The sequence below is a fragment of the Apteryx mantelli genome, chromosome 8 (genome assembly GCF_036417845.1).
Source record: "Apteryx mantelli isolate bAptMan1 chromosome 8, bAptMan1.hap1, whole genome shotgun sequence".
NCBI lineage: Eukaryota > Metazoa > Chordata > Aves > Apterygiformes > Apterygidae > Apteryx > Apteryx mantelli.
Genome location: NC_089985.1, coordinates 12,788,987 through 13,074,303, shown reverse-complemented (window position 1 = coordinate 13,074,303; position 285,317 = coordinate 12,788,987). Strand labels below are relative to the sequence as shown.

General features: G+C 43.6%; 7 protein-coding genes and 2 long non-coding RNA genes across 22 annotated transcripts; 4 read left to right on the top strand and 5 right to left on the bottom strand.

Moving 5' to 3' along the window:
• Positions 1-29,103: 29,103 nt before the first annotated feature.
• Positions 29,104-33,039, bottom strand: LOC106493879 (uncharacterized). The gene is made up of 3 exons (XR_001294207.2): positions 32,940-33,039; positions 31,711-31,803; positions 29,104-30,081 (listed from the first exon to the last, which is right to left on the bottom strand). It is a non-coding gene; the product is annotated as an uncharacterized lncRNA (long non-coding RNA).
• A 29,994-nt stretch (positions 33,040-63,033) lies between these two features.
• NTMT2 (N-terminal Xaa-Pro-Lys N-methyltransferase 2) lies at positions 63,034-109,663 on the bottom strand. Of its 6 annotated transcripts, XR_010884832.1 has the most exons (9): positions 109,541-109,663; positions 104,588-104,665; positions 95,463-95,551; positions 93,722-93,941; positions 86,943-87,118; positions 80,271-80,520; positions 73,923-76,607; positions 65,018-65,131; positions 63,034-63,114 (listed from the first exon to the last, which is right to left on the bottom strand). XR_010884832.1 is itself a non-coding variant. In XM_067300659.1 (7 exons), the coding sequence occupies exons 4-7, from the start codon at positions 93,873-93,875 to the stop codon at positions 76,333-76,335; spliced, it is 855 nt and encodes a 284-aa protein (XP_067156760.1). In that variant the 5' UTR covers positions 93,876-93,941; positions 95,463-95,551; positions 104,588-104,665; positions 109,541-109,663; the 3' UTR covers positions 71,499-76,332. The 6 variants fall into 6 exon arrangements, 3 of the variants coding, with proteins under 3 accessions (XP_067156760.1, XP_067156761.1, XP_067156762.1); XR_010884833.1 differs by lacking the exons at positions 63,034-63,114; positions 65,018-65,131 and adding an exon at positions 71,499-71,698; XR_010884831.1 differs by lacking the exons at positions 63,034-63,114; positions 65,018-65,131 and having other exon boundaries at positions 71,499-74,021; positions 75,806-76,607.
• Positions 109,664-109,850: 187 nt separating this feature from the next.
• Positions 109,851-182,237, top strand: KIFAP3 (kinesin associated protein 3). Of its 3 annotated transcripts, none has more exons than XM_067300654.1 (20): positions 109,851-109,889; positions 114,569-114,700; positions 115,962-116,116; positions 117,323-117,378; positions 117,871-118,012; positions 119,570-119,669; positions 120,634-120,758; positions 121,232-121,330; positions 122,183-122,361; positions 124,796-124,958; positions 138,259-138,359; positions 142,817-142,925; positions 144,302-144,414; positions 145,410-145,575; positions 145,749-145,874; positions 146,270-146,368; positions 147,901-147,986; positions 156,774-156,963; positions 161,974-162,073; positions 181,793-182,237. In XM_067300654.1, exons 1-20 carry the CDS (start codon positions 109,858-109,860, stop codon positions 181,899-181,901), a joined length of 2,382 nt encoding a protein of 793 aa, XP_067156755.1. In that variant the 5' UTR covers positions 109,851-109,857; the 3' UTR covers positions 181,902-182,237. The 3 variants fall into 3 exon arrangements, with proteins under 3 accessions (XP_067156755.1, XP_067156757.1, XP_067156756.1); XM_067300656.1 differs by lacking the exon at positions 181,793-182,237 and adding an exon at positions 157,607-157,679 and having other exon boundaries at positions 161,974-162,056; XM_067300655.1 differs by lacking the exon at positions 145,749-145,874.
• Positions 182,238-190,398: 8,161 nt separating this feature from the next.
• SCYL3 (SCY1 like pseudokinase 3) lies at positions 190,399-212,015 on the top strand. Of its 4 annotated transcripts, none has more exons than XM_067300646.1 (14): positions 190,399-190,416; positions 196,149-196,364; positions 196,908-197,093; positions 197,718-197,831; positions 198,842-198,898; positions 199,627-199,729; positions 200,955-201,066; positions 201,663-201,740; positions 204,501-204,640; positions 205,456-205,643; positions 206,378-206,549; positions 208,527-208,670; positions 209,330-210,048; positions 211,303-212,015. In XM_067300646.1, the coding sequence occupies exons 1-14, from the start codon at positions 190,414-190,416 to the stop codon at positions 211,363-211,365; spliced, it is 2,295 nt and encodes a 764-aa protein (XP_067156747.1). In that variant the 5' UTR covers positions 190,399-190,413; the 3' UTR covers positions 211,366-212,015. The 4 variants fall into 4 exon arrangements, with proteins under 4 accessions (XP_067156747.1, XP_067156748.1, XP_067156749.1 ...); XM_067300647.1 differs by lacking the exon at positions 190,399-190,416 and adding an exon at positions 190,440-190,517; XM_067300648.1 differs by lacking the exon at positions 190,399-190,416 and adding an exon at positions 190,481-190,517 and having other exon boundaries at positions 196,027-196,364.
• A 135-nt stretch (positions 212,016-212,150) lies between these two features.
• Positions 212,151-233,158, bottom strand: FIRRM (FIGNL1 interacting regulator of recombination and mitosis). Of its 3 annotated transcripts, XM_067300643.1 has the most exons (23): positions 232,168-232,318; positions 231,627-231,666; positions 230,783-230,871; positions 229,704-229,808; positions 228,987-229,127; positions 227,926-228,088; positions 227,471-227,555; positions 226,800-226,938; positions 226,268-226,348; positions 224,136-224,200; positions 222,299-222,447; positions 221,192-221,300; positions 220,515-220,701; positions 219,410-219,492; positions 218,981-219,032; positions 218,285-218,374; positions 216,382-216,504; positions 215,425-215,520; positions 214,890-215,003; positions 214,376-214,480; positions 213,937-214,017; positions 212,989-213,102; positions 212,151-212,687 (listed from the first exon to the last, which is right to left on the bottom strand). In XM_067300643.1, the coding sequence occupies exons 1-23, from the start codon at positions 232,264-232,266 to the stop codon at positions 212,502-212,504; spliced, it is 2,496 nt and encodes an 831-aa protein (XP_067156744.1). In that variant the 5' UTR covers positions 232,267-232,318; the 3' UTR covers positions 212,151-212,501. The 3 variants fall into 3 exon arrangements, with proteins under 3 accessions (XP_067156744.1, XP_067156745.1, XP_067156746.1); XM_067300644.1 differs by lacking the exons at positions 231,627-231,666; positions 232,168-232,318 and adding an exon at positions 233,101-233,158; XM_067300645.1 differs by lacking the exons at positions 227,926-228,088; positions 230,783-230,871; positions 231,627-231,666; positions 232,168-232,318 and having other exon boundaries at positions 229,704-229,804.
• Positions 231,795-234,151, top strand: METTL18 (methyltransferase 18, RPL3 N3(tau)-histidine). 2 transcript variants are annotated; one of them, XM_013954004.2, is made up of 2 exons: positions 231,795-231,859; positions 232,854-234,151. In XM_013954004.2, the coding sequence occupies exon 2, from the start codon at positions 233,041-233,043 to the stop codon at positions 234,097-234,099; it is 1,059 nt and encodes a 352-aa protein (XP_013809458.1). In that variant the 5' UTR covers positions 231,795-231,859; positions 232,854-233,040; the 3' UTR covers positions 234,100-234,151. The 2 variants fall into 2 exon arrangements, with proteins under 2 accessions (XP_013809458.1, XP_067156751.1); XM_067300650.1 differs by lacking the exon at positions 231,795-231,859 and adding an exon at positions 232,431-232,478.
• Positions 233,224-236,454, bottom strand: LOC106493885 (uncharacterized). The gene is made up of 3 exons (XR_001294213.2): positions 236,193-236,454; positions 233,750-233,808; positions 233,224-233,295 (listed from the first exon to the last, which is right to left on the bottom strand). It is a non-coding gene; the product is annotated as an uncharacterized lncRNA (long non-coding RNA).
• Positions 236,455-238,534: 2,080 nt separating this feature from the next.
• LOC106493878 (14 kDa phosphohistidine phosphatase-like) lies at positions 238,535-241,481 on the bottom strand. Its single transcript, XM_067300652.1, has 3 exons — positions 241,294-241,481; positions 240,762-240,886; positions 238,535-238,718 (listed from the first exon to the last, which is right to left on the bottom strand). The coding sequence occupies exons 1-3, from the start codon at positions 241,421-241,423 to the stop codon at positions 238,626-238,628; spliced, it is 348 nt and encodes a 115-aa protein (XP_067156753.1). The 5' UTR covers positions 241,424-241,481; the 3' UTR covers positions 238,535-238,625.
• Positions 241,482-258,597: 17,116 nt separating this feature from the next.
• On the top strand, positions 258,598-265,591 carry SELE (selectin E). The gene is made up of 12 exons (XM_067300431.1): positions 258,598-258,634; positions 259,057-259,443; positions 260,090-260,197; positions 260,326-260,511; positions 261,140-261,325; positions 261,434-261,619; positions 261,857-262,042; positions 262,412-262,597; positions 263,570-263,677; positions 264,121-264,142; positions 264,253-264,325; positions 264,708-265,591. The coding sequence occupies exons 1-11, from the start codon at positions 258,598-258,600 to the stop codon at positions 264,308-264,310; spliced, it is 1,650 nt and encodes a 549-aa protein (XP_067156532.1). The 3' UTR covers positions 264,311-264,325; positions 264,708-265,591.
• Positions 265,592-285,317: the final 19,726 nt, after the last annotated feature.

Here is a 285,317-nt window from a genome sequence, read left to right as displayed (position 1 = left end):
TCCGTGACACCCAGGAATTATTTTAGGGTGCATCGGTGCAATATGGGGTGCAGCACGGCCACGCTGCAGTGATGTAGCCCCAGCAGTAAGCCTGCACGGTGCAGTACGGAGCCAGTCGGGCTTATCAGATGTGCCACCCCTGCTAGCTGAGCGCTTTGGGCCAGCACAGCTGGTCAGCATCTGGATCAAAGCTGACCTGCCTGCATCCAGGTCAGCTGTCTCTGCGCTGTCTCCTTTCCTGCTAGTGCTGGGGTTAACCCCGACTAGCTCAGCTATGCCTGCGCCCCTGCAAGGAAAATGTGCATTTGGCCTTCCCCGGCCTCCGCTTCCCAGCGCTTATAATGCAGGGAATGATTCTAGGAAAATGCACAGGGGAAGGTCTCACCTGCACACGGAGAGGGAGTTCACCCAACCTAATTTTAAGCCCGTACTGGCACGCTAACGTCCGCAGCAGCGGCACCTCTGCGGTCAGCAGAGCTCACCTGAGGTCTACAGCAGGTAATTTTGTCTCACAAGCACATCCAGTACCTGCTGAGGGGTAGCTGGTACCAGAAATGATCTGCAAAGGGTAAAAAGTGTTTGGGAAAAGGCTGGTTAATGAAGAAGCTGTACCGCTGCACCCGGGTGCAACTGCTCTGCTGAGCGTGGGCGACCTGGCAGGGCGCGAGTCGGGGCCGCAGGCTTCCCCAAACTGCTCCCCGAGCCGCAAGGATGAAGCCTGCCTGCCTACGCCGGCGCCTGCTCCGCGAGGCTGCCCTGGCCCCACGCTGTGCCGCGGGCTTCGGGGCCGCGGCAGCGCCCGCGAGAAGCTGGTCAGCTCTAGAAACGGGAACGCCGTGATCCCAAGGGCAGGTCCGGTATCGACGCTCTCCGCCACATCCAGTGAAGATCTTTCTGTGTTTCAGACCCGAATGCGGGAATCCGGGTGTGGGGAGCAGCTCCCGAAAGCCTCTGCCGGGGTTGCCGGGAGAAGCGGTGCCTGCCGGGAGCGGACGCTTTGGGAGCCTTGCTGCCTTCAGGGAGACAAGCATCCTTGCCAGATGTCTCTCATAAAGCTGCAAGTACTTTATTTTAATAATAAGCCTTAATGTATTCATTAAAGGCTCCCAGTGACCTGGGATGAATTTCCCCACTATTGTAAAGAGCTGTGGGAATCTGGAAACCGCTGCATTACAGTTAATAACTTTAATTTTACAAGGCCAAAAATAGACAACTGAAAAAATACACAAACTCACTGTTTCCAATTAAGAAAGGATTTCTTCTAATTCCTCTGCCACTGGCATTCCTGTTTAGCAAACAATATCAACAGATATTCAACCGTAGACAAGAGGAAAAGCAAACAGCCACCTTCCGCCTCCCAGTTACAAGGCCCGAGGAAGAACCCGGGAGCCTTCCTCCTCACCGAGCGACTGGTGCACCAAGAGCCGCGGCCTGCTCGGCGGTGGGAACTGACACTGGGGGAGCCGCGGACAGACCTTAACACCCACCTCTTCAAACCGATGCGCTGCGCGGACGCCGGAGCGCTTTATTAGAAAGGAGAGTCTTTCCGACCCATCTTTTCCCTGCTCCCTTCCAGGGGTCCTAGCTAGGGGGTTAAAGGGGTTCGCTGGGGTCCTGGGGTCCTGCGGAAGCACGCGGGTAGCTGGCTGAAGCGTCCTGCTAACACGCAGGGTTAAAGGGATCTCCAGATTTTCGGGCCAGGAAGGACTGTTCCCCCCAGATCAGTCTGGCAGAGATCGCTGTGGATTTATTTTGTCTGCCTCTTTCTTCCTCTGCAGAATGAGGGGCAGTTCGTTTCCCAGGGAAAAAAAGCTGGGAACTGAAAACAAAACAATTCTGCCGATTTTTTTTTTTTTTAATTTCTGGGAATCTAATGTTTTCCAGCCCAAATCTTTTAATTTCCAGTTTGGTTCTTTCTTGGCTTTTCAATTAAAACCTGAGTTCTTCAGAAAGATGACAGACGTGTTGCATAAAAACATTAGTTTAAGCACCAGTCGAGCATCCCGGGGAGGACGAGGGGCGTTTCAAAGGCAAAGTTTTGTCCAGCCTAACACCCGGCTCTCCAGCCGCGGAGGGCGCAGCACGGATGACGGACATCTGCCGCCTTACACAGCTCTAGAGTCATCTCTCCTCTTTCTCTGGGGATCCCATGGCCGGAGCAATACGCATACCTTCCTTACGGTCCGCAATTCCTGCTTTACCGTCGCTGCGCCGCGGCCTCCCAGCATCAAGCAGCGCGAATGGAAGCGGCCCCTCGTAAGGACGGCTCTGCGTCTGAAAACAGATCTCAAAAGCTCCGCCACCGCCTTGGCCTAGCAAAGCCCTCTGAAAGGCAAATCTGATATTCCTTTCTCAGCGCTCGAGCTGCGAACCCGACCCGTGGTGACGGCGATTCGGCAGGACGGGAGACAACCCCGACGGGGCTGCTGGAGAGGGGCAGTGCAATCGCCCCGGATGCGTTCCCCACTCCCGCTCTCGAATGGCACGTCCTCCCGTCCCAAACGCTGCCGCTGGCTGCTCTCTTGCCTATTTAAACCCTTTGCAGGTGATCTCAGCCTGAGTAGGTCCCAAAAGGCACTAAAACGCTCTCCAGACCACTTTAAGTACAGAGCGGAGGTGTCGGCCTCATCCCGCTAAAGCGGCAGGAGGGAGAGTGCGCTCCTGGAGACCAAGAGCTGCTTGCACGCAGCGGTGGAGTCCGGCCGGCCCTTACCGGAGGGATCCAGATCCAGACTGATAGAAGTGAAAAATGGCTTTTGTGAGCCTCGGCTCTATACTTCCCCATAAATAAGGCAGCTCTGTAAATTGGAGGGAGAGGGGGGTGTCAAAATGGCCAGTCGCCTGTCAAAGCCATGCAGGAACGTTGTTCAGGAAAGCATCTCGATTTGGGAAAACGCACAGGCACGTCCTTAGATCCCTTTGAAACCACCGGGAACGGAGCATCTGCTTAGAGACCCGGCAGCCGAAAGGCGTCTAAATGCCTAAAGGTACAGACAAGCCCTAGACACCGGCTGTTAAGACCCAGATCCTGAGACGATGCTTAGGCACACACGGGGTTTTTAGGCGGAATTAAGAGCTTGCATACTTTTGCAGATAGGGGCTTGAGGTGCACAGGTGCCTTTAAAACACCCACCCCTAATGACTTTCCTGAAAAGAGCAGATTTAAGCACACGTGTAGGGACTTTTGCAATAAACCTTCTTGTAATGGGAATGGCCTTGCTTTCCCCCTCAGATCCTGGCTTTGAGGGGAACGGCGATGCCAGCCCTGGTCTCGCCTAGCTGGCGTCAACCGCAGGGCTGAGCGTGCTCCAGGTCCGGGCCAGGGGAGGGTCAAGCTCAGGCCGCCGGTCTCCACTGATTTCCATTGCTCATGAAGCCGGCAAAGGGAAGGAAACCTCCAGTTCATCGGCAGCGCGAGCCCTGCAGGCTCCCGTTTTATTGATGCAAGAGCGGTTCTGCGCCTTGGACTTCCCCAGCAGCTGCTCCGAGGAGCCCGCCGGGCCAGATCCCTCCCGGCCGCAATCTGCCCCGGTCTCCGGGGGCCGCCTGCCCCGCGGATTTAGCAGAGCAGAGGAGTCCTCCTTCAGTTCCTACTGTCGGAGAGACCTGCCAGCGCCCAGCAAGTCCCACACCGGCCACGCAGCATCCCCCAGCCTCGCTCCTCTGCTTTCTCCTCCCCTTCCTCTTAATTCTGCCCGGAGATATTCGACCAGACGTGCCTAAAACGTAGCACAGCTAAGCAACCGCGCTAAACCTCCAACGCGAACAAAACCACAAGCACCACCGAGCTTCCCCAAGCCTCCTCGTATACATTTCCTATTCCTGTGCGCGAGTCTACTACCGGGTTTCTCACATCAATGCCCTGGCTACAGCTGGTTGAAAAATTTCCATCTAAACATTTTTTAGCAGATCATTTTTCAGTTGAAGGCTACTTTTTTTTTTTCTTTAAACAGGGGGGAAAAAAACCCTCTCTGTTTTCATGGAAAATTGCTTGGCTTGTCTGAAATGTCAAAAACCTAGAAACCATGGAGTTTTGGCCTCAAGCTGCAAGTTCTTGGTTTTAACCAAAAAACATGATTTTCATTCTTCATTTTTTTTAGTGAAAATTATTTAAAAAAAACTTTCAGAGAGAATAAATTCTCTTGCTTTCATTAAAAATGTTCATGGGGCAATGGCTACATTCAGATTTTCAAAGAGTCCACCTCAAGAGACCATTAAGGAAATTAAATAGTCACTGTGCGAAAGGGAAAGAACTGGTGTGGATTAAAAACTGGCTAAGAAGCGGCGCAAAGATACATGATTCATTTGCAGCTTGACATTAGGTTAACAGCTGGGCGTCCCCCAGCCCTGCTCTGGGCTTTAATATATTTATCAGGGATCTGGAGAGGAGGATGAAAAACGAGGTGGCAAAGCTCGCAGACGACGCGGACCCCTCGGGATTTGCAAGGAGCGGAGGAGCGTGGGCTGGATTACGTGTAGTGGCGCGACCCGCTGGGCTCAGGGCTCCCACCCCCGTGTCCCCTCGAGGTGCCGCATGCACCCAGCGTGGGGACTGCAGGTGCCACCGGGGCTGGCGCTGGGGCTGGACAGGTCGTGCAGGGCTGGAGGCAACGGAAAGCAGCCAAACAGCCCTTGCTGCTGCCTCCGTGGAAGTGGCCGGCCACTGCAGGGAGGCTCCTTCTTGCACCCGCACGTGCCCCGGGCGGCCGAGACAGCGAGCAAGCCCTGGTGCCCCTCGGGGAGGCACCTGCTTCACGCGCGTGTGGCGTCCTCCACCTTGCTCCAGGGGCGATGCTCAGCCAGCTCCACCCTGCCGCTTGCCCTCAGGAGACAACCTTGGAGCAGTTATGGAGAGTCGCCCCGCGGAGCCATCCGATCGGATCGCTCCTTTGCTCCCGCAGAAGCGTTTTGCTGTGGTTGCTTCACCGCGTGGCACGGGAGCTGGGAAACCTTCGGCGGTGCCAGATGAAGCGGTGCAGAGGCCTCGCCGGGCGGCAGGCAGGAGGAAGCACCACGCCGCAAGGCTTCTGTGCAGAATGCAGAACGCCTGGCGCTGAGCGCAGTGCCAAAGCCGATTAGGGAGGTTGACTGCTAATCGCTGGGGTGCAACCGCCGGCTTTGGGGCCCGACTCGAGGCCCAAGGCTGGAGGGAGCAGCGCCCCGCGGCAGCTCCGCGGGCTCCGCGCTCGGCCGCGCTCAGAGCTGCCGGCGCGCAGATGGGCTGCAAGCGAGCGCTAGCTCTGCCGCCCCATCTGGAGCCCATGTACAGCAAGTGGCAAGATTTATATTGTGCTGAAGCATTCCACAGTTTTGAGCACAGAAATGATTGAACTCCAGATGTTAACAAGATGCAGGACCCTTTTTATTATTAAAAACGTGATTTCTTGTTTTGCTCATGACAAAACCCATCAGATTAACTTATTAGGAGCGGAACTGCCATCAGCTCGGGTGGAAGCGAGGACTGCTGCGGCTCGGCGAGAGCTTGTCAGGGCGCTCGCAGAGCCTGGCCGGCTCCTCTGGGGCAAAACCATGTCCAGCCACTCCTCTGAGTGGGGCCGGCGTCAGGACGTGGGCCAGGACTGGGCCACCTCCCTGTGTGCTAGCGGGCGACCCCCTGTGCCTCAGTTTCTCCATCTCTCAAGGAGAACAGGAGCCCAAGGTGTAAGGGAAAGCTCTGAGTGAAGGCACGCTCTGTCAGCTCATCTCAATCAAAGCCTCTAGCAAAGGCTTTGCCACTTCGGCGTCATAGCCCAGGCCAGGAATCAAGCCCTGCCTGCCGGGTGGACACCCCAACCTGCCTGCTCTCCTCCTGGTTCCTCCACCTGCCTGCTGGAGGGACGAGGAGGACCCAGAACTTGCGGCTACCAAGCCACAGGGTCCCCCCACCCCACCAGGGCAATTCAGCAAGCAGCTCTCTGGCCCCGATCTGCTTCCCAGGAGGCCTTGAAATGTCACAAATTTCACTTCCCATCAGAGAGGAACCAAATTTCAGAATACCTCAAGCTTCTGCAAGTCATAAATGCTCTTCTCCATGCAGATCTGACAGGAACATCCTTCGGCGGCATGCTGAATGGCACGGCTAACATCTGTAACCCAGAGAACGGGATGGGCTGGGGGCCTGTCTGGAGCTGTCACATCTTCACTGCTTTATCGCAGGAACTTTATCACAAGCTCATAACACACACATCTTTGCACCACGAGATCAAACAGGTACAGGATGGCATCACAGCTTCCTGTCACAGGATGGCCCCCAGCAGCTCTTGCAGCTCCGTGCTGGGAAGAGAAAACAGGCTGCAGGCTGTGCAGGGGAGAGGACCTGAGTGTGCTCGTGGTGGTGTTGCATAGCCAGCTCAACTCACAGGACCCTCCAGAGCAAGGTGCTCGTTCCCGATGTGCAACACTTTTCAGGACCTTCAGGCTTCTACCTGCGTACAGCACATGTCTGCCCAGAGGGAAAGAAACATTTCTGTGAGTGCAAATACCTCCTTGTCCCCAGCTCAGTGCGGCCAAGCTGGAGCACGACAGCCTCTCCGCGCTTAGCACATGCGACCGTCTTCCCGGGGGGGAGAGCGGGAGGCGGAAGAGCAGAACAGCAAAATCTTCAGAGCGTCGGGGCTGCTTGTGCCTTGAAGCTCTTGAGCTGTGCCTACCACGCAATCCAGAGGACTGCTCTGCCAAGCAGGGTTGGTACATCAAAGCGCTCTTTACTCCAGCTACTCGTGTACCAACCAGCAGGAGCAGAGATGCCTCTGGTTTCGGCACGGATTAGCCGTGTACCAGGATTGCTCCGAGTACAAGGCAGGGCTTTTACAGCCCACACAGGGCTTCGGCATTACTCACGTCCAACAGCGCTGGAGACTACGCTTGCCAGCTCCACCACGTGCCCAAGAAGAAAAGCCACAGCCCTTTTCATCTTCCCACTGGCACCATCTGCCGCCCAGGGACCCCATTTCACTCTGGACCCTCAGCCCGAGCCAGGGCATGGCTGATGTTTGAGCCGCCCTGTGTGGCCCCACCGGCGGGCACTGGCCACGTGCTCCAGAGCGAGCAGACGGACGGTGCTGTTTGCCGGCAAACTGCATCCCCTCGGCCCTCCCAGGACGCCCGCGCCGAGGCTGGGGCTGCCCAGGGCTGCAGCGCCCCGCTGCCGCCTCCGGAGCAAACCTGCCAGCCCGCGGGGCTCGGCGCTGCACGCCATCCTCCTCCCACGGCCGCGAGGCTCCGAAACGGCTTCTGCGGAGCAAAGCAGCATTTGTTCACCCAGAGGGACCCCATAAAGAGAGCCAAGGACCTCGCCCTCCACCTGACCTCGTTTTATTCCTTCTTCGCATGTTTTGGGGGAAGTTTCATCCAACGCAGACCCTTCCCTGCTAGCCAGGGATGCCGAGCTGAGCCCTTGGTGTCTGCCGGTGACTCTGCTCCCCGCAGCGAGGGGGTAGCTGTGGGCCAGCGCCCTCCGGCTCTGCACAGCCGTCCCGGGGGGACCTCGGCAGTGGGGTGCTTCCGCAATTAAAGACCTCTCTGCTGCTTCCCTCAGTGGTGTTTGCTGTTTGCAGCCTGCCTCCGTCATCGCTTCCGCTCCCGTTTGCTTTTACCTAGCGGCCTTTGATTCAATACAACATCGCCGGGCAGAAGCGCAGGCAAAGCTCAGCCCCAAAGGGCAGAACCATCTCCGGAGCCAAACCGGAGGCTCTCCGCAAAGCTCCAGCTCCCCTTCCCCAAAACTGGCTAAAAGAGCATTATTTAATTCTGTGAACAAGAGCATCAGGAGGAAGGAAAAGCAATGCTTTTCTTTTTTTTGGCAAAACCCCCCCAAATATTTAACCTTCTCCCCCAAAAGCTGCTTATGATCGCGGTGCAAGAGGTATACAAGTCTAAATGCAATCAGCCGGCCCCGTTAGCCAGCCCGGGTCATTAGCAGCGTGTTGTGGGGGAGACACCTGCGGAAAGGCCCAGCCCTGCGTCTCTCCCCGGCGCAGCGGCAGACGGGCCCGCGGAGGAGCGGGTCCTGCAGGCGCCCCATCGCCGCCGCCTCTGCCTGGCGAGGGCCAGGGGCACCGCGGGCCGGGGCTCTGCAGCATCTGGGAAGAGCGAGCTCCGAGCTCTGCTGACACTAATAATTTTTCCCCCTGTTCTTGGCACGGTGCATTCTGCTCAAGCACACTTCAAAGGGGCTGCTCTGCGGCAAGAATGTTTCAAAAATATAATATTTCCATCTGTTATTCCAATGGTGTATGCTGGGGGACTCTTCCTCGCAAGCTATTTGCCTTCTTTGCTCTCATTAGAGGCACAAATATTTGACTAGCGAGCCCGGGGGGCTGCGAGCAGCGCCCTAACCCTGTGACGCGGTGCGTAGCTAGCGCCGTGCTGCACCCTGGCCAGCAGCTCCCCTTCTCCTGCACCGCTGCACCGCTGCACCTTAATGCTCCTCTGGAGAGCAGGAGGCAGGCAGAGAAGCAGATTTTTTTTATTTAATTAAAGGTAATAAATCCCCTCAATTCAGCAACTTCATTGCCTGTGTCCCTCCTGCCCGAGCAAATGGCACCTGCAGCTTTTGCAGCCTTGCATTTCACTCAGGACACAGTGGCCCTGTTCCAGTTCCCAGCCCCAAAGAGCCAGGAGCATCCCAGGGCCAAAAACGCAGGGCGTGACCACCCCTCCACGACAAACACGTGCACCAGAAAGTTTGGATACCTCCGTATATGTGCATGCACCTCTGCCACTGATAAACTGCCAGACCAAAACCCCATAAGCCCACGCTTGGTGTTATTTCTTCGCCTGTGACATTTGCAGGACGGGGTCTGGTCCTACAGACCAGGCTCCCCTGGGTGGCACCTCCTGACACCGTTCCTCGGCTCTCCGGTAAGGACAGCGTGGGTAATCCTGGCCCATCGGCAACTCATGTCTCTGCTTGGCTTGAGGGGGTAATAAAGCAGCATTGGCACGGACACCCGGCCTGGGCAAGCGCCCGGTGCTTTTCCAGAGGCCCTTCCTGGCTCCGCAGCCTCCCCGCAGCAGAGGCGGCAGCACCCTCGGTCCGGGCGTCCCTCCCCAAGGGGGGAGGAGAGGCAGAGGCGGACGCCCGTCCTCAGCACATCCCGTTGCTCTGCCGTTTTCTGCATTGCACGAGCCACAGGAAGACTTTGCCATGCTCCAGGCCAACGCGGAATAGGTCTTTTAGGGAAAAGCAAACAGTGTGTAGAGCAGAAGCAACAGTGAGACCCGATTTCCTACCTGTTCACATTGCAAGGCTGCGCTCTCCAGCCCGCGCTCCGGTGTTTGAGAAGAGCCGAGGTCTTGCGCCAGCCTTTTCCTCTGTGGGGATATTAACGGTGTTGCTCTCTTCTCACCATCTCCCGTTTTTCACAAAACTTGTCGAAACTTTAAGCCTCTGCCTCACTATCAAGTGGGTCAAATTTGGAAACCAATTAAAGGGTGGAAATAAGGAAAAACAGGCAGAAAGTTGTTTACAGAAGCCTCAGGACTTCTCAGGACAGGATGCATGCAGGCAGGCCCTCCAAGGGCCAGAATTACCATATGTGTTTAGATATAGATATAGATATAGATATGTATAGCCTGTGCTTTCCTCACTGTCGCCCTCGAGACTGTTACGGCGAACGGAGTCCTCTGCTCCTCCCTACAGCCACAAAAACGGGCCGGGAAAGGGCAAAGGGACTTTCCCAAGCTCCCGCGAGGCGGCCGGGGAGCAGCGCCCTGCGACTGCTGCCGCCGTGGCCGAGCTGACCACGGCCGCCCCGTCCCTGCCGGCGGTTTCAGCGCAGCGTTCGGAGCGGGCGGCTCGTCCGTGCCCCGAGCGCGCCGGCAAGGGAAGCAAGTCTTCCAGCGCAGAGGTCCGAGGCTTCGCGCTCGCAAAGCCCAAGCCCCGCTCGCCTCCCCTCCCGCGCCCAGAAGTTTTACAACGCGAAGACAGCGAAGGCTTCCCGGCCCCTCGGAGAGCAGGGGAGATGATAACTTCCATTCGTGAGCCACGGCCAGAGCAAAATGAGCCTTTATTTTTATATGGCCCTTTATAAGTCGTTATTTAGTGCTCCCAGGTGCCCTGTATCAAAGGCACATTCCTTAATAAGCAGCCGTCGGAGGCTACGCTGCTGCCCTCCTGCACGTGGATGGCACAGAAGAGGTCCTGAAACGGGCTCCAGCCCCCGGATCTCGTCTCCCTCTAAGCCCGAAAAAGCACAAGGGAAGGTCGCGCCCCGCGGCCAGCGCAGACATCCCCGCAGCCGCATCCAAGCGAGCGGCGCAGGATTAGTCCCCCCTCCGGCTCGGCAACCCAGCGTAACCCAATCTACTCAGCTGGAAACAGAGCTTTTATTGCATCCTGAGTCATTTAGAGTTCCTTTTTATAAAACCAATATTCTTCTCCCCTTCCCTGATTTAACAAGCTCCCAAATGCCTGCTCTCGGGACGTACCAAACCTTCGCACTTCCCCGGCCCCCTTCCCCGCGCAGGAGCTGCCCTCCTGCATCAGGCCTGATGCAAAGCGGCGTCCCAGGGCCCCGGCAGCGCCCAGGGTCTGCTCAAAGGGTGCTGCTGTGGGAAGCCTCAAGCCATGGGCATCCCCGCTTTTACACATTTCACCTCAAATGGGCAAGCAAGCCCGACTGGGGCCCGACCAGAGTCCCCACGGCGATGGCACGATGAGATGCTCCAAGGCAATGTCCCCTCCCCACGAGGGCATGTCCAGCTGAAGCCTACAGAGCCCAGTCCGGGACGGCAGGCCCTCGAGTCAGGTTTGCACCGTGTCTGCAGGCTCGGGCAGAAAACACAGTGTTGGCTGAATTCAAGCGCTGTGGAAGGTGTTCGCTGTCAGGGCTTTTGTTGTTGTTGCAGATAGGAGGAAAGAGGCCACTGAGCAGAGCTGGTGACGGAGAGCTAAGTTATTATTATTATTTAACAGAAAGCTCAGATTTTGCAACACATGAAATCCATCATGCTAGCCACGTAAACATATCGAGGAGTCTGGATGGCTGGAGTCCCTTTGCTCAGTTCAGCAACAGAGAAAAGCACTGCACAGTGGCACAGAGAGGGAGTTTGCGATTTAAAATGGACCTCATTCAATAATTATGTCAGCATTTGTTGTAATAGTAATCAGTAACAGTTAATATAACTTACAGTAAATACCAGATTGCCATTTAATAGTGTTAATATGTAACCTATAAAACATATGTTTGTGTAATTACACTGATAAGTTTCCAATCAGCAATGAGCAGAGATAAAATCTGTCCACAAATCCTTACATGAAAAAATAAAAAAACCAAAAACCCCATGCAGTTGAAAGCAAAATTTGCAGAGTGTCTTTGGGAGCAGAGAGCAGCACGGTGCGGAAGGGAGGGCTGTTGGCGGCCGCAGAACGGAAGCGATAAGGACTCGAGCTGTCCTCTGCCACCTCTTAGCTCTGCTGCACATCGCCTCAGCGGCGGGTGCAAATCACCCTCTCCGGGAGGGCTCCTTTTGCAGAGCCGTGCAAGGAAATCCGGGGAAGGCCTTTTCCAGGAGAGCTGCCATCCAGCCTCTCCATTCGATGCTCGCAAGCCCAAAAGGAGCGGACGCTCTCCTGTATCCGAGTATCCCCAAAGCGTCAAAGGGGCTACGTCCCCTGCCCTGGCATTCTTGCTCCCCGGCTGAATATGCCTTCGTCTCCCTGCACGCTGGGGAGACGGCTAAGGCGCTCGCAAAACGTCCACGAGGCAAACGAGACTTTGATGACCCCCCGTCCCCTCCCCTCCCCTCCCCTCCCCAGCAATTTCCTGCGCTCTCGGGCTGGGGAACATATTGGCACATCTGAGCCCTTTCGCTCCGTGCTGCACCTTCATGCATCAAAGGGCCTCAGCAGAGCCGCCGCCGGGAACAGCGGCTCCTTCGGCCGGAGCAGGGGCGCCTGGCAATGTCCCACAGGGTCAGCGGAAAAGGGGGGAAAAAAAAAAAAAAAAAAAAAAACCAACAACCCCCCCCCCACACACACTTACACAAATACAGAGCACAGCTCTCTCGGAGCGAAGCGGTTTGGGGTTTGGCGCCAAGCAAGGTCACCACGGGCTCAGTCAGCCTCTGTGCAGTGCCCTACCTGTGCTCTGGTCACCTACAGAGGGATCAAAACCAGGAGACTCCTAGGGCTAGGAAACTCCCCCAGTTTAAAGGTGGAGAAGGTTTCCTTACATATAGACACAGGCAGGTTTTCCCCAATTTATTATTTAAATAAAGTAATAACATTACTAAATAAGCAAGCATTGAAAATGCCCAACCAGAACCACTTGCAAGCTTGGGGTGAGTACAGTTGGATGCTTTGGCATATATCTGTATTTTGCTCAAAAATGAGCAAAATACATGGGCATCTTCCTCAATGACTTTTTTTTTTTAAATTAAAACAAATTGGCATATTTTAAGGGGTAAGCGCTACTCAGAAGGATCAGCTCTCCCACTGCTGAGAGCTGAGATTGCCTCACTGACGCAATGCAACTTCACCGACTTCCACCAGTTGCTTTCAGACTGCAGCTTATCCTGGACAGCCCCTTCCCGGGGTGAAGACCCCATTAGAAATAAGAACGAACGTGCCGAACACATCCTGTAGGATCAACACAGATTAAGGCTGTTCCTAAGCAGACTGGTGCTTTGACATCTTTTCCCCTTTCAAAATCAACTCGTCGAATTTCTTCCCTACCTTGGCAGACTTGGCTAGAGTAGCCAGTGAACAAATGGGGCATAAAACAACTGGCACTTAAAATCTAATATCCAGCTGCACCCTGGCACAACTGGAGTCATCTGTGAGTAATTAGAAAATATAAACAGTCGCAACAGAACTTTGGTTCCTATACTCAGCAAGACGTTAATGGGCTTTTCTTCAGCCAGAAAATCCTTATTACGGTGATAAATTCTTAGCCCTTTTTCCTAAACCAGCATGAAACATTACAATGGAAAAATGACAAAAGGAGAAACATACCCATTTTTGGCAACGCTCGCAGCCAGGACAATGGAGCAGGAGTGAGCCCAGCGCAACAGGATGGAGCCCGTCCCATCCCGGCTCTCCTCCCCCAGCCCTGGGGCACCTTCGCTGCTCAGGTCCGCAGCTCGGGCGGCCCACGGTGACGTGGGCACACGCGGTGCATTCCCGGAGCTGGCCCATCTATCGTGCCAGCCTGAAGGAGCAATCGTTTCTACGTGGTTTTCCCCAAGTGGATGACCGAGATGGAGCCACTTCTTACAGGACATGGGAACTCAAACCACGTCTCAGCCACACTTGTGTTTTGTAGTGCAGCACAGTGAAAACACAGCTTAAAAGTTAGATTTTTCTGTGATCAGCAGAAACTTCAAAGTCTTCTTCCCCATGCTCCAGCTAGGATGTCTCTACTAACATAGACACACCAGCATGTGGCTTTCCTTGCAGCTGGACTATCTCCTTGCCTATAGCCCTGGGTATCCCATAACTCAGCACCCAGCACAACCACGTGGATTCTCTGTTGTCTAATATAACAGAGCCAGGCTCTGCTTCCCCCCGTCCTGCGGTGAGGGCACCCCCCTCTTCCCCGGAAACCTGCTGGCTTTCCCCACCTTCGAGAGCTCTACCCTTCTGCCACACTCACCAGAAATAAGGCAGAAAGCAGACAGAGCAATCACACAGGCAAATAAAAATTGAGGCCAGCTCTGTGCTAGAAAGTGGCCCCACTTTGTAACAGGGCTGAGGGGGAAAGTCACTGCAGCTGGGTCTATCCAAGCTGTCTCAGCTTGTACAGATGGGATCTGGATGTGCTGGAAGCTGTTTGTGCCTCTGCAGGCATCCCGCGCTGGACAGACTGGTACCCATGCGGATGTTGCTCCTCACGCATGTATAGGGCGGCACATACATGAGACTGATGGAAACTAGGAAGGAGCTGCTGTGGTTTGGCTCCCAGAGGCATCCAGAAGTGTGATCTTCCCTTGCCCCAAAACGAGTCAGGGAAATTCTTGAGAACAACCTTTCTTGTGGGTTACTCTGGCACACGCAAGGCTGGACAGAACTGGGAGTGAGACAACACAGGGTCATAAAACATGTCAGAGCTTTAGCCACATGATGCGAATCTTTGCACTGGGTGCTCAAGCCCAACCACAGCCTGAGTCAGCCTCAGTTGCCGCCAGTCTGCCTCCGGCACACTCCCAGGGACCGGCAGCCTCCGAGCCGGCCCTCCAAAGCATCGATTCTTGGCTCCTGCAGTCCGGCAACGCTTAACCATCTCCAGCCTGATAAAGGAGAGATGTCTCCAGCATCTTCCCGACTGGCTGTTTGGAGCTGTGCCTTCTTCTGGATGTTCTCAACTTTTGGGGGCAGATGCCAGACCACGAGCAGAGGCCCACAACCTGCTCTCGCAGCACCCAACACTGCAAAAGGACAAGGAGCTGGACATGGGGTGGGATCCAGCCAGACACCAGCAGGTCCCAAGAAGCAATTGGCCAACCAAACCTACCAGCCTCCTCATTTAGACATGAGCCCTGCAAGGGTCCTCAACTACCCCTGGCCCCGTGTGCTAAATCAGACCATTTAGTGTGTTGCATTCAGGGCTTCATGCAAACTAAGAGCACAAATGACTGCTGGGGGAGATATGGTTTGCATCATTTAATCACCATTTACAATAAAACGGTACAGCGGCTCTGTGGAGGGTAAGATAGCAGAGTTCAGCAGATTTTATCAATAACATAGCAGGATTCCTACTGCGCAGCTAAGAGAGTTGCCATGGTTATTATGACAGATTTACTATCATTGTAACTTAATGCACCATAATAAGTATCTGCATAGTTATTATTGTTTTACAATGATAACTATAATTCAACCACAGCTTTATGACTAAATTTGTAACATTACTACGATGTTCTGGGAAGGCTGGGAGAATTGAAAGCAGGATTATTCACATGCTTTCTCAGAATATAGAAAGAAAAAAAATTCTGGTTGGTTTCTTTTTCTCTGCTTTTTGATTGCTTCTTTGAGAACGATTTTTGTGGTTTGGTTACTGTTGGTTTGGGAGAGGATGTTCTTCTGTCAGAACCAATACGCAGAGGTAGCTGAAAAGTGGGATTTTTCCACTGCAAAATTGATCCTGGGAAAAAAAAAAAAATCCCCAAAGTCTTTCAGCATAAAGTTGCTAAAAAATTCCCAAGCATTGCCAGTCGGGAAATGGATACAAAGCGCTGGCAAAACGAACAAAAACTGTCAGATTTTGTTCAAAAAGAACGACCAGATCATCAAAAAACATCTCTGAAAATGAGCCGGGTGATTAGGGGAAATATCGCATTGCCAAAAAAGCCTGCGTTCAGGCCCCGGCTGCCCGGCTCTGGGTCCCGGCAGCCCCGTAACCTGCCCTCTCGGCTTGGCGGCTCGGCCCCCAGCCTGCGCCCGGGCTCCCGGCCACCCCCCCCGCGACGCGGTCCCACGCGCTGCCGACAGCGCGTCGGAGGACGGACGCGCCCCCCGGCTCCCCGCACCGTGCCCACGCGCAGCTTGCCCTGCACGCCACCCCGAGACAGCGTTTCTCCACCCCTAGACCCAGACCGGGGAAGAAGGGAGACGAGCCGGACGGGCTGGTTTGGCACCGTCCCTGCAGAGCCCTGCCACCCCTTGCAGCCCGCTCAGAGCGCGTCTGAGGAATCAGGGCTTCAGACAAAGATTTTTAAGCCGTTTCTGGCTGCCAGGGAACGTGATCCCCACCAGGGAAGAGGCCCAGCAACGTTCCCCACGCCCGCGCGCCTGGCTGCTGCCGCTCAGGCAGACGTCCTGGGAGGGGGAATATGCCACCCCTGCGCCTGGAGCTGCACAAGCAGCTGGTCCCAAGGGGACGGGGAAGGAGAACCAGAGCCTGAAGTAAACCTGGGGTTTCTAACAGGCTCCCTGGCACCTTCCTCTGGAAGCCCTTCCCCCTTCAGGGACTTAGCTCCTTCTTGGGTTTCATAGGAAGTGCAGTGCTGCCAATTACCCCAAAGGTTTATGGCAGGGTCTGGGGGTTTATGTCCCTCTTCCATTCTGTCTATACAGCCCATTGCCCCCATGGGCCCTGGAGATGTTTAGTGCTCCCTGCACGCAAGAGCCACCTATGCTACCTAGGCTGGGCAAATTACAGCGGAAAAGGGACATTTTACCAGCCCCTTGTGCCCATTATCCACATTATTCTGCCCTCTGGAGCTTTAATCTTAACATATCAAATGCGTTTCCTGGACCCCAACCCCATTTCCTTCCAGCCTGCTTGCAGTAACGGTGACAGCACGCTCGAGGTTGTCCCCAGCCGTGGGCCCAGACACCCCGCGCAGTGCCAGCCCGCTCAGCTCTTCCCTCCCGGCAAGCCCAGGCGCTAGCTGAGATGCCCAGCTGGGGCCAAGGAGCTCACCAGCCCTGGGGAGGTTTTTAGCCACCCCTTACTCAGTGAGCAGGCCAGAGGCTATGCCCGCAGCAAGGTCCCAAGCTGCAAACCAGGGGCTGCAAGACCAGGTTGCGAGCATGGTCTCTCTCCCTGCAGGCCGTGCCACTGGGGGACTTCAGGCATGTCCCCTTCTGCGCAGGAAGCACCAAAGTTTCCCCGCGGTGGCAGGAGGACAGGCAGAGGAAGGAGGGAAGGAGGGAAGGAGGGAAGGAGGGAAGGAGGGAAGGAGGGAAGGAGGGAAGGAGGGAAGGAGGGAAGGAGGGAAGGAGGGAAGGAGGGAAGGAGGGAAGGAGGGAAGGAGGGAAGGAGGGAAGGAGGGAAGGAGGGAAGGAGGGAAGGAGGGAAGGAGGGAAGGAGGGAAGGAGGGAAGGAGGGAAGGAGGGAAGGAAGCTCACCTACGAGGCCAGGCGCTCCCTGCCAGCAGCGGGGAGTGTCGGACCAGCCTTACACCATCCTCCCCCACTGCCACCACCTCCTGCTCCCACAGCTGATATATGAGAGTAGATATAGGAAAATCTACTCATAAAATTAATGGAGGCTGCATGAACTCACAGATCATAAACTCCGAGGGGTTTGCAGCTTGCCTTTCGGGGGGAAGGGGGAGGGCGCAGAGGCAATTTAGCAGAGAGGGCTCTAATTCACAGCAGCTGTCCCATCATATCCCACACCCCCTCCCCACAGTCAGGAAGATTTTGGGGAACACAGCAGTGAAGCCTCACAAACACAGCGCCAGAATTGGCATTCACCAGCTTGAGATCAGACTCGACATGGCTGAGATGCTCAGTCTGCTCCCAGCCGAGGGACTGTGGCCAAGCTGCTCTCAATGACAGGCCTCCTGCCCAGAGCATAAATCACAGCCACCAAAGGCCAAAGCATGAGCAGATCTATCCCCTACCCCAGGGGCAGCAGAGGAGATGACACATCACCCAGGCAGGGGGCAGAGAGGGTCTCCTAGGGTGACAAGGAGGAAACACCATGCCATGGTCCAGCAGGACCAACCCGAGCTCCTCAGCGCACTGGAGGAAGCCACGCAATGCTGGACGCGTGCTGCCAAGTGGCAAGTACCACGTGGTGGGGACGAGGCTGACTCTGCTCTGCTCCAGCCCACTGCAAAATCCTCCTGATACAGTTGGGGACATTTTGGGACTGACCACCTCCATGGGTTTCCCCACACCACCTTACGGCCCCTCCAGGAGCTATTCCCGGGGGCCCACAGCAAACACCACCCCCAAGGAGCTGGTTTCTCTCTCCATGCTCTGGACTAGCTCCTCTCCCGAGCGAGGAGAGCCTCTTGTCCAAGTCACAGCGTGACAGCCACTCACCACTCAACCCCAGCGCAGAACACCTTCTCCACAGGCTCATGGCCAGCCAGCACATGCTGCTTTGCCCAAGCCACCTCCGCAGAGATCCTTTGTCGGCCCTCCACAGCACTAGCACGAGAGCCAGCAAGGCCAGTCCCTGCTTTCGGGTACCTTCACCCCCTGCTTGGTGCAGCATCCATGTCTTATCCAGGCTTCTCTCTGTATATCCCAGTGCTTCAGACAAAGGAGAGAAAACAATCACTATTTTCAGAAAAGCCCTCTTCCCCCCTCACCCTCCCATCTCTTGCCAAAACATTAGATTAGTTTACATTGCCCCCTCTCTCTCAACACCAGCTCTAAGAGCTGCCCGCACCCTGCAAGCAGTTCAGCCCTAAATGATGCTGCTCCTCAGCTGGTTTTGATGAGGCTCTCGCACTCTAAGCTAGCCGTGGGCCTCAGTGCACTGCCCAGAGGCAGCTGGTTTGGTCCAGGGGAACCATCGAGCGTCCCCTCCGCAGCACCTCCCTGAGCAAGCAGAGCACAAGGGCCTTGTCCTGGCCTGGTGGAGATGTGCACGGACCTGGGGAAAGGCCAGGGAGCAAATCCCTGCTCCGTTCACCTGTGCCTCAAGCACAGAGGACAAGGAGAAAGCCCTGCCAGCCCCACCACTACAGCAGGCTGGGTGCTGAGACCTCCCACGGGCATCGCAGGCAGGGCAGTGCAACTGTCCCTCTCCCATCCTCTGGGCAGCCTCTTGGCCCGGCACTGCTCAGGTTTGCTCTCAATGCCAAGTACAGTTTTTGTTATTTTCCAATCAAAAAGCATCTTGGCACCAGGCTGCTGCCCCAATGGCTCCAGCAGCTGTGACTCAGAGGCTTTGCCTTAACCTCAAGGCTCCCCGCTCGCCTCCAGCGGCTGAGTCACCGCAGCAGCGAGGAGCATCGGCCCCACTGCCGTCGGGGCCCCAGCTACTTTCAAGCGGTTTGGAGACGGGGCCTTGGTCCTCGCAGTGAGCCAGGGGCAGCTGGGCACCGTGCTCCCAGAGCGCCCCTCTGGCGTCAAGCCTCCAGCTCACCCCGGGAGCTCAGCAGAGCCCAGGGAGGCAGGCTCAGCTCCAGGACTCGCTCTGGTCCCTCAGCAGCTGCCAAGCAGTAACGGGGGTCCAGGCACTCCAGCCCGTGCGCTTTGCCTCTAACCTGGCTCTCACCCTTGGGTCCCGGGCATGCCTCGAGGCACATCCCATCTCTCATACCTCTGTCCTTGGCACCGTTGCCCAGGCTCACAGAGAGGGCACACACAAGCCAGCATGTGGGGGGTCTCTAAACACACCATAGCTTCTCCCAGAAGGGCAAAGCACAAAAGGGCCACCTTTGGAAATGTATTATAGGGAGTAACCCATGCACCCTCTAAACACAGCACTGCCCTCTCCAGCTCACCCTGCCAGGGTGCAGACAGGCCAGCCCCAGTCCTCATCTCCCCTGCACCTCCCTCAGGTCATGCTGCTGCAGGCCCCCAAGGAGGGGCAGCTCTGCCACCCTCCACTTTTGTAGCTCTCAGAGTCTCACAGGTGAGTCCGTCAGCCCCCAGCTGATGCCCCACCAAGCAGCAATGCCCACCTGCATGGAGGGAGTTCATTTATCCCCTGGGCGGAAACTGATTCTCCGGTAAAACCCTTAGGGCAAGGGCCTTTAGTGTGAGTCCAGGCCAGGAGTGCTTGACTCCTGAAAAGCCCAAGGTAGAAAGGAGCAGGAGGGACAGGGCCAGCTTTGAACTGAAGCTGGAGTTTGAACAGACAGACAGACAGACAGACAGGCGTGGCCCCCGCCCCCAGACAGGATCCATAAACCTCGGAGCCACGTTCCCCAAACCACCACCCTCTCTGGCTTCGAGCCCCCACGGGAAGGAGAGCCGCGCTGCCTCTCGGCTCTGGACAGCGGTAAAGTTGATGGAGAGACATCTGTTCCCCATCCAGCAAGCAGTGTCTTCCTGATCCGCCTCTTAAAAATTACAAGGCAATTTGGAGTTTCTATTTTGTACTTTTGATTTGCCCAAACACCTGAAACATGAGCTCTCAATCCAGGATCAAAGGCTTTCTCTGGAGCAACACAGACGGCTATATCCACCGCCGTATTTATGCATGATTAGGAACGCCTGCTTTGGAGAGGGAATTTGGCACGGGCGCGTGTGCTGCAAAGCCCTGAAACTCCAGCTGTGCCAGAGAGGGAGAAGGAGGGAGCTGGGGGGCGAAGTCCATGGGGCCGGGGTTGGAGCGAGCCCCTTGGGTGCAGGGCTGGCTCCCAAGACGTAGCACAAGCCTTGGGGTGGCCCGTCTGTGTCACTTGTCCCCTGTCACTCTGGCCCAGGTCCTGTGCCTGCCTGAAGGACTAAGATCAAGCCGCCAAAGGGAACATCTCATCCTTTCTTTGCTCCATCTTCGGCAGTTGCTGGGTGGATGGACGCAAATATCACAACATTTTGGCATGAAAGTCACAGAGGATGATGCCAGGCCAACCAAAGGGTTAATGGTAATTAACACAAGTCATTAATGAGCTGGATGGGAGTGGTCTTCCCAAGCTCTTTCGGTCCAATGAGGGACTCCCCTGCCCTGGGTTACTAGGAAGTGGTGAGGCGAAGGGATCCCGCAGGAGCCAGGAGGGCTGGGAACTGCCATGTGGCTGCTCCCCTCCTGCGAACAGAAGGATGAGCAGCACCAGCGCCGGCAGGGCGAGCGGCGTGGGAGAGGGCTGCCGCTCCCCCTGGGTCCCCGGGGCACGCGCTGCTGGGAAGCGCCGGTTGCCGGACACGTGCACACGCTGCGGCTGAGCCCAGCGACAGCCCCAGTCCCTGAAGCCTCCTGGTCTGGTGGGTTCAGCGCCCGCTGGCCCATCCTGCTCCGAGTGCTGAGCATGAGGTCCAGGAACAGGGGCATCTGGCTTCCATGTGGGGCATCTGGAGGACCTTGATTTTTGCTCCCTTTAATTCTCCTTGCTGTCCCCTTCCCTCACTCCTTAGCAGACTCCACGGGGGGAGTGCTGAGACTCCCCGGATTTGAAAGCCTGGGCTGGGGTTTCATGGGAACAAAAGCAGAGAAGATTCACCAGCAAATTTTCATTGGAAATGAGGAAGAGCTGAACAACTTGCTGTCCTACTTGGAAAAATCCCAGCCACTGGACCCTGGTGATACTTGCATTAACTGAAGATCTAAACTGGAAGTGGTTTGGGTTTGTGAACTGCAAAGAAGGAAGGAACCGATGGGGCCAAAGCTCCTGTTTCTGCAAATGAGCGTGGATGCACTTCTGTCAACAACCAAATTGTACAGCAGAGAATCTGCCCCCTTGCCTGGTATCATTTTGATCAGGGATGGCCCTGACCTGTGGCTGGTGACCCGCACATCCCCCAGCACTGCTGAGGGGACCCGGGCTCTGGTCTGTAACTCAGATGTATTTCTGCTTCTCCTGGCTATAAACTGCTTCAGAAGAGCAAGATGTGATTCTGAATGCAAGAGAAAAGTAGGCAGGGCACATTGTTTATGGGAAAGCCAGCAATAAAATCAGGAGGATATAAAGAAGCCTGCCCTTACACAGGTAGCAGGCCAGAAAAACATCCACACATGCCAGACAGAGAAATGTCTTTCCCTTCCTCTCTTCTTCTTTCAAACCAACTCAAAACATAGGAAAATGCAATAAAATGCCAGATGCCTCTGCCTTATGGACAAAATCATTTTTAGGGAACATGTAATGAATCAGCTTAAGTCAAAGTTGCTGGCCACAGGCTAAGATACCCTTAACTCTGCCCTTTTAGGTGAAAACCTCATGCATCTCTCTGGGCTCCTGCTATTTGTAATTAGGAGAAGGTCAACTTTCCTTGTAGGTAGGTGTAAATCAGTGCTAAAGAAGGCATCTTCGAAAGAGTGCATTACGTGTTTTAAGAAGGGTTTAGGAATGTAAGAACTGTTTAATTTTTAAGCAGATCAAAATAATGGAGATGAGCCGTGCCTGAAAATTAAACCACGCGTCCATTTATAATCAATGACTTTTTATTAAACCAGTCTGAAGGTACATGTGACACAATCCCCTGCACTCCTTTTCCTGGGAAATCTGTTAGTTTTTTACCATAATTTCCTCACACATTGATGGATTTTCATAGAGGTGCTGTGAAAAAGCATGGAAGAACTCTGCAAATCACAGCATGCTCATTCAGTGCCTGTTCACAAGTGTTTTGCACTGGGAATGAGCTGGGAAGAAATTTTGCCACAAATATTTTCAGCAAATTATGAAGTCTTGGAAAATGCAGATTTCAGTTCTGCTGAGAAGTTTCTGTTTTGACAGATGTTTTAAATATTTTTTAAAGAATTTTATTTTTTTCTTGAAACTGAAGGAGTTCTTGAAACTGAAGACTGTGCAAAAGTAAAGCTCAGAAACATTTTGCTTCGAAAACATCGAAGCAAAATGTTTCCCTTCCCACCCTGTGCCCCAATTCAACGATTTGGGGAATGGAGATGAATTCACAGAATGTCACCATCTCTGAATCTGTCCTTTTTCATCGGAAAATGTTTTGACTGAGAAATATCTTTCATGCCTCATTGAGTTTAACTCTTTTGAATGCCTTAAAATGAATGGGACCTCCACCTCCAGCATCCTGGAGTGGTTTCCATGTAAATCAGCTGAAACTGGAGCCCTTCAGAAGGTAAAAAAGATGGTTTTGGGGCACACCATTCACAAAGCACGTCGGCTGCCGCCTTACCAAATTGAGAGAATCGCCCAGACTCACAAAGCCACATCAGCGTCACACCGCTCCCCCAAAATCCCCGTGTTTGGTCTCCTGTCCGCATCCCCTCTGGCCTGGATCCGGCTGGAGCAGGTCTCCAGCTGTCCCCTGAGCTCCCAACCTCTTGTCCCTGTAATTTGCTCCCTCCAAGCACGTGGGTGCAGAGAGCCCTTCTGGGCGCGCGGAGGTTGGCAGCGGTGCCAGCTGCCTTGCGCGTGGGTTGGACCTAGGTTTTGGGGCCCGGACGGAGCAACCTGAAAGTTGCTGGCCAGGTCTGGTGTTGCTCCACCTTGTGCTTCTCGCTGCCTGCGAAGCAGTGCCGCACACGTGCTCGCGAAAGGAAGCATTTAAAGCCTGCCACTGGAAACTACGCGGTATTATTCAGTGGGTAGCTGCTTTCCTTCAACGGGCCATAAAAATCCCATTTGGAAATGCAATTGCCTTGCTCCCCTCCTGCATCACACTGCTATTTAAAGAGGGCCCGTCTAACACATTAAAACACACGCATGCACACAAAAAGGCCCAAGATCTACTGAACCTTAAAACAATTATTATTTTTCACAACCCGTATTCCTTCCAACACTAACATTATTCTAAGATGCAGGTAACATGTGACACATTTTCTTTTTCTCTCCAACATACAACACCCTTCCCCTCTTCCATCCCTCCTTCCCAAATATCAATCATCAGCAAAGACAAGGCAAATGAACTTTTAATCAATAACAGCTACTGTTTCTTGTACCGGGACTGTTTATGATTTAAAAGGGGAAAAAAAATTAAATCAATCCTGATGTGAACATTCTCCCACTTGGAAAAACAGCCCAATCCTATATCAAAAGGTTGGGGTTTTTTATATGTTTTTAAAAGGTTTAAAAGCTAAATTAATTTTAAATTGTTTTTACATATCTTGCCTATAGACAGAACCACATCATATGATGAGGAAGGGTGGTCCATGGTTTATTAATGTTCCCAGTAAGTACTTTAGCACCAGTCTGTCTGCTTTATACACATTTAATACCGTTACCATCAAAAAATTAAGGCTACTCTAACCACATGTAGTGCAGCGTGTCCTTCCAGGCGCTCTAGCTGGCACTCTGTTCCCTTTCCATTCAAACCAGGTACAAGAGAAGGTTTAGTGGTGTGTCTGCGGTTAAACTGCACTGTCTCAGTGCCAGTTAGCAGCATCCAGGTAGTATCTGAGATTAAATTACATTTTTGTCAAGAGAGGACTAAGAAAGGACTCAGTTCTCCTAGCTGGGTGTTCCCAGTGTGTCTGCTTTTTGATGGGCTTTTATTTGCAAGGAGACACTCCATATGACTTAGAGGCAGGTACTAGGGGTCCTGTTGATTGATGCTTGTCTCAGATCCCTGCAATCATTCTCAGGACCACAGATTAAAAATACACCTTCTTCACCAAAGCTCTGATGCTGGGACAGGTCTCTTGAGGAACTATTAGCAGTGACTGATACGACGTATACTACTTTTACAACGTGGGATGGTTATGAAGTCCCTTCCCCACCCAAATCTTCTATTCGTGGCTTCATACATCCCCCCATTTTGTCTAAATCCAGGGATTGAAATGGGACTCTCAAGAAAGGAAGGGACAGTTCATTTTCATGTACACATGCCCCAGCATTTGGAGTAGCTCAAATGACAGCGTGCTGGTCCCAAACCATATTTATCCGAATGCAAGCTACATTTGCTATATGGACTCAAATGGTATATGGAATGGCCATATTTTATACAGACCCCAGATGGGTTCATTTTAGCCCCTTACAGAAATAGGACATGTCCCTAGTTTACAGAAGTTCAGATCTCTCTTGCACTTAAAGCTTTTGGGGTGAGGCTGTCTCATGATAACCTTGATCATCCGAAAGTCAAGCACCTTTGCTGAACTATTCATTCTCCTGCTCCCTCTCCAGCCACCGAAAGGGGAGCAACATCTCTCGAGGACTTTTCGTCCCATCCTGGGGTAGGGGCTAGGATGGTAAGGGCCAAATGCCCTGGGGAAACGCCTCTCCCTTTCCGTGGTCCACGCGAGGAGCAGGGCTGCTTTAAGCCAGCTGAGTGGGGTGATAGTGTCCCACCTTGCTGAAGGCTGTTGCGAGAGCAGGCGGGGAAATGCCACTTTAGCGCTGCGGTGGATGTTGGACTTTCGGGAAGGCAGGCACTCCTCCCTCCACCCTGCAAGGCAGAAGCGAAGCGTGCTTAGAAGCCTCCTGTCCTGCTGCCAGCGTGCAACCAGTTTGTCTCATCAGTGTGATTCCCCCGCTGCCCAAATGGATGCTGTACAGGAATGGGGAGGAATTTGGTCTCCACGGCCCACCCAGCTCTCAGCCTCTGTGTCAAGACTGACAGCAAGGCAGATCAAGGATTCAGCCTCTGGGGCTGTCAATTTTGGCACCTTTCATTTGCACTAGATTCTCTACTGACAGACAGCAAACTCCACGGAGGTAGTTAAAAGGATGCAGTGTGAAGCTCAGGAAATGGGAAGCAACTTTGTTGGCTTTCCCCTCCTTTGACGACACTTCAATGGCAGTTATGTTGGCATGAGGCTGTGGGTGTCCCAGACCTGACATCATCTTCAAGGAGAAAGCAAGCAAGTAAGCAAGTAAGCAAGTAAACAAGAAAATACGTGGTTGAGCTTTTCTTGTTTCTTGCTTTTCCTTGGCTATGTTCTCTTGACGGAGACACATCTGTTGAAGCCATTGTCTCCGTTCCTCAGCTGCTCCAGGAACAGAGGGCCAGAAATGCAGCCTTCCCACCCACTTGCATAGGTCTTCTGGCCTTGGCCACAAGGAGGTCTTCTGCAAGGTTTCCGCTAGGCCTCAGGCACACTTGTCTCATGTGTGCCTCCAAAGACTTTGTCAATAATTCAAAGATTGCATCCAGATATTCCAGAGGACTTCCCAGATGTCCTCGCTGATCAGGAGGAGCAAATGCTCTCTGGGACACAGGCGCAAGGAAAATCATTCTGGAAAGACAAGATCTGATAATCCCCCTTAAGAAAGGTGGGGGGATTTGAGAAATGGGGGTTTGCTGTAAACAGCTAGGTGATTATCTGAACTTTTCACAGCCTCTTCCCACCATGGTGTTCAAGGCTCGCATTTTTTAGCTCTGCAACCTTCCTCCATTCAGTAGGACATAAATCCTGAATTCTGCAAGATTGATGAAAATATCTGATTCTTGGTTTCCTGGTAGTTAAAAGAGGGGAAAACAAAACAAAACAAAACAAAACAAAACAAAACTCTCCCCCAAATCCAGAACTATTTTCAAGCTGAAATAATGTTTTTAAGTAAGTGTGCCTGAGGCAAGAAGTTAAAAAAGGCTGAAATGTTTTGTTTAGCCAGAAAGAAAAAAAGTCTTTTCCCTAATTTTGGGGATCTTTTCCTTATTTTTTTAAGTACACATAGAAACCTGGATGGACTTTTGATATGAGAATCTGCTTGAATCAGAAAAGAAAATGGAATTCAAAAAAGCTAACTATCCCTTCCCTTTCCCAAGAAAGCTCTTCAACAGAAGTAACACAAATTTGCAGTGGATCTTGGCACTACCCAGTCTGTATTTCTATTGCCAAAGACGTCCTCTGAGAAGGCTTTTCTGCTCTCCTCCCCAGGATTCATGAAGCTACATGGTCATGGACATTTCTGCTCCCTTTTCAGTCCAGCCTCTTCCTCATCAACACCTGCTAGTTATTTTTCCAGCAAAATCCCTGGGACATGTCCTGCTGCTCCTCTGACCTACCTGTGGATCCATCAACAGAAGTGACTTCCTTTCTGTTGCCCCATCTTGCCCGGTACAGAATGGTGCCTTGACAGTTTTGGGGGTCCTGTTGCTTCTTGCCTTTAAGTTTTGAAGTCTGGGATATCCCATGGCCAAATGCAGCCTGCAGTTTTTCCCCAGTCTTTTCCCATGAGTGACAGATCAGCCCGACTGACCCCTCAGGCCATGCTTTGGGACAATGAGAGAAGTCTCACTTCAGCAGGATGTAGAAGCTGCCCAGCCACAACTAGACTTTTCAGTCATGCAAGACAAGCTGGGAACTGCCATGGTCCAGACACAGACTTGCCAAATAGCTGAGGACACATGCAGGCACGTCCGAAGAAGAACTGTCCAGGTCCACCCTGCTTCATGGACCTGTCTCTAGCTCCCCCCACCTCACCAGATGAAATGGCATGCTTTGGACGCTTGCAAGGATGACTACACGGAGAGGAAGTTCCACAGATGGCTGAGGGGAAACGGCTCAGACATACATTCCTGAGGCCATCTGAGTCACTGGCCTGGTGGATTCCCATATGAACGAAGCAGGACCTTGCCAGGCTGGCTCCAGGCACATGCACTTTCCTGCCGGTGCTCTTTCATGCCTGAGCAGAGCACATTTCACAGCCTTCTGCACTCATTTTACATGGGGATTTCAAGCTGGATGTCTGGACAAAGATCCCAGGAGGCAAAGTAGTTTGGTCTCTGTATGGATATAAATACATTTCCCCCAGCCTTTAATAACAATCTCCCCTCTGCCACCACTCTTATTCAATATATTGCCCCTGTGCTCCTTTCCTGAAATGCCGAGGATGACGTGTGTAGTCTGCACAGGGGGAAGTAGCACCATGCAGGGCACAGAGGTACTGTGGGGTCATGGCTGCCCTCCCCGGTGGTCATACAGGCACCCTTTGGATGCCTGTAGCACCTTTCCTCAGCTGGGCAGTGAAAAATGCACCTACTTTTGACCGGAGAAATGGCCTAATGTTTCCTGAAGCCCTCTCTCAGCCCACCAGCCCATTGGCCCTGCGAGTCAGCCCCAAATCCACATGCCGTCCGCTGTGGGTGCCTGCCACAGAGTGTCACACCCCCCATGCGGATCCTTGGCCTCGGCCCCTGGTTCCAGGCCTCAGCCCGTGCCGCAGAGGACTTGACCCCCCTTGCAGCAGCATCTCCTTGCCCTGTGCCAGCTCGTCTCACACCTGGATCCCATTCGCAGTGGAAAAAGTACGAAAAACGCAGCAGCGTCACCCGAGAAGGAAGGGGGATTATTTTCTATGTCTTAATTACTTTCTTTGAATGGGGACCAGGAGCTACTGTGTGCTCCCTTGGCTGCTACCACCAGCTCCATTCAGAGTCCCCTCCCCTCCTTGGGCTCACTCATTGCAAATTTCCTGCTGGAGGGGCTGCAAAACGGTGAGCCCGGGGGCAGTTTGCAGGTAGTCTGAGACCATTCCAGCCTTTTCCACCATGAGGCTGCCTTAGAGTTGGCAAAACCTTATTGGTCCTTGCAGTGCCACGGGCTCACGAGGGTGTCGGAGAGGCATGAAACATGCACTGCCTGCTGCTGCCCAGCTCTGCAGAGCCAGGCCTCTCATGTGCATGGTGTATGCAACGCATGAGCAAACTTCTCCCTTGAAGCCAGCATCCCTGCTCCAAGCCCCCTTCGGAAGGGTTTGCTTTCACCCTGGCGAGTGGTGCAGTCGTGGCTCTGAGGGTGTTTGGGCTTTGCCTCATCTGCAGTTTCCCTAGGCGCCTGGCCTTTGGGAAAGAACCCAGCAAGGGTGGGAAGTTCTTGCAGGGCCCTGTCAGAGATGAGGTGTGTGGGGGAACAGCTGGGCCTCTTACAAAACTAACCTCAAACAGGAAATGGAGAAGATGTGGGCAAGGAAAAGTAATGGGAGGAGCAAGGTCCAAGGGAGGCAGAAGGACTGGAAGACATAACCAGAAAGAGAGGAATGTGAGAGGAAAGCAAAAACATCCCTTCCTTATTTTGTGCCCAGAGGATAATCAGGAGGGAAAATAATGAGGTCACATAGGGACTATGCTATGGAGTTTGCAAGGGACTGCTAAGGGCCTGTAGAGAACTACTCCGCTCAACGCAGGGTGATCTGGACTGGAAGACCCTTCCCTCAGGTCTTACAAAACTGTTGTTTTTAAATTAAACCCCCAACACTGCCAAGTATACTTTCCCCACTTCTCCTACCCTATCAGTCAGGTATGGGGGAGCAGAGTAGCATGTCTCCTGTCACACTGGACCGTGCATTTTCCTGATGCACAAATGAGACAAGGAAGCATTGTTACCTCTGAAGAGATGTAAAACTGGACACAGAAAGGCAAATTCTGACATTTCCCATGGTACCATGGGAACAGTGGCTGAACCAGAGCCTGAACTCTGGGTTTCTTCATTTTCTGCTTCTTCCACCAGGCCCCTGACCCCTGGTGAACATTTCATGCTCTTCTGCCCATCGCGGTTCTTATATCCTGATCCCCACCACACATGCAAACACTTCCCAGCTGTGCTCTGAGATGACTATTCACCTTGTACCTATTCTCTCATCTTCTCCCCAAGGAGAGGATATACAAGGCAGCTTTTTAGGAATAGAATAGAATAGAATAGAATAGAATAGAATAGAATAGAATAGAATAGAATAGAATAGAATAGAAGTTTCTCCACTTACTTATAATTTTTCCAGACTTTAACTGGGCTCCAATTTTCCATGCTGGTTTTCCGCCTCGGGCTGTGTTTTGTTTTGTATTTTTCAAAAAATTCCATGACTCTATTTCCACCACCCCTTTGAATGAGATTTAAGGAGGTCTTTTTTTTTCTTTCCCTTTTTTTTTTGACAATGTTAAAACATTATTACAACCATTTTACTGAGAAGCAGCAGTGCCTCTGGGCTTTGGAGCTGGGACTGGAAGCTTGGCAAGATGTGTCCCTTGAGTGAGAAGACAGGCCTTTCTCTATCCCTGTGACAGCGCCTGAAGTCGGGCAGATCACGAGCCTCTGAAATAGCAGAGACTGGTTAGAATTTGGCAGATGGATTAAGCACAAAGTCCATCTGCACTGAGTATGCTCCATCTTCTAAGAGGCCTCAATCAACGGTTTCACAACAGCACATCAGCCAACTGCATAAACATAGGGTACTGTTTAAATATAGTCCTTGCCTTGACGAACAATCAGCGCTGAAAGAGAAGAGGATCTTACACAAATAAACAAATGTCCCATAGAGCCCAAGTATTTGGACCAAGGTCAAAGGAGGGAATTTGTGATAGAGAAAATTATTGAAACTAAAATCGTACACAAGTTTTCAGATATGGAATTTGTCTGGGAAATACTAATTCAAGAGGACTAGACCCCTCCGTGGCTTTGGGTTGAATTCAGCAAATCCTAAATCCAAGCAGTTAGGACAGGCGAACTAAGGAGAAAACAGGCAAGTGAAGAAGGCCAAACCAAAATGCTTCATTTTGGGTGGTTTGATTAACCTGAAACCCTTTTTTGTTCATTTCACCAGGAAGATGGATGTGTTCTGCTGACTTGGCAGGAACCTTTCTTCTTCAGCGTTTTGGCTCCACTGGCAAAGCAAAAAGCCCAGCAGTTATTCACACGGCTGCAGCTGAACTGAGATCCAGGTAGGCCTTAGCTCATGCAGTAACCACAGGGCCCCGAAGGGCCGTGCCGGGAACCTCAGCCACGTCTCATGGCCAGGCTGCCAGCAACGCTCAGACCACCGGCGGGAGCCAGGAGGTGACGGCGGTGGGATCAGTGGGGGTCAGGTCCTGCGGCTCTGAGCAGATCAGTAACCAGTGGAAGGAGCATTGGCTCCCACAGCAGGGCTCACCAAGTTCTGAATTGCCTGGTGATGTAAAATAAAAAGGAAGAAAAGGGCAAAACCAGCAACAGCAGACAAACCAACCCCAAAAAACTCCCAAATCCAAGTTTGGGGTTCTCAGAAAGTCAAATGGGAAGAAATGTGCTCGTTTTGAGGAAACAGGGTTGGAGGCTGAAGGGGAGAGAGGAAGGGAGTGGGAGCTCTGAAAGGGTTCAGTTCATCCAGACCACTTCCCAGGAGTTTCACAATTAATCGAGGAACTTTGACGTGTCCCAGCTATTTTCCTGGCAGCAGCCAGCGAGCAGGAAAGCCTCAGCATCTAGAGAAAGGCTTGTCCTGACCAGAGAGCAGCGAGGTCCTGAGAAGGGATGCCCTCTACCATGGCCTCGACTCTAGCCCAGACCACTCGGGGTGCTCATGCTTTTTGCTGTCAATGCTGACAGTCACTTGTCACCAAACAGCAGTTTCATAGCTGACCAGCAGTGCTAGGAGGCAGGTCTTTCACTATTTCAGCCCAGAGGCAGGCTATGGGGCCCCCCTGGAGACACCATTCTCGTTATACCCATCTCCGGCTGCAGGAGCAATCCAGACAGGGTTTCAGGCCTTGATATGGCATCCTCTGGCAACAGCCCCCTCCTCAGGCCCTGGGTTTCCGTCCAGGCCATCCTAGCTGCAGCTAGTCATGCAGAAAATCCCATTGAAGTCAATGTTTGTCAGTCATATAGAGACATGAATATTTCTCTGCTTCATTGAGTGGTTGTGAGGTGGCCAGAGAGTAGGAAAAGCCAATCGGTAAAACAGCTGCAGCCTTAAAAAGTGCACAAAAAGGGTCATGTCTTGCCTTTAGAGCAGATTAAATTTAAAGACCTGTCAACCTCAAAAGCATCTAGATCAATTTTCTTCCTCTGCATTGATGGGGAACAAATTTGAAACCCTGAGGTGTCGTTTCTGCATGTCATGCTTTGAGTTGTTCCCTTTCTTCAGCATGATAGACCTGTTCCTTTCCTGAGGATGATCATTTTTCAGCCAAACATGTGGTCATTCGCATTCCTGAGTTATGGAGCACACAGCTTGCCAAGGGAAAGGGATTTTCATTTTGTATCCTGCTGACCCCATGAATGCACCACAGACCCATATATTCGTGGCCATCCCAGCAGCCCTTACAAATGAAGCCACGATGAGCCAGTCCATTCCTGGATGGAAGATGGTCACCCACCAGGAAGATGTTGCCCCAGATGCTGTGCGCTAGACTGTCTGGCATCACAGCCAGGACTGGGTACACTTGGAGGAGAGGGCCTTTTCCTTCTGATCTCTCATCTCATTTCTGACAATTGGTGGATGGTAAAGTCCTTGGCTGCCTTCTCCTCAGAGAAGAGCCATGGTTCCTTCTCACCTGTAAATTGCCCTGCATTATCTCTGTAGGAACAGAGTTGAGCCTCAAGGTCATTACTGAATTCCAGCTGGGCTAATTACCCTCCACCCACCTGCCTTTCCCCTGGAATCTCACTGGGGTGTAGTGAGTGTCACCTCCTGCCCTACCTGCTTCTTCATGTGGGCAGATGTGTTCCAGCCATGCATGGAGTGGTGTTCCTACAAAGTCAAATCACTGACGCTCCCCAGGCTAAAAGGCATCGTGTAAAACCTGAGTTTTACCTCCTTCTCCATGCTCTGAAGAGAGTTCCCTTTTTTAAATCAGGGGTTTGTGGCCTGTGGCCCACCAACTCGGCAAGATGCTGTGAACTGTTCCTACAAGGAATAAGGAAATAATATTCATATTTGCTCTGCAATTATCTACAGATTAGAAATTTCTAAAGAGGGTCTCAAACACTCAAGGAAAAGATTTAGGACTCCATAAATCATAATAGGTTGAAAACTGTGTACCTAGAATAACTGGGTTCTCAGCTTCCATGAAAATTCATCCAGACATTTCTGCATATATTTCTGGGTGCAAGCATTTGATTGTAAATACCGCTGTTGTGGAAACTTGGCTGAAGGGAATAGACAGACCGTCATATATACGGAAATGGAGCTGATTATTATCACTGCCTGAAGGAATAAATGGGCATGATTGGGAACAGCTGTTTCTGAACTGATGCAAGTGTGGGGCAGCTCTGGGAAAGATGCATGGCACTTGCTATCACATGCATCTTTGCACTGGTTGATATATCCTGTTTCTCACAAGCCCAAGAGCACTGCAGAGCTTATGGGGTTATGTTGCTCTGAGGATCTGAATGACTTGCTGTGCCGGCTAGTCAAACCTTCAAGGTATAGGAGGCCCTGCGTTCAGTTGGGTTAAAACACATATTGTTGAGGGTAGTCCTCCTGGCCAAGGGACACAAGCTGTGTCTAGATGAGGTTATCCCACAATGCTTCCCAAATCTTAGATCTGGAGGCATGCTTTGGCTGCATCCCAACTCCAGATTGAGTATGTACCAGCAACCCCAGAGCCTCAGTTTGCACACAAAGGAAACCCAGATGAGAATGTTGGCGCATCGCAATAGCTCCCTAATCTGGAGGATCTGGAGACCAGGATGCAAAGACCAGTTAGCACAGACAGAGCTCAAATGACCTGTCCACATAGAGGTTTATACCTTTCTGGATTGTCTGCACATTTTTCCAGCAATGATCTATCCCATAAGGAACCATCCGGCCAGACAACCTTGCTAAATTCACAGTTGATCTAGTTATAAAGTCGTTCAATCCCGACTGTATTGATTTTGTACAGGGATGATTTTTTTAAGTCAGGATGCCATGCAGACTTAAGTCAAACACCATGCAAAAATCTGTCAGTTGAAGTTGTTATCCCATTACAAACAATAAAAAGTTTAACAGGATCTACTTTCTGCAAACCACAGCTGATTGATGTTAATTATGCTACATACCTTGAGTCTGCAGGGATTGTGGTCCATAAAGGTTCTTCCTATGATTAGTCTTTCTGGATCCATGTCTTGCTAAGCACTGCTTGTTTTCATGGGTCGTCTTGTTTACAACTTTATTAGCTCAACGTTAGATTTTTTTCCAGTCCTCTGGAACTTCCCCAGTGTTCCCAGATTTGTTTAAAAATCAACACTAATGGTTCAGAGAGCTCTTGGGCCAATTTGTTTATCCTTTGATGCAACTTATCTGATCCTGCAGAATGTCTAACTTTAATCACTGCTGTTTAACATACGGCTTCATCACTGATAGAATACAAAGTATTTCATTATCTCTGTAAAGTATGAATATGTCATCCTAATTCTTTCCAAAGAGAAAATAAACACTGAACAAATAACTTTGTCTTTTCTACACACAGACTGAATATTTTCCCATTATTGTCTGGGATCCCTGGGATTGCTAGGATTTGGCTTTTCTTGATACATTTAAACATTTTTTTATCATGAACCCCAGAGGCCACAGATTTTTCACTTCTACCTTACCTCTCTCTTCCCAGTTGTCTGCATGTTCTCAGTGATTTGTACTCACTGCTATCAGTTTCCTCTTTTTTATTTACCATTAACATGTATGTGTGCATGTGCATACATACCAAATATATGTACTCAGAATACTATTTCTCTAAGTATATACGTATACTAAATGTAAAGTAGCACTGCTTCTACTTTCTCTCCTAGCTGGGACTTGTCTAAACAAAACAGTGCTCATGCTTCTAGAATAGCAGTTATCTTAGACCATCCCACAAAATATCCTCAAACACTTCCCAATTATCAAATTATTCAAATTTTTTGTTTAAATAATTTTTTCTACTCCTAATTTTGCTCCTAACTATTTTCAGCCTAGGGAAACTATTCTTTTACCAGAAGCAGGGACCAGAGCTGGGCACCTCTGTGCTTTTAAAAATCTGCTCTCTCATCACATATAAATAGCACTGTTCAGAGCTCTTCTGTCTTTGCGCATAATGTCATGCTCAGTGGCACAGAGACAGCCTGGGAATAGATTGTGGAGTTGCTGCCCATCAGGAGACAAGAGTTACATACCTAAAAGGCAGATGAAGCTGGTTTAGGGTTATATGGGGGGGAGAGGGGGGTAGCCCTTCTCTGCTTCCAGGCTCGTGGAGAGGGGGCAAAACCACAGGGGACTGAAGACAGCTTTCATCAATTGAGATGTTTTATTTTGTGTTGGCTTTTTTTCTTAAACATCCTTTGTTTTCTAACAATAAATCATATCCTGAGGCAATAGCCTTTAAAAGGACTGGGCATGGAGTCTGCTTCCCTTTGCTGGCTGGTGAGGCAGGCCACCGGCTGACAGCAGCCATCAATCTGCAACTCAATGATCAATCCATCTTTATCTGTCAGCACGGGACCAGCGCAAAAGGACCCCGCACCGGCCATGGTGCCCGATGTGCCTGGTGCTCTTGCCCAAGATCACCCATCGGCTCTGGCAGTGCCCAAGAGGTTCACCATCGGCCACCTGGCGTCTCTGTGGCTGCCTGCTCCCCCAGAGTACGATCCCACCATCTCGAGTATTTTCCCCACTATACCCCCAGTATATTTTGCAGACAGCAGTAGGAACACATCACTGCTCTGACTGCTTTCTCTGACTCGGTCTCCGCAGCAAACTTCCTTTGCATCCCATCTTGTGATTCACTGGATAGCGGGCATCCTATGTCTCGCCCTTCTGAAAAGTCAGGAATACTAAAGAAGGCAATGGCATCTTTTCCAAACAGAGGGTACTGGTGAGTCCAACAGTCTAGTTATGGGTAAACCCTCCCATGAGGTTTCAAAAATACCAAGTCATTTTTTTCCCCATCAGTGGCTATTTCTACCTCCTGTTGTTTATTGTCCAGGCTTCTAGGTTTGCTTTTTAACATTTGTGCTGCCAGGAGTCAGCATTTTATGATGGTGCCTACGTCTTCTGTTTACCCTCTTAAATATTGTTCCCCAAAGATGCTCCATTAAAGCCCTCTTAACTGCTCTACCTCGTTTGTTATTCAGAATACTGGTTGCTCTCCCAGGGAGATGGAGGTGGTCCAACTCCCTCAGAAAAGGGAAATGCTCCCTCAGAAAGCATACCTGATGCTCCATGAATTGAAACACTTCTGTTTTACCTCCGTTTTACATCTTTTGCCCCATTGGTGGTCTCCCTCCCCTGTCTGCTTTTGCCTCTAAGTCATGAGGGATCTTTAAGCTGATTGTCTGAACTTTCCTCTCCTTCAATTCCCTCCTGAGATCCTTCAAGTTCTTGCTGATCCGAGAAGTATTTTATGAGGCAATTTCATTCATGCCAAATGTGTCATAACCAATGGATCCCTGCCTACAGTCATAGAGTCCCGTTCAGCGTTTCAGTGATGTGTACTGTTTTGGAGCCAAGGAGACCGCACACAGACCTGTTGTCTTTCTGTCCCTTCTTCTGCATTTGGCTATGCAGAATGGTTGTGTCTGGCTGTGTAGTTACATTTGTTCCATTGGCCACCACTCACTCCCTTGAAACCAACTCCTTCGTCCCTTGAGTCTGCTGAGATCATGCTCAAAATGGCTACAGAGAACGTTTATGTCTTTTGGATGCTAATTCAGGGTCAAGATCTGCTGGTCAAGAGCCATACTTCAGCACCTCATATCTTTTGCACCTGTAGAGGCAGTGTCTTGCTCTTGGCCCACTGGGGGTTTCCATGTGCAGGCAGCAAGGAGAACATGACACCTTCTGCCTGGGCTGGAGCCCCCGCTCTGCCTCCCACTGTCTGTGCTGCACCTGCTGTGGAAATGGTCTCAAAAGCTTTGGTGCAAAATCCCCTCTTCACTTGCACTCTTGGCTGATGATATCTATGTAAGCCACAGCAGCCAGACCTATCCCCTTGCCATGGAGGATGTAGAGGCCCTGCTGTAGTAGGCTCAAGAGACTCATCATCCTGACCTGAGCAGCCAACCTGGGCACAGCCAGTGTGCCAATGCCATTTTCCTGCTTCGTGGCATGCTCATTGCTTCTCTCCTTCCTTGGGCACAGGGCAGGCTGCATCAGTTGTTGTGGGAGCCAGCCGCTTATGCTGCCACCCCTTCCCCAGGCTCTCTGACTCTGCAAGTCCCTCCCATAACTACGACACCGGTGTCTTCCGTCACAAGACAGGTACTTGTCTCATGGCACAGGGATGGGCATGGACCTCTGTTCCAATGACTGGAGGCTGCCTGACTGTTCCACTGCAGGGCAGGCACGTGGCAGGCGTCACTCAAAACAGTGACATGACATGAGAGTCTTAAGTGCACCCCCAAAAGGTGACTGCATGTTCCAGCAGGTCACGAGGAAGGGCAGGAGATGCTGTTCCTAGGTGGGGCCACAGCACAGGGCCCCCAGTGACTCCCGAGCCCTAGTGTGGCTGAGGTAAAGAGCTGCTGCTCCAGTCTGCAGGGCTTTTCCTCATGTCACTCCTTATGCACACAGGACCATGTCCCAGAAGACATCGGTCCCAGAACTGCTGGACAGGAAGGGAAGAGACAGCAGAAGGGTCTGCGCTGCATATAGGGCTGCCAGGCTATCTGCTTCTGCCCATGGCCACCCCTCGCCAGGGCAGGATTCCTCCTGCAACACAGTCACAGCTCTTGGTTGCTCCGTGCTGGGTTTGGAGAGAAATCCAGCATCAACAGAGCACCTGGTGAGGCTGGACATTTTGAAGCTGGTGGGGGCAAGGGGGAAGGTAGCACAGGGACAGGGAGAGGTGGCGGGTTTCGCGAGGAGAGGAAAAGAAAAAAAACTTCAGCCTGGAAATTCTTTTGTTCCTAACTGTGCAGTTCAGTACATGCGAAGGGGGCAGGGAGAAGGGGAAAGGCACAGTGGGGTCTTGACACAGAACAGCCTGGAATCGATGTCCCAGCCTTTCTTAAAATGTCCTAGAGTGCTTGGATTTGCCTCAGATTAAGTCCAGTTGCCCAGACTGGCGTGTACCCATACAAGGGCTAAATCAGAACCACCCGTCACACCTCCCGCCCTCCTCAGCCCTCCCCTTCCCTCCTTCCTTCGTTTCAGCACAGGTTCATTAAGGCCTTCCCCAGTGAAAATAGGCTGCGTTTTGGGGGGACTGCTGAAGCGTTTGATATTTTCCACTCTGCGTGTCAAGGGCATTTACAGTCGGCGTCAGACTGTTCCGTCAGTCTGAGGGAAGCACTTTGAAGTGTTTGTGGTAGAGGCCACATGTGCAGTCAAGATGTGCCGCTCCAGCTCCCCAGCTTCTTACTCAGTTTGCATTCCCAGCATCATGTGACAATGAACAACACAGCTTAACCCTTTCGCACTGTGGGAAGCGCGTTCTGCTCAGAGACACCCACAGCACGGGGCACAAGAGCCAGTCCTGGGACCCCCATCCCCTCGTGCATTTTGGCAGCAGTGCAAAGGAAGCCCATTATCACTCTCTCTCATTTCAGTTCTCGGCAGCATAAGCCAGGGAAGGACAAGGAGCAAAACTCAGCTCAGACAGACACAGTGCAGGGCACAATCTCTCCAAGAAAGGTGATCTGACAAAGCGATGAGGCCTTGAAGTTTCTGGTCCAAGCTGAGGATCTGATGCTAGTCCCCACGTGTGCCCAGAGGGCTTCCAGAGCTCCCAGTTTGACGATGAAAGTAGCACCACTTGTCATGAGCATCTATGAAGTTGTGTCCCATCCCCATCAGTCCTGCAGCAGACCTTGAGCTTTACCCAAGAAGTCACATGGAATGAGTCCCAGTGGCTGTGCATAACAGGAGTGTCCACAATGACATTACCCCTTGTCCTCCGGCATGAGAGACAGCATACAATGAAATGTGAATTGGTTTGGGAGCATGGCATGCTCCTGCCGAGCAGTGATTGGCTTCTGGCTGTAGGTCTCCCTGTATAGGGTGAACAGTCTTGACAAGTTTGCCTTCAGGGCACTGGTGTGAGCCCTGCAATGTTTTGAGGAGCTATCCGCACAGGCATTGGTCAGGGATGAATCCAATTTGTCTGTGTAAGGCTTGCACAGTAGTTGTGTAGCGCTCTTCCATAGCTACAGGCTTTATATTATTTTCACATGCACAGAGAGTGCCTTGGAGAGGAGCTTTCTCTAAAATGAAGCAGAAGGACTAGTGGGCTGAGCTGCTCTTTGAAGAAAGTGGAATAACAGTTAGTCAGGCCATACGCTTCTCCTCAGTTCTCTAACAAGAGAGTAAGGATGGCATGAAGAAATTCAAGAGACATGGTGTCACCAAGTGATGCTTCCCTGGCGTCTGAGATGCACCTTCTTCCATGGCTCCCTGCAGGTTCCCCAAGTTAGGAGGACAGCCGTCTTCTGTGAGGAGCCTCCTGCAAGAGGGCTCCCAATGGGCGGTGGATTTTCCATTTTCCATAACTAGTCAGGAGCAACTGAATAGTTATCAGGAACTGGCATTGGCTCACAGCTTTGGAAGTCCCTTAAGATATAAATTCAAACCTCACAGCTGTGCAAGCCTGAATCTACCGAGGGCTGAGCTGTAACCTCCATGGGGTTGTTTTAACTCTGAGCAAATTCCCAGTTTGACATGTAGAGCCTGGATCCACTGCTGTGATAAACAGGACATGGAGGGCAACAGGGGAGTAAAGAGAGTGGTGGAAAAGGCCTTTCTGTGGAAGCTCAGAGTGCAACAGCTATGAGCTAAGGGGACAGTGATGTGAGCTGTGGACATGTGAGTCCCACCCTTTGCTGCTGCTTCAAGAATAGCAGCAGTTTCCTGAGGCAGATGTGGTTCTGTCCTGTTCACCAGGACCTGCATCCTTGGGGCAGCGAGCAGAGTCCCAGGCTGTGGGTGGCTTCCTGGAGGTGTTGTGGGCCTTCCCTGATGGCGCTGCTCAGCGCAGGAGAGCTGCTCCAGCAGCTGAAGTGTTAATGCCTGCCACACAAGGAATAATCTCCCTTTTGAATTATTGCAATACTGAGGGTGGAGGCCTGGGGGAAGGGTGTCATTGTGCTGGCTCTTGCTTGGCAGGGAAAAGAAGACTTCTGGGCTGCAGCTTCCCAGAAAAGTTGAATCCAAGGCATCATCCAGTGCAACCGACCTCTCCTCCTTCCATGAAAGCCCCCTCCCTGCAATTAATTTGAGCCCTGGAAACCCCTGCCCTCCACCCTCATTTTCCAGCCCCCAGCAAGGCAGCTGAGTCAACCCACATCTCTTTTGCCAAGGCTCTTCCCCTTTAACAGGATGATTCATGCCGTCACCTAGGGAGGAATGTGCTTTCCTGTTGTCAAGAAAATCAGTCTGACAGCCCCATCCTTGCCTGTGTGTGCGTGTGTGTGTGTGTGCCTGCCTGTGTGTGTTTTTATGCACTTTAGTGCTGAGCTGGCACTGGGAGGAGAGGTGGCTGGCAGCAAAGCAGGCCTAAAGTTACAGTCCACTGTGATTCATCAGACCACTTAGAAATCTAAAATCCTCTTAATCTGGAAGGTCAGAATTAATGAAGGGTTGATCTGTTACATGCTAAAAATAATAATAATAAAAGTTGCCAGAGGTTTCTTTATCCTTCTCTAAGCAGAGCCTTATCTTTCATTCTTTCTTCTCTTTCTCTCCATGGCTCCTTCCCTCTTGTCCCACAGTCCCACTCTCTCCATTCCTCCCACATCAGCCTCAGGGCCTGTTAGGTCTTCTCTAAACAAGTGACTCTTTTTACTATCCTTGGCACACCACCGGTACAGCCCTATAAAGTAGGACCCATCCACATAACTTCAGCCATCAAAACATTCGCTGGTTAGCCTGGGTTCATCACAGGCACAGTGGAGAGAAGGCAATGGAGGGCACCTGTGTTGGATGGGAAGGGCTGCCTGAGACAGCCTTGCCCTCAACAGCTAGAGCAAATACCAAGCTGGTTGGAGGCAGGAGACTGCTGCACTGCCTCATGGCTCGAAATGGCAGTACACAATAGAGCCGGTCTCTGCCACTCCAGGAGTGGAGCCGTCGGTCACCAAGGGGCTCCAGTGATGAGCAGAAACAAAGTGGAAAGCAGACAGGTGGAAGGGGGTTAGATGGGGTGGCTTTCAGGCCGCTTTCCTAAGGAAACAACATCGATACAATAATACTCTGCGCGACTGTCTCCTTGTCAGTTTTGAACTGGTTGTCAAGTTTTGAAACCCATTTGGTCAAAGGGGCAGACATCTCAGAGGCATTAAGTTCATGACAATAGAATACCCTGACAGTGGAGAGAGATCCAAATTGGGGCCCAAGCGAAGGGAAGGTGAATAACCTTACTTTTATTAGACATCAGAGAATGCCCACAGGAGGTAGGCATAGGAAAGCTGGCTTCATTGATTTCGCAGACCCACTTGCTTTTATAGCTCTGTTTGAGTGCAAAGGAGAGACTGAGTTTCAAAACTTATCCAAATTAGTAGGTGTGGATTGGACCTGTTGTATCATTCTTATTCCTACCATAAGCTCATCAAGGTAAGAATCAGAGCTTCCTATGAGTCTGCCAAGAGTTACCTGAACTCACAGACATGGAGGATGGGCTCCCTCCTGGGCTGAGATCAAGTTTGTGCCCTGCTGACAACAACCGCAGAGAGGCCTGGCAGCAGGCACACAGGTCCCAGGACTCAGTCCTTGCTCAGGCCAGTGGTGAGAGCCAGCAATTGCGTGACCTTAGTCCTGCTAAGGGGTCTATGCTGCTTTCCAAGTCGGTGTCAACTTAGTGAAAGCCTGATGAATTAGACAAGTCCAACAAAAGGCACACAGGGATGAGATACCATGTCAGAGCCGGTTATGTTTATAGCACATTAGGTTTCTCTGTTTAAGGGATTTTCATTCTGCTTAGGCTTGTTTTCCATTTGTGTATGGAATTGGTTCATGAAGTAGAAATCAGTTTCTCAAGAGTTCTTCTTCCTCACCCGTTCCCCAAAGGCACCTCCACTCTGCTGTCAAACTCAAGCCACTGAGGATGGCCAAATTTCCTTCCGTCTTGTAAATCCTGGTGAGACTAGTTTCATAAGACCCGAATGTGCCACAGACACCACCTGTCCATCAGCCATCCCGAGATTCACCCCGGCTGGCATGCTAAGCCAGGCTTTGATCCTAAGGTTAGGTGAGATGATTCTGGTTCTGGATATGGCTGGAGAAGGAAGACAGCTTCCCCTTTCTGGGCTCATGGCATATTGTACCCACCTACAGCACAAAGGCACATGCAGCTGCAGTCTGACCTTCTGACTGCCAGCACAAGGCATATTAAGGACAATATTTCACACTTGTATAAACCCTTACATCAGAGGATCACAAAGTACTTTGCAAATGTTTGCTTATTAATCCTCACCACAGTCGTCCTGGGAAGAAAGAAGAGACGCTGAGGAATCACCTCATTTACTACAGAGAAAGGGCATTTTCTGGGGTGAAACAAAGGCACTTAACAGATGAGAAAGTGCTGCTCAACATAACACACTGGCCAGAAAAAAATAAAAAGGAATTAAAAACGTGGTGAGCGAGGGGAAGTTTAGGCAGGAATAGTGTGATTAATCATGCTGCAACTTGGCTAAGAGAACAGCAAAAGGCGCCATGTGATTTTTATCAGGCTCTGTTTGTGCTCCATCCATACCTGGTGTGACAGGTAGCAGCATCCCACAAGAATGGGCTGGGGCAGCAGGATCAGTACGCAGCCTGGAGGGAGGGGCAGGGGCAGGAGAGAGCTGGGCAAAACTTCCAAAAGCAACTGACTGATTGTTGGGGTTGCTGGACATGACCCATGACCATCAAGCCTCAGACGGGTGCCTGAGGACAGGACCAATAGTGACTCGCTGGCTGTGAATTTCTAGCTCATAACCCAGGGACACAGTCATCACCACTGTTTGGCTGTTTTCTCTCACACACACACCTATCCCTGCACCGAGGTGCTTGCTGCTGTTCCCATTGCCGAATTGTCACCATTTCAGCCAGACCAGACAAAGGCATGGCTGGTATTTTCCAGCAACTTTATCTTCTCATGCAAGCCCTGCACCTTGGACTGCCTGTGTGTCTTCAAGCATACTGTTCCTTGAAAGAAAGTCATCAGCTCATCCATCCTCTCCAGTAATCTGCACTTGCAGATAATTTGCACAAAGTCAGAGGCAGGGCACAGCTACATAATCCTCACTACTGATGAATCTCAGGGGGGTTTACAGATAATCCAGAAACTATACTGAAAATATGATACTCTGAAAAGCAAACACTGCACAGTTGCAAGATGTACACTGCCTAGTTCTTAAAACAGATATGTCCCAGATGACAGTACTGGCGAGGAAGAAAAGGTCAGTTACAGCTAGTTTTCACTCCAAGATTTCATGAGACACGAGTTTGCTAATCTACCCATTCTAACAACTCGCTTCAGAGTAGATCATACATCACTGAGGGACACTAGTGGGGACTGGGCACACTGTGTAAATGCGTATGCTTTTGCAAATGCTACCACATCAGCATGACAGTGGGTTTTTTTTTTTTTTTTTTTTTTTTGCACACATTGCACAGTTCTAGATGACGGCACGAGGTGGAGGATGAGATTATGTAACTTGAATAATGCAAGAGTTCACAGTCCTTTTTTCTGGGCACAGGTAGCTCTAGAAATTATCAGTGCCAGCTCTGCCAGTCCTGTGCCTCCATCCAGGTCACATAACATTCTGAGATGGCTTTTATATCCTCATTGCAATGAAGTATTTTATCCCTCTAGGGTTTATTATTCTTTTATAGACTGAAGGGCTTCAGCCTAATCTTTCAACAAACAAAAGGAATCTTTCAACATTTCAATGCTGTTGTAATTGGCTCCAAAAATAGCACCCTCAGAGCCACATTTCTTAATCTTCTCAAGTCCAAGGATTAACCTTTTTTTCAGAAAAAAAAAAAAAATCCAAGGACCAACTTGTATATTTTTCATTTGCAATCAAATAAACACAAGCCTAAAATGTGAAAGTTAAGCCATACTAGCTTTTATTTTCTCCCATTTTGTTTGCCTGCTTGCTTGTGTGGCTGTTGGAGGAGAGGAGAGAGGATTTACTATTGTTTCGTGAGCCACCACTGGATGTTTTATAGACCACGAAAGGCCCCTGGATCACAGTCTAAGAAACACTGCTTTAGAGATAAACAGGCTCGTTACAGGAGGTCCTTGTTCTCTGCTCTGCTTTACGGCTCACATTGCTGGAGACTGCCACGTTTGTCTTTAACTCCATTACACTGCACATTAAAGGACACTGGTTGTCTCTCCTGAGGACCAGGCGCTCTGCACAGTTCTGTTCATGCAGCCCTGTCCTTGCAACTACTGTGCATTCAGTTTATATCCCTGGATCCATGATGTGCCTCCATACACTCCATCCAGGTCAAGCTCCATGGCCCTCAACAAAGTGATGTTACCCAAGGGATGTAGAATAATGCCAACTTGTTCCGTAGCTTAAAAAAAGACAGCATCATAAGGACACCTCTTAGTATGCAACAGTCGTGACAGATCTTGGAGAGGATGACTTGTCTCCATGACTCCCGAATTATCACGGGTAGCTTTTCCTGCCAGGAAAAGTGTCCTCAGCGCAGCCCTCTGTACGACCCCCACAGCTCTTTCCAAATGCAGACAGACACCTTGGCACCTCAAGTTGCCTTTGGACTCTGTTAGTGTTGGCTGGTTGGGTCTGATAGCTTCCCTCTTGTTTCTCCTTGTTTCATTAACTGTCACGCCAGGGTTTCTGATCATCCCTCAAGCCAAGCCCTGCCAAAACACTTACTCTACTGCAGTGCTCCATTTCAGATAATTGCCAGAGAAAGCTGTGCAGTTGGTAACGACCAAGGTAAGGAAACACCGAGATGCACTCAGGATATAGCATTCGCATATTGTACTTTCATAAAGGTACAGCAGTGGAAACATTCCCTATTTTGATTGTCTCAAAGCCACAGGAAAAAGGGAATTAAGGGAATTGATATGTCTGGGATAGACGCCAGCTCTGATTTACTCACATTTTTAACCCGATCTGAAATACCTTGGTCAGAGATGGAAAACTTTTATGGAAGACAAGAACCAAATCAAGCCCTGCCTGCACTGGGATCCAGCTAAGAACCATCTTGGCTGGCACTGTTCAAGAAACATAAAAATGGAGGAACTGGCAAACAAACAGGCAACAGCAGCTTCATAAGAAATTTCTTCTCATCCTACAGAGGGTTTGGAGAATCTAACATCACCATGGCTAATACCCACATTCGTAGTCTGCCTTCAGACCACAAAGTGCCTAAGGTACCAGAACACCAATGAGTTAGGATGTAGGGGTTGGCTTGGCTCCTGGAAAGAGGATATGCTTTCTCATCAAATCCCAGCATGATTTGGTAGGGAGAAGCACAGAGCGGTCAAGCCAGAGTGGTGAGCCTGAAACAAGGTTGCCTTTGGAAACAGTATAAAAAGAAAATATCCTTGCTAACATAACCTCGCATTCTAGTTTAACCTCTGTGTTCCCTCAGAGAGCGCAAACATGCCTGCACATATTTTAGGCAGAGCAACCCACTTAGGAAGACTCAGATGTAGCAAAGTCCAATTAAAGCGAAATGGAATGAAAGTCCCAAATTGTTTCAATGTGTCAGAATGAGGAGTTTGCAAATCCACTGGTTATTGCAAAGTTGTTCTGGGAAAAATGATTTCTATATAGATTCCATCCCACTTTGCTGAACTCCATGGGAGTTTTACCATCAACTTCAGTGGAAGAAGGACCAATACATATAGATAAGCTTTAACCATGCATTTATCTAATTAATTGCATTTTAAGCCAAATACATTTCACCTTATACCCTGATCCTGCAATGAATTCTCTATAGAAAGAGCTTTATCTTTACAGAGATATCCACTGACCTTGTACCAGCAAGGTCTAATTGCAAGAACCCATTCCATTGTCTAAAAACAGAGGTATCTGAATGAACATATACCTGTGTTAATCTTCCTGAGATTAACATGAGTTCAGTCAGGATCAGAGTTTGACCAAAGTATCTCTTTATGTATCAAGCTGGAAAGCTGATCAAACTTTTTTTTCCAGATCACTAATAAAATAAAACAGAAATAGCATTGTAGAGGAAGTAGCTTGCTTGTTTGTGATGGCTTTTTCCTTTGGGGAGGCAAGTACAGAAACCACAAAATTATTACTGCTAAAATAACCAAAACAAAATACAAAATTTGACAAATCCTTAATGCAGGATGTCATTCATAATTCCTTCTTTAGTTAAAATTCCCAAACATCAGACAGTGTGGATGAAGTGTTCTGCCCACAATCCTGATCTCCAGTCTTTTAGGAAGACTAGAAGAATTCAAAACAAGGGAAAATAATGAGAGGTCCTTCTTGATGTATGGAGCAGATTTCTTTGTGGATTCAAATATTAGCAGGGCCCCAGAATTCAGGTAGCATAAACTAGAATTATCCATTTGATCTTAGTCACCTTGTCTGGATGCACACCAGCTCAGTGTGTCACCCCAGAGACATGCCCATGGCTGCTCCCAGGTTGTGCTATCTGATCTCTAAGGCTTTCTTAGAGAGAGCAATCAAAGGGCAGATACTGGCATGCTTTTTCAAGCTCACTAGAAAGCCATTTGCTCCCCTAGATGTAATTTACGTCATTCAGCTAGAAAGTTTGTTTTCAGTACAAAATACTTTTTAATCACCTCTGTTAAGTCTTTCTACTTCATCTCATCTGTTTCCTATGGAAAACCTAAGTCTTCCAGAACAGCAAATTCTGTCTTCCAGCCAATGTTAGGAAAGCTGATTTTTTCCACTACCTTCTGAGATAGTATTTGCATATAAATACTGTTCAGATCTCTGAAAATATATTTGAAATTGTTCTTATTATTCATTATACTGGACACTTTCCATGTTTCCACAAGCAGTCGTTTTACTTTTTCTTCCTATCCACGTAAGCAAAAAAGACCTGCTCTTTGCTTCTTCATTTATCCTTAGCTTCTTTTTACATGCTGTTCTTCTTCATCAGCATTTCAAAAGTCAAAGAGCAAATCATGAGTCCTCCACTCTAAAAATGACACTTTCGTCAAAACAGCATTTCTAATACTAGAGCCATGGATGGTCAGTGGGGTTATTTTAAAAGTTTGTAGCTGGTCTGCAGAACCAACTCTTCTCAAAGATTCTCAATCCAAAGTTGGACAATAAAAGTGTGCATGCTCCAAAAGACAAGAAGAAGGCTGACAGATTTTTGTCATGGTTTTAGAACCACTGGATTGAGAAAGAGAGAAAGAACATGGAGCTGCATATCTTTTCCATGTATGACAAGCTACAGTGAGCTTGAACAAAAAATGACAGATTTCCTTGCCAGGGTGAACATCTCACATGTTAACAACAGATAAAAGAGACCTACTCTGCAAGTCACCCAGAATCAGTGAGGCTGCTCTTTGCTACATACTACACGTTACATCTCATTTCAGAAGCACTCACTAATAGTATTGCTTATGCATTCACCAAACTTCTTGGGCTGGTTGCTGGTGCTTTCTTCCACCTCTCCTTTCTCTCTCCCTTTCTCTCTCCCCTTTCCTGGCTCCACCTCACTGCTGTGCACAAACCTAGGATAGCACTTTCAGGTGTAAAACAAGGCTGAAACACAGGAAAGGACCATCCTACCTATTAGGCAGTACAACAGTTGGAAATGACTACAGATGGATAACAGAACTGTCAGTATAAACAACATGTGAGTGACTGTCTCTGCTTCCAAGTCTTGTGAAGAGTTGTCCTTCACCTGTACATGGGAAAAGGAACCAGAAGGGGAGGTGAAGTTGGAGCAAGCTGTTCAGCCTGGCCAGGGGGAAAAGCAGACATTTGTTTGCTCTCCTCCAAACTGAGCACTTTTGAAAATCCCACTTGCTTTGAACAATGTCCCAGGAAAGGAGCAGGCAGAGCACAGAATCAGATGAGAGCCACGTGCTGAGATCAAGTGGTGAAATTTTTTTTTTTTGTCTCTCTCTGTGTTTCTCCTGCAGGGCACCTGAATGCCAGAGATTCATGAACATTTGCAAAGGATTCATTTTCTCAGCATGACCCTTCTTGAGATTAGCACGGAGATTTAACGATGTAAACTTCAGCTATCCTCTTGTTACCTACTAATGCATCTTTGGATTCTTCAGGATCTTCTCAGTTGTTGACAAAGAGGTTCCTCCTCTCTTTTAAAAGAGCTGAAAAATATGGTTTGTTATTGTCTTCACCAGGCTGTGAGGTACAAAGAGGTCTTGAGAAGATCATCTGTTGTTCCATCCCTCCATCCTTATAAAGCAGCTATAGCACTAGCTGAGAGCTTGTGTCTTTTCATCTGCTTCATTAGCTGTATTTTGCAGAATTTCAGGGCTTGTGGCAGCTGGGAGATGGCTGAAACAATGTAAAGAGGAGCCATGGGTCTTGGTTTTGCAGCTTCAGTACCCATGGAAAGAAGACCTGACATAAATGTAGCAATCATGGGTGAACCTTCTTTCAGAGGAAATGGAGACGCTCTGGGAACCTCCCAAGAGAGCAAAAGAATGCTTCCAGACAGTCAGGTGGCGCAGCCTGCTGGCTCCATCAACCTGACACACTTGGCAGCCTCTCCCACTCCAGCTGGCCAGAATGCTGCAGTCTGCAAAGCTAAAGGCAGAATTACTGGATAATTGGTAGAAAACAGATAGCTGCATGTGGTTATACACAGTGACATATATATACACATATGTATGTATGTAGGTACATATATGTATACATATATACACACACACACATCTATACGTACATCATGGACTTGGCAGCACCTCCCTTAGTAAGCTCGCAGAATATATGTACATCTAGCAGGATTAAAACACCTCTGTCTCATCCTCTAATAATTAAGCTGCTCTCCATATTGGGCATGTTAACTCCGCAGAAGAGCCCTGACTTCTTCCAATAAGACATTTAAAGATGTATTTTTATGAGCTTTTGTAGAAGAAACACTGACTAAATGCTCCTATCTGAAGCTTGCCCTAGCAGTCGCACATTGCCCGGGTTCCTCTGCTTCCGAGTCCTCAGAGCCTTTCTGCAGCAGAGGCCAACTTTCAACTTCAGTCTGGTTGCTTGTTAGGCTCTAGATTCCTGCAGCCCAGAGCAGAGTTCCTGCTTACGTCAGCAGCAGTTGGCCAAGGGAAAAAAGAGAACAATACAGCCTTTATAGATTAACAGTATTTCAATTTACTATAATTTATGCAGTATATAACATGGCTTAGAGGAATAATCTGTCATTCTTTTGGATCCTTTCTATGTTTATTCCTCTTCCTTCTCCACCTTCCCCTTTCCACTTCTCCTCTCCTCCTCTAACTTTTTACCTCCTGTTCCCACTCCTTTCTGCATTTCCTCCTATCCAACAGCTTTCACTATTGCTCTGATGGATCCAGCCCTTTCCCTACCTCTATTTTACCTGCTAAAATCCCTGTAAGCTCCCTGGGATCATAGCCCCACTTCTTAGTCTGCATATAGTGTAACAGTGCCCATTTGTGCCCATTGACTTGGACTATTATGCACCTTTGTTAACACGGATGAAAACAGTAATATAAACATTTTCACTGAGAAAATTCCCATAGACTTTCCTCTACCAGAAATCAACGTGAACAACAGAACAATTAATGATAACATTTAAGATATTATCACTGGTGTTTAGAGTCAGCACCTTATTGCATCCTCTCAAAAGCATAGTTTCAGGCTGGCTGTAAAGCACAGCAGGCACGTTACCATCCATTACAACTGAAGATGGTTGTGTCACACCTATAGGGGTTCATAGCTCATTTTTTTTATCTGCTTATTGCTCTGATTCAGAAAATATGAGAAAAATCATCCTTTTTTTTAACCAGGATCAGCGTAAATGAAAGTTCCTGCTTCAGATGCAAGTCCTGCAGGACCTCCATAGCATTTCTGCCTGGAACTGCCAGTCCCAGAAAATCTGTATTTCAAAGTCAGAAGGGGAAAAATAAATATAAAAGTGTTTCATCTTTAGAGTGTTGGGTATTTGATCTTATCTGGAATGAGTGTGTGTGTACGTGTGCGCATACGTCATTGTTGTTATTTTATTAAAGAGAGCTGTTACGAAACTTCCCTTCCTATTTTGCATAAATCTTCCTTTTCAGACATGTGGTCAGTGGCTTAGGGAATATTTACTGTGAAACGCCTCTGCTTTTGCAGACCCAACTTGTCTTGGTTCCATTCTCACGACTACACGGAATAACCAGAGCCTTTGCCACAGACGTCCCAGACACTGCTCTTAAAAAAATAACCCTGACCAAAATTGGTGCTTTGGCCTGTGTGAACTGCTAAACATCATCGCAAAGCAGCAATTAGACTGTAAGTTACTTACACACTTTGCCTCTTCAAACTTTAATATTCAGGTCACATGGAAGAGTGTAGTTATGGACAGAGAAGTGGCACTCATGGGTTCTCGTGTTTGTTCTCTCTCTTTGGTTCTCTTCCAAAAGCCAGCCATCCAGCTGACATTTGATGCACTGCTTGCCTTACCTGGATGCCTGCTCAAGGAAGGGGAAATCCCTTCTCTGCAGCAAGGACAGGCCTTGCTCAATTTACTCCAGAATTTGAGCCTCAAACCCTAAGGAGTCAAACAACTCCAGTGCTGAAAAGGTACAAGTTCACCAGGGGCCAGACGCCTGTGAGGCCAACGGGCTGCCTCACCCAGGCCAAAACCCCAAAACTGTGCAACCTAACAAAATTTGACCAGCCCATCTGCATTCCTGTCTAGCTACCACAGGGTAGCTGTTCTTGTGTTGTTAAGTTCTTGTCCTGTCAAGGCCACCTGACAAATAATAGCACTTTCTGAAAAGTCCCTTGAGCTCATCCCTTCTGGCCCTGTGATCCATGCCAGGACAATATTCCCCATAATTCTTCCCTGTCCATCCAGGACGTTAGTAATAGGCCCTTCCTTATGCATATGGACATGCTTCCAGGTTCAGGGATGGTTGTCCCAGAGAAAAGCACAAATACACACTGACTTCCTAGAATTCAAGCTAAGCTGCAAAGCATGAAAACCTTCCTCCATTAACCTTCAGGATAATCAGAAGAGATAACAACAGACAAGATGAAACCCACAGTCTACATTGTCAAGACTTCAAGCACACCAAAAAGTTGTGCAAACTCTCCCCTTTCTCTGGGATTTGGCGGCCTATGCTCAAGGCCAGTTCTGATATGCTGCTACTCAAAGCTGGGATCAGACTGCTGTGAAAAAAGCTGTGTGATTAAGAGCTGTGAGAAACCTCTACAGAGCTCTTCTGCACCTCACTTGGGAGCTGCATTTAAACTCTGGACCTTGCCCTTGGTCTTTGCCTCAGCTACACTGTAGGTCTGCCTGTGCTTCTGTACCTTGCTGATCCCAACTTTGGATATGGGGGGAGAGGTTTTCCCTGTCACCTCTTGAAGCGGATTCAGCAGCAGATTCCAGCCGTCCTTTCTGCAGTGCACTTACCCCGCTTGAAGAGCACCAGCATAGGCAGTCAAAGCAGCCACACTGGCCCCCATCACAAGTAAGTGACAATCCTGTCCTTCAAGACATCTTCTCAGATTGGAATTGTCCCCAAGCACAGCTGTTCACAACATAAAACACCTCAAATCTTCTCCAGGAAAGGAACAAGCTGAAAATCAAATCAATACCTTTTAGATGATGCAAACAGGGCTCCAACCATCTCTAAATAAAATCACTAGGAGCTTCCTTTCATCCTCATTCTTCCTAAAATCATTGGGCTCTATGTGCCAACATTGTATTTTGATACCAAGGTTCCTTTCTTCACAATTTTGTATTCATCATAAAATTATACACAAGCACGGAAATCCACTCCCTTTTCAGGCCTATGAGGATCAGAGATAGTGAAAGCCCTGGATCATCTGTTTCAAGGCAGGTCTCTAACTATTCCCCAGTTTTCACTTGCTGGAAAGTTACCCAGCCATATGTTTGTAATTAAGGTCTCAGTTCCTCACAGGCTCATGGCAAATAGCTTGCTTCACCTGGGTCACATCTCTAAAGGGAATTCCCCCAGCCTGGATTTGCAGGACATATTCAGTGGCAGCTCTGATATAGGCATTAGCCATAATGGAATCCATGTCAATTATGAGTTCATCCACTCATTTTGCTATCCAGGCCTCCCACTCAAATTTCAGAGATCCCATTCTAAAATGCAATTTGACCCATTTTGGAAGGGAGAGAGTTCCTTAGTCACTCCATTTGAGACCAATTAGGCTGTTTGATTTGGGATCCTTTATCCCTCAGCGCTCTTAGCCTGTCTGTTCCAATAAATGTTGCAAAAAAAACCAGTGTCTGCAGTCCCTGCATACTTCATGGGCACTATTTCATATCCAGTAACTGCACTCCTTTTATTCCTCTTTCACTGTCTTGAGTCAATCACAAACTCTGGGGTTACTTTGTGTGAACTGTCCTTCAGCTTTGTGTCTGTGAAGGTCACGAGGATGAGGAGGTATGTTTGACTTGTAATGCTTTTCCCTAGCTTAACACTTTGAAGCAGTATCTTTTGTGGCTAACCTGCCCCACAAAGTGAATGTGCTCTCAGAGTCCATTTTTAATTGACCTCACTTATTTACTTGAATTATTGATCATGTCATAACCATTTCCTCTCCAACTGTCTGATGGAAAGTCCAATCAACTTATGAGTTTTGGAAGAATTCCAGTTTTCAAACCAAGAAGCAATCACGGATTTGCAGTGATAATCAGAGCTCAAGGCCTTTGTTTCATGTTTCATTCCCAGATGTTGTTTCCAGCACCTCAGAGCCCTGAAGAACAAGTCAATGGGATGTGGATTCAAGGCTGATAATGGAAACAAGGTCCCAGGTTGTGAGAGGACATCTACCTGCTTTATTTCAATGGTCTTCAGAAGTCCTTCACATGTTCTGAACCAGAATGACCTACAAAGTTTGTGAAATCTGGGAACATCCACAGTACAGAAATAATTTAAACATAAATAATTTAAACCTTTGATTTAGAAAAGAGCCTAAGCACATAGTTAACTGTCATCACAAAGAGGACGGCTCTCCTCATTAGGGGCCCAGATGAATTGTTAAAGTAAGTCCAAAACTTGTTAGAGGAGAAGGGCTGGAATCAGTGCTGTCCCCCTGAGCCTCCGTGAACAACCACGAACTTTCAGTGAGGGAAGTTCATTTCAGAATTCAAACCTGAACCTGACTCTGAAGTTGGCAGCTAGCCCCTCTTTCATGCTACAGGCCTAACTCCAACTGAAGGCTTGAAAAGCCTTGTGCTGCAGGGAGTTCAAAATCCAGATCTCGATACTGCAGCTTGGGATCATCTCCGAATTTCCCGGCTTGAGAACCACAATTCCATTTGCTTTACATCACTCGCCTGTTTGTTTGGGGGGAAAAAATACATTTTAAAAAAACCAAACAAACAGTAACAATCCAAAAGAGAGCAACACTGTCCCAGCAACATTCCTCCTCGCAAAGCAAGGAAGAAGACAATTAAGCCCAGCAGTACCCACATCCTTAGCCCTTTGGGCCTCACAGCATTTTCTCTCTCTTCCCTTTGTCTTTGTTTGGGGATTTTCTTCTGTTTTTTATCACTTTGGCTTATTCTGTCTGAGAGGCAGGGGACCTTGGTAGTGTCCCTGAAGTGTTTACTCAAGACTGGAGCAGACCCAAGAGATGTTTTTCAAGGCCCCTGAAAGCCTCTGAAACCCCACACTGCACCTATGCTTTTCAGAGGGGGATTGCTGCAGCTGGCTCTGCAGAGTTTGCCCTTGGGGACAAGTTTACCTGCCAGCCATGGAGAGGTGCTAGGAGGAAAGCGCCATCATCTTTGTCCTACTCCTTTGTCGACCCTGCTCTGTTCTTTGGCTGTGGAGAAGTAGTTACACTGCTAGCCAGGCTCTCCTGTATTCTGGATAATCCCCAAGCTGTTAGCAGTGTGCAGGAAGAGTCCTCCCTCGGTTTCCTCAGCCTGCAGCATGGCCTCCTTTGGGGCCGTCCTTGTGTACCCTGAGCCCAGGCACTCTGCTACCACTTCACAGAGACCAGACCTGCAGGCCTCTAAGTCCTATTTACCCTAGTAATTGAAGCATGCATTTCCCCACACCTCTGGCCTTGTAGGAGCTCTAAATTCAGGATCATCTCTTCAGTGACATAAGACAGTGAAATCCCATACCATGCAGGCTTTCCTAAATTTTTTAACACTGTTACTCTTTAGTTTAGGTAGCACAAAACTTACAGATAGATCCTAACAAAACAATACAGTCCTCTGCGGATTCCCATCCTCTTTTCCATCACCATTCCTGTGTAACATCTTGGGCTTGGGTTAAGTCCTATGGATTGTCCATGGCCCTCTTCTCGTGCAGGGCTTTTTCCCACACCAGGGAATCTCTCCTGCAAGTAGCTTCCTTCTGCTTTTCCCCATTTTTCAATCTTGGCTGATTCTTTATTGAAACCCCCCTTCTTTCCATTCTAAAGCCTTTTCCTTTTGCTGCTCTTCATTGTGTCATGCCTTCCTTATTATGCTGATTCTCTGTCTCATGAGCTTTTCCTCAATTTTGAACTCTTCTTGTCTTCCAAAGTGGGTAAAAACTTTTTATGTTGCCATAAGGTAGCATTCTGAAAGTAAACTCCTTATAGGTCAGTCAAACTATACTGATATGCATATGTGAACACATGCATTCCATTTTGAATTGGGTCTTCTGAAACATTAAAAAAAATAACCAAATACATATCACATTGCAAAATACGAAATTTCAGAACATTCAAAAATACAAAAACATAACTTTCTGACATTATAAAAATGTTTCACTTTGAGGAGGAGTGGGTTTTCTTTGCTTTTCTTTTCTCCAAAAAAATATTCAAAATAGGGTCTGCATGAAAAATACTGTATCTTGTTTAAAAATCTTCTGAGTAAAAATGTCCAGTAAGTCCTGGACATAAGTCATTCCCTGGTCACAATCCCTATTGATGATGGTGAGGTTAGTTACGCTTGGGAAGAGATACGCTGAAGAACTAACAAACATCCTTGCTGCTCCATGCTTGTTCCAGCCTGCCTCTGCTGCAGCTCCCCCACTGTTTTGTGATCTCTTAGCAGGAGGGAACGCAGTATTTGTTATTGGTTTAGCACCAACCATGGAGCCTCATTCCTTATGCATACTCCCAGGACAATCCCGGGTTCTTATGTGCAGATGAAATATGGCTCTGTTCTTGCATGCTGACGGGCCCTCTCCAAGGGCAGCTTGCAAGGAAACTCACCCGTGGCAATCTGGCACCATCCTGAGCCCATTACCTCTGCTCCTGCTGGTTCTGTTTCCTCTGGCATTTTCAATGTTAGCGTGGAATGAGGAGTGAGCCCCAGAAGAGGTGCATACCTAGAAATAAGGCACTTGTCCTGCTTTTGCTAATAACTACTGACACTGGCTTTTCCACACCTCCATATAGGTAAATTAAGTTTTCTTTGTTGTGCAGAAGGCTCGAACCCAACCATCAGAGCTAATGAAAACCGGATTCTGAGGACACTTGGATCTGAAGCTGGAGCTACACTTTGATATCACAGCTCAGACCTCTCTGTACAAACAATCTTGGCTCTCTTCCCACTGCAGTTTTCTATGAAACCTCAGCATCAAAGAATCAGGAGGCAGGCACAAAAAGGAAGAGAAGAAAAGAAAAAAAGAGAGAGAAAAGAACAAAGAATATGACTTTCTTTTACTGGCTTTCTAGGTTTCTTTAGGCTTTCAGGTGCAGTTGTCTCATCGCACCAGAAACCTTTCTGTAATCACAAGCACTAGGAACATAATCTTGAAAAGCAGAAAACCTGAGAGGTTTGAAGAATCACACACCACCAATAACCAGGGTTTCATGAATAGCCCAAAAGATGATAATGAATCTCAAGATATCAAGATCTGTAAAATCTCCCCATTTCATCAATGAAAATATTTTCCTGTTTGCAGAGCAGAACTTGCATCCCTGAGTTAAGAAGCATATCATAATGTAAGGGTTGTGAAATATTTGCAAATAGTCTTTCTTTTAAATGGAAATCAGCATGTTGCAGAATAGTGAAGGCTACAATCATCTTGCTGAAAACCAAAGTGATTTATGATACTAACATGTAATAATTAAAAAATACTCATTGAAGGGGATTGTGAACCATTCCTGACTTGGTTCGGGTATGGCCCAGCTGGACTGGGACATCCTTTAGGGATTCAGCAAAGCACAGGCAGGTCCTGGCCTTTGAACGAGGCTCTATTACTCTATTGTGACAACGAAACATCGCAGAAGTAATCACATCTCAGCAAGAGCCCCTGTGTTCTGGCCAGAAACATTAAAAATCCTGAGCACTGAGGGTAGAATTTCCAAAGTCACCTTGCATCAGCGTAACTGCGCTCCCATGGCAAATTCAGTCACTGGTGGTAGAAAGAACAGCCTGTGCTTCTGAAAATCCCCTATTTTGGATTTATTTCAGACTGCTATAAAATACTCCTTCAACTCCTACATTAGCCTAAACACTTATTCTTCAGCAAAGGCTTTGTCTTCCAATCAAACTTTGCTTCACAGGCATGTGAGACATAGGAGCAAAATGGTCTTTGCCCATGCAGACAACGAGTTTGGCTGAGAGCAGATATCTTACTCCACCATGAGGAGAAGGCAGGATCCAAGCTAACGTACCATGCCCAAGTTCCTGTTCTCACTGAAGTCACTGGTGCAAGTTATTGGGAGTCCATTGCCTCCCCTGGGGCCAGGATTTCACACGTTGTGTTTAAGCTACCTCTGAGTTCAAAGGCTATTCCTCTCAAGCTCAAGACTACAGCACTCCTAAAGAAGCCATGAGCTGCGCTAAGTGAAACTCAGAAATCCCAGCCTCTTGCAAAAATACAGTGCAGGAATTTTCTCTTAGTAACAAACCCCTTAGCATCTTTTGTTTTGGAAAATATGAAAATGTTTCCATACAATTTTTCCAAAATGCAGCAGAGCAGCCCTAAGAATTCTCACGTTGTCCTGATGCTGAGAAGTCCCTCTACTCACCCAGAAAAAAAAAAGGGGGATGGCCTGTGCAGTCTCTGAAAGATGGCAGCATCCTCAAGCATCCTTAGCCTTGAGGTAGAAAGCTAAACTGTGTTATCCCTGTTTTGATCCCAGGTTCCCAGGGCTTCCTGCTAGGTTTCTCAGAAGGATTCTGGGGCTGCTGGCCTCTTGTTGCACAGCAGGATTTAACACAGCGCAGCTGCCCCAAATCCTGGGGAGCAACACCAGTGGCTGACAGGGCCGCGGGCCACGCACCCTCACGCTTGCAGCCAGGGTTGGGAGGCCGCTCACCAACACAGAACCACCCTCCAGAAGGATTTCAGCAATGACAAAGATTTCCCAGCAACAAGGAAAGAAACATCCCCCACAGTCCCAACCTGGAGGCTGTGTGGTGCTCTAGTGAGGCGGAAAAGTCTCGTGCTTGGCCCCAGGGGCAGTAGCTATGCTGTAAAACGGTACACTCAGCTGTGAGCCCCAGGGTGTCTGCACTGAGGGCTGCCACCAGGCAGACTGGGATCCTTTCCAGCGAGCTTACTGCTCGCTGAAGCCCTGGAGGTAGCCATCTGGTTATTCTGGGCTCTCCCCATACCTCTCTGCTCACCCCTATGAAGCTGCTCACCCCTGTGAAGCCTCGGAAGGAAGACTATTGTGCCTGTACTCCAAAATTAAGTGTATCACTCAGGGCTGTGTCCTGGGGTCCTGGCTGTGCCCAGGGCACCGGGAAGCAGTCCTGGCAGCACCAAGCCAAGGCCTTGCTGGCCAACTGCAGGGTGCCCAGCCCATCCAGCCCACAGAAAAACAACTTTTTCACGCCTCCCTGTTTGCCTGCACCTCAGCATGTGCTTGCACACAAACAGCATGGACGGTGGGTGGGTCCCCAGCTTACAGACAGGGCCGGCCTCACAGTTTGTGCTCACAGATGGCATCCATGTTCCCTCTCTTAACAACAAGGAGAGCACGTGGGCAGCAGCCACCACGTAGGGAAGGGTGTCTGCTGCGCACAAACCATAGCTGTCCAATAACAAAAAATGAGAGGCCAGGAACCCCTCCAGGCATTTCGGATGGGTTTTTAATGCAACGTTCTGGCAGAATCTTTGTTCCAGGTTTTGCTGTGAGTTGATTTCTTGAGAAGGTACACATTCAAGTCCAGGCCTCCAGCCCCCCGGGTTGTGCAAGAGCTCTTTTCACATGTAAAGTCCTACTGTCCGTTTCACAGAGCTCTTCTGCACCAGGCTGTGGGCTCTACACAACTCCGGGCAGAAAGGATCGGTACAAAATCTGTTGAGAGATCATCTGTGGAAGGCCTGAACTCCAGCCAAGACAGATAAAAATAAAATAAATTAAAATAGTTGTGTGTGTGTGTGTGTGTGTGTGTGTGTGTTTTATGAAGGGAACATTTATATTTTTAAACTAGGAGTAATTGTATTCTGTATCTGAAATGGCATCTGAAAGTGATTTAGTGGAACAATGTGGTTTCTGATTGGTGCTTGAACTAGTTCCAGAACATTTTTTATAATAAGCATCATAAAGATCCCAATTATCTGATCCTTTTCCCTAACATGGTCAGAGAGGATGTTTCCAAAGAAAGGGCTTTGGATTGTTTTTTTTTCCTTTGTGGCACTGCTCCTGCAAACATTTACATACATGCTTAATCTTGTGAGTAGACCCAGAGAAGTGAACTGAGGCAGCCCTCAGGAGCAAACCTAATCGGGGAGTAAACTAGTAATGTTCAGATTTGCTAATCAGGGCAATACGTAGACTTTCGTGGAAAGGTCTGCTTGTTATTCTGAGAGCTGTTCAGGATGCATTTACGATTCAATAAAGGAGGCCCCAGCATTACCAAAATAATTACTTACTCAAACAAGCCTGTAAAACTCAAGGACTGCCCCAAATAAAAGGAGGCTCCCCCCCTCCAGTTTAATAACATAAATCTAGTGAAATGCATCTTGCTGCCATAAAATCAGTTCTACATGCCTTAGAAACCATTGATTTACTAAGTGGGCAAGGAGGTCAGATCCTGCTAGGAAGTCAGAAGGTTGAACATATGGAGAGAAGTTTTAAAACTTAAAGTTTTGTCCACCCACAGCAATAGAAAGCAGTTCATATCTTACTCTGTAACTTTATTATCTAAAATAAGACACATAAAAGCAACAAGCAATGCTATATATTAAAATGGAGCTGTTTTGATGATCACTCAGTAATGGGAATAAACAACAACCCTAAAACCCACTGTCTGTCCCAGAGGACACTGTCCCCACCTGCAAAACTGACTTTACATAGGCACTGTCCCCCTTGCCCTGAGACCCTGTAGGAGGGCTCACTGTCAGAGCCTGGGCACTGTCTCTCCCGGACACCCCTCGCCCAGGATGCATGCACACCTCTGGCACATGTGCAGCACCCCGGATCTCTTACCAGGACACTGCAGGGCCAGGCCAGACTTGGGCATGGCAGGAGTTACCTAAGGCAGCAGAGTGGCAGAAGAAGCAACAGGACTGTGGCCCCACTGCCTACCTTGGCCATGCCAGAGCCCCAAGAAGATGACCTGGCTGGTAAGCCTCGAGTTGACTCTGCACAGCGGTCTCTGCATGCAGGGAGGAACGCAAGGCCATCCCAGTCCCCAGGAATGGGACTCAGACAGGCGGTGTGCAAGAGGTCAGGCTATAAAGCACATGCATAGTATATCCTGTCAGGAGGGAGAGGAAGGGCCATGTGAGACCCCACATAGGGCAAGGGTAGCTATGTGCCCAAAGAGGAACCTTCAGAGGAACCTTTTATTTACATCTCTTTCAGTCTTTCATCCCACAAAAGCCCTTCTCTTCTGAACTAATTGACTTTGGCTAGGTCCTTCCTGCCACATACCACAACATGGGAATCACGGGTCATCCTGGACACTGAGTTTCTTTTCTCCTTGCAAGCACCACCTCAGCTTCCCTCTGTTTCGACCAATGCAGGGTTTAATGTGCTGCTGAGAACAGTTGGTCACCAGCCCAAATCCCATATGTGGTGACTGAGCACCTGCAAAGTTTCTTGCGTTAAAAAAGGCTGCATGACATTACTATCAGGGCCCTATTTCCCCATCTTCTTCCCTGTTTGGAAGAAAGAAACTCTCCTCTATATAGCAAAGAAGAAATGTCCTGGAAGAGAGCAAGGGAAACTGCCAGGCAGCCATTCTTGCTCAGATTAAGTATAGTTAAGGGAAGGTGTGAGGGATTAGACAGCCTGCTTAGCCTCATGCAGCAAGGCAGCCAGAGCTCCAGGAGTGGGTTTGCATTTGTAGTCAAGGGGAATAGGGCAACAGTTTTAAAAAATGCCAGCTGTCTGCTTGTGGGTATGAGCTGATGGACACCATAACCCTTTCCTTGGAACAGTTCCACACTCTCTGCAAATCTACACTGAAGCCTACTGTGGTCTTGCAGTACTTCACCCCTATTGTGAGCCTCCCTCACCTAAAAAAATTTGTCAGACCAATCCTGGAAGGTGCTCAGCCCATGCAGCCCCCAGCACTATGCAGGAGCGATTAGCCTGTCTTTGGGTGGAACTGGAACTGTCACCTGACTGCAGCAGCCACCTCACTATCAGGCTGCCCCTGCTCGCTCGGATCATATTCTGATGATGTGTGAACACAGAGGTGGCCAAAAATAAATAATAGAAGACGCCTCACTCCCCTGAGCGCTGAGGCTCTCATGCCAAGAAATATTCTCTCTTCTGGCTGCCTCTTTTTGTGGTGGTTTTCCTGAGACTGAAAAAGCTCCTCCACTGCAGAAGATGCAAAAAAATTCATGCTGACCTCAGCATTGAGTTTCATCTTTTTGAAGTTTTGTTGCGCCTCTAAGATAATTTATGAGGTGTCAGGATTTTCCAACCACAAATGTCTTGGACGAAAACCGTTTTTACACTACAGATGCCATGAAAGAGAAGCAATTTCAGTCTGTTTTTTCTATGGCACTGTCTGTGTCCACAATGAAGCATGGGTTCAGAGCTCCTGGAGATTATTTGTATAAGAGCTGTCCAGGCCAGCGCTCCACTGAGACTCAGGCTGGGTCTGATTCCCCACCTTTGCCTCATTGCCCTGATCTTCTCTGTTGGGAGGGGAACTCCCATTTCCTGGTGCTGTGCCACGAAAACATGAGCTTGCCAAGTTATTCTCTGTATATGTGTATGTGCGCGTGTGTGTTGAACAAGCCAGAAGTACCAGAAGTAAAAGGATCCATCGGCAAACCGCATTTTGCAACATCTATAAGGATCCCCAGATTTCTTGTCTGTGGATTTCTCTTCCCTGTACTTCAGATTTTCGAGGGGAAAAAGAAACCAACAAAAAAAACCATGAACCCAGCTTAGCCGTCTCTAATCCAGTACGCACCTCAGTCTCCATGAAAGTGTTCTTGGGACGACGGCTGTATTTCCCTTGGCTGGGATGCCCAGCCTCCTGGCTCCGCTGGAGCTGCAGAGCTGTAGACATTCCGCTGAGTAGTTTGCAACCCTGCCTGCCAGGAAAACCCAATGTCTCCATGGAGAAATCTCAGCGGAGGAGTTTGATACTCAATCAGGGATGGAAAAGAAGGGAGTTTATGCCTCCCTGAGACCAATCCTTTCTCAAAAAAAAAAAAAAAAAAAAAAGCAAGAGAAAATAAAAGGGACTGTATTCTTACAGGAATGGGCCAAGAAACCCCAGTATATTGGTGCAAAGTATTTTGTTTTGTGTCAGGAGTCACAAAGGCTTGGTCCAAATGTCTGTTTAGGTCAGTGGGAGTCTATCAACTTTGGATCAGACCTAATGTTTGGATCTGGAGCTGAACTTCCAAAAGTCTGGGCATGCTTGCATCTTTTGCTAAGGGGGGGTTGGTTTGGCCTGGTTTTGAGATAGGAACCAGCTGCAAATGTAGGCCTCCAAACTTGTTCTAAGAAAGAGACTACAAAAGAGCCCCTTCTTACTCAATGCATATATTCCCTATGGGCCAGATTCTGACATCTTCATTAACACTGAGCAGAACCTTGCTCCAACAGCAGTTATGTTGATTTGAATGGAGCTATTCAGGGAGTCAGCAAGTACCTACTGTCAGCAAGGGTGGCACAATCAGAGGGTCACATCTGTTTGCTCCATTGACACAAATGCTTTTTTCCTCCTTCCCGCTATTAGCACACACAGCTACAGAAAAAGCACATTGGGTTCCATTCTTCCTGGCACCTCTTCAGCAAAATGCTGGTTGCAGATTCTTCCTTACTGGTAACGAGGTAAGAAGCAAAAAGAACAGGAGCAAGGTTTACAGCTCTGACAGCTAGAAAAATCCTCCTGTGATAAAAGGAGGTTGTGGAGAGAAGGTCAGAGTTCCTTCCTGAGCATTAATCTAATCACTTTTTGTTTGTTTTCCCTCCCAGACTGAACAATAGTGCCCACACGTGAAGACAGGAGAAACATACTACTGCCTACCTACATGTCTATGTAGCCATCTCTTCCTTGTACCCATTTCTTCCTAGAAGTCACCCTTCTGTGAGGTCTGCTGGCATAACCACTCATGTGACTGCTGCCCAGCCTGGGTCAGTGAGGTGTAAGCCACGGTCACACTTCGTCACTTTAAATAGTATGTCTTTGCTATTCTGGACCACTTTACAGAACCAGGTAAGGGACCACTCCCATGACTGTTATTAGAAGCAATTAACATAGTGTCTGTGATGGGAGGATGCATCATCCTCATGAATTGTCTATCTTGCTACATTGACTTTTAGGAGGTCTCCTAGAACTAGCTTAGACTGGACACCCTGTCTATTAGACAGCTGAAGTTTGACTAAATGAATCCCATATTCAGACAATTAGGAGTACCTGATTGACACGACTTGGAAGTTGTGCTCCTAACTCACATACACGCTTTTGAAAACCTCAGTCATAACCCCTAACACCTGCAGATCTAATTTTCTTCCTTCCACGGCACTGAGTAGCTCTTAGCCCTACCTGTCACAGAGATGACTAGCTGCAGAAAAGCAAAGCAAAGCAAATTCCATCCTGTCTGGATTCTCACACCATATTTTCCATAACAGCATCAAAATCACCTCCTGGACTTGTTAACTAAGGTTTGTCACAGGGAGATTTTCCTTTCCTCCTCCTTTCTCCAGGGAGATAAGAATATTTGTATTGTGTTGTTAGTATTAATCATAACTATTTGCATTACACTTCCTCAGAAGCAAGGCTGCTTAAACAGAATAGCTGTGTCTATAAGGACAGGCCAGCCAGTTAGAGTCTCTTTCCAATTTGGAAGAATGCTGCATCCTCCCCCACGATACTTGTTTGCAGAATTAATGCACACAGTTTTGCTAGTGCTAACAATGATGGTACCTGATAATTTAGTGCTGCAGCAAGCCCAGGCAATCCGTGCTCTCCTTACTGAAAAGGAGGGAAAAGTCTCCACAGTTATGATATTAGCTTTCCTCACTGCTTCTCCATTTGCCTGGTCTACCTCAGCAAACTGACATGACAGTGTAATGAGGGCAAGTGACAGACTGTTGTTTGTCAAGAGAGACCTTTTAGGGGAGGTTAGGAAGAGGATAACCTTTGCACTCCTAGGTTCCACTCTGAATGGACACATGAGCAGAAAACAGTTGCCAGTCAATGGAAGCTGTAAGTACAGGGTCCAAAAGGGAACAGCCAAATTCTGGAAAACTGCTGGCAGCAAAACCAGAATTACAGGCCATTTATAGGGTGGGAGGGAACACAGTGGTAGGGCAGGGAGGTTGGTGAAATTGTTTACGCACATTCGACATGCAGGAATGTTTTTTATATGACCAAAATATCCTTAGGAGATGGCTCCTGCCTAAGACTTGAGATCTGTCTCCATTTTAGAGGACATGGAAGGCCAGGACTCTGATGCTAAGTCCTGGCCTGATGCCCCCAGAGCCCAAAGGCTCTGCAACTCAAGTTCTAAGTAAGCTGGAGACTCATATGTGTAAATGCAGGGAGTGCTGAAGCACATTTTAGAGATGGAGAGCAGGCCATAAGACACAGCTAATGAAAGACCATAGTTGCTCTGAGGACAAAGAAGGGGAACTGTGTTATTTATGTATTACAAATAAAGGCACTAAGGCATAAACAAAGCAACTTGCCCAAAAGCAGACAAAGGAGGTTGCAGCAGAGTCAGCAGCTTCAACTCAGGTTTCCTCTGACCCAAACTAGTGCTTTAATCATCTTCCTTCTCTGTAAGGGAGAAACAAGTATCAGAGAAAGGAGTAAGTCTCCGCATCTTTCTAGCCCAAGACAGAATTGTGTCCATTGTTGGGACTAGCCCCCTAGGAGGAATTATTTCTATTCAATTTGTGTGTGCCACAGCCAGATAATGCACTGGGTGGTATTTCCCTCTCTTCCCCCAATCCTTCTCTTTTATGACCACATGACTTCACCCCCTCGTGTGAGTGACAGTACCCATTAGACTAGACTCTGATGCAAAACAGCTGTGTGGAGAGAAGGGGAGGAAGGGAGTGGGGAACAGCAATTTAGAAAACAATTAAGAACATCAATTCCAATTCATTTGCTTGGCCAGGATAAGTAATTTCTAAGAGGTAACTTGATCTGCAGTGGACAGAGATTAAAGGCGAACTCCATTATCTCTAGTTTACAGTCTGGAGGAATTTGTTTTAACTGGTTACCAAGGAGGCTGTATGAAAAAAAAAAAGAACCTTTGCCTAAAAATGTCTAAAAAATCCTCCTGATTCCTCTTTTAAAGGGCACGCATGGATTTATTAACTCTCTGAGAGCATGGTTGTATTGTGTTGCAGGAGGAACAGTTCAGCTTTTGAAACCAGAATCCCTGCCTGCAAGAGCTTAGAGATGTATTTTATCAAAATCAATTATGTCAGTTTTAAACTGCTATAAAGATTTTGGTGTAAAGATAGGCTAGAAACAAGAGACATGGGGTTCAGAAGCAGACTCAGCATTACCCAGAGGAGACAGCAGGGTCTGGAGGGGAACGCAGTGAGTACCAGGCAGCCTCCAGTTTTCTTTCTGGCTTTGACACTGCCTAGCTCTCTGGCTGTGTAAGGTGATTCCCCTCACTGTTTTAGCACCGCTGTGAGTAAAACAGGGGTAATGTACGCAGACGCTTCTCAGAGGTGCTGTGAGATTTCATGAGTAAATATCCCAACATCCCTTTGCATATTGAGAGTCTAGGAACAGGCACTCCATAGCAAGGGCTCCGACCCAGCAGGCATTGAGTTTTCTCCTGTATTCCTGCTAGTGTTTGGGATGACACCAAACAGTAAGTATGTGAGCAGGGGCACAAGCAGGGAATGCTCAGGAACTGTTGCCACATGTAGCTATACCAGTCAAAAGGCAGAGCGGAGAAGCAACTGTGCTCACAGCTATGCTGGGTGCCGGTGTCTCCCACCCCAGAGCCACTGATTCTCCAGCCTGGAAATCCTACTCTCCAGGACTCTTCCATTCTACCTCCCTCTGCTCTCAGCAGTTTAGTTTGCCACAATCCTCTGCTCCAGTCTTTGCCCCAACTCCTGCAGGCCTTGGCCCCTCATCCTTGTTTTCCAAAACACAATGCTGCCAAGTAGCTGAAAGGCCCTGCAACTCCAGACCATCAAAATGCTTCTCAAACCACTGGAGTTATCACTCGGAAAGCCCTGGTACCTGCCCTGGGCATTTCTGCTGGGAACCCAGAAAGAGCAGCCCCTGCGCTTACAAGAACATAGAGACCACATGTGTCTCTGGATTTGATGTGAGGAGCTCAAGGGAGGGGTAAAGGCAGACATGGAAAAAAATAGCCATGAGCTGGCTCAAAGTTCAGAGCTGGCCTTGGATCTGCATTTCCCTGGCTGGACCCACACTTCTACCTCTCCTGTGCAACTTTGTCGCAGGGACAAACCGCATCGTTGCCATCATGAAACGGCCAGCCTGCGCTTTATACAGCTGCATCCCTGTTAGCTAGCTAAGACTCCAGGGTGATGTAATTGCCTCAGTGGAAATAGGAGCTGGAGAAATGTGATGTGATGAATTTCCCTGGACCACCAAATAAATTAAAATGTAGGCTCCCAGCCCAGAAAGGTTACCCTCCCAAATAAACATGTCCCAGCCTCCCTTCCTCACACACACTTACCTTCTTCCACACCAGGAAGCTGAGCTCCTCACGGACTCCATTACAGACCCAGAATGAACAGGTTCTTCCAGCCAGTCGGCATCTCCCTTACAGTAATTGCTTTGGTATGGGCATCTGAGTACAAGACAGAACTGTATATACTGGAAATATTCTCTTTGCATAAACTTCTCAGTAGACTTACTTTTGTCTCATTGCCAGGAAATGTATTTGGGGCCTCTCGCTAACTTCACATTTCTTTGATTAGAGGGGCACGGGCAGTTTGTTCCAATAGTTATGGGAGAAATAGCAGCAACAGGAACTTAGGAACTGGAAAACCCTCTCTAAGTACTTCAGCTTTGCAATAGCATGAGACCACCCTACTCCACCACCCTTCTTGAGGCAGCTACACTTCCAATGGTTGGAAAGGAAGGGGGGAAATCCATAACACCTCTTGCAAATGTGCTTCTCCACAACAGGGAGCCCCACGGTAGATAATCTTACAACCTGAGATCCTGTATTTATGCAATGCAGTGATGTCTAAGGTGAAAGAGGGCCCATTCTGCAGCTAACACCAACAAGTGATTTGGGGAATCAGCAAACAGGCTATGTAGTCAAAACTGGTAGGTGGGGTAGGGCAGGAACATAAGAAAGAATATTGTCAGCCAAATTGCAGTGTGGCCAGGAAATGAGAGTTAACACCTTCCCTCTGCCAAAGAACACCACTAGGTCTTTAATGACAGCAAATGGCCAGGGCCTTGGCCTCACAATCTGCCCAAAAAACTGGGAGATGCAGATTCTGTACCCAGTTCTGATCTGGGATTGCGTTGTGACACGGGGCATGGTACTGAGCTTCTGTCAGCCCCGATTTCTCTGTGTGCACAGTCCCCTGGGGTTAGTACCTGCCTTTCTGCTAAGGCTCACTAACAGTTTGTTAAACACCTGGTTCTCCTAAAAGGCAAGGTGACCCAGAGAGTGCAAAGTACTTTATTTTTGTCCTAGAGAAATCAGCTTCCTTTGGAGTCTCACTCATTAAGACAGCAGCCGCTGTAATCCAAGCTCCTTTGATGGAATGGGTAAGTGGGAGACTGCCAAAGGGAGGATTAGCTGATGGATGTCTTGAGCTGCAAGAGTGTCTCATATGGATTTGTGCTGGCTTTTCACCTCAGCTCTCCTGGCTGAAACTCTCGTCCTACCACACCAAGACACTCTCCTTGCAGCCCTGCTCTGCCTCGAGCAGCAGTGAGGCCCCGGCAGAGGACTGGCTGCTCTCTGTCATTCTCAGATCCCTTGTGAAGGAAAGGAACATGGCATGCCAAAGGAGACCAAGTCCCAGAACAGCTTGTGAAAAAATTGACCCGTTGTACTCGCAGGCGGCGTACAAGGAAGTGGCAGCTTTGTCCAGAGACAGGATTGATTCAGGCGTGATCCCAACTTGGCTACTCAGTGATATGATGATCTGGGCCATTGTTTCCTCTTCTACAGTAGGGATTAGCATGTGTTCCTCTCTGCACTGCAAACCCTTTGGGACCTACGAATGGAAATGCTGTAGGCTGGTTTGTGTTTTCAGGCCTGAACTTGAGTAAAGACCTGAGAAAGCACAGTCTCAACACATATTCCTAGCCTATGTGATAGGGAGCAAGTTTCTTGCTATTCCTCATTCAGAAGGAGTAGCACAATCCCTGTTTTTCTCCTTTCTATGACTCTGCCTCCTCCTTACTCCTTGCCTTTGTCCTGATTTTTGATTTCTGGTGCTGTGCTCCCATACACTGAAAATTCAGGTAACAGCAATGTCATCTGTGTATTTGTGAACACTCGTTATAGGACAGAGGGAGAGGACACCATTTGCATCTTCCTCACCTGTTCTCTACACAGCAAGTTAGACCCACTTCTACACCCTCTGATTATGTAATAACTTCCATTTTACAAGAACAGCTTTCTAGCCTTCATGGTGCAGCTAAGCCTTAAGGGATGTTAACTACAAATACAAAAGTATCATTTGCTAAAATGTCATTATGTGAAAGCTGGTCTCATGATGGAGAGTTTGAGGATGAAAATACTCTAAACTGTCAAGTTCCCTGCTTTCTATGTCAAGCATTTCTCTCTTCTCCAGCCATGATATTAACAACTCTCACATGCCCAGCACGAAGCCACAGCTTCTTTCTGGCTCCTGATCCCTGTTGCTAGATGCTGCTGACTAGCCACAGTCCACTCCTGTCTGATAAACCAGGCATGAAGCTGGAGGGGAGTGAAGTGCTCTACACCACATTCTGCGTATAGCCAGGTGTCCCAGCTGTCCCTGTACTTCCTCATTGCACAGTGCCAATGTGAAAACAGGATTATAAACCCATCCATGGGTGGGCATCCACTCTCCTGCCACAGGAGCTAGCAGAGAAGGGTATGAGACTGCTTGTAGTGTTACTGTTAAGGCATTCCCTTGGGTTGATTTTTAGCAGAAAATTGAGTTGCTTGTTTTCTAGCAGAGGATCGGTTACAGAAACAATACAAAATCAAAAAGATTTCTTGAGAGTCAGAGCTCTGTTTACCATTTTCATTTCAGGGAAAGTTATTTGGGAGGAGAGAGAAAGTAGTTAAATCTTTGTTTACCATGCTGGAAACCCAACCCCCCTCTGTTTACACAAATAAGAGAGGGAAAGGCTCAGCCGTATGAGCACACAGCTGTGACTAAGGGGAACTGGGTTCTGTTCCCTGTTCTGATGTATGAAACTCCCTAAGGCCTCTCTCCCCGAAGGTGAGATTCAACTCACTAACCTTAGGTATCTGGTCCCAGCTGAAGACTGACTCACTAGTCAGAGAGAGACACGGTCTTCCTAGTGCCAGATTTGTCCTGTAGTACTGGATGGACTGAAAGGCCTTGCAGAGGCACCAGCCTTGCTCTCCTGATTATAAAGCAGTTGTAAAACCAGCTTAGACTAAACAGCTGAGGTAAAATGAGATGAATCTAACTCTGCTTTTTGATTGTCCCATATATGCAATGAAGCTAACTAGTCCTTCCCTACCTGACGAGGGGGTGGAGAGGATCAGCGTACTGAATACTACAATATGCTCTGATGCTGAGATGCTGGAGGGCACATGAGCCTGACTGTAAGTAGATCTGTCTACCTGAGAAGGCAACCAAGGAAAGGAGTCCACTGAGTTCCTAAAATCCTTTCTGTTGAAAAGGTGCAGCTGTCCTGGCTGTTGCATGGCTGGTTCAGATCACAGCAATGGTGTGCTAAGACATCTTTTGTGAGCCAGTATTTCTCTCCTTGGTGTAGAGAATGCAGTCTGCTGGGGGAGACAGGACAAAGCTGCCTGTCCTGAAAGAGCACAGAAGAAGGGAACATTAGTTACTGATCTCAGCTACAGCAGACAAAGGCAGGGTTTGCTCTGCCTGTTGAAATCAGAATTACCGTATGGTGCAAACTGAAGGCACTATCAGACATCAATCTGCAGACCTGCAAGGTCAATGAAGAACAGAAAGACAGGGTCTGAATCCTACCTGTGCAGAGAAACAACTGAGCAGAGGCTGAAGAAGTGCTTATTTAACTCAGGGTCCCTCTGTCTGGGCACCTACACATGTAGGGAGGGTATGTGGCCTAATCACAAGGTAGGGAGCAAGTCAAATAGCAGAGGATGGGTCTACAGACACTATCCAAACAAGATCCTCTTCAGTGGCCTATGTTTTGACTTTCCTAACTGGTCATGGCTGCCTCTGTCACCAAATCAAGGCAGCCCAAATAGGGTTTTTCTGGGAACATTAAGGATTTACTAAATCATTTAGTTCCTCTTGATGACTCATCTCACTGCTCCAGAATCTCAGCTGCTGGATCCCAGTGGAGATATTGTTGATGGGGGGTTGTTGACTTGCTGTTACTCTGAAGTTGGTGCAGTGGCAGGAGTCACAGGTAACTCCTGGAGTCTTTATTTTAGGGGTTGGATTTTTAAGAGTTTGCCAAGGGTACCCAGATTAGGGGTGGTTCTGAAAGGAACATGCCAAAAGGCCCAGGATGGGAGAATTTCAGACAATCTTCACTTTGGCCCTCAGTGGAGACTTTTAGAGTTGTAAGTAAGGTTTTTACACTTGGCGCTGCAGATCCAGGCTCTGTATCTGTGGGAACAAGATCATACTTGCAGGATCTGAAGATTGGGCTCACAGTGGAGTCCATGGACTCCCATACGCTGGAGCTGGAATTCATCTCACCTCACTTAAACATCCGAGGATGAATTGTCTGAAGCTAAGACAGTCGTGTAGGCACCTTCCACAGTTGAATATCTTGGATAACCATCTCAGGAGGTGAGGAGCTTTCTGGGAGGTGCAGATCTCTCCCCAGTGACTATAACGGGAAGTCTTGACAACTACCTTAACCTCAGATAACTGACTCTTAGAAGATCGAGTTAGGTGAGAAGCATCTCATGCTTCGTGGGCCTGTGACTACTTGCAGGCCAGGGAGAAGAGAGTCACGGGGTCATAAGGTCATCTTAGCTGACCCTAGGTACCACATCCTAAAGTCCTCACATGACTGAGATGCATAAGATACAGGCAACATATTTCACAGAGGCTAGGGCAACTCTGAGTGGGTTTTACAGGTGCGACATGCCAGGTGTCACCCAGGGGATATGGCCATGGAGTGCTGGGATGTAGTCAGGCTTGGCATGCAGCTGCTGGCAAGCAGTGCTGATATGGCAACATTTACCTTGGCAAACCCTGCTGGCTCATTTCTTCCTGCGGCTTGGGATACAGATTACACAGTGGTCCCTCTTCCACTGCAGCTGATGCCACATGAAACGCTGGCAAGCCACACACATTTCAAGGACCACAGGTCTCCTCGGCTAATACGAGCTGTGCATATTCCACGTGTATGCATGTACGTCTGTAAAACTGTTAGCTGTGTGCATACATACACAGTAAAATCTTCCAGACAAAGATTTTGAAGCTAGATCTGTGATTTTTGACCTTCTGCAGTTGACAGTGTTGCATGTTTGTTATTCTGCTAGTAGAGGAGCATGGGAGGATTTCCACGCTGGAGTACTGCCCCTGCAGCAGTGGCAGCAGGAGCCGAAGCTGTTCCCAGAAGTGTCAGGCTGCATGTGTGCAGAAGAGGCTGCACAGAAAGTGTTGCATACCACTTTGGAGAGGCTCAGTACCACATCTGTGGCATGTGCACCACTGTTTGGGAATCTCTGGTACAGATTTGGAAGGGACAGTTTTTGCACCAGGATTTTACATTCATGGGACACTGACAGAGTTTAGGGAGAGCGGAACAATCACACGTAACGCACTTACAAATCAGTTCAAGTAACTGTAAAGAGGCACATCTGAATGGAGCTTTCAGAAGGGCTTTGCTGCTGCTTGGATCTTTACCACATCTATCCAGAATGGGATGCACTGTCTCCTGCATGTGCTGATTTCTCTCCACTTACTGCAGAGAGAGCCAGGACAATTATCTTAGATAAGACATCTATATTTAGCTAGTTCAAATAAAATGAAATTAATTGTAACTAACGTCCGCTTCTCTCGCTGGTATCTTCAAAGGCATGTTGATGCTAAACTTTGATCAAATTGGCCACGTGCTTTAGAAATCCCACTAGACGCCTGTCTCCACTGATAGGCACTTAAACACTTTCAAATCTGGTCTCATACGTACTTCTGAAAACCTAGTCTTCTGTGTCTAAGCTGAGGTTCCCACAGGCCAAATCTTCAGATGATTACAGGTATCTAAAGACACCAGTAGGCATCCGGTAAGTCACAGCACACTTGTGGGACTTCTGCATCTTCAAATGCCTCTAAAAACCTTAGTCTCAGGAGCCTGAAAATACTATAACAGGTTGAAATGCCTGCTAGTTCAACCTTTCCAGAAGACATGGATAGGGAAGAGAAAATTTCCACTAATTTTCTGTCTTTATTTTTGCTGCAGCACTGGCTGAGCCCATTCTGTTGTTTAACGGGAGGTCTGCAGCCTCCCTTGCAGGCATACCCCAGGTTGTTCTGCAAATGCTCTCAAACGAGCAGAAGCTCTATATGTCCATGAGTGCAATGTTCAGCCTGAGCTCGCTCTTTGCAGGACATATCAGGTTGGACTAATCAGCAGGCTAACCACAACCACACTGTTTCAATCTGCTCCAAGCACAGGCAGAATAAGCTTATGTCTGCCTGCAAAACACTCTGTAGTTGTTCCTGAAGTGGCTTGATTTGTAGAGATGTTAATCACTCAGAGCTCCCACTTAGATAAAACTGTAATGGAGCCCAGATCACCCTTCTGTTCCTCAGTTTCCTCATCCAAAATACAATGACAACACATGCTTCAAGGTCTAGGGATGGAAAGTGTATTTATAATGATGATGAGAGTGTGAGCTTTGTTTGGTGCAAAGGTCTTGGAGTGGCTCTTTGACATCAATTTAAAGAGACAGGTATTAACCTGTATGTTTGAAATACAGCGTGTTGTTATTGCTCTCAGATAAACAGAATTACCTCCTCTTAAAATCAAAGGTAGTCTGCTTTATTTCAGTGAGATGTGGTGATATCCACAGGGAACAAATCATTTTTGGCAAGTGGAGGAGGGATTTCCTTGGCAAGTTGGAAGAAGCATCAAAGAAAGAGAAGAGGAATGGGATGCAACACAACTGGTTTTAATCACACCTAACAGTCAAGTTCCTCTGGACAGGCCTACTGTCTGATATGCCATTGTAAACGCTCTGGGGAGCCTGGATTAAGAGAACGGAAAAAACAGGAGAATGGCATAAAGGTGCTCAGGGCACTCTGTGGAATTACTGACAAAGTTTTTGTCAGTTGGCATTATGTACTCATATATATTGCTCCCATTAATGTAGTAGCCCAGTACCAGGACTTTGATTTGTAATAGGTGTTTGGTTACCCAAGTCCATACCCTTTCACGGTTCGGACAGTCACAGCTCATCAGATCATTCTGCACTTCTGTTTGACATTAACAATGAAGATGCTAAACTGATTGTAACAAGGATGCACTTTCATTCCCACTCTACAGCCACTGGGGAGAGGGGATGCTGTCTTACTCCAGGGCAGTTCACCTCCGAGGTGGTCTGAACTGCTCTGGAGATGCTGCTTCTTCTTCCTGCCTGTTGCAAGCTTATGGTGGCCTCTCACTAGCCCAGGTATATCTGCAACTGCCTGAATGGACAGGATACATCCAGGGAAAAAGTTTGGGCAAATACTTCTTGACAGAACTATTCCTCTTGAAAACACTGTTTCCTCTGGAAATTGCTGACTTGCTTTCACTAAATTTAGGGGCAGGGAATGTACTGATTTTATCAGTGTATTCTGTAGGAAACTAATGTTTCATTTCAACTATTATAATACCATATAATGTATTATTTCAGGTATCATCTCACATTAGATTAATTATATATGCATCCAAACAAGAAAGTCAAACTAAATATTTTGATATTATCATTTCAATATTTCTGAAACAAAATATTCCAGAAAATCCATTCAGTGGTACGTTTCAAAAGGATGGCTCTTTGTTCTAATCAGGAACAAAAGGACATTTGCAATGTCTGAATAGCCTTCTAAATATGAACAGCTTGAGCTGTGATGGCTGCCGGAGCTGCACAGTTGGGACTGCCGTTCAGACTGCTGTCATGATTACTTCATTACATTTTGTATGGGCTGCAATAGCATTTAGAGGCTGCTGTCAGTATTTGAGGATCTCTTCTGCAGGGAACCTCGCATTCTTATAATAAAGATAATACTTGATATTCAGCCACACAACAAAGAAGTATGGGACCCGATATGGGAAAACCAGGCATTACCAAGAGCTTTGGTGGTGACATGGCAGAAGTGGGTTTCACTACACTTTGGCTAAGTGATTACTTAAGTAGTGGGTGCGTGACAGAAAGAGCTGGTTGCAGGACTAAATGGCTAGCTCACTAATTACCTGTCAGTGGTGAATGATGGTTTGAGCTTACAGGATGCTGAATGTTCTGTGAATGCTACCTTAGGTAAGGGCCTTGATCTTGGATTAAATTCCTGGTAGCATCGAGATCAGGAACAAGTCCCAAACGAGCACAAAACAAATGGGATTCAAACTCCCAGTGCACTCTGATGAGCTAAAGATTTCTTTAAATGCATGTTTTAAATAACCTGAAAGTTGAAGTGGAGCATCTGAGTTAATTAACCATTCTTTGAACACCAAAGGGCAACTGATACATAGATGATTTCTAAGCAAGATTTTCAGTTCAAAATTCATGATCCGCTATTATTACACATTATGCTAAAGTCCAGAGAGTCCAGCGCTTTTAAGCTAAGACTGGCCCTTACCCAAAATTATGAACATTTAAGGGTGGCCTACTGGTTGACTGGGAATTCTTGAATTAAAATATACCTTGGAAAAGGAGGAAACCAAAATATTATTCAGTCTGCAGCAATCTCATGCATCTAAACCCCTGGAGGGCTTGTGTTTCTTTACTCTTGAGGTTCATTATGTCACCAGAAAAGCTTTAATATTTTACTGTGGAAGCAAAATAGCCATGAAACATTAATTTCCAGGAATGTGGGAACCATGAAGTATGGGTTTTTCTACTAAATTAAGATTTTGCTTGTCTCCATTCTCACATAGTTAAGGGAACATATTTTTGTGATATATTTTTGTGATATGTTCATATATATGTATTCTGGAAATTCAAAGAGGAAAGATGCACAAAACATGTGAAGAACATTTTTACCTAGAAAAATCTATTTCACTGATAGCAATACCAAACATTCATGTTCCACCTTTCATCGTAAACCACTTTACATCCTATATCCATCTTGGAACCGCTTCTCTCATTACTGAACTGCACCCACTCTGGTTTGAAAGGAACAGCTGATACATTCTGCACAGCGAGACGGGGCAGCTGTTTAGATTTCTATAAAATTGTTTACTTCCCTATTTCCACAATGCAGTTCTCTCACCATTGCAGTGACCAACACCATTCAGATATGTCTGGCACAGACACGATTGTACTAGGATCTCCAGTAGTCCCCACTCTGCACCCTGGCAGACATCTCTGGCTGAAAGAAAAAATAGTGAAGGACAAATTAATTTGTAATCCACGTCCAGGTCTTTTAAATATTCTTCCGTTACTGCTAACCAGTGTTGCTAACCATAGGACTGATGCCTCCTTCCTGTAAAACAAATGACTGGGTTTCCTTCAAATATCTGCACATACTCATATTCACCCAATCACTGCCACAGTTTTTAGCGGTCTTGGCAGAATGAAACCACTATAGTGGCTTAAAAGGAATGAGAAGCACTTAGTCCTGGGGACAAGTCCAGAACATAACTATTCACCTAGCTTTTTTTACATCACTATATGCTAAATTTATTTCCATTACCACTTGATTAAAATGGAAGAATTAGCCAAAACATTCCAGAAGCATCTGTGTCATGGGAACCATAGGTTTCTAGGTTATATGACACGCCAGAATATTCACCAAATCACCAGGGTTGTTTTCCTTAATGCTACAATTAGCGATGGCACATTAAGAGAACAATTACTGGATACGATTTGACTGCAGGAAGGCCTCTGCCATAAATTGGAAATTCTCAACATATGCAACCATATTGCTAGAGAAGATGAGTTACTCAATTAAAACAAAACTGGAGATTCATTATCAAAGGATGGCAAAGAGCACTAAAATCCAGCTGAGAGGTTCCCTGATCTTGTTATCTTCAGGCTTCTATGTGGGTTAATCTAACACAGATGACAATATCTGACACAGACAATTGTGCATAGAGCCATGTGGAGAACCCCCTTCCATCAGAACATGGAAATTTGTCATAATGCAACCCTTTGCAAAGCCGGATAAGTTTTGCCAGAATTGCATTTCGGAAGACTAAAACAAGATAGGAGTTCTGGCAGAGTCAAAACAGTCCACTCTAACATTATCATTCATTTTTTAAATTTTCAACAAACCATTTATAATTTGCTTTTTACTGCATTATAGTAACAATTATTTTAAATGAAAATGTTTTTAAAAGTCAAACTCAAAAGAAACATTTGCTTTTGTCCAGATGAAAAATTTTAATCTACTTATAATACGTTTGTGGTCATGTCGTTGGAATTTTCCTTTATAAAGAATTTAAAAATTCCCTTCTTTTGTCCTCATTCAGAATAAAGCAGAATTTCAAATTCTGAAAAACTTTGCTAATGAACTTCTTTCCTCCCACAGTGCTTTCTGTGCATATGTGAAGGAGACAAGAAGCTGCTCAATGTGTAATTTCTGTGAGCCTTAAGGAGATGGTATGTGCGTTAGTACTGTTGAATCCAGGCTTATACAGCTGCTGTTTGAATATAAATCATAGATGCTTTTGGGTTACACTGACACCTTCTGCAGTTTAGTACAGTTGTTAATTAATACAATACTGTATTAGTTCTTCTTACAGTCTTACTATTAACACCCCATGAAATCCCATTAGCTCTGCATATGGTGCCAGACTTGTTCTGAATGTGGGAAAGAAAAATTTACAGTGGTATGAATAATAAAGAGATGCTTTCAAGTGGTTTCCACTGTGAACATTTTGAAAAAATATTTTCCAGAACATAATTTGTGGAACAATCTTTTCACAAAATTTCAATGCAAACATGCATATATTTGTCACTTAAATTCTTCCCCCGGAACATGAAAACCCTTATGCACCACTATTGTTCTACGCCAGAAACATCAGGAAGATAAAGTAGTTCCTAAAAAGAAAGGAAAATTAGCCAGGTTGTCTTATTGTCCAAACTGACAGGAATGCAAAAAATAAATAAACTGCACAGCTGATGCCAACAAACAGATAAAACTTTCCTTACATTTTTGGTTTAAACATTTTAAAGCACGGATAGTGATGACAGTTGAAATTTGGGCTAGGTTTTCCAGAAGTTATTTGAATGTCCTGCTTCAGTGATCTAACAGATCCTTCTTAATCTCCAAGAAGACTTAAGTGCCACTGTAGAAAACAGGCTTATTTGTTAACCCCTCATATAGGGCACTCCAAAAGGTATTAGCCACCTCAGAAACATCAAACCACATTACTTTAATTAGATGGGTTTTGTCACAGTACTGACTCTCTAATGAAAGAAAAATCTGATGATGAGCTGTTAAAAAGGCTTTTAAAAGTGGAGAGAATGATGAAGCAGGCAGGGTTGAAAAGCAGATAGTCCCTTGGAGAAGCTGGATCAAATATAGTTATTTCCTGATCCTTCAGAAGTCGATCCCTTAGAACTGTAGTAGTAGCAGTATATGGTTAGTAGGATTCTGGTAGATGCTTTTCTTCCCCCTTCTCCTTCACAGTCCTTTGACTGATCCATATTCCAGTCTCTGCAGCCATGGGATGCCATCAGGAATAGCCAGGGTCTTTCTGCATGGCCAACATCCAGACAGGGACACACTGCTCAGGGAATCCCTCCTGCCTCTCCTCTCGTAGGATGGTGAGTCCACTCATTTCAATGAGGCTGTGGAGGATGTTCAGGTCTCGGATCACACTACTATCCAGACAATCCAGGACACAGCCCTCCCTGGCTACATTGTCCTTGAGAATGATAACACCGTTATCCTTCAAGCCATTCTGGCACCGGATGAGAAACTTCAGGAGATCTTTATCTGTCAGATATCCTACAGATGAAAAGATGCAAAACAGATCACTATTAGCCGTTCAAAGGGACTCCCCCGTTAAACACCAGAATGCTGCCTTGATTTGCTTCTCTATATCCTATTTATTGGAGGAGAAGTTCTAGTCCTGCAGATTTCATTATGAAATCCGGGGCATATCAGTGAGATCAACAGCTGTAAACTCAAATCAATATTTAGGATCCATATCAGCAGCAGCAACAGATGTGGACAGAAGTCAATGGGAATAGTGGAGAAAATACTGGGTGCTGAAGGGTTCTTTAATCTGGTGGTTAAAGTCATAATAAGAATCAGTGGCAGGAAGCTGGAGCCAAACAAATTCAAACTGGAAATAAGTGACAACTGTTTAACAGTGTAAGCAATTACCCATTGGAAACTACCAACAGAAGTGGTGGATTTACCACCTCTTGAAGTCCTCAAATCAAGTGTGGTTGACTTTCTCAAGATACGTTTTAATTGAACACAAAATACTGGCTTAGTATGAGCGTAAATGAATGAAATATAACAGACTGTGATATCAAGTAGGTCAAACTAGATAATCTAATGGTCCCTTATAGGTTTTAACACTACAGACCTATAAATCTTTGTGTAACACTGTGTATGCATCATAGAAGCTTTGGATTAAAGATCCAGTGAGGAATGCAAAACCTTCCAAACTGTCAAATAAACTCTTTATATTACACCATACTGTTGTGATTTCTACATCTACCATACATGTTCAAAAAAGTGAAATATTTTCAATTTTAAAATATCTTATTGAGATTATGTTTTGTATCCTTCTCTCTCAAAGATCAATACTTTGGTTATGTTGAGATCAGTAGTGCAGGGCTCAGAGAAGAGCAAACTGAGAACTCTCACATGTGAAACCCATCTAAAATGAATTAACAAGGACAGCTGGTCAGAAATTGAATGAAAAACTTGAAAATTTTGATTGTTTATATTTTCTAGTCAAAATATTTAGTTTTCTTGATGGAAGATTTGAACTTTCATAAATGGAAGCTGTCATTTCAAAACCATATTTTGACACAGAATGCCGTTTTTTTAACTAACCCTCTCCCCCCTCAAAAAAGAAGAAGAAAAAAGCCCCAAAGCCTAAAACTGAATAGCTTTCAAGTTGAAGGAAAATGATAATTTCAATATGAAATGTAAGCTTTCATTTTATTTCTTCATAAAATAACAGCATGGGCTCATATACTTATGTATACATGAGACAAATCCAGACTGCATGGGCAAGATTAATTGAAGCATTTGAACACCTAATTTGGAACTTAACATTCTCTTAACCTAGCTTTTAGCCTGATTTCCTAACAAAACGAAATCTCAGGAAGTTGCTACCTGCCAGTCTGGCTTGCTGCCATTCCATCAATAAGTGTTGAGCTTGTTGGCATATTTCAATCATTCAAAAGAGGGGTAGAAGCCTGAATAATACTTAAATTCCTACATATTTCATTGAGACTGATGGCTGAAGGGAGGAAAGAGATCCAGATCTGTGTCTATGCTAAAGAAAAGGCAGCCGCGCAGCTGATCAGCACAACTCCAGACAAGCCTTAGCTCATTTTGTCTCATGTTGACCTGGACTTGCTGAAGAGATGAGGCAGGAGCCAGGTTTACTGCAATGATGGGTTATTCAAGAAGGACAAATAACAAAGGTAAATAATACTGTTCTGAAGCAATTTGTTTGCACACTTATAGAAAAAAGCCCTGTTCTACGAAGACTGATTTCATTATTGTTTAAGACTTTATGTAGAGAACAAGTATGTGCTCCTGAATAACATCATCTCCTGCACCAACCTCTCTGCTTTTGTCCCTTTTCTTTTTTTTGTCTAGCAAGAAACTACCTCCAGAGTTTTGGAGAAGAGCTGTTCAGGTCTCATCTTGTGCTTTAGAACAATGAGTTCTGACAGCTTAAACTGCACAAGGGATGTTTAGGTTCAAAGATTAGGAGACAGCCTTCTTTCTGGATGGACAGTTAGGCACTGTGGCAGGTTTTCTAGAAAGGTTATGACATCTCTAGCAGTGAAGGTTTTAAAGAACAGCTTGGACAAACATCTGACAAAAATGGTGGTTTTGTGTGACTGGGACAGGAGAATAGAAAGATGACTTCTCAGATCACCTTCCACTCTCTTTTTCTACAGGTGTAGGACAACTCTATTCACCTACGACTATAGCAGTTTTCATGCAGGGAGGAATCAAATAAAAATGGAGCCAAGAACATAACCCACACTATCTGACTGCCAGTCTGCTGCTTTTAATATTGCAGTGCATTCACTGGGGTGGCTTGCAGGGTAGGAAGCAGACATTTGTAATATGAAGAGGTGCTGCAGGACATGGCTAGGTGAACCTGTCTGATAAACATCAGTGCATGTATAAGATCTGATTTATAGATATTGGCGATTTTACTATGCCTCTTTCCAGATTGTTTCCTGAAATATTTCCAAGTCAGGATAATCATCAGATTTAGAAATCCCTTCCAGAAAATCAGCAAAAGGGAGGAACACTCATTGACAGAGGCTGAGGAAGGACCTAAAGAGCCACTCAACTAAAAGAATTCAGTGTGCAAGGGGTATGCGACATGCTAGTGATTCCCACAAGACCTTTATGGGTACCATTCCAAAGGATGTCAAGCTGTGATGCAGAGGTGGTGAAGTCCGGGTGGAAAAAAGCTTTCTGCAAAGAGCCAAAAGAAGCTATCCTTAAATGAAGGCAGGACCAATCTTATGAGCAAACAAACCCAACTACCTGCTCTCTGTCCAAACCCTTGGGCTGCCCAATATGAAGAGAGGATGCAGATCTCTCAGAAAGGCTCTTTCTCCCTGTGAGATTGCATGGTGAGCAGTCATTCACGATATCCCTTTGGCTGGCTGTAGTACCTAAATCCCCATAAAAACATGTGGGCAAAAGGCTGTCCAAGATCTGCCAAGACTCAGACAACTCTCTCTCACATGCTGTATGTCCTCACAGCCAAGCTTGAACCTGACATACTGTTACTGCCACAGTGCTACAGTCTTTCTTCCATGACATGCCAGATGTAGACATGTTGACAGATCTCTGCTCACAGATGAGGCTAACCCAGCATATCTGTATGCAGCATCATTAGCTTGCTAAGGAAGGTCCCTGCTCAAGAAAACCTAGATGAAAGGCCTACTCCTCAAGTGCACCTTAGCATGCAAGCTACTCTCCAATTACATGTACCCCCCCCCCACACACACACTACATGATCTAAATGAAAGCAACTTGATCTGTACCCACTGTGCATGGGGCTTAGGAGAACTCTTAAAGGTTTCTTGTGAGACTTCACAGGAAGTGGGGCTGCTCCTGGGCTAATGGGGTTCTCTGGCAAGTTCAAAGAGATATGATCTGTGAGGACTGCCTGACTCCACGGTAGGGCTGCAGGAGTGTAGTAGTTTCCACTTTTTTTTCCCCTCCAAATGCTTGTGCTGGCAGTGGAGGGCTGCTGTGGGACCAGGCACTGGAACTGAATGAGGACAGGGCAAGCCTTGTGCCCCCAGCACTGGTCAGTCTTCAGCCTGGCTTTTCCAAACATTTGAGAACCTTCTTTTATAGCTGCACCATTCTTTTAACATAATTTTTAGCGCAGGCTGTGTAGTTCTCTGAGATGCCCAGCTGGAGGAATCATGCTGAACTAACCTGAAACCCACTGAATCCAGATGACATCATATCTTTGTGGGGCTGGAGTGAACTCCTGAAGGCTTTTGCAATAATACATCTCTACTCTGTCCTCCTTGCCCTGTAGGTAGTTCGGGACCTCAGCCAGGAAATTCTCCATCATATCCACCAGCTCCACGCTCTTGAAAATTGGTAACAGGACATGCTTGCTGACCCGACCTATCCCAGAGCCGCAGTCCAGGGCGCGGTTGGTGCCAGCTTTCCCCACCCCCTGTGGAATACAAGAAAATCATTTGAAACCTGAAAAATACCACCTGAAAGATCACAGCAACTGTGTTACCAGCTATGGCCTTTAGTCCACCGAGCCTAGTGTCTGTGGTGTCTATAACACCACAACCTGGGACAGAATTAAAACAGCTTTGGGCACCTATGGGTGAGCAGGGCTGGTTGCTATATTCCCAGAGAATGTCTTGATTCATTTTTCCTCCATCTTCACTTCCCCCTAGCTGAGAGCGAAGCCCAGTGTCCTACAGAACCTCACACTGAGTGCCCAAACCAATAGGAGGAAGGAGTGAAAACAGATCTCCTCTAGTTCTCTAGCTGGATTCCCTCCCTGCCCCACTCCTATCAGTCAAGGCTGTCTGCACCAGGCTCCCCTTCCCAGCACACTGACTTTCATACTCACGACCCCAGGTCTCCAGAAGCCACTGCTCATTTGGTGCCTATTCCTGCAGCCTTCGTTGCAGGCTCTAAATGTAACTCAAACAAAGACACTCCTTCATCTGCACATGAACCATTCTGGCAGGTGGCAATGCTTTCCTGCTTTATGCTGCCACCAACGTACAGAGTCATGCACAAAATTCTACTGCTCTTGGTCTGTAAAACTGCAAATATTATTACCAGATCTAAAATGATCTATTCAGATTATCTGTGAGCCATTATTTGTGGCTCAGATATCTACTGGTAACGAGCTCCCTGCATCCTTTACAGAGTCTTCACTTCAGGTATAGCTTCTTGGTTTTACACAGGGCAAGAAAGGACTTGTTCAATTTGCAATGACTTCAAATGGCTCTCTCAAGGCTTTCTCTAAATTTCTCTCTCTGTAGTAGCTTTAATCATGTTTAGGAAGAGACATGAAGAATTAAGCTATGTGGCACAGTTTTGTTCCCAAGAGACACCCAAAAAACCTACAAAATATTGAAGGGGCCATATTCCTCAAAACTGCACTCCCTTCCTTGGGAGGCTCATTGCAGTTTGGGACTTAGTTTTCTCTTCTGGAGAAAGGGGAGACCTATATTCTCCTACACAGTAAGAGTGATGGGAGGCCTAACTATGCAATACTATTGAGCTCTAAAACACAAAGGTTGCTGTTGATGGGACCTCTTCATTGCAGTCCTGCATTCATTGCTGTACAATAAGTTTCTGCTTGGTATAAGAAGAAACATAATCTTTTCACAAGTTTCTAACCTTCTCAGAAGATCCCCTAATCTTTACAAAGTCCTTGCAAGTTCATCTGCCAAGTATCCATACCTCACAACCAACTACATAGATAAGTCTCATTATATTCTGAGCCCAGTGAAGGCTTAAAAATGAGCACATACCATACACTGCATGTGAGAATTAACTTCCAGAGTACAAAACTTCCAAGGTGTCCCCAGACATCTCTACAGATACAGTGTCCTTGAGATTTGAGTGCAATTTTCAAAACAAGCTATGTCTGAACAAAGATCTTAGAGCTGTAGGTAACTTATTACAATACAAAAAGTTTGGACTGAAGCATATACGGAATTTCTTTTTTAGACATAGAGACAAAAGAGATGATTGAGTAGATTTTACTTAGTAATTCCTCTTTTTTCTTTATAAATATCATCTCTGGACTGAGATCAGACATGAAAAATTGTGGCACAAAGGGTATGTCTATGAGAAAATAATGAGTTACTAGAAAAGAAGCTTTATAATGAAAGCAGTATTTCATCCCAAAAGCTTCCATTCTAGCTATAAAAAGGCTCTTAAGAGCCTGCTGCTGTTCTGTAAAACAGAGATTTTAAGGCTGCACAGGCACTGACTGTGGGACTGGAGCTCCCTTGGCTGAAGTTATCTGTTAAACAAATATATTAAAGGCAAATGTAAACACCTTTTCCCTGTTCTCTGGAACTGAAAGTTGAAATGAAAGTTATGGGCCAAAGTCCTCCTGCTGCAGCCTCACTGCTCCTAAAGGAAATAAGCCCAGGAAGAGTTTAGCTTTTCCTGCTTATTAGGCAACCCCCTCCATAATGACCAAGCATAAATCATGTAACTCACTGCTTTTTTGGCATTGCTTCAGTGGGTAATTCAGTAGATTATTAAGGTCAAAGGATAGTACTGTCAATGACATGACTATGAATAGCCTGGCTGAGCATCCGGTTACACTGAGTAACTGTAGAAAGAGCACAAGGACCTCAAAGGCTCTCACCAGTCACCAGGGCTGCTGGTCCCAATTTGTATATCTAGAAAGATTAATCTCCCAATGTGTGCAAGAGTCCATAGGAGTCTTCAGTCCTATCCTCTCTGAAGACTACCTGCTTGTAGTTAGCCAAAAAATATGAGTTATTCTTCATTCATAGGCTGCACTAAAGAATATGTGGCATTTACTGAGGACCAGACTAAGCTGTAACAAGGAGTTAATGAAAGGAGAAGGAACTGTGTCTTGAATCTTTACAAAGATCTCCATATTGTCTGCTGATAGATCCATACAGGCCTAGGCTGATGTGATTAAGCAAAAAGCCTTGAGAGAACTGGTCAGAAAACAGGGATCATCTACCCCAAAAGCTAACAAAATTAGACAAAACCCCATATGACTATTTTGACTTTGATACTTGTGTTCAGGGAAGCTGTAGTTAGGGTACCTCGTTCAAGACAGGGAATTCATCTCCTGTGATGCGCCATGGAAAGGACGTCTGATGACACGTCTCCATTTGCCATCAAGAAGTAGGAAAGGGAACAATCCTGGGAATTGAAGCCTGATCCCACACTTCGCTGACAGAGAGCAAGAGCAAATGGTAATCAGACTAGAACCCTTGTGAAGCACTATGACTCTGTTTGTAATGAAAATGTTGACATAATTTCATGGTCAGCTAATATATTTTCAGTTTGGGAGTGCTCAGAGCTTTGACAGGGTATTAACATTTTCCTTGGAAGGCAATCATTTTCCTAAAAGCCTAATTGAGCTGAAAATCAGATTTCTTATTAAAAAAAAAACAGTTTAAGTGAAAAATTTAAGCTAGAGCAGGCTCAAAAATTTAAGATTAACTGCTCCTCTGATTATCTGCTTCACATTACTCAGTATCACTATCATTTAGGATATGTACACAATCAGAAGTTCTGCTGAAAAGCTGAACAGGGCACTCAGGAAGTTCCTTAGGGGTAAAATAGCTGTGACATATGTTCCTGATGCTAGTACTTCAGGTCTTGGAAGGGCAGGAAGACAGTGTAGAGATGCAGGAGCAAAAAAAAATCAGAGCTCAAGATACAGCTAAAAAGCACAGTGGCTTTCTTTCTAAATTTTTTTTTTGTTGCAGTTTTTCAACAAAATCGCTTCCATTCCCCTGATCAAACAGGGGCAAAATCACTCTCCAGAAGCTTTTTGTTCAGCAGTAACCACTCGGGCAAGGGTTTAGGGCAGAAAGGGAGCTCTGAGGATAATCGCCTCTGGTAGTATTTCACACATCTATAGCCCACAACTGTTCCTGAATTAATGTTTTATTTGCTTTCTTTGTTTCCTTTTTTACAGGTTACCTCTGGATTAGGCACTTGAAAACACAGTGTCTATATGGTCATCAAGGCTTTAACTGGCATAAACATATTGCCATAAACAGTCACTGGTCTAGTTCTGCTGATAATCCTTCAAGTATGGGCTGCATGTAAGACAACTTATAGCTTGTCTGTATTGCACTGCTGGCTCAGGACCTGACCTGAATGTTGCTCTTGGTTTGAGATCTGCCCACACACACATAAAACCTCTTAGCTTGAGCACAGTGGCACTTTTAACTCAGTTTGACTCACCTGGGAAGGGAGACAAGAAAAAATATAACTGAAGTCCTTAGTCCTCCAGTGCCTTTCTGTAATTCCTTCCATGTGCCTAGGCAAGATAAATTCTCCAACAGGAAAGAAATCTAAGGCTCAGTTTACGGTGGTGCTAATCATGCTAAGAAATGCTGTACATGAAGGTATGCAACATCAGTCATGTAAGAGAAATGTCACTGTGTGGCATTTCCACACAAGCCAAACTAACTCAAGAGGAGTAATTTGAGTGGAACTGGGCAACTGTTTTTTAAGGAACACTAAATTTGCCAGAAAATAAAGTTTTGGGAGAATAAAACTATCTGTGAAATTGATATCTCAAATCTAGATAACAGTTATAGCCAAAAAAACACAGGAAAGAACGTTGAAAATGTCAAGACACTTCTTTTTGATGACTTTCAAGGAAAAAAATAACGTGTCAACTTTTCATTTTTAAACAGCAGTTTTCATTTTGGAACTGACTTTTTTCTTGAAAATAAAGGGAGAAGTTTTTCAGAGGGTAAAACAACCCCAAAATGAAGTGAAACATTTTTACTTGATCTGAAACTAATTTTCCTATTTTCTGATTTTGTTAAACTTGTCTTTAAAAAATAGCTTTTGCCTATAAAGAAGAAAATATAGCTTATATTAGCACGAACCATTTTCTTAAAATTTTCACTGCCTTATTGGAAAAAAATAATTATTCATGGAGCCCTAAACTTGGGAAGACATACCTCAAATTAGCTTTACAGTAAAGCCACTACTACAGAAAGCCAGTAATGATCTGTATCTGGTTGAGTAGGATTCAAATTGCAATAGTAAGAAAGGAAAATAAACTGTAAGTAACATAACCAATTGACTGTATCTCAACAGAGGACAGGCTCGAACAAGCTAAGTCAGAACTAGCAAAATGTGCAGATTCCTTTTTCTGCCCTTTTTTTTGATCTCAGTCATTCAGACTATCCCTGGCTAATAATAGGAGTAGGAACTCTGCTCTGGAGTATTTTGTATCTGTCATCACACCTGATGCATTGGGTATAATTTCTCTTTGCCATGTGAGAACTCTGCTACAGACTGTACTTCTTTCCTTTTCGGATCTTGGAGAGGAGAAAGCGTAACACTGTGATATAAACTTGCCATTCAGGAAGCTGAATCTATATGATGTCTAGGAAGTGTGAAATCTTTCCCTGAGCACAGGCTTATACACCACTTGAATTCCACAAATGTCCTTTGAACATGACTTAAGTAAAATTTAAGGGATGGATATGCCTTGGGCTGGCTCTAGACTTATAAGTTACATTCCATTTTCTGTAAAAGTGCCATTTACCATCTGGTTCAGCTGCCTTGCTGAACTTCCTTTATATTTTCTTATTTTGTTTTTGTAGAAAGCCTAACACACCAAGGACTTGAGATGTTGTAAAGCCTTTTTGCGTTAGCATTAATGCAAATGACTATTCATAAAAATATTGCAGATGTTCACTCAAGTAATTGTGTTTTGCTGGCACGCTGCCCCAGAAGCATCTATCAGGTACAGTAAACTTTTCCATCAGTTGCCCTTCACTGCTATGCAGGATTTATATCTGTTGTTAAGCCACACTTGTTTTCCATCCCAATTCATTTAAACTGTGTCCTTTTTTTTTACACAACATCTAATTAACTTATTGAGCTTTTTTCCACAGTTGATCATTAAGGCTAAAAAAAGGTTATCTGGCTACCCCAAATTTGTACATTTGAGTAGATAATGAAAGATCTATGGTAACATTATATGGAACTAGTCATTTTGTGAGCGGAATGCATGAAACTTGGTTTCCTGCAGCCCTTGGCTTTGTGGATTCTTTAGCGTCTAATACTGTTGTTGAGCTTTTCCCCTGAGAAGGGGAACAGCAGTCAGAAATGACTGGACTGCACTTTTAAAGATCTACAGATTTCTAGAGATGCATTTAGGCATGAATGGGATTTTCAGACAGCTAAGTGCAAAAGTGCTATCAGTATTGCTTTTAAAACCCACTTTGCATCTCAGGTCAAAACAGACCTTTGAAGACCTTTAAAAATCTGCCTGCAAATGACCTTAGTGATACTGGAATGTTCAAGAAAAAATATTTCTCCTGATGGGTTTCTCCAAGTTCTCTTTATCCTATACACCCCTAATACTGGGAGTAGGATGGTTTTTCTTGCAGCCTTCTCTGAAATATTGATAAATATGCAAAACATAAACTTGGTATTTAGTCTCAGCTACTTTCCCAAACGTATTGCAGGAATTTGCACAGGCAATTCTCTCACTGAAGCCGGCAAAGATTGTATCATGAAAGGTCCCAGTTGTACACTGAGAATTAATCCTCTACCCAAGCCTAACTAGAAGAACCCCTTGCACAATTCTCTTTGCAGCTTCAGAGCATAAGAAAAGAATGCAAAGAAAGTTAATAATGACATATGGCCAGGCAAAATGTATATTCATTATGATGTGTGATCTGGTAGAATGCATGTAAATTATATGCTACTGGACACAATGAAAGTCAGTTATGACCTGTGATTGAGCTTCATGCACATGAAATATGACATACGGTGCCATTTAAAATCTATGTGACTGGGGACAAGGTATGTCATTTATGACACATGACCACTGTTCCTTGCAGAAGATGTGATTAGATGACTCACCCCAATAAACTTCCTGAGAAATTCCCTGGAGGACTCAATGTCTGTATTGGAGAGTTCAATGTAGTCTCCCATCATGCCCTCTTCTGTGGCTGGCACCTCCTGGTAGAAGTGTTTGGCCCTCGCGTAGAACTGCATCTCACCATTGATAACTTGACTTGTTAAAGCATAAAGTTTCACTGCAAGCAAATAAATCATTATTTTATTATTAACAACAGATATTTCTAGGTTAGTTTACTGTTCTGGAGGCATGATGGCTAAGATCTACAAATCTGGATTGCGCCTCCAAATTAACGAACCTTTGTTTCTAAAGCAAAGGTGGAAGGAAAGGTGTTGTATTTAATCTTGCAAGGCCTTGAAGGGACACAGCACCCCTTGGGCACATTCAGTGCCTCACAGGCTTAGACCCAATTTGTGTCATTACACTGCATGTTTTCAAGTCAGTGAAAAATCATTCAGGTTTGAAGATGAACATTCATGCCAGTGAGAGCAAGAGGGTTGGTTTGCTCCCAGAAAAGCTGTGGGCAGTATAAATTGCTGTGCAGGATGATCATTTTGGCTGTGATAAACCTAACTGCTTCTTACAATCTACAGACTTCATATACACTTTCTAGCCATTGACAGTTGCATGGAGAATGCACCAAGAAGAAGAGAGAGTGTGGATGAATGAAGCACTTGCTCTGGTTTATTTTTAGTGATACTGTACAATCTGTGGCACGGCGAGTAAGTTGAACTGAAGAGCAGATGGTTGTCTCAGGCCTAAATGACTATACAGAGGGGAGACAATTTAGAACAGACAGTCCTAAATTTTCATCTGTCACAGATCAAGGAATGAGATAATTAGTGGGTGATATACTGGAAAGCTCCTGTGTGCCAGAGGCTGGGATGTTTCTTTTCATTGCTTGGTTATTTTGCTGGTAATATACAGCAATCATAAGTTTGAAGCTGTTTTATTAAAACCTGAGAGGTCTATTTGGTAAAGGGTTATTTTCCCCGTTCTTTGAAGAACTGAGATCTATCCTCCGCATCCTGGGTTTTTCTATGCTTGATGGGCTTTGGCATATGAACAGTAGTTATGCTTTGTATTGCAAAAGTTTGGATTCAGACAGACCAGAAACAGTTTGCTTGGAACCCATCGGCTCTTGCTGTCTCACACACGCATACAGCAGGTTTTCCTTGTGTGTGTGACACAGAGCTATTGCCCACCAGGCCTTCCAATGAAAACACAACTACAGGCCTGCGTGTGAAAGCTAAGCAATAACAAGAGATGGATTTACACCGGGAACAAGTCCTTGTGCGCACTGTTCTGCAGCGTGAGACCAGCTCTGCCGCAGATTTCAAGTGTGTTCAAGGAGCTGGAAATGAGCAAGCAGCAAATACCTTTTTGGTTACGAACAATGGAAATGGACACATCCCTGCAGACTAAATAAACGGAAGGACGAGGGAGCCGTTCTGAGTTAGCCTTCTGGGTACTACGCCTTTAAATTTCTACAGAAGCATTGCTGGTAACTGCTAAGAAGGGTCTGAACAGGCCAGGCCTTGCCTACTCCAGCTGGGGAATGGGAATTATGCCCTCCATGCAGAGGATGAGAGCTAGGCCAGAGGCCCTGAATATAAGCCTGGAATGTATTTATTGAGGGCAAGCAAGCTCAGCAGGGAATGATAAGTGTGTGCCTGCCCATCCTCAGCAGGAGAATGACATTCTGGAGGCAAATAAGGCGGGGGACAAAGGAAGTAGGATGGGGAATAATTACCACCAAGGACCACTCGGAACAGAATAGTGCTATTGGGTTACACATAAGCAGCATGCCCGGCATATCCTTCATCCAACAAAAGCAGCATTACCAGCCCCTCTTGTCATCACCTGCTTAAGTCAACTGCTGAACGGATACTATTAAAGCTTTAATCCATTACACATTTATGTTATGCCTGAGAAATTTATACCACAAGCAAGCATTGAGCCCAGCAAGGGTCAAACCTGGGGGTTTTACACACTCCACTGATTATATTCACATACTCAGAAGAAACCATTTAACTGAAGAAATTAATACAAAGAGGGTAGCAGCCAATCCCCAGCACAACCTGGCCAGGGTATTTCCCAGAGCCCAGGAAACAAAGGCTTCACTGGTGGTTGTGATTCTTCTAGTAAAAGATCTCCATCTTCCCCTGGGAGTGGCACCATCTTCTTTTCCCTGAGTCTCTTTTTTTTTCCACTCAGATGCCAGAACTGAATCCCTGGATGTTAGCTTTACAAGACCTTCCTTATGAGAATCCAGTGATGACCTCTAGGGCTTGTTTAATGGAACTATCAAAGGATGGTGATTTATCCCATTCTGCTAGATGGAAGGGAAAGTTGTTTACAGGCTGTTTGCACGCTAGGACAGGGTGCCACAGGCAGCTGGCAGCATGAACAACAAATATTCAGAGCCCCTCTACTCAAAACACAAGCCTGACCCAAGGCAACATATGGAGATGATATGCGGTTCAGGATATCAGATCTTTAGTGGGTGCTCTCAAATTTCTCACTCAGATCCAGTATCAGGCTCACAGAATGCCTGGCGGGATTTGACTACATACACCAACTGACTCGGACTCCCCCCTAGCCAGCTGGGACCCCAGGGACCTGCCTTACGTGCTGGCATCTGAAATCAGCTCTGGTCTTAGCATCCGTGGGGTTTTATCTACCCATTGAGGCTATGCAGAGATCTTTTTATGCAAGCCCCCCACCTGAGGGCATGCAAGGACACAGGCTAACATGAACAGTGGCACAGTACCCAAAACATACTCCTGCAGACCTATGGTCTCACACATGGTGTGTGCGAGCCATACAGATGCTTTCCACCTCTTACTCCCTCAGTGTTACTCCTCCCTCTCATGAATTTGCAACACTGCCAACTTTCCCACTCCACAATCCAATTTTCCAGACACAGACAATCAGCCTCACCTCTGACCATCTTCTTGGCTGTGCCTGGCATGCAGGCGCCTGCAGCAGGACCAGAGGTAACAGGAGGAGTGTCAGCTTGCAGGACTCTACCCCAAAAAAGCACTGTGAGAAGGCATACGTCCTTGGTAGCAGTTAAGTATTGCAGCTCCGCTCCAGCACACCTCCACATCACAGAACCTGTCTAGCCAGAGGCATCTCCCATTCGAGGACCCATGTGGGACTATCTCATGCATCAGGAAATGAAATACTTTTGAGATCTGTTACTGATACACAACCTGATTCCAATGTACTTTGTAAAGTACAGCATGGGCAGGATAGGACAATGGAGCCTGTAAGTCTCACAGAGATTTGGGTGGGATGGTGTAGCTGTCTTTCACAGACAAGGCTTTCAGGAGTAAGTTAGGTGACTTGTAAGGCTTCAAGTTAGAGAAGCGTTTCTCATAAAGTAAGAAGAAACTTTTTCTCATGACATGCTTGGTCTCTCAGCTGAACCTGCTGGCAAGACCTCCAAGTGGAGATGGCTAAGATGAACCCACTGAAATAGCAGGCTGAGAACAGAAACTGATTCCCTAAGTGTCACTGAACATTCATATCAGAAGTTAATAATTTTCAGTCACTGCAAACACTATCTGGATGCAGAGCGGTGACATGGAGCTGAATGCCAACCCCTGGGCTAGACAGAGAACATTTACCTAAGCCCTTTCCCCTGCAAAGTCCACAACATTATCTCCACAATTTTTTATGGATCACTTCAAAATTTTGTTTTCCAGATTCCCAGCGCAGCTGATCTAAATCTCTAGAGAAATGGGAGCACTTAACAAGGAGGACTGGGTGCAATCCCAACCTGCAGTAGACTGTCTTATAGTTCTTGATTGCAGGGTTTGCTCGGCTAAATTTTCTTGCCAGAAGCAAATGTTGCAAATAATTTTTTTGAAGTTTTTATTTGTGAGCATTATTTTGTGGCTCCAACTGCTTTCTGCAAGATACTTAACTAATTCCAGATTGGCTGAGTATTCCCTTTTAAACGCAACATCTGCTTTGTGCATCAGTTGAAAAATAGTTATCTGGGTCCAGGATGGAATCCACCTCTCTACTGTGGTCTGAGGATCACTTAAATTCTGTTCTACAGAGGATGAACATCAACTCCCCCAAAGCAATTTTTACATACAGACACATGCCTCACACTGGAATATTTGGCTCTGTTGACTGATCATTCGAGTCTTTCACTACAGATCTCAACCCACTGGCACAAAGTCCCACAGCCCATGTAAACACATGCATAACATTCAGCATCTGAATAGCTCCATTAAAATCCACTGGGCTTAAGGGCATTCACACACATTTAAGTACATTGTTGGATCAGGGCCTAAAGCTACTCATGTCTTTTATTTATAAATGTTACTCTGGTCTGTAAACATGACATGTTTCTCTTAACAGACTGTGATACCAGATATGCTCAGCTCATAGGTAAACATGCCTAAGTGCTCTACCACTGAACCCAGTAGCGGAGGGGTGGAATGAGTGTGGAGTTAGTATAGTGCAAAGCAAAGTTTGTACCTTGCTGACCCTGGGCTGCACTGCAACCTTCAATGTGAGGCCTGGTTTCAGCGCTATTACTGATGCTCGGAGTTAAGCGCTTGCTTAACTACCCTGCTAAGTGATAGTCTTAGTGCTGTTTAAGGGGTTTAACAGTGTTTATGCAGAGAGATCTGGATCTAGTGTTTAAGCCTGAAAAGTTCAGTTCATTTCTCTTCAGTTGCACTCTGAACTGAATTGGAAAATGTAATTCTGAAGAGATGCTCAGACCTGGCACATTCTGTCCTCTCCACTGCTTAGAGCACAGGATCATGGGATAATCCAGGTTGGAAGGACCTAAGGAGGCTTCTAGTCCAAATTTCTGCTCAAAGCAGGGGCAGTCATAAGGTCAGACAAGGTTCCTCAGGGCTTTATACAGTTGGGTCTTGAAAATCTCCATGGATGGAGAATTGCACAACTTCCCTGGGCAACCTGTTCCAAAGCCTGACTGCCCTCCTGGGGAGAAAGTTTTTCCTTATATCCAGTCTGAACCTCTGTTGTTGCAATTTATGCTCGTAGTCTCTTGTCACCTTTATTCCATGACAGTTACCATGGAGTAACAGACAAACTGCAGGTTCACATGAAGGCTTGACTCGCAACAAATTTGGATATGCTGGCAATAAGCTGACACATGGAAAACTGTTTAGAAAAGTTGTAAGAATGATTCAGGACCTGAAAAATCTGGCAGAGGGGCTCTTCAATCAGATAGGCAAAGGCTTAACAAAACTTGTTGGCTGGGAATGGGAATTCAAATAAATTCAGACAGAAATAAAATACAGTTTTAAAACAGTGGAGCAATTAGGCCTGGAAACAGCTTAATGACGGACTGATGAATTCTCAGTCACTTGGAGCCCTTAAATCAAGGTATTTTTGTCTTCATAAACATATACTGTGGCCCAGTCAAAAGTTACAAGCATGACACAGGAACCATTATGTGAAATTCTAGGCTAGATGTTCATAATGGTACCTTTTAAAGCCTTTAAGTGACTATTAATAATTATACTAACAGTTACATTGTAGGAAATCCTGCTTAGTTTCTAATATGTTGTGTTTACTTTCAAAACAAATGGAAGAACAACATTTTCCTAGATTTTTTGAGATTATATGGACCTATAATTAAGTTTCCTTCCTTTCCATCTTTCCTTCCTTTCCATTTTTCCCATCTACCTACCATTAGGCACAGGAGAATTTATCTTCCCTGCTTCATTTTAGATAGTTGCAGATACTGCTGTATGTTAAAAGTCACACCGAATACTAAAAAACATGGAAATGCCTTTTCTCTTCACAAGACTTTTCAATTCTAGTATCTTAAATAGAGTTTCCACTGCGGTCCATGTATTTTCACACAATCAGGTAAGATAATCCACTTGCCTAAATGGATCCTTCAATTAGGAAGGAGCCCTCAAGAATTCACTGTGAAGAGCAGCTTAGCAGGTTGGACAGACAGATCCTTCCCATCTCAAATGCCTACAGATCTAACGTTCAGTGGAGGCTGTATAATTCTGCTAAAAAAAGTGACATTTAACATAATACAGATTCAAGTAAAATCTGCTTTTTAACTATGTTGTCCTGGGGGGATCTTTAGTTCTTGCTCAGGGTCAAATTCTCATGAGAACTGAACATCCTTTTTCTGCACCTAAATAAATGTCTTGGCATCCTGTAACCAGAGGCTTCTGCTGAAACTGGGCTATAAACAAACATTTTGGAAGTATTTTCCCACCAGATAATAAACAGTGAGCAAGACAACCTGCTGCAGAGATCTGGATTACAGAGGCTCTTGATAAAAAAATTAAAAATCATTACAAACACTTGTCCAAAGCAATACATATGACAAGGCTAAGGACACACTGGAAGACAACAAAATAGGTATCAGACAACAGAAAGTAAGGCCTGTCAGTTCCGGTACCTTTGCATTTGTACTTCCAAGTTCCGAATAGGTCAGTGTATGCTCTAATTTAATGGTGACAGAAAAGGGTCTAACACTACCATCAACAGAAAACAGATTTTATCTTTGAGGTCTTTCCCTTCCCCTCCCTTCCAACAATTTGTGGGGTATTTAGGTAAAACAAGAGGATACTGAAGGACACTGAATTAGAGGGAGCTGAAAGGGAGAGCAGCAAATGGTCTAGTTCACACTGTCTCTAGCAGGGCTCCTCAGAACTACTTGTCATTAATGGGTTTGTATTCTACCATCTAGCATGATATGTCTTTCCGGAAAGCGGTCACACATGCACACAGACGCTCCTGCCCACCAGTTACTCACCCAGGGGAAGCTTTTCCAGCAGATAAAGGTAACTTTGAAAGAAGTCATTCCGGATTGCCTTATGCAAGACGAAGGACATGCTGTGCCGACAGAGTTCTTCATCTGTCTTATGCCAGCGTGACTTAAAAGCCAAATGTGCTCCCTTATATGCCATGACAAAGACTTTTTTTGCAAGGGTGGAAAGTTGCCGTGGCTGGTGCTCTCAGCAAGGCCTGTCCTTCTGAAAAGATAGAGGCAGTGTCATTTAAACTGTGGCAATGTGCTGTCATTCTATATTGGGGTGTGTGTCTGGAGCAGAGCAGGGGGTGGAGGCGGGGGAGAGTGGAATGAGAAATGCTGGCTGTTGGCACTCGTTCAGAATAATCTCTGCCCTCCTAAACCAGCAGGTGCTGGAAAGTGATAAAAACCTCCACCAGGAAATTGCTTAGCCAGGGTAAAAGTATATCTACTCTGAAAAAGAGGGGATTTAATTCAATTACGCTTTTCTTTGCCTAATCTCTTTAGCCTTCACTTCAAAGGAACACAGATATTATCCAGGGTCTCCCAGCTATCTCTTCTAAATCTCAGAGGGTGATTTTGTTTCCCAGCCTCTCCCTCACTATTTGTTTTTCCGGTCCAGAGGGAGCCAAAAGAAAGGCCAGAAGAGAGAACATGGACATGCCTCTACACAGATCATATGTCCTAATAAATTATGATTATAGCAAGCAATGAGGAAACAATAGGTTTAACTTTATGTTCTGCCACTGTTATGGTAGGGCAAGCCACGTTCTATGCACTTCAGTCTGCCCTGGCTCATTGAATCTGTTGAAATGGTACAGACTACTGCCATGTCAGCAGAGACTAACTCGAAGAAGTTGCTGTCTGGGAACACAGGAATGATAAAACCCGGGAAGAAGAGTTTTTCTTTTAGCTAACAATACAGACAGAAGAACAAAAGGAGACAAGCTGTTCATTAATAAACTTAGACAAATACATTGGCTGGAAAAGAGGAGTTCAGATCATTACAGCAACAAAATTCTGGAACAGGAGGACTAGGGTCAAAAGCTGAACTGCTTTTAGGATGGAGAATGGTAAGTTTCTGAAGGGGCTGTACATCTTAAGTACATCACATCCAAGAGGAGAATCAGGCCCTTAAGAGACAAGGACAGACAGACAGTGTTCAAAACCTTGTTTGCCACTCAGCAGCTCAGGCACTTGATGTGGTACAGCTTCGACTCTCCTGAGTTGCAAAGGTACCTGGCAGGGAATAGGAGCTTTTGTGCTGACTCCACTGAACTCCACACACTGCGCTGTGAGGGCTTCTGCTTTTCAAGCTGTTTATCCAACTGTTTGCAGTGTAAGCACACTATGACTGAGCAATGCACGCTCAGAAAATGTGCGTTTTCATCACAAAAAGGTTGTCATACTGCCGTGCCGTCCTGGACAGTGTTGCAATTCCTGCCAAACATCTGATCAAGCTTCTGAGAGCAGAACAAAGATCTGGCCTTCCCCAAGGAAAATCGCTAGTAATTTTGCTGCAAGTGCATTTTTAGAAGGACTCTCTTTGTCTATGTCAGATGCTGCTAAGCAGCATTTAGTAATGCATCAGTTAGAGAATATTTTCCAACATGACTCGCTTCCTTGGAGGAGCCAATTTCTATCTGTGTGCTTTGATATTACGGAGTATTTAGGGCAAAAACATCTCTGGGTATTACTGCCTTTCTCACCTCCCCCACTACCATCTCATACTACCCGTTCTTACCTAAATGCCTTGGCATACTGCTCCCTCAGCTGTTCTAGTCTACATGATGGGGCAACTGCATTGGTGAATGGATCAGAGAATTGATAGACCTGAAAAGTAATTCAGAAAAATGTATTTATTTTTCTTTAAAGTTGGATCAGTTCCCCAATCCATCCCACAGCTGACACAAGGGAATTTGTCATGTGTTACAGTATGGGGGCTGGAACGACCACCTGGGATGGAGGTGAGGAGGGGGAAGTGACGTGGCCACAGCCATGCAGCAGCCTTACCAATAATGCAGATTTCCTCCCTGTACCCTGTCAGAGATGCAGGCAGAGGCGGTTCCATGACACCCGAAGTTAATCTAAGTACTGCAAGCTTTGTTCCTACCCTCCCTGTTCCTGCTTTCCTGCTGTTGGCGTCTCTGATGAGCCATTTCAGGTTGCTACATTAGTTGTCTTTTTCTGTCAGGTTAGCATAGTGAACCAACTCAGTGCAGAGCTGAAAAGTGCCAGAAAAGCACAAAAAGGGAGGCAAAAATGTGCAGTTGAGGATAGGGTGGAAAGGGTGGGATCACGACAGCCAGGGGTTAGTTACATCAGCTCTTGCTCCATGGTGCCACAAGCTGAGCCCTCCTTCGAGCAGAGCGCTACACTCTCCTGGCCTGAGAAACGCCAGCCATCTCCTGCAGTAACTCAGACTCAAATCTTCTTCCTAGTTACGTACCTATCAGAGAAGCATACGGCTCTCTCCAGCTCATTTTGAAAAACATGGGCTCAGATGCATCCTGGTGTACCTCTCTTGGTTTCTTCACAAACCTGGCCCTTCGCCTTTGCTTATCTATTTTCAGTCATTTGCCAGTTAGTGCCGCAGGGACAGATGTGCCATGACAGCATATTAACGCTTTGGAAAGACATTGCATAAGATCACTTTGTAAGATGCCGCCTAGCAACTCAGAGCCCACCTGTTCCACATTTGACACTGCAGTCTACATTTGTCACGGCTGTGGTTTTGGCAATGCCTATTGTGCAGCAAAGCAACCTCTCTGCTCAAAGGCAGCGGTGACTCCAAGTGTGAAACCTAAGCCCTGGTGGGTCCCCGTGGAGCCAGGAGCTGGGACAACACTGGGGAGGGTGCTGGGGCCACAGCCACAGGGCTCCCAGTGGCTGCAACACTCATGAGGCCATAGGGAACTGGGCTTTTGCATTCACTATGAGGATGTGAAGGGCAAAGGCAGAAAAGAGCCCTGTCTCTCCTACCATCTGCGCAGAAGTGAGTCTTAACTCTCTCTTTGGGCCCACACATTTGGGTTCCTCTGGGCCTATGAAGTCACACCGGAGGCTGGGACTCCAGCGAAGCTCTGTGGGTTTACACCTCTGAGGATCTGGCCAATTGCCACAGTGAATATATACACAAGGGAAATAGGGCATATTTCAGATTGAAATGGTCACTCCCTATTTTTTTAATGCTCTGCTACTGATCCTCTCATAATATATTTCTAGTCTGTTTTCCTTAAGAAAAAAATATGTGCAATCATGTTGTATATGTCTCTGCCTATGACTCTGAGTTTCCCTGTTACCCTTTCCCCAAGCAACATTTAAACTGGCTGTAATCTCAAAAAAAAAAAAAAAAAGTGAGGTCTCAAAAATACTTCAAAGCTCACATCAAAACAGTAGAAGGGGTAGAAAAACAGTTCCCATCCCGGTGTCACTCAGCCCAGTGAATTTTGCCCTTCTGAGACACCAGAAAACCCACAAGCAGGAAGGTGAAAGAGTAGCTCTGTGCCTCTCTTTCCAAGTTGCCACGTCCAATCATTCAACACAAACCTGTCAGAAACTAAAGTTCACAGAATTAGTTCCTTAGGCTGAACGTTGGCTACAAATGCTGTTGATAAATTGGCAATGGTCTTAAGAGTAGTTTTCACTCACAGCAGTCCTGCCCCACACAAGAAGAATGAAGACCCATGGAAGCTGGCATAAACAGTGATCATATTTATTCTATTTGCCTGTAACCAAGACTTAGTCCCCACTCCAAACAGCCTTACAATCACTGTGGAAACACATTAAGTCCTCAGATACTAGCACAGCAGAGTAGGTGAATGATAACACCCCCAAGGCTGTTAAAGCACTTCCTACTATTGCTGTCAAAGATTAGACAGAAACACAGATTTATGCCAAGAAGTGCCTGGAGAAAAGCCACAGAAATTTTAGTTTTTTTCCAAAAACTCAGGTGCCATATTCTCTGCATATTTCTCAAGAGCAGCATCTCAGTGTCTCCAGATGAGAACAACCCACAACTGTGCTAGCTTCACACTGTCTCCTAGCTCCGTATTTTGAGCAGGAAAGGTATCAATTTACCTCGCAGCTGCACAGTTCATGCACTAATATATAGCCTTCATCTCCTTTAACAAGAGTGCAGCTTGAGTATGGACACAGTGGCACCCATACTACCTGTAGAGCTACTGCTGAAATGTGGGCCAGCTCGCTTCTCAACTTCGGTGGCCTTTCCCAAGGGGCCATTTGACTCTTTCCAAAGTAAAGGCAGAAAGCCAGCCTGTTTGTTAGTAGGAACACCAGGGATTCTGGACCTCAGGGTAAACTGAAGCCCTACACTAAAATAACAGTGTAGACACAGCCATAATGCATGACAGTCATTACCTCAAACAGCTTCTGGTCTAAAATAAGAATGCGCTTGTATTTAAGTGGGTAAACAAACAGTTCCTCCATCTGTCTTCTTCCTCTTCCCTGTGCGATCGGGCAGTCCTAGGATATCAGATTTATTACAGATTACAGTGAAGGATTAGCTAGGGTAGCTTCTTGTTAAAATACCTGCAGCTGATCTATGCCTGAGGGTGGCAGGTTTAAAACAAGGTATCAGGCAGCTCATAATGAGTCACTGCAAGATCCAAGGCAGATCTGCTTGTTGGAGCATCGGGGTATTTAAAGAGAAGCTGGACTTATTCTTACATTAGTAGGTAACTACCTGCCTCCAGAGATCTGATCTGTATATGCAGATCTGATCTGTATATTCTGAAACATATCAGCTGCACAGAAGAGAAAAAGAAAACGTGCACTAGCTCCACATATCATGCAGGTCACAAAAGGTCAAATTTGCTTTTAAATTACTGCATTCTGCTTACAAAACACCTGGTATGCAATGTGATCTCTGCACAGACAAGCCATCAGATTGCTGTAAGATGTCTCTTTATCTTAAAACAGCCTTTATATGAATTCTTCTCCCTCATGCTCAGGCCTGGCATATGATGTCAGGAATAGATGTTAAACCAAGTATTTTTTTTCTTTTTTTAAGCTCTGACAAGAAGTTTTCAAAAGTTCCTGAAAACCACAGGATCACTGTGACAGAAGAATAAGCAGAGAGCACACGTGCAGTTATGCTGGCAAATCTGAGGGCAGGGAAGAACAGCTGTAGGTTGGACAGCAGATGGTAACCTTTATAACTGACTTCTCTGCAGCCAGAAGAGCAAGTGCCTGTGTCGTTCTGACTGCAGCTTCAGTGGCTTATTCGGAGCAACAGCGTATGCCAGTGTCTGGGTGTCTAGCTGGGAGACTGTAATATGACAATGAATGCACTAATTGTCCGACTTGTTGAAGTCCAGAACCCTAAGTCACAATCTTCACCCACCTAAACTCTGCTTAGATGTACAATTAGACTCAGCAGTTTTCACAAGAATTACTGTGAAAATAATTTGTTTTTAGTTGAGTGCTGAAATGAGAAAAAATACTGTTTTGGGTTGACCATAAACTGAAATATTTGTTTCCTCACACGAACAAACATTCCGTGTCAGGCCAAATGAAATGTCTTGCTTTGTTTGCAGGGTTATTTCTCGTCTTTATTTGTTTATTTGTAATTACATTTAGGTAAATTTGGTTTCAATGTATCATTTACAAGTGCAAACAATAATAATGCTGTTGTCACCAGCAGACTAGTCCGTCTTGCAAAATCACTTTGTGGCAAAAGGACCAAGTAAATGCAGAGCAAAACAGGTCCTTAGGCAGAGACCCAGTTCCTAGGATAGGACTTCTAATCTCTCATGAGAGATCTTCTCTTTGAATCACATTTCCAAAGCACAGTTCATTGCCTGTAGGTCAGGATGACTCACGCCCTTCAGGGCATACCCTGCACAATTCCCTTGCCCTTTCATGGGTACAGTCACAGCAGCAATCTGTTATCATTTATACAATTGGAATTTAGCAATCTGGAATTCCATCTAAAGCAACAAACACAGCCTGTGAGCCCTATGGGTAAATACATTATAATTCATGTAAATGAAGCTGCCCAGAGCTTTATTCCTATGGAGAAAATACACAGTTCTTTCCCTCTACTCCTTCTAGCTCTGGAGCCAACACTAAAATTACATTTTTAAGGGACTGAGGGAAGCCACTTAGGTAGGAGTGGGAGCTTGTCCCATCACAACTACAAGGAAGGCGACAATCACAGTGGGGCACTGATTTGGAGATCTGTAAACACTAAGCTAACCTAAACAGCAATATTTGGGGAGGACTCCTGCTTTGGCTGCAAGGATTTTATTTGGTTCTGGTTAGGGGCTCTGAAGAGAGCTGGGGCTGGAGAGAAGGAAGGGCAGGGTTCCTGATGAAACTGCAGCAGGGGCTGCTCTGTTGTTCTTGATAAGAAGCATGACAACTGTGCCCACAACATCTGGTTTTCATTGAACCTTAGTGAGAGTTCCTTGCTGAGTCTCTTCCACCCCATATGTGGTGGTTTAATTGATGGAGCCTGAAAAGGTTTTAGGTCCAGCATGGAATGCCGCCTTTCTCTGTGATATGTGACTCCAGATACAGTAAGGGCTGGGCTGCTTAGAACTGTCTTTTAAAAGCATTTCTTCTTGATATTGATTTTTGTGTATATTGCCCTCTGTTGGCTCAAGTGCACGATAAAGCTCCTTCTCCAGGAGAAAGCTAACAAAAATCTCCTTCTGGCTGAGTGGCAGGGTCTGTGGGTTTGGGAAAATGAAGGATCAAGTTAGCTGTAGCCGGTGTGCGTGCATGCATAGTACGTATCCCCCATTGCTCTGTGTTTAAGAATGAAGGCATAGCTCTTTAACCAAGGAGGAAGGAGGTCTGGAGACTGGCTGTCTCAGTCATTGTGGACTGCACATAAGAAAAGTTTTAAGGAGTGACCAGAGGGGATAGTGGTCTGGTGACCCAGAATAAAGCAAACGCTGCACACTCAGGAAACAGCACAAAAAGCAATACAGAAAAGCCTGTGGGAGAACTGGGCAAGTGGGAGATAAGCTGGTCTTGACAATCTCTTTCAACTCTGGTAGGTAACTGCCAGAAAGGCTTTGGTAGAGTCTCTCAAACAGGCTTTATGTTCACTTCCAAAGCAAAAGAAAGACAGTAAACCACACCATCTGAACACAGCATTGCTGGAAAAACATGCCTCTTCACCTCCGCTCAGCTGGACCGTATCCAAGGCATAAGACTGACCCATCTGCTCAGACCAAAATGCATCTTGCCCAGTAGCTTGTCTCTGACAGTGAATGGTAGCGATGCCTAGGGGAAGTGATTAAATCCATTAGCCAAGAAACTTGTATTTCAGCTAATTCTTAGCATCTACATACCGCTTTCTCACAGCGCCATACCATGTATTTTCATGAACTCTTAAAGGACCCAGGCATCAAGGCTCCCATCCTGGGCATATACTAGTGATGAGACAGGACACGACGGTGGTGATGCCAGGGCAGGACAGCCCTCCTCTGCAGTGGGAACATCAGGATAAGACAAAAAACTCTGACATGAGGAAGGAGAGGGTGCAATGGATAACAGATATGTAGAAGTGATTTGGTCAGACCACAGGTTAGAAAGATCATTTAACCTTCTGCAGTTTGCCAGAGATGGAGATGGGACCATATGGCTATTAGAGAGACTGAAGTGAAAAGACTCAGGTTTGCAGACAGGGAGTTCTGTGGATCCGTCCCTGCTGTTGGCTAAGGTGGCAAAAATCAAACTGGCATTTCCCTGATGCTCTTCCCTACCTAGTATAGCAGCACATTACCTAACAGTAGTGGAGAACATCCTTTTAGCCAAGGCACTTAAAACTGACTGGAAAATGTGTTGTCTGTGAGTAGTGGAGCTACACAATGTTTGGTTTCCTTTAGATTTGCGTCTTACTGCTTCTACCTGAAATAGTCCACATACCTCTTCCCACTTGCCATATATTGCAAAAGATCCACCTGAGACAAGAAACTGCATGGGCTGTGGTCAGCCTCAAGCTGTTCTGGGAGAGCTTGGCCAGCCCATTCATCTGTGCCTAGTGCACATTTAGTGACTGGCCCCTTAACTGCTGCCCAGCAGCTGAACTCTGCTTAACCCTCGTCAGTGGAGTCTCTTCATCTACCCGGAAGCATGTTCTCTCTCATCTACCCGGCAGCCAGTTTGCACAAACCTCTCAGTTATCTTTCAGATTCGGTACACATCTTTCGATGGTGACTGCACTTCGCCAACATGTCAAGAAATTATTAGAGGGAGGAAGAAGAGACCTGATGAAAGCATAAAACTCATTTCCTGAGGAAGCCCAAAGAAAACAAGGTGAAAGCAAAAAAAAAAAAAAAAAGTTGACTGTAGGGAACAATTCTGAAGACTGACTTTAAAAGGCCTCAGCCACCTTTAGCTCCTGAAAAGGACTGGCCTGGCAGAAGGAGGGAAGTGCACCAGGGAACTGGAAGTGGGAGGGGGTTAGGAGCTCTAGGCAGCAATTTTACTGGATCAGTAGAAGTGTCACAAGCACACTACCTTCTACAGTTCATATATAGTGTATTTGTGAAATCGCTGGCTTGGATAGCCTTCATCCTTACATTGTCTTTAAGTTATGTGGAATTTCACAATACCAGGAACTATCTGGTTAAATCCTGTGCATGCCTTGGAACACTAAACTCAGTTTCTGGAAAACTAAGTGATAAGTATCAAGGGGCAATAAAACTAGATTAAGCCCAACTCCTGGACAGCATAAACACATGGGAACATGGATTTCAGAGAGTACATACATACCTCTTCTTGTGAAATACTGTTCTTACACAGAGGAGTGACTCAACTTTCAAAAAACCACTTTTGTTCAGAGCTGAAAGTAGAAACTTACATGCACAGACTGAAAACTATTTGCTTTGCATGACTGCGTGCTATCTGAGCTTTCACACTGCAACTGTTCAAAAGCAAAACGTGTGTGTATTGTCCTTTGGAAATGAAAAATAATCAAGACATGAGAAGTTTGAGATGGTTAAATGTTTCCTCCAGAGGCCAGGGATTAGAAGTCTGGACAAGTAGCAGAGGAGGAAAAAAAAGAGGAAAATAAAAGAAGAAACTCTTAAGTGACCTGACAAGGGAAACTTAAATCTTATTTTTAAAAGGTTAGGTTGTACTAAACCTTGAAAAATTAAATCCACAGCTGTCTCCAGAGGACTATATCTCACTAAGAAAGCTTCAAGTAAGTTTATCATGTATCCAACACCTAGACATTGGACCTCAGGGACCACTAGGATAGTATTTCCTCTGGATTAGCAAGAAGGCTAGAAAGTGACATTTGTATGAGACTAACTTTAAATTTAAAGGGTTTTCTTATTATAAAATGATAAATGAAGAATGAGCTTACTGGGAAGGAAATCTCTTACGGTTTATAAATCTAACACATCCCTACTTTTTCTTTAAAAGTGCATTGCTATCTCCTAAATTAGTTTTATTTGGTGACATCAGTAATTTGATGTTTTTAAGTCTGTCACCCTCCCAGTGAGGATCAATATGTTCTTTATGAGCAATATTTTTAATCTTGTAATCCCCTTTATGAGGAATGCTTTTAATTTCAGAGACCATGAACACTGGCAACGAGACAATATAATATATATGAAAAAAATTCCAGACGAAACTATAGGAAACACAGGATAGCTCTGGTACAATTACAGTTCTTTTCTGCTTCTGGGATTCTTCAGTATTAGTCGATAGAGCCCAGGATATGTTGGAATTAACTAACTCACCTCACTGTGCCTTGCCATGACAACTGATATGCCCCTGGGTTGCAGGGAAATCTTGTGCATCATATGAGATGCAATGCTTAGCCTGACCTGGGTGAATTAAGGACAACCTTAATATGTTAACTTCAAAATTTGAAATCCAACAGTGAACTGAATTTTGTACAGAAAGCACAAAATAAAACACAGATATCTATACAAATGCCAGTGTCGGAGTTTAATTGGATGAAGCTCTTTTTATTCATATATTTTGCACTTTCTATGTGTCTAAAATTCACTAGTGTGTGAAGAACAGAACAGACCATAGCTCCACACACCAAAATTACTGTAAGTTGTGGCCGGGCTATAGTAATCTAGCATTACCCTTTTCTGCCCTCAATGCACATCAGTGACAAGTACTATAGAAAACCCTCTGAGTTACGTACCTACGTGCTACTCTGTGCCTGTGCAGACATATGTAAAGGAGGTGTAATGAAGAAAAGGCATACCTAGCAAAATTAAATGGGGAAAGCTAAAAGAGGGGAATTACCTAAACAGCTCACAGATGGTAACTAAATTAGTTGAAAGCTGGAGGATTGTTTTTTCAACATACAGCTCAACAGCATTGTAAAACTTCCTCTATTGTAACTCAGAAGCTCATGAGAAATAGTCATTACCAGAGCTGAACTCCTGGACTCTCTTACCCGGGAAGGGCCGGACCAAGGCCCAATCCTCCCTTCCCCTGGCTTCCGTCCTCTTCTGACAAAAGCCTTCTCTTGCAAGTTTGCCATACACTCGCTAGTCACTCCCTCATGTTTCACGGCCAGCAATCTCCCTGGCCATTTCTGTGCTGAGCTGCTTAGGACAGCACCTGGAATCCACGCTGCTCCAGAGCCGAGCTGCCTGCAAATCTTATCTGCCCTTGTCAGAGGCATTTTGGGAAGCACCCCAGGGTACTCACAGGAAAAGATCCTGGAACACTCTGCTTGTCTGATATCACCCCACCAGGAACTGATGGCCTAGGTGGAGTGACAGGGCCTGTCTAGGCAGCAAGCAAGTGCAGCCTTAAGGCTCTCCTAACCAGGAGGGAAATGCAGCCACAGCCCCATGATGTGCCTTCACTCTATGCACCCTCCTTGTCACCAGCTCCCAGCTGATTCTCACTCACCTTACATTTGCTTTTAGCACTGTCTTTGCTGCACAAGTTCTTCCAATTTCCACCCTTGCCTCATTGCCACAGTTGGTTCTGGAAAAGGAAAGTAGGGTGAAAAGGCAAGTGCAACAAACCAGACAGAAGTACTGTTCATCCGTCATGTGGGCAATAAAAGACCTCTCTTAGCATCCATTTGGGTTCCTGATAAGTCTAAAACTGACTCTACCCATCATTCCCCCTACCCCATGGACTAATTCCTCTATTATTACCAACAATGATGTAGGTAAGACAAATAAACATAAGAACAGAAACCTTAAAGGAATTTACTGTGCACTCATCTTCCACATTCTCTCAGACTTAAAGCCAGAAGGGACTGTCACAACCATCTAGTCGGTCCTTCAGTGTAATATGTGTCCAAGAATCCTATCCATGATCCCTGCATCAAGACCAACCTTATCAGTACCAAGTGGAAGGATTACTTTGTCTCTGTAAACAACATGAAGACATCCTTCTTGCCTATTGGAAAGGCTTCAGCTGAAGTACCGTGTCCAGGTTTGGGTACCGCTCTTCAAGGAAATTATGGGCCGACTAAGTAACTTTGATTCGAAAAAAGAAAGGTTTTCTTGAAGTAAGGGCAATCGAGCCTTGGAATAGATTCCCCAGGAATACTATAATGTCCATTACTGGAGATGGTATTAGTGACAGGAATAATAAGGGTACAAATGATTTGGCCTCGGGGCAAGGGGATAGACTGAAAGAGGTTGCTTCCAGTACTATGTGCCATGAATCTATGATTCTGTTTAAGCTGCAGCATTTGTTTCTACTCCCGATACAAACATTGATAATAATGTGGAAGCATCCAATCATGACTCCTAAGGTAAGTTATTCTATCAGTTAAGTGCTATCCCACTAAAATTTTATGCTCGATTTCGGGTCTGAATTTGTTTAATTTAAATGCATCTCCTTGTGCTTCCTCTCTGCTATACTTCTTGTGCTTTGGTTAAAAAGAAGTGGAAGCAAACAATGTGATTTCTACTGGCTGCAACAGGAGCAGGATTTGCCCCCATATGAATGGAGGATAGTTCAAAATTTTAATAAAAAAGGTTTTGGCTGTAAAGTGCTGAAAGGCGGCACTTTTTCTTAAGAAATAGCCATTGTCTAAGATATTTATAAAGAATTATTGGAAATTGAAAATTTTTCTTTGAAATTGTTTGAAACAAGCAAATTTTCTCAAGTTAAATGTCACCTAAGCAAAACAATTTCAGTTCAGGTGTCCATTCCTCACCTTTCCTTTGCCTGTCCCTTTTTTTTGACAAAAACTGGGGAAAAAAAGGCAAAAAAATTTGAGCAAAGTAGAAGAAGAAAGATTTTGATGGTCACATTCAGAATTCTTTTATTTTGGGGGAGGGAAGAGGGGAAGAATTCCTGATTTGTGACCAAGTATAGGCTTGTTCAAGTGTAAAGGAGACCCCTTCTCGCAAACACTTAAGCTGGTGCTTTATTACTGTGGCAAAATTAAGCACACGCTTGAGTGCTTGCAGAGTCAGAACCATAAAATAGCATGGCCTTTACAGCTATGAGCCTGCTTTCTGCCTGCTGCATCTAATAAACATGAAGAGGTGAAATTCTGTCCCCATCAGGGTCAATGGTAAAACTCCCATCGACTTCAGTGGAATCAGGATTTTGCACAAGAAATCTGCATCCTTGACACTGGGGCCCACAAGATGATATTACAGAGACAGGCCATCTGCTCACTCTTACATGGACACTTTTATATTTGATCTTTCTATGCTCTCCTTAATCCCATTAAAATTAATCCAGACTGAAAGTACAACTTTGGCTCTTTGCATAGGGATATTGCATTTCAGGTTTTGTGTGTTGGAAAATAAACAGAAATGAGATGCACGAATTCTAGTGCACCATGCAGAGGACATTGAAAATACACAGCCTGCTGTTCTGTTGCATTCCTCACAGCAAAATTCATTCTTACAGGGTGGCTCCATTAAGAAAAAGAAAGGTAAAGTATTACCATTGTCTCATATCTTCTAACACTTAGGTTAGCCATGCTTAGGAAATGAGTAAACAGATATTTATCCTGCTTTGCAGGCAGCTGTGCAGGTTTGCACGCACACATTTTGTTACACTCCTGCCACGAAGACTGCTGAGGCTCAGGATGGCAGAAGTCAGTTTACCACCAGCTGGATACACTTGCTCAGCCAAGTGAGCAATAGCATACGGCAGTCAAAAGAGATTGCTATCATGGAAGTGAGCAATTCTGATTTGAATAAGCCAAGGGAGAAAATGGTGCCCTTTGCTCTGTAGTGTCTAATTAGAAGAAAGCTCTACTTCTCTGTGAAGAGGTCTGTTTCTTTTCACGTCTTTAAACTTTTCTTTTCACATCTGAATAAATGAAAATCTGCACATAAATTTCCCCACTGGTTAAAATAAGCAGCAAATTGATGCATTTCCTTAGGTCAGCATTGAATTAGGCATACTACGAAATACAAATCAAGCTCTCCATGGACACTCCTGTTTTCATTTTTGTGAAGTCTTGCTTTCAAGGATAGCAAGAGCATCCAGTGTTTAATAGTATGGTCATGTGTCATATCAAAAATTTCCTTCTCTTGTGCAGATGTCTCTGCCACTGCTGATCAAAAAGGCATTCAAAAATCATCTTGATCTGTGTCCCAAAATTAATTTCATCATGGAGAGTTAAACCAGAGTTTCTCTTTGCATATCAGATTTTGCTTTGCCTTGTCTCACTTCTTCCTTTTAATATAAACATTTAAGCCAAGGGTTTATTACCTCCATGCCTCAAACACTTAACTATGCGACAGCACACCAGAACAAGATTGTCTCTGCCCCCACCGAGTGGCATAGTCTAATCACTTAAAATATTTACTCTGAAAGCCATCCTTTCAGATTGTGGTATTTTATTTTAGCTAACCAAGGTCACTACAGAGTTCTAAACATAGTTCATTTTTAAAGGGCTATGAAAATTTCCAATATTCATTATTTTCCCCCTGAAATCCCTACCTATTTTTTTTTCCTGAGAGAAAGATGCACTCTTTGAAGGAGAGATTACAAATCTCAGGGTTGCTTTGGTTTCTTAGTTCTTCAAGGAAGAATCTAATCTATTACATTTTAATAATTTAAATTTCTATAGAAAAGCAATATTGGTTATTTTGTTTGATTCTTTTTCATGATGATGTTGAAATAATTGGAAAGGATTCAATGAAACTTTGAACAAATCAGACCCCAGAAAAACATGTAAAAAAATAGCTTAGCCTGCTTTATGTCTCCTTGTGTATGCTTCCGACATACAGGTGAAGGGAATCTCTAAGGTCTCTAAGTAATGCCATAAACCTTATCACACTATAACAAAAGGGGCAAAAGGAATTGCGCAATGCAACATAAACAACTCAGGGAAAGAGTGTGAAACCAGCCCCTGGGCAGCAGTTGGTTTGCAATGTAATTTTGACAGAATCTGCCATGTAAGGCAAGGTTTTCAGTGTTTATGCCACGTGGTCATCTAAACCCAGCATCACCTGGCACTGATGGACAGACATTGCTTAACATCGCTTGTGGCTCAATTGCTACAAGCAGAGCAAATCTGAGGTCATTTTGATTTGGTCTCTGTTAGGCTGAGACAGGCTCTGCTCTCCTTCCAGGCCCTGACAAACAGCCAGTTTTAGCCCAGGCAGCATGGCACACTTAATTGCAATAAAAGTTCTTTCCCTCATATTTTTCAGATCTTACTCTTTTGCATCATTCTCATCCTGTAATCTTTGGCCTACTTTTTTTATGGGTGTCTAAAACTACTCTGCATATGCAACCAGATTAAAAAAGAAATTTCAGCAAATAGGTGGAGGTTGTCAGGTATGTGGTACAGGCTATTTATTTAGATGACTTCAAAGTTTAAATTTTGGCTCATACTTATTTGAATAACTGCTGAAATATGACGAATATTTTTTGTTGGTGTTAAAGAAAAAAATGAAAATGTAAAAAAAAAGGTAGTGTTCAATGTGATTATTGGACATTAAGCTTTTATTCTTAATATTTTGTGGCAACAAAAATGAAAGCTTAGGTACCTGGCCATCATTTATTTTTATATTACCTCTATGACTTCAGGTAAGCAGCCATTTCAGTTAAATGTAATGAGACTGTAGGTCCGTGAAGAGCACTCCAGCTAACTACACACGAATGAATCTGCCCTGCATCTTATATTTAACTGATAATAGTTGCTATAAAGTGGCATTGTCCTTTTATCCGGAAACCCAAACAACAATCCCTGCTCTTCAAGCGAGTCTTAAAAAAAAAAAAAAAAAAAAAAAAAAAAACCCTCTACAAATCCCACACAAGACAGTTTCATAGCATTTTACAAAAACAAGCAGAAACAAAAACTTAATTTTGAGAAGGTGCAGAGACTTCAAAAAGCCAAGAAGGCAGAACTGCCTCTGGTTTTGTGTGCTAGCCGTCTGGTTTCTACGCAGCTGGACAGCAGGGCTGTTCAGCAGCTGGAGGCGGGCCTGGTTTTCCTCTGTCGTGGATACCTGAATAACTCAGAGGAATCTCCATTCTGGGCCAGATGCTGCTCTGACACAAACCTTAGCTAAACCGCAGCCCATAAAGGCTCCCTCGTTAAAGACGGCGCCTGACTGCCCGACACGACGCTGTTCAGCGTAAACACACAGTAAAACGACGGAGGGTTCGGGCACTCGTCGTTCAGCAAAAGTTTCGCACCGTGATTTCGGATTTCCAGCCACCCGCCGGGACGTGCCCGACCCCGGCAGCAGCGCTGCGGGTCCCGGAGGGCGGCTGCGCCTCGAAAGGCCTCGCCGGCCGCGGCCGCTTTTTGGCGGGCTCCGCCTCAGGCGTGAGGAAACGCTCGGGCGGCTGTTACGGGCCGTTACGGGCCGCGGCACAGAGCGGCGCCCCGGCCGGCGAGGGCCCGAGGCCGGGGCTTACCTGGCGCGGCGGAGGCGGCCGAGGCCTGAGGGGCCCCGCGGAGGTCGCGCCCCGGCGGCGCGGAGGGACCCGGGGGGGGGGGGTGCAGCGGCCGGGGAGCTCGGGCAGCGCCTCCCCCGCGCCTGCAGGGGGCGCCGCGCCCAGGCTCGTGCCGCGCCCACCCCGCCGGGCCGCGCGGTGCGCATGCGCGCCCGCGGCGGCGGTGGCGCCTGCGCGCTCAGGGGCCGCGGGGGCGGGGCTCGCGCTCACCCTGGTAACAGCGGCCGCTGCGGGGCCGCGCCCAACCGAGACCCCCCCCCCACCCCTCTGCCGCCGCCATGCAGGGCGAGGACGCCCGGTACCTCAAGAGGTAACCGGGGGAGCTGGCCCTGGGGCGGGAAGGGGGGCTGCTGCGGTGGAGGGTGTGGGACTGAGGCGTGGCAGGTTGTGGTGGGGGCTGGCTTGGGGCTGGGCGGGGGGTCCTGGGGTGCGGGCGGTTGTGGCGGTTGTGGGGCGGCGGGTTGTGCGAGGGGCCTGGGCGGGGGGTCGTGGGGTTGTGGGGTGAGGGGGCTGGGTCGGGGGTCGTGGGGTGTGTGAGGGGGCTGGGTGGGAGGTGGTGGGGTGGGGTGAGGGGCCTGGGCGGGGGGTCGTGGGTGGCTTGAGGGGGTGAGGGGGCTGGGTGGGAGGCCCCAGGGTGGCAGCAAGTGGAGGTGTGATGGTTGTTGTGGGGGAGTGGTGTGGGGACATTAGGGGCTGGGAGGGGGCAGGTGGCTGCCTTGGGAAGGGGCACAGGGGTGAGGGGGCAGGCAGGCAGGCTGGGGTGCAGAAGGGTTGTTAGGTGTTGGGCACAGGCTGAAGGTGCAGCTGGGGGAGATGAACTGGTTTGGAGGCGATGTTAGAGCATGGCGTGCTGCAACACTGGGGTGGGGAAAATGGGATCGTTTGGGAGCGGGGGTGGGAAACTGAGGAGAGGAAGGGTGAGCATTGGGAAGAGTGAGCTGGGATATGAGCCCATGTAAAAGTGGATTGAAAGGATGGGATGGTGAGGTGGGGGATTGTTGGAGAGGTGTGCGGGCAGGGTGTGTTAAGAAGTGAGAGGATAGGTTGTGGTTAGAGGAGCAGGAGCAGGGTATGATGGGGAGGTTAAAGATGGTCAGGTGACGTAGAAGGGTGGCAGGAGTAAGGAATAGCTAGGGCTGGGTTGGATTGTGGGTGTGGAGGGTGGTTAGATGCGGGCAGCATGGATAAGAAAGGATAGTAAGTGGAAAGATGGTCCTGAGGGGATTTAGTGAGATACAAAGTGGGTGATCAGGGTTTGATGTGATGAATGTGTGAAAGATGTGACAAACGAATGGTGCCTTTCTCTGTCTACTTGGCAGTGAAGCCAGTCAACCTGCAGAATAGTGTCCATGCAGGCAACCATTGGGTCTCCATCCTGTGTTTCAGAGCAAATATGTTAGCAATCCCAAAAGATGTCAGGTCATGCAGGCCTCTGCTAAGACGTGATGTGTGAACAGTGTCACTTTTTTCCCCCATGTGGATGATTTTATCCATCTCATCTTGAATCTTGTGGAGTTACTGGTCCTTCTCTTTCTCCTTGTTTTATACATTACCCAGCAGTATTTACAGAGCTTACTGCTTAGGCTTTTGATTCCCCCCCCCATATGCTGCATATTAAGACCCTTCCTCAGAAACAATCAAAAAACTCTTGATAATGTTTACTGAACATTAGTTCTATTGTGTAAATGTGATAGCAGGAGAAAATCGAATGGACAACTGTAATTAAAGAAATAGTTGTAATTTCAGAGCAGTGCCTGTTTTTGGCCTTGCATGTTCTGTTTGTGACGTCTTATGTGATCTTGGAGGAATCTTTTTTATTTTGTAGTCTGCACTGCAAGCAGACTCATTTTCTGTCCTATGGGGAGCACAGACTGAGAAACTGCGGATGCTGTGCTGATGTTTAACATGACCAGGCTTGTGTGCAAGTCTGGTGCTCCTCTGATCCCTATTTCCCTTTGTCATCCTCCAAGAGCAGTCCCCCTCCCACTATGTCACACTTTATTATTGGATTTTCAGTCTTATCCACATGCACAATTTGTGCCGCTTGTTCTTAGTATAGTTTATTTTGGCTATTTCCCTCTAAAAGAATTAGTTAATAAAGGGCATTCGCACACCAGTTTTTGTTGTGTGAGAGCTTGGCTGGCACAGCTTTTGCCTGTAGAAAAGGCCTTCCTCTTTTAAATCTTTAATAGTGCAAAATTCTTGTCAGCAGAGCAGGCAGTGAAGTGAGAAGCCAGACTGTGTGTGAGAGCTGCTCAGTGCATTGCTTTTTCAATCAGTTATAAGAATGTCTGTATTTTCAAATGTTTGACGAAGTGACTAGATGCTTACAAACTCAAGATGGATAGAAATTCAATACAGTAAATGTTGCTTGTTGACAGGGGAGAGGGAAGGGGGTGGTTTTGTGTAAAGAAAGAAGTGTTTTCTTTGTGGCACTGGCAATTTGAATGTAGTATTCGCCAAATGATAATGGCTGTATGCACTGTATAGTGCATTTCAGTATAGGTCTTCAAGCAGTTCACAAGGTTACATTCTTCAGAGGAGGAACTCGAATGTGTATTTATTTGTGAATCCCTCAGCCCAGATGTAGCTCAAACAGGGAGAGTGGTTATTGGCTAGACTCTGTGAGAGGACAGAAAATCTCTGCAGCTGAAAGTTCTTCAACTATCCCGTCTGTTCCTCTTAAGGACAAAAACACAGGAAATGCTAAAACTGTTTAAGCAGTCTTAGCCTGAGGTTCTGCTGGTAGCTAAGCTGATCAGTGGTATACTGCTGCCAAAGGGAGGGGATCTCACTCCTTATCCCTGCTCGTAGATAGGAAGTGTTATTCCCTTTCCATAGATGCCTTAATTTAGTAATGCATCAAAAAGCTCCCTCTGCCCAAAACACGAAGTGCTTTCTGCTGAATTGCTGAAAGTGTCTGTGAAAGGGTTTGACAGGCACTGATGCTGACACAAAGTGACTGGCAGGAGCAGGGAAAACTTGGGAAGATCGAATCCTTTTGGAAATGATAAGCTGTTAGTTCAGCTTAGTCCTTGTAAAATTGTACCCAACTCTTTCAGGCCATCCTCGTGCTTTTCTGCATATTTGTAAATATTATTGAGCTGTAACTTAATAGGGGCTTGACTTTCATGAAGAACATTCATGGTTAGTGTCTTCTTAGGCTCTAGGGAAGGTGTAAATATGGGGGAAATGGGTGAGGAGAGAAAGCTGGTTTCTTTTGAAATAGACTCTCCATAAGCCTTTTGCTGTGCTAGGCCAGACCTTGTGAAGCTTCTGTATGAGAACAGGTGATGGTCTGAAATGAAGAATCTGTTTCAAAGTACTGTTAAGAGGAAAAGAAGTCTCTTCAAAAAATCTTAAGTGATAAATGGGGTTCTGCTACAATCTCATCAAGGAAAACGCTGCTCTTTAGCAGTGGGCAATATTTATTTACCCTGTAGCTTTGCTAAGACTTTGTAAGGCTGGTAGTTGAACTAGGCTCTTAATTTCTCACAGCGCACCTTTCTGTGGTTTGTGGGGGGGGCTGGGCAGCAGTGAGTATCTCAAGGAAAAGCTATTTTTTTGCAGTTGCATCTTTGCAGAACAGAAAGCAGCCACCATGGTAGCTGGGTGAAGAGACATGTATTCCAATCATTTTCTAAAGCGAGTGGTTACACTGAAGGCTGCATTCAAATTTACTAGCATTTCCAGCTCTGTGAGGCTGACCTAGGAAGTCTCCCTGATCTAAATGACCCCGTGCCACAGCTAGCCGCCACCTCACTTATGCTGATGCAACTACTTGTGAAGCCATGAAGCTACCTGTAAATCTGGTTGTTGAAATGATCTGCTTAAAACAAACAAAAAATAGCTTTAGAGAGTTACTTTCAACCTGCTATATTTTAGCAGCCTGGTTTATGGGATGGCTGTACAAACTGTTGGCAGTACCAAGGGGAGAAGGAGCAAGTGTCAGCTTTACCAAAGACAGAACTATGCAACTGTATTCTCTGGATGTGGTTCTACCATCACTTTAAACCAACACAGGAATGAGGTATAGCCTCAAGGCCCTTTTGTCCCTGCCTGCACAGGCTTGACACAAAGCTCGTGCTGGTGCAAGCGTTTGCATGGCAGGCTGGGTCAAGGGGCTGTTCTAGTTCGCTGTGCAGCCACACAGTTGCTGGAACGAAGGAGGAGAGAGCAAAATAGGCCCTTTGCCAGTGAGGAATCCAGAATGCTTTCCTGGAGAATGATTTCCCCAAATATCTGTAGGTATAATAAAGCAGATAGATATGCTTGGTTTATATCTCTTGGTGTCACCTATTGATCTGGAAGTTCCCCAAGCCCAGTAACAAGCTATTAAATGTGCTCCATCCTGAGATAATAGGGGTTCAGGCTGTGGATGAAGAACAGTAGTGAAAAGGTTTGTGCTTGAGAGAATAGTGAATTTGAATTCAAATGCTTTGTAATTCATTCTTGGTAGATTTTTAACATCTAAGATTTAGCTAAGCCTACCAACCGACTCTTTGGGGAAAGCTTCCCATTTGTAAGTGACAGTACTTGTACCACTAGAATTGTGCTGTTAGCAAAAGATTTTGCAACATTGGTGCTGTGATGTGGAATCAACTGGGAAATTCACCTCCTTTGTGAAATGCGTCTTTTTCCTGATCATAGTTCCTTAAGGGAGCTGGAAGACTTAGAAGCCAAAGATATATCCTCCTCCTCCTTTATTTCACTTCTGTGACTAAGACTTGACCAATGGTTTTTGTGCATGCTAGAGGCAATATTCAAGGATGTGCAACTAGCCCTGAGCTTCCGTTCAGCTGTCTGAAATGAAGGACTGTGACACCATACTGTGGCAGAAGGCCCAAGCCTGGGTTTTGGTCTGAAAAGAACAGGAGACAGATGACTGCTATTAATCTATATTCTGACATGTTTTTTTCAGCTTTTCATTTAATCAGTAATTCATTTGTTTTTTGTCTTTTTTTCTTTTTTGTTTTTTCTTCCCGGCAGGAAGGTAAAAGGAGGCAACATAGATGTACATCCATCTGAGAAAGCCCTCATTGTCCACTATGAAGTGGAAGCAACAATTCTTGGGGAGATGGGAGACCCCATGCTGGGGGAACGCAAGGAATGTCAGAAAATGTAAGGTCATAGCAAGTTCTGATAGCTTTTTCTGTTTTTAACAGAGTTATAAATTTGATAACTCAAAGCATGAACAACCTGTAAGAAATAATAGGTTCTAATCTTTATAAAACTTAGTATCAGATTAATGGAGGGTATAGAAGCCAGGATGTGCCTAGGAAAGTTAACATCTAAAACACATGCTGTAAACTGATTTTCATCTGTGTACTTTAAGACATTTTGTAAAGAAAAGCAATTATTCCCATTTTACATGCTGAGAACCTGAGGTTCAGAAATGTGAAGTGATTGGTTCCTACTCAGGTGGTGGTTAATGTCAGAGCAAGCAATACTACTGAACCTTCTGACACCCTCGTGCCCTAGCTTTTAGCCTGCTTACCTCCTGTTGTTTCAGTCTGTCACCCCTGCTAGTGATTTCACTACAGCATTCCGTTTTAGATTTGCTTCGTATTTTCCTTTTAAGAGCACTGAAGCATTCCTCATTGAAAAAGTCCAGAAATTTCATTTCCGAACTACAAGTCTGGATCTTTCCCTTCCCCCCCCCCAGTGAATTATTTTTTAAAACTTTTGAGCTGAAGTGGCTGCCTGTGTGAATGCATGTAGGAAGAATAAGAGGGGAAGAGAACCCTTAAACTGTCTAAAAATTTTTGAGTGCATCAAAAACTTTCTTCTGGTTTCAGATGAACTGGCATAACTTGCATCAGCAACATGGTGGAATTCCTTTTTGCTCCATCCTGATATTAATGCCCACAGAGATTTTTTTTTTTTCCTTGTTGCATATGGGATCTTTACTGCAGTGCTCTCAGAACTATAGGAAACTCCTGACATTGCATCTGCAGGTGCTACAAAAGAAATTTCCTTGTGCAGCTAATATCCTCAGCTGTTTCTCATTTGGGTTTGGGGGTTTTTTGTGCTGTACTCCTTTGCAATCCTGAGCACTTTGTTTTGGAACTTATTACAAATACATTATTGGCTGTTGTATCTGAGATGGTTATAAGGGATCTGTTCGCATAGCTGAATTTAGCGTTGTTGACTGTTGGCTGAGAAAGAATTCCACCCTGTCAAATCTGTTTGACAGTTACTTGCCTTTTTGAGTTGTAGAGAGTCACTGTTTTGACGTTATCTTTCCAAATCATAGCACAGGCATTGGAGATACCTGGATCATTTCTGCCTTGACAAATTCATGACTGTGTAAACTTAAATCGAAGGATGGAAAATATAAAAATCTAGCAATTGAGATGAAATCTGTCTGACTGTGTTTCAGCATTCGGCTAAAGAGTCTCAATGCAAATACAGACATCGCTTCCCTGGCTCGGAAGGTAGTTGAAGAATGCAAACTCATTCACCCCTCCAAACTTGCAGAGGTAGAACAGCTGTTATACTATCTACAGAATCGCAGAGATGCTTCAGCAGGGAAAGGTAAATAATACAGGAACAAAGTAGCTTGGGGGTTGGAGTGCTTCAGTGTTACCAGCAAGTGCAGTCTGAGGTTTCTTTTAGTTGATACCTTAACTTGCTTGATTTAAACCTTCTCCAGAGAGGTGAGAATGGGGGAGGTGTATGGTTAAATGGCCCTTGGAAAAAAATGATCATCTTGGGGGGTGGGGGGGGTAGGGTTATCATTTTAACAATCAAAGTACGATTTTTGGTTAGTCAAATTTAGTACTGATGCTTCTTACTGGCTGCCTAGTGTTTCAGCGAGATCTTGGAGGCACAGATTTTGCTGTTCAGTGTAGCCTCTTTGAATCTCATCTGCTCTTGCAGTGACATCAAAAGACAATATGAGGATCTTCCTGGAAGGACCTCGGTTGTCACTTGCTGCAAGGGGAGATGGTGTTAGGCCGGATTCAGACTCTCTGTAAAGCCAAAGCCAGGAGTTTCTGCTAAGCTTTGGTACAGTGTTAAAAACAGCTTGGGCGGACACACTTGTTTACTTCATAACTTCCTGATGAACGAACTACTGAGCACAATAATTCTCTGCTCTGATGCCAAGGCATCTTAGTGGTGCTCTATGTATCCTAAGTTCATCTTCTATTTTCTGCTCAATGGACAATTTCATACTCAGCATCCAGTCCTGCATTACTTTGTGGACAGCAAGGTTTCGTGCAGTCGTGAAATGGTAAGCTCTGTTCTCAAGCTGAATAACTTCTCTCAATTGAATGAGTTTAAAACAAAGATTAATGTTACTGCTCTGGGTATTTTACCCTCTTTTATCATGTATATATGTGTCTTGGTGTATTACAGGACAGATTTGATTCTGCTTGGACACTGTGGCAAAGCAGTTAAGCTATCTCACTGTAGAAATGAGTATGTTTCACTCTGCGCTTGCACTAAGATTTATCGCTCTCTGCCTCCCCAGCTAACTGGGCTATAACCGATCATTTGGACTGAGGAGTCAAAGGCGTCTGAGGGTTTATTTTGCTCCCTGCGTGCTGTTAGCTGCAGAAACTGAGACCCCTTAGCTGTGTTAGTCTAAGGGGTCAGTGTGTTAGTTTAAGGCGTCAGCTGGATGCAAGGGGACTTTAACCTTGGTCTCTACCAGAATGTATAATGCAACAATACTGAGTATGCTTTTATCTGTGAACATGTGTATCTTCAACTGTGGCCATGTCCTTTTCATTGTAGAAAAGAAAGAGAAATCCAGTAAGCCAAAAGATCCACCCCCTTTTGAAGGAATGGAGGTAAATACTGGTGTTAGAAGAGAAACACAAAGGCCTATTACTTCTTAAATAAGTGGTTATATAAATGGGGGTGGGGGAGGAAAATGCTGAATTCTCTTTTTTCTTTATGTTTTTTTAAACAAAGAACTTGGTTTAGAAATATTGCACAATGGAATAAAAAATCATTTCCATAAAGGGTAAAATATTTGACTTGCATACTTCTCCTTCTGAGTATAGCACGCAGCAGGACAGCAAGTGAGGTCTGGAACATCGGACAGGAGGCAGGGAGTCATGTCTGAGCATCCTTTGTTTCTTATAATTAAATATTCTCAGATTTCCTGGTGTTTATTGGCAGTGATTCTGTATGCATTGATTTTTTTTTCCTTGTATTTTATTTTTTTTCCAACAAAACTCAAGGCTATGCACTCTTTTGTCTGCAGAATAGCATTGTGTTTGATTGTGTTGAATTGACGTCTCTTTCTCTGTTAAACCCTTGCTTATTGCTGCTTTCAGATTGATGAGGTTGCCAATATCAATGATGTGGATGAGTATATTGAGTTACTCTATGAGGACATTCCTGACAAGGTGCGCGGCTCTGCCCTCATCCTGCAGCTGGCTAGGAATCCTGATAATCTGGAAGAATTGCTGATCAATGGTAACTTTAAAACCCAGTGGTAACAAAGAACTTAAAGTTCTCTTGATATTGTGCTGGTTTTGCAGTGCTTTTTTCTCTAGGGAAAAGTAATTTACTGTTTATTTGGGATATCTGTGTTTTGTAGTTTGTTAGGCTGTGCTTCTCAGTAAGTTGGCTGTCAAAGCCTGTTTAGATCTTACAAATGGATGCTACTTAGGCTGTTCTAGGTGGGTTCCACACCTAAAAATCTTCCTGGCCTCAATAGGCTTCAGCCATTTGTTCTGAACCTAGTTATTTTGATGATAAATTACCTTAAGCTGGCATCACTGCTGGAGAAAAGGGAATGTAGATCTCTATCCTGAAGACCGGACTGAGATGAAAGTTGCCTTGAAAATGGGATTTGCAGTCTGACATAAAGATGGAGGTCTAGTATCCAACAGAGTTGATAAACTGAATGTGGATGTCTGACCCACATATTTCACTAGCATACCATACTCTTTTTATTTATGGATCCATCTTAAAATCGTATCAGAATGCATGATATGTACTTACATATGCATTGTGCTATGTGCATTTTGAGTGCTACGTCAACACGGAGTAGTGTGTGTTTGTAAATACATATGTGTATATATGTACATATCCTCATTTCCCTACCCACTCTCCCTTCTCACCAGGACTTTATAATCTGTAAAGGTGAGTCAGGCAAACAAAAGATAAAGGAGATCCAAGCCAGACCTCCAGAGTGATAGTAGGTTCATGTCTTGTTAGTTTAGTCCTTTTCTTCCCTGCCCACTTTGTCTCTTTCCTTGATCCTCCCATCCCACATTCCTCAATGATTTCTTCAAAATATCCGCTGCCCATCTGGCAAAGATTATTGTAAAAACTGGGATGGGAGAGGAATGGTAAGCTATTGGATAATGGCTTGTCCCCATGAGTAGTTGAGTGTATTTTACTACTTGAAATTGCTAGTTGTTGCTTTTCTCGTTCTTCTTGTTCTGATCTCCTAACACGGTGCATCTGAAGAGGGACTAGGCTGGGGAAAGCAAATGGAAAGGATATGCGATCCCAGAATGAAAAATAAGCTAAAGTATGACAGCAGGAAATATAAACCAAAATATTAAATAATACAAAAATTTTAAAGGGAAAAAGGTAAAAAATAAGCAGATGAGAAATTATAGTTGTCAAGGCAGAAATTAAAGGGATTTGGAAGTGAATGTGATGATGATGTAGGAAGGGGCTGGGAGTGTAATATGGAGCATTCAAGTGGCAGAGGCTACAGAATCTTAAGGTTAGTAGTAGTTTTAAGATGACCTTACTGTTTTGTTGTGGTTTCCTTGTGGTTTCCACCTCGTTCTAGGGTTTGTCTCCGGATGATCGGTCGGTCAGTATACTCTCTAATACTTTAATACAGTCTCCAAAAAGAATGTTAGCATCGTTACATATTACAGTGAGATAGCTCCAAAACTCTTCCATTAAAAAAACTGATCCTGGATAAGATGTATTCAAATTTTGTATCTCTCAAACCAAAAAAGGAGGAGCTGAAATGCTGATGCTCGTGTGAATCTTGTCTCCTTTCAGAAACTGTCCTGGGTGCATTGGCTAGAGTGCTGAGGGAAGACTGGAAACAAAGCGTGGAACTTGCTACTAATATAATTTATATCTTCTTCTGTTTTTCAAGGTAAGTGCAGGGTCTCTGTGTTTAAGATGAAAAGGAACTTTTTCCTGCTTGGTGGCTTTTCATTTGTTATTTGCATTGTACTGCAAAACTTTACTGAAACAGGAAAAAATACTTTTGCTGAGGTGAAAACACTTGTTACAAATGATGAAATTATGGCACAAAAAGAACCCCCGTGGTGAGGCACTGTGTAGAAGTGGCAGGCAGAAACTATCTAGTAAGGATTCTGACCCACAGCCAATAGGCTGTGCTGCCATCTTGTATTTCTCTCGTACACTCCTAGAGGGAAGAAACAGTATTCAAAACTGAAGTGAATGCTTACACATATTTCGATAATTCAGTGTTTCAGCCTACCTTGCTTAAAAAGTAATTCAGATGGAATTGGTAATGCAAATTGACTTTTAGACTTCTCTCGTTTCTGGCGCGTAGAAGGTCCTTTGAGACACTTATAATGTGAAGAGTGGGGCTGATAGGTAAACATTTCCTTTATGTGTAAAAATCAGAATGTGTTTTTATTTCTACTTGGAACAATATATTAAAATTTTGTCATTTTCATCCCATAAGAAAAAAATTGTATTTGGGACCATAAGATTAATTTAAAAAGACAAAGCTAATTGTTTCTATGTTCCTTCTGTATTCATGTAATAAAGCACATATCACTAAAAAAAAAAAAAAAAAAAGGCAAATTAATTTTCCTGGTGAAATTTGTTTTTGCTTTGTCAGCACAGCTGCAAAAAAGTTTGTCCTTTTAAAAGCTTGGAAAAATATTCATGTTTTCAGGAAGTGTTATTGTGTTGAAATAATTTCCCAATAGAAAAATGTTATAAGGGGCAGAGGGTAACTACCATTTTTGTTATGACACTTCAGATGCGGTTTTGGGACCTTGCTGCCCTAGATGTCAAAACAGATTTGGGGTTGTTTGCAGTTTATTTCTTTCCTCAGACATGTTATGTATTCTTCAATGTAGTTTTTCTCAATTTCATGGACTAATCACACACTACAAAATTGGAGCTCTGTGTATGAATATCATAGATCATGAGCTGAAGAGACATGAGCTTTGGCAGGAAGAACTAGCTAAAAAGAAGAAAGCTGATATCCTTTTGGTGTGCTGGGGCAACTTGATAGCTTCTGACTTGTCTTTGCTGTTGTTGAGTTATTTGAGAACTGCATACAGCAACTTTTATGAATGCAGAAGAACTTACTTGGAAGTGCAGAATATAATTGCAGATATGAAAAAGACTGAAAGTGAGAAGTTTGTGCTGGTTAAAGTAATTAAAACAACCCAAGAAAAAACTTAGTTTTATTTTATCAGTAGTATGTCATGAACTTTTTTTTTTTTAACTATTAGAATCTTTTTACACGAAGGACTAGTTTTTTGGGTTTTTTGTTTGTTTTAAATCATGCTGTGGATTACAGGTTTAGCAAGGTTCTGCCGAGGTAGTCTCTTTCTGTTGGTTCTCCCATAGATCTTTTGTTTTCCATTAGTGATCAGATAACACCTCTGTGGACAATATTCGTCCAGACCGTGTAACTTTTATCTGAACTCCTTAACTCCCGCTATTTACTTGATGAAGATCCTGAAAATCAAACCCTGAAAAAGGACTATGAGAAAACTTACAAGAAGTATCAAGGTCTGGTTGTCAAGCAGGAACAGCTACTGAGAGGTACCAAAGCCAAAGAGCAAATCCTTTCCTTACTTGTGAGCGTGGGTAGAGAATCCTGCTGGATGCTTGTTATAATTAGGAGGACTTAAATATACTGAATGTGTGAAGGAATGTGGAGGAGCTTTACCAAAGAATAGGGAGATGATGAGTACTTAATCAAGTTGTTTGATGGTATGCTAATACCATCATGTATGCTAACAATGTATGCTAACAATTTTTAAAATGATCTACCAGGCTTGGAGAAGTAGCAAAGGAGATGACTACTCTTTTTTGCTAGTGACGTTGGTTTTGGGGTGAGTTGGGTTTTGTCTTTACTTAGCTGGAAAGCTGAAGCTTGTATCTGACTCAGATTGAGTAGCTTTTAATATGCTTATTTCAGTTTTGTCTTCAAACAGACCATTTCAATCTAACATTAAGTATGAGTGGCAAAGCCCTCCTGGGAGGATTTTTGCAAAACTCTCCCAGGAAAAGGTTTTTTGTTCTTTTTTTGCTGTCTTTTTTTTTTGGGGGGGGGGAGGTAGAGGGGGTGTTTTGGTTTGTTTTTGTGTGTTTTGTTGGGGGGGGGGGTTGTTTTTAATGGTTCCCATTGGAATAGAAAGAAAAACTTTTAAAAAGCTTCTAGTGATCATAAATTTTATGATCTAATATTTTGCAAAGCCAGTTTTAGAACTATAATCTTTTTAAAAACTTTCTAAATGTGAATGAAAAGCACTGATGGTCAGTTTTCTTCAAAATGCATTGGGAAGAGAGTGGAACCCTTCTGAAAGTCTTGTCTTAAACACTTAATGTATGTATAAACTCCTTTAGTTTCAATGTCTTTAATTTGTTGGTATGATTTGTCTTGACTTTTAGTTGCGCTTTACTTGCTCCTAAATCTTGCTGAGGACACTCGCACTGAGCTGAAGATGAGAAACAAGAACATTGTCCATATGTTAGTGAAAGCACTGGATCGAGACAATTTTGAGTTGCTTATCCTGGTTGTATCTTTCTTGAAGAAACTCAGCATTTTTATGGAGAACAAAAATGATATGGTAAGGCTCATAGCAATCCGCTGCAATGTTGGAAAGGGATGCACACTCTCTAAAGACTTTGAGTGGTTGGAGGGAAGAGGGAGACGTCTCTGTCTCCACCCAAAGTATCTATAGCCCTGGTTGTTGTGGGTTTTTTTGTTTTGTTTTTGGTGGTTGCTTTTGCAGGGGGAGAGGGGGTTGACACTACAAAAATGAATAAAAGAAGGAAAGGCAAAGACAAGCCGTAACATGCTGCAAAAATCTCTGAAGAACTGTACCATCCCCAAAATACCAAAATATGACATAAGGAATTTCAAATTTTGAAGTTAGCACCCCAAAGTCATGTCATATGCGCACTTAGAGCTGCCTGTGACCTTTTCCCCCCAAATTAGACTCTTTTGACAATGTATTAATGTCTCTACCATGTATTAGCTTGGAAAGGGAGATGTAGTTATCCATTAGCAGTCTGTTAATAGTAGACTAGTAGACTAGTCTACTTCTTCCCAAAGTAAGCTTGATCTTCAAAGGCACCTCAGAACTGTTCCTTCATGCTGCCGGTAGCTCCCATGAAAGGAGCTTCCATGGAGGCAGCAGTACTTTTCATAAGCTTTTGTAGGCAAAATCTCAAATATCTGAAATTTTAAGTTGTTTCCCCACCCGACTTCAGGGTCTGGCTGAGTATCTTGTTTAGTATGTTCCCAATGGCAATGGTATAGAGAAATGCCTTCACTTCTGTGCCTAGGTATGCCAGTTTGCTAATTAAAATGCTAAATTTTCCTTATCCAAGAGATAATCTGAGACTACTGTCACACTTAGATTGTGCAATGAAAAGGTTTGTGTAAATACAATAGAAAATTAATTGCATCTTTGTTACTGGAATTCTGTTATACCTCTTGTCTACACTGTTTGGTGAATATGCATGCATATCTCCCATATTTATATAAGGGCATCCTATTTCTTAAAAATAAGACACCAAGCACGTGGTTTTGAGGAATGTAGAGTATTTATCAGGTGATTGGTCTTTGATTTAATTTATAGTTGTGTAGTGCCCTGAAGCACTTTATTAGGAAAATAAGGATTAGCTCTGCAGCCTGCTGATTTGCTGGCACACTTTTCACATTCCATTTGATTTAGTGGAAAGACAAATGAAACAATTGTGGAGTTTATTTTCTTGCAGAGTGTTTGAACAGCCATGAAAAGATTTTTGAAAAGGTTTGTATGCTTTAGATTAGCTGTCTGTTAGAACATTTCTATCAGATAGTAGAGATGCATACTTTTTTTCTCTAAAATATTATTATGGAAGCTACCAGTGAAGGAGAAGATGTTCTGATATTTGTATCAGAAGCAATAACACACAAATTTTGAAGGCAAAATGAACCAAGACTAGTTGTGCAGTGCCTGATTCTAAGTAAAACTAAATAATCCACCTATATTTATAGCACATTCTTTCCCTTGGTATTCAAGTGCCATATTAGACTCAAAGCAGTGAAGTAGGAGTTCTTGCTATCTGATTGTTTTTGATCAAAGGTATCCAGTCAGTTATTTAAATATTATCCTGTGCCATGTGGTGAGGGCTGTAGTTTCTTTTCTTAGAATTTATTCCCCGTATATTTATAACGGGAAGACTAATTACATACATGCAAATGTTTGAAGAATACAAAGTAGTTTTATGTGCTTTCTTCTGGCCAAAGAAGGTTCTGTGAGGCAGAGAATGAATGCATTCAAAAGATTCAAAAGATTTGACAAATAAAAGCAGAGAAATGTTGCTTAAAAGATGATAAAAACTTTCTGAAGTCTTGCCAGTCGATGATCAGATGTCTTTTCTGGCTGGTAAAGAGAACATGATCTCAGGAACTGATACCACTTAGATTCCATTTTTTAATTTGAAAGTGATACATGTTTCAAGATGACTTTCATACTTTTATTAAATTAACATACAGGATGGCATGCCTTTTCTGAGAGCACATGCAAAGTTTGGTCTAGGGGTTCATTGAAATTCATAATGAAAGGTCTCAGATTCTTTTTGGATGCCAGTATTCTGTCTGTCTTGGTTGGGTATCTATTTGACTTTAATGTCAGTTGCTGCAGGGTTACTTGTGTTTAAATTTAAATGAGCTTCCTGCTCCCCTCCCAGCCTCCCACCCCAGTCCTACAAGTGATGTCTTCTGACCACATTCTCACAGTATTCCAACTGTGGGGAATATTTCCAGGATGGCTAAACTGTTTGCTTCAAAACTTTTTATTCACCATTACCCAGTAACAAAATACAGAAGATTTAAACCACAGTTTTATAAGTAAGGCTGCTTCAGATGAAAATGCATTGACAGTCACTACTATGGGTGGAAATTGCACTTGTGTGTGCAAATTGTGTGAATGTATAAAATAGGGCTTTTAAATTGAACACAAAGTTAAGTTTCAATGGATTATGGACTTGATTCTTTTTCTTGATATACAGGTTGAAATGGATATTGTGGAAAAACTTGTGAAAATGGTACCCTGTGAACATGAAGACCTGCTGAACATCACTCTTCGACTCTTACTGAATCTCTCCTTTGATACAGGCCTGAGAAATAAAATGGTACAAGTTGGTCTGCTTCCCAAACTCACTGCACTTCTAGGTATGTTTTCTCTTGTTCGAATACAGACATTACTTTGGGGCCAGTGAAGTGGTGGGCATCACGACAGCATGCCGAAAATTTGCTAGTTTTTATTTATTTATTTTCCAAATAACTGTCTCGCTATCTCCAGTCTTTCTATCATTCAAATCATCTTTTCAGATGATTTAAACAGAAGTCTAAAATAATGAAATTCCCAGTAGACTAGGTTCCCGTTTTCTCTTAAACTGTTGAATCAGTTTTCTTGTCTTTAAAAACAACTTTGATAGCTAACTGAGAGCCATTTGAGCTGACGCTTAAATGACGCTTGTATTTTGGAGGAGTGCCCAGGAAAAATAGCCAGTTACCTCAGGGAATTTAGCTGATGGAGATACCAACTGCCTCTTGTTATAAAGCTGCATATACCCACTACTTCTAGTTAGTGTAGTGGTCCAGATAAAGAGGTTAGACTTGAAGCTGACAAAGCTGGGAAACTTCTAGGCAGGACTGATTTTTTGACTTTAAACTTGACAGCCTGTAATTTGTAGTAAGCCCCTGTGAGTACTTCAGATACAAGTGAAATTTTGTTGGCTGTGTGGGAGAGCTATGGATGCAGTGAGGAGTTTGGAAAAAGCACAGGGTTCTCTGATTTGTTCTTGTACACTGGAGTTTTAAAGAGGAAGCTTTTATTGCTCCTTGTGTGCTCTTTGGCTGATACTGTATAGAAACTGCTTTTGGGTAGATATGCTGCATGTTTAGTAGGGTTTGGCTGTAGGAATTGCTGAGTGCTCACTTTTAAGTAGGAGCCGAGAATCTTGTATTGCAGTGCCCTAAGCACGTAAAATGCTCTGATGCAAGACTTTGTGAATGTTTTCTGTGATGTGTTGGTATTGGGACGCACTGAATCCAGTGCAGCTGGTATATCCAGATTTGATGGAACAAGTGGGATGCAGCACTGAATTTATGAGCTTTCTTTCCTAACTTTATACAGTCTTTAGATTATTTGCCTTCTCAATTTTACGTTCAACCTGAACATTACCTTATTGCTGTTTAGTATACAAGTTAGTGCTATGAAATCTGCACTGGTTTGGAAGCCTTAATTTTGTCAGCAGCTAACATAATGGCTACCTGATATATCCTGAAATGCCTCAGATCTGTTCATGCTCTCTGCCCCCAACATGTCTCCACTTCCTATCCTTCTCCAGGCTGAGCTAGGAGGAAGAATAAAATGACATTTGGAATCCCTATTCAAATATTTTCTCTCATTTGAGAGAAGATATTGCTAGGTAGGCTGGTTCAGCTTGGATCATAAGCTTTTTGGAGGAGGAACTTCTCTTTTTTTTTTTTTTTTTTTTTTTTTTTTTTAACCACCCAGCACTGTGGTCTGGGACTGGGTCTAGGGCTTCACAGACAACTGACATGACTTGGATCACCAAGATGTCCCAGCTCCACAAATTCAGTATTTAACACTGGTGTCAGATTAAACTCATTATTAGATACCCACTTTCTAATGCCTAACTCTAATGTGGAGAGGAGAATTTCTCTTCAAATGCTATTCTCCTGGACTTAGACACAGACCTGTGCTGAAGACAGTTCAGTTCAGTAGAACTGGCTGTTAAAATCAAAATCTGTTCCTGAAGCATCTGTTAGAATAATCTGTAGCAAATTCTACTAGTGCTTCCAGAAGTGTCGCTGCCTGTGCTTGGCTCCACGGGCAGTTCTTCTTTCCTTGATGTGGAAGTTTTCACCTCTTTTTATTGTGTGGAGGCATGTGCTGGTTTCACAGAATCACAGAATCACAGAATCACTGAGGTTGGAAGGGACCTCTGGAGATCATCTAGTCCAACCCCCCTGCTCAAGCAGGGTCACCTACAGCACATTGCACAGGATTGCATCCAGGCGCATTTTGAATATCTCCAGAGAAGGAGACTCCACCACCTCTCGGGGCAACCTGTTCCAGTGCTCTGTCACCCTCACAGTGAAAAAGTTTTTCCTCATGTTAAGATGGAAGTGTCTGTGTTTCAGTTTGTGCCCATTGCCTCGTGTCCTGTCGCTCGTCACCACTGAAAAGAGTCTGGCCCCATCCTCTCGACACCCTCCCTTCAGATACTTGAACACATTGATAAGATCTCCTCTCAGCCTTCTCTTCTCCAAGCTAAACAGGCCCAGCTCTCTCAGCCTTTCCTCATAAGAGAGATGCTCCAGTCCCCTAATCATCTTTGTGGCCCTTCGCTGGACTTGCTCCAGTAGTGCCACATCCCTCTTGTACTGGGGAGCCCAGAACTGGACACAGTACTCTAGATGTGGCCTCACCAGGGCTGAGTAGAGGGGGAGAATCACCTCCCTCGACCTGCTGGCAACACTCTTTCTGATGCAGCCCAGGATACCATTGGCCTTCTTGGAAGGTTTCCCTAGCTCCTCCCTTTAGAATTGCTTGATACTCATTTTGCAGTGTGCTGATTAGAAAAACGTAAGTAGAAGTGTTATCTGTTGTTTTACCTGTTTCTAAGCCAGCTCTGATTCACAAGAATTTTCTTGTCATGGTGATTCAAATAATTCCCAAATACATAATTGTGTGTGTCCTGGCTCAGGGAAGCCTGTAACCTTAATAATAAAATAATCGTGTGCCAGATGCCCCTTTTATACAGGTTATTTGGGCATTCGACACACATTATTCAAGTCAGTACCCTTCAGCTTACATTTGCAGGTCACCTTAAAGTGCTAACACACCTTAGCAGCTGTTGACAAGTTACCGTACAGCTCCTAATACCAAGAGGTCAAGCTTGTTGACTCGGTCTACTGAAATTTACCATTTGTGCATGCTGTGCCTTTGAATCTTTAGCATTGGGTTTGAGATGAGTATAAATTAAGTATATTAGGTGCTTAAGAAGAGAGTTGAGATTGCAAATAAGTAATGGACAGGTTTGTCAGGCAGCAGTTTAGGACTGAGCACTGAGGTGGCCACCTTTGACAGTAATTTTGGAGGACATACAGCTTTCTCAAGGGACATTTAATGGCTTGGGAGCAGGACAGACTTGATATGAAAGGTAGGTTGAGGCTGGAAGTTGAGGGGCTTAAACTGAGCTAGCAAAGGAATGGACCAAGTATGGTATGGATATATTGGAGAAGAACCATCTTCTTCCCCTCTTGCTTCAGATCATTGAGGCTGCTGCTGTGAAAGCATGGACATGAGAAATTCTACTCAGTCTTGGTTTCCATTTTAATTAGCCTTTTCTTTTTAATAGTGCCAATGCTTGCTTCCTCATGTAGCTTTGCCAGTCAACACCACTTGCTAGTTTTCGTGGCTTCTCTTCACAAGTCTGAAGTATTGTATATGACAAGACTCCTCCTGCTCCTCCCTCCAGACACCCAAGTTAATCAGCTGCAGCTGATCTTTGTTGTGCTCTGAATCTCAAAGAGTTGGGTGCAGCTGAGGGAAATTTAGCTTCAGACTTATTGTTCAGAAGCTGGAGCAGAGCTGTGGAGGCCTGTAAAATATAGCCTGTTGTACTCGGATATGTCCATACACAAGCTAATTGAAAGGGTGTGGAAAGAGACTTTGTTGATTTGTGACTTTGGTTCTCCTTGTAATTCCTGAGTCTACAGAGTGATCATTTTTTAAAAATACACTTTCTGCGTGAATGTTTTATTTGCCAGATATGTGGTTTCAGTAGACTAGGGTGAGAATTCAGGTGAATTCACCAAGCGGTTTAAACTGGACGCTTGCCCAAGATGTGGAAAACCCGGGTTCACTGCCTTGTAATCATCACCTTGGAAGAAGAGCCCAAACCTGCGTGCTACAGAATATTATGGAGAGGCTTGCTTCACCCTTACACTGCTCTTGCTTTGCTTTGCATGGAATAACTCAAGCAACGTGGAATAGGAGATTGACTTGCTCCAAATACATGAGAGTTTGGTTTGTGTATTTGCTTGTGGACAGTATACAGGTAGAAAGTGGGAAATGTAGAGTTGAGCCTTAAGAAGGCAGATGCAGATCCTTCCTTTCCCCTGTGGCTGCCCTTCCACTGTTGGGCAAAAGGGGAAACGCTACCCCTATTCATAACCCTTCTCCTGGGTTTGTGATGGGTTTCTACAGTAGAATGCCTGGCAGGAAACAAAAAGCATTATGTCTACAGGGAAGAATAGGAAAAGTCACTTCTTGTTTGGCCCGAATCCACTTTGTTTTTCAGTTAACTGGCCAAACCAAATACAAAATTTTTAGTACAGCTCTCTTAAATGCATGCACAGCTTGTGGTTCACGTTCTTCTAATAAGGGTGCTCTTTTGTGCTGCATACAAGTGATTTTTTTTGTTGTTGTTTAATCCTTTGTGAAGCAAGACAAATAGTCCTACATTCTCTGTGAGAACAGCAGGGAGTTTGTGCAGCAGACCCAGCTGAGTGCTGCTGTGTGTGTGATGCGAGGCTGCAACCTCCTCTTGGTGAATCCCTGTTGAGAAGGAGCTTCTGGCAATATGAGGGTGTGGCAGGCGGTACTGGGGTTTCTGGTCCACCCATGAGTTAGTCATTGCTTTGTAAAGGATATAAATGATAAGAAATGGTGTGGAAACTGTTACAGAGGGAACGGTGTTGATGCTTGAGGGACAAGAGTAGTAGGGAGGATTTTTTTTCTCTTCCATGAGTATTTCTGGATGCATGCAGGGAGCAAAACTGTGATGTGTGGATTCATTCCTTTGAGCTGCTGGACGCTTGTTAGGTATAGTGAAGACATAATGTCTTGAAATGCTGTTCTCTTTTCATTCACTTCCCGGTGCAAACCATGTTTGAAGAGTGAGAACCCAGGATGCTTGGAAATTAGGACCCCACATCACCACCACCAAAGTGTCTCAATTTGGTTGCTTGAATCACTAGCTGCTTTTGAAAATCAAGGTCTGATTGAACACAGGTATTCCTGTCCTGAAAAATGGGTGTGTTGCAAAACAGTACCAGTTACAAATCTGGCCCAAAGTGGGGTGAGAGTGCAGCAGGGTTGTGCATGTGCCTGTGCAAGTGTTACACAGTGTTAAGGTGTTCATCTCAAAACAACGTGAGGTGGTGAACATCTTGGGCTAAGTTTTTAAGTACAAATTGCTGTGACTAGAAGAAAATCAGCTTTGTGGGTTTGTATTTCCATTTAGCCAGGCAGATGAGTTTGTTATACAGGTCTCTGAAATACAATGTGATCAGTCCCAAGTAGCAACAGTACAGTTCTTCCAGTTACAGTGTAGACTGACCCTATATTCTTTATGAATGTGAGCATCCTGATTTGAACACCTTCATTTCTTGGTGCTCCAAGGCTTCATATCAGCATACTGAGAAGGAGTATCTATGTCATCTTATGTAGAAGTTTTAAGGGTTGTGTCATAGTTTGCTTACTCCACAATAGGTCAAACTTTTCTTTTATGAGTTCTTTGTCTGAGTTGGAGATGGCCAGAACAGGGAGTGACTTTAACTGTCCCTGATTTAGTCCTCATTGAAAAGTCCATCTTCACTGGATTCATTGATGCAATTTTTGTGAGTCTTTTTATTATCTAAAATCCCTTCTGGAAACTCCTGTAATTCCTCTGATATTTTTCCCTTCTTTATAAGTTAGGTTTAATGAGCAATCAAAGAATTGCCAAACAGTTGTAGGCTGGGTTTTTAAACAATCAAGTCTTGATATGGTATGCAGCCAAGCTGGATTGTACATTGACTGGTGTTTAAAAGCCCAAGAAGTAGTTTGCTCTCTAATTAACGGTGCGCTGTGGGTTTTTAATGCCTGTTCCTTTTATGAAAGTTTCTTTTAAGAAGGCTTAAAGTAGATGTGTTCTCTTTATGAGTTCACTTGGCCTTTTTGTAATGAACTTATTATGGAGCTTCACACATCTGTTGGAAAACGGAGCTTCTTATAGGCTACTGCAGTGTTTTTTCCAATTTTAATAAGCCTCGTTTATCCTATAAAGAAACGTACGTTTTCTTACCTGATCAAGTGAGCAAACAATAGGGGTCAGATGTGGCAAAGACCCTAACAAAAAGCACATGTCCAGCCGTCAGGGTGAGGTAAAGTCATATCAGGATTGCTTGAAGTTATTAATGGCAGTAAAATTTATGCTTCCTCCTGTTTTCCCAATTAAATTGAGAAAACTTTTTTTTTTTTTTTCCTGAGGTGGCTCTGCAGCAGCTGGTTCTAATACTTGTTGTGTGAATATTGCCTGGGGTGTCTCCATTCCTTTATAGTAGAAGCTGGCTGAAGCACATTAAGTAACAGTTCAACTGCAGGGACCAGTCTGTTGGAAAGCAGTAATTATTAAGGGATTTATTTTAATGGTAGGTTTTTTATCATTTGTGGTGAGCATGGCCAAGGTTGTTTTTTGTTTTTTGTTTTTTTTTTTTTAACTTGAAGTTCAACCTCTAAATCTTTTAGATGTCTAAATAGTTTTGCTTTCAATAGCGCTGAGAACCTAGCGTGTCCTCCTGGCTTTAGCGGAACGTTGGGTACGCAGCGTGTCTTAGAATCCAGCAGTTGTTTACGTACTTTAACTATGGATTTAGTCAGCAAACTTTAGTATTGTTAAATTGGCTTCTGATGTTGGGGAATATAAAATTCAAGGCAGAAAGGCTACGGTATCATTAATACTGTGTTTGAAGCAAAAATAGGATCCCCACAGACTTTGTTTTTTAGGGCAAAAGCCTTCACCTGCTGCATTGCTAATGGTGAGTTGTCAGGAAAGAGTAACTGAAATTTGGGACATCATAATCTTTATATTTGCTTGGAAGTTTTTGAGGTGTGCTATCTAATATTTTTCTGATTTCTTTAGTTTCTAACTGTCGGAAGTTAGAAACAAAGTGTTTTTTCAGTTTTGTAGCTGTTACAAATAGATCCTTGCTAATCTGAATACTTGGACTGTGTGACTGTTCAGATGAGTGGAAGCTCATTGCTGCAGTGTGCTGCTCACAAGTGCACATGTGTGTTTAGTTATATTATTAGCTTTTTTAACTGAGGAGGATAATGTTGGCATAAGACAAAAGAAGCAGTGAATGTCATATGTGTTGACTGAAAACAGAAATGCTTAAGGTAGCAGCAAGGACAGGAGCGGTAGATATGGCAGCAGTTTAGAGTTGAGGGAGCTGAGTTGTCAGAAGCTCGCTGATCTGATGAGCAGGAAGGATCCCATGAGCCAATATTTCTCGTGTAGCCCTACAGTATGTTACTGCATAATGAAATGAATTCTTTTAATTGTTTCTTTTAATTTGTTTCTTTGCTCTGGAGCAAGTTAATACTTATCAGTAGAACGTAAATCTAGTCAGCTACATGAAGTGTCGACATCTTAAAGCTTTACAGGGCATAACTTGGATGCCTAAAGCATGACAGGACAGAAACAACCAACTCCAGTTTCTAGGAAAACCTCCATAAGAAAGGGATGAGGCTCTTCTGCTTTTCTTCCTAATCTGCGGCAAAATCTTCGTAAAGGCTGTATGAGGGCCAAGGTAGGAGGGAGAGAGAAGCACCTTTCCCAGACCCTTTGTGAAGCCTGTGGATAAAGGGATTGTCCCAAAGGATCGTCTGGAAGAATTTTGCAGATGTAGCAGTCACACAGATCCCAAAGTTTTTACAAGTTCAGACATAAGAGGGAGGTCTCCAATTCACTTGCTCTTTTGAAAACAGCAAAGCATCTTAACTCAGAAGAGTGGTGTTTCTGCTGCTTTTCCTGGAGTTCCTCAGACTGTCTTCTCCAGTGCAGGATACCGTCTGCAGGTTTCCCCATATCTGCAGCTGGTAAGGTGAAAAGTCCCTTGTAGGTTGATAGTATTATCTTTGGACCCTTTGAGCTTAGGGGAAAAGAGATATACCACCATTAAATTCTGCTTATACAAACTATTTGTTTCTTTGGTCTCTGACATACAGATGCTTTGCAGGATGGGAGCACAACTTTACATATCTGAGTAAAACAAAGCTATTTGTACAGCAGGGGCCTCAGATGTCTTTTTTTGTAACCTTCCTCCTTTTTGGAAAAGCTACCAGATCTGTGAGAAACCCCTATAGATCATCAGTGAATGATCTTTTAAATAATAAAGCTGTAGTATTTGCAGGATAAGAAGAATACAATTGAATTATTTATCTTTCTGCCAAGACTTTGCCTGTAAGAGAGCATGCTGGTGTTCGCATAGGGAATGGTATCTCTTGAATAGTACAGAATTGTAAATTCTCTTTATCTGGGAGACTCAAAAGCTCTACCAATATGTAACTCCACTTTTTGGGCTTAACCGATTTGAACGTTGGCTCTGTGCTTCAGAAACTTCCGCTGAAAATGGAATAAACAAACACTGAACTATAACACTAAATAAAAACTAAACGCAATTTCTTTTGCAGTGCAGTGAGCCATCCCTTCCTCAAAGTGGAAGGTAGCATCCTTCACTGTGGTGTGTTTTTTTTGCTTTGTTTTTGTTTTCCTTTGAGCAAGAGTATCTTGAAATATTGTAGCTGCACCACCATTTGGAACTGAGGCTCCTCTGCTGAGGAGCTCTTCCTGTGCACCCTGAGATCCAGGAGCACAGAAAACCTCCAGCTACTTCTGCTCTCATTGAGTTCCGAACAGGTAGACTTGTCTGGACTAAAAACACCCTTCAAGTCCGAATATTTTCTAGTAATCATAATTGGAGTAATTGATGTGGTTTAATGAAATATAGTGCAGATATGGCAAGATGTATGTGCTTCCATAAATCTACATTTAATCGTATAGCATTTAATCTACATAGCTTGCTGGAAGTTTTGCATGGAGTTTTTCCCACCTACTTTGGAAGTGGGTTTTTTACTTAGTTGATCCAAATGAAGAACAACCTCTTCTAATTTTCAGTTTCTTGTAATAACAGTAGGGTTTTTGTTTTGTATTGTTTTTTTTATTTATCTCTTGCTTTGCTTCTTGGTCATAGCCTAACCCAAAACTTTCTTTTGTGGAGAAAGGAGAAGAGAAGTAGCTTTATCTTCTTCAGGAATAATCCTCTTACCTCCAGCTTCATCTCTATGCTGAACTTACTATCGTTTTCTCCCCTGGTTTGGTTAGTATGGGTATTAAAATACAATAATTTTCCAGTTTGTGTGAATTCAAATCAGTTCAAGCATGATGGACTATCGGACATTCTAAATAACTAGAATGTGGTTCTTCTGTAGAAAGAGAAATCCTCAAGAAAGGACATAATATCTAAATTTAGCTGGTATATAGCCTACCCAGTGGTTCCGCCTAGTCTCCTTTTATAAGTAGTAATGATGCAGTAAGGTGTTTATTGTGTATTTTCCTGTCTGTCTGTCTTGTATAGAGTTCAAGACAAAGAAATTGAGTCTGGAGCTCCAGATGTGCAACTTCCTTTTTTTCCCCTATCTGTAACTTCAACATTAAATAACTCAGCCTAATTTGGTCATTTATTAGTCCTTTGGCTTAGAAAATATCATTATAGTTCCTTCTTTGTTTCCTAGGAAAAAAATGCATATCCATGTTTAAGATGTGGCATGTGCTTAGTTCTTTAAATTCAGATTTCTCAATTTTTTTTTCTTTTTCAAAGTCATGCTTATAGTAGGCAGCCAGTTTCAAATGTAATAAAGGTGGCACAATAATGGTTATTAGTTTGTAATTAATAACATAGTGTATTATTTACACAGTCTAGTTTCTTTGGGTTTGAGCAGATTTGCAGATTCTTTCAGGTTCTCTTGATAAAATAAACTGACATATCCAATATGATTTATATTTACATATGTAAATCAAACCAATATGTGTCTAAACCACACATGGAGTAACTTAGTCCAACTGTTTCAGAGTTGGTTACCAGAAATAATATGGGATGGAGTAAAGCTGAGATAACTTTCTATCGCTTTTTTTGCAAGAACATTGCTAATTACAATATGCATGAATAAACTCTTCTTGGTTTCAATGTAAATAAAGTTTCCCAACAGCAGTGTGAGACAATGTATAGAGATGATATTCAATTTGTGACATTTTGATCCTTCTAGATTTCTTATAATTTGCCTAGTTCTGCAGCAGATTTGCCTTAAACTTCGATACTCTCTTCTTGAAACTGAAATACAGATTTGCTCTGCCATAACAGCTATTTACCTTCATTTGAGTTCTGTTTTTGATGTAGGGCAGTTAATGTGTTGCACATGGGGTGGGTAGGGGATATTTCGTATCTAATGTGGAGACACTGGTGATTCCATTAGAAATGACGTCTACATGAATTGCTGGTACTGTTCTGTTTGGATAATGTGGCCCATGATTTATATTCTCTTTGTTGTTTCAGCATTTGAAAGCTGAATGCTGCTGCTGAAACTCAAACTGGCAATTCAGTTCTGCAGCTTTAGGGATCCTCCCTTGTTACCGTGCAGCTAACGGAGGCTCTTTCACTTTAAGCTTGCAGTCTCAACTAGGACCGGATCTTGTGATCAAGAAACTGTTTTTCCTTAGCTTCTGCTACTGGGATCATTCAATCCTTAACCTTAGTAAGATCTAGGCAAGGAATTAAGGCTTTGGTCCACAGAACTGGCACATGGCTTCTTATTAATGTTCAAAGGCTAAAAATCTGAAGCCATTTTGAACTCGGAACCCATCATGTATTTATTTCCCTCTCTAATTTGCAGAAAACTAGTTGTGAAAACAGCCCGAGGGACCTGATATTTTTCCATCCCAGCTGCTCCAGCTGAACTACAGCTGCAAAAAAAAAAAAAAAAAAAAAAAACCCTAAGTATTGTTTCTATAAACTGTTGAGTGTATTTTATAACACAATAATTCCCACAAAATCAGTAACTGCAGTTAATGACTGGTTTGTTAAGGCATTAACTGCACTCAGCTGGGAATGACCAATTTCTCTGGAATGGCTGTATAAGTACTAAGGATAATTCAGTAACACTTTCAAATAATTATTTGGTTAATTAATGGTAAATTCTTGTGGAAATCCTATCAAAGTACTTGTGACCCCCACATTTAATATCCAATGAGTTCATTATGATTCATGTTTTATTGCCATAAATACCAGAAGAATCCATAATGACTAGACCATTATTTTCCAGGGCTGCCCTTACCGCTTTAGGCGATTTGGCTATTCCACCTTGAGTCATAAAATGCTTGATGCTCAAAACTACCAGCATTTGTAGGCCACAACTTTCTGGCACCCCACCGAAACTTTGGTGATTTTTATGAACACGTTTGGCAGAAATCTTTTTTCTTTTTTCTTTTCTTTTTCTTTTTTTTTTTTCCCCCCCTCTTGCTTTTCCATTTGGGGGAATAATTGATGCCGTCTGTACCAAGTCATAAGGAAGTCTCTTTTTGCAGTGCCTGCTTTTTCATGGGCATCCTTCAGTAGTGGTCAAAACTAGCAGAAAAGGTATCACTCCCATGTTTTGAAAAGCTGTTCTTTGGCCAGATACTGGGCAGGGTTTGAACTTTTTACAGCCAAGTCTCCAAACAGTGATTGACTTAGCGATTTATTCATTAGCTTTCAGATGAGTTAAAAAATACAAAAAAGGTCAACTTGGTGCTGGCACATTCAAGTAATAGTCAATAGCTGCCAGTTTATATTTCTGGGAGTGAAGTCCCTATGTAAAAAGATGGCACTTGGCTTGTCAGTGAATTTTCAAACAGTCTCTCACTCCTTACCCTAAGATACAGGGTCTCTTCAGTGTGCAAGAGTAATACTGACGTGTTAAGCATTGGAGCAGTCTTAAATTTGAGTCCTAACGTTTGTGTCTTAAATTGAGGCATGGAAAGAAGTGTGAAGAGCAGTGTAAACAGCTTTTTTTCCTAGCCCAATGAAATTTGAGGGCATAATTTATTTTCTAAATTTCTTATGTTTACTTAGGAGAAGCCTTTAGCTATATGCGTATTATATGCATTTTTTTTTTGTTCATGTAATAGCTGGTTTTATAATGTCACTACAAATGAATGTGTCAGTAATGTGACTCTTCACAAGAGAAGCATGAAAGATAAACATTTCATTATGTTTGCTTAAAACAATTTGTATCATTTTGGCAAATATGGTAGAGTCTGTGCTTTTATTTTTAATTATAGCCACAGTAGCTTAAAGTTGAGCATTAGCCTTTCCCCAGTTGTTAGGTATGTGAAAGGTTGTGATTTAATCAGGTTTTTCATACAGGTAATATTCCACTAGGATCTGAAAGGTCAGATACTTTTTTTAGGCTTGGCATGGGAAAGAATGTTTCACTGTTGTTTTGGCAAATGCTGACTTGAAATGGCAACTGCCAGAAGTTTCATGGGTTTTTTTGGTTATTGAATTTTGAAAGAAGATGCAAATGTGTTTTCTCAGGATAAAGGTACCATATCCTTGCCTCTTAAAGGAAATTCTAGTTCCCAGTGATGTATTTGCCTGGGGCAGTTGCTGCTTGAAATCTTGATGCTTTGCTAAGGTATTAGCTAATGTTTAGCTTAGCTTAAATAAAAGTGGGAAGTAGGATATTTCTGATCAGTCGTATGAGAACTATGAATAAACTGAGTGGTGATCTTATTACGTCCTGGTCTAACTAATATAAACGTTCAGATGAGCATGCTATCCCATATAGTAGTGCAGGGCTAGAAGACGGGACAGCTCAAGAGAGTGCTCAGTCCACATTTCAGCAGTGAACAAGGATCAAACATATCTTAGTTGTTGCTAACAAACATTTGTCTATGCTGTTTTTATAGACCCTTTCAGTTAAATAGTTCACAGCCTCCCTCGCATTTACTGTGCCAAGTTTTCTTGAATCTTTGTCTCCTTGATAAGTATCCGTTAATAAGAAGGCATACTATTGTTGTCTTTGAAATGTGTGAAAAACTCTTTTATTTTCCTAAACTCTTGGTGCTTTTTTGTATGTGAATGGCACTGAATTTCTTCTACAATGCTTTTTACAACAGTAGTTCTTAGACTCTTTTTTCTTTTCTGGCATTGGTGGCTTCTTCAGCATTTCACTTTAACTTTTGAGACAAGCTTGTTGCTTCAACAGGAAGGTCTGCATCTAAGTCAACATTGCATTTGCTGTTTAATTTTCTACCTGGAAATCAGTAGAGGTTTTCTCTGGATGGGCTGTCAGTATTCAGTGTTCCTTTCAGAAAATATATTCCTTGCAAAGTGGGGATAAGGAAATATTTTCAGGTGCTGGGAAGAGGGTAGCAGTCAGCATTGCCTTTGTTTCCTCTTTGCACAAATATGTTGTTCATTTGGCTATGCCAGGCAAGACCCTTTCATTAATGTTGCGTTCTTGTTTTAGATTTTCCATAACTAGGATTTCGGTGCTTTTCATTCCCCCCTTGCCATTTAATACCTAAAATATCAGGCTTACGTTAATATGGATTTTTTTTTTTCCTTCTAGCAAATGAGAACTACAAACAAGTAGCAATGTGTATTCTGTATCACATAAGCATGGATGATCGCTTTAAATCAATGTTTGCATACACTGACTGTATCCCACAGGTATGTACTTTTCTATATGATGCAGTGGTAAGATGCATCCTCTCACAAATGTGCCTGTCTTCCTTCTTCATAGCATAGCTCACACTGACACCCACAGGTGAAAGTGTGAACAGCCATGATGCTGCTGAGTTGATAGTGAGCCACATATTAATAGGGCAGTTTGACGATTCTTGCTGTCTTTTAACAGTCCTACAGAAAAGGGATAGGTGACAGATTCTTTGTCAGTACTCCTAAGCAGTGAGCTGCGTCAGTGAGTTGGTGAAAATACAGGTGACCTGATGAATCCCTGCTGAAGATTGGGAATGCTGAAGAGAGATAAAAATTTGTGCACAGTAGGTCCTTAGGGAACCCCGTGGAAAGTATTTCCTTTACCGTTTTAGGAGGCATTCTTTTCTGATCCCATTGGGTATCAAAATTTCAACATCTCTAGTATTACAGGATATGAGCTGGAAACCAGCCAAGCAGTGTTACATTGCTACATGACAACTCCTTTTTCTAACTGCAGGCACGCACAATAGGGGAGACATGAAGACTGTACAGAAGGCACTGAAGTCTCTTCACTGATCTTTCAGGCTACGTTTTGTCTCGTGACTCTGTCTCTAGTCATAGACTTGACCCAAGCACGGAAACAACTTCCTGGAGTTTTTTCATTGTTTGGGGGTAGTTTTGTTTGTTTTTAAACAAACACCATATTCTCTCTTATTAAGCTTTTTCTCAGTCCTGATTAGGCTGGAGTTGAGAAAGTCTGTGGTGCATAAGTGTAGAAAGCTCTCCGGTAGCTTTTTCAGAATTTCACCATGATCTCTTTTTTCCTGCCAAACATGTTTTTAACATCAAATACATTCAGAATGGGAAGTTGCCATGGAAAATTTTCAGAATGTTTCTAGCCGTTATTTCATGACAAAAATTGTAGTGTTTTTCCAAATACAGGAGGGGGTTTGGAGAGGAAGGGAGAAAGCTGATGGGGATAACTAGTGTACGTTACAAAATGCTCTTGTAAACATCCTGCTGACTGCATTTTCTGCTACAAGAAGGAATTTTATGTTAAGGCATTTGCATGATATAAGGGACCTGCTTTGTTCTAAGCAGTCACCTGCCAAACTAGAGCTCATGCTTTGTGTTTCAGGGCTCACTTTTGACGTGCTTTCAGGGAATCTTGGCATGGTTCTTAGCTCCCCAGTGCCAGATGTAAAGAGCTATGGAAACTTCAGTGATATCATACTCGGAGCTTTAGTGAACATCGTTGTTCTGATAGGCAGTGGCTGCTCAAAGTAATGCTTATGGGGCATTACCCAAAGCCCGGTGGAATAGGAAACGTTCCCACTGCCTTAATTGGACTTTGGCTAAAACTGCAAAATTCTAAGGATGCCTGTGGCTGTTGATGTTTCAATGATCAATGTAATTATTCACAGATTGTGTCTGGAGACTGTTCAAAAAGGACAAGCTGGACAATCAGAGCATAAATTTTATTGATGAATGTTTAAAATTAGGACAGTACGACAACGGTAGCAAAAAAATAGGGGAAGTGGGTATGACATCAAGAGAAGAAAACGACCTTTTAAAAAGGACTTGTTGCTACTTGATTCTCCCTCAGAATAGCAAATTCTCTTTTCAATAATAGTATGTGCCCCTTTTGTGGGTTTATTTTGAGGAAAGGAGTATATCTAAACTGGCAAATCTTCAGTAAGGAATGTTAAGCTGTTGTTGCAAGTGATTGGAAAGTCTGTCCCCTGTTGTCATTTTCAGTGTGTAAAACGCTTGACCAGGGGCTTGCGCGTGCTGTCCCGGGTAAACATCCTTGTGGATTTGAGGAGTTAGTGGGTGCTATTCTAGTAACAGTTAAAAGTGAGTATTAACAGTTCATTCTTGTTTAGACCTCAGCAATGCGTGTTTTGTTTAAATAGGTGCAAATGCCATCCAGATGCTTATAAAAGCCTTTATGGGTAATAACCTGGCCAATCAAAGGGCATGGTTAGGCAGTGATGTCATGGCGATATTTAATATTTTACCACAGAGCAATGTGCAAGGTTCTCCACAGCTACCCACATGTTTTCCACCGCAGTTGTCCTGTTTGGCCCCTCTTTGATCTGCAAGCTTCTTTTCAGCTTAATGCTGGTAAACGTCCTCTCTTGACAGCACCCTTTGCTCCTGTCCGCCATTATCTGCTGAAGTTCAGAAACCAGAGCATCACTTCAAACAGCAGAGCTAGGGAGTAGCCGGTCAGAAGAGATTCCTGAGGCATGCAGTTCTGGCATAATCATTCAAAGATGTTGGAGCTGGGGCTGGGGAGGGGGTTGGACAGAGGTGTATGTGAACGCAGAGCTGTGGGGGTTGGCCTCTGGTCACTGGTAAATAAGTGAAGGCAGGTGCCAGAGAGTCTAGACACAGTGATTTCAGTCCTGGTCTGTGGTATCTGATACTCAATATGGGACTTGTCTGATTGAACACTACTGCCTCTTCATTGCACATGCTGCAGTCTTTTTACTGCCTTCCTGTTAAATCAGTAAAAGATGACAATGGACATAGTAAAAGCAGAACAAATTTAATTTTAATATTTCCTATTTGGCAGCAATTACTCTTCCTTTTGAAGTGGCACAAGAAGCAATCAAATTAAATGAAGACATAATGGGAAACATGGAGCTCGTATGAAACTATTATTTTAAAATTTGACGGAGTTTAATTGAAACTGGGTATATTTTTTCCTTTTATAGAGAAGTAGTTCAGTAATTAACAGTGTAATCCCATCCGGTTAAACATCTCTTTTCCACAGATCTTGTATTGTGTAAGTAATGAGAATGTTTCCCTTCAAATTATTCAAAGGGCTTTAAAAATCTCTTTTTAAAGGTTTTGTAGCTGAAGGGTTGCAGGGGGTGATTTTTGAGTGGTCGTGTTCTATGCATTAAGTAGCTACGTTCTTCTCTGCTTAATTTCTGCTTATGTGATCATCAGGCTTACGGATTTAATAAACTAAAGGTTTTAAAAGTTCTTAAACTCGCCAAGGGAAATCTGATTCTACCTTTCCAAGACAGAGAGGAAGAAATCAGTGATAGCTTTTAAATCAGTACATGAAAGCCCCAGGAAAAAGACATTAATCACTGTGTTGCGACCTAAATATGTTTTATGTATCTGGGGGTCCCTTTGGAATGACAACCTGCTATCTGGCAAGAGATAAACGTGCTGAACTGCTGCAGTAAACTGTTGTGGAGTGACATTCCTACAATCCTATTGTTCCCGATTTTTCTTTCTCTCCATGGATTGCTTACCCTATTTCTCTCATGTTTAATGCATTACGAACTCTCTTGCCACCAGGGGGCAAGCATACAAATATTTAATGATTAGAGGAGCTGCTTTCTTCCCCCCTGCCCGGTTTCTGACACAGCTGAGCTATGTGTATTGTATTTTATGTCCTGTCTTATCTTTCAGTTCAGTTGTTTCTACTGCCAGTAATCTCCGTCTTGTCATCACACTGCTGTGCATTATAATTTTGACATGCCTTATGAACTGAGCAGGCTTTAGGAGCAAAACGGGGGATATCCTACAGCCCCTCAGTGGGGAAGTAGTGCTGCTTGTCTACTGTAGCACTGGGAAAAAATGAAAGGGGTGTGTTTGAGCCATGTTCATGTATTCAATATGCTGTTTTAAAAAGTGTCACGTTTGTAGTGGACAAAACTAGAGTAGATATATGGCCTGTATTGTAATGGATAATAGGGGAGCCAGGTGTATAAAAGGATGGCAATCTAAAGGTTATTTGCCTGTGGAATCTTCCAGGAATTCACTGACACGTACTAAACTGTGGAACAGGATTAGAGGCAACAGCCTATTTATTTATGTTGACCTAGGTTGTTCCCTTTTGTTACCAAAAGAACAGAAGTACTACTGGGAAGTCTTTGGCTGGTATACAGCAGTGTTCAGTTCTAGCAATGAGAGCTGCAAGAATAAAACACGCTGCTGCAGATACACCAAAGCAGATTTACCTATCAACAGAGTAATCTCAAAGCATAATAGTAGTACAATTATTCTGCAGTTAAATATCTGTTTAAACAGTATCATTATTTTATTAAACAGCCAAGTATTACTCTGGCTTTCCGTGAACTAATAGTTCTTCTGTATTAAACCTACCTGATATTTCAAAACAAACTTAGTCACTCAGAAGCTTGTTTGTTTGTGTGTGTGTATGTGTGTGTGTATGTGTGTGTATATATATATATATATATGTGTGTGTGTGTGTATATATATCTATATCTCCCCTTTTGCATTTTAGAAGCATTTTTATCCCCAAATAGTGGAATCATACATCCTGTGACCTTGACCTGTGTTGTTTTCTTGTGTCTGTAGAAATGCTGAATATTAAAAAATAATAATTAAAAAATTTACTATAGTTGACATAATAGCATTGCTCCTCTTCTAATGCTTTGGAAAGATCGATGAGTGACCTGTGTGCTTGTGTTTCTTGGCAGTTAATGAAGATGCTCTTTGAGTGTCCTGATGAGCGGGTTGACTTGGAGCTTATTTCCTTCTGTATTAACCTTGCTGCTAACAAAAGAAATGTGCAACTTATCTGTGAAGGTAAATGTCCTGAAACTTCACTGTTTCCTTGGGGATGACAACACTCTGTTAAGATATAAATGCACTAGTTTGAGTAATGATTGCAAGCAAATGACCATGTCCCTCCCAAATCGGTCTTGGTGACAGAAGTGACGCTGAGTGGCCACGCTTGCCCACATCTCTCGTATGTGCAAGCAGTTCTGTAAAACGCACTGGTGACCTGAAAATGATGGTTATATACAGAGATCAAGATTTTGTTCTACCTGATGCCTAAAATCTTTCTTTAGCTAATCCGTTTCACCTGTCAAAACCAAATTAGTAGTACAATGAAGACTTCTAATTACATCTTTCCATTAAAAACAAAAAAAAGAGAGAGAGAGCGAGCATCCTTTGGGTTCTAGTGATTTGTTATGTGGTATAGATGGGCTCTGCTTTTCATTCAATAGTTCAAAGTTGCTCTCTCCTTAGCTCCCTACACTGCTCTTCAGGTTTCATTACTTTCATAGTTACAGTTTGAAGCAGCACATTATTATTCAGTAGCTCTTATTTTCACATGTACTCAAAATTTTCACCCTTAACCTCTACAATAAATTACTAGAATTTAAATCTAAAAGGGACAATTACAATCAATTAATTCTATGGCCAGCACTTCCACTTAACACTTCCGTCTATAGCCATGTACAAAGGGAAACAAGGATATCCAATTTTGCATTAAAGGTTTAAAAGAAAAAAAAATCAAGCTAATAGCACTTATTAAAAAGGCAAGGTGATCATTTAGAACCATAAAAGTGGGACTTGTCCTGTGCAGTCAGATACTTTGAATCTGTGTATCTGGTTTTTATGCATATATTCCCACACAATGCATTCCATTATATTCTACATGGCTGGTAAACAATCTTGTAAAGCATAATGATGTGTTTATTCTATGGAGTGAAGTGCAGAGGTCCAACATCTCCACTCACTGTAGTGTGCTAGTAACCTGACCTATTCTTTCATAAAGTGAAGGTGGGTAGGGACAATTTGTGAGCTTACAAAATATTTAGAGTTTATGCTGGGAACATATGCAGAATTGTTCTAGTGATGGAAATGAACAGTGTGCCAGGCTTCTTTTGGAGGTGTAACGCGCATCTAAAGCCTTTAGGTATTTATCTGACTTTCTAACACGAAGTGTCCCACCAATACATATGGGCATAGTAGCTGTTTTATAGAAATTATAGAATAGAACAGGTTTGTTCCTTTCTAAGTAAAACCTGGAAGCAGAAACAGTTTCTGTCTAGATTCTTTACCTTTCCCTTTTAAACTTTTTAAAAAATAAAGCTATTGCTGTATCTTTTTGATAGGCCAGTACTTTCCTTCTTTTTATTTGGAGGATTTGCTAAGTGGTTGTTTCTTTTCAGGAAATGGTTTGAAAATGTTAATGAAGCGGGCTCTGAAATTTAAGGACCCATTGTTAATGAAGATGATCAGGAATATTTCACAACATGATGGGCCAACTAAAAACTTGTTTATTGTAAGTACTAGCTATTCCCTAATGTGATCTCTGTCTTTTCCTACTGGAAAAGACTCTGGATTTAGACATCTGTTGTCTTTTGCTGTTACGGGTATCCTGTTTGGTCCGTACCCACTTTGGCTCATGTGGTTTGATTAGTACTTATGTTTTGTTCTGTAATGCTATTTCAGTTGATAAGTCAAGCTTTGGATCCCTTGCTACAGGGAAACAGGTCTTCAGCTGTATCCAATAAGTCCCTGTTCCAAAAAAAAACCCTCATAGAGACAGGGCAAAATAAAGGGGTTTTAACTGTACCAAGTGGTTTGTATAAGTGGATATTCAGATCTGTTTTAAAAAGTCTCATAACACCTGCTTACACTTGAAGTTCCCTTCTTCTGAAGGGACTTACTTGTCAAGGGCTCATTGTCCAGCACTGTCATTAGAACTAAATTCCTAAGTAGAATTGCTGTAAATATTGAATGCAGAATATTCAGTTAGCTATGTAAACCCTCCCCCTTTAAAAACAAACAAACAAAAAAGCATACTAATTGTGAAATTTTAAGTGTACTATTAAAATGAGCATTGAATATCAAATCATCTTAAAACAGTACAGTATTAGTAAGTAAAACTCATGGCTATCCTGTGTTTGGAAACCTTGTAGTCACTTCTCAAAATTTTTAAGAAGAGGAAACCATTACTGTCACTCAGGCAGTATAATGCTCACTGTCTTCATTCCTTTTGTTTTCTAGCAGCATTCATAAACTTTGTTAGTGTGCACAGTAGATACTTTTTGTCTGAAGAAATGGTCCACATCTCTTAAAAAGGAAAGGAATGAGAGGAAGAATGCTCAAATGTTTTCTTGAATCATTCTTCAACTGATAGTGAAACTACCTTACTAGCCTCTCCTTGTTCTTTTGAGAACTAGTTCTGATTTGACTAAGTTGTGAGTTCTTCAGAACCCCAGGCTGTCCATATCTAATACACTTGCTATCTATCTGCTGCTGTTTTTTCTTTAGGATTATGTTGGTGATTTAGCAGCTCAAATATCAAATGATGAAGAGGAGGAATTTGTGATTGAATGCCTGGGAACACTTGCAAATTTGACCTTACCTGATCTTGACTGGGAACTTGTGCTTAAAGAGTATACGCTGGTTCCATACCTCAAGGATAAACTAAAGCCAGGTCTGTACAAAGTTTGGTTAGTCTTTCAAAGTAGAGTCTGTTTCCCTCTGGTATTTGTGGTTGTTTTAGGAAACATAACATCGAAAAACAGAAGTGTATGTACAAATAAAGTATAACTGCCACCAGATTAAGAATTTCTAAGGGACAGTGCTTTCTGCCATCTGACTTACCAGGCTCTGCAGAAGATGACCTCGTTTTGGAAGTGGTGATAATGATTGGAACAGTTTCTATGGATGACTCTTGTGCTGCTCTGTTAGCCAAATCTGGAATCATTCCTGCGCTCATCGAGCTTCTAAACGGTATATTGAGAACTTTGACTTTGGGCCTTGCTTTTCAGAGATGTTTAGGTGCTATAGCTGCCCGCTGACCCAGATGCACCATTCCTTTCCCCTTGCAAGACAGGGGAAGGTGTTCTGTTTATGAAAGGAGGAACAATTACTCCATTACTGATAAAGAGATGCTGACTAATGGTCTAGTTGGTTTGGTATAACTGCACGTGTACAGTTCTGGCTGCAGTATGTGTATTTCTATTTGATTGGAGTGGGGAAGAAAAGAGTTTGTGTTGTCAGGAGATGAACCTCACATGCATACCATTGAAGTGTCTAATTGACATGTAAGAGCTAGATGTTTCTCTAAACACCAAGGGGTTCTGTTTGTGAGACCTGAAAACTGAAACTGTGTTTTGCCTTTGCAGCTCAACAGGAAGATGATGAGTTTGTCTGCCAGATCATCTATGTCTTTTATCAGATGGTCTTCCACCAAGCCACCAGAGATGTCATTATTAAGGAGACTCGTATCTTTTTAAAGAGCAAACGTTTAGAACTTCAGTTCATTTGCCATCATTGATACTTGGCCCATGTTTCTGTTGCATAAACCTCTTGGTCTCAGAGGTCTCTTTGTAAATGGTTTATTTCAGCTGAAGGGGGGGGGGGGGGGTGGAGGAAAGCCAAGCAGCTTAGGTACATAGAGGAACTGCAAGATGAATACTAAAGAGGAAAAGTTAATTTGATTTGAAATGGGGGGGCATTGGACCAGATGACCCGTTAGTTCCTTTCCAATACAAATTATTCTATTATTTGTTTTGCAAATCATAGTCAAAAGTCATAGTCTGTAGAAAAATTATACAGAGCATTGGCAAACATCTTGTTGCATTGCAGCATTACATGTATATGTTGCGTAGTCTGAAGTTAACAAGTGCATTAAAATACTTTTAAGATACTTTAAATACTCTAAGACACCATAAACACAATCCACTTCTGTATTTTGTGTCCACCTAATTATTCTTTGCATTTTGTTTGGCATAAGTCTCCCAGCTTCTCCATACCATCAAAACTTGGATTTATGTTCCTGGCTTTCCTCTTTTTCTCCTTTTTTACCTGACTTTTGGTGACTGAATGTTCTTCATGTTTCCAGTTCCTGCATGTAACAGATCTGGTAAATTTTTGATAAGATACTTGTAACTCATCCTCTTCAATCATTTCTTCTCATTCTTTCAGTCACTTCTGATGTTGAGCTTATTCAGATGATCCAGAAATTTTGGAAAGAGATACTAGCTGTCTTTGTGGACCTTAAATGAGTATTAACTTTTACTGAAACATAAAGAACAGATTTAATAGAACCCTTGCAAAGATAACTGATTAGTGATGTACTTTGCTAACAACATAATAACTAGCTGTTAATGTCTTTTCATCCTTTGAGCTCTGATGCATATCTGAGAAGCTGTTTGGGAGGTTGTTCTTTGTCTCCTGTTTGGACTCTGGGATGGCTAGCTTTTATAGCCCCCCCCCCCCCAAAAAAAAAAAAAAACAACAAAAACAACCCATCTATTTGTATTTATCTGTAATGATAAAAAGCCTCTACATTCAAATAACACTTTTCTCTTTCAAATTAACAAGACTAGTAGTAATGCTATAGTTTGCACAATAGACCTATTCTCAATATTTTTGAAATAAATTGAAAATGTTTTTTTAACATAAAATGCTCCCCAAAAATTACAAAGGAAACTTTCTCAGCAGATGAAACAATGCCACACAAATTTTTAGAAAACATGTTAGTCCAAAAGGCATATAATGCATGGATTTCTGGGACAAATTGGAGCATGCATTCTTTGTAAATGGCACATAAGTTTTCTTCAGAAATTTGAAAAATAGTCAGGTGTCTTAAAATGTGAATTACTTTAATTCACAGGGAGGGGCTAGGGGGAAGGCTGCTGAACTTGACATATTATGGAAAACTTCACACTGGAGTTCTTGATGAAATTTGCAGTTGGAGGAGCCCAGGACTGTGATAAAACTAGCATTTATATCCTTAACTGTTTCTTCCCAGAGGCTCCAGCATATCTTATAGACCTGATGCATGATAAAAATGCTGAGATCCGCAAAGTTTGTGACAACACTCTGGATATTATAGCGGTAGGTCTGACTTTTCTCACGTGTCATTCAAGAACCTCTTTGCATGACATAATTTGGAAATAGTCACTGGATAGGAATAATTTGCACTTGCAGACTGAAAATATTTTTTCATGAGCAACTTCTTAATCACATAAGTGAAAGATGAATTTTCATGAGACAATGACAGTCATTATTCTGGGCTGTGTACCAAGTTTCTTTCCAGAAAGTGCATATATACTTTGAAAATCCATACCAGTTAACAACATACTGCAAACATTTTTTTAAAGAATGCTTTTTTACTGGGAAAAAGAACTATTAATAACATTGCATAAATATGTCAAGCTTTCATTATTTCCTAGTTCTCCAAACAAATGGCTCTTGTTACCCAGCAGCTTTTATTCAACTTTTCTTTAATGCCTGATGCCAGTGTTTGTTTGGAGCGAAAAAAATGTGGGAGGCAATCCTGGAGCTGACTTTTTTTTTTTTTTTTTTTTTGCGCTGGAGAAGGTTATTAAAGCAGTTAGTATAATCTTGAAGTTTATAATGTTGTCCTCAACTCGTGGATAGGTTTCCTTTAGCTACACAGCTTAGTTTGACCAACCACTCATTGATCAGAATAAACTTCTGGGGACAGTTGTTTTGTATGAAACTTGGAAAAAAGAAATACTACTATATTGTGAATCCCTATTGCCTTATCAGCTCTTATAACACATATAGCATGTGTAACTTGCTTCTGAGAATCCTGTTTTTACAGTACAGTGTAAGTCCTTGACTCCAGAGGTCAAGGTGCTCTTCATTAAAGCAAAAACAATCTGATATTGATTCCATTTAGAAGTTGCATTTCATTGTTAAAATCCTTCTTGGACTGTTTAATTGGATGGACTGTTGACAAAAAGGAATTTCACTATGTAGTAGTGTTTTAGCATTAACTAGATGTCCAAGTCTTTTGGATCTGCAGTACCTATCATGAAAGTCCTATATCCAAAGAGAACTTAGTTATGAGTTGAGGGTATTATTAAAAACTTTGACTGCTTAAATGCTTTTCCTACCATCTACTCACACTGTCATCTTCAGTTGAATTATGAATATTGCAGCTTGCTCTCAGGGAGGTTTCATATAGAGTAAGACCTAAATTCTACTCTGCACAGTACTATAGTCTCCTGTCCTTTTCTTTTATACTCCAGAGTAATGCCTCCTTTGTCTAAAGTAACAAATAAAATTACATAACATTTTTTGTGTTGGATTTTTTTTTTAATCTGGCTCTGCTTTTTGCTTCATGGAGATATGGAAGGAAAATCTTGCTCCACTAATCAGTGGCAGAGCTGCTATGGCATTCACTAAGGGCAAGGTTTTTAACCAAGATGAATTAGCACTTAATACTTATTTCTGGTGGGCATTATGTTCATCTTGCCAAGATCAGTCATTTCCAGCGACAGCTCTGTTTAAAACAGTAGAAAGACTTTTATCTACTAGGTGATGCTGGACACTATGCTGAAGAGTACACTCAAAACTTGTCTTTCCTTGGTCAGTGCAGTTTCTAGGTGTCTTAGCAGTTGATTTGTTCATATGGGGAAGCCTCACAATATGGTACTTGCATTTTAGTAACTGAATTACTTTATTAATAGCATCAAATCAGCAGATCCATGATCCTCCAATTCCAATTCTGAGACATCCTTTTTGTGTTAAGAGTAGTATTCAGCAATGTTTATTTGGTGGGATCTAGAATAATAAGTACATTGAGACGGCTTCACATTCAACATTAGCCTCTTAATAAACTTTTTTTTTTTAAGAGGTAATCTTTATGGTGGGCATGAATAAACAGAGTGGTGTGATATTGGATGGGAAGGACTTTTAACTTGCATGAAGCACTGAACAGGACTTTTGGGGTCTTGAGAAAGAATAAGGGGAAGAAATGAGCTGATACTGCTGATATTGGGGGTGTGGGAGAAGAAACCTTAGCATATACTAGGAGTATTTTGTATAGTAGTAAATGATTTCTTTCTTTAGTGCTGGGATAATGCCACACTTGAGCAGAATAGTTTTCATTGGTATGCTTTCTCAGGAGGTCTTTTCTGCTTTCTGCTACGTAGGTGTTGGTTTATAAGTTGCATAAACCATAACCATCACTGTGCCTGCCTGGGGAGAGCAAGCCCAATAGGCCCACTTCTCTGGGACACAGAGGAAGCCACTATTCCATTGCTTTCTTGGCTATATAATAAGCTGGTTGCACATCATCTCCTAATACCAGCAATCAAGGCAGATGATAACACATCATGGAGGGTCATGGGAGAAAATATCAAACCTTTAAGTTATCAGACCCTCAGATCTTGATAGGTGTTTTGCCATTCAGTTCAGAGGATATGGTAAAGCAGCGTATAAACACTGAGGTGTTTGGCTCTGTGGAAATTTTACACTACTAGTACCTTCTGAGGTGTCTGAATAGACATAGATCTCAGTCTCTAGGACTGGTGGAACTTCTCCTCAGTGCTAAATCCACAGCAAGAAAAAAATTAAGTTTGCAATCTTGTTGTTCCATACATGCTGACACGATTAGTTCCTCTGATGATGGAAATCAGAAATTAAATGTTGGAGAAGATAGATTTGACACTTGAAAATAATTTTTTTCTCAGGCAGACAAATGCTTCTTTCACTCGTCAATAAGCTCTATATAGTGTGATTCAAATAACACTGAAGAAAATCAGATGCCATATAAGCCTTAGGGGAGATATGCTTTCTGTAGTAAAGTAATTGTCACAGAAATTATGGAAATGTTACACTAGTGATGATTGTTTAATATAGCTTGGCTGGACTCTACCACTGATGAACTGAAACAGATGTGTTGCTTTAGCATGGTATGTACAGGGAAGTCTAGGGTTTGCACTGGTAGATGTGAGATATCCATTTTGTCAACAGAAAAAATCTGTGTTGATAAGTTAGGAATGGTTCGGTTTTGTGCTGTGTGCTGAGTCTTGACATCAAGCAGGGAGTTTAGTGAACTTTACACCTAACCTGGACAGGTTGGATGACTCAGTTAAAAGCCTGAAATCAATAGCTAGTTTAGGGCATTCTACAGGATTCTCAAGGAAATGAGTTCCCTTTTCCACTGAATCAGAAGCCTGGACACCTGCACTGTAAGCTTGTGAAAAGAAATGTCAGCTGACTTTAGATGGTTTTATTCTGTTCACCTCAGATGGTATTATCAAGAGCTGAGGTGGTCATTAAGCTCTCAGGTTTTTGGTCCTCTTTCCTAGCTCTCCCTTACTGCCTTTTTTTTTCTTGTTTATTCAAAGGATATTTAACCATAACCAGACCTTTAGACTGTGTAGTCTAATGAGCCTTCCCCCCCATTTTTCCTGTTCGGTGTCTTGAGCAGCTTTGAGTCCAGGATTACTGTACCATCTTGGTTCTACTGTGGTCTGGAGTGGATCATTATGCTTTCTGCAAAGCAAAATGTTTTCTAGATAGCTACAGCGTTGTCCGTATGTCCATTGCTCCAGGAAGGGCCTTGTGCTGAAGGCGTTATTCCAGCTCTCATTCTTTGCCCCAACTAGTTGTAACGAAAAGCAAATAAAATTTGCCTCATATGGAAAGCTATGTGTTAATGAATGGCTTGCATCTTTCTCTGCTAGCCAAGTGCCCTGGCACAGATCCTCCATGTTGTGAATGCTGGAATTTCACATAAGAAGCAGGAATGTGCTGTGAACTCTCAGTGCTTTGGGATTTGGGGTCAGCTGTGCAAGATGTTGGCCAGCTCTCTCAGAATCAAGGAAGAGCAGACCGCAGGGATTTGGTGTGGACTTTATTTGGATAGGCACTGTACTATGAAAATAGATAACCTTTGACTCCATCTTGGTGTCCTCATTTCATGAAAAGTGCTGTACTGCCTCCAGGAGAAGAGGTTCAACCTTCACTTGTCAAGACTCTCCACTTCTGTGGTGTCTCTGTCATCCTCTAACAATTCTGAATAGAGAGAGGTGGGGAGAAGAGTAGCTAGGACTGCAGGCTGTACTGCTGACGCCTGTTTTCAGTGATCAGCTTCTGCATTGTTAAATTTGAAATCAGTCCACTTTGGTGCTGGTGGCTGTGTGTGGCAGAGCACGCACCCAGCAGGAAAGGCTCTACCTGGACTAAAAGAACAGTAACCACACTAGAGGGAGCATTAGAAAGGGCAGGTGTGTCCTAATTCTTTTTGTCTTCACATACACCTGTTTTTGTAAGATTTTTCTACTGGTATTAGTGCTTGCGCTTTGAGTTTTAAGACTAGGAAGATGAGCCAAACCACCTCTCCCAACCACTGATCTCTGTCACTTTCATAACAGCTGGCCAAGGGGTTGCATTAAATTTTTCCAGACTAAAAATAACTTCCTCTCTTCAGCCGTTGACAGTATAGGGACCCTATGGAAGATGTGCGTTTTATGTAGCATGTAAATTTAGGAGGCATGAACGTTTTCTTCTTTCTCTGACTTGCCGTTAATTTCATAGCATGGGCTTCTATTCATTTCCTCTTAAAATATGTTTAGTGAAGAGCTTGACTGCAAAGAAGTCACTGTGGATTGCACAGGTGTAAATGGTGGCAGGATCTTTTGGCCTGTGAAGGAATTGCCCTCTGGTGGTACTTATCCTAAGGTAGGTGTCATAGACACCTGCAGAAGGTGATCCATACCATCTGTTTCTCTCCTTGGTTAACAGAAGCACATAGCTTAAATTACATGCCTAACTTTTGGATAGCTAAAGTTAGACAGGATAAATCTTTCCCTAACTAATAAACAGTTAATTTAACCTTTCATGTAAAGTGTATGTTTTAGGGATGGTTAAGTAATGAAGAATATAACATATCACTTTACCAGCTACATCCTTAAACATAATGAGCATTCAACTTACTGTATAGCAGTTTTAGTTTAGTATGAGGAATTGCATCAAATGAACCTTATTACAGACCCAATTAAAGGGCAACCACATTAAAGTGAAAAGGAAAATCTGTTTTTCATCAGCTGTGAGAAAACACAAAGCAGATCTGTGTAGCTCTATGTTATCCTATAGTGTGTTAATCAGATACAAGGTGTGACGGAAGCCAGTGACAAAGGGGACCCCTGATAGGGAACAGACACGCTCTGATAATAGGCCAGTTAACGCTTCATAATATTTCAGTGGTTCAGTAGTAAACAAAGTTGGAAGTAGAACTTCAAAAAGGATGGCACATTCCATGCAGAGTCAAGCCATGCATCTTCTATGACACTCCTGGATTTATGGGAACCGAATGTTAAAAATGGTGATGTCAGGGAGCTCCAAAGAGAATAAAATCAACCATCAGAATTCCTCCTTTTATGTTACTGAGCTCACAGTGTTAGTGGTGCTGGAGTACAAGCATGTTCCATCCACCTTCTTCTCACCTCCCTCCCAATTTCTCTAGTGGCCTAACATTTAGAAGAACTGGAGGGGACAAAGCTACTTTTATCTCTATCATCTCAACAGTTTTCTGATTTCAGTTTTGCAGGAATTCCTTAGCAAAGAAGACATGCCTTCATGTGTTTAAAAAAAAAAAAAAAAAAGTCTTTTAATAGCTCAAAACAAAATTGATGGAAGACTTAGTGTCTTTTAGGGAATTGTTTTACCCTAGCTTGCTTTAATTTGGTTTCTTTGTGCCATTTGACTTTAGTCCTGCGTTTACAGCTTTTCTTTCCTTCTGCTGTTATTTCATTAATCTTTTACCCAGCGGTGTTTCTGCGCGTTTCTGTGGAAAATCTACAGACGTAGTCTCGGTCAGGCACTACCTAGATGAGCTTCTTGGTGTTGAGGTTATATAAATCATTCTAGATTATTGCAAATCCTCCTTAGGATTGATGCCAAAAATGAAACTCTTGACAAAACTGATCATTGGTCTGATTCTGGTATGCTCATTTCTTTGTTCCTGTTGCTCATTCACAATGAAATGTCTATTAAAAACTTAACAAAATACTCAAACTGCTTGAATGGATAATGAATTTTAAGTAATATGAAAAATGTTCAATCTCATAGCCAGTGACTTGCCAATAAATTGCTGATCTTGTTTTTCAAAGATTAGAGGGATGATTGCAGTAAAATACCTGGAAGTTTGGAGGCTTATATGCAAGATGGGAAATGTAGAATACATAGGAATATTCTGCCCTGTTGCCATTGTATAAAGAAAAGAACAGTCAGGATCTGAGGAATTTTAACTAATTTTCAAAAGGATACGGTAAGTTCATGATTATTTGTGACAGATGTTCAGCCTGTTCAGATAGTGATATGGAATGGAACAGCAGTGTTGTGCAAGTGAGATTCATTTAAGGTCGCAACTTTGGGAAGTTTGTCTGTAGTGTGCATTGCTAAATGTGAATTAGGAATTTAACCACTGGCTTTTCTGGCTTTTTAAAGCAAGCAAGGTAATGTAAAAGCAATTCAGCTTCCCCAGGGATTATTTTAATTTGCTGTTTGTTAAATTTGGGTTGTCCCCCCCTTTTTTTGCAATCATGATTTCTGGAAATAATTTTCTTAGGACTGCAGGATGATCTCTGGCAGTTGCAAGGTATTTCTCTAAGGCTTGAAAGTAATTCACAGCTGCTGAGGGTTGATATAATAGATAGTGCACAGCTTAGCTCTGGCAGACACAGCAAAGGAGACATTTCCAAGATGCTGGTCAGAAGTCATCATTGAAAGTCGTGCCCTTTCATTTTTTGTGTGTCATTTATTGAATCTCAGTGATGAGCTTGCCTTTTCCAGGGAAATTTTTGTTTTGCATTGCTATTTCTAGTCTTTCCTTTTAATCAAGAGTGGAAGTGGGGAAAAGATCAAGAAGCAGAAAGAGTATGAGGTGTTTTTTCCCCTAAGGACACTGCGTTACTATGTGGCTGCAAGGAATTGGAGTTTTGGTTGAAGCCACTAGGGACTGGGAATGTCTGTAGATTCTGCAGTGATATTTGCACTGCGTATGGAAGTTATGTGAGAGACCAGGGTTTGAACAGGGCTACTTCTGTGCCAAGATGATACAGAGGGGAATTAGAGAGGTCTGGGAATTAAAGGAGTCTAGTAATTAATGCAGACGAGAGGTGAAATGTAAGAAATTCAAAATCTAAGAATGAAATGTAAGAAATACAAAATGATGGCATAGACAGGATTAGAGCCCCAGATCTGCAGGTGCTTTCATGGATGTCCCATCAAAAAGGGAGTTTACATTCTGCTTTAAGCCAAGAGAAACAAACTTGCGATTCCTCCAAGTAAAACAAAGTTTAAAAATCTGCTGCTATAGAATAATGGCTTTGTGGTTGCGTGATGAATGCAACATGATTCCCCATGAAATCTTGGGGGCTCAGGATAGACTGATTAGCAATGTCAGAGAACCCTCTGCCAGAAGGACTGAGCCAGCTGTTTTTTGTGTTATCAGCCAGTCAGGAGAACGGAAAAGGCACAGGGTGGAGAGAGTGTTACCTATGTCAGGTTAATGGCAGTGAAGACAAGGCAATTTGAGTATTAGGTCAGTTTAAAAGCTCATGTTCAGTCCACAGAGGTTTTAGAAGTTTAACTTGAGCTACTAAGCCAAGTTATTCTGTCTTCACTGCTATTTTTTGACCTCAGGTTATAGACAGATCTGCTTTTGCACGTCTAGCTGGAGCAGTTTAAGAAATTACCACTTCTGCAGCCAAGACATTGTCACTGATTGTGTGAATGCTTTTCATCCCTTTCAGGTCAAAATAAAACAGATTTTTAAAACCTTAAAAACCTTAAAGTGCTCCAGCTAGATCTCCAAGAAAAATTCTTGATAACAGTCCTTTGATTAAAGAAGTACCAACCACTGTGCATTACTTGTGAATCTGCCCAAATTGATAACATCTGCAATTTTTATATGTTCATGTGTTAGCTGTGCCCTATCTTTCTGGTAGCATTGAGAAACTGAGTATTATCAGTGACCACAGACCTGTGGATATTCAATAGCCCATAAAATCTGTTTGAATCATAGAGAGAGATGCAAACAGGTAAGGTCTGTTTAGAAGGCTCTTTTAAACAGCTCGTTGCAGTGACCATGGGCTGTGTCACTTTCTTTATAGTGCAATCAGGCTGTAATCCAGACTGAAATTTCATGTCTGCTGTTTGTTTCTATAGCGGCCTGAACCTATCTCCTGTTTCCTTCAGCATTCTGGAGAAGTTCCTCTCAGATTTTAGGCTTGTCTCTTGGATTTCCCTATCCCTTTTATTATGAATGTTGTGTGCCATTTTTCTGGGAATTCAGTATTAAACTTAGAAAGCTATTACAAAATTTGACAAGAAGTTGCAAATGAAATCCTGTCTTTCTGGAGTTTATGAAGAAAAAAAAAAAAAGCTGATTTTATCAAAAGCTTTTTTGTTATGTTTTCTGCTAACTATTTGTTCTAGCGAAATTTATTCTAATGAGGACATTCAGGGTATTTGGTCAGTGTTCATATTTAATCACTGAGATCCCCCTGAAAATTGGCAGTAATTGGCTCTTCTCAATAAGGCAAATGAGAAGACCGTGATAATGGAACTGCCTCACACAAAGCAGGAGGTTTTTCTCAATGGTGTTGAGTTACAAACCATGAGGAAAAGGTTGTACTGCTGGTGCATGTATAAAAAAAAAAAAACAGAATAATGCCTAGCATTTCAAAACAATTGCTTTTTTTGCTCGAAGCGGTCTGCAGACTGAATAGAGGATTTAAGTCATTGAGCCCTGAAATATGCATCTTTCACTGGCATTAAATTTCTTTGGCATTTATCATTTGAAACTAAACAGTTTTGTCTATACCTGGTCCTAAAATCTTGTGTGGCGATTTTTAACAGGAATATGATGAGGAATGGGCTAAAAAAATCCAGAGCGAGAAATTTCGATGGCACAACTCTCAGTGGCTGGAGATGGTGGAGAGTCGGCAGATGGATGACAGTGAGCAGTATCTGTATGGGGATGATCGTATTGAGCCCTACATCCATGAAGGGGATATTCTGGAAAGACCTGACCTTTACTATAATTCAGGTAAGGCAGCGTATGTTAGTGTTTGGGACTGGGATTGCTACCTCTGCTTGTATTTGGAACCAGAACTTGATCTGTGGACATTGAAACAACCTGCTGACTCAAACTAGCAGGACAGTTGCCCTTCTGTGCCAGTGGGAGATTGTCCTTGTTAGGATGTTAATGAAGGATTGAGTACAATATATCCATAACCTTATGAAGTATCACAGGTCTCTAGAAATGTGAGTAGATCTACCTCAGAGAGCTAACTGAGCATGATTACCAAACTGAATAAAGCTGGCCCACGTCTACCTCTTATGTCCGTAGCTTGTTTGCTTGGCAAACACAGACCTTTTCTCATCGCTGTTAACTTCGCAGAGCAGTACAGCTATGGGATTTGATGCTGAATTCTGTTCTGCCTTATGTGTTGGTCCAGTAATGGAATTTTTATAGCAGAGGGTGATGCAAGCCCTTGGAAGATCCCTGTAAAACTTGTGCCTTCCTTAGCAGACGGAATAATTCTGTGACTTTTTGTTAATCTGTGTTTATAATTTTGCAGTCATGATTATTAAAAGGAGTCATGTTCTTATTTGAGATTTAACCCTAATGTATTTTCTAAAGGAAAAAGATGTTTCTTGTGGTCATTTTTTCTTACTCCTATTGATAGCTCATAGTGACACAGTTCTGCACAGTTGAGCTTCTGGAGGACCTCAAGTGGAATCTGCTCTCTCAATCATTTGGTAAAGATTTTATAGTTACTAAGAAAATAAAAATTGTCATACTGAATTTAGACAGTGATATATCTAGTCTAGAATCCTCTCTCCAGTGGTTGTTCTTGCCAGCTGTTTCGGAGGAAAGTTCAAGAAAAAACCTGCAGGAGACAGTCATGAAATAATTTGCCCGCTGGATAAATGTCTGCATAACCTTTAATAACTAGGTGTTGGCTTGCACTCCCCGACTTGCGGTTTTATATCCTTTCCAAACTGGAGGACTGTGTGCACATACTTTTTTTTTTTTTAATAGCTGATTTTGAGTCCGTTTCTTTTATTTTCCATATAAGTGTCCAGTCCTTCGCTATGAAGTGTGAGTCACAAAACTGACTCTGGATGAATTTGCAGAAATAGTAATAAGCAAAACAAAACCACTGAAACAGATAAACTTTATCCGTAGTTGCTATGAGAAGATAAATGTGCAAGCTCTCAGTAGCATTTCTAAAATTATTCTCAAAGTATATCAGAGCTTAAGGATTCTTATTCATGTACTTAGTTATTTATGTCATCCGTACCAACACGCCTTCTTAGTGGTAGATTTTTCCCTTTTGAATCCTCCAGCTTTATCTTACTCTACTAGACCTACAAGGTTAGTAGTGGGAGCCAAGTATAGTTCAGTACCAGGGTCTCTTATTATATCAAGTCTCTTTTGGACTTCCTCAGTTAGAGACATGAAAGCATTGCCTGCTGTAGTCTCCACTTTCCAGGTCTTAATAATAAACCCTTGCTTATTTCACTGGGCCATTTCTTTTCCCAGTAGTGTGAGCTAGAGAGGGAGTGTCACCAGTAACATTGAGTTTCCTGGCTTTTAATCATTTATGTTACAGGCTTAATGTTATTTGAACAAAGATTTTTGTGTTGGAATTGATATTTGACCAGGGAAGGAGAGGCAGAAATCCAGTGATATGTTCTGCAGATGTTTGAAAAGTGCTTTTGTTTTTGGAGGTATAAGAGTAAGTGATTATATTCAAAATACAGATTCACTTTTCAGATTCCTTTTGGCAAGTGCCAGTAATGGTGTGCTGCTGAACTCTGCTAGATTCATACTTTCAAAATGTAGCCAGAGGGGGCAGGATATTTCTTTGAAAAGACTATGGGTTATTGTACCAACTGGAGCAGGCATTTGAATTTCTGAAACACAGAGCATGGCTTAGTCAAAAATACCAAAAATGCAAAACTTTGTCCAGTCAGAAATTAAATGTTTGTATTTCAGTGTGATAATTTTACAGATGACCTGCACTGATAGCTGATGCACAGTACAAATCTCCTCTCAGCCGTAACACTTCCAGAGTTCACTGATGACCAGAGTAGTTCCTATTGCCCTGATATACCAACATCTCTCTTGCAATATAATTTAAACCTACATCAAAAACTTGGTAGAATCTCTGAAGTTACCTTCATGAGTTCAATGTCTCCTTTGCTCTGAAAATACATAACCCTAATTTATGTTGAAATGTACATAACAACAGATGTCCTTTAACTGTAATCATATTATATGCAGCTGATGTTATCCATGTGCTTTCAGTTTCCTATAAATTCATGTGAGCCATAACTCTTGAGTGTTATGGTTTGAATGTTAGCACTCTTGATTGAAGACACTTTAAATAGCCGTAACTCTAGCCTCACAGTTAAAATGTAATGCTTTCTTTATTAATAGAAAGATATTAAGATGATATTTTTAAGTGTCTCTGCTTTCAAATAAATTCTAGGCAAATCTAACTGTTTAAAATACATTGATACTTAATTTTATAATTTTCAATCTGAAATACCACAGGTATAGAAATGCTAATGTTCCACCTCATTTCTTTTTTTGTGTAAAATACAGGATAGGTGAATAAATAGGAAAACGTGGCACAAGTGTTAATAATAGCCACTTCAGCTCTCCTCCTCGCTCTTTGGTTATTTTACATCCGTATGATAACGCATAGCACTTGTGTCTATCTGAACTTGCTGAAAGACAATAATATAGATTGTGCCAGAATACTTGCTCATAAAGTGTTGCTCTTTCACATACTGTATACACATGTATACAATTAGAATATAGCCATGTACAGCTATCTTATACTGCTAAAATGTAGTCTGATCATGGCTAGCATTTTTCATTTACAATCTGTTGCATTATGTTCAGTCACTTTCCCATGAGGTATTATCTTCTAAATGAATCTCTGTAGCACCTCATCAAATGTCTGTTAGAAATCTAGATGTGTCAATTCTATTCCTTTTATCATTTGTCACTGTATTATCTTCAAAAAGCATCAGGTAAATTCATAAAGCACAGGGAGATTTGCTTGAATGCCTGACTCGTCATCTTTAAGCCCCTGTGTCTGTAAGTAACTTTCCACTGCTTCCTGCACAGGCAGTTTTAGTAGTTTTGAAACCACAGAGGTTAAGCTAAGTGGCCTGTGATTCCCTGGATCTTATCTCTTTTTCTTTAAAGTGGAATGGCATTTGTTACTTCCTAGTCATTAGGAATCTTTCTCTATCCTCCATTAAACTATTAAAGTATCAGTCAGCATGTATCTGTTTCTGCTATTTTATTTTATTTTATTTATTTTATTTTTTATTAGGGTGCTTTCTGCATGGCAAGTCTGGGTTCATTTTCATACAGTAATGGAGACAAACTGAAGTAGGGTCTGTTTTCATGAAATAGCTCATTTTATCTAATTATAGCCTAATACTAATTACCAGGTAGGAACTGTGCCCTTAATATTAACAAGAAATGTGTTTTGGGAATGAGAACAGGGAAGACTTAAGCTGGGTTCTCATTCAGCTAGGGTCACTTCACTGACTTGACTTCAAAGACACTCTGGATTTACACTGAAGTAACTGAGGGAAAATGTTAGCCCCTAATTTCCTACTCTTCCTTATAAAGCAAACGGGAGCTGTGAAGTCTTTAAGGAATACTGCTGGCTTTACAAATGTTTGCGTCTTCATATTGCTGGTATTTTTATATAAAAAAAGAATCGGAAAATTGCAATCTGTGTTCTTGTGAGCACATCATAAACAAAGGCCCCCTTTGCAGAGAGAAAGCTCATGAAGATCAGTAAAGGGAAGTGCAGAGTCCTACACCTGTAAGCGTAAGAGTAATAACCGCATACACTGGTACAGGCTGGGGGCTGACTGGCTGGAGAGCAGCTTTGTAGAGAAGAACCTGGAGGTTCTTGCGGACCACAACAGGCTGACCATGAGCCAGCAGCGTGCCCTTGCAGAAAAGGAGGCCAGCAGTATCCTGGGCTGCATTAGGAAGAGCTTTGCCAGCAGGTCGAGGGATGTGATCCTTCCCCTCTGCTCAGCACTGGTGAGGCCACATCTGGAGTACTGGGTCCAGTTCTGGGCTCCCCAGTACAAGACATGGATTTACTGGAGCAAGTCCAGCAAAGGACCACAAAAATGATTAAGGGACTGGAGCATCTCTCATATGAGGAGAGGTTGAGAGAGCTGGGACTGTTTCACCTGGAGAAGAGGAAGCTCAGGGGGGACTTTATCTATGTGCATAAGGATCTCATGGGAGGAGGTAAAGAAGACAGAGCCAGACTCTTCTCAGGGTGCCCAGTGACAGGACAAGAGGCAATGGGCACAACCTGAAACACAGGAAGTTCTGTCTGAACACAAGAAAACACTTCATTACTGTGAGGGTGGCTGAACACTGGTGCAGGTTGTCTGGAGAAGTTGTGGAGCCTCCGTCCTTGGAGATGCTCAAAACCCAACTGGACATGGTCGTGGGCAAGCTGCTCTAGGTGACCCTGCTAGAGCAGGGGATTGGACCAGATGATCTGCAGAGGTCCTTTCCAGCCCCAACTATTCTGTGATATGAAGGAGGTGAAAGAAGTGGTTTTGAAGTTTCTTTCCTGTTTTATTTAACCCATTTTAAAAGATACAGTGGTGAAGGGCTGAGGAATTAAGACTTTTATTCTGCTAGCCTATATTCATGTTTGACCTTGCGCATTACTTTTTCTCTGGGTCCACTTTTGTGATGGGGCAGACAAGATGGGTATTGATATAACCCTCCAGGCCTGAGAATGAAGGTGAGAGCAATAGTTCTGAGTTACAACTTTTCTCAGGGCAGTAGGCTAAGCTGCTTGGAGTCCCAGCAAGTTTTCTGTCGTAATTGAAGCTGCTTTTTTTCAGTATTATTGTTACTTGTCATTTCTCCCAGAAGTGTTGCAGATTGCTAATGAATTCCTAAGACAAAACATGATTGTTGCCTGCTTGCCCCCAAATCATGCTCCTTCACACAGTCCCTGTATCTTTCTTGTTTTTTTAGATGGCTTAATAGCCCCTGATGGAGCAGTGAGTCCAGATTTCTTCAGTGATTATCATCTTCAGAATGGAGACCTCGTTGGGCAGCATCCCTTCTCCAGCAGGTAAACTGCTGTTTGAAAGGAATGTAAATAATCAGAAAATGACTAATTCAGGTTTCTTTATAGGGCTTCATTTGTGTTGTTCAACTATGTTTGCCGTCTGTAATTTTAAATAGCATTATGTTCTAAATGCATAGTAGGGGGAATGATTTGCACTGGAGTTTTATGGAAATCATATATAAAAGAATTAATCATTTTTCATCACATTAGAAAACCTAGTCTGTCTTTTGAATTACAAGTTTCTTTTAACACATTAACATGCATGTTATAATTCATGTTAGCTTTCTAAAAACTCTAAGAATAGTAAAATAAAACTAGAACACACAGCTAAGTGCGTGTTATGACAATTATTCAAATATTATTCAGGCATCATTGTTGGGAAATGTCTAAAGAGACTCTTGAGATGCTGATTACCTAGGAGAATTTTATTTCCAGTGTTCTTAAGTTGTTAAAAATAAGTTTCTCAGCTGCCAAAACTGTTTGTGAACTTTTTTTTTTCCCCCTCGAACTAAATCTTTCCAGGATATTCTCAGTTTGATTACCAATGGCATTTACTTTGAAAATTTGCTAGATGAGCAAAAGATGTCTCTGTTATGGCCTGACTTTTAGGAGATGTTTCTCCGAATTGCCCCTCTGGTCTCTGACCTCGCCTTCTCTAAATGTTAGTAAGCTGTTCCAGTTTGGATTTCTGCATAGGTTTCTCCCATGAGTTCGAAATAGAACAGTCTCATTTCAAAGAAGATGGTCCTTTTCTTTTCTTCGTAGTTTCTGTAGGGTTTAGGAAATGCCTTTTATAGAGCATGAACTATATGCACTAAATAGGAGGAAATGTTTCAGACACTCTACGATCAATGTACAGAATTCACTTTAACAGGATGTTATCTGGACATGCACAGCACTGTGGTTGAAGTTGTTTATTTCGAAAGTAATAATGTTATTTTCACTGCTTGCAACTTTATTCACTGTTTGTAAAATATGAGAAACTCACAGTATGTACAGCTGAAGCAAAAAAAAAAAAAAAAAATTTCTTCTTCACCTTGGCTCCTTGTAGTTGTTAAGGGGCAGTGGAAGGTGACATTGGTTTCTTTGTTCTACCTGTAATGCACCAAAAAGCTGAACATTTGGCAGAGGTGGAATGGTGGCAACATTTATAAGAACAATTTAAAATAACTAAAATCCTCAAAAAAGTAGGACTAAAAGATGGGTCTCCTTGAGAAAGGGAAGTTTTTGTTTATGCTTGGTAAGGATCAAGTTTGGATTGGTGTGCGTAACCCTTTGCATAAAGTTTGTATTTGGGAAAGGTATACTGACACAGAAAGTCCAGGAAGATGTGCTTGCCAGGTAATTTTTTTGCTAAATATCCAGTGTTAGTGACTTTATATTTATGAAGAGTATAATTAATTAATGTTTTAATGAAAGCCTTTGTGATAGACCAGCCAACACAATGTCATCTGATCGTTTCCAAATGTGCAACTTTCCCTTCAAAGCATGCTGGTTACAAAGAAACTGAGGGAAGTATGAGCTATATGTTACTCTAGAAGTCTTAGTATCGCAGTTCACCATCTTGAACTTTGAAATAGAAACATAATCCAGGAGATGCCAGGTTTCTCTATTAACCAGGATCTTATGGGAACATTATGTGGGTAGGTGACCTCCACAGTCTTCATGCCCCTTTGCCGTGGGAGGAGAGTGTGTAGGGGGAAATTTGCAGACTTCTTTGTTTCCAGTAAACTAAAAATAGCCCCAGTCAAGATCCTCCTGGTTTGCCAGCAGTCTTTCAGCAGGGGAAAATCTTGTGTCCTTGGGTGGAAGTTAAAGTAGATCACTGAACCTCAAATTTCAAGCCTTTGTCAAGGACCTGTGTTTGTAAGCTGCTTTTTAATCTGATCTTCCAGCTAAAATAAGTGGCAAAATAAATTTGGTGCATCTTTAGTTAAAATAAATGTTTGTAGAATTTCTTTGTAATGTCTCAAGGCATTTTAGAGGCCAACCTCAATAAACAGGACAGACAAAAACTGCACTTTGGTAAACTACAAACCTGGTAATTGCCTATTGTTGATAGCCCCTGTAAATATTAAAATTTCTCATTAGAATTCCATTTTCTAGGAAGGCTTTTTCAATATGATCGCTCTGTGGAGTTATCTGCAGTCCAGACATGCAGTCTAATTGGAAACAGTGTGGACTGTTGCAAATGTTCTGTCCTATTTGTAACATAGCAGGACTGGATTGTTTGATAGAATAGATACTGGCAGTCGGACGGCGAATCCCAGTTTTCAGATGTGTGCCATTATCGTTTTGAACTTCTTGGCGCCAGAAGCCAGGATTTCCTGATGCTTAGAGCTAATGTAAAATGCATTAGTGCTCCAAGGCATGAGCCATGGAATTGCCAGTCCCATGAGTTTGGAGAGTCAAACCCTCCCTTTTCCCAAATTTGAATTGGTGTTAGAAGGTAAAACCATACGTGCTAGAGAGCCTAATTAAAAATAATAGCAGCAAGTCAAGACTCTTTTTATGTGTTATATAGTGTACATTTCATCCATACCAAAACATAATTCTAGGGTATTTTTATGCTTACATTTTAAAGCTAACAAGAACCTTATGTCAAGGATTTATTTTTAACCAGTTCCAGCTTTTAATAAATCAAGAATTTTGTTATAAAAATGGTTCATTTTTCTATTATTCATATTTGGATATGTTTTCAGAAACTTTTAAAATAAAGTTATGATTTGCACAGACAACTAGCTAATTAGTTGATAGTGACTTTTCTGTGAGTTCAAAGAGGGATGGTCTAATACTGAGTAGCTGCATATTTCTCAGTCTTTTCATTTGTTACACTTTCATCTTTTTATTTGTTATACTTCTATTTGTTGCGCCTGCGTCTTCTGTTCTTGGTCTTCTATATTAAGCTTTATTGTTCTATAATAGGAACAGTTGTTTGCTTAGCAATGGGGTGAATTGGGAAGGAGTCTGTTCTGTCATTTTAGACCACCCTGTGAAATTTGAGGTAGGTGACAACCATAATCTGACTTTTTCCACTCAGCTTTGAAAAATCTAATCCTTTCTTCTCCTTTCTGTAGCCCTATGAGGAAGTCTTAGGATATATCAGCTGTTTAATTTCTCTGAGATTATTATTTCCTATCCTGGCAGCATGCTCAGACTGGATCAGGACAAAAAGATTAAGCCCTTGCCTCCAGGAGAAGCTATATAAATCTTACAAGTAGGACAGAAAGACTCACCTTTTTAGTGCCTTCATGTCACTGAGAAGCTGGGCTGGTGTTGAACTGGTGTTGGTGTCCCCAGTGCATTTATAGAGGGAAGTGTTACCAGGGCTTAAGTGGGTCATGATCACCAAGCTCATTTTTTGGAGCTAAAGAAATGGGTCTATCAGGAGGGTTTTCAGAGACCACAGCCAAACTCAAGTTGCCTTGAAGGTCTGTACCATAAGAAATGTTTAATAATACTTGCACCAGGGAAGTCAGCCCAGACCAGCTGCCATATATCAGACTGTTGTTCCAGTTATACTGCATGGAGCAGGCAGTGAAAAACATGCCTTTCCTTGGTTGTAGTGTGCTTCTAGTCGAGGTCCAGGGTGGCCTCTGCTTATGCAGTTCCACCCAATTACGTTCAGGAAAACTCAGGGGAATCAGAGTTGCAGCTGCATCCAGAGGTGCGAGCAGCTAAGTCAGCACCTTCCCTGCAACCGTGGGGAAACCACTGCTGTCTCCTGTGGAGTCCCTGTCCCAGAAGACAGCAGACCTACATGTCCAGACCTGCTGCACAGTCTTATTCAGGTAGGGAAATCGGTTTTTAAAAAAGTTGACATATTTATATATGTGTGCCTGGACTCACTGGGCTAGCAAATAATTTCTTCCCATAGTTTTTTTACAGGGAAACACCAAGAAATAGTATAACCTGTAAGAATATCCACAGATCGGTTGAATTAGGTGATTAGGTTGAATTAATTACTGACTACTGTCAGGATTGAGAATACTACCCTGCATGATCAATTCTTGCATCAAAAAGTATGGAACAACTTTGAAGATAATTGTAGAAGTATCTAGGCCTAAAATTAGAATACTCTCTCGACTCTACCTGTGCTTGCATGCTATTCTGGCCATATCCTGAAGCAAGCAGGGATAATTGTCCATTCCAGTATTTGTCAGCATAAAGGAGAAGTGGCATGCAAGAGAAGACCTGGAAAGTTGGCGTTTTTGTAATATTACCACCCTTCTTTGAAAGTAGGAATGGTACGTTTTAGCTAATCTAGTTTGTGAGTTTGGCAGCTTCAGGTGAAAGCTCTTATCTTTTATTTCTGAACTTAATTTCTTAATAGAGTTGTATTGTTGTGTATGATGTGTATAAATAGGAGTTATTCAAGAATACATTGTACACAGAAGTGATAAAATACATAAACAGCATCTCTCATTTTCCTCAAATGTTTGGAGCAGAATGCCAACAGGTCCTAAGGTATGTTTTCCATTCAGCTAAAAATACGTGACTGAGGAGGTTGTTTTGACAGCTTGTATCCAGGTTTTTCATTGGCTAGGAAAAGACTTTTGTGATTAGATTACCAGCTTTGAATCATCATACTGTCTTTCAGAAGCATATGGGCATTAGGCATAGATTTGAATTTTTCATCTGTTATTAAATATATTCAGGGTTCCTGGTTCTAATAAGTCTTAATATAGAGTGAAAGTTTTATGATTGTAGCAAACAAAAAGTCCCTCACCTTTGGCTAATGTGATGACAGCTTAGTGTCTGAGCTGCAAGGGAGAAAAACCAGCTTTCAAGCATCTATGGTCATTTATCAGATTTTAATGACCTTATAGAGATTAATTACTTTCATAACACACAGGCAGAACAGTGATGACTGACTATCTCATAATAGAGATTTCCACAGGACTTCTCTTTCTGTTTGGGAAAGAGACCACTTTTTAACCTTTTCCAGCTATACCTAGATAATGGCACAAACTTTAAGTGGAAAAGCCAATTTGTTGTAAATATCTTCATCAGAGGTCTCAAATTCTCTTTGTGTAGCTTTAGAAAGATGAATAGTAGGAGTGCTGGAGCTAGCCCAAACTCATTTTTTCTTGCAGAGGAAGTTTTCTCCAGTACAGAGTCTTTTAACTCCATTATAAAATTTAGCAGAGCTGCCATTGCACAATCTCTGTTTTCACTGAGACAAGGAGTTTCTGTGTGTGTGCTGTTCCTGGCGTGTGTACTCACATGTCCTTTCAACAGAGACCTGACTGAAGCTTCTTCCCAGGAAGCAGTGAGGTCTGGCATGTCAAACAAAACCAGTTTTATGGGGTGACTGTCTGTTTCTGTCCCTGATTGAACATCTTTGCTCTTGTCTGGACTTACAGCGGAAATCTGTAGCTGCATTTTTTCTTTTTACCATGGCAGTTCATTGTGATATTTTGTGAACTAAGTGTCTGGAGCCAAGACCTTGTGGCTTTGCATTGACTTCAGTTAAACTGTGTCTGTTTTGGGGAAGTATGGGCACACATGAGCTAGCTTTCAGTCTTGAGGGAAGCTGGTGTGGGCTTCAGTGATTGACTACACGGCAAGAGGCCCTGGTGGGAGCACAGGGGGAAGACTGTATTGCTGTGACTTCAGTTACCTCTAGCTAAGCTATCTGCGTGTGATGTCTGCATATGCTAAAATCCCGCACTGACTGGCAAGAGTAGCCATCCCCTCGGGCTTTTTTGCTTGGGTGCCCTGGGGAGGATGAGCCCTCCATTCCAGTGCACTCCTGCAGTGTGGTGCACACTGCCAGTCACACGTCGCAGCTGGGTAGCACCTCTTCAGGCCAGATGCAGGAATTGCAACAGGTGCTGGCAAATACGTACTTTGTAAATGTTTCTAAAAATGTTTTTAAATGATCGTACCCATAACTTATATCCTACATGGGCATTTGTAGCTATCTCCCATATAGATCTTCATCTTCAATTAGATTTATGCAAAGCAGTCACATGTTTTTTTTCTGAAGCACTGAAACTGGGATTTCATCACTAGGGAGGTACCCTGCTTTAGTGTATAGGAGCTGCAGGATCTATTTCTGCTATAAAGAACCCTCTCTCTAAGGACTGGAGGAGTTGGAGACCCTGCTATGGAATATTTCTCATCTGTGCTTGTGTCTTTCTTTTGAAACAGCAATTTTCAATCATGTGCATAGTTTATTTAGAAGTTTGGACTTCCACCCTTCCAGCAGCTAACTGCCATGTTGCAGGTTATCTCTGAAAGTGAAGAACTAATGCCTTAGTTATATGTAGACGGTAAAAGTGAGCTGCCTCAGACAACCGTTTACAGGCATTAGTGGCAGAAGAAACTGCCTGTTTCATGGCTCTTAGAAAGATCAGCTTAGATAAGCAAGCACATGTTCTGATGTGGGGTCTAAGCCAGAGTAGAAATGAAGATATCCACATCTTTCTTTTCTTATCATTTAAACACAGGCAATAATGCTTACCTGTTTTACAGGTGGGATTCAGAGATGAACATATAATGGGTTTTAAATCTTTTAATTAATGGAAAGAAAAGCTAGCGGAGTGCAAATTATTATTAAAATATGATTTTACTTTCAAACATTTTACCATAGTGATGTTTTTTACAGTTCTGTGCATTACTCTTTTCTTTTCCATACTTAAACTTCATAAAAAAAACCCACTTTTTTTCCTTTGCAGTATGTTCAGCAGGGTTGTACTAAGCTTCTACCATTTGGACACTATTTAATTTGCATTTCCCAGGAGAATTGAATTAGGTTTTATTAGTAAATTGGGCCTATAACCTCGTAGGCAGGTTTTATTAGTTTATCACACATCAGTATTAGCAAATTGTAAATCCCACTGAAATGAATTTGAAAAGGCTTAAAGAGAGGCCCAGAACCAGTGAAGTTTCTGGATTTTTTTTTTTGGTTTCTGTCCCACGAAAATGCTGTTAGTGGTAGCACAATTGAATCTTTTTTTATCATATTCTGTTGTCCTAACTGCCTACATGTTTAATTTTTATGAAATTAAAGCGAGTAGGGTCAGGAGGTTTTCACTATATTTCTGATTGAGCTCTATATTGGCTTGACATAACATATAGAGATAAAATGCACCTCTTATTTGGACAGTACAACATTTACTGACTGCTCATGTGCCACAGACAGGTACTTTTAGCCATTTCTTTTTATTTTATTTATTACACAGTGTCTGTTCAGATGTTACATACAGATGGGACAAAGATCTTAGATCTAAAAAGAAGTAAGGAAGGGAGAACTGCTGCCATTTGGGGGTTTTGGTCATGGCATGGGACAAGCTAGTCCAAAGACTTCATTTGATTTCTGCAGATCCTGGATCATGGCCTAAATGACAAAATTCAGTGTGTATATTTATTTATTTCCCTTATGTGCATACATTTGGGAGATGTGCATCCAAAACCCGAGTGCTTCATCTCTGGGAGCTTTTGAATGCTGGCCTGAATTTCTTCATGTAGAGTTTATAATAATTTGTTTCTGCACCAGTACTAAACTACAGTTATCTCTTTCCTTTCCCTGGTGCTTTAGGTAGTGGTCGTATTCCCTGGTAGTTATCGTTTTATGAGTTATTTCATACTGTGTTCTCAAAAGACATGTTTATACAAATTAAATACTGCACCCTGATCATATTATAATCCCTTTAGGTCTCACTAACATGCATTGGACCAAATTATGCAGTTATAATATGGAGAGCTGTTGGAGCCTTTTGAAGACAGGGGTCTGATCCTTTAAGGGGAAGAAGATTCTTCTGTGTGTCCCATGCATATCAGTGGGATTTTTCCAGGGTTTGGGGATCTGTTGCATACTGCACCACAAAATAATTTGGATCTCAGCACTGCCTGTAGTTTGGGAGTATCCAAATGTAGACAATATTTTTCATATAAGCTGTCCTCTATACAGCAGCTTTTTTGTGTGTTTGGGTGCTTATTTATTATTGCTCTGGTCTTCGACTTTACTAGGAAGACTTTCGAAATAGCTCTCCTGGTATCTCCCAACATACAGCTGGTGTCCACAGTGCGCACAGAGTCCTTGCCCCAAAGAGCTGATAGTCAAGACAGAGGCAGGACGCCAAAGGCAAGAGGAGAGAAGTTATTCATCCAAAGCCAGCTACCAGAGCCTCAAGTCGAGCAGTGCTCTCCTGACTGCTCTCTCAGTGCCCCATTGACCAGACCACACCATCTCGCCAAGGTGTGTGGTCCATAATCGCGAAGGATCACATTGCACAAGTTTCATTTACTGTAAGGCTGTTTAATTGCTCTGAACAATTACACTAGTGTGCTAATAGGTGAAATAGGTTGGTTGGGAATATTTTAAAGGTGTAATTTTTTCAGCAAGGTGCAAATGCCATTTGGGAAGAGAGTTAGCATTGAGTTTTTAATGCACTTCAGCTCTTTTGGAATATAGGGTATTGGGGCCTTTTCACTTGCAGTCATTTCTTTTACATTTTTCAGTTGCTTTTTATTTTACTATATTCCACCTGCAGTTTTGGCCTAGTTTAACTGACATGGTTTAGGTGGCTGTTAAGAATTTTAAAAGAATACCAAAATGTTGTAGCAGTTAGCTCAAGTCCTTTGGAATGTCCTACCAAAAAGCCCCCAAACCTGGGTCTGTCTCTTGAAATGTAACATTAATTAATTCCCACGTTCTGTCTGCTGCTCTTAGTCCCTCCAGATGTGCTACTAGGAATAGACTGGCTCCCCAGTTACAAGCCATGTGGGCTCTGTAAACTGATTTGCACTTATATTAAACAATAAGTGAACAGAATGCGGAAGAGTTATTAAAGCAAATGTACATTGCTTATAAATCTCAAAGTAAAATATTAAAATGCAGTAAATGGGAATGGAATGTGCAAATGAAGACCTGCCTGTTTTTAATGAGTTTAGCTGTGACCTTCTCGATTTCAACTGAAAGAAAAGAATTTTATTTTTCTCTTTTAAAAAAAAAAAAGGGAAAAGAAACTATAAAACTCCTTACAGAAGTATCTGAGACAAAAACAAGGAAATATAATGTTCTAAACTTGACTGGTCCAAACCACTCAAGCTGCTGTGACAGCTCATAAAACTGAGAGTAGTTTTTAACTGGACTCTGTTTTACATTGCCAGAGTGAATTTTCCTTGCAGGAAGTAGCCAGAAGGTTTATTTAGTTTCCAGACTGCTGCTTTGATCTTTCCATTCTGTCACTTCTCAGGTTACATAGCCCTTTTTCACTGCAGTAAATCTGCAACAGTTAATGAGAATAAAATTTCCTCCTTCTCACTGATCGCATGCTGTTAAATGCCAAACCACAGCCAGCAGCATATTTGCAGAATTCAGCTGCACTGTACAAAAACAGCACAATCAGTTTAATCTTGTTGTTTTTGTAATTCATTTTATTGAGCTTTCCTTTTTCAAGTGACCTATTTTATCAAGACAAGTGGTTGCGAGGCCAGACCTGGAAGAAAGATTTAAAACTGTAATAAACTGAAGGGTGTTTTGTATGCTCTGTGTAAGCATGCTCACAGGATTCAAAATTAAACCTACAATGAGTAGTTTTAAAAAATCCCATATTTCAGTGGGATATTTCTTAAGGTTATTATCTGAACTGAACATGTGCTGTAAACTAGTCCCAAATATAAAAATTAATTAAACAGGTCAAATTAATTTCTTTTGCCAAATAGTTGGAATTGTACTGATTTTAAAATTGACTCTCAATCTCTGTGTTTATCAGCTTCAGTCATTCAAATATGATGCTGAGCCTCCCTTTTCCCTTCCTTCTGGAGAAACAGAGGATTTTTTTTAAACTATGAGATTTAAAAAAAAATACTAAGTTTAGGGAGTTTATTTGCCTTCTGGGTCTTGAGCTTTTAAAGTTTATTTTTTCCAAGGCTCCCTGCCCAACCTTTGGCCTGGAAACATTTTGTTTTTCTTTCATTTAATTAAAGTTGAAGGTTTTGCTTAATAATGCTATTCAAAGATATGGATCTCCAAGAAAATGGTTGATGACTGTATTTTTATCTGGCTTGTTCCCTAACATATCCAATGTTAAAGCAAAAAAAAAAAAAGAAAGAGGTAAGAGACACTGAGACCTATTCCTTTTTGATTTACACTAAAATCTTTGCTGATTTGGGATAGATTTTGACAAGTCTTCACTAGGGCCCTGTCTTGATTATATAAAACTGGTTAAAATCTGGCCAATCATCTGTGGTGGTAAAAATCTTTAACGTTTGTTCATCAATAATAATGTTCCCACTGCGTTTGCTGTGTGCGCTCTAGTGAATACTGCAAATCCCCTGGTAATGTTAACTTTCAAAAATGAGTTTGAAAGCTTTTATTGGCCACAGCTGTAAGTCAAAGTAGAACAGAGTCTTTGACTCTCCCTCCCTTCCATTCTTTGCTCCAGCACCGAGATTTTCAACCGCTTTTCTCACGAGTGGCACTTCACTGCAGTGTCGCTGGGCACTCAGAGCAGGTGCCGGTTGTTTCTGCACTGTGCCTGTTGCAAACCATCCATGGCTTAAGTTGCCTGGTTCTTGGTGCTGAGCCTGGGGACAGCATGACTATCAGCCAGTAACCTGTTGGCATGGCTCTTCTGCGTATTTGTGCACAGAGAAAACTTTTTTTTCCTATTTGTGTTGAAGCATAGAGCTGAGAGGCAGTGCTTGGACTTGAGGAGCTTATATAAATATTTAAAGGAATAATTAATTGCTCAGCTGGGAGAGCTTCAATCCAGAGCACTGGAAACTTGCATTCCCACTTCAACTACTTATCTCAGGGTACATCTTCTCAGTGATCCTGATCTGTAACCTAGCAGAGGAAGCAAGAAGTACTTCTCCTCTAGAAATTGAAAGGTTAGTCAGAAACCTACTGAAGATGTGGACCAGATCCTGAGCTGATATAATCAGTGACACCAGTCACACTCTGCATTTGCCGCTTTCGGATCTTATTCTGCTCAGGCTGGCAGAAGGTTCTGTCTCAACGTAGCACTGACATCACTGGAGCTCAGTAAAAGAGATGCTTGAAACCTTCCCAAACCAGACATTACTAGTTTAAGACAATGTACTCTTCAATTTATAGAGTTGACACAAATACTTTGGCCTGCCCAAGAAGAGAGGGGAGGAAAGGATATCTTCCTTGCTTTTTTATTGCCTACTTCTCAGGGCTTTTTTATTTGTTTTAGTTTTTAATTAATTTTTTAGAAATGGATGCATCTAATCAGTGGCTTTGGCCAGGTGTTGAGCCAACAGCACAGAGATGTCTCTGTTGGGCTTATAATGGAAAGTCAAAACTCTTGGTTTCTGTTTCAGCTCTAACTGTGCAGTTGACTTTTTAACAAATCCTCTACAAAATAGCTGAAAAACTCCTCTACCACCTGGGGGAGCTGTGAATCTGGGTGAGGGAGTGTTTGTGAAATTATTTTGATGTCCTTCAAAGAAAGAGGATGGCTGTATGAAACAACTGAGTTGCTATGTTGTCTGCTGGCTGTATTTTTGATTGGTTGCGTTTTTAGCAGATGAGATGAGTTTTTTGTTTTTTTTTTTGAGGAGTGTTACAACAGAATCAAAAGTCTCTTTTTTTTATCTATGTCAGACTAATTTGAATCTCCTTATTACTGTAGTTTGTCACTTGCTGTCTTTAATGTTTTGGAGTTTTTTTTCTCTCAACACTCTGGAACTGAGGTCATGGTGAAAAGGAGCAACTTGCCCAGGATCTCACAGCAGGTAACAGAGCAAGAAACTGAGCCCAAGTCCCAGGCTGCTTTCACAGAGATGGGATGGCAAGCTGTACTGCTTTCAAGCAAAGCTCTTCCTGAATTTGTCTAAGCAAGGCCATTTTTAGCCCAATGCTCTCCTATCGTTCAGTTGGGAAACATTTTTGTTAAATGCTGTCTTCTCACCAGTGAATTTTGGCATGCTCATTGCTTGATGCATAGCTTGACCCTGACACAGAAGACATGGTGCTCATTTCTCCACGACTGTCAGATTTTGCATTTGTTTATATTTAAATGGCAGAAACAGCAGTATTGTGCTGAGATGCCACTGGGCACCAAGTCCAGGAGCAACTGGAAACTTTTAAGTCATTGAGTGCACTGAAGGAGGTAGGATCACATGTAAGGGGAGACATAAAAGCTGTATCATAATGCGTGTGGGAGCTAAATTAGGGTTGCACAGGTTCATTCTGACACTTCCTATCTTTTGAGCAGATACAGTGTAACTATTTAAGGAACCTTAATATTAAATGCTAAAATAGAGGCAGACGTGGTATTTGATGTAGTGTGCAAAGGCACAGTCCGTGCCGCAAAGCTCCCCTCCCACTTGAGCTTGAGGGTTAGAAAGTATGGAAAAAAAACTTCACAGATAGGGGAGAAAGAAAGTGGGACCATGAGAGACATAATTTAAGAGACTTGTGGTTTACAGTTTAACGTCATTACCAATAGCGAGAGAATCTACAGTTACAGGACATATAATGAAACTTTTTTTTTTTTAAAAGCTTCTCAGTTTTATGCTGTTTCTCCTTATCCCATGGTTTGCGCTCTTACTCTAAAGAGCAGAAAATTCATGGCTGGTGAAGCAAAACCAAAGAAGTAGCTGGCACAGAGAAGTAAACAGGATCATCTTTTCAATCACCAGACACTAAGCGAGGGGAAAAGCAACCAGCTTTATTCCATTTTCTGATGCCCTCCACTCTTTCATGGCTGGCATTACAAAAACAGTATTCCCAACCAGTGTTGAGTTGGCAGTGTCAGCAGAAAGGCCCATGGGCTTCAGCTTGTGCAGCCACAGGCTCTGAGCCGTTCTAAGTGTGTTGGATAGCTGGTACCTATAGAGAATTAGCTTCCACCACCTGAACTACTTCTTACTTGAAGACAGTTGAAGAAATCAGAGGTCTCTTGGTTTGTACTGTAGAATTCAAAACGTTTCCCAGCTCCTGTGCCCGGACACACGCTGCCTGAATCCTAGCTGTACAACGAGACAGCGGCGGGCTGCCCCCACTTCCCTGCCTCCCAGTACCGTGGTCTCCGTGCAGAGGAGACCTGGGCACTGCGGAGGGAGTGAGCTGCAGCATCCTCTCACAGCCCCTCCAGGGCTATACTGCCCTGCGCTGCGATCATTGGCTCAGACCTACAGCGTGGTGGCTTTCATCAGCACTTAAAAAAGGAGCCAGAGAGGGGCGAATGAATACAGACTTTTAATATTAGCAAAGTCCTGTGTCTCTTGTTGACAAGTATTATAAACAATAAACTGCATCGCAGCTGCACAGGTTATAATGCTGTGCTTGTCTCAAGATTACAGAGACTGGTGCTCTGTTTCTATGGCTTAGGTACCTCCTGAGGGGAAAAAGTACAGCTTTCAGCATTCATTTGAACATAATTTATTCTCTCTGTTATACAGAGGAACTTGATACAGCATTAAAAATTACAGGAGTTTTTGGCATGAGAGTTTATAAGGAGAGAGTAGGGTGGTAACTGTGCCATATGTTATCAACGATGCTGTCACACGCTAATAAGATTCACAAAAATGAAACATTAGGACTTCAAGGATGCACTGTACCAAATTCTGAATACCTGTCTGAGGGGCGAGGTGGGCGATATTCTGACAATGAAGACAATGTTTTTTAAAAAACACTCATACAAGATGCATAAAGGGGGATGGTATGGACTGTACCAAGGTCAGACTTCTGAAGGATGCTGAAAAGCCGTCTGGTCCAAACCCCCTTCTCTCAAACCCAGGGAGGAGTTTTTTGAAGCCCCAGGTGTGATCAGTGGGTGCAGGAAAAGCTTCCTTGGGTGTAAACGCCAGTCACGTATTTAGGCCCATAAACAAACCCCTCTCAGCAGTTCACTGGAGCATGTGGAGAACTTTGGTTAATTCCATAAAAGTTGGTAGGGTTGCCCATGAGCTCAGAGCTGTAAGTAGTGTTTGCTTGGTCTTATCAAGGTCAGAGGACCTAGTGAATAATAAATACTCCTAAGTGGAGACCCTTTAAAACTTGTATCCCCATCGAGTAGCTGAGAGCCTCTCAGAAATGAGCTGCTATAAGCCTTGTTGATGTAGAATAAGGAGGGAGGATTGACAGGGTTTTAGAACAGGTTTAGGATGAGAAGAAATGCAGCTGAAAGCTTAGCTCTGGTGGAAGCACTGTATGTGCTTCAAGTAATGTTTAGTTTGGATTTCCTTTTCAGTGGGCAGCGTCTTCAGGGTGCTTTAATTTGGGGGTTCTAACCATGAAACCGACAGGCTGAAAGTGATGAAATTTGGGCCCTTAGTGTGAGCTCCTAAACTGTTATTTCATTCTGTAAGCTGAAGACTGCTTTCCTGAGTCACTTCTGCTTGCACAGGCAGTCACAACCTTTTCTCTCTGATACGATTCTCGTCCTAGTGCTCCATGCCTCCGTTGTGAGTGTGCACACACCCCTCCGTGAATGTGCTCATGGGATCACTCCAGGTCTGTGCATCCTACCTGTGGATTTCCAGTTGGACTTCAAGGAGTTAGTTTTGACCAAGAATTTCCCCAGTGACCTGGGACCAGCCTTTCTGAGGCCCTGCTTATGCCGGAGGAATTAGTACCCATATTAGAGCAACTTGTCAGCACCAGCGCTGGTAACAGTGTGAACGCTAGTGTGGACAGGCTCAGGTGTCTATCTCATCATGAAAATTTACAGAAAGCAGCTTTGCTCCGTAGTCAGTGTGCAACCAGCTGCTAATTATCCCAGTGCAGGCTAACCCCAAGGGTCCCACTGTCTCCTCGCACCATGCATACGAACAGGAACCCCAGCGGAGGGTTGCTGGCAGGGCGTTCCCTGTCTGAGGCAGCCAAGTCTTCCAGACATACCACAAAGCCCATCTAGTCTCTGAGGCTATGGATGCAGGAGGGAGTTCAGGAAAATAAGTATTTTGTGGGCATAGTGGGATGCTGGCTGGCATTTCCTGCTGTGGGGACCCTATTGGTCTTTATGTTTTAAATGATGTCAGGGCACCTAGGATTTTAGATAGGCATATTAATTTGGATGTTATGAATCAGAGTAAGTATCAATAAGCAAAGCTGTTAAGAAATCTCTCCTCACTCATGCACATCAGGAACGTTTTCCTCTTCAGCATGTGTTCTTCAGTTCCCCAGCAGTACAAGCAAATTGGAAAGTTCAGCTGTCATTTGGGGAAGGTCATAGATCACACTAGCAGCCTGAGTAATCCAAGAGGTTTTAAGTATCATAGCATTTAGTTTAAAGTGAAATTTGCTCTGACAGGGGCTGGCAGACCAATAGGAAAAAGAAATATTTGTGCTTGGAGAAGTGCATGTGTAGAGACCGCGAGTATAACTGATGGCTGGAAGTGATTTCAGTCTAAAAAAAACAAATCATTAAGAGAGTGCATAGGGGTAAAATACACAGTTCATATTTTAAAGGGTCTCAAAATGAACCAGCAACCGAGGTTAGCAGTACATAGTAATTAGCTGTGCTGTTCACTGTTTAACTCCATAAGCTCCAGGCATGGTGATAAACTTTGCACAAGAAAACAGTGGTGCTTTGACTGTGTGGTTAGCGAGCGCCAGTATCTCTGTGCGCATGCATGCAATTTTGTAAGACAAAGCTGCCTTAAATAACTTGCAGATTAAGGCAACTGGAGAAGTTGTTTATCTGAGAGGTTTGTTGTGGTGTTGTGTGATCCGTATCCGTTATATAACTACAGGGATTGCGCACGCTTCTGTTAGGTACCTAGCTGAACGGGGCTGCCTGACGGGAGGAAAAAAAATACCAGCTTGGGGACGAGTGTTGTTGCCTTGATTGCATAATTATGTGCCCCTAACTTTGGGGGAGGACAGGCTGGTGCTTGCTTTATTAAGCACTGAGTTCCTGTGTAGGTGAATGCCAGCAACCAAGGAGAAAGTTTTGAAGTTGACTGCTGGTATAAATCTAAGAACGCATGGCACAAACCATGATCTCAGGCCAGTCGTTAGCCGGCAAGTGTTTACAGCCGAAAAACTGCCATCTTTCCTGGCTGTACCCTTTTGCTGTTCTTGGCAGACGTGGCAAGGATTCAGCAGGACTCGGTTTCTAAACCCCTGTCTCCACCTCCGTAGGCTGTGCTTGCAGAGTCATTGCCCTTGGCCTGCCAGCCTCATGAGCAAGCCAGACTTCAGTCCGCAGAGGCGTGTTTGATGTTTCGTTCCCCTACCCCTCGGTTACCTCCTGGGTTCGATAGCCTTTTCCTTCAGCCGAGAGGACAAGCTTTTTGCTGCAGCCTGCCAGCCCAAACAATCACACAGGCAAAGCTGGTACGTCTCAAGAGCACTAATGTGTAAAAATGAAGCCAACTTTTTTTGAAGCACGGACAAGCCTTCATTTACTTATGAAAAATATTTAGATAGGAGAGAGTGGTGATTTGATCAAGGTGTTTTAATGTAATTTTGTGTTCCGTTCTTTTTTTTTTTTTTTTTTAATTTAGTGTCCAAAGCAGTTATCAGCTGATCCATCTCTTCCAGTTTTCTTCAGGACACTAACATATGTCTAAACCATTTGGAAATAACTGATACTCCTCAAAGTTTAAACTCTAGAGATCTTTACCTAATTACTTACACATTTATAAAAATATATAAAAAAAGATTTGCTGAGAAGGTAATTGAAAACATATTTTCCCCACTCTCTTTATCAATTTAAATACATTTGAAAGTTCTTTGAATAAGGATTACTAAACGGGAAGTAGCTGGGAAAACTCTGTTGGCAGTGATAGAGACCCATTGCCACCTTGTGGCTCGCTGTTGTTATTACTCCTCACCCAAATGAAAAAACAATGTTATTTTAGTTTGGGAGTAGGTAATGGAGTGAACAGAGAGTTAGGAGGGGCCAAAAGAAGTTCTTGAACACGGCAGTGTCAAGAGAAACCACATTGGCATGTAAAAAGGAAGTCCTGCTTCAAGGTGGGCGTCTCGGGCTGAGGCATTTGGTTTGTCCCTCTCTGCCACAGTAAACCTGAGGCTGTTACAGCCGTCTCCCCAGTAAGCCAACAGGCACGGCCCGTAGTAGCCTGACCTGCAGCCAACAGCCTCCCAGCTTAGGGATCTTGGAGCCATACCTACAACATCTTTCCAGAATGAAGTTTTTGGTAGTGCTGTGAACAGCTAACAGCGATGTAAGGAGCCTCTAGAAATAAAAACAACTTATCCACAGCTATTGTTGTTATAGTCACAGAAAAAAACACTGGAAGATAAACACACAAAAGTATTTTCTGTTAAAATATCTTTTCATTATAAATCAACTGCAGACATTTTAAGGATTTTTTTTGAAGGAAACAATAGAATTCCTTAGTATAAAAGGTAGACTTACAGGGTCCTGTTTCTCTACTGTTACCCAGTGTTACACATAGGAGGTATCACTGGCAACTGGAAATTTGTAGTAGCACAACAAAACTGGACTCTGAACCTCCAAATCCCCCTATGGCATGCTTTAGTATGTTATTAACTCCTGATATTATCGGTATCGGAAGAACTCTTTTAAAAAAAATTGGCCTTGTTTTAGAGTAGTTACTCAGCTTTTTCATTTTCTGAACTCCCAAACAAATTGGTCAGCTTCATGCTAGGTCCTTGTTGGTGTATTTAGAAGAGCTTTGGGGCCTTTATTCAGAAGGCTATACCTAAGGGTGGCCCACGTGAGATCTGTCTGTCTAATCCTTTTGCATGCTGCACACTAGTCACAGGAATAGAAGCAGGGGACCGTGCCCTGGTTAAGGTGAATGCAGGCTGCAGTAAAGTTGGAATGCAGGACTTGGTATTTCTGGAGACAAGAAGCAATAGATATAGAGAAAGTAACACTGAGGACTTCTCCTAATCTCTTTCTGCAGGAGTCTTCTAAAGCTTCAAGGCTGCTAATGAGAAAGATATCATTTGCCAGATACAAATGAGGGACCTAGAGCAAAGAGCAGCTTCAGAGGTTACTAGCTTATTTCATAAAGGGCTTGGAAAAGGGGAATAGGACTTTGAAGTGGATATGGGAAGGAATGGGGGGTGAGAGGAAGGTGTGGAGTCAGAAGCACGTGTTCACATAGCCTTGTATCTATAGCAGACAGGACACTATATGGTGCACCACTGCTACTCAGCTTCTCTTTGCCGTGCTGAAAGGACTGATCAGCGTTTAAGGTCAGACTGATGGCTCTGTGTACAAGTTGCGAGATGGACACTGCCAGTTCAAATACAGACAGGCAGATCTGGAAATAGCAAAGCACTTTCAGGGCACTGCATTCCTCCAGAAACAGTCAGGTGACACAGAACAATTTTCTCTGCAGTTTGGCTTGTTGGTTGTGTTCTCTCCCCCTCAGAGGGCAAATCTCAGCCTCAGGCTTTCAAAATTTGTATGATTATCAGAATGTCCCATAAGTGAACTAGTTTTCTGAAGAAACAAGCACAAAGGATGGTCTTTGAGGACCTCATGGAGGCATAATCCTAGGAAAATATCTTTGCAAGGACAGTGTGCTGGACATGGTCCCCACCACTTCAACTGAGCCCTTGTGGTCCAAGCGATTCAGCAGTGCCAGCTTTTCGCTGCGCCAGGGCCTGCAGCCCACCCATTGTCCGTGTTGTGGATGGGTCATTCTTTTCCAGGCCCCGACTCTTGCCTAACCCACGTTCCATATGTATAATTCGCAATAATGAGGTTCAGCTTTTTCCCACTCTAAAAACACTTTGGTTCTTTGTGTTTTGACAGTCTTCAGCAGGGAAGTTCAACTCCTTTCAATGCATCTTTAGTCAGACAATAAATTAGAAGCCTTCTCCATTTGTCCTGCTACTGAAGTGGAAGTTTAAAAGTGACATAACTGTGAATAGGCAATAATGCAGTATCTTAGGCAATAGTCATCTTTTCTCTACCTCCTGCATGAAAGTTATTGTTGAACATGAAATATGTGCCACTTTTCCCCATGCAGTTTCTGTGCTTTAGTATGTAATTCATTGCTGTAGGACACTTCAGATGTAAAAGATGCTGTTCTGTGTGAAAAATGAATTATTCTGTCTCATTAGAACATAGTCTTTGAGTATGTGATGAATTCTTTCTGCCATTTGGCTGTCAATCTTTTACCCCATCAGAAACACTGTGTCCTTTACTGAACTATGTCGTTGTGCCAGATATTCTCTCTCTCTCATTTCCAGTTGGTACTTCCGTAGGGGCTTTAGAAATGTACTGTCTGTCTCTTAGAAGGAACTTGGACTCTTCAGACGTGCTGTGTAGGGCAGAGTTACCAGTGGACTTTGCAACGAGCATACTTGGAGTCTTCCCTGAAAGATGTGTTAACTTTAATGTATAGGTAGAGACACTGAGTCACAGAAGCAAAGTGCTTTGCCAGTAAATGCACAACTGGATAGAAAACAAGAGTTCTGTCTCCTCTGGGATTCCCATTTGACCTGAAAGTTGAAAGCAGCTCACAAAAAGCTCGTTAAACCCACAATGCCAACTCACCACTTCCTCGCTTGTTATGTTTAACTGGAAAAAAAAAAAGCCAACAATTCATGCAGTGATTTTGTAGGCCTGCCATTCCCACACAGGAATTGTGCTGATTTCTCTGCAGCGTTTCCTTTTTACCGAGGCAAGAGGGAAGACAGAACAGTACTGACTAGACGGGGAAGGTGGCTTGCAAAATTGCCTCTTAAAACTGTCTCCACAGCAGGAAGTTTGAGACACCAGCATTAGCGCACCTTCCCCACAGTACAAAACCCTCCAGTTTCTCTCTCTTTTCTTTTTATAGCATTGGAGTGGATGGATTTGGTCAGTCCTCCGGGGTTCCTGGCCGCCCTGCAACTGCGTATGGATACCGCCCGGATGAACCTTACTACTACAGCTATGGAGCACGATAAAGCAGCCCCCTCTGCAGTCCAGGATGCTGCCTCCTGCCCCTGGAGGAACCAGCCTGTGTGTGGCTGGCAGTAGATCCATCCTTTGGTAATGCATGACTGTACCATGATGGGTCCCTCATTAAGTATCCTTTGGCATGTGTAGCTCCAGATAAACCTAGCCTTTCTGGATCCAGTGTTTTAGTGACTGTTTGCTCCTCAGTTGCTCTTTATTATCATTTTTGTACAGTATTTGCTCTGTGACTTGAAAGCAAGTATGGGAAAGCTACTAGACTGGAAAGTGTCACGTTATGTATATTAAGCTACTAATTTAATTTCTATTAAATATAAAAACCTGCATTGTCAGTAGTGATGAATGTGTTTCTAAACGATGTTTCTTTTGTTTTACAAGGCATTTAAAAGCAATGCTTCATGTGAAGCGTGTTTAGCATGGACTGTTTCCCTTTAACGTTTCAGTAACAGGAACACTGTTAAGCCGCAGCATCTCCTGGCACTGCCTTGGCACATACTTACCAAAGTCCAGTCCTGGGTCTGAAGGCTTTAACAATGGAAGGATGGCACAGATTCACTTCCCTTGGGCTTCAAACACTTACAGTCCAGCTTAAACACTTAAAATTAGAAACTACACTACAAAAGAATACCTTTACCATAAACTGTTTTAATAGAGTTCCTGTAGACTGAGAGAAGACAGCCACAAACACAATGAGGACTAGCAAGAAAAGAACACCATGACTTAGTTCAGAATCCAGATGCAGAGTTTTCCCCCCACTTCCCCATCCTAAAATACAAATGCATCCTGTCCTGCTTGTTCACAGGGTTTAAGTGGGATCGAAGCACAGATCATAGCTCATTGACTGAGCAGCAGAGACAGGCTAAGACACCTTCACTTTGGATTTATACTTGCAATGTCTGGGATTGCATTAAACCATGTTTTGAAACATGCTGCAGGCAAGCAGAGTTTAGGCTAAAGCTATTCTTAAATTTTGTACCCCCATCCATAATAGATACCAGAAAGCATATGGACAGGTGCCCTTTCTGGACACAGCTATCAAGACAGCAATTCAAATAGTAGCTCACTTCTTAAAGCAAAAGCTCCCCCCAACTCATGATGAATGGCTATTAATTTGCAGTATTGTTCCCCTCCTCTTTCCTCCCTCATTTCTGGTTTGTACAGAAAATTGACTTGAATCAGGGGCTGATACTACTAAAACAATAGCCAATAATCCCTTAAGACCAGTGTATATGCGAAGAAGGTGATCTTCAAAGGCATAGAGGTGTTTAGGAAGTTGACATGGTATTGTTCTTATGCCTTAAAAATATCTTTGAACTCCAGATTGGCTAAAACTTTGCTTGATCTTTTAAAAGTGTACAGGTATGTTTATATGCACTATTACTCATCATGTTTCATTCTGCATGACTGGAAAGGCTTCCAAAATTAGCCATGGTATTTCTTACCAGTTTTCAGCCTCCTCCCTGTGCTGGCTTCACTTACTGGAGGTGGGTGGAAGAACAGCATTGCCAGGATTACAACTATTATTTTTTTAAACAGTTTTTAACTAATTCTTATGCAATTTATTAGAAAATTTAAGATCTCTGTAGAAACAGTGCAGAAAACTTGAATTAAACGGTTGGGGTTCCTGTATCATCCCTTTCTAGATTCTTTCCATTGCTCTGAGCCCACACTTTATCTGCCCAGCAGTTGTGCCACATTTAGTCAACAAATTTCAGCTACTTTATAGTTGCAGCTGTGACAGGAATAACCCAAACTGTACATTCACACTCTGGCTTTTCTTTTTGAGACTGGCACTCACACATTAGACTCTTCCAGAAAATTAACATGAAGTTATTTAAAGCAGTTCCCCTCCTTTTGGAATGTGGGGGTTTTTTTTTGGGGGGGGGGGGGAGGAAGTGGGTCCTTAGAGTATATGCAAACTGTCAATGAAACTGAAGGAGCCTTTAATTGGAAGCTTCAGGTTAACGAGAAACTAGAGCTGAGCTTCAGCAAATGGGTGGGTGTCTGTAACTGTAATACATTTGTGACCATGCTGAGAATAAATGGCAATGGAAAAATCCTGGCTGCATTTTTAGTATTCAATGTTAGGAGCTTATGAGAAAAAAATAAAAGATCGAGTATTTGTAGCTTTGCCTGGCAACAGCTAAAAGAAGAACATCATTTATCTGCAAGCAGAGCTTGGTAAAAATTACTCAGCACTTAGTAGCCTGAGGACAGAGCCTGCTAGCCAGGATGAAAACCAGCTGTGCCACTATATTCTCTAAGGCAGGGGAGAGGCTGATTTTCTCTTTAATTACAATCCTGGAGCCAGAAAGGGGGAAAAAAGATATGAGCCCGTACACTTTCCAATCTATAGCACATTTCCTGTGGGTGTCAGAGGGAGACTGGAGATTCTGACCTGCAGGGTAACTTTTTAATTATCTGTATTTATGGATTCAGTCCCTGAGTACTGTATCCTGCATAAAATGGGGCGAGAAGGGATCTGCTGTCTTTTAACAACTTCGACTGCTTTGGTGCTTTACTCCTCTTCCTTGTTTCTCTCCCTGACTTTGTATTGCTCTTTTCTTTCCCTACAGCAGCAATCCCTAACCATCCCAGAACTGTCCTCTTTCCCACTCTGCTAATTAATTAAAGATAGTGGTTATGCAGGTGTTTCAGATCTAATTAGGCTGCAAAGTTAATAGCACAATTAAATAAGTGTAGGCTACAAAGTTCATACCTCTGTTAGCTATTATTCAGGCTTTCTGCAGATGTACACGATGCTGTCAGTGAGCTTTATACTTATTGCACCATCCTAAGATCTTATTTTAATTTATTATTTGTATCACACTGGTATGTAGGAGCTTACTATGGCAACACAGGGGGAAAAAACCCAAAGCAAACAAATATCCTTGTCCTAGACAGCTTATGAAGGACCTGTCTTTCAATACTGGTGTATGGGTGGAGTTGTCTGATAACAGTTTCACATGCGTATTTCATTCTGAGAGACTACCATGATTCTGCTGAATTTAATCCACTCTGGATTAAATTAAACAAGAACAAGATGCATCTTATTTTGAAATAAGCAGGACAAACTCTGTTTAGATGGAACAGATTTCAAGTCCCTCTGACAGGTTCTTTAATGGAATTCCTGTAATACAGCACTGATGAACTAAACTGTCTACCCTTAATGGGAAAATGCTTTGATTCCTGTTAAGAGGACCGTCTTTACTGCTGCTTAGGAGCACCAAAGTGCTGTTGCCATACATATATTATGTTGATAAAGATCCCAAACATACCTGTCTGCTAGAAGGGAAATATGCCCTCTTCTGCACCTCTCCCCAGATCTGCCTATTACCAATGCAGATATGATCATTTCCTTTTACCCTCTCCTTAGTCTGTGATTCTAGGCCCCAGTTGAGTGAACAGCACCAACTTTCATTTCCTCTCATTATTACTCTCAAGAAAAATAAAATACAGTGAAGCTGACTTCTTAGTGCAACTTCTGCTCCAACTGACAGCACTTAAAGTTGTTGTGACCTGCTCATTTTTGGTTTGTGACGTTCAGGAGAGAGTGCTGAGGGAACAAGAGAGGTACTGGAGCTGTCTGCCTGCACAAGCTGCAGAAGACGAGACTGCACATAGTTCACATTTAGAAGGTGACATTTGCAAACAGCCAGTCTAGAAACATACTTGAATGAGAACATGGATTTTTCTGGAATTGGTATGTAAGACAGGATATTGTTTTGGGCTGGTTTTGTTTTGTTGGGGTCCCCACCCCCCCAAAAAAGAGAAACCTACTTCTGTTTATTAAGAAATTGAGTACTGTAGAAACACCTTTGGCAGCAGAAGGCTAATGTAATGTAGTTGTATCTAACATGACTATGTGGCAGGAGGACATCATTGGAAGAGATGTCAGCTGCAGTTCAGGTTGCTGCTGGAAGCATCACCCCAGTCCTATTTGTGCCCTCTGCCTCTCCCAAAGGCCTTGTGGCCTGGAAAAGGAAGGGCTGGGAAATATTCCTGCCAGTGCAGACAGCAGAGACTGAAGCAGAGACTGCTGAACACTACTACAAAACTGTCCTTTTAGATCACGGAGGCTCTGCTCTGTGTAGATGTTCTCTTTGTTCAACCTTTTCTACAGTGACTAGTTCACTGTCTCTCCAACTGTGCCAATCTCTTCGTGCCCAAATGACTTAAATAACCAGTTACAAAACCTAACAAGGCAATTGCTAAAAGCTCTGCACTCCTGCCAGTTCCGTTTCCTCTTTTCTTCTTCTACCCTTGAAAGAGAAGGAAGGGGGTACACACCTGCCTAATGAGGTCCTGAATTATTCTCTGGAGGTGCCTATGTTGGCTGTCTTTGCAGCTAGGCTCTTTCCTTAGGAAAGGCAAGTTGTAAGTATTGAAGAACAGAAACTAGCTCTTGCGTTTGTACAGCACCTAGTACAGTAGGGCCCTGATCAGAGTGAGCTCCTTGGTACTGCTTCAGTTGGTATGAAACAAGGGACTCGCAAGGGGAAAGCAGATGAAGGGAAGGAGAGCATCTCAGCAGAGGACCACTGGCAACGCAGCAAAGTGAATATGCCATAAATGACAGAGAGCAGTCAGCAGCTGAGGTTTGCTTTTTCCTGAGAGCCACACGAGTTACACCACTGCCTGAAGCCTGTTGCCAGAGCTACATGCTGTGAGTGGAAATCAGTCACTGCTTGTTGTTAAGAGGTTTCTGTCCTCCCCCTGCAGTTGTCCACGTCATCCAGTCTTCTGTTTCTCTCTCCCCCCACCCCCTAACATCTGCCCAGATTGTAGGCCTGGAGGCCAGTGTTTTCTAACATGGTCTCAAATTCAGGTACATAAATCCCTGCTCAGGCCCCTGAATAAACTGCATGACTTCTCTATGGTGAGGAATGTCCACCATTCCCCTTATTTTGCACTTTGGGGTCAGGGTCTTTTGGTATTACTATTTGTCCCGTTTGGGCCAAAGACTTACAATGCTTCCTACCTTTGAAGGAGAGAGGTGGGATACCTGAGCTTCATTTTAGGTTCTGTTCCTGTGTTCATTATGTCACCACATAGTATGTGACATACTACACCTCACAAGGACCTGTTCTACTTTCCTGCACCCTCCTTCTCCCACCATCTTTCTGCGTGATTTAAAAAGACCCTGATCATCCAGCTGCCAATACCTCCATCTGCCACAGGTGTCGACTCCTCACAGCACGGTGCCCCGTTGTTAACCCTGGCGGGCCAGCTTACAGACTTCCCAGTGCCCACTACTGGAAGGAAGTCTTCCTCTTTACTTACCTAAACAGACCATAAAGTTCAACTGAGTGGAGTTTGGGTGAAGATCTAAGGGGATCCCTTCTTCTGTCCAGATACCTGTGGTTTTGTTGCATCAAAGGGACTCTAGCATAAATGAGTTACTGGCCAGCAAACATGTTTCTCTTGGAGTATCTGCAGTGTCCATGCTCTGGGCATGAACTAGAAGGCTTTGCCTGAAATGGGGGGGGAAAAGTGTATTACTAAAGAACACACCCTACAAAGTTCATGCCAGATTTGACAGCACAAAATTTAATGCATGCTAAACTGGTTGAGTTTAGTTACTAAAGAAAGCCAAGGAGTTAGCACAGTTTAGACCACCTTTGTTACATACACTGCCATTGCCATTAAATCCTTGTCTAGACAAGGCCATGGGTATGGGGTGTGCTGTTGGGCCCTACTCACTCTAAATGTTAGGTTCAAAATGATCGAGCAAACCACATCCTAATGCCCTGGCGCTGCATGAAACTGGAATAACATTGGCAATATGAAAATAGTGTGTGAAAAGCCCAGACCTCCCACTGTACTATAGTAATTCCTTTCAGTGTTCATTCTGCTGTCCAAAATACTCACGTGAAATCTCTCCCTGGAGTCACTTTACTCTGCAGCATAGAGGGCAATTAGTTTTAATGGCATTAAATAGATCTCCTTATGATGCACGAGTTACACCACCAAAGCAAACGAGCAGGGCTCGGGGCAATGGTGCGGGGAGATCTGCTAGACGGACCACCTGCCTCGAGTATGTAGTTTTCACCCGTCACCCGCCCTTTATTTACGCTAGTCGAGAAGCTATTGTTAGATTCGCTCTAGCACTGGAGTGGGGGCTGAACACAAACGCCCTGAAAGGGAAACTGGGGAAGGAAATTAGCTCACCGAATGCAGTTGGGGGGTAGGAGGCAATCATACCTTAGAAGGAGGGAGACACCTATTCCCCATAAATCACACACACAGCTCATTTGCACAGAGCAGAGGAGGGTTCAAGTGAAGGGTCCCTCTTACTTGAGGCACAGAGCAGTAGAAATCAAGCAGAAGATAGGACTGGCCAGGGGACAGCCCAGCCAGTGGTGAAGGGTCCGGACCACAGCGCAGCCAGAAACCTCAGGGGCTGATCAAAGCATATGTTACACACTGGGATTTGTCTTTCGCTGGCTGCAGTTCAAACCACAACCTTGAATTTCTAACTTCCCCAAGCTGAATCAGACTGAACAAAGCTAAAAATCATAACGGCTTCAGCATAGCTGGTAAGTGCCTCTAGTAAAGGGAAATTTTCCAGTAGCGAAGGGCTATTCTGTCCAGCAGTCAGAGGCATGCTGAGAATCAGTGACTTGAAGCTGAAGCCAGCCAAAGCTGAAGTGGAAATACAGTTAGAGTTTGAACTGCCTGAGTAACTAAGCTGTGCAACAGCTTAGCAAAGGAAGAGATGGATTCTCCATCACCTAACTACTTGATGAAATACTGCCTTTATGTAAGACATGCTCCCATCTAGAAACCATGGTCCTGGTGGAGGAATCAGTAGAAGGGACTCCAGGTGGCCTGTTGTGCAGGAGGTTACAGTATTGCATTGCAGCATCCTTCCTGGCCTTGAAATCCCCAAGGGAAGAGTCCTATGCACATGATCTCATAAACATCTTCCTCAGCATCCTTGAGCCATACTCAGAGCAGCCAGATCATGCAACCAGGACAGAGAAGTTGAAGAGGAGATACCCAAGGGGGAGAGGAGAGAGGAAGAGATCCACTCTTTTCCTGAGGAGTTAGGAAAAAGCAGGGTGAGGAAAGTTTCTGACCTTTGGGAGAGAGAAAAGTAACTGGTACTACCAGAACTGCCATGCTTCCCTTTTATCTTGAAGCCAGGGAGGATGCTACCAGCAACTGGACAGAGAAGTCCATACACCACAGCTTGTAGCCTTATCCTTGGCAGGTCAATACTTCTTTTAACAAGCATAGCATGGGACTGTCCCTTTCGTTTGTGGATGCCCAGCCTCACAGAGCCCTTTTTTCTGATACAGGCCCAGGACCGAACCGAGCAGATACTGGGGCATTGCAGTACAGGAAAGCACCATGTTTAGCAGCTGAGCACAGACAATGCTATCGGATCGATGCCTTTTGCACCCAGAATATCAGCTTTATCTAACGCTTCTGTAGTGACAGAGACTCCGTCTGGTCACCCTTGCGAGAGCAAAACAGAAGAGGCCCCCCCGCTCCTTGAACAGTCCTTTTCTAATAACAAACTCAGGTGACTTTGTGAGCCTTCGCACCCAGACAAATTCACAAGCTCCTCAGACCCCACCGCAGGCTCCTTTCCAGCCAGGCCACAGCGTGTCCTTGGCGTTGTCGCTTCTCTGCTGTGGTGTGCTACTCAGGAGAAAACAGCTGCAATTCCCTGCCAAAGCCGACAGTTCCTCCTGTATCCGTCATCCAGACATTGCTCTTTTCCCTCCAAACATCCCGGCGGAGCTGGCAGTCCCCAAGCACCTCCTTCTCCCGGGAGAAGAGCAGCCCTGCTCCATCTCGGCCTCCAGCGGAAAAGCGGAGGCCAGGGTTTGATACCGAGGTCAATGTCGTGCTTTGTCGCCAGCCTCCTGCGGGGCTTTTAGGGACAAGGGGACCGCTCATTCTGCACCAGTACTCAGGAACAATGGCTCAGGAGGCCTCAGGGCAACGTGTGGTCGAGCGCGGGCTCCAAATTAGGCTGGCTCGCTCTCCCCACTGCACGCGCCTCCGCGCTGTTACATGCCCACACCAGGATTCAAGAGAGAGAGATTCATCTTGGTGCAGAGAGCTGTCGTGGAAACAGCATGTCGTAGACTGACCCGAGCGGGGACTGAAAGGGGACAAGCGGGTGCCAAAGCACCAGAGGGAATAAACAGCAGGAGAAGGTCCACACGATGCGACGGTGCCCGGTTCAGCAGGATAGCGCGATCGCTGCATATCTACGTGAGGCATTTCAAGGGACCCAGCCCCGGGAACAAGGGCCAGCGAGTAAATTCCTGCCCCTGCTCCAGCCCCGGCTCGGGCCCCTTCCCCGGCCTCCGCCTGCCCGCCCTCAGCGCCCCTTCGCCCGCGACCAAAACGGCCGCCGCAGCTTCGCGGACGGGCTGCGCCACCGCGCGTGCCCTCACGCAAGATGGCCGCCGCCCGCTCCGGCCGCCCGCCGCCAGGGGGAGGCGAAGGCGCGGCGCGGCGGCGCTCTGCCCGCCCGACTCGATGGTGCGCGGTGCCGGAAGCGCGAGGCGGCGGCGGCGGCGGCGCGAGGAGGGAGGGAGGCGCCGTCGGGGCCGAGGCGACCCCCCGCGGCCGGCGGGCAGCAGGTGGGGGGTAGACGGGGATACTGGGGTCAGTGGGGAGGCGGCTGGTGGGGGCAGGGGTTTGGGGGGGTACATGGAGCCAGGTAATGGGGGGGGGGGGGTGACAGGGTTTAGTGGGGTAAATGGCGAGGCGGGTAATGGGGGGGTAACAGCGTTTAAGGGGGGATTTTGTGGTGGATGGGGAGACAGTTACTGGGGGGTGAAAGGGGTTTAATTGGGGATACTGGGGTAAACGGGGAGGCAGTTAATGGGGGTGGCAGGGCTTTAATGGGGGTAAAGGGGGAGGCAGTTAACGGGAGGTGATGGGGTAAAGGGGGGTTTAATGGGAGTAAAGGGGGAGGCAGTTAATGGGGGCGATGGGGGTTTAGTGGGGGGTAAAGGGGGGCAGTTAATGGGGGGCGATGGGGGTTTAGTGGGGGGTAAATGGGGAGGCAGTTAATGGGGGGCGATGGGGGTTTAGTGGGGGGTAAATGGGGAGGCAGTTAATGGGGGGCGATGGGGGTTTAGTGGGGGGTAAAGGGGGAGGCAGTTAATGGGGGGTGATGGAGTTTAGTGGGGGGTAAAGGGGGAGGCAGTTAATGGGGGGGTGATGGGGGCTCAATGGGGGGGTGATCAGGGCCGTGGGGGCACTGAGGCTCTCGGGGGCAGCCCTGCTGCGTGTGCCCTCTCCAGGAAAGCCCTAGGGTGGCTGGAGGCAGCTGGGGGCCCAGCCCCAGCTCTCTCCACCCAAAGGCACCGGGGCCCCATGGCCCCAGCACCCCCAGCAGCCCAGCTGGGCCCGCATGTCCTTCAGGGCACCCTGCGGGGGCTTGGGGCCGCTTGGCCTCGGTGCGGGCAGGCTCCCCCTGCCCCCTTGTCTGGCCGAGCTGTTTGGGCTGTCAGACTGTTGCTGGGGTTGCTGCTGCCTCCTCCTCCTCCTCCTCCTCCTCCTCCTCCTCCTGTCCGTGAGGTGCCTGGCACTGCCAGGCCACGCTCAGGGCAGATCCTGAGAAACCCGGGGAGGAGAATAATGACGCTGCCCTCCGTTTGGGTGTTTATAACTTGCAAATAGAATATTTGATAGAGGTACACCCTCACTCTTTCAGGGAAAAAGCGATAACTGTGTTGGTGACTGGAGTTGTTTTGGTCGCACTGTAGGTAGCGACACTGCTGCTGGAAGTTAGTGTTATGCTGCTGTTTTTCAGGGTACCGTCCACATTAAAATGTGCATTCACTCCCCTTCTTCAGCATCCAGAGTTGAACTATCCTTTGACAAGTGCAATAAAATCGCGCTTCCTTTCCCAAAGAGGCTGTCAGCTGCTGATCACATGTGTGTGTCTGTGGCACAGCCCGTGGGCTGGCGTTTGCTTGTGCAAGGTGTGCGATGAGCTTTTGCAATTGCCATGTTAAGAAACCTCTGCCTTTGGGATCAAAGCACAGATAACCTGCAACACTTGCTTCCAGAAGGCTCTGCCGACCGGGAAGGGCACGGGGCCAGGGCGGGAGGCTGCCGCGCGGGGCGAGCAGAGGGCTGTGCAGCGCCTTGGCAAAGGTGCAGCTGGAGCCCTCGTTTGTTGCTGGGGTTTTGCTCGTGTGTTAGATCCCTCCCAGGGCGACGGGGCCCAGGAGCAGCTCGGCTCGGCTCGGCTGCCTGAAAGCGGGTGCAAATCCGCTGGGAACTGAGCAGGAGCTCAGCTGAAGGGGTTTGGAGCAACCTGATGAGAAGGGAAGGGGGAAAGTACCTAGGAGTGAGGGAGTAGGGGCGCAGGCTGGGAGCGGGGAAGGACCGTGTCTCTGCCAGCACGCGTGGGTGGCAGCGTGTTAGGAGGCGGCTGTGGGACCATTTGGGGCTCCAGTTACTGCTTTGCTATAGAGCTGCCCTCTGAGTCCTCAGGCCCAGGCTGGGTTTCCAGCCTGAGATTTTCTTGTTGCTAAGAAACCCATAAATTATCAAACTGACTAAACCTGTTGTGGATTTAGGGGGAAGGGAAGATTTAGCAGAGCGTGCGTCTGCGGTCACTTGCTATTGCCGCGGCTTTGCTGGCTTCACGTCTCCTTCCCCCTTCACCCACGCGTACCCTGCTCTAATGGGAATAACGTCCCCAGATGGAGAAGGGGTGGTTTCTTATCAACCCTGTATTAATTTGGAAGGGCAGCAGTTCTGCCTCACTCTTAGCTCTGGAGTTACAGGGCTCAGTACATGTTTCAGGCAGATACCTAATATGGGAAGTGTTATCCCTCCACAGTGAAGCTAAACTGAAATTGTAAGGTTAGTACTGTTTATGGTAACACACCCAAATTCCTAACTGCCCGGCCCTGTTGTTTTTCCCCGCTGGGCTCCTGCACATCTCAAGGTGCACTCCTTGTTACAGCTGATGCTCATATTTACAATTTATTGAACGTAAGGTGTTACAGGGTTATAATGTGTCTTACAATCTCAACGTACAAAGTGCATGTGGTCTTTAAACTGTGTAGTTGTGTGACTGAGAGGTTGTTCTAGCATTTGAAGAATTCTTCCATAGGTATACACCTTTGCAAATGGTATCGCTTGTCTGTTGCAGTCTCAAAAACTGGCATGTTAGGGAATGCTGTGAAAAGGAAGAGAAACCAGGAGAGGTGATGGTTTTGCTCAGTTTCGGGAAGCTGACGTGTGCTTGAAGAGTGTGGCTAGGGGCTCCACGGGTTGCCGTCACTGCTTGCTTGTTTGAATCTGCTTTCTTGAAGGTGCTTGGTGTTTGATATTGAGAGTTGCTGGGCTCCTCGTTAGGGGCAGTTAATGGAGCAGGGGATGCTGGTTTTGAGCTGGTTGTCAAGCAGTGGCACTTGGGTAGATCACAGTTATTCAAATGATTCTGCCATTACTGTAATTTTGAACTGTGCAAGTCCCTGAAGCCAAATCTATAGCCAGTGAATATGTCCTTACGTATCTGGAGCAGTCTGAGGCACAGGGTCAGCTCGGGTATTTTCAGCTATCCTACGCAAAATCTGACAAATAATTAAAGTAGAGACAGCAAAAAAAGGCAAAGCTGAAATGACTTGAAAATACTGATAAGAGCACTCAGCTGTGCGCGGGGGGAGCAGCAGGTATTGTACACGGGTGCGAAAGGTTAGACCTCGGATTAGCCAGAGCAAAGTGTTGAGTGACTGTTTTGGGAGGAAGCCTCTGCCTTTGAGCCGAGAGCCCTTCCCCGCAATCTCCTGGCCTTTTAGAAATGCGTGTGCAGGTATTAAATTGTGTTTCCCTTTCCACCCAAAAGCCCCTCTGTGCAGTGCTTTGAAGCAGCACTTAAGGCTTCTAAAACTGCTGATACAATTTTTTTTTTTTTTAATTCCTTAAAGGTCACATTTTAAGGTCCGATACCTTGAATTTTGTAGGGAATCTACACTGAAAGGGTAAACATATATCCCTGATGCTAGGGCGAGGTGAAGTAGCGTGGTGGGTGGCCTGTTCTTCAACTGTTGTGCTGCGGAAGACAAGAAGAGACAGTGGCTGAATGCAGTTATAGATACTAAATTCATGTTTCCCTCAGAACTGGACTTCAGGGCCTGAGTTTTGTTTTGTGCAAGTCACTGATGGCTGAAGTGTTGCTTCTGAGTTGGGCTACATTTGAATTGATTATCTCTAAAAGCGGATTAATAGGCTAGCAAGCGGTCCTGAACCATCAAGTTCTAGCTTACAAGCAAGGCCGTGTGTGGCGGCGTTAGGATTTCATAGGTTTTGATTGAAATAATGATGTTCCCAGGAGGATCTAGAGAACCGGTATGCCTTGATGCCTAAAATCTGAACCTACGTGGAAGACAAATACTGTGTCAGGTATAAAGTATCTTTGGATCTGAAATTGCACGTTCTCTAGATAATTCAGTGTTAGATTTTAGCTGGATCAGTATCTGCAAGCTCAATTTAAAAAATGCTTCAGCCTCTGTAGCGACCATGGTGTTCTTGCTTGGTACAATCTGGTAGGTTAAGTTCTATTAATATCAAACAACTAGGAGCTGTAATGCTGTCTGGTTCCCATACCTAGTGTGTTCATATGGTTCATACCTACCAGCAAGAAGCACGTGTACATACCTATTTGTTACAAAACAGTTAGCTAACAGTCAAAAATGATTAAATGATGTGTAAAGCAAGATTTGTATAGAATCAGTCTCCAGTACAGAGAGCACTCTTGTGCCACTGTGGAAGGAAATAACACCTATCTGTCAAAAAAGTAGCATTTTGCTCCTTTCCAAAGCTCATATTGACTAGTGGGTTATGCAATTGGTATATTTAGACGTTACGATCTAACGTTTTTATTAAATTTTAATGTACTTTAGCAGGGGAGGTTGCAATCATTTAGATAACTAAATCGTAACTGAAGCCGTGGAAGGAAAAGCCTTCCAAAGTACACCCAGCACTGCTAGCCTCAATTCCTAGGAGGGCTTAAAGTAGAGAATAGTGTGAGGGGCCAGAGCAGAAGCTTTGCTGGATTAGCTCAACCAGGGAGCTGAGCAACTCCTGATGCTTTTGCCCTCCTGAAGCCTTAGGTCACAGCTGGAAACAGCCATCATAAAGCAATTCTCCTGTTGCAAAAAATGCTATGTTGGAGGGAGCAGGGCAGGGGGAGGATTTTTTCGCTTTTCAGGAAAAGTTAGGTTTTGCTTTCTCCTTCTCTCGTTATTAAATGATCATTTGTTAACGTCTGTATACAGACCAGTGTCCTGGGTCTTGCCCATTTGAGCACAACTAACTACAGAGCGTGTGCTGCATCACTTTTCTAAAAGAGCCTCTGCAATCAGCATGTTTGTTTTATCTGTTTCATATGCAAGGAAGCAGCACAAAAATCTGTGTTGCCACTTCCTTATAGAGGCTGTGGGAGGAAGGAAGGGTTGGCAGGCAGATATGGTATTTGTCAGATGGAGAGCAGGTAATTGGGAAGAAAGCATGCTGTTGGAGGGGGTAAGGCTTGGCAGGAGAGCTCTTGTAGGTTGAGCATGGTGCTGTTGGATGGTGCTTTCTGGAGCTGCTGCCTCACTGCAGCGGGGGTCTGTGGGATGCAGCTGGACAGTGCTCAGGTGAAACTGCTCTTCACCGCTTCCCTCAGGTACCCTGGAATGGGTACAGACGCCTTCTTTTAGCCTGTACTGCCCCACCAGGAAAATGATAGGACTTCCCCACTGCATCTGACTATAGCTTCACCCAGTGAAAGGCTCTGTGGCTTGGAAAATCGAGAAATGGCTTTTTTAAAGGAGGCCAAGAGCTCCTCATGTGTAAGGCAGTGGCAGTCAGTTCCTAACTGTGGACTGTGTTTAATCTGAATTAAGCCTTTGGTGAAATCTTGTTTGGTAGCCAAACCAAGGCCTGAATGTGTCGTGGACACTGTTGTCATTCATCTGTCTGGCAGAACTGGCAGGGGCTGGTGGCGGTGTTGGCACAGATGCCAGCATGGTCCTAGTTCCATAGCTAGAGATCTTCTCACCTGTTGATCTGAACTCTTTGGTGGGTACTCAGTTTCCTTTACAAAATAAACCATGCGGGTTTTGTTCTTAAACTGAGGGAGAAGAGGACTATTAAGATGAGGTTCTTCATGGCTGCCCCGTGCTTTGCAGAAAATACAGGTGAGCTGGACAGTGCCTGCTAGAGTTAATTTTGTTTGAAAAATCTTCCTTCACCCAAAGGCCTGTTTGTCATTGAGAGGGAACCTCTACAACGGCCTAACTCTGCAAGTGATGGGCTCGGAGAATAGCGCTTTAAAGAACAACGCACTGGAAGAACAACCGTTTACGCTTCCAACTGGACACACGATTTACCCAGCTGTGCTGCAAGATGGCAAACTTGCTTCGGTCTTTGTGTACAAGAGAGAGAATGAAGATACAGTTAATAAAGCTGCCAAGGTACTGTAGAGAGCGCGCCTGGAACAGACTCTTCGGAGCTTTTCCTCTTCTTTCTAGCAGTGGTGGAAGTCTGCCAGTTAATGAATGTCAAACCCTTGGGGGGTGAGGGAAGGAGAAACTGTTGAATTTGGCCATGGCTGAATGTAGCTGCAGCGTGGTGGGGAAGAAGGGGGACAGCTGCAAAGCTTCTAGCACGCTGCTCCGTGCTAACAGTGATGGGAAGGGGGGTTCAGATAATAACACCTGCATTCATTTGTGGAGTATTGATCTCTTCTTGCAGATCTTCCTAAGACAGAGAGAATTTCTTAGGTGGGCTGTGCCCAAAATACTGTGTTTATTCTTCTGTATAAGATTTTGTACCTAGATGTATTATAAAAGGTTTTGCAGTGAGTGAATGAGCAAGTGTGCTAAGTGCTTGGTGAGGAGCAGGGATGGACTGTCTAAATTCAAGCAGAAAATGTGGCTAAAGGTATGCGGTTAGACTCTGAAGTCAAGACAGAAGCCTTTGATTTTTTTTCTATTTTTTTTCCCCCCCTTCGGAAGCACCTGAAAACCTTGCGCCACCCTTGCCTTCTGCGCTTCCTCTCCTGTACTGTGGAAGCAAATGGGATCCACCTGGTTACAGAACGTGTGAGACCTTTGGAGATGGTCCTGGAGACGCTCTCTTCTGCAGAAATCTGTGCAGGGATCTACGATGTGTTGCTGGCTCTCATCTTCCTCCACGACAGGGTAGGTACCAACAGAAGCAGTCATGAGGTTTCCCTAGGAGTCAGATGAAACATGACAGGAGGGTGTTGTGACACAAAAAGACAGACCCATACCCCACAGTTCTTTTAGGCTGAAACTGCTAAAACCATTGGCTGCTTTTTAGAAGGAATGGTAAATGAAAATACTGTGATTTTAGGAAGCGAGGTTCATGAATTGAGAGCTGCTTGCAGTGCTTCATGCTTTAGGGAAATGGGACTGCTCAGGCTCAGCATTTATTTACAGCTGTTGCCGCATGTCAGATATCGGTGTCACTGCTCCCCTGTTTTGGCATTGTGTGTTTGTCCAGGACCGAAGATAAATCCCAGCTCAGACCGTAGCTTTCAGGCTTTGTGTTCGTAGTTGGAGGTCTTCTCTGCACTGACAGTTACGTTTCAGGGCTGTGACAATGAAACTTTGCTCTGAAACCACAGTCCTGTGGGATACCTGCTAGTCGCCTACAAAATCCTGAAGGACGTGTGGAAATGTGTTCTTTTTGGCAGCTTTTCCTTAGTTCCTCACAACACCTAGTTAGCACTACTGAAGATTTTATGTCTTCATCTGTCCCCAAGTCTTTTCTTCTTCTTTTTTTTTTTTTTTATGTTTTAGGGAAACTTAACACATAACAATGTCTGTTTATCATCTGTCTTTGTAAGTGAGGATGGGCACTGGAAACTGGGAGGAATGGAAACAGTCTGCAACTTTAATGAAGCCACTCCAGAGGTAAGAGACAAGTAAATCATGCCCCTCTGATGCCTGGAAGAGGGCTCCTGGTCTGCTGAAGCTGGCTTTCTGTTGATGTGAAGGGCCAAACCCCAAATCCTTCCAGTATCTCAGTTTACTATTAAATGTGTTGGCTTGCTTCCAGCTCTGACCTGAATCTTTGCTGCAAGGACACTGTTACTATAAACAACAGCGTCTGCATAAACATAGAAACTCATTCCCCATCAGCTGAAAAGCAACTAGCTTTCTAAAGGAGGCAGAGCTGGCTGGAGGGTAGGTTAAGATTGAGGAGAGGGCGACATCTTTGCTCCTCTGCACTTACTTAAAATAAACTGCTTTACTGGGAAGAAGGAACATGCAGGTTGAAATGAATCAAAAATAAAAATAATTTAAATGACTCTAGCTTTTGCTGCTGGCATCTTCGTTGCTTGTTACTGATCTTGGCAGAAAGATTCCTGGTTTGATTTCTGCTGCATGCTGTGCATAGTCATTGCTGCAGCCTGGCAGTCTGTAATAAATGTATATTGCTCTTTCTCCCAGAAAATCCACAAATCCTTCACAAACTGTGCTTAGTGTCCCTGGCCAGTACCACCTTTCAGAAGGGATCAGGCAGGCACACAACTGGTGTGTGTGGTGGTGCACAACAATGCAGGGAGTGTAGCAGTACAGTCTGACTGCTACAGGTCGTGAAATCCTTCTCCTGTGCAGGTGGGTCATGCAGGGACTGTAGAACTGAAGACCTGAAGGGATGAGTTGCCTGTGATGCCCTGAAGTTGCTTTATGTCAGCTTGGCACCCCACACCTGATGCTTACGCGATTGTGCTTCCGCTCTGGGCAGAGCGAAGCACAGCCCACCCTGGATGCGAGCTGGCAGGGCAGGGGCAACCCGCGGCTCCGTGCGCAGCCCTGGCCGCGGGGAGGAGGCTGCTGTGCTGTACGGAGAGGTCACTCCTGCTGCTTGGCCTAAAAAACGGATTGAGGCAGCTAATGTCTCCCTCTCCTCTTTCCAGTTCCTCTGTCAAGTGAAGTCTGTGCGAGACCAGTCGTGCATCCCTTGTGAAGAGATGGTGAGTAATATTGCTGCCTTCAGATTGCTGGAGGAGCTTGTTGCTGGGAACAAATAAATGCACCGTGTTCAGAAAAGGATTTTGACTCGTTTTATCTCTTCATGCTTGAATGGGAAGAAGTGGCCATTGGATAATATCTGAGGTTTACTTTTCTTTTTTTTCTTCCCCTGTCCCTAGTCTGGGTATGGTGTTGGGCACAGGGAAGTGAAATTCTGAATAAGTAGTGATGGAAGAGCAAGTTCTTGTAATTATTTCAAACATTTTGTGCTGCAGCTTTAATGCTTCTAAGAGTAGTTGCTGAGGTTGCCAAGATCACGGTGATAACCTGATTATGTAGCCCTCTCATGTATAACAGTCTCTTTTTATTTATTTTTTATTTTTACTTGTTAGTCACCTTATATCTATTAGATATCCTGTGAGCTACGTATTCTAAAGGAGTGAGATCTCCCTCTGATTAACACCTGTTTCCATAGAAATGCTGAAAGTTGTTGACTTGTAATTGCCATGTGCATTCAAGGGGGAATTGTTACATCGTGATGTAGTTGTTCCTTTGGGCTATAAATTCCCTGGTGGAGGGGTTTTTAGCATAATATTCTACTTGTAGGGTACTTGGTAAGCTTTGGAGCTATAAAAAGAACTGAAGAGTGTGTATGGGAGAGTGGACAGGCATTCATGGAAACTACCAAGCATTTTATAAACTCCTGCTTTGCTGATGATTATTTCTTTAGTCTGCAGATTTCAAAATTCTACCCAACAGCTATGGGTATGCACGGGATGCTTACGCGTTTGGAATGATGGTTGAAAATCTCCTGACTGTCCTAAATGATCAGGGTGAGGAATGAAAATGAAATGTGTTTATTTTTTTGCCAGCAATCCTGCATAGCTTATTCCTTGCATGCATAAACGGAGGTATTTGCCTTTTGTTGCAGCTGTGTATTGTGACAGATGTGTTACAGGGATAGTGGGCTCTATTGTTCTTCATGTTTGCCAGGAATTTCCAAAATAAGAAATATTCTGTACAAGTTCCTCCTGTTTCATGCTTCACCTTCTTAGACAGAAGTGTCTTTGGGGAAGAATGTTGGTTTCCTCCTTACAGAGACCAGTCTGGCTCCTATTCTAGGAGTCGCAGTCCCTGGTGGGCAATGTGCTGTTTGAATAGGAGCTGGCTGTGGTGATGTGGGTCAGGGTTGTCTAGGAGCTGGGGTGTCGGGTTGGCAGTAGGCAGAGTTTGTGTCTGTTCCAGATTCTTGTCTCCTTCTGCTTACCTATGGTAAACTGCATAATTTTTGTCTTTTGGGGTTTTTTTTTCTTCATCCACAAAACTTAATAACTTGGACCCCCTTTCTCTGAAAGGGCTTGAGATGGTTGGTGAGGAGTGATGCGTGTGCAAGCAGCCCTTGAGATAACTTCTTCCCTCCTTCTCCTAAAGTGAGCATAGCAGCAGCTTCCTGGATGTGGAGGCAGGAATGAGTTTTATCTTGCAACAGGAGATGAGAACTGAGTAACTCAGCTTAAAATACAGACTTAAGTTTCCCCTCTTCCTGCTTTTGAGCATGGTCACATGTGCTCTCCTAGGCCTGGCTGGAGGTCACCAGCCCGCACAACACGAGCCCTCCCAAATCCATCCACAGCTTGGTCCTGTCCCCATCAGCCGCTTCATCAAAAGTTAGGGACACAGATGCACAGCACGTAGATGTTCTGTACTGCAGCCGAGTTGGGCTGCTGCCTTCTAGCAGAGATGGAGAAGGAAGCTACTTGCTGGATAGTAACACTCTGGTCGAGACAAGTTTGTCTTCATTAGAACACTGACCTTTATAGTCTGCATTTGCCTGTTCACTGTTAAAACTCTTTGGTGCCCCAGTAGCTCAGCAGCTGAGAAAAATGGGAATGATGTTCCCCCTTCCTTTGGGGTGGGACGGTAGAGATGTGAGCAACTAAATAGTTTGCTATCAAATAGAGCTTCTAAAAGGAAGTCTTCAGGAGGAGTGGAGAATCCCTGACCATAGTATGTTCAGTGCTGAGAAGGAAATCTAACTGTGAGTGCTCTGGCTTTCAGTTTCAGCAGATATTCTCTCCAGCTTTCAGCAAACGTTGCACTGTACACTGCTGAACCCAGATCCAAAGTGTCGTCCACCACTGTCAAGCTTATTGTCTCATGAGTTCTTCAGGTAAGAAAAGGAATATCCTGCCTGCCTTGGTATGTCTTGATATTTCTTATTTCTGCATTGCCAACGTATAATCAACATTTCAAATGAGGTATTGAGCTAGCAGTGGTGACAAAAGTGTGTCCTTCTGTCACATGCAGCTGCTTAGATCTCCTCAAGCTCATGGGAGGAGATGGGGAATGCCCTAGGAAACAAAATCATTAGAGGTAGCACTTAGAGTAAAGCAAACTCTGAGATAACCTGCATAGAGCTGTGTCTGCTGTCACTTAAATGTTTCTCCTGATGGTGGTATTAGAGGAGGGTGGGCACTTGCTTCTGCTTATTGCCCCTGGATGGTGGTCAGAGACAGCTAGTGCAGCCCTTTCCTCATCTCCTTGTGAATCACTGACTTCAGAAGTGTCAGCTGTACTTTGGCACTGCGAACACAGCTGGTGGGTAACAGGTCAGACTCACACCGGTGTTCTTAGTCCACCAGCATTTGACTTGCATTTCCCTTTCTGTTTCTGTCTGCTAAATAATGGGGATTTGTGAGTTCTTATTTGTGGATGGTTTAAGCATCATAAATGATCATGCTTGACTGCCTACATTTTTATCCTTAGGAATGACTTTCTGGAAGTTGTGAACTTTCTGAAGACCTTAACAGTAAAGTCTGAGGAGGAAAAAACTGAATTTTTCAAGTAAGTCAAAGAATTGTAAGCTGGAAGCTTTTTATTTCAGAAACACTTCTGCCAAATAGGGTCTTGGGGGCAACTTGGAAAGCTAGTGGCCTGAAAGGTTCTTCCTCAGGTGCCTGATTTTGTTCACTGGCAGACCATTGTTTGCTCTGTAATGTAGTAGTTTGGGTACTCCAAGCCAAACTAGTGCTTGCATCAGAGGAAACTCTTCCTTCCCCCCCTTTTCTAATTTCTTATTGGAAATGGTTTGGTGTTTGCGAGGAGCAGTGCCTGCTGGCCTCTCTACATTATTCTGATAACAGCCTCTGGAATGATGCTGTGGACAGCTGTATGAACAGCAATATTTACCTGCTACAGACCAGTTGCTGTTGCTGGAGAATCAGGCAGAAACTGGACTGCAGTAAAATGCAGTTCACTTGAAGTGTGCTTTTCTGAATCCTGTCTGCTTTCTAGCAGTTTGGTTGAACTCATGCAGGGCTGAGAACAGAAACTTTCCCAAGGGTAACTGGGATGTAAGAAGAAAACAATTTTTCTGTTGTCTGTAACCTCTTTCCATCGTGTTCTAAATGAGACGATGCACTCTGTGGGGAATAATGTTGATGTTATTAGCAGGAGAAGTTTAATTATTCCAGTTTTCCACCATTCTTCTTAGCAGCACTGTCTCATCTCTCATTGCACTGTGGCTAAGCAGGAATCATTTGAAAAAGCCCCTTCGTATGCTCTAGTGTTGTGCTAACACTGTGGTTGAGAGTGGTATAGCGAGCTTGTCTGCTGCAACGCTGATGGACTAAGTTGAGCTCTGTTCCCTCAGCTCTGGTGAGCAGTTACTGACCTCCAGCCCGTCCTCTGGCTACTCAGTGGAGCTGTTCCAAGGCCCTGCCACTTTCCAGTCTCCTTGCCCGGCAGGTCTTGCTTGCTCTTCCACTTGCCACTGCTGCTCTTCAGCTCTGCCCAGCTTCACCGTGGCCCTTGGGTCCCAGATGACTGCTCTTCCTTCCCCACCTTCGTGTCTGGCTCTTTGTGGCTCTGTGTTTGTGCCAAGTGCCTCCTGCCCCTTGCAGGCCGGTCCTGGAGCAAGGTGGGGGGGGAATTAGTTCTCTGAGGCAGCCATGGAGGAACTACTGCAGTGCTGAGGTTTCCCACATCAGCCCTGCTGCCGAGAAGGCCTGGATGTTCAGCGTGGCTGGACCATGGCGATATGGTAGCACAGAGCTGTGAGGAGTCCTACCAGCTACAGCAGTCTCTGGGAGGTGGCTCTAGTCTGCTGAGCGTGTGGGAGCCGTAAGATTTTCCCTATGGCTTCTGTCCTGATCCAGGCTAAGCATGTTGTACCTCTTGTTGTTGCAGGGATGTTCTTTACACAAATGCCACCTGCTTGCCCAGTGTATACTTGAAAAGATCAGAGAACTTCTTTCAATGTGATTGGGAAAAAAAAAAGAATCTTTCGCTACCCTAGCTCTTAAGAGTAGCTTCATCATTTTAGATGAGACTTTGCAAAGTGAAATCTAGCACCAGACACCGCTTGAGGCTGAAAACTTCCATTGTTTAGGCAGATCTTGTAAACTGCTAAGGATACAGTTTTCTATAGGAGATGTTGGATGAATTAAACTTGTGGTCCCGGCTTTGTGTGGGTAAAATTGTTGTCTGTAATGGATGTCTGAGCTGTGCTAGTGCTAGTAGTCAGCATCTGTGGGAAATCCTATTGCCATGGTCCCCAAGAACTTTTCTCTAAGAGAAGCTTCAGTGTAGTCATGGCATATCTGGGCTAGAAAAAGGGAGAAGCTGAATTTTTCTTTCTTTGTGTATATAAAGGAGGCCTGGGAGTTCTTACAGAGCTATTTTCCTGCTTGCTTTATACTTCTGTGGTCACCATCAATTATAACGCTAGTTTGATTTCATTAGTTTGAGACTTAGTTGGACCAAAGAAGAGAAGAAAGGAAATTCTTGCAGGAACATTCAGAATGGTTCTCAGCATCTCTGTAACAGCAGTCCAGCTGAGGGAGGGGAAAAAACACTTCACTTAAAGATACGATAGAGTTGTCCCCTTTCCCAGCATGCTTTCTCACAGCATGTGCACTATTAGTCTCCTCCAAACCTAGAGAAAAGCAGTATCTGTTACTGGTATTTTAAAAATGAAAATTCTACAAGAAAGAGCCGTTAAAATCAAACTCTTGCAATTTAAACCCAACCCATGCTTTGACAGCCACCTCAAACACTTTTTGCATTAGACGGAAGTGATTTCAAGTGGATTTCCTTTTTGCAAGGGAAGCAGCCCATTTGCAGAGTGTAGTGGGTAAAATACCCTTTTCTTGAGCGGGAGGAGAATGATTCTTGCAACGCACCAAGGTCCGGGGTGGGACTGCAACTCTCTTTTGCAGTTTTAATGCTTTAGCGCTTCACGTGAGCTGCCGGCTCTGAGCCGGTCGGGATGTGAGGGAGAAGCATTCAAGTGCTGGCTGTAGGCGCGGCGGCACTTCCGCATGCACTCGACAGCCAGTGGTTCGGGTGTAGGATTTTACAGGGTGCATCTCTCAGTGTTTCTTTATTGCCTCATGATTTGTCTTACGGTTGCTTAGAAGCCTCAGTTAGGAGCAGAGCTTTGTCCTTCTAGGGCAGTATACGTGCAGAGTGAGAGATTGTCATGGGACTTCATCTCTAGCAGACAAGGCAGACTCAAAAAGAGGGGAAAGGGGTATTTAAGGGAAACGGTTGTAAATGCATGAAAGGCTGTCTTGGTACTAATTGCTCTCTCCTGGAACACAGATTCCTGCTGGACAGAGTGGCCTGCTTGTCAGAGGAGCTGATAGCATCACGGCTGGTGCCTCTCTTACTCAATCAGCTTGTATTTGCTGAACCTGTAGCTGTGAAGAGTTTTCTTCCTCATCTGCTGGGTCCAAAGAAAGGTGAACTTTAAATACTTTATCTTCAAAATTTTCACTGACGAGTTTGGAGTGAATTCAGAGAATGAAGAGATTAGTGGTGGTTAAGCAGAACAAATACTGTAATACACAGAACTGGTTATTCCACATATTGGGAAATATCAGCTTCCCCCTTTGCAGTAGGCTTTTCACTGCTCTACTGATGCTGGGAAGAGAATTAGAAACTGCCGGTTCTCTTGTTTTGGAAGTGTGCCCCCATCAACTCACCACAGGCTTTCTCCATGGTACATTGCATATCCATCTTCTCCCTTTTCCTCTAACCCTCCTTGCCCTTTTTTCTTCTGCCACTGAACTGGCGTGTGACAACCTCTTTCTCCTGTAAGGGTGTTCAGCCTCTTCTTTCCTCTGTAAGGGGTGTGTGGCATGTCTCACTGGATCCCCAACTATCTTCTGTCCCTGCGGCTTGCCTCCCCTCCCTTACAGTTCCAAAATAACTACTGGTGTTTCAGCCAAGCAGTATCTGGCTTGTGATTGTTTGACCTTAAGTGTTCAGAGCCATTGCTGCTGAGCAAAGCATTCCTGCCTTGCCTCTCCTCCCTTCTTCCTTTTGCTCCCCTTCTTCCTTTTGCTCCCTTTCTTCTTCTCTTCCATCTCCTCTGACACCCCAAGGAAGCTGAGTCGGCAGCTGACTGTGCAGGGAGTCAGGACAAAGAATCCGACCTGGCAGTTGGGTGACACTGTAGATCTCCCCTGTGGAAATCTGCCAGTGAATAGTTTTTGGGTGAGCTGTCTCTGGTTTGTGAAGCAGCCTTTTCCCACTTTTCACCTCTTTTCCCTAGAGCAAACTGGAGAAAGCCAAACCAACTGCCTCCTGTCGCCAGCCTTGTTCCAGACTCACGTGATCCCTGTGCTGCTGAAACTATTTGAGGTTCACGAAGAGCATGTTCGAATGGTGTTGCTGTCTCACATTCATGCCTACGCAGAACTGTTCTCTCGGGAAGAGTTGAAAAACATCATATTGCCACAGGTTAAGGACAGTAAAACCATATGGGTTTTCTGCTGCTAGGATCAGTTCCGGTGCAGTTTAAAGCTAAGATCTTGTAGTCCAGGCAACACCCTGTGGGCAATCTCTGTGCAAGCTTTCTCCCAGCTGCCCCCTTTACCAAAAGCATCTGTCATAGATTCCAATTTTAGCAACCCCCACTGCCAGCCTCACTTGTGCTGCTCAGCTCATGTGGAGTGTTCCTATCCTAAATCCAGCAGTCAGGACTGTTGTTTCTGGTCTGAGGGATTCCTTTTCTTCCCATCCTACCCCCCTTTGCCTGTTGAGCTAGTGTTGCCTAATGCTGGTGCGCAGCACCCTTTTCTGGGCCAGTCCTAGGCCTTGCACCCCTTCCTGCAGCACTGAGGCCCTCTGTTACACACCACCTGGGCTGACACCTGGCAGCCTCATAACGAGACTGCACTTCTGTTTCATGCTGCTCCACAACTCTTGACCAGAGAGGATGGATCAGTCTAAGCTGAGGGTGCCTTGGCAAGAGAGTTGTGTTCACTAGGCGCTGGGATCAGCCGTCCTCATTAACTTGTAACAAAAAGTGGAAGGCTGTTTTTTCTGCTGCAGAATAATGTCCAGCATCTCCTTAGTAAGAGCTGTGAGGAAATCTTAGAAACGAAATGTGCTACAAGTGCAACATCTAATGGGAGAAGAGCAAAAAAGCAGAATTTTCTGTTCTTAGTAACATTCTCATGTTCTTCATGTAGGTATTACTGGGCCTTCGAGATAGCAGTGACTCTATCGTCGCAATAACACTGCACAGCTTAGCAGTTCTCGTCTCCCTGCTTGGACCTGAAGTAGTTATAGGTGGCGAAAGAACTAAGATTTTCAAAAGCTCTGCACCAAGTTTCATGAAAACTACTGATCTCTCTCCAGAAGGTAAATGATGTACTCGGAGTCCCTGGGATTCCCATCATACTGTTTCTGCTTGTTCTGCCCATTCTGTCCAAGCAATATAGGCAGAATTTCTTGGGTAATTAACCTCTGGCTGTTGACAGGTTTAACTGAAAGAAGCTAATTTGCAGCTAAACTTTAATTCTAAATTAGGTGCTGACTGTTTGCAGATACAAAACTGGCATCATAAAACAGTTATATGAAAGGACTTTAAATGCAGGAAATACAAGAAAGAACATTTACACCTTTTTTCTTTCCATTTAAAAATCTGTGTAAGCAAGAGATATTTAGTGTGTGTTTGTCTTTCGTGGAAAAACTATAGCGTTCTTTATGAACTTACTTACAGATAGTTGTTTAATATTCCTCTGTCCTTCATGTTTTTAAAATGAGTAAATCTCATCCTCTTCCCCCCAATTTCTGTTCATAGATTGGAAAAGGAATACGAACTTCCCTATTTTCTCAGCTCTCAGGAGGCTTTTCAGCTAATCCAAAGGAAGAAAGTAGTCCCTGCATCTGCTAGCTAACTTGGAGCCAAGCATACTAAGGCAAAGCTTTTCTGGATATTGAAATTAAAAATGCTTACATTTGGAGGGAAAAACCAGCTTTTGCTCTGCTTTAGACTTGAAGTATAGATACCAAATGAAATGCATGACAGAGAACAACTTAAGTATAAATGTTTTCTCCTGATTCTGTATGTACTGACAAATACCACCCTCCATTAAAATCTGCGGATGGTTCATTGCATTATTTTCCTTTACATTATTTTAATAATAGATTATACTAAATGAAGACCTTCAGATTTCATGCTGGAAACCAATTTATTTTTCAAAAGAATAATATTAGCTCTGATTTAAATATTGAGGAATAAGGGGAAAAAAATGTTGTCCTAAACTGCGAGTGGCAACTTGCAAAAAACCAGCACTAAAGGCTGAACAAGTGAGGCTCGACAAGGTGTTTGTTTAAGCCCCTCAAAGCAGGCACCTTTTAACAAGGGTGCTTTGGGCCGGCGTGGGGGGGACGGTTCTGTCTATGAATTGCAGCCCTTTTCAGTGCTGCACTTCACGCTTTTCTGACTACACCAATAACCCCGAGCATAGGCGGGTACAGCCGGCTGGCAGCAAAGCTAAACCAGATGGATGCCAATACACTTTACACACTTAGCACTGGGCTAAGCCATCCTATGTAAAGCTCTGTTCCTTTCTAATTCTGACTAGGCTACAGTCGTGGTAATGGGGCCTTATACAGCCTAGGCCAATGATTGATTGCCAACAGTGACAGTGTGCACCTACCAGCAATGAAAGGCAACTAGGTGCTTGCCAAGCCCATCATCACTGGCCCAGGAAAACAAACCTGCCTGCTGCAGATTCAAAGTATGAGCCTTTATTGCCCACTGCGGGCACCTCGGGGTATGATATGAGCAAGGCTTTTAATACAGCCTTCGGGTAGTGCATTAACCTCTTGTTCCTGTAAACTGCTTTACTCGGGTCCAAGCATAAAAGAAGGTTTGTGCTGTAGCACAGATTTGCTTATGCTTTGCGTTCTTGTGACTGTCAGCTCTGTGCTTTCGCATGAGAGGCGCATAACAGGGGATTTGTGATGCCATGCAGCATAAAGCTGGTGTTTTGCATCCAGCTAGGTGGCAGACTTTAAAGCATCTGTTCAGATCATAAGAAACTTGTTCTTTGTGTATTTCTTGAAAGAATGTATCAACAGAAACTGACCCTTAATTTACAGTTGCCTAAACTTTGTATTGGCAAGAGCTGCAGGCTATAGGAAGAGAGGAGGATTGTTTCATACACAGAGCAAGAGGTGCAGCTGCTGCATTGCAGCTCCTAGCTTTATTCATTGTTTTGCCTCCGTTGTAGGTAAGAAAGAGCATTCCAATGCTGTGAGGAGTTTCAGCTAAAAGTAACAGCAGACCTTATGAAGTTGGTGTCCTTTTATTTTGTTTTATTCCTGCAGACTCCCCCACTCATGTTGTAAGCAATCTGAGAAATCCAACCTCTCGGCCCTTGAAGAATAATTCTAGTGTGTTCCCCACCTCTGGAAATGTACCTGTCAAGAAACATTCTGTACAACAAGGCAATCCACTGGCTTTAAAGACAGGTAAAACTTTGCCCCAGCTGTTCCTTTTTAGAAATGAAGTATCATAGAAATGAGAAATTGCTTGAAATATTGTTGATCTTCCCCATGTGCTGATTGAAAAGGCATTCAGTGAAGTAAGAAAGGTAAAAGTGAAGGAACAAGACTGCGACCCTTGGTTTCCTAGGGAATATTTATTTGGGAATCTAGTACGCACACACATTGCTGGCCAGTCTGCCTGTCTTGAATTTCTGTGTTCCTTTACCACCGGTTCTCAGCTGTGGTCTTTCACCTCTCCCACAGCTTGCTGGACAGGCTACTGCAGGCTGTTGCCTCTGTCACTATTTATGGGCTGGCTGCTTCTCTGACCTCAGAAGCTGACTTGGTTTATTTTCATGGCCTCTTCTGAGTCATCTAACCTAACGCTTATCAGTAGTTAGCTTTTATTGCCCAGGTGTTCTGATATTAATAACCCTCCTTCACAAGCAGGAAGATGGCTGTACTTTCTAATATGAGAATAACTTAGCACTGAAGCATATTTCCAATGAACATGACTTTTTGAACTGGCTTATTTCCACACCAGGTGCCACCTGCAATATCAAGGATTTCAGAGAGTTTTAGGCACAGCTCAGTCTTCATGCTTGTCCTCCTGAATGAGTATGTAATACCCTTGTCTTCCATAGGTGAGCAAGACATTCACCTTCCCCTGAATGGAGTTCCTGGAAGCATTAACACACTAGGGAGCAGCAGGAGCTCTTTGACTGCCTCTGAAAAGCCAGCAGAGGAGTGGCCAGACTGGAGCGAGGCAGAGGAGACAGACACTGAGAAAACTGTGAACATCCAAATTCAGCCCCGAGAGTCAGAGGGCAGAGCGGGACCTTACTTTGCTGATCATGATGTTGATGAGAAGCCGTGGGATGACTTTGAGCCCAGCAGCCCTAGTCCGGAACTGTCCTCAGGAACCCGCCTCACTGTGACACAAGCTGATGCAGTTCAACTGCAGACACCTCTACCAGGGACTCATCCACTGAGCAAAGAATTTAAAAGCCTCAAACTGAGTTCCCCCCCAAAGTCCCACCCTGGGAGTAGCTGGAGCAATGACAAGTGGGACCACCAGGAACAACTGGGAGAAACCTTTCAGGAAAGGTCAAAGTCTTCATCAGAGTCTGGCCTAGGAGAAGAGTTCACTATCCAAGTGAAAAGAAAACCAGTGCAAGACCCTGAGCTGGACTGGTTTGCTGACATGATCCCAGACATTAAACCATCTTCAGCAATCTTGATTTTACCTGAAGTGAGGACAGAAGCAGTTGCTCCCACTCACTCTGGTGCAGTATCCAGCAGAGAAGGTGCCTCCCAGAATATGCTCTTTTCATCCAAATTTGCAGCAATTGATGTTACTGAGGTAAGAGTCTATGGGTAGTGGGGTTTAAGTGACTGTACATTTGAGAGGATTCCTAAAGCATCTATACACTACAACATACTGCTCTGGCATTAGCAGGCTCCTTAATCAGATGAGTAACACATGACTGTGCAGTTGAGTCTTTACTTGTGAATACAAGATACTGAGCTGTGAATGAGATATTTAGCAGGCACCAGGTAATTTAGATTTAACCTGTACCCTACTGAAAGCATGAACTAAGGAGTTTTTACTGTATCCTGGATGCTAGAACCCTACATTAAGGAGAGTCTTGGTTTGTCAGATAGGGGAGGTAAAACAAAGTTGGCCCCAAGCACAAACAGAAGAGGGCTTTCAAGCACAGAGGATGTTCTGGGCTCAGTGTTGCTCCCTGGACTCTTCTAGAAAGAGCTACAAAAGGAACAGGACACCAGAACCTCTGACTTACTGAAAAGCTTTTTAGGTGCCTGATTTTCAGGAAGAAACAGCTGAGACATTTCACCATCTCAGAGAACCAGCAGGGTTTTAAAACCACCCTTTTGAGTGAGAAGGTGAATCCCTCTAGCCCACCTCAAGAGGCTCCTTCCTTCTGCTAGGATGAGAACTAGCACTCCCATCACTGCTAGCTGAACACACAACTCCATTAGGGAACAGGTGTTGATTTCAAGCTGTTTTGCTAACTCAACCTCAAGAGACCTACCACAGAGGTAGCAGGGGGAGAGGAGCCTTAGATACAAACTGAAGTTGTTTACAAGGTTTGAAAATGGCACAATGATTTTTAAGCAGCACTGTCTTTGACATCAATCTGTTTTTTGGGGGTCACTCACTGTAGCGCAAAGCTCTGGTGTAGTCACATAGCTATGTTGGTGAAACAATTCTTCCTTTAGTTTAAACTGTTTAGGAAGGAAGGACAGCAAATTCTCTGTTACTTTGCTTTTTATGTTTAAGGTGTTTCTGTTTATTGTTAGACGCTCTTTAAGCTAGGAAGCTGCAAACATTGACACCTCTTGGTCTTACTGAGGGGCTTTCAGCTACTACAGCTTTCTCTGTGAGCACTGCTGCTGAGACCCCCAAGTGCTCCATGGGGCAGGGAGAAGCTGCCTTTCTCCTGGAGCATTCTGAACAGCCGTCTTGCTCTGTCCTTGCAAGCCACCCAGGGCATGCCCAGCTCCTTTGGCCCTTGAATGCCTGACTGTTTTTGGCTAAGTGCAGAAGTACAGTACATGTGCCTTAATGCTGATAACTTCTACATGATTCTAGGCTGAAGCCACAGGCTGGGGTGAAGAAGAGGAGTTGAACTGGGAAGATGATACTAACTGGTAATGGGACTGAAAGAGACAAAGGCTTTACGGCGTGTTGGATTCTGTAAGAGAAGTCATTGCTTCCACAATATAATGGATAAGTACCTCAGCACTGCTTTAGCTGGAAGGCAGGCACTTGCTGCAGCAGTCAGCAAGCTCTCCCACAGGGCCTGGTCCCTTCCTTGCAAAGGATGCTCTGTTCCAGCCTGTGCCAAAAACTGCAGGGGTGAGGCCTGCGCTCAAGCAATATGCCCAGCTGCAGTGCGTGCCACTGCTACAGGAAGGAGGAACAATCTGAAGGGGGTGTTGGTGCTGACGTGCTACTGGAGGACATGAGTGGTGTAAGCTATTGTTCTAGAAATCATCGCTGCTCTGAAAAACTGATGACAATAAATGAAAGTTACATTCAGTTACTTTGTTAATGTGCCATTTTTTTCAGAAAAGCAAAGCCATTAGAAATGACTCCTTTTAACTTTTTTATCTATAAGATGATTTTAAGATGAATGTACAGTTTACTCAACATATTTATATCTGTTTATACCGTTCTGTCAGTGGATGGCACAAGAGGTGCTAGGAAACTTGCAGTGAAGGACTGTTAAACAAGCTTGTGTTCAAGTACCACATTCATTCTGCTCTTAACTATGACCAATAAAGATTATTTTTAAAAGATGACCTTACTCTGGAATGGAACAGCAGCACAGGTGTGTTCAGTGAACTGCATGGAGTCTTAAATTGAGTGTATTTTAAAATTAATATAAAAATGCCTACTGCCCCCTCACCTGTACATGACAGGAAATACTGTAGTAGTTACTTCTACAACGAGTTCAAACATCTTTATCTCCAAGACAATCTCATTAAATGCTTGTTATCATACAGTATCTTAGAAAAATAAGCTATACATTGGCAATATACAAGATGACAGCTCAGACGCACAATAGAGTCCATTAAGTGTATCAATCCTTCCATCCAGTTACTGTGAAACTGTCCACCATCTCGCACATCAGTTCATTTTGGTATATTAACTACCACTTAAGAGTATAGTAGAGCATCACCCTGTGTCACAGTTTTTCCTTCTCCAGCAATCATGGTACAAAGGTATCTCTTCCCTCCAACCAGGGAGCTGAGCTTTTTAGCATCTTTAAAGCCTGTTGAACAACCTTACCGTACACTGTTTCTCAAAGTGGCTATAGCTGTATGTAGAGCCTCCAGTTTCACTGCAAGCCAAGCAGGGGGTGACCCTTTCTGGAGCAGCAGCTTCACAGCCTCCACTGCCCCCTCCATTGTGCCTACTGCTGACTTATACTGCTCCTCAGAGGGTGGGTGACACGCTCTTTTTGCCAGAGGCTGCAGATTTAAACACAGGTTAGACATCATTTATAATCCCATACATAAGTGATTAGTCATCCTCCAACTGCAAAAGAACCTCAGTTGGAGAACTGCGAGATGCTCCCGTGCCTTGGGAGAGCTCTTCCCAGCTGGCAGGCAGTGCAGAGCATTCTGGTTTAATATTAAGGGGCAGGACTGCACGCAAGCTTTTTTCTTAGAACATGGAGGGCAGCAGGGCAGTCTTGAACCTCTCTAACTACTTCCCAGAACTGACACAAACCTACGGTAGAGCCCAGATAGTTTAAAGAAGTGCACATACCTCTCCTGCTGAGTCCTGTTCTTCAGTCTTTTTCAGAAAATGAGCGCTGTAGATAATCCTTTCCCGTTTCATACGTTCTGTTCGTGCTTCTGTTGTCTCTTCTACCTGCCTCATCTAGGGAGAAAGCCACAGGAGAGGTAACTAAACAAGGAGGCGTTACCAGCCTTCACAGGTTCAGTTTGTATACCAGAACAATGGAAAAAAATATATATATGTCATCTTAACTGACAGTTCAAATTGAATCTAATTCCTCCCTCACTTTTCTGAGCAGGAGATGATTAAAGTTATCTGCAACTTCAGTGTAGCACCAGTGCCTCTCAGTTCTTTTGCTAATTATCTGCTTGACAGGAACTGCTTGTCCAGATAGCAGTCCCTTAAGGTTGCAGCCCAATAAACAACTGGAAGGAGGTAGTTGTTACGTTATGAATAAATAGCCATGTGCTTTTAATAGAATTTTTTTTAACCTGCAAGAAAGGAGGACTAAGATGTTTCAGACATGTTCATTTAGCTTACAGAAACTGATCCAAGAAGACAGGGGACGGGAAAAAAAAAAGTTACACAAATGGAATGATGGAATCCCAGTCTTTTTAATAGATACTTTTTCCACTTACAAAAATCATTATGCAATTTAATTTTTGTTCAAGGATGGAAGAGCAAAGCATTTTTATCAAGTCTGGGAAATACTGGAAGAGCGGTGTGCATAGATACAGGATTTGTTAGGCCTGCTGATTTTAGCAAACAAAAATTCAACCAGATCCCAGTAAACACAGCAATTTATTTTAAACTTATCCATTTAATCTGCATGCAGGTGATGCAGGTATAGAAACAGACATGGGCCAGATGCTACATTATTGTGGCATTGAAGCCAAGCTCATCAGTCCTACTTAATATGGCATTAGATGTGTACAACATCAACTAAGGAAACAGTAAAATAGTTTAAGATCATACCTTAGCCAGAAAACTAACAACTTTGTTCTTAGTTTCTTCAGAATTAAGGCACTGAGGAACAACATCTTCATGGCTTGTTTCCTGTCAAAACCATTGAGTAACAGTTGTTCAGTACATTCATATTAACAAAGAAATAAAGATGAAGGAGAAACTGCTTCCCCAACGATCTGGGAAAAATTCTGTGCTGACAGATTGTTTTAAACAACCTAGCTCCTTGCAATCAATTTAAGCAACCAATGCTTGATTTTCCTTCAGTTCCAGATCCTGAAATCATACATAGTGCATTAGCCCTTATTATTTTTATTCATGTGCAACAGCATCTGTAATGCTAAGATCCAAACTGTTCAGCGAAGAGCAGCAAACATTTAAGACAGAAGAACTTCTGTATGATAAAAGTTAACAGAGCCAATCCATACATCCAAAGCACTGCTCTGCTTACCTCTGCAAAATGTGTGAATGCCTCCAGCGCATGCTGATGAATCAGCCAAGTCTGGTCAGCTAGCAGAGAAGCAAACAAACATGACAACTGAGGTACAACTTGCCTCTGAAAGAGAAACAAATATCAGATTTTCCAGGACTTAGTTGGGCATATTTTACCATAATGGAATTCTATTAAAAATTCACTGTATGGTCAAAGGATAAGTTTGTGAAATTTGAGAGTGCTACTGCCCTGCCTGGCAAAAAAACACTTAGGAAGATGACACGTTCTATTTTTTCTTCTTGGGGGTTCAAATGTCAGTCCTGCCTAATTGTTGAGAAGCAACATGCAATGAATGCATCAAGCATCTTACGTGCACTTAGCGCAAGTGCCTCAATGAAAAATAAAACCTCCATAGATCATTAATAAGTCTCCAAGATCATTATGCCATGGCAGTCTTTCATGTATTTAAGTAAAAAAAGCACATCTTTTCATCAAAAGACCTGAGATTAAATAAGGCCCCAATTATATTTACCTGGGCTTCTTGTGGTATGAACACCTTTCCCATAGAAGAGAGAAAATCCAGCATTGCTAGACGAACATGATCTGGGGGATCTAACTGGAAAAGGGAAGACTGCAGTGCAAACACCTGCAGGAAACCCAAATGAAGCTTCAGCAAACATGGATTATAGATGAAAACTGTTCTGTCTGATCATTAAATCTGAGGACATTATTTTAGAATACTGGACGCAAAACAAAAGTAGGCATGCTACAGCTTGAATAAAACTGGCTAGTATAAACAGTGTGTGCCTTCTGGAGAGAAATAAATATGTTTTATAGCATAGCTATATATCTGCACTATCTTACAGAATAACAGGATTCTCAAAAGCAACATTAACCAAAGTGCCACATACCTGGTTTAAAGACCAGGAAAGTAACCAAGGAAGAAATAAAGTTAGAAACCTCCTCATGTTAAGGGAAGGCCAGACCATGAAAAAGCTCATTAGAGATCTTTGGTAAATCACAAAGAACTTGGTTTTCATGAAATAAATTACTCATAAGTTTCTTACCTGAGTAATTAGTTGAGCACCTAACATTTGGATGAAAAATTCCAAAAGGTGAAGTAATAAACACAGTGTCTGCTGGAGGCATGGGTCATCTGACACCTGCAACAGTTCATACAGTGTTAGTATCATTGCTTTCAGCTCAAGGAACAACTTAGCAAAGAATGTAAAATCACAGAAACATTCCAAAATTCTTAGCCTAACTTCACATGTATAAAACAACACATCATAAGCAGCAGAAGATAAGATTAAAGTAGTCTTAGAAATATTTCAAGGCAGTTGTATTTTACAAGGCCCTTTCCTTATATTTTTATTAAGGATCTTTCTTATCTGACTCCTCTTTCTCCACTCTTGCCAATATAAGAAGCTAAACAAACAAGATTAACCTAGCTATTTCTTTCATCAGTTGTCAAATGTCTTCTTCACACCCAGTCTCACATTTTATGTTTTAATCTGGAGTATGAGCCAAGACGGATCCTTTTTCCTTTACTTCTCCAACTGCAGACGTGAACAGTAGGGTATACAGTCAAGAGAAAACCTTTCCCCCCTGTGCTCAAAGATGGGAGGAGGGTTACTATCTCTAAGGGCTTTCATGTGCTAATCTAAATCACCATGGTTTTTGTTTGCATTCTAATCAACATTTAAAATAGGTCAAACCCGTAACTGATATAAATCAGAATGAGGTATTTCAGGCTTCTTGTTAAGCAAGTCTGAACTGGACCAAGTAGCAGATGGAGTAGCGAGGAGTCATATATGTAGTGTTCAGGAAAATTCAAACTCGATGCTTCCCAGAGCGCATGCCTAATACATACACCAGCTGATAGCACATAGGAAGCACAACTACATTGCACTTTAGGGAAATGGTCCAATCCAAGTGAAATGATTTAGTAACACACACGACGAAACTGCACAAGCCTCCCAAAGAAAGCATGCTTTCACCATTAGAACAGCAAATTCACTCACCTGCTTAGCCTGGAGGCAAGTCCAGAATTGACCAAGTACTCCCGAGATAGATGCCTGAAGTTCTCCCTCCAGAGTGTCACCAGCAGAATTACAGGCAGTCAAAATGACAGAAAAAGCAATGTTCTGGTAGAAAAAAGGGGTACAAAAGTAAGACCAAAAAACCCTACCTGTCAAACCCAAACCCCAGTCTCATATTAAACTTCTAAAACCATATGAGATGGCTGGAAGCCCAATGTGCTTATGTCAGCTGTACAGTACAGCTAATCCACCAGGCTGCTGGCCAATAAAGCTTCCAAATCAAGGACAATACATTTTGCTTCTCTGAGAGTTTTACGCTGTGCTATAGTAGTTAGCTGCACTGTCAAGGAAAAGATGGCAGCTAATACTTTATGTGGAAGTCTCTGTTTTCTCACTCTCCTCTCCTTTGCCACAGAGGCCAGCAAACATCTTTCAGATATGATGCCACATGAAAACTGCTCTAACTTTAAAACCGAGAAGTAATTGTATGACATAATATAAATCAGAAATTCTAAGGAAAAATATATCTGCTCACCCAGAGAGAAAATAACAAGTGAATCACAAGAGCGCCACTATCACCTGCAGAGTACAGGGCCCTAATGGGCCACATAATAGAATGCGACATGAAAATGACAGTCTTTGCTCATGTGTTTGACAACTAGGCAGGGGAAAAAGCCACACAGCAGACAGACAAATAGAACTGAGGTGAGAGCAACAACAGAATCCTTACAATATGGACACCTGAAGTTCACATTTTTACAAAGAGCATCAAACCTCCCTTACCACAGGTCGGACCTCCCCCAAAGCACGCCTGCTATTCAGCCACTGCCTGCATTGCGCGAGCCCTGCCACACAGAGCTGATGTGCCACTTGCTTCCTAAGATCAGGACTTAGGGCCTTGAGGGATATATGCTGCCACACTGCCAAGTTTTCTGCTTCTTTGGGAAGAAACTTATGAGTAAATTCTACCTGCAAACAAAAGATAATATGAACTAAAAAGACCAGGAAAGAATTTGATAACCTGTCAAAGAGTTGAGAAACCAACAATCAAAAAGCACTACTGGAAACAGTCCAACCATCTGCAATGACGGTTCTTAGGAGTTTGCAGAACCAGGCTGTTACTCTTCCTACTCTAAGACTACCTGGCAACAAAATTTGAGCATACTTTTCTTTTCACAAATGCTACAGTGAATGTGCATATAAACAGCCACTATTCTTTCACTGTGCAACTGATACAATCTGTGATACAGATCAGTATATACCAAAACCAACGTTAACATCATATTCCCAAGTAACAAAATGACTGTCTAATACACTTTTTACTCTGTTGATTTCCTTTATATTAATTATCTATTCCAGCATTATCCTTTATCATAAGCTCTATTAAATGACTTTTATTTGTAATAATGACTCACATTGCATCCTTCAATTCATTTTTAATTGAATTCTGTCTTTATTCTACAGAAAATTTTATCTTATACTCATTAAAGTGGGGGTACAGTGAATTTCTACCCCATCACCGTCCTGGAAAACAGCTTCAAAATATAAAGAAAATAGGCATCAAAGGCTGGTTCCACCCCAGAAGAGAAACTATGGTCACAGCCAGCATCAGCAGATCTGGGAGATGTGCTGTTTTCATACTTAATCAAAAAAAGGACTTCATTGCCATCCAAGAAGGCCAGCATTAGAAAGATGTATGTTCCTCTGATGTTTTAAAGATCACATCTACACAAATAAGGATCCACTATGACAAAGTAAAATCAAGTACAGCAAGAGAGCAATCAACCTCCCGCCATTTCTGAAGAATGGAAACAGGACATTTTAACACAGGCCACTGATTCAAATCTGATCTATTAAAGCCAGAAGACACTGGTGCTATACTTGCCTGATGATCTGGAGCCATTAAGAACAGCATACGCCTCAGCAGAACACCCAAGGCTGAGACCTCGTAACGCTCACTAGGCCAAGACTTTATCTAAATTAGGATAACAGGGAATGCATCTAATTAAATTAAGGAAAAAACACCATTCAGCAAATGAATTCTAAACAGAACGTTTCCGAGAGTCATAAAACCAAAAAATGTAAACAGACACTGGGTTTCACTTTAAGCAGCGTAAGATCTTGTTCTTGCAACCAAGACTATATTTACCTTTCAATCAAAGCACCACAAGAAATACTCACTGATATGTCATCAACCATTACAGCAAGGTCTCTTCCTGGTTTACCATTAGCCCTTTGTTAATTTATTATTTTCACCTACAAGTGCTATTCTTATTCCTAATATTCTCCATTGAGTAACCACTGACCTCCCATTTGACTCTTCTCAGTAAAAATCTCTGACATGCCATGTGGGATCTCAACAGTAGCACTCTAAATAAAACAATGCAGGGCATGTCAGAACTACTAGGTACCTTGCTTTGTATTTTCACAGTACTGCTAATGCTAATTATTAATCACTTTGAGGAATTAAAATTCCATTTTGGATGTGGAAAAATGAAACTCTTGGCTTTGGTCATAGAAAGGTTGCAATAGAACTAGGTTAAAACAGGCGCCAAATTCCAAACATCACGGTGGTTCTTACCAAGTGGGCTAACACAAAAACATGGTGAGCACACAGTTCAGCTGTTCCATACCTGGAATGTGAAAGAGAAAGAGAAGTTAGTGCGGCTATACTTCCTACTCTCCTACTAACTAAATATTCTGAGTTTTGTCTTAGAGATGACCATTTCCCCTAACATATTTAAACTTGATAAACACAGATATAATTTACTTGAGAGAACTGTTCCAAAAAACAGTTATTAAATAACAGGAAAAGTATGTTCCCCTTGCATGAATGTAAAAATGGCTGAAGCCATTTATGTTCCTAATTTTCAAAATATGCTCTATATCTGAATAGAATTCAATTCTGGGACAATTTCACCTTAAATATCTCTCTCAGGGAATTATGAGCAACAACAGAACTGACTGGAACTGTTGATATCCTACTTGACCTGTAACAAAAACATCTTACCGAGCAAGGAAACACCATGAATCCATAGCTAGTAAAGATGTGATCATACTAGAACTGAGCACAGCATCCAGCAAAGCACGCTCCTGAGGAGAAAATGTATATGTAAATTAAAGCAGAAACTGATTGCAGGCTTACTATCACTTTTACTCTACTAAATAGCATAAAACCTAATAAGATTTTCACCTTATCCAATTAAAATGTTCTGACGACTGCTTTTAATACTCTATATTCACTTACAAGTTCAAGCAAGCAACTATACCTTTAGTTTTACATACATTTTATTACAATGAGCTGAAGGTCCTTCACTTTTCAAGGTATTTCAATATGTGCATCCCTTCTTCACAAGGCATCATTTATGAAAACATTTTTTATGAATGTATTATTATTTTTTTGCCAGGTCTATTGGCAGCTTACTGAAGAACACATAAAAACTTTCCTCTTTTGGGAAACTTTTATCTGAATTTTATCTGAAAGGGGAATGTAGCATTCAGAAAAAGCTAAACTAGGAGTATTATTTTTGTGACAGCTCTTAACTTTATAAAGTTTTACATTTATCCAGAAACTTTTTTGTCTATGCATGAGAAAAAGTGAAAAACATTATAAAACTTTTATCAAAGCCCAGAATACTCCTCCAATGTAGAAAAAGATTCTTATTTCCAGTTTATGGCATGGTCTTAAGTGGAATCACAACAGTGTATTTTTAGCTTAATAATCTACTCGAATATTAGTTATCACTTTCTTATTACCTTACAGTATAGACAAACAAAACCAGGCAAATTTAATACAGTTGGAAAACAGCATAAAAGAAAGCACTGAACTTTTTTTTAAGTAACACGCCCCAAAGAGAATAAAGATTTCCAACAGAAACTAAGGTTTTCAACAACGTGTATAAAGACTTTTCCCCCCTCTCCCCACAAATGACTTCTACTGTATAACCAAACTCCTGCTGTATAACTACATCATATTGTTCTCTAAAGAGTAACCAAATCCCTTCATACCTAGGCATGGCTTCAGAGCTAGATCATTAGACAGAAATCATCCTTTTTTAAATATTACGTATGCATCACATCATCTGAAAAGATGAATAAGCAGGAAACAATCTTACCAGCTGAGGAAAGTGTGATGGGAGTGTGGAAGCAATGAAGGAACACAGGTGGACACAGACATAATGATACAGGGTGATGGGAACCGCTGGCTGTCCTGTACCAATCACTTCTGGCAAACAAACAGGGAGAGAAAGCTCACCAGAACATTGCTGGAAACTGAGAAAAAGCGCTGAGAACAAAGACAAGCTGCAGGAAAAAAAAAAAGACAAACAGTTGGGTTGCAGATGTGCAAATCCCAAACCCTGTAAACAACATCTGTACTACAAAATCTTTGTATCAGACTGGAAACTGCCAGTAACCTCAGTGCTACAGGTCTACATCCCTGAACACCTTCTCCTTTTACAAATTCAGGTGATTATGAGAGGGTTCAAGCATAAAAATGCAACACTTTAACTTAGTGGAATATCAACAAGTTACAGGCCCTTTTCTATCCTGGAAGGAAGCCAAATACCATCCTTTTCCTGAACTTTCCTGAACAAAGGTATTTTTGGACCTACATCATTCACCCCGAAGCAGAACATCAGATCATGTTTCTCCCAGGATAAGAATGTAAATGCATAGAACCTGTTTATTTTACCATTTGTTTGTGAGAGGAACCCTAGCAACAGAGGCCCTCTGTTTGCCTGTGCACCCTGACTGCTCTGGACAGGAATTACCGTGAAATCTTTTTTAGTACCTTCTTCCTGTGTTCCAGAGACTTTGCACTTCTTCAGGTTGAGAGGACAACTTGTCCATTATGGCAATCAGAAGAAGACACTGGGGCAGCTGCTGCTCAGGAGGAAGACCTGTAGATTTTTTTTTTTTTTAATATGATGATAATTGCCCTGGTAAATATATTTTGCATGTATGTAAAGTAGCTTTTAAACAAGTGGCAAATGACAAAGAAATGGTAAAGAATACAAGTTTCCAGCAAAACAATCAAAAATCACTTTTTGACACAGCTGATGCAAAAACGAAAAAGTAATGTTTCATCAAGAACATTATGCTGAAGGGAAAAATAAACACAATATATATACTATTTCAGGCAAAAGCTAAAATATTTCAGTTCTGAACTGCCACTACAACGTGCTGCAAAGGAGTTGCAATCTGGGAGGCTCAGGCTCCTTGAAAGCACTGTATTTCTCAGAGGCTGAATATAAACCAAGTTTTTGTCTTTTATTAAGTGCATCATTGTGATCACAAGGCCAGAGCGCACATGTGGGCGAGAAGGAAGTCCAGCCTACAGAGAGAAAGGGACCAACTGATGCTTACACCATAACTCCCAAAAAATAGCACAGCTATCTCAGAATCATGATATGTTGGTCAGAGCAGAAGTTTTCTGGGCAGTTATGACAAAAAGCTGATCATCTTTTAGTTTGAAGGCATTCCATTTTCCACAGAAAATACTTGTTTTATGAAAAATAGCTGTTCTCCCCCATCAATATCACAGCAGGAAACATTCAGCCTACTTAAAAAATTTGTGACATAAATGCGGATTGAAATGATGCAAAACTGCCAAATTCAATAGGATTTCTGTTAAACAGGTTAGTATTGAAGTTACTGTGAGTGCTTTGGAAAATATGTATTCAACAGCAACATGAACTCTCCATTATAAAATTCATCTGAGTTAATATGCAACTAGCATAAAAAATACCTTAGTACCTACAAAAGGACAAGAGGCAAACAAACAAGTGCAGAATGTTGTGTAAGTGCTTGTCATCCGAAAAAAATCAAAATATCAAGTCTGATCCCTTAAAGGTGGTTACGTAGTACTGTAATAGAAGCAGCTGTATTTTAAACCCACCTAATTTTTCACTTAATACTTGCTCCATAAAAGGGCTAAAGGGAAGAAGCTGGTTGATGAGAGGGTCTAGAGCCACAAGAAAAACCCTGGATATTTCATCTCGATGAACCTCCAAGATCACTGGAGCATAGAGACTGGGAGGAAACTTGCTGGGGGGGGGGCAGAAAAAAGAAATAGTTAAACATTCTCAGTAGCATTACTTTTCAAAAGAACTGCAAAAAGGCAAATTCATGAGTTCCCTATTATTGTGAAATAAAAGGCAAGACAGAAAGGGCTCTCCATTTTATAAATACCTATTAAAACTGTCAGTTACAACTCTGTATTCAGCCTTTAAACCAAGCATCACAACCCAGTATTTTACTAAACATGTGAAAAAAAAAAACTTTCAAGCTCACAGAAAATGCGTGTAAAATACATAACATATATAAAGAAGAAAAATAATGTATCACAAAAAAGGCAAGCAATGAAAGCCAAAGGAACACTTGTAGATACAATTTGACTGTAATAAATTTGACAGTACTAATTTAACAGACAACACTAATAAAAGAGTACCACTTAATTTCTTTAAAAAGAAAAAAAAGAGCAATAAATGAAAAAAAAAGTGATACGAGAATAAAGCAAAAGAGATCATGAAGTGAAAACCTTCTACTCTTGCAACTTATAAAGAGACTGTAAAATGCTACTTTCCTACTGAAAAAGCCTGCTTCGTTTTTCTGAGTGAATAAAAATTTACAACCTTCCACTTAAGAAAGCTCTACAAGGTAAGTAAAGTCAGAAGAGGAAACTCGTAAAAAATAATCACCTGATTTTGTAGTAAAACATGCAGTGAACTCATGCATGCATCTCGCCACAGAACCTGGTTTCAATTCCAAAAGAATGACTGAAATCAGCCCTCTATTATAAGTTCAGTTTGCCCTTTTCCTCCTTGTTATTGCAGCAAACAGAACAAATAATTTTTGAAAGAGGAACAATAAGCAGTTTTCAGACTATAAAAGAAAATATCTTTGCTTTTTATAGCATAACATTAAAAAGCCTTTGCTTGCGGGAGACCCATGCAGTCCTTTGGTGAGCTTTCATAAGATTATAAGCACAACAGTAAAGCTGTGAAAGAATTTCAAGATACTCTGTTTCAAACTCCCTTCAGGACAAATGTTTCCACACTTGGTCTTGAAGTAGAAACAATCTGTCAAGCTGTTCCTAATGATACCTGTGTTCAGATTTAGGGATTTTTTTCTTTCACTAGAGCTTAAAAACAGAAGAAGAGTGCATGGCCATTTAGTGACAGATGAAACAGGAAGGAATTAGTATTAGGGAAGGGTAATTCTGAATTGCCTATACTTTGCACAGCGTCACTAACAACGTGCTACTGTTTGTTCCAAAGACCGCTGGGTTGCTGTTTTACCTCTTTGCCTAGCTGCTTCACTGCAGGACAACTCAACAGCGACTCCTGCCTTCAGGAATTTTGACTTTAGGAAAAAGAGCCTTCGAATGAACTTGCATAGATAGACCTAGGATCCAAGCCAATCAGTTGTGTAATCTAACACAACTGTTTAAGAAATGCTGACAGAAGCAAGTGCAACAAAGTTAGGTTTGTTTTCTGTATTTGACACTCTCAGCACTGATTAAGAATGGGTTTGAGGGAACTAATACCGCACAAAAGATGCCCATCTTATCCATCGAACTTCCCTGACCTCTGAACTTGAAAAAAGAAACAAACAACTCTGGAACAAGAAATATATTTTTTCATCTCAAAATACTTGCAACTTCAACTTTAAAAATGAAAAATGCAAATATTCTTAAGATACTATCAATAATCAATTGTTTGTACTTCACTTACCTGTATATTTGAAGAAACAGCTGGTGTAATTGAGAGCACGAATCCGAGAAGAAAGAAAGAAATTCCTGCAAAAGCCATTAATTTTGAACAGTACTTTTAATATAAAATACATGACTGAACACATTTTCTTTCTGTTTTATTATATTTGTGTGTAAAATGATACATTGCAAAACATGATTAAATTCTAACAATCTTCAGCACAAAGCAAGAACAAATAAAGAATTCCTAAGGTTAATTATATTGCATGTATATATATTCTACTTAAGACAGTTAGATTTATAGGCTCATTTTAAAAACTTAGCAAGCACAGATGTAATAGCCATAGAGAGCTGCAAAAACCTGAAGTGCTCACATACATGTTGTAAAGCTATTTTATCCTATCATAATGTTATTCACTTTGTGCCAAAAAAATCAAAACCCTGCTTTTACCCCTGGGACAAAACAGATACATAATATACCATCAATGGCTTTTACTGTTGCTGCTTGATGTTTCATAAATGGTCACTTAAGGTAAAACAGGAAATACAGAGAGGAAAAAGGGGAAGAGATTACCAAGAAAATAAAGGATGGAAATTAGGGAAAAAAACTTTTGAGCAGAAACAAGCAAACATACCACGTTGGACCATATGCTCTCGTTAAAAACCCCACAAGGAGAATGTTACTGATTATCTATCTATCAGAAATACTGAGGTGATCTTTCTCTCCTATGTGCTTCATGGAAAAAGGGCTTTGCTGAGCAAATGATGGTGGACAGGAATCTGTTGCTATTACTGAGCAACAGAAAAATTGTTTTAACAGCTCCGGCCATGTTATGCAAGAAGTCTGGAATTTTGTTTGACTCTAAATAAGGTGAAGCATTTGAAAAGATTACTTAGCATAAAGTTTAGCGAAGAAAAAATTCTCAATTTATTTTACAAAAAGATACTGAAATCCAGATTCCTGCTGAGAAGTAGAGCTATTCCGCTTGTGCTGAGGATAATAATTAGACTAGACATTGTACTAGGATATTTAACAAATTTGGCATCTGGAGATCACTAGTCCTTGTACCAGCAAATTTCTTTTGCATACATTCTTAAAACGGGTTAATTTATAGCATCCCCTTCTAATGATGGGAAAACTAAAGCACAGCAATAAAGTGGCCTGGCCAGGGCAATGGAAGGAAGTTAGCATCTGAGCTAGTAATAGTACACTGACATTTCTTATCCTCAATGCTGCATCCAAACTACTAGACGATGCTGCCTCTTACACTATGTTGTTCCACGGCAAAAGGTTACAACTGCTGCTCAGCAAAGAAAAAGGTTTAGGTGAAAATAAAAAGGGAGCTACTAACGGCCTTCTAAATCAGGACTCTCCTGACCAGAAATCCTTCTTGCAGTTAAGTCTGTGCAAATATTACAGTTAACTTTTTTTTTTCATCCATTAGGGATTTAAAACCCAAAGTCACTTTTGAGTCATCTCTCAGAAAGAAACAAAAAGCCTTTAATACCGTATGACTATACCTCAGCTATTCTGATGCAACAGATGATGTGTAAGTATTAAACAATAAAAGAACCACACATCACAATTCAAAGTAACTTGCCTTCAGACTTCTATCTAAAAAATAATACATTTTTTCTAAATCAACCTTGAAAATCCTTGAGGAAATCTTAAATTTAGGATTGTTGTAAATTTGTGTAAATATACTCATTAGGAACCTATTCAAAAATGCTAGTAGTCTCATGGCAATAACAAGCCACAGAAAATTAAACAAGGAATGACTGTGATCATTACGGAAAAATGAGGAACAATTTTGAAACGCTAGGAACAGGTTTAGCCTGTTTAATTCTTCAAGGGAAAGTTGCTGTTCCATTGACTCAAGGCTGCAGGTAAAGACTGGACATCTCCTACCAATTACTTCTAACAGCTTATTATTCTTTTCTGTTTTTCTGTTAAATCACAGCAATAATCCTACTTGGGCTCATGAGTGTACTCAGCTGAAAGAACTACAAGCAAGTTATGCATGGATGTTAATTATACTGCCCATAGGGTGTAGTCATAAATTGGTAAGATATTATGCTGTACTATAATTGCCCAGTTTGCACAGCAGAGGCTTAAATATAATACCAATGTAGGATTCAAGCATTAAATCTTACCTTGGTGTAGTGTACAAGAGAATTAGCAAAAAATCTGCATAGTTTGACTGTCTTCTGGAATAGCTTGAGGTCAGTGCCCTCCTGTTGAAACAAACAACTATAAAACTTTATCTAGAGAGAGTAATACAATACAACAGAAAGTTAAATTGCCAACAATGCTCAAAACACATTTTGAAATTGATTCCCACACACTCTCCAGTAACAGGAGAAAAACTTTAGGAAACCTCAGTATACCTCTCAAAATTTTTCATAGTAATATTCAGAATTGAAATACTGTGTTTTGATTCTCCTTTGGATATAGTCAGTTTAGGAAATAAACAAAGTTCCTGCAGAGTATGGCAGAAATTTATTTTCAATGACTCATTGAAACATCCCCAATCTAAGCAAATTATGGGCCTCATTTTCACATGGTTTCAAAAGAATGAGGTATTTTGCCTACCATATGCATGAGAAAACACTCCAAGCAATAATACAGCACAACAAATTTATCTTTTTCAAGTTCAAAAGCAGTTCTGGGAGCTTTTTAATTCACCTGTATCTCTGACATCTTCATTTGCTCAGCCAGTTGCAAACAGGAGTGAAAAGAAAGAAGAGTATCTTTGCACAGGCCACTGAGGATATCACTGTGTTTCAGATGGCACTGAAGCAGGGAATGATGCTTCAGGCTTTGCCTAAAAGACAGGAATAGAATCAGATATTTAATTGTCAGAAGTGATCGTGTAAAAAGTTAGTACAAATCCAAATACCCTAATTGTTCTATTTAGGCTTTTATGCCACACTAATCAGTGTGACATCTGTGTACACTAAAACAGCAGTGTCCTCACAAAAGTCCAGAAATTTAGAGAGGAGAACTACCCTCTTGGCAGTTATGACCAAAGCACAGAGCAGAGGCAGGATAAAAGCATAAGATATCACAACTTGATCCAAAAATATTTAGAGAATTGCAGGTCAGACCTTTTAAAACTATTCACACTATGGAATTTCAAACTGTCTTCTGATATTATTGTAAAAAACAAAGCTTCTTTTACTTTTTAATGCCAAATTCTTAACTATCTTCATTTAATTCTACTTATTAGCTAAACTTCCACAGGAATTGAATTTTCTAAATTCAACTGTATTTGAAACCCTGAACATAAAACACTGGTTATTTAAAATTACAGTCCAGTCATACTACAAAGAAATCCAAAGAGTTCAAAGACATACTTGATTATGAACTTCCACGTGTTAGCATGAAGAGCATGGTCCATATTGGAAACGACAGAGCATATCTCCAGCACAGTGTGGATTACTGTGGAGGAAATAATAGCAAAATCCAAGTTAAAGCAGGTTCCTCAGATTGCAGCTACTCTGCTTACCTGGGAAAAAAAAACAGCTGCCACATTTGAATGCACTAGAATACTACAGCAGCAACACTGGATCAGGAAAATGGCTCAGTGCAGAGGTGCTGCCCCATTCCTACAACCCTGACCTACATCCCACATCTCACAAAGAAAGTTTCAGGAAGAAAACAGAAATATTTCAAGATGCAAAATGCTGCCTTCAGAAGGGCTGGTCAAGACAACAGAACTGAGCAGGCTCAGAACTCTGTCTCAAAGGTGCAAACTTGCCAGAAAAAAAAGACTGGGTAAGACTAAAAAAATCTTTAGATCCGCATGTACCTGACACCATATCTGCAATGTTATCTTCACTAGAAGCAGAGTCCATAGAAATCATATCAAGCAGTTCCATCAGCTGCTTCTGAAGAGAGTAAGTTTCCTTAAACATAGCTTGTAGGAGGTCAGAAATCAAGTGCAGATGCCCACAGTACACTGATTCACTGTCCTGTAGGAAATGGGGAAAAGTTGAAAAAAATTTAAAAAATTTTTTTGGAATCACAGCCTGGTCTTTCACCTGTTGAAAACACTGAGAGCCCTGTTATACACTTCACTGGAAAAAAGAACGAGGCTTAGATACACCTGCTTCAACTCATTAGTCAGCAAGATCTGTAGCTTCTGACACCAACCTCTACTTGTTATGTGCTAAATATAAAATGCTATTCACCTGCACTCTAATCAACAGCTAATGAAATCTGCCTGGCTCCAAAGAATTCCAAATATTTTCCAACACTTTCAAATTAGAATTGGTAAATAAAGGAATGTAACCTGAAGAAGAACAAATTGAAAAGTGAAAAAGGTGGCAGAACAAAAGCTATTGAGTCCTGTGATAACCTTATTTTATTTACACTGCTTCCGAGGGAACTATTACCAGCACAATAACTACTGGTGCATCTGAAAATGCAAGTCTGACACTCATATACATTACTTATCATAAGCAACATCAGAATCCTAATCTCAGCTTTCAGTCCACTTTGGAACTTGCACAGAAATATGGCAAATACATCATTTTGGTAACCATTTATAGCTCTGAAAACTACTGCAGCCATCAGAAGTGCACAGATATCACAGAGGGCCTAAATTCATAGACAAAATGTTTACTTGACACTGATGCAAAATAGGGAAAAAATGCAGTCTGCCTTTCAGTACCAGGTCAAATTTGCTGGGCAGACAGTTGAAAAAACATCTTTGTACTTGGCACTAAGCACATTCTGTAAATGATTTAATAAAGCAATAATTAAAAAAAATATCTACAGCAATATTTTTTTCAAAACAGGATCTTCTTACAAAGGAGGGCTTCCTAAAAAACAAGTAAAACAATTTTTCTTCTGCTAACATAGACCTACCTTGCAGTGTGTAAAAGTGTTCTTTATCATGTAAAGAACAGAGGATGGAAAGGTGCGGACACTCTCCAGAGGCACACACTCTTGGAGCGTGCAGACGTACCGCACACAACTGGTCAGAGTTTCCAACAGTTGCACCACAGTCTGAAAGCACAAATAAACAACAATAATCAGTGAAGATACCAATTCTGATGATAATTTCAAAAGCAGCTTTTCTTAGCTGAATTGTTCCTAGATGTTTATGACATTAAAATTCACAGCTTTTTATATAAGTAGTTTGCTAAAGATGAATGAAGCTCCACAAAATAATCTCAAGCAATTCCAGAGGTCTTTTCCAATACCATATATTCTTTACATGAATGCTTCATATTTCTTTTGGCTACTGTTTTCAATTTACAAAAAAATTTAAAACTCAGAATTAAGTGACTATATAAATAGATGCCACATTTATTTTCTGAATATGGAGAGTCACATGCCATTTGCATTAGAGACTAACAGTTTAAGCTGTTTTTTTTTTTTTAATTCTGATTAGCATCACACACTAACTAATCAAATCATTCAGAAAATTTTAATTAAATGCCAAACGCAAATGAAGATTAAACTACATTCTAACCAGCTGCTTAGTAGGTGGCAAATATGTTCCAAAAACCTTGTTACTGCTTAGGTAAAATCAAAAAATAAAATAACCGTTGCTCTGATAGCTTATTTCACGAGACTTGCCTGTAAGAGATTCCTTACAGTACTGCATAACTCTGTATTCTGGCTGGTTAAACCTTTGGCCTGACTGGATAATTCATACATCAAGTTATCGAATAATTGTAGAGTCTGTCAGAACAAAACAAATGTAAAACACTTTATTTATAAACATATTCCCACAAATAGTAACATCATTACACATCTGCTTGCTTCCTTGGCATGGAGTCATAAAGAGGTAAGTCACAGGAGAATATAATGTTTTCTAGCCTAACATTTGAAACATGAAGTGTGACATGCAAAAACTGAAAACCATCACTTCTCTAATTATAGACAGAAATAGATTAGCTGTTACTAACCGTAAGTGTTTAATAACACTTTTTTTTTTTAAGTACTTTCCCTCTGTTAGTAAAGCAAACTTCCTAGCTGATTTGCCTGAAATGACATATATCTCATTCTACCAAAGAGTTTTCAATTTGGTTTTAAACAGATCATTTTAAGACAGAATGTTTTTCATTTTGTCTCAGAAAAGTAGGTTTTTGTTCTGAAAATGATCGTTAACATTTTCAATATACAAAGAAATAAAATCATATGACTGTCAAACAACAATAATTTTTATTTTGGTTGAGGCCCTTAGATATTTTACAAGCGCTACTGCTGAGACAGCTGTTTCCAGGCACATGCAGGACACTATATCAATCAGTATGGTACATTGATCCTTGTTCGGGATATGCATATTATGAGCCATTTTTCTTTTAATCTCTAAAATCAGCTAGAGGACATTAAAGAAAGGAAATGGAAATCAATTAGGCATTTTTACAGGCTTCTTAAAATATATAAGCTGAGGCCTGAAAATTAAATCAGAATTCATCACTGTTGTACTTCATTAAAATTCTTTAATAGCTACCCTTTAAATATAACTACAGCACAAAGTTCTCTATCATTTAATCAAAAAAACAGAACACACACTAAGTCAGTATGGCCTAGAAGTTTATTTGCTATATTATTCTCAAATATGAGACCTCAAAAGAAGAATCAATACATCCTAAGCATTTTTTTAACACTGAATTAATACAAAATTTCACATTTAACTGAAAGTGACATACCTTAGGCAATACTTTTGAGAAAAAAGTTTGTTCCAAATCTGCAAGGCTGATATGAGGCAAAAACATTTCAGTCAGGATCCTCAAAACACCTGCAAAGCAAAGTATTTACAAACTGTTACAGAAAAAAACAACACACAGTTATCAGAATATGTGGCAACCTACCAGATAAAACAAAGAACAATGTCAAACAAACCAGGTATTTGATTTTGAGAGAGGCAACATAACATTTGCCACACACACATTATCTAAAGAAATCAAGCAACAATAAAGGCTCCAACATACATAAATCCATTAGTTGCATCACACTGGACTGCACTCAGTTGAAAGTTGAGCACAATTGTTTGTCCATAATTGGATACCTAGATGTAACCAGAATTTTCCATATTCTAAATTGCATATAGCTGCACACTTAATATGCCTGTTGCTCTAATACACAGCATAACTGTGAATGTTAGCTGGAGTCCTAAACAGTTGCTTATCTGACTCTTTTTTTCATCGCTATTGGGTATTAAAAGAGTTTAGCTGTCTGTAAGGTATTAGCCAACTGTGATGCTAGAATAAAACAAAATACAAGATGAAATGTGCCTTTCTTTCAGAATCTACAGTTCAGAAGTATTGGGAGAGAAAAAACGGTCTCACATGCATCGGTTCTTCACGGGCTTTTATAAAGCTTATTCAGCATGTAATTCCTGCAATATGCAAGGTCCAGCAGGATTGCTGAAGATTGGGGAAGTATGGAAGTCACCAGTTATAACAGAAATATTTTAAACTAGCATAAAATCTCTAACGTGATTGTAACAGAACTACCCTTAAGAAGAAGAGGCACTTCTTGACCCCTACTTACGAATATGCTCAGTCCAGTCTTCAGACTCCTGATACATAGAGTAAAAACGTTAAAGAAACTCAAACTTGTCCTGCCACAAATATTATTCTTAAACCGTTTGCAGAAGTCACCAGGACTTTTCATACGCTATCCCACGTGCACTTCGCCCATCACATGAAATAAGCGGAGCTGCTCCGTAACTGAGAGGAGCAGAGACACTTCAGTACTCGCAGGACCAGAACTATTTCTGTAGGGTAAGTGGGGAATAACCGGGGGGGGGGGGGCGGGGGGGCACTTAAAGTGAGAAATGAACCATACGGTACTTTCTGCTGTAAATGTTTTACTTCGGTGAAAAGCAGCACTTATTTTTCACTTATTTCAATGGCCGTTCCGACACGCAGCGTCTCCATCCTGCGTCAGCCCCTTGCCAGGGCTGCACCACCTTTCCAGAGTGTTTTTCCCACCCGCGGATTTACGTGAGGGAGGAAAATACCCCCTTCCCCCCCCCCATCCCCAACCATTTCGGGGCCTCCCACCGCCACCGGGACCCCCGGAAGGATATAAGGAGCCGGGGCAGGACGGCAGGCAGCTCCCGGCGGCAGAGCTCCCAGTCCCAGCCGCCCAGCTCTTGCAGGAGCAGCTCGGGGTCGGTTTGGGACATGGCGCCGGCTCCGGTTACCTCAGGGCGGCGGGAAAAGGGAGTCCCGCCGTTATCCCAGCAGCCTCCGCGCCCGCGGCGAAAAAGGGGGCGGGGCGGCTGCATCCGCAGCCGCCCCGCCCCCTTTTTCACCGCGGGCGCGCATGCGCATAGCGAGGAGGAAGGGGCAGGCGGCCCACGTGGGAGAGCGGGACGGCGGCGGCCGCCCGGTGCCGGTAGGGCGAGACCGGGCCGGGGGGGGGGGGGGGGGGGGAAGAGGAGCGGAGCTGGGTCCCCCGGGCAGCGTGGGAGCGGGGCGAGGAGCGCGGCGGTGCCAACGCAGAGTCACGGGGGAGGAATTACACGTTTCTCGGCCGTCTCCATCCGTGCCTTAAGCCGCATTAGTTTCCCTGCGTTTACGAAGGATGGACCTAAGTTACTCGATGTGGTCACTTCTAACGCTGTCGCCTGCTTGCTGTTTTTTCAGAAATTTCTTAAATCTTCATCTTTTTATTTTTAAATAAAAATTAGGATGTTACAATTAGGCAATGTTTTTGCTAATATTTTAGAGTCTTATGTATCATTAAACTATCATTTACTCTCTTTTCCAGAAATAATTTACCTGATATATTGGTGAAGCAGACAGTATTCTACCTGAAAAACACTATTGCTTAACTACATAAAAACATCCTTTATCTATATTTTAAAAAAGCCAAATCTTTTTACGAATACTGCTGTTAGATGAGTGTTTCTGGCTGTAATAAACTGAGCTGAGTTTTATGCCTTTTATTCCTGAAAATGGCATTTCAATTTAATTTTTCTATTGAGGAAAATGAAAGCAATGAAGCAGACACTCACGATAAGACAGAGTTACAGCTGGGCTCTCCAAAACACGAGCAGGACTCCACAGGAGCAAGCAGGCAAGCTGCTGATGCTGTAGCAGACTGTGGCCCAAGGCTGCCTACTGATAAGCACCAAGATGCAACACCAAAGAAACGGTTCTGCCTCAAAGCTGCCAAAGAGCACGATATTCCTGAAGATGTCAACCAAGTACTGGAAAATAAAGTTGTGGAAATGGTATCAGGCCTGCGTTACGTAAATGTGTCGGTAGTGGAAATGACGCTTTTGGGTGGCTCCCGTGGGGAAGACATAGTGTCTAAAAGTGTTTCGTCTCACTCTGATCTCATCCCAGGAGTCTATGAGGGAGGACTGAAGATCTGGGAATGCACCTTTGATCTCATAGATTACTTTTCTGAGACTGAAATGCAGTTTACTGACAAGACAGTGTTGGATCTCGGGTGCGGGGCTGGACTGCTAGGAATAGTTGCATTAAGGAGAAAAGCTAAAGTCGTCCATTTTCAGGACTACAACAGCACAGTGATTGATGAAATAACCTTGCCTAACACAGTGGCTAACTGCATAGTTGATGGCAATGGGACTGGCAGTGGAGATGACAGAAAAATTAGTAAGCCTCCTTCAAAGAGGCTCAAGAAAGCAAAGTGCTTACCTGATCTGCTCACCAAATGCAGATTTTTTTCTGGAGAATGGTCTGAAGTCAGCCAGCTCCTGTTAAGCAGCAACAAACCCTTTTCAAAGTACGATCTCATTTTCACATCTGAGACCATCTATAACCCTGACTACTACAGTGCTTTACACGATACACTGTCTCAGCTGTTGGATAAAAATGGCCGTGTGTATTTGGCAAGCAAAGCACATTATTTTGGGGTTGGTGGTGGTGTCCACCTCTTTGAGAAATTCATTGAAGAGAAGAACGTGTTCAGGACCAACACAGTTAAAATAATTGATAAAGGACTGAAACGATTTATTATTGAAATGGCCTTTAAAATTTCCAGTTAAAATTCAGCCATTGGTGCTTGAAAAACATCTTAATAAAGACATGATATTTTAATTCTCATCTCTTTGCTTTTTTTCCCTCTGTTGAGGTTATTCTGAATTGACAAGTTAATGATGCTCTTTACTAGAGATTGAACTGTTTGATAAATTCTGATGTCTGACTGCAAGTGAAGGACTGTTCTCATTCTTGTTTTGTACAGAAAGATGGAGTACTGCTTATACCAGTATTTATTTATGCAAATTTTGTCATTTATATAGATATTAGAAAGCAAAGCGAGTCACTGCCCCCAATCCTCCTCTCACATTCTTTGGCAGTGCCAGAACCTTAAGTCACAGAAGTGGCTGCTGACTGCAGCTTGCAAGAGGTGGTTTAGCATCCCAATATAGCACAGAAAGTAGTTTTCAAGGCTCAGGCTCCCAACTCTGGTATGATTCAGCTGCAGCAACAGATTTCAGGATCAGTTGCATATCTGCGTGCTCTGCTGTTCTGCCACCAGAGGGGGATGTGATTGTATTTATCACATGTATTTCAGTCTGGTAACCTAACCTCACAAATTATAGTTTTTCCATATATAACGCATATGTGATTTATTCAAGCACTAGAAAAACTGTACTAGAGGATATTTAATACTGTTTGTGAATTTTCATATTTGTATTTTCACATTCATATCAACACTGTAACAAAATCTCAGTAAGTTACTGGCAGTGAGGAAGCCTTAGTGCTTTCAGAAACCACTAAAACAGATTTCTTTGTTTTAGTAACAGAGTTGATAAGATTCTAAACAAGAGAAGTTCTTTAAAGCAAACAAGATAAATCCCACAAAACACAATGCAGGAAATGGGAGGATGACAGCTGAGCTTTAGGTTGCAACACGGAAAGGAGACAAACTAGATTATAGTGTAATTGTTTTTTGACAAGATCTTTCCACACAATAACTGCCTGTATGCAATGACCCATTTTCAAAACTTGCTTTTTTACAATACTGTAACTTCAGATAGTACTTCTGGGGGTACTACTGAACACTATCATACTTTTAAGCAGTCCGGCAGGGCAGCAAGCTTTTCGAAAAGTATATATACAAGTTATTCCTTTGTGCTCCAGGCTGAAGATCATGATAGTGAGACAAAACTGTATGTTACTGCAGAAATTATTCTATCAAAAAAATGCAAACAAAATCAAAAACTACAAAAACATGATTCTGAGTGCTTGGTATCACAATTCATAAGAAATCCATTGTATGTTTTGTCTCAACTAAAAATGGCCAAGAAGCTATTTAACAAGTCTACCAGGTACATCAAAGTTACCACTTATCAGCATGCACCGCTTTACTGCAGCAACGCACTGCTGTACCCTTGCAGTAACATATACTTAGTAGACAGTCAGCCACTGCAGTAAGTCTGGATGCAAGGATACTCAATAAACCTATGGGAGAAATGATAATAGACCGAGAAGGTGGAAAGAAGCTTATTACAACAGCAACCTAAATCAGTTACTATTACGTAAATTCCTGTCGTTTAAGTCCATAAAAGTTAACAGCAAGATTTCTATTTTGACCAGCTGCCATTAAAATAGAGTCAAAGAGGATTTCCCGTGCTTTACAAAAGAGCCTTAACAACTACTGTTGTTTCAAAAACAAGTCTAAGTAGGCTATTTTAAATGGATGTTTCAGAAATTACTGAAGTTGCTCTTTTATGAGAGGAAAAATCCAGTCAGCCTGGCTGTGGTTGTGTTTTGGAACTCTTTTGCATCAACCCTGAAAAACATACTGACGACAGTCACCTTATAAGATGCTGACATATATTAACTACAGACTGGAGAATAAAAGAAAGTTTTAGCTTTGGCAGATATTTGAAGCACTGTTAACAGTTCTTTTTTTTTTTGGTCAAAACGAGGAACTTGGAAACAAAGCAACTACCATTTGCCATTTTCAAACAGTCTGGAGACAAATCACTGCTTGCCTGCTAAGCCTAGTGCTGTTTCAGAGGATTGTACCTGAAGTAATAAGAAATGCTGACCACTCTGATGATAGTGAATATGGTAAAGAACAAGAATCTCATGTATTCCTTGATGAGTAAATAAAAAAGAAGGCACTTACAATCTTCTATTATGCTTCCTCTTGAGAATATTCCACTATTGAACTCATTCTTCCTCTTGGGTTTAATATACCCATTCTTTTGCTCAATATCCTCATTTTATTCTTGGATTATTTGACAAACATAGCTGAGTGTTCATTTGAATACAGAATCAGATTTTTTTTTTTTTTTTTTTTAGGACTTTCAAGTGAAGACTGCCAGAGCCACAATCACACAATGATCACACAACACCTGGAAAACATGAAAACCCAATACAGTACAATTTAGTTCTAAAATGGGAACTTAAGGTAATCAATGTAGGATATTTTTGTCATGTGAAATCATCAAAATTAGCACTGCAATTTCCATAACTCCAGTTGAGTTCTATTTCATTTTAGAAGTCAGTGGATATACAAAGAGGAAGCAGGATTCAACACTTAGTTTTAAAGGTTGGCTGGTCTGTTTGTGTTTAAAAATAAGTACTGCTCTCCCTTTTCTACAACCAACATTAAGACTTTCTCTACTTGAGAAATCATCCCAACCCTAGTGACTAGTTTCCTGCTTTTCCTGAAGCATAATAATCTGGAATAAAAATCTTTCACTTACCCACTTGTAACACTTGCTTATCTTAATTGTTTGTTCAATTAGTATTTCTCCTGAATGACATCACACTAGCAAAAACAGGATTGAGAGGCGCCTCAAAGTCTTTTCGATGACATGAAAAACCATTACATGAGGCCCAATGTCTTGTATGAGGAGACAAAGAAGTCAGCTGACAACTCAATTTATCTACTCATTTCTAAGTTATCTCCCCTTTTCTCCCCCTCCTCCATCTCCATACTTTTTGAAAGTGTCATTACAATATGAAATCCGGTCTAAATTATATCTTTCCCGTAAGTACTGCGGAGAGAAACATTAAAGTATGTCATCAAATGTCTCAGGAAACTAAATTAAAAAGCTTGTTTATTTTAACAGGCGTTATCCTTAACTGATGACTTTCCTTCAAAGACTATTTGCCAGTTATGGGAAATGAGGCCATTAAAAAAAGAAATCAGTTTTGTATACTGGCACCAGCTAAATGGCATCTGTTACAGTTATTTTACTAAAGCTTAGGGGAAAAACTTCCATGAGGAAATTAGAAAGCTGGACTCTCAAGGAAAGCACACAAATCGTGAATTATTGACTTGCCTGCTATTCTTGGTCACTAGGTACACTGGCATATAATCATGTTCTGATACCAAAATCTTAAGAAAAATCAAACCAGCAATCAATGTTATCATGGCATCAATGATAAAAAAAAAATCAAAATCAATATACATAAAGGTGACATAGAATGTCTAATCAGTATAGTGAGGCAGTACCAGCAAGATTTTTATGACAAAAAGTGGACTAAAGCCACTCAAATTTCATACTCTTTGTACTTTCAGTCACATGCATGTTGAAAAGAAAAAGCTACCAGATACTACAAGGTAGTATACTAGGAATCACAGCAAAGGGAATAATTAGGATTTATACACAAAAATCTCTTAAAGACTGCAAGTCAGCAAAGTAAGCATAGGAACAGAAGGTACTGCCTTGAAATATATAACAGCATTCAGGAGAAGATTGTCCTGAAACAAGAAAATGAAAATTATAGCAAGCAAGTAACTTCATTTGCTGTGAAGGGCAATATTCTGCCACAACAGGAGGAAGCAGGTGCTATAACTTAATTCAGACACTGTCTAGGGAAGATCAGTATAGCCCTGGAGAAAAGGAAAAAGCATAACGAACTTACTCATGTGGAATGAAACAAATCCAGAGGAATCAAAATGAAACAAGTATTGTCAGAATTCAACATCACCACCTGCCAGTCTGTTTTACTGATCCTGTTCTGTACAAAATTTGAAAATGCAATGTAAACACTAGGCATAATCATGATCATTATTTTTATCTGGAACAAAAATATTGACTTTTCAAAGCCATGGAGTAAATGGAAGATTTAGATGATGAACTGAGTCAAACCTCCCAATTTTTGTAAATATGGATGAGAAAACTGAACAGCAATAGAAAATAAAATAAAAAATAATGCTGTCAATAAAAAAATATCAAGGATACAGTTTTGGTCCTATGACACTTAATTTGATGGCAAAATATTGTAGGACATATCAGTCAGACAGGATCAGATGAAAGCAGAAACTGGAAGAAAGATGATGGGGGAGTCTTTAATCAGATGGTATGTCAAAAAGCAGCAGGAAAAAGGCTTAGAACTGCAGATTCTTCACAAAGGAATGATCTGAAATATAAGAGATATCTGGGGATTACTAGCAGTAATATAAATTACAGAGTCCAGTTACTCCAGATTTATGAGAACACACACACAGAAGACTTGCGTTCCATTTTATTTATAGAAGTACAGCTCACAGAAAGTTACCAGTTTTGAACCGCTTGTCACAGTTCAGATTTCATAAGTAGTCAATTTATTTCTTGTCATCTGACCATGTAATTTCATAATCTGTATACACTTTTTTCAGTATTTCTGCAGTCACTGAGTGATCTGCTTTACCATAGCCCTGCAAGAAAGAACAAGCATTTATCAGGTGAGTACAAAAAGTAAGTCCATAGGACTATCAAGTTCTTGTCAATACAAACTATCTGGATACATGGTCTGATACTTCCAGTAGTTCACATACAAATCAGAAATACATGTTCTGCAGAGTTACTCTTGCAGTATCAGATTTTATTTTTTATTGCCCTCTCCCATTTCCCCTCCGATTTGTAGAAAATAAATAAGATAAGGTCAGACAATCTCAAGTGATAGAGAAAGCAGTTTCATGCTGTGACTTCTGCAGCAGAAACTTTGCTTTAAGATGTTCCCAGCCCCTAAACCACCATTTCTATTGAATGTTTTTCTAAACCACAGAGATGGCACCAATCCAGTTTAACGTATGGGCATACAAACATCTAATCTGGCTCAGCTGGAGGAAAAGGGAACAAGAAGCCATATGTATGAATATGTGAGAACTATTCTGGCCACCAAATAAATCACACCCTTCATGCTTTATTTAGTTGCCATCTCCCTTTAGCTGGCAATGGAGCAATCCGAAAGCCACTGCAACTCTGAACTAAAGCAGGTTAGATGACCCATCTGCTTTTTAACACTCATTTAAATCACAGGTCACATTTTTACTTTCACTGAAACTTAGAAGAGTTGTGATGGAAGGTGCCTTTGTCTCATCTCTTACATGCCTTATATACCTTAGTGTTTTACATGATTGAGTTATTACCTTGATTTCTCATTTCAGAACTACAAATAGTCTGACTTTTTCTCTGGTTTTCATAAAACACCAAGCTAGTATTGCTTTACAATTATGCAACAAATCTCCAAACAACAAAAAGTATCAAACATACCAGCTAACATATATATTAGCTAACATACCAGCTCCTGACCTACTACTGAGATCTGAATTTCCAGGGCCTGACAGAAGCCCTCATGATAATAAAGCTCTGCTTTTACATGACACTCATCTGTAAGTTGCAAGGTACTAAAAGGCAGAGAAACAAGATCTTTTCCCTAGACACTTTGCTATAAGAACAAGAATTAACTGCTGCCTCTAACACTGAATTAGTACTACTGGTGTTTGTCTTTTCTGAAATGCAGAGTTACAGTGGGCACACACCATCATGAGACTTTAGCAGAGTAAGCATTATACACTCCTTTCACACTCCCTATGAGCCCTAAAGAGTTTCTTCTTTCATATGGTACCAGGTGGGAAGGGTAATCTTGGAACAAAAATAGCACTAATATTTAAAAATGCTTAAGACGTTCAGGGTCCAACCTTCAATCTTCATGAAGTTAAGGAAAGCAAATTTGAAGTAACTAACCATCACCTTCTATAATAATTTCATTTTAACTTGATAGAACTATTTTATTTCTGGCCACATCAGAAGCCTAGAATCTTTACTCACAGTATTACTATAGAAGCAGCCACATATCAGAGAGTAACACCAGAAAGACTACAGCATATTCCCCAAATTACCACTTACTGAGTCTCTTATAAAGAAACTAAATTTACACTGAACAGTAATAGATAACAGAAAATGCTCTAGTTTCCATACTGCTGGAAGTTACTTTTATTCCCACAAGATGCATGTGTGTGAAACTGCATCTTCACTTACTAAAAATCCACCACACCTAAACTGAGTCTACTCCTCTCACACAGCACATACACATAACAGTGTTCACAATTTTGCTGATCAGCTACCAACCAACATTTTGTAGCCAAATAAAGATCACACTGTAGCTGGATCGGTGTGGCTACATATTAGCTATTCCTGCTCTGGCACTAAGACTAAAAGATTCTGAATCGAGAGTTGATAACTTCTATTTCTAGCCTCAATAACAACTAACATGCAGCATTAAGTCATCTATTCTTTTTGCTTTGGCCTTCTGCCCTTAAAAACAGTGTTTTATCTATCTCAAAAGTGAGCTGGGCAAGTTTTCCAGTTAATGTTTGCAATGTGATTCAAAGTGCTGAAAGTCATCACACTACAAAACAAAACCCCCTGAACGTCACAAATGAAAAGATTTGAAGGAATACAGGAGATCCACTTACTGTAGAAAGTCCAAATACCCTAATTTTCTTGTCTTTGCTATTATGATCAATTTTTCCTCCTCCAAGGCACTTGCACTCGTATCCCAGCTTTTCCATTTCAGGGTTTACTTTTTCGAATATGTGATCTGCACAAGGAGAACAGTCAGAGCCATTACGACACGCGGGAAGTATCAAATGCTCTAGAACTGTTATGTTAAACCACTCATTTTCTTCCCATTTCATTCCCTCACTTACAAGCTAAAGGGAGGTTTCGAGAGAGAGAGAGACAGACAGACAGACATGAGCAAGCTCTGATTAAGGCCATTTCACTTCTCTCGCTACCACATCTCGCCCTCCCAGGCGAGGCTCAGCAGGCCTGGCGGTGGCAGCCGGCAGGCAAGGCCTGATCTGCTTTCCGCGCTCGCGCGATACAACGAGGGGCCGCAGCGGCACCGCCGCCCGCCCGCCCACGCGGGCCCGGCCCCGGCGGGGGGGCTCAGCCGGGGGACGCGGCCTCCCGGCCCCGCCCCGCCCCCCCCCGCCGGGCACCCACTGTGGAACTCGGCGGCCTTGGTGCCGCGGACGATGTCCCGCCGCTCCTCGCCGCCCGGGCGCTGCAGGCGCACCAGGATGTACTTGAACGTGCCGTCGGCGTCGATCTCCACCTGCGGCACCGCCGCCATGGCGGCGCCTCGGGGCCGCCAGCGAGCGAGCAAGCGAGCGGAGGCGCAGCGCCCACAGCGCGCCAGTAGCCCCGCGCGCCGGGGGCGGGGCCGCCGCTGCCCTTCCCGCCGATTGGCCGAGGCTCGCGCCCGGCGGGGGCGGGGCTGCTGGCGGCCGTTGGTGTCGCCGCCCAACGGCTCCCCCTGAGGTGGGGCAGCGGCTGCCTCCTCCTCCGCCCGTACCATCAGGCGGGTAGAGGCCTGAGGTCAGCGCTTCCACCTTCTCCCCACAGGTTGTTAAAAAAAAAAAAAAAAAAATCACCATGAACGTGCTCATTACTCGCTTAATTTGCCTCTCAAGGCCTTAGGGAGCCCATTTTCAACACTTTTCCCCAGAACTGCATGGCTGGCACTTAATTATTCCTTAGCTACCATTCCTGATAATCCCCTGACTCCAGGAGCTGGAGCATTAAGGCAGACCCACTGCCGTGGCTGCAGAGTGGGAGCAAGGTGTTCATGCTGTGGGGAAATGGGGTCATGGAGAGGGGAACTTGCACTCCACCGACTTTGATGAGCTCCCCAAGCTAATTTCTCTGAATAAATACTCAGCATTCCCACTCATCTGAGTGCTTCTATGTGCAGAAAATAGAAGTGCTATGTATCATAACACTTGCAATATTTCTGTGAGGGCTGACAGCATTGCATCTAAACAGACCATATTAAAAGCAAACAGCCCAAAAGGTTTTAAATTTCCAACTGTCACATTTTTGTTGTTTTAGCTGAGTTTTTCCTTCCTCCTCAACAGATCAAGAATGTCACACATGCACACAAAAAAAGCTGGAAAATAGACTCTACAGACTGCTTTTTACATATATTAAGTAGAAGATGCAAGTTTACCTCCCATTAATTTAAGTCTTCCACTTGATGAGTCAGGCAAGTTTCATATAGAGTCTTCATTAAATCCCAGATGTCTAAAGTGAGTAAGATAAACTGTTTTGTTGAAAAATTGAACCTATAATATTCATTGAACAAAAAAATTGTTTCCTTGCATTGTTGATGTAAGAGTATGCTCTTGCATCACACACTTACTGAGAAGAGATAATGCTCAGGCATTTTAAAATTTAAGAAAAAAGGCTGTTAAAAAAGTTTTAGAATATTTCCACAATTTTTTCAGTAGAGCCACATCAATTTTAAGTGCTATATAGGTATATGTAATAAATAAATGTGGTTAATAAGTTATTATTAATATATACTTCTCTAACTATAATAGCTTCAAAGTGTAAAAACAGTGCTTGACTACAGATAGTGTACCATATAGACTGAGAAGTGATACAAAAAACATCAGTAGAATAAAGGAAGCATACATGTTAGCTAGATACAGCACTAGATAGATGTTTAACAAGAGATATGTACTTTCTGGTTATCCTTTATTTCATCATTTACTGCTTCATAATTAAAAAGAGTCTATAAATGTATTCTTGTAGCTATTGTAGTCCTTAATAAAGTTTTATAATGTCCTGTTGTTTCAGATATCATTGTTAGTTACCTTTTTGGAGACAGATTAGCATCAATGCTGTGAGAAAAACAAACAAGCAAGCGAGGAAACAAAATAAAGTCTTGCTAAGGTAAGCCAAGTCCTTGAAATACTTCACAAAGAAGAGGAGGAAAGAAAAACAAAAAACAAAAAAAAAGTGAGGAAGGGCTATAAATAGAAACCCAAGCCTACCATCCCAGCTGTTCTGGATTTGTCGAGCCAGGTAGAGAAAATGAAAAAACCTGCGTCTGGCTGAGAGACCTTTTTGGGTCATGAGAATGAGAAAGTCCTATAAAGATGAAGTAGTGGCTTTTTAAGTTTGCTCATTGGTGTGGTAGCTCTATTATTTGAGCAAGAAAGGCCTAGAGGGTTGTGGTAGCAATAGCTCTTTAAGCTTGTTTCTAATGCTCTAAGAGGGTTTGTTTTGTTTTAGTAACTTCTGTATGCATATGCCTTGTTCCTTGATTATTTTATTTGCTAATTCAGTCAAATATCTGCTGTTCCAATTTTAGTCCTGTTGATGCTTGGTGTTTATGGCTTTAGAAGTTTTTCAATGGTGCTTTCTTGCTTGTATGAACTCTGCCTTTTTATTTTAGACTGAATAGGATATTTTGTTCTCTAGTATGTAGAATTCTGTATTGTGGCCTTAACAGCAGAAAACTTGCTGCCCAATTTTGTGATGCGAGGAAGGGGCTAACAGCAAACAACACTAATGCTGATGAGTAAGGGAAAGGTTGCTAGTTACGGTAATTAATAGAAACAATTATGGCATACCTCAGGTATAGACTAAATTTTGTGCAGTGGTTTGCATGCAACCAGGGAGTAGTTATCTGGTCTTGACCTGTCATAAATTGGAGAAAATGAGTTGGAGCAGATAAGCCCATGGCATGCTTTGCCTGTTCTTTTTTTTTTTTCTTTTGTCTTTCTGAGTGCCCACCCTATCCAAATTTGACTTCCTATACCATAATGAGGGTATAAAAGTTTTCTGCTGGCTTTTAGGCTGAAGTAAAAATCCCCTGCTGTTGGCAGTAGTTGTTAGTATGTCACTTTATAGTCCTCAAGGGTGCAAAGAGGATGGCATGGGGTGACATGGGTCTTAGACCAGAGACAGTCTGCCTTTAATAAAATTGCATATAGGGACTTTCCTCTTGTATGGGCTTATTCATATCTAACTGTGGTAAAAAGCTTGGTAATATTTTTGAGAAATAAAGGGGTCTTTTTATTTTCCTTGGCAAAGGGAAGTGTTCTCTTCACCATGTGGTTCTAAAACCATTGTTCTGAGAAAAAGTATTGTAAATGGTGCAAATTAGATAACAGTGAAAAAACTGGGTGGTAATCAAGACAGAATAATGGAGTTTTTGTTGATTAGTTGTAGGCATGCCATAAAGGTGACTTGCTAGCATTTTTTTCTCTTCCATCTTACGTATGGGGTTTGTTTTCCGTTATGGTTTGCAGCCTTTGTTCTGAACCCAAGTGACTATAAAGTTGTGCTACTGCTGTTTATGCCCTTCCTGTCATCAGGCCTTTTTAATTGCTAAGACTTTGTAAAATTCCTCTGCACTTGCATTAGCTTTGGGTTGTGCTAATGTTATAATGTATGCTGCAGCAGTAGATGGAAGAGCTGGTATTTGTGTGTTGGTGGAACAGTGTTTGTGGTTAGGCTGCTGTCAGAGACTGAATCTGGCATGCCTGGGCCAAGTTGCTGGTTGGACTAATGAATCTGAACTTGGTCAAACTTTTCTACATATTCTAATCTATGTAGGAATAAAAAAAAGCTATGACTCATGTGATAGGCATTAATATGTGGGTATAACTATTGTAGCTACCCCAGAAAAACACACTTCACTTACATACCAGGACACTCACCTTCATGTATCACAATTTCATGTTCTAAAGGTCCTTCCTGAGAGTGCTAAGGCAGATAATAACCTTGTGTTCTGTACAGTACCCCTTGCTAGAGGTTTCTGTGACCATGCTTTTTATTTCTTTTTAATAACTTTTGAAAGCATTAATCAATTTCAACCCAGTGTGAGACAGAATAGGGATATGAATGATACTACATGTCTTGAAGTTTCATGACAGTAGTCAAGTGGTGACCAGAGACCCTGTTAGCATTCCTGGTGAGGGAATGGCTAGTAAACAGACCTTTACTAGACAAGAGAGGTGCTAGAAAGAAGGCACTAGTTCTGCTTGAGGAAATTAGCTTTCTGTTAAAAGCAACTGCTTCTTTCATGAAAAGACTAATGATTCTGCTAGAGCACTCGTTAAACAGTTTGATCTTCATTTTACAAGATTTATTTTATAATTTAAAGCCAGTTTTCTTGTATCTACCTCACGTGAGGAAAATGGTAGCACTAAGCAAACTTTCGAGGTGCCTCTTAGAATGTGGTGAAGTCTTACAGTAGCGTCAGTAGATAAAGGCATTCTCAGAGTTCCTGTGTACTGGACAAAAAACTTTGGTGGTGGAAACTGCTGATAGGGACAAATATGTTCTTGCTGTCAGATGTACTGGCATTTCTTCTAGGCTCTGTAGTGGCATTAAGGCTGTGATATTTATCTTTTTATAGTAACTTTATTGAAATGTTTCTTCCTTTTTGTGTCTCCCTCCCTGCTTTAAAAAAAAATTTCTATTCAAGAAATTTGTATAGTTATTGAGAATTCTTTCTAAATCCTTTTCGTAAAGTTGTATTCTGTAAAGTTACTAAAGTGGACAAACTGCCTTCAAATAATCTGTGAGGAGCTTCCTACTTGCAGGTGTTGTGCCCTTAAAACTTAGCTCTGGTGTGTTCATCAGATATACACAGTAGCTCAGCATATCAGAACACAGCCATTTTAGCTCAAGTCTTCATGTTCTCTAGTCTTATTTCATTCAAAAACTCAAGCTGCTATTCAGATTAGGATTTTCTTCTTCCAGGTTGGAAACTGGTTGCAAATACATGGATTATGTTACATGTGTGTGTTGAATGCTAGTTTTTCAACAAATAAGTGTCTGAATATAGTTTAATGATTCCAATTACATGCCCATATCAAACAATGCAGCAGAAGAATGTGCTAAAAGCCTGTTCCAAAAAAAAAAAAAAAAAAGCTTAAGTGTGCTGTCAGTACAGTATAGGGGAAAAAAAACTGATGGTGGGTAAAATAAATGCAACTGCATTTTCTCCCTATGTATTGGCAATCCATCCAGAGCATGCACAGAATATTGGTATACAATACAACTGATACAATACTGTGGTTAAGTCAAAAGAGAGGTCCCAAGGAGTTCCTGAGAAATAGATGCCAGCAGAGGGAGGTGGGCGCTGTACCTTTTAAGGATTTATGGAGGGCAGGAGTAGTTCTGCTCAGTTATGCCTTTCCTACATTTGACCTATTGCTTTCCCTTCTCTTCCTGATGTAGTTATACCTGAGACTGCAGTTGTAGGAACTCAGTTAGCAGAGGTGGGTCCTAAAACACTTGCTGCAAAAGCAGAAGGGTTGAATCTTTTACTAACATTCCTTTAAATATCCCTGAAAAGGCATGTATGTACAGGGCAGGGTGAATTCAAGCACTAAGATTTACTGAAAAAGCAGTGAAAAACAGTTTTTTGACTAAGTATGCATGCTTACAAAGGTGTGAATGCACTTCCTATTTAAATGTTTTTGTGCCTGCAAAGACCAGATCTTCATTAAAGGAAAAACCCAAAAATAAAAGGTTCAGAGCTTCTCTTTCCATTTTTTCCAGACCAATTCTGTATAGATAGGAACGGTATTTCTTATTTAGACTAGAATCATGAACCTACTGCTAAAATTCAAGCAAAGCACTATGTATGGTATTTCAACCCCTCTCCTGGGCTGGATGTCAGGGGTCTGGCTCTGAGACTAAATTCTGTTTTGACTCAAACTCCAACATTCAGATAGCTTTGTCTATATGAAATGACTCCTTTCTCTTGCATTTCCTTATGTTTTGGATTGGCCTTCAGCTAAAGCCACTAAAGAAGTGGAAAGGTTTAGTACAGTATCTTACAAAGAAAACAGACTGGCTTCCCTTCCTGAGTAACCCCCTGACAAAAAAAGTTTTAAAAAAGCCTGGATTGAAAGCCCAAATAGGTTAGCCTTTGTGCTTGATGGTTTATTAGGAAACTTAGATTCTTCTGATCTGTAGTTAAAAGCTGTTTTGGTCTGGAGTGGAATTTCTGAGCAACTGTTAACTATTGATAACTGTCACTTCTTGTATCAATTTGGATTGAAATGAGGGATGGGGAAGAGAAGGTGTGGCTATACTGCAGCTGTATGTGGAGATAACAAAGTCAGTTGTAATCAAAGAAGGTACCAGAAGCCATCTGGCTGCAGAAACAGTTTGAATTGGGCTGGCTTATCCTTCCAAAAAAGGGATAAATTTACCATGCAGGTCTCAAAGGTGCTGTGGCTAGCTTGTTTTCAGTGCTCAGGCTGCCTTAGTTAACTCACACAACACCTTAGAAGGAAGAAACTGGCTTGTAACTCAAGACCAAATGTAACATTTCATTCAAGAATAGGCAAAAAATTCTATAAGCCAGGAATATCTTAATGTCAAAAATGTGCTCATGTTTATTTTTCTCTTTAGTCTCTGGACAGCAAGTGACCAGAAAAGGAATATTACCATTGTGCGAATGTGTTAAACATACATTGTGCTGCAGTGCAGCTCAGGGGTAGCTCATTTGGGGATTCTCTCAAGCCATTAAGTCCAATCCAGGTTACCAGAATCAGGAAAAGGGAAACAATATGCTTGAACTCCAGCTTACAAATTATTCCTTTTAATGAGCTCTTTGACAGCAGGCCACAAGATGTAAGGATATGTTTGGCCTGCTGCTGTATTACAGGAAAACATTAGGAAAGAATTTTGAAGTAGGTAATTTCCATCCCATGGAATTTTCATACAGAAAATGGGAAAAAATGGGAGCTATCTTTCAGCTGTACATGTAAAGGTTTGGCTTGCAAACTTCTTATCTCAGAGTGAGAGTACATACTTCAGCTGAGCAGAAGAATGCCTAATACACTGATGCAAATGAAATACTGTTTTACATTGTGTGTCATGGACATCAAAGACTTCAGGTCTGCTTTGCTGCTTGGGCCACTCATTTTAATAGGCTTTGAATGAATGAAGATTTTTCTTCAACTGTTGATTAGCTGTTGCTCAGATTGGCAACAAAGCTGGCAGAAATGCAGGATAATAACATTGTCTCTCTTAATATTTAAAATCTTTTGGATCTGTATAGGTATAATCAGCTCAGAAGGCAGAGGCTTGGTTTTGCACTAAGTTTAAGAATCCAAACCAACCTCCAGAATGTAGGAGATAAGAGTTCTGAGTGTCAAGTCTTGTCCTTTGCTTTCATGTATAATGCTGTCATACAACCCTTTTCATAAATTGGACAAGATCTGTACCAAAACAGTCAAGCTTTTTGCTCTGCTACTCTTAGGAGGCTGTTCTAGAATCTCATTGCCCTGCTAGCTAGAAATTTCCTTCTGATTTCCAGTCTGTTTACTCACAGATGGCTTGTATCCTTTTTGTGTCCTAACTTTATCCCTTCATATACAGAAGACTTCTGATCACCTTATTTACTGATGTAACATCTATAAAGAGCCCATCACATCTTTTCTGAGCCTTTCTAGCTGGTTCCTCTTCACCACAACTTAAACACCCAAATTTCTAATAGGCACCTGGGAAGATGTTTCTTTAGAGAGAACTTCATGAAATATTTCTCCTGTTCAGACCTGCTCCTTTCCAGTCCTAGAGCTCCCTATCTGGAATTTCCTATTCCTAGCTTTCCTTCTGCATGACCTTAATTATTGCCTGCTGGGCATAGGATTGCTGGTCTTCTCCATTTTGAGGGAAAGGTCTTAAATAGTACTGGATGCATCACCTGCTGTAGTATCCACTTGTTTTGTGAAACCTGTTTTCTGGGTTTGTTTTTCAGGGCTCTGTGCTGTCCTTCTGTTGTCCTTTCCTGTTCTCAGTATCACTGTCCTGCAGCATATGCCAGTATGTACTACAGAAGCACTGCATACAGGTGATGATTTCAGTGTCCCAGCTATTAACTTTGTGGTCTGCAGAGATGAACAGTGTGAATGAGTTCTTTTAATTGATCAGACTTTATTTCTATGGAATGAATGATATCCTCAACACAAAGGCTTTTCAGATGCAGCTGTTTTTCTTCAAATGCCTGTTCATGGAATAGACAAATGAGGGCAGCTTGAAAGGTGAAGTTTTAGCTGGAGGAACTCAGCAGGGAAATTGTATGTCCCTCCTTATTCATGGTATGAGAGTGCAGCTTTCTAGATCAGAGATAAAAAATAGAATGAAAGGAGAGATGGGTGGGAATGTAATTACATGATGTCAAACTTGCAGAATTCTGGCTATAGAATGAAGGAAAAAAAATGTAACTACTTTTATTTCTTGTGGTGATGTTTTAATATTCCTGTTTTGTGGGCTGGTTTAGCTATAGCAATAATTCTGCCCTGAGGGTAGGGACACTGCATACAGATAAAATGAATGAAGAGCTGCTTTCCAAAATCCTGGCATCCAATGAGCACCAAGTTCAGAGAATAATGTTTGATGTACACAGGAATGGATCCTTGTTATTCCATGTTACTAATCTATATACCCTAGTAAGTGGGGAAATGCCTTCAAAATGACATGTACAGAGTTTATTTCGGGGGAAGGAGTTTAAATCTAATCTTAGGATATGTGCAAACCTATAAAATTGTTGGAGAGATGGTTTAATTTTTATTTTGCATAATTAGTAGCTAGGCCTTGTCTGTCAACCTGAATAAGAGATGAACAAATTAGAATACCCCCAGTTTTGTTCTGGATTCTTTTCCTTTATCTCTAGGCATTTAACCAAGGGTATTTGCTCTCAGCTCATTTTTTGTTAATGGAGAAAGAGTGGCTCTCCTTTGACTTAAACAGCCTTTAGATAAACCTTTGTCTTTCTGTTAACTGTAGAGGGTCTAGAGCAACTGCATACCTAATTTGTGTATGTTTAGGTAGACATAAATCTGGACACTTCTTCATTTCTACAATAGGGTAGCTTCTCCTCTGTAGTTAATATAGCCAGTTTAACATCATGGGGATTTTGTCACTTAAAGTACAAATAAACTGAACTGTTAACTGCTTCAAATGAGAATTTTGTGTGGGCTCAGTATATTGTAGATGTTAAATGATAATTGCTGCATTTCCTGTTTATCCTGTGCCTATTATGAAAGTAAACTTAGCTGATAAGTGGAAAACATTTTTTGCCCAGTGGCTCAAATGAGCTGAATATGATTTTCCATGATCTAAATAACCAGATTACTACTGATTACAATTACAAAAGAGGAGCACATGCCTGTTAAGTGAGAGGAAAAAAAAACCCCAACTAATATGCACCATGAATGCTAGATATATATTGGAGGGAGGCTATATTCTTTGCATTTGAAAAAGTTTTTGTGTTGATTACTTTTTGGACTCAAGTGAAAAGGCATATGAAAGTAAGTAGTCTACTTGACACCCTGTTGCCGCCTCTGTTGTCCCAAATCCACAAACTGGAGCAACTTAAGGGTAGGTGACAAACTCGCCCTTCCTGATGAGTCAAGAAGTCTGGAGGGAGCGGAAGAGCAAAGACTTCACTGGAAAGTTGAAGCATTGTTTTCTGGCCCAGGAAGTAAGGAAAGTCCTAATGATCTTGAGCTCAGTTAATGAGAACTTCAAGAAGCCTTGTGGCACTGTTTTTCTGTCTGGAAAATGCTAATGCCAAGAAATTTAACACCATTGCTTTCAACGTTGGCAATGAATTTCTCTGTTGGAACAACTGCTGTACAAATCAATTGAGCTACACTCCACTAATCTTCTGTTAAACATGCCTGTCCCAAAAAGCAATTATTTATCAAGCTGATCAGAATAAACTTGCTTGTTCAAACCCTTAGCAGAGTGGATAGAGTGCTCATGAAATAGTATGTAGTTCAAGAATTTAAGTACCTCTGTTCTCTCATGATCTACTGACTAGAAAAAAAGCTATGATTAGTGTGATACACTCTTGCCAGCTCAGCTGCTCATGGGTCAGTGTTTCCTTCTCCCTGCTGTGCAGTTATTCCTTGCACTTCAGTCTTTTGTTTGAAGATTTCAGATACAGGTGGTAAGATCTCATTCCACAGAATGCCTGTAGCTTTGGTAATGGTCCTTTCTGCTTCTTGGTTCTGTAAGTGACCTCAAGCACTAATAAAAGTCCCTGGGGGTTGCCTTAGATACAGAGGCCATCATCACCCAAATGCTTTTTAGGTATTGGATCCCAAGCTTCTAGATATTTCAGAACTTTGGCTCTTTGGCTTGTGATCTGCTGCAGATAACTCTTGCAGTTTTTGTTCACTACCCATCTTCCAGTAACAAATTAAGGACTAAAATACAGTTCTGGCCCTTTGACCTCTCTGAAGCTGGCTTAGCAGTCAGTTCTTCATAGAGCTTCTGGGGTGGGTGTTCTAGACTGAAAACCTATAGAGAAACCTGAAGAATTACAATGCTGAAGTTACAAGATGCTGTATCTAATGATTTAAAGTTTTTATCAAAGATTGCTCTAGCTAGGAACTGAAAAAATTACATGTGTCCATCAGTGTATGGAAACTATCTGAAACTGATGTAAGCACTGAAAAGAACAGAGCTGAAGTCTGGAGTTCATAAATAGCTGAATGTATTTGTAAGGAAGTGAAGCTACTGGCCTCCTTGTTTTTGTAGTCTTTCCTTCATAATGCTGCAAATGGAGAATGGAAGGTCATGTGAGCATTCCAGTGCTACTGCTAGTTCACACATCTTGTAAGCTGAAGCTTTTTTTGGGAACAGAGGTAGGTAGAAGACCTGGACAGCAAGTTCAACAGTACAGTATCTGTGCATTGGTTATATGGTTATTCTTTCATACATGTTTATGAAGATTTAAAGGGTAGTAAGGTTCCAAGGGCCTCTGTCATAAGATGCATTATAAAGTTGGAAATATAGTGATGCATGGGATCAACTTCACCTGCAATTGCTGATAACCAAGTACTAGATGTTAAGACTCACTCTAGTCTTATCTACCTCAAGGTGTAAGGATGCTCCTGACTTTATCATTTCTCTGTTCAGTTTCATGTTTCAATGCACTGAATCACACCTTGCCAGTGCCAGTGATCCCAGGCCTCAGGTTAGATTTTTTTTTTTGAATGTGTATTTTTGTCTGATTGTAGGAAATTGAGCAGTATGAGTCACATCAAAGAGTTCCCAAAACGAGAAATGAAGATAAGGTTTTCTGGCTCCTGGCATTTTGCTCCAGACAGAGTGGAGACTATCTCAGGCAGCCTGAGAAATTCCAACTCCTTCTGCAGCTGTTTTTGCCTTCCTTATTCACACTTAATGAGACACACAAAGATGCTGAGGGATGAGTGTTTCCTTGAAAATTATCTTTTCTTCCTATCTAGACCTTAGGGAAAACTTGTGCATTAGACTTTTTGTCTCTGAATTTTTAAAGAATTAGTGTTTCAAATTCTTGTCCAAACAGGAAACATCTTCATTTACTACTGGCACCAAACTCCCTTTCCCCTCAAGGCTCGCTACAGCACTTATTCTTCCTCTTCTGCTTTCCTCTTCTACTGAGTGTTACTGTGGGTGAAGCTGGTTGGTTCCCCCCCATGACTTCAAGATTTCTGGTAGTTTTACAGCTCTTTGCCATGTGATAAATTTCTGTTGTATAACCTACTTTGATATAAGTACTTCTGAAATGTTTTCATTTTTTAGTGACAAATATACCTACTATTAGAGCGATGGAACTGGATTACTCGGAGGTAAAGTCTCTGGTTTTGTCTGTTGACATGAAGGTATCATTAAAATGTAAAAAGGAAGACTGGGACTTAGAAATATATAGATGCAGGTATAATCTTATAATGTAGATTAAAAAAACTAGTCTTTAATGAAGACATGGAAAATGGGGATCTCCCTTTCTATCTTTCTATATGGCTATACAAATCTATATCTCTTTACATGTATGTATTGAGGCTACCCAAGAACCTACCATGTCTTGCATTTATCTCATTTTTGTGATTCTAGCAAGTTCAACAGACTTTTACCTCATTTAAAATCTTTTCCCACTGTCTCCCCTTTTCATAAGCTACTGATAAAATCTTGACATATTTTTTTTTTCAAACCAAGTCTAAAAAAATCTCTAATGGAAAGCTAGACCCTACAAAACTCCTGCTCTAGCACTTCACTACCTTCATATTTTGAAAACTTTCCTTTAAAACTATCACTGCAAATTAATCCAACTATTTCTTGTTATATACCAAGCAGACATGGAGAAAAGTTCATTGTGTTTTTCCTAAGTACATCTTATAAGTTTATAACATCTAAAATACCTTTTAGCTTTTGGAAGACTATCTAGATTTTTCCCTTCTATCTATTCCTTTTTCAGGGGAGGAGAACCAAAACAAACAACAAAAAACAACTAAATGCCTTCAGTGTTTCCACATGGCCGTATTTTCTGAATGTGTATTACTTGAACTATGATCCATAGAAACTGATAGTTCATAAAATTAGGTTATCTACAATATGCTTGCACATCAGACAAGCATGCATTTCCAGGTAAGGAAACAAAATGTGTATGTGTAAGAAATAAAATTAGTAAATGAATATTAATTTTTGTGTAGTTTCTTTCTTTGAAAATAAAGAGTACAAGTTGTCAAGATTGAGATGGCCCTTTTTTCTTTTCCAAAAAAGATTAAATAAGCCTCTGATCTAAAAAGTTCTAAATGTATCAATTGTGTTGCTCCTGGTTTGATTCCCTCTGTTCTGCCTATCTTTCTAAATTGAAGTAGTTAAGATTTGGGGCAATAAACAAGTTGAGACTTGGCAATGAGAGATTGAATGAAATAATTACAATTTCTAAAAATGACTTGTTTTTAAAAATGACAGCAAATCATTAACCTGTACTGAGTTTGTGAGTTGTTACAACTTCTAGGTTTTTTCCCCAAAATGCTCCTGCCTTGCCAGCAATTTCCCAGTTTACTTCTGTCTTAACTTAAAAAAAAGAAAGAAAAAAAACAAAAAAAATTGTGCTTGTTTTTGAGTTTCCTCTTATTTCTTTCAGATCATGTCTCTAATTTATCAGAATCATTATGAATTCTACATTGGTTCTTTGGAACCCTTGCGATTCCTCAAAGCTTGGTGTTATCTGCAAATTTTATAAGCATATTAATTTATATTTTGCCATCCAACATGTTAATTAGCTTAATATAGTTCAGGATAAACCCCTGCAGGGCTCATTTGTACAATTCTCTCAGATTTGCAGTGATCTTTAAATGACTACTCAAAGGGCAGTTCTTCAGCCTCTTGCATGCTCATTTTATGGTGATTTCAGCTAAGCACTATTCCTCCTGTTTGCTTGTAAGAATGTCTAATGGGATAGTATTAAAAGTCTTAATTGTAGCAAACTACAATGCGCTATTGTTTCTTTGTTACTCACTCACTTTTGGAGTACAAATGAACTAGATTGATATGACTGATTTATTCTTGGCAAATGAATGTCAGCTACTCTTGACACCTTAGTATCCTGCCGATTTTCAATGTTTTCTTTTATGTTTTTCCAGTACAGTTCTAGTATCTTCCCAGGTACTGAAGTTGGAGGTCCTGGCTTTTAGTTACCTTCCTCCTCTCTTCCTTTTAGAAGTACAGGGGCAATATTTGTTCCTCTTCAACCCTCCAGCACCTTTCCTCATTCTCTCAAGGATAATTACTAAGGGCTTGGAGATAGCTTGGCTGGATCCTTAAGTAGTAATTTGATTAAATATAATTCATCTAAATTGTCTTTAGTCTTTCCCTACTCTGACCTGTTCTCTTTTCCCATGCATAACGCTATTACAGTGAGTATCTGCTAACCTTTCTCTAAAGAAAGAAAAGACAATTAGTAGCAATGTCCTCCGTCTATTGCTCTCCTTTAAATAAGACCTGACTATTTTATTGTTGCAGTTACTCCTAATGTGTTTGTATAGCCTTTTATTCTTGCCTTCTGTCTCCTAATGGGCTATCAACTAAACTTTCCAGCTAGAAAATTAGTTGCTGTTAGATAATCCTTGTTAGAAATCACTGTTAAATCCTTAAACATTATATAAACCAGCTTCTATGGAAAGCAGTCTGTAGTGTGAAGGTCATGGTCTTTGTATTCTTAGAAATGCTAATGCTACTTTTTTTTAAATACAAGTGTGGATTTTTTTTCAATATACTGGAAAGTACCCATAGGGCAGAAAAATCGTTGTGCTCATGCTCCCTGTGGTAGATAAAGTTTATACTCTTTGAAAGCTGGGCATGGCAGGCAATAGAGACAGAAAAAAAATTAAAATTCAGTTCTAGTGTGTTGTTTAATTGTGACATTTTGTTCCTTCTGTTTTGAGGTATCTGTAAAGGAGAAAAGATGATCTAAAATTTTCTCTTTTGCTTTGAAAAAGCTGGGCTTTCACCTGTGGAAATGAAGCTCTGGAGCAATATCTATAGGAACAAGTGATCAGCAGTTCTGAAAACTGGACTTGATTTAGGCTAATGAGTCTTCTGTTCTTGTGGCAGAAGGAAAGTGGGTTAATTTCAAGGAACTATGTGTTCAGGCAGCATGAGAAGGGAGTGGACAACTGCACCAAACTCTGAAGCACAAGAAGGGGGATTCTTTATTATACTCTCAAATCAATAGGCAAAGGAAGAAAAATGTGCAAATGTGAAAAAACAATGTAAAGAATAAACCAGTAACATAAAGACCAGCTGAGGGGCAGACTGGTTGGCATATCTAGCTTGGATATCTGGAGTTCAACCTAAACAACCATATTGGAGGTAAGTTTTCCATGAAATACCTATGTAACTCAGATTCAAAACTAGCTTTAGCTCATAGGAATCCCAGTCTTCCAGAACAACAAGAGGATTTAAGTTCTTAAGTGCTTATGAGACTTTTAATAATGAGACTTTAACCTCTCAGTCATTTGGGTGATTTTGAAAATGTTTTTCAGGCTTTTTTGTCTTTCTGAACATTTTGCACTTATTTTTCATCTCTTTTATTAAAAAGAGATAAAAATAGAAGCAGTAGATGACAGGTTTCCCTGGGAAAAACCAAAAAGAGCCTCATGTCAGTGATGAACATGGGAATGCTGCCAGCAAAAAAGACAGTCGTCTTTTAGACTGGAGTTTTTACAGGGATATTGCTTTTAGTCTTTTTTCCTCCTGCTGCAGACAAGTAGTCTGACAGCCACTGTAGAGGAAGACCATTGAAAACTGTGAAACCTTCTCTTCCTTCCTGTGGAGATTCCCCTGGTGAAGTGATTCTGGTAAAGTTTTCTCCGCTGAGCTTTGGAGCTTCTGCTATGAAGAGAATGAGCACTTACCAGTAGGAAGCTCATAAAGCAATTTGAAAAAGTCTCCAAGAAAAGGTGAAACATTTTTCCCCTTCTGACACCAGACAGGATATAAGCTTGTTCTGAAGTGGTCTATTATTTCTCTGTGTGTATGATTACAACAGCTGAACAGTATCTAAGGAAAAAAAAGACTGTCCTATGGAAACTTGTTATCATTAGTTTGTATTAGAATACCACCTACAGAACCCTCATGAAATTAGGACCCACTGCATGATGTACTACACAGACGCATTAAAATACCGGTCCCCGTTCCAGGGGCTTGCAACCTGAAGATCACTGACAGAACAAAACTGTCAGACAGGAAATGTTTTAATTCTCAATTTACAGTTGAACAACTGAGGCTAAAGAAATAGCAGTCCTGATTTTCTGTGAATTCCAAGTCTATGGAAAGAGTCTGGTTGTTACAAATGAGGCTGGACCAGGCCTGCAGTCACAGAATGCATCTACAGGACAGTCAAAAATTAACTGCAACTTTCCAGAATTTCTTGATGGTTTATCTGTGATTCTAGCCATATTAGTTCACACCTGCTATAAAGTGTTCCTCTCCCTGCAAATATTCAGTATGTGTTTGTTCTGTTTCTCATTATATTCAGTAACTGTCTTTGACATACTTTCTAAGGCATCAAGTTGAAATTTATAGGAAACTCTCATATTTTGATAGTAACTGAGGCCACTTCAGAATATACTCCTTGCTAGGTCCTCTTTCCTTTGGATTCCTCGGATGGGCAGAGTTTATCAAGCTGTGGCTACTTCACAGATGTTTTACTTTTTCTACTAAGGCAAAAGTAAGTCCTTAAAACCACTTCATTTTGTTACTTGATCTGCTTGTTCTGCTGAAATATTTTATTATCGGCTCAAGTGGAGTGCTGATAGCTTTAGCTATCAAGCTGTCAGTGGTATTGATGGGCACATCTTAACATAAAAACTCACATAGGAAAAAAGTTGATATATTTCCATTCTTGGGATATTTGTTATGCTGAATTCAAAGAAAATGTGTTGTGCCTCGTCATAGTTTTGAGGAAAAGATCTGCTGTAGTAGGTATACTCCTTGGAAAGCTTTTGGTTAGTAAAGCTAACTGTTTTCCAATAAAATAGTGTTCTTCTCCCATCTGGCCCTATGAACAATGTACCAAAAGTGACAGAATAATTGGATGAAGTATATATATTTTTGTATTTCAGAGCTTTAATGAACATTCAAAGTTTCTGTAGCCTCTTGGGGCATATACATATTCAACTCCATTGTCAAGTAAGGGGAATTATATACCTTAATACCCTAGTTTGCCTTACATAGTTCAGACATTTGCTTTAAAATCCACTACAATTTTGGTAGTGATAGATGGTGATAGTTTTAAGAAGCTGTCATGTCCATTTCTTGATTCTTATGTCATTGATATGGCATCTGAATATCTACAGAAACCAGTAAAGAGCATTTCCTTTTTTACTCTGCAAGAAGTTGCATAGGTTCACTATTACAAAGAAAAATTGTGGCTGAAAATCACAGAGAGCTCCCTCTGATCAAGAAAAGCATATCCATCTATGCTAGGAGAAAAGTTGGAATCGACTCACAGGAAACTCTTAAGCTAACATTTATGCTGATATCCTGGAATTGTGTGTTTCTGTCATAAAGCTGTATAATCCAGCACTTGGCAGTTTGTCAGCACAGTGTATCTTTGTGGGAGGGCTGATATGGGAAGGGGAAGTGTCAGGCTTAATATGTGTGAGGGTCAGAACCAGGGATATTCCCAGAAAATTTTTTTTCCACATGGAATTTCCCATCTCATGGAGGGCAGGCTGCACTGAGAATAAAAGGCTGCAGTAAAGGCAAAAGGAACACACAGTCCAGACGCTTTGAGCTGAACTTCATCTTCAAGGCCATATTCAGTGACTTAGCAAAGGAAAGCAGTCACTGAAAAATATTAGAAGACTTCTATAGCGCCTGGCCATCTCAACGACAATCTGTGAGTATAAATGGAGTGTTTTATTCCATTTCATTGCTTAGCTAAGGAAAAACTGGACAGAGAATTCTGTGCTGGTGTTCCTTAAAAGCTGTCTTGACATTAAGAACTGTTTTAAATGTTGTATTTCCCCAAATGAAAATCTTATTTAATTCCTCAGTGATTTGTTAAAAAGTATATAGAACAGATAATGTAGGCAGTATTTTATATTGAATTGCAAAAAAGCAATATATGTTCTATACAAATTTATTCCTTTTTCTGGTCTTTCATAGCTGTCTGCACAAAAGATAGAAGAGAAAATTCTCAGAAACATGATTTGCTTGTGGTTCCTATCTCTTCTTGCTTATGGTAAGTGTGTATGTCCCTGTAGAAAGCTAGTTGGGTGATATTGTTAGTGTAGCTATTTTGTCTGAGCTCCAAATTAAACAGAATTTTTGAACATGAGCTAATTAGCATGAGGCTAAATTCATATAGCAAACTCTAGTTGCAACAGCATGTTTCCCTGCTCACCTGTCAGACATTAGTGGCTCACATGGTTTGCTCCAGAGCCTGCAGAACTTTGTAATCAGGCATAGTTTTACAAGCTGAAGTCCCCATACTTGATGCTGACATCCCTGTTTTGAAACTTGCCAATTAATTGTATATAAAGTAATTGCAACTACTGCCTATGCAGGTTCAGATATTGATAAGTATGGAATATTTTTAGGTCTTCAGATATTCTTCTAGAGGAGAAAAAGAGGTACCAACTTCTTGGTATCTTCTCATTCCAGGACTCACGATATTGGAGGAGGTGAATTGTTGGACCTACCATTATTCAGACACAAACATGACCTACGATGAAGCAGAGCTGTGGTGCAAAGACAAGTATACTAACATGGTTGCCGTTCAGAATAAGGAGGAAATCAGCTATCTCAATAACTTCTTACCCTTCAATCCGGGTTACTACTGGATTGGAATCAGAAAAATTAATGAGACATGGACCTGGGTTGGAACTAACAAAGAACTGACAGAAGAGGCAGAAAACTGGGCTTCAGGTGAGCCAAATGGCAAAGGGAACAACGAGGACTGTGTTGAAATCTACATCAAAAGAGGGAAGGATGACGGCAAATGGAATGATGCACAGTGTGAGAAACAGAAGGTCGCCTTGTGCTATACAGGTATGATATGAAGTCCATCCCAGTGAGCCCCTGTGGAGATGACATAGCAGGGCGTCATTTAATGTAGTCTTAAATAACTACCTGACCCTGCAAACACTTGTACACTTACTCTTAAACACAGTCCCTTGGTGGACTACTCGCAGGGCTGAAGCTGGCTGAGCTCTAAGAGCTGTATTGATCTCACCCACCTCTTAGCCCTCAGAATATTATGCATCTTTCCTAAGCAAGTCACCAGACCCTCTCTGTAATTGGTGGAGAGAAACAGGCTCTTTCAGAAAGTGATTTTCATCCCACCCTGAGATAGCTGAGACACTGCAGGTGTCTCAGCTAGCCTGCAGTGGGTTTCTCAGCTGGGTAAGAATTGCCCTTTTGGAGGCATCTGTCTCTTGGCTGATGATAGACCACTGAATTGGCTTAGACACTCTATGTGGAGGTGGCTACAGCTAGGTCAAAAAAAATCACGGTCAAGTATCTGCCGAATCAAAGCTGTAGTGAGTTGGTGAAGAATGTCCCTGTGTAGGATTTCTACCTACACCATAGTCTATTGTTCCTTTTGCATTTTAAATACTGCTGATATCTACCTGAGCACAAATGGTCATGGAGTGACCATTGCTGATTCATTTATAACTTGCCAATTTTTTTTCAGCTTCCTGCAACCCATCTCTCTGCAGTGGCCGTGGGGACTGCATAGAAACTATTAACAGTCACACCTGCCACTGTAACCCTGGATTCTATGGGCCTGAATGTGAGTTTGGTAAGATTACTCTATCTGTCTTTCCAACCAGAGATGGTCATGTTAACTAGTGTTCAGTTTGTCTGGCTTGTCAATTTACCTGCTCAGCCAGTGACTCTGACTCTGTATTTCCTTGTGTTTCTTTGAAGTTGAGACTTGTGACATCCTAAAGGAACCTGATCATGGGAGCCTGAAGTGCAGCCATCCACTGAAGAACTTCAGCTACAGCTCATCCTGCACAGTTCAGTGTGAAAAAGGCTATGAGCTGACTGGAGTGGAATCAGTCCACTGTACCTCTTCTGGGGTCTGGTCTGCCTCCCTTGCAGAGTGCAAAGGTGAGCTTCTCAAGCAGCGGTAATGAACTTTCCAGATTGTACATAGGTCTGTATACTTCAAAGTTAATCTACCAATAGATACAAACTGAGATTCTGGCCCATTCCTTTGTAATTAATTCTGTGGTGAAGGTGTTATTTTATTGCAGTGCAAAGGCCCTCCTTTGTCCCTGAAGAGGTGCAATGAGCAGGACCAATGCTACAGCCCTACCTTAGACTTTGTCCTAGAGAAAACCTTTTCTGCCCCCTTAGTAGAGAACAGGGAATGGAGGTGATACAGCCGACACTGTTCACAACAGGCTAGTTAATCCTGATTGTAGTGATTAGTTCTTGAAGTGTTCAGCTTAAAATAAGCTACCATTTGGAGCAAACAGCATCAAACATGTATCAACAAGCAGCAGTCACACTGAAAATTTTCAATTGTAACCAGCTACTGTGAACTGCAGATGAATTTACAGCCAATCCATTTAACGGTCTTCCACTTTGAGATCCTCCAGCTCTTGTGCACCTTCTGAAATGGCAGGATCGTAGGTCTCTTCAACTCTGTTTTGATGCATTGGATATGCTGCTAGGTTTCAGGAGAACTTTTCCAGTTTCTCCCAAGCTAAACTCAATTCTCTTGTGCTTTCAGCTGTGACCTGTCCTGCTTTGGAAATGCCTGCTCATGGTTTTGTGAATTGCTCCCATTCCTCTGTGGAGCTCAGCTGGGGTGCCACCTGCGAGTTCACCTGTGAGGAAGGGTTTACCCTGACAGGACCAGCCATGCTGCAGTGTGGGTCTTCTGGGGCCTGGGACAGGCAGCAGCCAGCTTGTGCAGGTACCTTTCTTTATGCCTGTTTGTCTGGGTGGTGGAGATGGAGCTGTCAGTACTGGAATGCTGGATTCCTGAGGCATCTGTGCTGACTGCTGTTGTGATCTGTTGCAGCTGTGAGATGTGAGGCTGTAACCTGGCCAGAAGAAGGCTTTGTGAGCTGTGAGGATGCTCCTGCAGATCTCACCTACCGCTCACGTTGTGATTTCCACTGCAGTGAGGGCTATGTTCTGCAGGGCCCATCCAGTGTCCAATGCATGGCACAGGGGCAGTGGTCAGAGCCATTCCCAAAATGCAAAGGTAAGACTTGCTGGGTTGGAACTTACTGGTTTTTTTAACTGTGCAACACACTGAAATCCCTGCTCCCTGAGGCTCCTGGGTCAGCTCTGCCAGTATCCAGGACTGACTGGGTTTGCAAAGTGATATCATAGCCCACAGAGGTCAGCTCCAGGCAGGGCACATCATCTTGTCTAGCTTGGAGCAGGCCAAGAAAAACTCTTCTCCAAGCTAACTCTGTGCTGTCTCTTGTGCTTTCAGCTGTGACCTGTCCTGCCTTGGAAATGCCTGCTCATGGTTTTGTGAATTGCTCCCATTCCTCTGTGGAGCTCAGCTGGGGTGCCACCTGCGAGTTCACCTGTGAGGAAGGGTTTACCCTGACAGGACCAGCCATGCTGCAGTGTGGGTCTTCTGGGGCCTGGGACAGGCAGCAGCCAGCTTGTGCAGGTACCTTTCTTTATGCCTGTTTGTCTGGGTGGTGGAGATGGAGCTGTCAGTACTGGAATGCTGGATTCCTGAGGCATCTGTGCTGACTGCTCTAGAAATCCAATTAGCTAATGGCAGTTAACTTTATTAGTTAATAGTTGATTTACAGCTACTAATAATACCTATAAAATGATCCTGTTAATTTTCTCCCAGATATTTGAACTCTAAGACACTTTAGGGAAAGAGCATCGAAAGAACATTTGTTCTGGCAAGATAATGTAAATTAATCCTTAAAAATACTGTGTACATTTACTAATGCAAAGAACAGGGCTGAAGATGGGAAAGTCCTTAATGCTTTATTAACCATTAATACTTCTTTCTGTATTTTAGTTGTACAGTGTGCACCACTGAGCTCTCCTGAGAAAGGCTTTGTGGACTGCTTACATGGTGCTGGGAACTTCACGTACAGCACAGCCTGCCACTTTAGCTGCATAGAAGGATGGAAGCTGAATGGCTCTCATGTTCTTGAGTGCAGTCATTCAGGAAACTGGAGTGCCAGTCTGCCCACATGTGAAGGTATCTTACCTGGGACTAGCCACGGAGGTGGCACTGGGTTTCTAATCAAATGAGGAGGTATGGAAGGGTGGATCAGATATGCCAACCAGTGAGTTTGAAATTATAGTGCAGTCCACAAAGAAAGAAGCCCAGCAAAATCTCTCAATATGCTGCTTGAAAATAGGGAAAACAAAACCCAATTCCTAAAAGGCCTTGTTGAAAAATCTTGATTTCATATCAAGAACAAGCCCCCAAGCTGGTTGGTTTGATTTTTAGTTAAAATATTTCTAGTGCTGAGCATTTGCCACATTAACAAAGAAGTCTTTCTAGAGAAGCATAACCTCATGGTTTAAAATCTATATTCAGAGTCTGTTGATTTGGTCTGATAGTTCTTTCCCCTCCCCCTGCTCCCCCCCCCCCCCGAATTTCTCAGCCAAAGGCCTCACAGTGCTCTTCTAACAAAAGTTTTAATTTTATAGGGCAGAAGTCTCAGCCTTGCCTTCCCATCCAAGGCAGTAAGAGCTCTGCCACTGACTTCAGTGGGAACATACTTGGGCCCACCTGGAGTGCCTTTGCTTGAAGTCCTAAGAGCTCAACCCTGCTTTATTTACTTGGACAGAGTTTAGACCCTTGAATAACTTCATTGATTTCAATGGGACTCTTTGAAGAGGAAGACACTCCAGAAGAAATCAAAATATAGTATGAACCAAAACAAAATATAAGATGAGCACAAATTGTCATCTGAGGCTGGAGGTTAGGCAGAACCTCATAGCTAGCTTGTTACCTTGCTATTGCTTTGGCAAAGGTGAATAATTTTTAGTATGCAGCTTTTCACCTTGTGTACAGGATTTGTCCTGTCTCAGCAAGAGAACTCAGGTGACAAGCAGCAATTCTGATTCTTTAGGAAGAACACTTGGAAAAGGAAGAAGTAGAAAGGACTTCAAAGACCTCACATGTCTCTTAATCTCACTGAAACATTTTTCATTTTTTTAGCTTCTGAACAAGTCAGCTATCTCTCTGTGGGCATTGCAGCCACAAGTGCCTCTCTGTTGTCCACAGCATCTTTCCTCCTTTGGCTTGCAAGACGTTTTCGAAGAAAAGGTGAGCAGTTGGATGGGATCAACTGATTTTATTTACCTGCCTGAATTTTTCACTGGGGAGTGGAGTAGAACCATTGACTTTTCTGAAGAAGTGAAAATTCCTATATTAAGCCAATTCCAACTTTTTTTTTTCAAGAAGCCTGTATATATGCTGCTTTTGGATGACAATTAAATCAATAAGATTAAAAAAAAATCACTTAAGAAAATAAGAATTATGGGAGGAAAAAGCAACAGTACAATTCATCAGCAATTACTGCCAGGAAATGTGAATGGGAAGTTGAGATGGGGCTAATGACAACACAGTAACAACTGGCTGTTAGATTGGTTGCTAGATCAATGGCTTTTTGTCAAATATTCAGAAATGAGAGGTTTTTAGCAGAAGAAAATTTGCATGAAGGGACTTTCATCTTGAAATGCTAATGCTTTTTCTTATTCTTCTTGCAGGAAAGAAATATACTCCTTCCAGGTAAGCTGTGTCTCAAAAAGCAGCATGAGAAACATTGCAGTAATTCTTTGCTAAAATGCATTTGATATAGAACAGCTGTCACTAAAGTACCTTTCATTTCTGTTTTATAGTAGCTGTCAGAGCCTCACCACTGAAGGTAGTTTCCAGAGTGTTGGCCAGAATGTCTAAATCCAAATGTTTCAGGTAAGCTCATAAGATAGCTGCACTCACAATTTCTCTTCCTGTTAATCACAGAAGCAATCAGAGCTTTAATTTCTATAGAGTTGCAGAAATGGGAATATGTGCTTTGGGGTACTTAATATCTATCTCAGCATAGCATGAAAGTTCCTAAAGAGACTGATAGATTTATTGATTCAGAAATGATTGTTCAGCTTGTCAAAGAATGATTGTGCTAAGCTTCTGTCTATCCACATATGATATTAGAAATACTTTTGTACATTTTTACTACCTGCCACATACAAAACTGCTCTGAAATGAGAGCAAATACAAATCTGTGCCAGTTCTCCAATTTAGAGGAGTTTTGTTCTCTCTGCAGGAATTGAAGCCATCTTTACTTATGTCTCAGATTTATAGGAAATGAAACTGCATGAAGATCAGCAGCTGTCCGGATGCTTTTACCTCTTGCTGACAAGATGATTCACCTTGTTTATTACTAAGGCTTTGACTAGGACTTGAGTTTTGAACTCAAGCTGTCTGATATTTTCATTGAAGACAAACAAGCAGAGGGCAAAACTCTGGCCCTCTGGCAAAATGCAGTCCACCTTCAGTCACGCATTTGTTTATAACTGGGAGTTTGCCATCTCTTCTCCAAATGGTGAGCAAACAGTAAGCTGCTTTGTAAAGAGGAGGCTGGTTTCTCCTCTGGACTACTTGAAGGTACCTAGGTGAGGTGAAGACATGCATTATTTCCCTTCACTTACTACACTGCTGGAGAGGTCTCCTCTGGAGACATGTGGGTTATATTTGCAGAAACAAAATAATTAGGATGAAAAAATATTGAATTACTTTGAAGCCTTTGATCTGGCTTATTGTTGAAGTCTGTTTATTTTAACAGGATATCAATAAATATGCCTGTGACAATATGGGCAGTTGTTTGGATTTCTGCTGCATGTCCTAGAAAGATTTTGGACTTTAAACTCTTGTTGTAGCAGCACTAAGTGTTAGTGTTTATTCTAGGTACTCTGGTTTCTGAATGCAGCAAGTAGATCTGAAATGTTCTCATCCCAATGGGATTATGCACTGTAATATAAGTGTTTATATAAATATTTAATTTCTTGTGCATTTTGATTACTGTGGGTATTTTTGTACTGTTTAACTGTAGAAGTATTGTAAAATATCTGTCCCTGAGTAGGTCTGTGGCTGTTGAGCTGGACCTGGGTAACTTTAAAATAAATCAAAGGGTTTTTTTTAAGGATTTCCTGCCAGTATATTATTTGCAAATAAAATGGAAGCCCTGTTTTTTTTTGTATATTGCAAGTATGCAATGAAGTATAAAGAACTTAATCATTAAGGTCTTAGGAAAGGACTTTAAGTGAGAAATGTCTTAAGTTATATTTAAATTATAATCATAAATTAAACAGATGTTTGACTTAATCTGATGTGTATTGTCATATTTGTAATAGTATTTGATAAAGTGTTTTAAATGTAATACACTCTTTTTGGAAACTTTCATCATTTTGGTGATTTGTCAGCTTTGTGGATACAGCTTCAGTAGCAAAATGTGGTGAGGAAGACGACTGGCAAAATAGCAAGGCTGTGGGGGCTTGCTTCCTTATGTAGCTTTCCGTTTTCTCATAGCAGTCAAGGAAAGGTTAGCCAGCAGATGGCACTGACTGCATGGGAGCCAGCACAGCCAGAGCTGGATCCCAAACTGGTATCTCCAGTCCTGAAAGGAAGGAGGAAGGCTGAACTGTCCTGTAAAGCAGGTGCCTTGGCTAGCAGTGAGCTCAGACATGCTCAGGAGGAACAGGAGAGCAGAAAGTTGGTGACTTGGGTGAAGAGCTAGCAAGCCCAAACCCTCAGGTCTTTTGCAGCCCTGCCTGCTGGGAAGTTAGAGGAGGGCTGAGAGAGCCTGTACCAGCAAGCAGGAGCATGGCTCTGGAGGTGGGTGGCAACTCCTATCCTGGGACCTCTGCTTCCACCTTGGCTTGAACTGTAACCAAGGAGACTGTGCTGGACCAGCAATGTTCAGATATTGGTAATGGCTAGGCACTGCTGTGGCTGCCTTCCTCAGCCCCAGATGTAGCCAAGGAAGCTGTGCTGTGGCCTCCATAGCCATGGGCAGGAGCCAGCACTTGGTAAAAACATGAGGCTTCGTGAGGCAATGCCCAAGAGAAGCCACCAGGCCTGTGAGCAAGGGTGTGTCTTAGGAGATGCTGCACTGCAACAGACAGGGCCCATTACTGTTTATCCCAAACAGATTAACAAACTGAGGACAGCTGCCAGCATGTCCCCTGCCTTGACAAGGTGGGGCCCAACCATGTGAGCAGATGTAGAGCAATAATCCTTCAGGTTCCCTGAGGGGAGGTAGGAGATTAGCCTGAAACACCCTGCTCTGAATCCCTGCAGGAGCTGTTCTGAGAGCTAAACCGCATGTGTCCCCCAGCCTGTCCTTGTTATTGTCCTCTGTGTGCAGCCCCCAGCATCCTCTGGAGAGAGCCCCTCTGGCCTGTATGGCTCCCACACTGGTGTAGTTGAGGCAGCCCAGCTCCTCCTTTCCCACAGAGGGGAGCAGAGCTTGTGCTTCTGGCAGCTTTTCTTTGCTCCTTTTCCTGGGGTCTTACGGGGATTTTGTCACCAGAAAAGAAACTTTAAAATTGTTCCCCTCTTTCTCCACATCTCATATGACTTCTAGTGGCAGCAGGACCGAGACCACATTTGGACAGGATTGGTCTTTCATTTCTCCCATTTTCATGGCAAATATCACCCAGGCCAGATAAAGACTCCCTGAAGGGGGTCCCCTTCCCTCCAGTGACTTGCAGGCTACAGCTGTCCTTATAATTACCACCAGTTGGCCCTACCCATGCTTGTCCAGGCATTCTGATTCTTAGCCCTGTCCTGGGCACTGTTTGTTTCCTGCTTCAGGACAAATTGCCAGTCATGATGACATGGCAGGTCCAGGCCTTTAGTATCTTTGGGAAGTCTCTCTTTTTTTTTTTTTTCTTGGAATGGATGTGTCTGTCTTAGTGACCATGAACACAGCTCTTTTATTGTTTGTTATGCATCTAGGACCCTCTTTGGAAACGATGGCCTTCAGATAATGACCAAGGGGATGCATGTTGCCAGGCAGTCGTTTAGTAACTCCATTGTTTCACTGCAATGTGGTGCCATGCAGCCATGGCCACGAAAGGACCACAGAGTCTTTGCTGGGGGAACTTTCCTCATTTCCTGTTGCTCCATTTCCCTTAAATTCCCCAGCTCTAACTGGGCCATTGGCATTGTCCAGAACAGAATCTGTGTTTTGGCTGGCATCTTGGTTCAGAGCAGATATCTGCTTGTGCCGTGACCTATGGAAGCTATGAAGGTGACATTAACTGGGAGGCACGGATGTCCTTTTGCAGCTCTGCGTGTTTGCTGTTTGGCAAGAGGATGGTTTTTGTGGTGCAATTTAGTGTATTCCCCATGAGCTGAGCTACCAGGTGGCTTTAGCGTTTTACACCTGCAGTCTGACAGAAGGGGAGTTAGAAACAAACTTCACAAATCCTCCAAGACAGACTGGTAGCATTTGATTTGGGGTAGGTGCCTCCATATCTAACATGCCCTTGGTGATATCAGCTTAGTTTGTGCCTTCTATTTTCAAAAGCAATTAGCTATCAGACAAGTGGTCTTTTACCAGGGCCTGGCTGGAGTTGCCTTCCAGAGCTCTGATTTCCAAGAGTTAGACTGGATCCAGCATTTGGCCAGCAGTTCTAAACTCACAAAGGTAGGTCACTGCTACAGGCTTTGGAGACTGCAACTCCTTGCAGTGATTTGCGTGCTTTGCTAAGGACTTGGCAGCAGGACTTTGAAGCAGGAGCTCCCACAGGAGTTGGAGTTGTGATCAAATCACTAACTTGCTCAGATCCTGCTCTGGGAGCTGTCAGAGGATATTAGGGCCAGGAGGCCAGATTGCAACATGCAATGTCTGTGCAATACTTACACACTCAAGCCCTCTCTGAGTCTGGTTTCTGCCCTGAGTCTCACTCAGGTTTGGATTCCCCTGATTCTTGCAGGGGGCTGGCTCCCTCTTCTTGGCTTGAGCATGCTGCTAACACGAGCAGGAGTCTTCAGCCCATGGGCCTGGAGGAGCAAGTTTCCTTGGCTGGGGACAGAGATGACTGCAATGTGCCCTGGGAGCCGTGCCCTGGGAGTCATAACTCATGTCAAGCAAGAAGCAAAGTGTGGGATTGCCCACAGACAGGCAGGCAGTCCTTCTGTTGGTAGTGGGCAGCAGAAGCTTGGTAGAGGGTAGAGCAGCAGGCATTATGGCCCAGCACTTCACAGCATTTGCACAATCGCATTGAGCTACTAGAGGGGTCCCAAGCCTAGTGTATGGCCTCTCTCACGCACGTCCTTAGGGTGGAACAAGCAGAATTGCAGGTTAGATTTGGCCTGTACAGTCAAAACTTGCTAGATAGTTACCTGCTAGAGACTGAGTACCTGGCGCTATTAAATCTCACCTGGGAGAAAGGCAGACTTGTTCACCTGTGGCTCCAGTGGAGAGAAAGAAATCCACAGTCCAGAAAGTGCTTCCACAGCTGATGGTGGCCAATGCTTTTTCCAGCTCAGAAAAGCTAGTTCCAGGAACAGGACTGTGTGCAAAAAGCACAAATACCTGCTCAATAAGGCAACAGATGCCCCCGGGCAGCTGCCAGCAGATTTTTTACCTGCCTTCCAACTTCAGGGAAGGACGTTCCCTGAAAAGCCCAACAGTTGCTTTGACTTTCAGTCTGGGCCAAGTGGGACCTTCATCAACTTCTCGCCTCACCAGCTGCCATGAAAGCAGCGTTGGCAGGTGTGAAATTGCAGGTGACTTGCTTGCTTCTGGCACTCCAGTGCTGTCATTTTGGGCTTTTGACAGCCTCTGAGTGGGCAGGAGGAGGGGACCAGACTAAATCTATGCCTGCTGGAGCAGGCCTGGATTGTGGAGCACTTGGGTGGAAGGAAAAGGGTTAAAGGGAAGACAGGAAACACTTTGTTCAGGGCTTATTCCACTGAGCTATTTCTGGGAAAGGAGGGGCTGCAACTGGGCAGGGTGTTTTCTCTTTGTCATCTTGGGAAATCAAGCCCAGTTTGGCCTAAACTGAAAGGGAAATACAGCACAGCCCACACTGCATGAACCAGTGACACCCCCGCTTCACCTTATCTCACGTCAGTGCAAACAAGTCAGACAATGTGAAAACCAGACACGGTGAAATTCTGGGTTTACATGAATAACCAAGATGCTCCATGGGGAAAATGGTTTTATCAGGAAGACAGTGGGGATATTACTAGAAAGTCTTATCCCAAAAGCTTCCTAGGACTGCCCCCCAGTCCTGGTTGTATTCCCTTTCCTTCTCATGCCTCAGCTGATGTGGGGGATCCTGGGGCCATCAGAGCGGAGAGCAGGACAGGCTGTCTGTGCCACAGGGCTGTTCCCACACTGGAGTCTGATCTGGATGGCCCCTGAAGGCAGTAGGGGAGAGCTCTGCAAATGAGTTAGGATCTGCTGACTCAATGTTAGATAATGGAGAAGGAGAAGATCTTTGCCACTTTGGAGCTAGCTGGTTTTGACCCAGACAGGCCCTGCAAGCAATCAGTTGTAGCAGAAATTCTACTCTCTAAGAAACACTTGTGGAAGAAAACTCACCTGCTTCAGTAACCTCTTGCAACTGAAGGCAGATTTAGTTGAAGAACTTGATGGTGACGGGAGAATCATCTTGGAGTCATGCAGGACCGGAGCAGGGAGACAAACAGCCTGCACTCTCTGCTGCTCTACCTCCTTTCCGGGAGCGGAGAACAGCTCCAGCTCTGCTTCACAAGAGGCTACTTGCAAGATCCTGAGCTTGAAGGAAGTCTCTGGTCGTGGAGGCAAGCAGTGAGGGATGCTTAACTGCTAGAGGAGGGCAATGTAACACTTCCCAGGCAGAGTGTGGGTCCTGGATGAAGGTAAAGTCCCTGCCCATTCAGTCTTGCACTACCCCGAGGAGCAGGGATTGCTGAGCTTACTGACAGCTGACCATCCCCTCTGCTAACCGAGCAGCTGAAATACCAAGGCTGCATTTTGACCACCCAGCACTATGTCCAAACCCCAGCTGATCGGTTAAGCAATGGCCAAATAATTGTCTCAAGAGGTTTGTTATGCTGAGGATAGGAAAGATGCTTCCCTCAGAGTCTGACTGTCATGAATCACGTCCCCACAGGACAGACCTTCTTCCTCTCCAGCACTGGATATTTGCTGTGATTCAGTTTTCTCATCACTGTGCCTTTCTAGTAGTTGTGTATCTTCTAGCACAGGTAAAAGCATAGTTTTACGCATGGAACCAGCACTGCTGGTTCTTCCTGGGATCTCACAGCCCATCCCCTCCAGTGGTGGAGCCTTGGGGACCCTCCTTGCCTGCCACCTATGCGGTTCTCCTTGGCTTTTGGCCTTAAAAAGCTTTTGGGATGCCAACTGTGAAGGTCATGACCACCCTGAAAAAATATCAAGTAGGAGAACCAGTATCCTAGGGAAACCTATGGCCATAGGCACATGCAAAGAGTAAACAGAGTGGCCCCAAACAGGTCTTCATGCATATCTGAAACGTGCTATTTGAGCATGCAAGCCTGGCTAAGGGTGGAATCCCCCCCAGCAAGGAAGACCCTTGGAAAATACTGCTCCTTTTCCTTTATTTCCATGGCAAATCCAAGCTTCTGATTTACAAAAAAGACAAAAAAAAAAAGGCGCTTGCCTGGCTGTGTAGGTGCCTGACCGGCTGCACTGTTGCCTGCTGCCCTGGGCAGGGGAGGGGGCTGAATGGCAGGGACAGCATGTCCATCAAGGCGAGCGCGCCTGGATAGTCTCAGGCAATGCATGGTCAAGGGCTCACGGATTACACAACCTTGGGAAGCAAAGCTCCCACGTCTTCGCATGTCCTTATTGGACATCTTCCAGAGATGGGAAGAGTTTCCTATACAGAAACACTGGATTCCTCCTCTTCCCAGCTTTGCCCGTGCAGGAGGTTTGGCATGCTGAGAAGTGAATGGACATTTTAACCCCCCTGGTTACTAGAGCAACTCGTTCCCCCCTCATCTGACCTTTAGCAACACGACGCTATCAAACTCCCGTGTCTCTGGTGGGAGCCTCATCGCACGACAGGAATGATTTGACCTTGGAGGCTGTGAGTGCCGTGCAGCTCCATCTGCCAGGGCACAAGCAGCCTGGACACATGGGCTGGAGGAAGAGCTGGGCAGAGCAAACGTGCCTGAAGCCAGGGTGCAAGGCTGCTTGAGTTATTGCAAGTGGTGCAAGCCCTTTAGCCTGGTTTCCCAGGGAAATGTCCTCCAAGTCAGTCTGGACCTGCCTGTCTGCCATTTCCCCCCTAATTCGTGGTCGGCTTGCAATGCCATCTGACACAGGCTGAGTTATCAAACTTATGGAGCACCTGCAAGTTTGGGGGAGATAGGACCTGGGATGAGGCGAGAGACAGGGAGCTGCGTGCCCACGAAGGGAATGGTGGCACTTTGCATTGTGCGGGTAATTGATAGAGCTGCAGTGAATCTTGCATGCACAGCTTTAACATCCTCTTCACACAGAGTTTTCTTGGGCAGGTGGTTTATTTGCACTAAAGCCATTTGCCTGAACACATTTGTCACACTGTTCTTTTGAACTGGGGTAGCAGGATATTACTGCTGAGGTCGGTAGAGATTGGTCTGGTTCATTTTCTTTCCCCCCCATTAGCTCTTTCACTGGGAATATTCAGAGCCCTGTTTAATTTGCCCTGCCTGAGCAGAGGGTTTAGTTTCTACCTGGTGTTATAAAATCCCAGCTGATACACCAGCAGGAGAGCTCTCAGGATGTGAAAAATCCATGTCCTTCCTAACATGGAATTTAAAAATCCAGATTTTAGACATATCCTGGACATAAAAAGTAACTTCCAAACTTAAAAAAATACCCACCAAAATCCATCTGTCTCTGCTCTTCTTTTAAGGGCTCAAAGACAGTAGCTTTTCAAGAATAGTTCTTTGTAGAGTAACTGGAATTACGTGCAAACAAGTGTCTGGCTCATCGAAGTCACATAAGCGCTAAGGACAAGTCGGACACAGAGCGCTCTTTTCTCCAGCCTGCAAGCAGCATTACTGCAGCTTGGCTGCGTTAAATTCAGAAGTGCTTCCTTTAGGTGGTGACAAAACTGTTTCAGCTGTTGCCAGACAAAGCTGATAACGCACACACACGTGCCTGCGCACACATGCAAAACAGGCTGGACAACGTGTTTTCGTCGCTTTTACTTCCTTTTTGCTCGCACATGCACAGAGGAGGGGTTTTGGTTCCCAGTCCATTAAATAGCAAATAACCCTTCATCACGTCTGTCCCTGTCTTCTAAGCAGGAGCAGGACTATGCACTCTTGCAGGTTAGCCTTTTGGTGACAGAAATTGGGGACAGGGACTCTGGGGGCTTTTAAAGCACTTTATTCATGTTCTAGCACCAGCTGTGGAAATGGAGAGGGTTGCAAAGAGTGGACAGATAATCTCTGCTTTCATGAGACAAATAATATCATGCTTTCATGTCAATGTTAAAATGTAGTTGCAGGAAGCGATTCTGCCTCAGAGAAATGCCCTGGGCACAGACGAACCAGCTGCTTTGGAAAGAGTTTTGAGAACAGCTCCCCCGGACTTTGCAATGAGAAAGCCATCTCTGAAGAGCAGTTTTTTCCCAATACTGAACACACATTTGCACCTGGGGAAAGATCTTGTCAGAGGATCACAGGAAACAGGATTTGATGGGGCCTGAGAAGTTGCTTGCTCCAGACCCCTGTCCCTGGCCATGAGTGACGGCCCTGCAGGTGGAAGTCACTGCTGCATACAGCAACCTCATGCGAAAGGTGTGGGGGTCCCTGAGCGGGACCTGAGAGGCCCCAACGCAGCAATCCCCCGTGTCTGTGGGGATGTGCCAAAGAGCCCCAGGGACTGGGTGCACAGGGCCTCGGTTACGGGGCCGGGATTCGATGGCTAAGGCTCTTTGGCCATTTCAGAAATCCCAAGCTGGCAGTGTTAGCGGCTTAACAGGAGCCTGTGGCCTAGGTTTAATTTTCCAGCACTGCTGCTGACTAAGTCCGAGCAACTCATGTCTCCGCCTTGTATCTCTGCTGCCTCATGTCTAAAACAGAATGATACCGAACTCAGAGAAGAGCTCTGAGACCTTTCCGTGGAGAGCCAGGCACGCGAGCCAGTGCACGTCTGCTATATGGCACGTCATGCCCAGCTCAGGAGAGACCAAGGCTCTGCGGACGCAGGGGCTGGCCTGCAGCCACAGCGCTGCAGACCAGCTGCTGCTCTCGGTGGGTGACAGCAAGGTCCAGTGCTTCCCTCCAGATCGCCTCTTTTAAAAATACTAACCCCCGCCTACATTAGAGACATACCTTTATACATGGGGAAACTGAGGCACACAGCAAACCTCTCCTGGGATCAGTCAGCAGAAGAACTGAGATTAGGCTGCTCAAGCACTTGGCTCCCTGCTTTGTAGTACAAACGAAGGCCACATAATGATCTTTCTTATGCTCTTGAAAGTCTGGAGTGGCTCCATTTGTTGTCAGCTTTATCCTGATACAGCTAAGCAAAGCACATGAACCCTGCCTGCATCTCCAAGCACTGCCAAAGCATGCTCGTGGCTTAGGGAGGAAGGACAATTTTTTCTGGAACTGGTGGAAAATCCCTGAATTCCCTGAATTTTTCCCATGCTGGTGGATGAAATCGCATATGTAAGTCAAGGTTTGATTCAGACAAACTGATGCTGATGGAAAGACTGCCTTCAGCTGAGGCCCTAAGTAAGTTAGATCTCCTTTGGCTGTTGTTATAATGTCCAGTTTTCCCTCTTAAAGGCATTATAGATGAACTGTGCATGTAGAGCAGAGCTGGTCTGCTTGAGAAAGCCTGAGAGGGGCTGCGACAGGGTCACACACCACGCATGGTGAAGAGAAAGCTCGTACCGCTCAATTATTTACTGTTTCTCACAAGACGAGCATGAGATTCCCAAGGAAATGGTCAAGCTGAAGGCTGAAACCAAAAAGGAAGTTCTTCTGCGCAAGGCACATGGAAGTGAATCACTGCCACTGCATGCGATGGAGGCCAGATGTATAAACAGAAAAGGAAAAGAAATCAGGCAAATCCACTGGTGGCTCTTAAAAAAGATAATTTGAATGCGATGCCTAGACCATAAAATCCTTAACTCAGATTGCCAGGAGGGGAGAGGACCTGTACGAGGGCAATGATGATATGTCCTGTTCTTACCTCCTGCCCTGCCTATCTGCTACTGGATGTGAGGGAAAACGGGCCTTTGCTCTGATCTGGGACAGCTGTGCTTCTGTTTCTGTGTCTGGAGCAGGAAAATCCAAGCTTTCAGGGTGTTTGGATGCTGTGGGAACAGGTGCAATAGGGGACCTGAAGAACAACAGATCAGAAAACATATGGAACAGCTCCAGCACTTAATTAACCTAATTGCTATAGCTTCCAGTGAGGGTCTACATGCTTGCCTAGCGTGTTGCTTCCGGCGCAGGCAAGGACTGATGTCTGTGACAGAGTGCAGACACAGTAATGCTATCAGCAGCCCCTTCCTTCCTAGGGGGCCCAGCAGTCCAGACCACCTCTGTAAAATCCAGCCTATGGGCCTGGGTCCTCATGCCCAGATGTGCACCTCCCTTTCCAGACAGGTGCTGCAGCCTTCTCCGGAGAGATGGCGGGCCTGAGGAAGGGGTTTATAAAGCTAGCAAGGACTATTACAGCCCAGCGGTTTGGCTTGCCTACCTAACCTCCATCAGAGGATGTTACTTGCAGATTGCTGCTGCAGGGAGAATGAATCATTCAGGCTGTGGGTGGTCAGCTGATAAATGTATCCAGCCAGCTCACCTGCATGCTCAACGGCACAGCAAAACCACCAGATATTTATAGAAAGAAATTACCTCCTGACTGGTAAAAAAAAAAAAAAAAAAAAGAACACTCTAAATGCACTTGTTAAAAAGCATTTAGCATCTTGTTAAAGTTGTTAGAAGAGCACAACTGGGCTGTAGTCCTTTCTTCAAGACTTCAGACCAAAACCAAGGACAGTCAAGAATCTTTACTAACCTCTTTAGATGCTCAGACAGCTTCTCTGACTCAAGTTTTGTTACTTCAAATAATCCCTATTCATTACTGAAAGTATTTGGGAAACAAAAGCACTCCCACTTTTTCTTTCATGACACTGAATTGTAAATAAAGTTGTCCTAAAGATACTACTGACACCTCAAATGTTCTTGGGATTCAAAGGTATCCTCTAACAAAAATCATGTGCCTTGTTTTGTGTTCTACACCGAAGTTTGAAATCGGGGCTGTCCAGATGTCTTGCGTGGCTCAAGCCAGGCCCCAGCTGGCCAGCCTGTTATCTGTAAGGAGCAGCTATTCCCACGTCCTAGTAACACGCTTCAACCCATCAGAGCCGGGACCCTCTTTGAAGCTCTGGGGCTCAAGACTTGAAGCACACTGGACAGAGCTGCATTGAGAGGTGAAGGCCGATGAGTGAGGAGGAAGAGTACGGTATCTGACCTGGGCGCATCTCCTCTGTATCTGGCCAGTCAAGCCAAATGCTTATCACCTTTGGATTCACCATGCTGCCCGAAAAGCCAAACAGACATGTAGTAGTGTTGGCAGTCCCTGTAGGATTGCCAGATTCCCACTCCCTGTCCTCCCAGCAGGTGCCAGCTGGGCTTTTTCTTTCTTTCTTCCTATGATTGTGTTTCATCAAAGCAAGCATGGTCAGGAGATGCAGACCCTGAAGGCTTACTAAAATTAGGCCTGATCTTTGGTCCTGTTTTCAAGGCATGCTGGCGTCTGACATATGAACTGGCTACAATCTCGGTTTGCAAGTCCTAAGTGCAGCTATGTTTGTATTATTGTTTGAAAAGTCCTTTGGAGCTGCTGCTTGCCTCTTGGCACAAAACACCAGCACACAGGCACAGATCAAAGAGCCTCCAGGAAATATATTTCATCATAGACGAGCAACCTACACTACCAAACTAGCTGGCAAAGGGGGACCACGGCAGAAGCACCAAGACTGTGATTTTGACACAATCACACCATGTTCGTTCAGTGCCCATGACTCATTACTGGAGCCGCACGTTTGCTATGGAGATCTGTGGGTCTTCTGCAAAAACAGCTAATGAAGAAGATGCTAAGTCCCAATTAAGTTAGTGGGGCTCAGACAAATCTTTCATGTTGAATGCAGTGTTTTGTGTTTTGGTGGATCTGGATCTTGCTAAAGCTTCCCTTTCTTCTTCTTCCTGTTAGAGTTACTTAAATAGCAGTGGTTAAAAAGGAAGAATTATGAACAGGAGTTAAAATCCCAAAGTGTAATCAGGATAGGTGTTTGGAATGGTTGTATGAAATGCCTTCAAAGGGGTGATGAATAAGCAAGAGAGGTAAGGAAGAAGAGAGAAAACTGTGGTTTATGTATTTTTTTAAACTTGAGTTTCCGAATGAAGAGGAAATGTTGCTGCCAGCTCTCTCGTTCAGCTGTGATTGCCTAACACACCATGGAAATCGATGTCCATTGGCAGCACTCCTGCCGTCCTCACACCTTCATATGCTAACTCTGCCTGTCCCTGGGCTAGAGGAGCATTCGTTCGGCGCTGGATTTGAAATAACAAAGGCAATCCAGTCCTTGTCTGCTCTTCGGGCAACAGTTTTGTTCTAGTTCAGGTCTCCATGAAACACCCGGATGGCTGACAGTTCTCTTCCACGCCTGTCCACAGCCTGCCTGCTGCAAAATGGGTTTCTAAATTAGGCGCTTTCTAGGCCGAGACCAACATCTTAAACTTTACCTGAAAACAAATTGGCAATCAGGGCTAATGAAAACACTCCCAGGAAGCTTTGCAAAACATGCTTTTATTACAACTCTGTCTATAAAGGTCTACAGCCTCTCATTTGATGAATAAACAGTAGTAGTTTTTTTCCTCCTAACAAGGTTTCCTCAGAAATGGAAGCATTGCTGAATCCCGAGTCTGCCTGGCATATTCCGGGGACATCTGGCGTAAATTCTTCATTATTAGATTACATTAGTTGCAGCAATAATCATTCACATGGGATTATTACATCCAAGCTTGTCTCACTGCCTTTATCCTTTCACACATTGTCTTTCCTGGTTCCCCTTCAAAGGTCTGTTGTGAGTCTGTGTTGGAGCAAGAAATTAACTTGTTAGTAATTTATGCATCATTTCCTCCAGCCACATGTATTTAGGGTAAGATCAATAAAATATAATAAGGAAGCGGGTGGGCATTGTCACTGTGGGGCTGAAATAATTCCTTTGGTATCACTGTAAATCCTTCCTTCGCATATGAAAACCTGCAGGCCTGTCCATCATTAGCTTATTTTACAAGGCTGCATCAGCAGGACATTGATTCAGCTCCTTTGTGCGCTTGCAGAGTTCATGTCCTGCTACTTCTGCTCACAGCCATGCAGAGTGATCTGAGCCGAGGTTTAAGATTTTGAAACAGAACTGTTGCACAGGCTTTCTTCCGGCTCCTGTGATATAATTAAAGCTGTGCCATCTAACACTGCAGCCTCATTTTTGGAGTGGTTCCATGCTTTTGGAGATGTTAGGTCTGGGCATTGGAGCACCACGGCTCAGGGCCCAGCGATCTTGCCGCCCGTGGAAACTGGAGAGGGAAACCTGAGTGAATCTGCAAGGTCTGTGGCAGGACTGAGAGGATCTGGAGTCCCTGACTAGTGCTCTGACTGGTGGGTATCCCTTCCTAGGTAGTAATAAGGAAGGGAGTTTAGCCCCATCTTGCAGCCCCATCTCATAGCAGTGTAAGGGTATAAGAGGGACGATGTTTGTAGGGAGAAGAGGCAACAGACAGAGCAGGCTGGATGTCTACAACTCCTAAAGAGGCTCAGAGTCAATGCCATGGAGTATCTTGCATTTCTGTGTCTTTTTCACACCTCCTGGCTCAAGTCCAGACTATCCTACAGGGTTTCAGCTCTGTGAGAACTTGAATTTGGGGTATTTGTTGCAACTTCAGATGAAGATTTTCCTGAAAATGTAAGTTCAAAACAGCAGTTTGGTGCTCCTGCAATCTCCGCCTGCCTGGTTCCCTGCAGCTGGTTTTCTTGCGGGAGACGTCCCTGCGGCTGGTGCTGATATGGAAGGGGCTGCGTGGTCCACCTTGGCTTTAGCAATGCTTGTCTGATGGTCTGAGAGGACTACAGCAATGTGGAGGCTCTGGTTTCTGAAAGCCTCTGGAAGCAGAAATCTCAAGATCACTTTGCACTCCGGGACCTGCATGTTTTGTTGCCATAAACATGAAGAGATCCAGGGGAGGGAGGTGGTTGAAAGCCCTCGGAGGTCTGACTCAGCCCCTGGAGGAATATTCTTCGTACAGCATGCTGGGCTGGGCAGCACAAAGTGTACGGGATGGGGCGGTGAAGACAGCGCAATCCTGCCCTCCGCAACCCCGGCGGTGTTGACAGAGCCTGAAGGGGAGCACGGAGGAGATCAGATCCCGAGATTATCTGTGCAAACAGGGGACAGGAATGTTGTTTGCTTGCAGCTCCTCTCCATCAGCACTGGCAAACAAGGAGGGAAAATACAAGCAGACGGTTTGAGGGTGCAACAGAGGTAAGTAGGCATGGGCGTGAAGCCAGAGGGTCCAAATTCAACACAAGAAAAACTGGTCGCAGCACAGGCCGCTTGTCTTGTTCCGAAACCTTCGTGGAGACGAGGGTCTGTCCGGCTCACCTGTATGTAGCTAGTGACGCTGCCCAGAAATGCATGTAGGACTGCCTCCATAGACTTGTCACCTGCCCCCGTGGTCCTCAGAGGCAAAAGCCAGCTATTCCTGGTCTCCACTGGAATTCAGGGGGGATGTGGCTAACAGAATCACCTTCTTTTTGACAGCAAAGTTTGTTATCGGATAGAGAGGGTATGTTTACAGGCAAGAGAAAAAAGACCAACTGGCAGAGAGAAGGGAAGAGAGAAAGAGGAAAGCAGAAGCGAGACGGATAAGTTATGGATCCGTGATAAGAGTTCAAAGGAGAGAAGTTATTGCAATCTGGAAGTCGGATGGGTTGGGCACAACCCATGGCTGCTCGTGACGGGATGACGGTGCTTTGCTTGGTTTCCTTCCATCAGGAGCCACAGAAAAGAACTCGCTTCCAGGAGAAACTTTCTCAGCAGAGCCGCTTTGGACTGACTCTTTCCCACTGCACACCAAGAGCGTCCAACGCCAGCCAGCCCGCGTGGCCAGCCCTCCCCCTCCGCATTGCAACACCTCCTGCTTTCCAAAGAGAGAGGAGCCCAAAGAGCAAACACAGGAAACCCCAGCCCTGGTCAAGGTCTGAGGGGTAAATTTGTAACTTAGGACGGACCATGAGGATGCTGGTTTGTAACAAGCAAACGCTTCTTTCTTCTGGATCCCCTCCTTCTCAGACAGCCCAGAACAGCTGGGAGAGCTGATCCCAAACCTCCCTTCATGGTTGAGTCCACTGAAGAGACAGGACACAGGTTGGAAATGCAGCCGGGCACGCAAGTTCCTTATTCCCTGGAGATGGGCTCCTTCCCTCACTTCTGTAAGTCCTTGTCCTCACCCCTGGGAATTGGTCTGAACTGACCCCGCAGTTTCTGGCACAGCGGGCTCAGTTCTGCATTGAGGAGCTGCGTGGAGAGGGTGGTGGGATGCCCTGTGGCCACTGCTGAGCAGCGGGGCTTGCTGGTCTCCTGGGCATGCTACTCCCATAGCAGTAGGTGCCAACCAAGCTGTCCCTCTATGGGTGTTTCATTCAGTGCAAGTTTTGTAAAGAAACACTCATAGCACTGTGCTGCACTCACCCATTACTCTCGGTGTAGATTATTCTCTTGAGCTTGTTGAGGAGATGTACAGGACTGATGGGAGGTGTGTGGGACGTGCTGTTTGCTAGGTACAAACCCATGGATCTGTGAGAAAGTCAGTAAGAAGGCTGGTCAGAAGGCTAGGGGTCAGGACTTTCAAAGAAAGGCTGAGCAAATATTGCTGCTTAGTGAGGGGCAGAGCGAGGAGCAAGAGAAGTCTTCAAAATCAAAGAAAATCTGTGTAAACAGAGAAGGAGTAGTGGAGGGGTCCTATAAGGGGCAAGCCATAAAAATCATGAAGGTGCATTGCAGGAAGGAAGGCTCAGGTGAGGCACTGGGAATAGCTGTTTGGCAGGATCGGTGGCACAGATGGCTAGGGAAGAGGTGGATTCTCCATCACTGAAGGTCTCTGGTCCTGATTTGGGACAGGCAGATGGGTATGATGAGCTGACGAGATCCCTGCCAGATCTGTTTTCTGTGAGTCTGTGCTTTCCTCTCACACTGGAGGACAAGAAAAGTGTCCGGAGTGCGGACTGGAATAGTGTGCTTGGGTGTGAAGGCTGCGATGGTTTATACTGAAGGAATTCTGTGGATCAGTTCATAAAGGTTAATAAAACACTGACAGAAGTTGTATGTAAAACTAGCCAGGAATTTTCTGTGAGAATAATACTTTTTACACAGTGTTGTTTTTCCCAAAAGTGAAATTGTCCCTGGATAAATGTTGATTGTTGTCAGATATATTAAATATGTATATGTGTGTATATACAGGTATGTATGGAGGAAGAAAGAGAGGGAGAGGGAGAGGGAGAAGGAGAGAGAGAGAGAGAGAGAGAGAATTCCACTGGGAAAAAGTCAAAATGGTCTAATTCACCTAAGAGCAGCTTGAACTTGCTTTGTGTTTTGAACTGACCCAATGTGTTTCACTACCTACATTGAGTGTGAGCTCTTTACAATATATGTGTAAATATACTCTGACCAAAAGGAATATATTTTCTTGCCTTTATATATTTCCAGTCACACACAATTTAAAATAGCAACTTCACTTGCCATTTCCTTAGTAAAAATATTTCATGAATCCCTATCAATATCAATCAGTTAGCATCAGTGATGCACTGGGAGATTTTGGACGTAATATTGCCTTGGGGGCTGCCTGTCCGACTCTCTACACCCTGCAGCACCAGGTTGAACTCTTGGTCACCAGACATTCCCCGGCCAGGTTTGGCCTCTTTCCTGTATGAGAACAGGGTGATCCTTTTTACAGTTTGCATTTTTCCTGGATTGCTTCATGCAGCCTAATTTCAGCCCCAGCAGCTGCTCCCAATGTGTTCAAGAGGTGATTTTGGAAAGAAATCAGACATAGTCCTCCCATGGCTCTAAGCTGGGAGCTGCCATCGGTGGGACTTGTGTGCAGGAGTCGCAGTGACTGCAGTCCTCAGCCTGCACGTGTCCCACAGCTGTCTGTCCCACTTCCCTGTGGTGCTCGACCGAGCTTCCTCCCCAGCCTGGAAGAGGGTCTGGCACCCAGCGACCTGAATGAAGTGTCGTCATCTTTTAACTGGCTCACCAAGGAAACCAGACGTATCTGTGCCCCTGAACAACTTGTAAATCTGTGGGTCATTTGCAAGTGGATGTAATAGAGGGTGTCAGTGCTGGAGGCAATTGCATTCAATGAGGGAGAAAGACCTCACCAGTAAGGAAAATCTGCAGCAGGACAGTGTGCCTGATTAGACATCAAAGAGTCCCTGGAGGAGACCCGGCTCTCCTTATTTCTGTCCCTTGCTGTACCAAATTGTTGGTATCTGGGACTCACCTACCCAGGAGCTGGTAGCAGCAGTCAGCATACAGCTCTGATGTAAGGCTCCCCTCGCGAGTCCCGTGCATTTCCAGCATAGGTGCATCAGTCCAGGCTGTCTGTAGTGCCCAGGGCAATGAGACTGGGCTGCTTCTGGGGGTCTCCTGAGGTGCTGACGTGTGACCCATGAGACATCCCTGGTACATTTCTGTGGGGCAGAACTGATGTTGTAACTACGTGGGGCACTGAGGAATTACTATATTACTTATTTTTTTCTTTTTTTCACAATATTCCAAAAACTCAACACATGTGGACTCTAAAGTGCTCCCAGGGTGCGGGGAGTTTTGGTCAAATTCCATCAGTTTTGCAAGATTCCCTGGCCCTTTACTGGGGTGACTCACTATATATGAGAAACTGTGAGCAAAAGCCTGGATGCAGGCAGCTCTGTTTTCTACAGACAAACCTGGACAAATAGGTGTGCCTGTAAGTGAAAGGACAGAGAGACACTACTGTCCAAGGCTCAGAGTCCTAAAAAGCTGGTCTGGGTCATGAGCGCCAAAGGCTTCCACCCCACGGGTCTTCTCTCATCCCACAGGATGAAAGAAGGCTGTAGAAGAGCCCTGACTGATGCTCAGCCCCAGTCCCAGTTTCAAGCTTTGTCCCCAGCCTCTGTTATCTGGAAATGATTCACAACAGATTTATCACCAGCCATAGCTGAGAAGGCCCAGACGTGAAGTCTAGCGGGTGCTGCCAAAAACAGCTCAGGGGTACTAACAGGTTAATCTGTTCCACTCTGCATCTGTCAATAAAGCGTGCGTCCTTCCTGTCCTGACTTTTCCCAGTTGACCTTTTTAACCACGGTTGCAGGTTCTGCCCGATCTTTCCTTTGACAGCTCTGAAGATTCATTCTGAACTTTGCAGCGGTGATTGGTTTATGGAAGGGATCGGCAACCTTTCATGGGTGCAGGGCCTGCTTGCTTTTCTCGTTCTCAAAGCAGAGCTCACGCATGTCTGAAGAAACTCGCAGGGAGCTGGGAGATGCTGCCTTTTCAATAGACAAGATGTTCCTTTTTGGCCTGTTAGCTTGGAGCTAGCTTTCGTGCGAGGAAGAAACTTCTGCTGCATTGAAGTCAGGGAACCAGGAAATCACTGCTGCTCTCTTCAGAGCCTGACCCCTTGCTCCTGCCCTGCCAAGTGCCAGCCAAACGCTGGCTGTTGGTGCTAGCTGACTCTTCACTGAAGTCGTATTGCTAAGGCTGCACTTCTGGGTGCTAGAGAAAAAGAAAGAAAATAGGAAGAGAAAAATTTCTCGTTGGACAGGTAGCTGGGTGATGGGAGCCTTCTGTTGCAACATGGTCAGGTGGATGCGGTGTGAACAGTCGGGGTGTGTATGGTCCATCCTGAAGGCAGCTGCTGCCCAGGCCAGCCGTGATGATCTTGGCTCTCGGAGGGCATTTGTGGCAGCTCGGGAGGACAGGCTGTGAATGCCCCTGCTTGCTGTCCTCTGCATCACAAATCAGAGCCCTGGGTCAGACATGTGCAGTAGTGTCCCGGACTGGCTTCTCCTGCTGTCTCCTTGCTGGTTATTGCCTCTCAACCTTAGATTCGTAAGCTGAAGGGCTGAGCCAGCTCCTTGATGTCACCTCCAAGACTTGCAGGGCTGAACTGCTGAGCTTGCAGGGCTGCTGCTGCAAAACCAGGTGAACAACAGGCTGGGGAGCCCCTTCAAGCAGCCTCAGGAGGCGACATCTCAAGGCTTAAGCTGCTGGCTGCAGCAAGACGCTGAACTAGTGATGCTAACAGAGGGTCTGGCTTCGCTCTCTGCTGATGAGGAGCATGACAGGCTGACCCAATGGGACTGTAAAACAAATAACGAACAAGAAGGATAGGTATCTTTCAAGTACTGTTACAACATGAGGCCTTCCAGGGGATTGCAAGGAACCCCCCTGCAAAGCCAGAAAAGACACAACTTGGTGTTTCTGAAGCTGCGGGTGAAACCACAGAAATTTTCCCTGTCCAACAAATCCTGCACCTCGCAGGCTCTCTTTAAAGACTCACAGGAAGGGCAGAGATCTAACGGCAAGGAAGCATCTCTTTTAGGTGGCTGCTAACAGGACTGGACTGCAAAAATCCTGTACTCACAAGATTCAGAGAGTTTAGAAAGAGGAAGAACTTTGGACTCGGCTGATCAGAGCTGGATGTGGTCAGGGGCAGCAGCGATCTGTGCTCACGTGCTCTCTTTCCCTCCATGCCAGGGTACAATGGCACTGGAGTGGGGATCCAATCCCTCTGACAACGGGTTTGTCCCCAATAGCAGCAACTGCCAGAATAAGGGACACGGACACAGATATCGCCTGCCCTTGAGGAATGGGTTGCCCTGAGCAGCCCTGGGGGCCAGCAGACAGGTGTAATGAGTGCATGAGCATATGCATAGCCAAGAAAGGGGCACAGCATGCGTGTGTGTGTGTGTGTGTGTGTGTGTGTACACAAAATCTATAATGAAAACACCTTAACTCTTCAATTTTCTTCTTTGAATTTCCCAAGGACCTGCTCTGACTGCGCTGAGTTAAAAAAAGGAGCATGTCCTGCTGCTATTTTCCTATAACTCCAGTGACCTTGTGGGGAGAAGACTCTTTAATTGCTGGGCCTGTTCCTTGCGGTAGAAAGGGGACAGGAAAAGCCCTTTAATTAGCTGATGAGGGGGAGACGTTGCCTTGGCTGGACCTACAGTGTTGCAGCAGGGAGTCTGCAGCAGCAGGGAAAGGGGTAGGGGTATAGGTAAGGGGTGTGTGTGTACTTGTGCGTGTGTTGCAGGTGTTTTGAATCTCCTCTTGATCTACTCCAGCTGAAATTCCAAGGCGCGCTGCCTATGGGCTTTTCTACCCAGGGGATGAGGTTAGGAGGTGGTTTAGAGTTGGTGCTCCTATTTCTTGCTGTGATTTTGAGTTCCTGGTGAATAGATCCTTCTTGGTTTCTCTCCCAGCTCCTACTACAGTTGCCAGCTGGGCTGATTTAGAAATGGAGCTAAAAGTCCTCATTGTGCGCCTTGCCTGATGCCTGGCTCTGCTCCGCTCTTCCTGTGAGTCCCTTGTTCATGCTGAGCAAGATCCTATCGCCAAGTGATTGCTGCCTCTCTCTGGGAGAGGTGTGGGGCTGACCTGGGGGAAGGAAGAGGATGGGGAAGTGGGGTGGTAACCAGAAGCTCCCTCACACACGTGGCCATGAGGGCAGAGAGGAAATTGCTGGTAAACTGGAACGATAACACAATAAATGGGAGTAGCACTGAAAGTGCTGGGTGCCAGATGGAGAGGCACAGCCCGGTGCAGCGGTGCGTTGCTGGCCATAAGGCAGCAGGGCTGGTACCTCTGGGCGA

Coding starts and splice junctions, on each gene's coding strand:
- NTMT2 (XM_067300659.1), bottom strand. CDS start 93,875: ATGGCATATAAGGGAGCACATTTGGCTTTTAAGTCACGCTGGCATAAG. Junction 87,119..93,721: donor GCTGGAAAAGCTTCCCCTGG/GTGAGTAACTGG, acceptor ATTTGCTTGCAG/TGAAACTTTATGCTTTAACA. Junction 80,521..86,942: donor TTCTCAGGAAGTTTATTGGG/GTGAGTCATCTA, acceptor TGTATTCCACAG/GGGGTGGGGAAAGCTGGCAC.
- KIFAP3 (XM_067300654.1), top strand. CDS start 109,858: ATGCAGGGCGAGGACGCCCGGTACCTCAAGAG. Junction 138,360..142,816: donor ACACTGACTGTATCCCACAG/GTATGTACTTTT, acceptor GTTTCTTGGCAG/TTAATGAAGATGCTCTTTGA. Junction 146,369..147,900: donor TGTCATTATTAAGGAGACTC/GTATCTTTTTAA, acceptor GTTTCTTCCCAG/AGGCTCCAGCATATCTTATA.
- SCYL3 (XM_067300646.1), top strand. Junction 197,094..197,717: donor TCATCTTCCTCCACGACAGG/GTAGGTACCAAC, acceptor TTTATGTTTTAG/GGAAACTTAACACATAACAA. Junction 199,730..200,954: donor GACTGTCCTAAATGATCAGG/GTGAGGAATGAA, acceptor TCTGGCTTTCAG/TTTCAGCAGATATTCTCTCC.
- FIRRM (XM_067300643.1), bottom strand. CDS start 232,266: ATGTCCCAAACCGACCCCGAGCTGCTCCTGCAAGAGCTGGGCGGCTGG. Junction 229,809..230,782: donor TCTCAAAAGTATTGCCTAAG/GTATGTCACTTT, acceptor TTGTTCTGACAG/ACTCTACAATTATTCGATAA. Junction 214,018..214,375: donor CATTCACACATTTTGCAGAG/GTAAGCAGAGCA, acceptor TGGTTTTGACAG/GAAACAAGCCATGAAGATGT.
- METTL18 (XM_013954004.2), top strand. CDS start 233,041: ATGGCATTTCAATTTAATTTTTCTATTGAGGAAAATGAAAGCAATGAA.
- LOC106493878 (XM_067300652.1), bottom strand. CDS start 241,423: ATGGCGGCGGTGCCGCAGGTGGAGATCGACGCCGACGGCACGTTCAAG. Junction 240,887..241,293: donor CAAGGCCGCCGAGTTCCACA/GTGGGTGCCCGG, acceptor CTCCTTGTGCAG/ATCACATATTCGAAAAAGTA. Junction 238,719..240,761: donor GGGTATTTGGACTTTCTACA/GTAAGTGGATCT, acceptor TCTTTCTTGCAG/GGCTATGGTAAAGCAGATCA.
- SELE (XM_067300431.1), top strand. CDS start 258,598: ATGATTTGCTTGTGGTTCCTATCTCTTCTTGCTTATG. Junction 260,512..261,139: donor CTCCCTTGCAGAGTGCAAAG/GTGAGCTTCTCA, acceptor TTGTGCTTTCAG/CTGTGACCTGTCCTGCTTTG. Junction 262,043..262,411: donor GCAGCAGCCAGCTTGTGCAG/GTACCTTTCTTT, acceptor TCTGTATTTTAG/TTGTACAGTGTGCACCACTG.